Raw genomic sequence first — 288358 nt, 5'->3', positions numbered from 1 at the left:
CTGAATATCCTTTCTTAGTTTTTTATATAACCTTTACATTATTGATTGTTGGTTATGTTATTGTACACATTTAAAGATATCCATTACAAAACTTAAGTTTCCCACTTTGCTATGCGCCCCACTTTACCAATACTAACCCTAATTGTTACACAAAATTCCATAATCGTCACAGCCCTAACTCAAACCCTCTGTAAAGATTGTCTTAGGCACCTTCCCCATCTCCTCTGATGCAGTGTAAACAGCTGTGCCAGTGCGTGCCGTACCTCCATGTTCCGAATACCGTAGGCGAGCGGGTTGATGCATGGCGGCACCATGAAAACAGTTAACAGATTAAACGCAGTTGAATAAATAGAGCGATCCGCAATTGACAAATTACCAGTAACTGTTATGGACATGGTTTTCCTTGGCACCAACAGTATGACACCATAATTCACCATGATGGGCAGCAGCTGCAGGAAGAACATGAAGAAATAGAAGGAAATGGTGTGACGGGCGCGAATGTTGTCTGAGTGGAAGGGTTCCATGGCTCTGCAGGCCGCCTGGTACATGCGTCCATAGGAGATGGAGAAGGTCAAGCTGCAGACTAGGAGTACGATGCAGCAACTGACACGGTCAAACCACTTCGTTGGGAGTCCTCTCATGGTTCCAGCTTCACATAGCAGGTTTGGAATGGGTCTGCCAAAAGGAGTCTGTCCAGAGAGTAGAAGATTCACTCGGACAGTGGCTATAGTCCCAGAAACCACCCAGATCAGCGCTATGGCCAGACGCAGACGCCTGGAGGTCATGATGAGCAGGTAGCGCAGGCCGTGGCATACGAAGATGAAACGCTCCATAGCCATGAGGGCCAGAGTGAGCAGAGAGCCAGTGATGCCAATGGTACTGACTGTGAACTGGACCAAGCACCAGCCACCAAACACCAGGGTGTGCCTGGTCAACAGGCAGCGCAGCACAATGGATGACAGAGCGATGGACAGCAACAGGTCACTAACGATCAAATTCTTCAGCAAAGTATAGCGAGGCTGCCATGAGAGCCCATCCGAGCTCTTCAGTCCAAACAGCAGGTAGCTGTTCACCATCACAGAGAAAAGGAGAAGAGCTGTGAACAACAACAAGAGGACCAGTGATTTCTCAGTCTGTATGATCTGCCAGAAGAGACATGACGTGGTGAGATGTAGTTGCCTTGGTGAAATTGATGTGCTCTGGTTGAGAGGAGAGAGGGCCATGTGAGAGCAGTTGGTAGTATTCAGGTCCTTGGAGTCATGTTGCAGTTACAACTGAGCTGTAGAACTGACAGTCTTTCATTAGGACAGAATCAGTCACTCTTTGACCAGACCCTCTCACAGATAAAGGAGAGTTTAGGGGAGGAGTTGAAAGATGAGTTTGCTGGTGGCCTTGAGCCACAGGATTAGGGAAATTGTTAAAACCAATTCATATATATTCAGAATTACTACCCTGTCAGTTGAAGCATTTATTTGAGACACCTGCTCAAATTCAAACGGGACTGTGTTGCTCAGTGAATTCAGGGGATTTAAGGTAGTCTCAGAAATCCCAGACCTACGGCAGCAACAGCATGTCTACCACAGGGGTGTCAAACATACATATTTTTTTTAATAAGAATGTAGAATTGTAAAAAATCTATATGAATTCTAGCTACTTCTGCTGTGCCGGAGAAACTCATATGTAACCCTGTAAATACATGTATTTATTATAAAAAGTGAAAATGTTGATACAAATACCTGTCATTGAAATTAAAACGTGGAATATTAGGTTTCTACATGAGGTAAAAGCAAAATGTTCCTATTGAGAAGCATTACGTAGAAAATTGTACACTGGCTGTGTCCGAAGTTTTATAGTATGTGTGTCACACTCTGGCTCCAGGACTGTGTGTTAGAGCCAGGGTGTATCTCATTTGGTGGTGTTGGGGTTGGGTGAGTTTCATTTTGTTTGTGTTTAGTGGTGATTGGTCAATGACTCCCAATCGGAGGTAACGAGTGTCAGCTGTCGGCTCGTTATCTCTGATTGGGAGCCATATATATACTGTTGTGTTTCACTGTTTGTTTGTGGGTTTTTGTTCCAGTGTTCCATGTTCCGTGTTCAGTCGTGTCACTGAGGACTTCATTATCGTCATTTGTTGTTTTTTCGTGGTTGCTTTATAAATAAAGTCATCATGTTCACTCCACGCGCTGCGTATTGGTCCGCTCCTTCAGACGATCGTGACAGAAAAACCCACCATAAAAGGACCAAGCAGCGTGTCAAGCGGCAACAGGATCCACCTACACAGGATTTATATCCACCCATAAAGGATTCATGGACATGGGAGGAGATACTGGATGGTAAGGGTCCTTGGGCACAACCGGGAGAATATCGCCTCCCTCGTGAAGAGCTGGAGGCAGCTAAAGCCGAGAGGAGGCGATATGAGGAGGCAGCACGGAGGCAAGGCTGGAAGCCCGGGAGTACAACCCAAAAAAATTTTTTGGGGGGCACATGGCAGGGCGCCTGGGCAGCAGGAGGCTGCCACAGGGAGATGTGAGAGAAGGCTATCGGATTACGGGAGCCATTGGCGAGTAGAGGGAGGGAAGTTGTTGTCGCACGGCATGAGAGACTGAAGTGTGTTACCAGTCCGGTCCGGCCCGTTCCTGATCCCCAGTTAAGGCCAGTGGTGTGTGTTCCCGGTACGGACCGGCCTGTTCCTGCTCCTAGCACGTATCCTACGGGGTGCGTCACCAGCCCAGCCCGGCCTGTTCCTTCAGAGCCGTCCGCCAGACCGGAGCCGCTAGAGCCTTCCGCCAGACAGAATCATACACCTGCTATGGAATCAGCAGGAGCCGACGCAGCCTATGCTGGACTGGAGGCTCGGGTTCGTGACGGGCAGGAGCGGCTCATGCGGATGGGAGCCGCCCTGCTGGAGGTGATGACTGCAATCCGAGGCTGGGGTCCGCCTCCACCGCTAGCCGCCCAGCCAGCACCATCACCCAGCCATGAGCAGCCAGATCCGTCAGCCAGCCATGAGCAGCCAGATCCGTCAGCCAGCCATGAGCAGCCAGATCCGTCAGCCAGCCATGAGCAGCCAGACCCGTCAGCCAGCCGCGAGCAGCCAGATCCGTCAGCCAGCCATGAGCAGCCAGATCCGTCAGCCAGCCACGAGCAGCCAGATCCGTCAGTCAGCCATGAGCAGCCAGATCCGTCAGCCAGCCGCGAGCAGCCAGATCCGTCAGCCAGCCATGAGCAGCCAGATCCGTCAGCCAGCCATGAGCAGCCAGATCCGTCAGCCAGCCATGAGCAGCCAGATCCGTCAGCCAGCCATGAGCAGCCAGAGCCGTCCAGCCGGGATCCGCCAGAGCCGTCCAGCCGGGATCCGCCAGAGCCGTCCAGCCGGGATCCGCCAGAGCCGTCCAGCCGGGATCCGCCAGAGCCGTCCAGCCGGGATCCGCCAGAGCCGTCCAGCCGGGATCCGCCAGAGCCTTCCAGCCGGGATCCGCCAGAGCCGTCCAGCCGGGATCCGCCAGAGCCGTCCCAGCCGGGATCCGCCAGAGCCTTCCAGCCGGGATCCGCCAGAGCCGTCCAGCCGGGATCCGTCAGAGCCGTCCAGCCGGGATCCGTCAGAGCCGTCCAGCCGGGATCCGCCAGAGCCGTCCCAGCCGGGATCCGCCAGAGCCGTCCAGCCGGGAGCCGCCAGAGCCGTCCAGCCGGGATCCGCCAGAGCCGTCCAGCCGGGATCCGCCAGAGCCGTCCAGCCGGGATCCGCCAGAGCCGCCAGCCGGGATCCGCCAGAGCCGTCCAGCCGGGATCCGCCAGAGCCGTCCAGCCGGGGATCCGCCAGAGCCGTCCAGCCGGGACCCGCCAGAGCCGTCCAGCCGGGACCCGCCAGAGCCGTCCAGCCGGGACCCGCCAGAGCCGTCCAGCCGGGACCCGCCAGAGCCGTCCAGCCGGGACCCGCCAGAGCCGTCCAGCCGGGACCCGCCAGAGCCGTCCAGCCGGGACCCGCCAGAGCCGTCCAGCCGGGATCCGCCAGAGCCGTCCAGCCGGGATCCGCCAGAGCCGCCAGCCGGGATCCGCCAGAGCCGTCCAGCCGGGATCCGCCAGAGCCGTCCAGCCGGGACCCGCCAGAGCCGTCCAGCCGGGACCCGCCAGAGCCGTCCCAGCCGGGATCCGCCAGAGCCGTCCAGCCGGGACCCGCCAGAGCCGTCCAGCCGGGACCCGCCAGAGCCGTCCAGCCGGGACCCGCCAGAGCCGTCCAGCCGGGATCCGCCAGAGCCGTCCAGCCGGGATCCGCCAGAGCCGACCAGCCGGGGAGCCGCCAGAGCCGTCCAGCCAGTATCCGCCATTCAGCCTGGTACTGCCCCTTAGTCCGGTACTGCCCCTTAGTCCGGTGCTGCCCCTTAGTCCGGTGCTGCCCCTTAGTCCGGTGCCGCCCCTTAACCCAGTGGGGTTTAGTTGGGGGTGGTCATGTGGAGGAGGCTAGGGAAGCGGGTGGTGACTAAGGTGGGATGGGGACCACGACCAGGGGCAGAACCGCCACCGTGGACAGACGCCCACCCAGACCCTCCCCTAGACTGTATGCTGGTGCGCCCGGAGTTCGCACCTTTAGGGGGGGGTACTGTCACACTCTGGCTCCAGGACTGTGTGTTAGAGCCAGGGTGTATCTCATTTGGTGGTGTTGGGGTTGGGTGAGTTTCATTTTGTTTGTGTTTAGTGGTGATTGGTCAATGACTCCCAATCGGAGGTAACGAGTGTCAGCTGTCGGCTCGTTATCTCTGATTGGGAGCCATATATATACTGTTGTGTTTCACTGTTTGTTTGTGGGTTTTTGTTCCAGTGTTCCATGTTCCATGTTCCGTGTTCAGTCGTGTCACTGAGGACTTCATTATCGTCATTTGTTGTTTTTTCGTGGTTGCTTTATAAATAAAGTCATCATGTTCACTCCACGCGCTGCGTATTGGTCCGCTCCTTCAGACGATCGTGACAATGTGAAACTTCAAAAATCTAGTTTACTTTAAATGCTCAGATGTCATTCTCATTTAGGCTTTTCATCTAGTAGAATTATCTGCACACTATTGAGGAAGAAAATCGTCTTTTCACACCCACATGTATTCGACAACAGCTGATAATCAGAATAGATAGGGGACGCACTCTACATAAATGAACGACAAAAATGAATGAATGGCGGGGAACAAGCGCAATTGCTCATCCGATGACGCCTTCTCAGTATAGATGAGCCTAGCTGGCTAGCAAAAGCCAAATTCATAAAATTGCTAGTGGCTAGTATTACAGAGAAACAACAAAACATTTTAGTTGTATTTATTCATCAAGAAGGAATCGATAGCCTTCATAGCTTGATCAAATTAATTTACAAACATACCTCCTGTGAGTCCTGCCCATCACGGCAGCTAAAATCAAATCAAACGCTATGTGTGCCACTCTACACTCCCTTTCCTCCTCCACTGACGATACTGTCTGCACACACTAGAGTATCTAGTGTCCTGCCTAGCATATCTTTGCTCCGGGGGGGATACTCTTTGCCTGGTCCAGTCAGTGTGCCCCCCTCCGTAAAATACCACTGACAGATCTTTTTATAAATAATTATGATAAAACATGGGCTTTAAAATGTGGTAATATTTCATCTGAACATTTTAAAAACAGGACAAATCTGAGGGGGCACGTGCCCTTGTTCCCCCTATGGGCAAGATGCCTCTGCTCTCATCTTGCCCATAACTACACAGATGTATGACTTCCACAGTTGGACTGATCAAACAGAAAAGTAATCTTTTGTCTGCTTGTGTGATTTCCCTCAGATGATTTTGGTTGCAAAGAGAGGCTTTTCTGTAAAGCATTGCAGCAAAGACACAAGTTTTTAAACAAGTAACAGAAATCGAGTTGTATAGATTATAGCTCTGTCATCACTGTTGTCTGTTGGTCAGCACACAGGTTTCCACTGAAATTGTGATAATCAGGAACTGATGGCTGTGTCTTATGTTCCCAAGGAAACCAGTATACCGTAAACTGCCAATATTCCTCAATCACTGCACCATCTAGTGTTTGACGACTCACAGCAGCCTCTTAACCACTCCATCTCTACAACTGCTTGTTGACATGGCGTGCTTCGTTTACATAAACTTTGGTAGAGAGATGTAACCAAATGCAGGAGCTTTCTCCAAGCTTTCCCCTGAGTTGGAGCTGTATGTTAATGTTACCAGGGGCATGTGTCCTCGGCAGAGGGAGGGAGTGTTTTTGTTTTGCTAAACTGGCTCCCACCCTGGGCCTGTGTCCAGCAGAATGACAACACCGTCTCCCAGGGAGGAAAGATGGAGTGGGGAGGGGACACTGGGCTTACATTAAACCCCCATTGGCAGCCACAGCTTTCATATTATTCTTAGAGGTGTCGGTTGTATTCTTAAAACATTGTTTTCTGTTGTTGGAGATCAGGACGCGGGGTACCACCAGTTCTTATTCAATGTCCCTACTTTGACCCTTCTGTTTGTGTGTACGTGTGTGTGCACGCGTGCACACCTTATTAAAATATAAAATATATTCTCAAGTCTCAGAATTCAGAACTGTTCTGTGTACTCCAGTTCAGTGTATTCCTATTCTCAAAACTGAGTAACGATACAGAGTAAGCCCACAGGGACACAATATAAAGGACTCTAGTCCTCCCAGTAGGAAGAGACCGGTCCTGGCCAGACAGATGAATGGACAGACTGTCCAGGTTTCCTCAGGTGGTCCTGGTGAAACTGGTTGTGTGGCAGCAGCCAAGATGATCAGTGGTTGGCTCTGAGAGCGTGGCCATGAGAGAGAGCAGAACCTCTTCTTGAGTGCCTCACTTCCTGGTCCTGTGCAACAGATGAGGAGCCGTCAGTATAGGCTCACTACAGGCACCTTCTGGCACTGTAGCAGATCCAAGGCCTGTAAAACATCTGCTTACTGTTTACCGTTACAACCTGAACAACCTATTCAAAGTCAGCACTGAGAGGGAGTCTTGTAATATTTTTGGGTATTAAACTTTCTCCTAGTGGTCGTGTGAGATGTTTTTATGTATTCAAACATTATGTTTGGGGAATGTCGCGCAGACATGAGAGCTGTCGGAATCCACTTGTAAATACTATAATAGATCTGTACATAATGTTATGTGACAGTGTCACCAGATATTAAGTGTTTTTTCATAGTCACTGTGTCAGTCTGCTCCCTCTAACCCCTCCTCCTTGTTCCTCTCCATCCCACAGACCACTTCTTTAACCCCAATCGATTTACATGGTCTATCACTAACCATACTTTTCATGTCACACTAAGAACATTCCTCACTGTGAGGACTCTTTTAACACCACAGATGTCACCTCATTCACACCACTCCAGTCATATTAACCACTTCTCACACACACGCACGCGCACACAACGTGTTACTTCACACACATACAGTATACACACACGCGCACACACACACTCTAGGGTGAAGAATTAGCACTTTCAGTTAACTGTGTATGTGAGGCTGGCAGCAGGCTCCCGCAGTGTAATTTATGGAAGATTCATGGCCACAGAGCTTTTCAAAACCACCTCTTTGTTAAGTGAGTGACATAGGCCCCATGTAGCTCAGTTGGTAGAGCATGGCGCTTGCAACGCCAGGGTTGTGGGTTCGATTCCCACGGGGGGCCAGTATGAAAAAAAATGTATGCACTCACTAACTGTAAAGTCGCTCTGGATAAGAGTGTCTGCTAAATGACTAAAATGTCAAATGTAATACGCCGATCACAAAAGCATACATGGAAGAAGGTAAAGCTGAAAGAAGCTAACATTACTTTCTCACACTGCAACAGGCAGTGTCTTGTGTAAAGATCTTGAAAACACACCAATCACACAGCAATCTTCTGCAATTGTCATTTTCTTTGTGGCTGTTGTGGTTGAAGGGTTCTGTGTAGTGGTCTTCACCCTTATTATACTGACTAGAATGTAGCAGGGCCTTCACTCCACTGGATGTCAGGGCTCTGCTCGATAAAGTGCACTTCCCCTATTTGTCCTCTCAAGTGATTTATCAATCCCTGCAACAGATAGACAATGCTGAGTTCACCGCTCAATGCCAACCAAATGTCAAAAGAACGTCTTTGTGAAGCCTTGGCAGTAGAATGAACTCCATGCTGATCACTTTTCTCTTAATCACTACAGTTGTGGTTGACACAATAGCAGCACAATAACGTAGAATATACTGATTCAAGCAATGTGGTCTCCATAGTGACAAACACACAAACTCCTGCTAGAGAATGTGTAGTGCGTACTATAGTTTAAGGACCAGAAGAAATAGAGGTCAAGATAATTCCACATAACTCCACAGAAACACTAGAACAGGAGAGAACAATGAGTTGTTTACTACATTTAGAGCAGAGTGTTGGCCTCCAACAGCTCTTAGCTGATTTGGACAGGGAGGGGTGTGTAGGTGGGGGACACAATGGTCAGCAGCACAGTATGGGGATTTGAGCAGGCTCTGTTTTTGGGAAGGGGGATGGGGGGTGCACGCCTCTCCCCCCGATCCCCTCAGCCCTTTGCTGAGCCCTTAATGCAGCCCTGACGCCTCGCTGGCGCAGAGGCCACGCTGCCCCGCATCTGGAGCCAATTACCCAGGAGGAACTGTGACAGAACCTGGCCCCCACTCCCCCACTCCCCCACTCCCCCACCCCCCCACCCCCCCACTCCCCCACTCCCCCACTCCCCCACCCCCCCACCCCCCCCCCACCCCCCCACTCCCCCCACTCCCCCACCCCCCACTCCCCCACTCCCCCCCCCACCCCCCCCACTCCCCCCCCACTCCCCCCACTCCCCCACCCCCCCCACCCCCCACTCCCCCACCCCCCACTCCCCCCACCCCCCCCCACCCCCCCCACTCCCCCACCCCCCACTCCCCCACTCCCCCCACTCTGCTCTGCTGTCCCACACAGGACGGCCCAGTCTCACATTCACACATTCCTCTGCTTTTCACAACCTCATTCTCTCACTCTCGCTTTCTCCTTCCTTCCATTCCTCTACATCTCCCTCTGTCTACCAGTCTATATTTCCATATCCTGTCTTCTCTCACCCCCATAACTTATCTTATTACATCTACTATAGTACTATTCACACACAGTCTGCTTGTCTCTCCATATTAAACTTGAAATAGGAAACATAGAACTCACTCTCTGACCCTACTCCAAAAAGGGTGGAAGGAATGGTAAAGTGGGCTAGTGAAGTCAAATGCACCCTGACATACACAAACTTTCTCTCTCTCCATCCATTCTCAACCTGCAAAAATTAAGGTGTCACGTTTCCCAGTGGCAGAGTGCTGGTATGAAATATGGACATGTGAATAAAGGGACACTTAGCACCAAATCAGCTTTTACGACTGATTTATGGCATGCTGGTTCTCCCCTCATTTCATCTAAAGGACTGCTTGTTTTATTTTGCAGGTGGAGAGGCAAACTAAGGGGCGCAAAAGCTAGAGGAGGGCAAACATACATTGACTTAGTTCTGCGAAGTATAAATAGTATGTTCTCACAAGAACAAATGATCCCCAAAATAAATGATGTTACTGTCATCCAACGTTGCATTCAACCAAATTGCTTATAATTTTGCAATTGTTTAGTATAAACATGCCACTGGTAATGATGACACACGTAGCTTACAGATTTTTTAAAAGGGTTTACTTAAGCAATAAGGCATGAGGGGGTGAGGTATATGGCCAATATATCACGGCTAAGGGCTGTTCTTATGCACGACGCAACGCGGAGTACCTGGATACAGCCCTTAGCCATGGTATATTGGCCATATACCACAAACCCCAGAGGTGCCTTATTGCTATTATAAACTGGTTACAAACGCAATTAGAACAGTAAAAATACATGTTTTGTCATACCCATGGTATACGGTCTGATACCACAGCTTTTAGACAATCAGCATTCAGGGCTCAAACCACCCAGTTTATAATCTGGTTTATCATATACCTTTGATATCTCTGTTAATAGCCCTGTGAAGACAGAGAATAGGAAAGAGTGACACTGGTGGTGGATTACACATAATCAGCTCATTTGGCCTAGCTCTCACACATACTTACACTGACACTCCAACACACACGTACACACAAACACACACTACATACGCTCACACACACATAACATGCGCACACATGCATATGACGCCACACACACACACTCACACTTTCACACTCACCACATACGCTACTGCTACAGCTCAGTCTATTATCTATCCTGGTGCCTAGTCACTTTACTCCTACCTATATGTACATAGCTACCTCAATTACCTCGTACCCCTGCACATTAACTCGGTACTGGTACTCCCTGTACTGTATATAGGCATGTTAATTTTACTCATTATTGTTATTCACTGTGTTTATTCCTCCTATCACTATTTCTATTATATATATTTTTTAACATTATCTTTAACTCTGCATTGTTGGAAAAGGACCCGTAAGCATTTCACTGTTGTGACAAATAATATTTGATTTGATTTCTGTATTCAGTGTGCAGGACTTCAGTTCTCTCTAGTCTTATCAAACCTGAGGGGGACCAGAGGTCCAATGTGATATTAGATGAGGGGGCTGATGGGGTATGGTGTTGAGGCAATGCCCCTATGAGTGATGGAGGTAATTGGGTTTGGGCTGAGGGGGTGATGGGGAGGGGGTTGATGTGGGAGGCATGGTGTTTGTATACTAGCCCCTCGGGCCTTTCCTTACCAGGGTCAACACTCACACACAGAGGGCTGGGAATGGAGCTCACCATACCTGGCCCATATTACCCGTATTCCCTGTTGTCCTGTTTAGCACCAATGCTATGGTTCATTAGCTGCAGCTATAGAGTGTACCTGGGCAGGGAGCCAGAGAATAGAGCTGTCCCGGGTTACAGAAGTATAAATCGGACTGTGGACGGTGAAAGGGAATGTGGAAGCACTACAGGTGGCAGTTACTTTAGTCATTCCAATGAATACCCTGCACTGTGATACAGCCAAGTTGTGGTAGCTGCTTCTGTGTTAATGTGTCTAAGAATGTTAACATGCCGTTTTTGTGTGTTTGTGGAGTACACACCAGAACACGAGTTTGAGTTCAGATGTCTGTAGTGTGTGATAACTCGTGATTTGGTCTTGGCAACAGCTGTAGAGAAGAGAGTATAGAAAGGGATGGAAAGTAGGGGAGAGAGAGAGAGGGGGACAGTTGGGAAAACAGAGACCAAACAAATCATCCTCCCTGATCATAAAAACACCAGCCATGGATGGCACCAGTGAAACTGTGGGAGGAAGATGGCTATCAAATCAACGCTTTCTTGAGTTCAACAGCAGTCTCAGCCTGCCCTCTGCTGGACAGTAAGGTTTAATGCTCCATAAACCAGGCAATGAAAACCGATATTTCATGGAAATATTGAAAGTGAGGAATGGTTACTCACATACCATGGATCAATTGAATGTGTATACCTGAAATGAACATTTTCTCAAGAGGTTGTTTAAGACCACCATGATGTATTAGCAAATGTTTGTCCTTGAATACTATTAAATTAGGTCATTTTTTATTATTTTTATTTAACCTTTATTTAACCAGGTAAGCCAGTTGAGAACAAGTTCTCATTTACAGTTGCGACCTGGCCAAGATAAAGCAAAGCAGTGCGATAAAAACAACAACAACACAGAGCCTCAGTAACGTCTCCATATCTGACTCTGAACACACTGACACCAACAGTATACACCTACATCTGGATTCAGGTTAGTCATTCTGGGGTGATCATTGTGAAACAGATGAAACCACACTATCCTATCTGTCACTTTTATCTCATCACTCTCCTCTTTTTATAAGGGCAGGTAAAAGCTGTTGTTTAAGACAGGCTTTATCCCTGAGATGTGTAAGAGCCATGTTAAAAGCTTTGTCTTTTACGACCACCTCTCTTCCCTGGGATGTGGCCTCTTTATTTGAAGCAGCTGGAAGAGAAAGATGTGGGGCGCTGACATTTGACAGAGAAGGGTGAGAGGTCATGTCTAACACTAATAACGACCAGACTTTGATCGGACATTTATGGATGGACTAAACTCCCTCTAAGCACACCACATAGAGAGAGATGGACAGAGGGGAGAGAAATAGAGAGAACGGGAGAGAAAAGAATGGCAGTTTGCACCGAATATGAAAAAAATTGAGACCCACAGAGAGTGGGGTCAAGGGAGTTTGGAAATGAGTGCAGAGGGAGAGTGTGTGTGTGTCAGAGGAAGATATACAGAGACAGAGGGCGCAAGTAGGGTTATGACTGGAGGGGAATTAGGACCAACCCATGAGTTTCAAGGTCATCATTTGTGCTTGCTGGTGACTTTTATAGGTCCTCTGAGGCTCTCTTTCAGAAGAAATCTCTCATGCATTTTAATTTCCTCCTTTTCAATTCTGAAGTGTTATTAGCACTCAGCATGAATCAACTCCATATCTCCCATCCTTTCTACTCAAATTAAAAGCCCCCTTGTCTTCTGTCTTGCAGCTCATGGCCATGTTCGTTTAGATCGTCACAGCTGTGCCAGGTGAGCTAGGATTTTTCTCACACAAGAACTCTACAAAAGACCTCAGGGATGAACTACTGAGACTAGATAACCAAATACTCCGAATGGAGCCTGCAAGCCAAGTATGAAGTTAAAGAATGTGTAGCTCTAGTCATTCACACACTCTGTACATCACAAGGGGGTGCTATTTGATTATTTATGTACAGTGCCTTCAGAAAGTATTCACATCCCTTGACTTTTTCCACATTTTATTGTTACAGCCTGAATTTAAAATGTATTAAATTGAGATTTTGTGTCACTGGCCTACAGACAATACCCCATAATGTCAAAGTGGAATTATGTTTTTCGAAATTATTACAAATGAATTGAAAATGATAAGCTATTGTATGCAATGTGTTTAACATGATTTTTGAATGACTACCTCATCTCTGTTCCCCAAACATTCAATTTCTGTAAGGTCCCTCAGTCGACCAGTGAATTTCAAACACAGATTCAACCACAAAGACCAAGGAGGTTTTTGGTAGATGGGTAAAAATAAAAAAGCAGATCATTGAATATCCCTTTCACCATGAGGCCAATGGCGACTTTAAAATAGTTACAGAGTTTAATGGCTGTGATAGGAGAAAACTGAGGATGGATCAATACTAACCTAAATGACAGAGTGAAAAGAAGGAAGCCTGCACCGAATAAAAACATTACAAAACATGCCTCCTGTTTGCAATAAGGCACTAAAGTAAAACTGCAAACAAAAAAAGGAAAATAAATTAACTTTATGTCCTGAGTACAATGCGTTATGTATGGTGTACCCAGAAAGAGTAACAGCTGTAATCGCATCCAACGGTGATTCTAAAATTTATTGAATCAGGGGTGTGAATACTTATGTAAATTCGATATTTCTATATTTCATTTTCAATATATTTGCAAAAAAAATAAAAAACACGTTTTCACTTTTTCATTATGGGGTATTGTGTGTAGATGGGTGAGAAAAAAATATCAATTTTGAATTCAGGCTGTAACAACAAAATGTGGAATAAGTCAAGTGGTATGAATACTTTCTGAAGGCACTGTATCTGCTGAGGACAGGTGAGTCATTTCGATACCTGCATGCTTTGAGGCAACCCTAAGCACTGCGGTGCACCACGGTAGTTATAGTCTTAATGTACTTTCTCACAGTATTATATTAATCCTTGACAGTAACCGAGGAGACTACAATCTCTAACACATATTGGCAAGACCTTTTACAGTTGCATGCAGGTAGCAATCAGATTAGTCCGAACAAAATGGAAACACATAGTGCATTGAGAAAGAAGAAACTTTGAGAAAGAAGAAACTTTACAGGGAAATCATTTTCGTTCATGGTCGCTACTTCTGGTAGGCTACTTCCTTTTTACGGAACTTGTTTAGAGCTTATTTGAAGAAGGTCGTTCTCAGGACGTGCGAGCTTTCTGTTTGAGCCTACTTCAGCGGGTGTGTTTCGGAAGGCAAGGACACACATTGGACCAGGAAAGTGCTCAAGACCGAGGGTCAAGAGCACTGTGCGATCGCATCACCTGCAGATGGCAATTGACAAGAGCAATGCGTTCGAATCGCTTTTTAGGACTTAACATTGGACTCCAATTCACAGTCAACGATATTGATGTGTATTATTTAGAAATTAGATCAGCAAATAAGAATGTTTTGCATGCATGTTAAATCCATAGCGTATGTTTAATTTTAGTTAAGTATATCTTGTATTTACTTTGAGTTGGTAGACGTTTTTTTTTAAGGAACAATATAATGAAGTTCAACGGGTATTTAAAATTTAGAATTGGTGAGGCGATGGACCTCAAACCAACAACTGTTTCCCTTCGCCACTCTACAATGTTCAACAAAACAGCTCCCACTTTGGACCCTTACATTGTGCTAAAGGTGGACGAGTACAAAATTGGACAGACGCATACAAAGCAGAAAACCAACATGCCAACTTACAACGAAGAGTTCTGCCTCAATGTCAACGACGGCAAGCATATAGAGTTGGCTGTATTTCATGATGCACCCATAGGGTATGACGACTTTGTTGCCAACTGGACAGTTCAATTTGAGGACCTGATAAAAACCTTGAACACAGAAGAGACTTTTGAAGGATGGGTGAGTAGCTTTAAGCCCTGGGCAGTTGGCATTGTGAGGATGGATAGGGATGTGGTTGTCATGAGGAAAGGTTGACATGCTTGCCTGATACACTTTTATTCTCTTAGCAATTCAGGATAAAAGCAGAATTAATATAGTCAGACTGTAAGACACATGCAGTCATTAAAGGGAGTCAAAGTACACTGATAATGCTTTTTTTTAACTCTAAGTAGTTCCCTTGGGGAACTTTTGGGGATTTTGCATATTCAGGTAATCTATAAATATTTGGGCCAATGTGTGACATTGGGATCAACATTTCTAAACGGTTTGAAACATAAATAAAAATTATTTTCGTGCAGTTCCACATGTGTACTTAGAGGAATAAAAGTGAATATATGCTTAGATCAGGCTGCTTGTAGCTGGTTTGATAATTATTTAAAAGACAGAACAGTGTGAACTTACTGATGGCGTTAAATCAGGATTTTTAGACATATCAAAAGGTGTCCCATAGAGTTCGATTCTTGGTCCAGTTCTTTTCACGATTTATATTAACGTCATTGGTCTATCTGTACAAAACTGTAACTTTCATCTGTACGCAGATGACACTGTTGTATACGCTACTGCCCCTATGGCAGCTCAGGCTCTGTTGAATCTTCAATCTGCTTTTACTACCTTGCAGAAAGGTTGAAGAAGTTGGTACTAAATGCTGGTAAAACCAAGTACATGTTATTGTCCAAATCATGTAATAATGTAACTGATGATTTGTGCATAAGTATGTTAGATGGTGCCCCCATTGATCGTGTCCCCGCCTATAAATATATGGGCATCTGGATTGACGAAAAGCTATCTTTTAAAAAGCATGTTGACGAGTTAGTCAAGAAATTAAGAATTTAGTTGGGCTTCTTCTATAGGAATGGGGCTTGCCTTTCATTAACTAGTAGAAAACAGATAATTCAGTCTACATTCATACCTGTTATAGATTATGGCGATATTATATATATGAATGCAGCTACCAGTGTTTTGAAGCCCTTGGACACAATATATCATAGCACACTTCGTTTTATAACATCTGACAGTTTTGACTGGAAAATAAGTATTTGGTCACCTACAAACAAGCAAGATTTCTGGCTCTCACAGACCTGTAACTTCTTCTTTAAGAGGCTCCTCTGTCCTCCACTCGTCACCTGTATTAATGGCACCTGTTTGAACTTGTTATCAGTATAAAAGACACCTGTCCACAACCTCAAACAGTCACACTCCAAACTCCACTATGACCAAGACCAAAGAGCTGTCAAAGGACACCAGAAACAAAATTGTAGACCTGCACCAGGCTGGGAAGACTGAATCTGCAATAGGTAAGCAGCTTGGTTTGAATAAATCAACTGTGGGAGCAATTATTAGGAAATGGAAGACATACAAGACCACTGATAATCTCCCTCGATCTGGGGCTCCACGCAAGATCTCACCCCGTGGGGTCAAAATGATCACAAGAACGGTGAGCAAAAATCCCAGAACCACACGGGGGGACCTAGTGAATGACCTGCAGAGAGCTGGGACCAAAGTAACAAAGCTTACCATCAGTAACACACTACGCCGCCAGGGACTCAAATCCTGCAGTGCCAGACGTGTCCCCCTGCTTAAGCCAGTACATGTCCAGGCCCGTCTGAAGTTTGCTAGAGTGCATTTGGATGATCCAGAAGAGGATTGGGAGAATGTCATATGGTCAGATGAAACCAAAATAGAACTTTTTGGTAAAAACTCAACTCGTCGTGTTTGGAGGACAAAGAATGCTGAGTTGCATCCAAAGAACACCATACCTACTGTGAAGCATGGGGGTGGAAACATCATGCTTTGGGGCTGTTTTTCTGCAAAGGGACCAGGACGACTGATCCGTGTAAAGGAAAGAATGAATGGGGCCATGTATCGTGAGATTTTGAGTGAAAACCTCCTTCCATCAGCAAGGGCATTGAAGATGAAATGTGGCTGGGTCTTTCAGCATGACAATGATCCCAAACACACCGCCCGGGCAATGAAGGAGTGGCTTCGTAAGAAGCATTTCAAGGTCCTGGAGTGGCCTAGCCAGTCTCCAGATCTCAACCCCATAGAAAATCTTTGGAGGGAGTTGAAAGTCCGTGTTGCCCAGCGACAGCCCCAAAACATCACTGCTCTAGAGGAGATCTGCATGGAGGAATGGGCCAAAATACCAGCAACAGTGTGTGAAAACCTTGTGAAGACTTACAGAAAACGTTTGACGTGTGTCATTTTGTTTTTGACCAAATACTTATTTTCCACCATAATTTGCAAATAAAATCATAAAAAATCCTACAATGTGATTTTCTGGATTTTTTTTTCTCATTTTGTCTGTCATAGTTGACGTGTACCTATCATGAAAATTACAGGCCTCTCTCATCTTTTTAAGTGGGAGAACTTGCACAATTGGTGGCTGACTAAATACTTTTTCCCCCCACTGTATAGGGCCTAATACAGAACCCCCCCTCCCCATAAAAAAAAGTAGGCCACCACTTTAAGAATAATGCTTTTTTAAACCTTGCCAATGCATTGATACTCAAATTATTATTATTACATTCTAAAATATGTGAGAATAATGTGGACATTGCCTGACTGTAGCATATGTGGCCGACACAGGCCATGAATAGCGGTAGCATGAATCTCACCATTGCTGTTTTTATAATGAGAAAGTGACAAAAAAACAGGTTCCTTTTTTAATGGAAGTATTTATATGGAAAGCCAAGTTGAAGCCAACATTAGATGTTGTCATAATAACCCCACATGGTTTTACCACAACAGAGTAGCACAACACCCTTCAAATGAAGCGGTGGGAAACAAACGAAAGTAGCCACATCTCTCACAAAAACGGTTCAAAAATGAAATCACGGATAAATATAAGGGACCAGGAGAATTTATAAATTGGCTACAATAATTACAATAACTTTTCAAGCACCATATTGAGGACATTTCTGATTTTCAAGGTAGGCCTATTCCAGTAGCCTACTTGAATTTCTGAGCTCCAAATTCAAGTTAAAGTACAGTAGCTTAGGCTACTTCAAGCTCCTTGTATTGTTTAAAATTGCAGGTGTAACATGGAAAACAAAATGTATTTGTGATGTTATTTCATTACCAGATCATATTGTGAATAAGCCCATTAGGCTATGTAATTTGTTGTCATTATATCCAGAATAATTAATAGGAATAGCATTGGGTGTTGTGCAATAGTCTATCCTACACAATTGCAAGCAGTAGACTTGGTGTCCAATCCAGGCACAAAAACATATGAGGCTGGCTGGAAACCATGAACTGATTAGCTTACCTTGATGCTTTCTCTTTTAAATCTAACAAGACACTGCTGTAAATCAAGCAGACAACAACAGAGGATCAATATCAATTGCTAGGGATATTAGATCCAGTGTGGATCCAGGCATAACTGTCTTCACCGGTGTAACGAATGAGACACCAAAATATTCAGGACATTCCTCGCAAACACCTTTTTTTCCAGTACTTGGGCTGTTGTTGCATCACATGCACTATCACAACAGCTGTTCTTCACTTGATTGTCAATCGGAAAATTCCTTCCTGGATCAGATGATGATGTGTGAAAATATCATGGCTTAACTAACCAGCTGGACACCAAATGTGCATCCAACAAGTATTATGCATAATTATTGAAGAAGCATATCAATGACAGTATCAATTTAGGTTTTACGTATTAAGGTAAGGTGACTCTTTCGGTTAGAAGCATTCGATTTTGCAATGCATAGCCTACATTATTTTGGATTTGTGTGCCCATGAAAACTGTTTTCACCTAATAATATAAGGAGACACTAAATGTAACATAGTTGCACTGCATTTCTAAGATCTGTCTGAAAGCTAGACCTAGGATTCTTAGGGGTTCAAGTTCAATGTCTAATTTAACTGATTAATGCTTAATATATGATATAACAACAATTTACACTGCCATAAATGCAAGGACAGAAAAGTAATGTTTTATGTCACACGATTTTGGACAAATCCATCAAGAGACCAACCATGATAAAGGGCTAAACATAGGTTTTAAATCAACTCGTGAATTTTATTGAACATAGCTATGATCCCCCTTTATATCTTAATGTAATGACATCTAAGGCATGCAGATCCCATAGTCTCCTTTTCCAATATGAAGCTTCAGCATCTTCAGCAGCTCATTATAGGTGGCATCTTAGTGGATACCTCTGTGTGTTTAGCTTAAGCCTGTCAGAAAGGCAAAGGTGACATCAACAAGAGATATTTGTATTTATTAGGGATCCCCATTAGCTGCTGCCAAGGCAGCAGCTACTCTTCCTGGTGTCCAAACACATTAAGGCACTTACATTACACATAAATGAAAAGATAAAACAGTAACTCATATAACATTATTACACCACTACATCTCTACATTACAAAATGTATAATAACACCATACAACAATATTACAATGTACGTGCGTGTTCTAGCGTGTGTATGTGTATGTCTGTACCTGTGTATGTGTGTGTCTCTTCACAGTCACCGCTGTTCCATAAGATGTTTTTTTAATCTGTTTTTTAAATCTGATTCTACTGCTTGCATCTGTTACCTGATGTGGAATAGAGTTCCATGTAGTCATGGCTCTATGTAGTACTGTGTGCCTCCCATATACTTGGGGACTGTGAAGAGACCTCTGGTGGCATGTCTTGTGGGGTATGCATGGGTGTCCGAGCTGTGTGCTAGTAGTTTAAACAGACAGCTCAATGCATTCAGCTTGTCAACACATCTTAGAAAAACAAGTAGTGATGAAGTCAATCTCTCCTCCACTTTGAGCCATGAGAGATTGACATGGATATCATTCATGTTAGCTCCCTGTGTACATTTAAGGGCCAGCCGTTCTGCCCTGTTCTGAGCCAATTGCAATTTTCCCAAGTCCCTCTGTGGCACCTGACCACACAACTGAACAGTAGTCCAGGTGCGACAAAACTAGGGCCTGTAGGACGTGCTTTGTTGATAGTGTTGTTAAGAAGGTAGAGCAGCGTTTTATTATGGACAGACTTCTCCCCATCTTAGCTACTGTTGTATCAATATGTTTTGACCATGACAGTTTACAATCCAGGGTTACTCCAAGCAGTTTAGTCACCTCAACTTGCTCAATTTCCACATTATTCATTACAAGATTTAGTTGAAGTTTAGGGTTTAGTGAATGATTTGTCCCAAATACAATGCTTTTAGTTTTTGAAATATTTAGGACTAACTTATTCCTTGCCACCCATTCTGAAACTAATTGCAGCTCTTTGTTAAGTGTTGCAGTCATTTCAGTCGCTGTAGTAGCTGACGTGTATAGTGTTGAGTCATCCGCATACATAGACAGTGGCTTGTCGTTAGTAAAGATTGAAAAAAAGTAAGGGGCCTAGACAGCTGCCCTGTGGAATTCCTGATTATACCTGGATTAGGTTGGAGAGGCTTCCATTAAAGAACACCCTCTGTGTTCTGTTAGACAGGTATCTCTTTATCCACAATATAGCAGGGGGTGTAAAGCCATAACTCATACGTCTTTCCAGCAGCAGACTATGATCAATAATGTCAAAAGCCGCACTGAAGTCTAACAAAACAGCCCCCACAATCTTTTTAGGATCAGTTTCTCTCAGCCAATCATCAGTCATTTGTGTAAGTGCTGTACTTGTTGAATGTCCTTCCCTATAAGTGTGCTGAAAGTCTGTTGTACATTTGTTTACTGTAAAATAGCATTGTATCTGGTCAAACACAATTTTTTCCAAAAGTTTACTAAGGGTTGGTAACAGGCTGATTGGTCGCTATTAGAGCCAGGGAGCTTTACAATTCTTAGGTAGCGGAATGACTTTTGCTTCCCTCCAGGCCTGAGGGCACACACCTTCTAGTAGGTTTAAATAATTAAAGATATGGCAAATAGGAGTGGCAATATCGGCCGCTATTATCCTTAGTCATTTTCCATCCAAGTTGTCAGACCCCGGTGGCTTGTCATTGTTGACAGACAACAATAATAACCACACACGCCTCTGTTGTGCTAATGTGCTAATTATGCTACCCGCTAGCAGTATGTTAAGTATTGCATTGTAAAGTGTGCTGGAAACCACAACCTTCAGAGACTTTGCATCTAATTCCTGTGACTTGCCTATCTTACTGCATGTCATATACAGCTGCTTACATACAGCCACTGCCAGAGATAGATGTTAATGTGATGGTATCGAGCTGGTATTACTCTCCACATTTCTCTTTGGTTGATGTGCATTGCTTTGGGGGCTACATCACCTCTGTATACCGTAGTAGGCTACTACTGGTTTGGAACTGGAGAGCAAATTGCCCTCTGCAACAGTTTCATTCGTCTCTTTTACTTTCGGTCCTAGAGAAGTAAACAAGAAATGTGATTGATGTGTAACCTGAACATGTGCATGCCTGGGAGTAGATCAGGTATCGTCTGTGTGCCTTGAGACTCAACGCCCTCCAGTGGCTGTCTGGCCTTCTTATTATCTCTCATTGTCATACAGTACAATGGTCTGACATACTCAAAACCTAATCTGTGTCATGGTGCCCAAAAGCTATTAACAGACAGCTCACTCCTCTTGAAAAGTAGAATCTGAGTAGATTTTTTTGCAAAGCTTCCACCAGGAACCAACCAATGAAGGCCAGAGTCAAGTACAGTGGGTGTGTCTGTGAGGTTTGATAGACATGTAGGCATAGCCTGGCTTCACTCTTTTACGAGATGCAGGCATGACAGTATTTATCGGATAGATCTGAACTGTGAGATCAGGGTGACGTGTTCGATGCCAATATAGCGAAGTGACCCACAGTGTTTGTCATTATACCATGATGAAGACAGCTTGTCTGTCCAAACGTTGGTTATTAAATTATTGCATCTGAGCTCCTAGAGTGTGCAGCTCTCCTTTTCTTTTTCAAGTGTTCTACTCCGCTAGCCAACACCTCGCCTAAACAGGTGTGCGTTTCTTCCACCTCCAGATGTGAACTGTGAAACTTGTTTTGCTTTGTTAGCTCTCAGATGAAGTGCATGGGGCCGTATACGTATGACGTATAGAGTAAAGACTAGAGTAGAGAGTAGGGCACAGGCCTCCACACGCCCACACCACTGTTATTGAAGGTGGTGTTATTGAAGGTTTCCCACCATCTGCTTTACGCTCAAGGGCTCCAAGTCTCTCCCCATCCCATCTCATCTCTCTTGTTTTATAGCCTCTCTTGGTTCAGAGCCAAGTACAGCACTTTCTCTTTCTCATCTGTGTTCCTCTCTAACCAGTACAATTTTGCATATTAACCACAAAACTTCAGTGTCTTTGATCTGAGGGGGGCTGTTGGCTCACACACACACACACACACACACACACACACACACACACACACACACACACACACACACACACACACACACACACACATACACATGGCTGGATAGGTTTATGTATCTAAACAAATAGCAGTATGAGGCGTTACCTTCAAGAGAGCAGCTCAAAATAGAAGCATGCAGTCATATCTGTTGTGTCTCATGGGCCTGTGGCTCAGCCTTATGTGCCATCCACCCACTCCTCTCACACCCCACTCACAGCCTTAACACTGGGGGCCAGTTTCCACTAAGACCCACAACTTACACCTGTGATGGCTTCATTACTGGTCTGTATTGAACTATCCTTCAGGTTCATCTTGACAGTCTTGTCTCTGCTTTTAAGCAGAAGTGGATGGAGTAGACTCAGTTTAACTGTAAATGTTTGTCAAGAGCTGTCCCCCCTCAGAAAAAATAACTTCCCCTTACTGTCATGTGGTACTCAGTCAGCCAGAGTTCCTGCTTTTTAAATTGAGTGTGGTCGTGTCAGCATCAAAGCCTGTTTTAGTCTGAACTCTTCTGTCTTCATCTGACTGGATTTCTGTCTGCCTCAGCTGATTCACTGAAGACACAGGTCCAACGCTCTCAGAAAAAGAGAGAACCGGACCTAACAGTAATCTCTAACATAACACATGTTCTACTGCTGAGGCTCAAACATAAGGAAATGTAAAACCCCAGACTAAGTACACCATCAGATGTAAGACCAGGATAATTCCACCTCTATCTCCTTAACTATTCACCTTGACATGACATCACCCTCCACACATGTAGGCTAATAGTTTGTGAGGGTGTGTGTGTGTGCTCAGCTGTACACAAAAGAAACATGTGTGGAGGGTGATGTCATGTCAAGGTGTTATGTTAGAGATATACCCTCCTCATAGCAATACAGAATTATCTAACAGACCAAGAGAGAGACAGGCTGGTAGAGATGACTGAATCAGGATGGAGATGATCTTGCAGTATCAGTCCAAGGTTTTCCATTGGGGCGTCTGTCTGACTAGAACTGTGTCTGTAGTTTGTGCTGTAAGTAACCTCAGTTTCCATGAAGTGGTTAGTGCATGGCCTCCGCACCGCAGCACAGTGGAGGTCTTTCTCTCTGTGTCTTATTATGTCTATTGTCTGTCTCTGTCTGTATGTCTTCTTTATACTTATCCTACTGTCTGTGTGAGATGGATGTTATTTTGAGTGAAGCAGGGTGTCATTTACTGAAGCTAGCTAAACCAGCTGGACCTGCTCTCTAGTCTCTCCTCCACATCGCTCACATTCTCCCCACATTACATACACACTCAACCGTTCACATCACATGCACCTACATGCTACATACCGGTATGTTAAACAAAGATCTAACATAATATGTCTACACAGATTTACATACCTATAACACACTCACCCTACACCTTGCATAGGGGAGAGTGGGGTAAGTTGAGCCATGTTTTACATTCAGAATCACTCCATCAAGGGAAATATAGTATTCTTTCTAACAAATATATCTACATATACTGTATTTCTGGAGGTTGTGTATCCCTGGAAATAATCAGAATTCATGTAAACGTTACAGTTTTGAAAACATAGCTTGTCCAAAAAAAGTGTTCTCTTGGCACAACATACCTCGGGTATGGGTTAAGTCGCCTCCAAATTTCTCTGCTGAATGAAATAGTTCCACTACCTTTTTAAAACCATGTCTATCTTTATTTCCCAAACACAATTCAACACAATCACAGTTACTTTTAGTCTTTTAATCATTTTAAGCATCTTTTAAAACAGGCTTAACACCTAACAAACACTATTGTTACCTTATATCCCAGGGATAATGCTTTGCATTACGCATGGGAAGAAAACACTTCAATTTGCTCATCTTGCCATTGGTTCAACCATTGGCTCAACTTAGCCCATGGCCATTGGCTCAACTTACCCCAACTAAAACATTTAACCCACACAGCTACAATCATACTAGGTTTAGGACCTCATATTGAAGCTAATAGTGACCCAAACTGATGTATAGAACAATCTTAAAAGTATCTACTTTGGTTTAGATACAAGCATCATGAAACCTCTAATACAATAAATTCATTTGACTTGGTGAAAACACGTTTTATTTTAACCCAACTTACTTACCACTTTTTCCATGTGTTTTTTTTCCCTCCATGAAATCATGACCTCTTCCTAAATATTTGGTCAAATGATACATTTTTTGTATGGTTTCCTAGAAAAAAAAAGTGGTTCAACTTACCCCTTTGGCTCAATTTACCCCTCTCTCCCCTATAATAAATATAGATTATATTGCATTACATGTGCTGGTTTGGGAGTTACCTGGTTGGGAGTTACATGGTTAGCTTTTGCTCATTAAATAGTCTAGTCTAATGTCTAGTCTCCTGTGTTTGTGTGCAGGTGGACCTGGAGCCAGAGGGCAAGGTGTACATCCTCATAACACTCAATGGCTCCTTCATTGATGGTAAGGATTTTTCGTTGTATCTCACACCAACATCGATCTATTTCATCCATAGATGGCAATACTATCTCCCTCCCTCTCTGTTCGTCTGTCTTCTTCAACACAGCCCCTGATGCAGCTGATTACTTACAGGCTGTCAGAAACAGATATTCATCATCACAAAAACCTGTTTGTGTGTGTTCGTGTGTGTGTGCGTTCGTGCATGCATGCGTGTTGTGTGAATGACTTACTGTAAGACATACTGTAGATGCTTTGACTGATGGGAATCTTATCTCCTTCTTTGTTTCCTTTCCGATAGAACATTGTTGCTTTAATCATTCATATTTTTTCCTCTGTTCTCTGTCTGACAAACATACTCCCCTCTGGGTCGTTCCATTTAATTTCAGCAAGCCATGACACCCACCATCTCAGATTGTTCAGAAATTGTTTCTGTAGTTAGAAACAGAAAAGATTGGCATTCCTACAACATTATTTTGTTGAAATATAATTTGACCTAAATATAATTTGAGCTAATTGATTGCACCCAAATTCTGCATTTTAATTTGTAGTATTAATATAATATTCAATAAACATCTGATTTGGACCAAACTTTTTTTCTAACAATGAGTAAGACATGAGTAATCCAAAGATATGGTCAAAAGCCACCCACGGACCCCCCACACCCCACCCCAATCCCAACTCAACAACGAGTATACAGTATCAGTTCTCTATGTTTCACAAGTAGTATGGAGCTGCGGCTCTGAGTATTGTTTCTTCATCCTATGTAATATATTCTCAGTGAATTTGGTTATGGCAATTTTTTTCTGCTCAGAGAAATATGTCATTGAAGTTGTTAGGTTTATGTTCCATCCTACATCCTGATATTACTAGGTTGTGACCACTAGATGGTGTGGTTCCTACTATTAGGTGATTCGTTTTAAAGGTGATTTTTGAATGACTACCTCATCTCTGTACCCCACAGATACAATTATCTGTAAGGTCCCTCAATTGAGCAGTGAATTTCAAACACAGATTAAACCACAAAGACCAGGGAAGTTTTCCAATGCCTCGCAAAGAAGGGCACCCTAGTTTTTGCCATGGTGAGCAAATCAATCAAAAACAGCTAATAGCTGACAGTTGAATGCCATACTCGGTGTAATACTCCACCATCTCTCTCTCTCTAGGGTGTTGGGACTCCACATCATGCACATTTCTGTTGTATACGTGTGGTTTCAACACCTCACAAATAAAACGTCAGTTTAAAAACAACTCTAGACATGCGCACACACACACAAGCATATACCATCCATGATATGTGTTTTGTGTACTCATTTTAACATCTGTCTGACCCCCATACCATTGTGTTCCCCGGTTCTCAGATGACGCCACGGGGAAGGCGAAGGTGTTCAAGCAGTTCAACAGGAAGAGGCAGGGGGCCGTGAAACGCAAGATCCACCAGGTCAACGGACACAAGTTCATGTCCACCTTCCTACGGCAGCCCACCTTCTGCTTCCACTGCAAAGAGTTCATCTGGTAAGGGCACACCCACACACTCCACTGCCCTCACCTCAGAGAGTTCATCTAACGTGATACACATACTGTGATTGTATTGTCGATTGTGTATAATAGAAACAGCCAATTACAATATATTTATTATGTAAACATTATGCCTTGCATGATTTCTGACTGTCAGGTCTTCGGTTACAGGGGTATGTTTGGGAAGCAGGGCTACCAATGCCAAGGTAATTGACACTGTTTTCTTTCTTGGGTCTTTCTTTCTGCTTTCTGTCTCTCTTTTCTCTCACTCTCTTTTCTCCTTCACACCATTCTGTTACCACCCGCCCACTCAGACAGGAAGTAAGTGCTACTCCACAGAGACTGAGCCCTCACACCTCTTTTATTATAGAGTTGCTGAACCCAACCACCATCTCATCTTGCAGTGCCTGGCCTCTATCTCACAGACCCTCTGTTTAAAGTTCACTTTCATGAAAATAATTCAGCTGCATGCTCTTTCTCCGAAACAATTTATTAAAATCACCAATGTTTCAGCAGGAAGATGATGCCTTTGTCAGAGTATCTTTCTCTAAATGACAGGATCAGTGACATACATGGTTTCCATGTTTTCATTCTTATCTGTGTCTGTTTCCCAGTATGCACCTGTGTGGTTCACAAGCGATGTCATCAGTTGGTTGTCACGGTGTGTCCACGCATGAAGAAGCCTGTCAAAGAGCCGGTGAGACAACATACAGAGACCAGCCATTTGACCTTTAACACCATACCCTTAGTACACTACAATAATGTTGTAACAGCTCTGTCATGTCATCACTATGACACCCACACCTGAATGCATACTCCAAAAAAACACCATCTCATCAATGGAATGTGTTCTGACAATGAAATACACTGTGAAAAAATGTCTGGGGATTCCAGAGTTAAAATAGGCTATTCTACGGGTGCATTGTGTTACAGCTGATAGACCTTAGACGTAGACGTATGATGCACAGATATGTATTCAGCACCTGTGTGTTGATCAGGGACCCTACCCAGGATATTGTTTGTGTGGAATTTGTCAATGAGGCAGAAAGGTGTGTGCCAACAACATCAAGCTACTGAATATTATCACACATATTCTACAAGTACATGAAATACATTTTAGGGAACTTGTCTCAACCTGAGATTCAATGTTCAGTACCATTCAAAAGTTTGGACACACTAACTCATTCAAGGGTTTTTCATGTACTTGTAGAATGTAGAAAATAGGACAATAACCCAACAGGACAATGACGCAACACACCTCCAGGCTGTGTAAGGGCTATTTGACCAAGAAGGAGAGTGATGGAGTGCTGCATCAGATGACCTGGCCTCCACAATCACCCGACCTCAACCCAATTGAGATGGTTTGGGATGAGTTGGACCGCAAAGTGAAGGAAAAGCAGCCAACAAGTGCTTAGCATATGTGGGAACTCCTTCAAGACTGTTGGAAAAGCATTCCAGGTGAAGCTGGTTGAGAGAATGCAAAGCTGTCATCAAGGCAAATGGTGGCTACTTTGAAGGATCTCAAATATAAAATATATTTTGATTTGTTTAACCCTTTTTTGGTAACTACATGATTCCATATGTGTTATTTCATAGTTGTGATATCTTCACTATTATTCTACAATGTAGAAAATTGTAAAACTAAAGAAAAACCGAGTAGGTGTGTCCAAACTTTTGACTGATACTGTATGCTGAACATTCAGGTTTCATGTCCCGGTCTATTACACATATGAACAAACCATACCACTGAAGAAAAATAGGAATGAAACAGATTGACACCTGACTTAGTAATATACTGGTATGTGAAGAAAATCATTTCTGTTTGTTAATTAATTATGATGCCATATGATGGTTTGCTTGAGCATACACTGCCACCTGCTGGCCATGTGTTTTATAACATGCAGTATCTAGACTCGTTCCCCCATTCAAACCTAGGTCAATGGGATGACATACTGATGAATTCTCATTCACAGACCACCAACCAAGGCTTCAGTATCAACGTCCCCCATAAGTTCAACATCCACAACTTTAAGGCTCCCACCTTCTGTGACCACTGTGGTTCTCTACTGTGGGGCCTTGTCAGACAGGGTCTACACTGCAAGAGTAAGATTCTTTCTCTCATTTATCATACTCTCTCTTTCTCTCAGATGTTTATAGACAGGTATAAAATGTTCATGGCTTATTAACCTGTACTTCCTGTGTATTGTGTGTCTGTCCTCTGCAGTTTGTAAGATGAACGTGCACATCCGCTGTAAGGGCAACGTAGCACCGAGCTGTGGGGTCAACAGTGTGGAGCTGGCCAACAAGCTGGCAGAGATGGGCCTGCAGGCTGGGGGGTTCTCCAAACGCAACTCACTGGTGAGAAAGAGAGGTTAAGACACACATACATACAGTGCCTTCAGAAAGTATTCACACCCCTTGACTTTTTCCACATTTTGTTGTGTTACAGCCTGAATTTAAAATGGATGAAGTTATATGTAAGATCCCTCAGTCAAGCAATGCATTTCAAACACAGAAGGAAACCGGTGAGGGATTTCACAAGGCCAATGGTGACTTTAAAACAGTTACAGAGTTTAGTGGCTGTGATAGAAGGAAACTGAGGATGGAGCAACAACATTGTAGTTACTCCACAATACTAACCTAATTGACAGATGGAAAAGAAGGAAGCCTGTACAGAAAACAAATATTCCAAAACATGCATCCTGTTTGCATCAAGGCACTAAAGTAATACTGCAAAAAATGTGGCTAAGCAATTCACTTTTTGTTATGTTTATGTTTGGGGCAAATCCAATACAACACATTACTGAGTACCACACTCCTTATTTTCAAGCATACTGAAAATCTATGGCAAGACCTGAAAATGGTTGTCTAGCAATGATCAACAACCAATTTGACAGAGCTTGAAGAATTTTGAAAAGAATAATGGTCAAATGTTGCACAATCCAGGTGTGGAAAGCTCTTAGAGACTTACCTAGAAAGACTCACAGCTGTAATCGCTGCCAAAGGTGCTTCTACAAAGCATTGACTCAGGGGTGTGAATACTTATGTAAATTAGATATTTCAGTATTACATTTTCAGTAAATGTGCAAACATTTTGATAATCATGTTTTCACTTTATGGGGTATTGTGTGTAGATGGGTGAGAAAAATTATCAAATTAATCAATTTTGAATTCAGGCTGTAACACAACAAAATAAGTCAAGGTGTATGAATACTTTTCGAAGGCACTGTACATACATACCAATATGAACATACTCAGTAGTTAAATGCTCATCCTGTTGTTCCCCAGTCCACTGGAGGGCAGGGCCAGGAGCAGGCCCTCAGTGTGAGGAGGGAGAGTGGAAACCCTGAGCAGCAGACCAGACTGCTGGGCATCTCTGACTTCACCTTCCTACAGGTGCTGGGAAAGGGCAGCTTTGGCAAGGTGAGACAACCACCATAGAGCAATACCACCATGGACTGTGTGATGGTCTAGAGTTGGGTACCGGTAATTAACGTATGTGTGCTGTGTGTTCCTATTTCAGGTGATGCTGGCTCGGTTGAACAGCAGTGAGCGGGTATTTGCAGTGAAGGTGCTGAAGAAGGACATAATTCTGCAGGACGATGATGTTGAGTGCACCATGACAGAGAAGAGAGTGCTGTCACTGGCCAGCTGCCACCCCTACCTCACTCAGCTCTACTGCTGCTTTCAGACACCGGTGAGAGACACATACATTCGTGGTCAAAAGTTTTGAGAATGACACAAATATTGGTCTTCACAAAGTTCGCTGCTTCAGTGTTATGAGATATTTTTGTCAGATGTTACTATGGTATACTAAAGTATAATTACAAGCATTCCATAAGTGTCAAAGGCTTTTATTGACAATTACATTAAAAGTTTATGCAAAGAGTCAATATTTGCAGTGTTGACCCTTCTTTTTCAAGACCTCTGCAATCCACCCTGGCATGCTGTCAATTAACTTCTGGGCCACATCCTGACTGATGGCAGCCCATTCTTGCATAATCAATGCTTGGAGTTTGTCAGAATTTGTGGGTTTTTGTTTGTCCACCTGCCTCTTGAGGATTGACCACAAGTTCTCAATGGGATTAAGGTCTGGGGAGTTTCCTGGCCATGGACCCAAAATGTCAATGTTTTGTTCCCCGAGCCACTTAGTTATCCCTTTTGCCTTATGGCAAGGTGCTCCATCATGTTGGAAAAGGCATTGGTCGTCACCAAACTGTTCTTGGATGGTTGGGAGAAGTTGCTCTCGGAGGATGTGTTGGTAACATTCTTTATTCATGGCTGTGTTCTTAGGCAAAATTGTAAGTGAGCCCACTCCCTTGGCTGAGAAGCAACCCCACACATGAATGGTCTCAGGATGCTTTATTGTTGGCATGACACAGGACTGATGGTAGCGCTCACCTTGTCTTCTCCGGACAAGGTGTTTTCCGGATGCCCCAAACAATCGGAAAGGGGATTCATCAGAGAAAATGACTTTACCCCAGTCCTCAGCAGTCCAATCCCTGTACCTTTTGCAGAATATCAGTCTGTCCCTGATGTTTTTCCTGGAGAGAAGTGGCTTCTTTGCTGCCCTTCTTGACACCAGGCCATCCTCCAAAAGTCTTCGCCTCACTGTGCGTGCAGATGCACTCACACCTGCCTGCTGCCATTCCTGAGCAAGCTCTGCACTGGTGGTGCCCCGATCCTGCAGCTGAATCAACTTTATGAGATGGTCCTGGCGCTTGCTGGACTTTCTTGGGCGCCCTGACGCCTTCTTCACAACAATTGAACCTCTCTCCTTGAAGTTCTTGATGATCCGATAAATGGTTGATTTAGGTGCAATCTTACTAGCAGCAATATCCTTGCCTGTGAAGACCTTTTTGTGCAAAGCAATGATGACGGCATGTGTTTCCTTGCAGGTAACCATGGTTAACAGAGGAAGAACAATGATTTCAAGCACCACCCTCCTTTTAAAGCTTCCAGTCTGTTATTCTAACTCAATCAGCATAACAGAGTGATCTCCAGCCTTGTCCTCATCAACACTCTCACCTGTGTTAACGAGAGAATCACTGACATGATGGCAGCTGGTCCTTTTATGGCAGGGCTGAAATGCGGGATTAAGTACATTTTCATGGCAAAGAGGGACTTTGCAATGAATTGCAATTCATCTGATCACTCTTCATGACATGCTGGAGTATATGCAAATTGCCATCATCAAGACTGAGGCAGCAGACTTTGTGAAAATTAGTATTTGTGTCATTCTCAAAACTTATGAACACGACTGTACACACACACACACACACACACACACACACACACACACACACTTGCGAGTCTGTAGCTGTAATGCCTAGAGTGTCCTGTTGAGGCAGCAGTGACCTGACGTTATCTGAGTGTGAATGTAGCACAGTGTGAATGACCCTCTGCATGACAGAGCTATTCTCCCACCCAGGTCAGAGCCTAATCTGCTTTAGCTGTTTGAACCCTCGCTGGCCTACTTCACTTTGGATCAAAATAGAGCAGCGTTGAGTGATGGATCCATGATACAGCCCATTTTCTTTTTCTTTTTTTTTCCTCAGGCTACCACTTCATATCTACACCCCTTGTGTTTGCTTAGCCCACCATAACCTAATTTTGCCCTGGCTCCTATACCCAGCTTTCTTATTCTTGACTGCCACTAGACCCCATCTATCTTAACTTAATAGTTTGCTGTCTTTTTCCTTTCTTATTAGAGGGGGTAAATTGACTTGCTTCAGGTCTAATTGTACCTGCACTCTCACAGAGCCTTTCCACACCATTCATAACCATGACTCTAATGCAGTTGTGTTACTTGTTAATATCATACCAATGACAAGTCAATATAAGACACGGTCAGGAGATAATCATAGTAAGGTAAATAGAAACACTATCGACTACCTAGCTAGTGTGCTGCAGTTGAACAGAACACAGGGTCTGTTCTACCTTGTGCTGGCTAGTCATGTCTGGGACATTTATGACCCAGACAGTACTGCACTTCGTGTTCCACAGGGAAGTGTTTTAGATGAGAGTTTGACGCCACTACCTCCTTGACACAAGGAAATTGGTATGTCCTCGAGCTGTTGTGGAGGTAGTGGGGTTTCATTGTTGTGTATTTGAGAAAGGAACCATTGTCCCTGTGTTCCAGGACCGCCTGTTCTTTGTGATGGAGTTTGTCAATGGGGGCGACCTCATGTTCCACATCCAGAAGTCCAGGAAGTTTGAGGAGGGCCGCGCTCGCTTCTACACCGCCGAGATCACCTCTGCACTCATGTTCCTGCACAGCAAGGGCATCGTCTACAGGTCTGGTAGAGCATGGTGCTTGCAACGCCAGGGTTGTGGGTTCGTTTCCCACGGGGGGGCAGTATGAAAATGTATGCACTCACTAACTGTAAGTCGCTCTGGATAAGAGCGTCTGCTAAATGTCTAAAATGTAAATGTAAATGTCTGACACACAATCAAATGCTCTTATATAGGAATAATAATAATAATAATATATATATATTATTATATATAGAGACAGCTAACATTTCATTGGAGTGATGCCAAGGTGGCAGGTGACTGGTTCTAATCCATCTAGTCTTTTTACGGGGCTGTTGTCAACTTACAGTAATGGCCAACACAAAGGTCTCTGTCAAGCCTCATGTTGATAAATGTGGCAGCATCATGTGAGTGGCTATGCTAAATGTCAGTGCCACATAGCATGACTACTAGCTTCACGTGACGAGCTAACGTCCTTTCCTGGAAATAGCCTAACCCTAGTACTCCAGGTCTTGCTCTATAACAGTACTAAAGACCTCGTGCTGACTTCTCAATTTATGACCCCAGATGTAGCCCAAGTGTATTATGTAAAGTAATCGCTTTATCGTGTCTCAACTATCTCTTCCTCGTGCTCTTTCACCCTGAGGTAAAGGGCTCATATTATCAGCCTATCAGGGGCAATACAATTGTAATATATTTTTTTGTAAAAGTGCTTTAACCTTGATTTTAGTCCATTAATATAGTATTGAATCGAAGACCAGAGCTAATAGTACCTGATGTCAACATGTTACAGACCACCAGCTTACCCTTTTGAAGAAAACATGAGTTTTAGCGTTTGTCTTGAATGTATCATGACTAGTTCATAATCTCTTTATGTTTGCTGACTGTGCTGTTAGTCATTCTCAGATTTGAAGACCAGATCCACACACAAAATAACTACCCAGCTAGCACATTTTGTTCCTTGGAAGTTGAGGGAATGTACGTTTTTGGTTCTGGGAACAAAGCCATACGTTTCCTGACTGGTAAAACTGAACGTTTTTTAAATGTTCTGAGAACGGAAGTGAAAATGTAGCTTGTTCTGGGATTGTAAATGTTTTGTTGCAGGGAGATTCTGAGAACGTTTTACTATGGTTCCCTAAAAGTTTTCCTGGGAGGTTTTATTAACATTCTGAGAACGGAAATTATAGTTTTTTTAATAAGTAACACTGCTAGCTTAGGTTAGCTGTTTTTAACTACTAGCACAGATATGACACATGGAAATTCCTTTGCTTAGGCATTAATCATGCAGACACATTTCTTTGTTATTGTGGCAAGGCGTCAGTGAGATTCGAACCTATGATCGTCTCTTCTCTATCCATGGAATTAGTCCACTGCGTCACCAGGATGGAGCTAGCATGCCATGTTTTTTTAACTCATACAAAGCTATTAATTTTTGTCTATTCAAACAGACCCCACTTCGAAGTAAGCACTCATTAAGATCAGGCGTGGCCAAGTAGTGGACGCGGCAAACACATCTGAACACACATAACAAGATAGAGGATGGAGACAGTTTTGTTGACGCTAAGGACGGAATGTATGTTTTCAATAACATTCTTAGAACGTTCTTTGAACGTTACTAATGTTTTCTTTTGGTGTTTATGGAACATTTTTTATGTTCTGAGAACAATACTTTAAATAGAACCATGAGGAAATCTGCAGAAATCATTATGCATTACTTTAAATCAGGGCTCTCCAATCCTGTTCCTGGAGAGCTAATTATTAGAATCAGGTGCGCTAGATTAGGGTTGGAGCGAAACCCTACAGGACGGTAGCTCTCCAGGAACAGGGTTGGAGAGCCCTGCTTTAAATAGAACCATGAGGAAACCTGGTGGAAACATTATGCTGAAGTATTGAAATTCCCTCAGGATAACGTTGTTTCTTAACGTTCTCTGAACTATTCATTCCCAATGTCAAACCAGTTGGAGAACGTTCCTAGAACATTACCAAAACTGTAATTAAATGTAACCATGTATGAACTTTTAGGAAATGTTCTGTTAATGTATTGAAGTACCAAGAAAATAACTTTATTTTGTCAAGTTCCTTAAATGTGCTGAGAATGTTCCAAAGCCAAGCAACTGTCATGCACCATTCCCAGAACGTTGTGGGAAGGTTGTATGCAAAATAACCATAGGACAACCACGCTCTAAGAAACATATGGTTCTCAGAACATTATGTGCTAGCTGGGTAACCATTAATATGTAAAATGGTCTGGGTGTACATCACCAACTTCTCCCTCTCCTAGAACTTCCCCCTCACAGTATTCTAGCGAAGCACTTTGTTCCTCTTTGGCTGCAGCTGTTGCCCAATCACCAGTTGTAGATGTGATTCGCAGCAAATCAGCATGACCGTTTGACCCCAAGGTCATGACCACACCTTCACTATGACCTACATCTCACAGACAAAGGTCTAATTTATATTGTCTGTCAGATTCTCCTCCCAGCCAGCCATGCCTCTCACAGGAAATGATGAAGAGGAAGTGAGTGGATGAGATAGAGACTGAGGTTGGTGTAGAGATCTAAATAAACACTGAGCTAAACCAGAGGACAGGAAGCAGGCAATGTTTGTGATTAAGTGGAGGGTAGCTGAGTAGAACAGTGTGTCATTAGACTTGAGCCTAAAAAAAACACCTGGCTCCCTCACAGGCAGCTGTCTGTTGTTTCTATGTAAAACTAATTCTCGCAGGGCTGCTTGTCAGTGTTGATGTTGTACTGAAGCTTCATGATGCCCTGTAACCCTCAAACTCAACTCTGGACCTCAAAGCCAGTTCCACTGCATTTTTTCATTGTTCCCCTCTAATCAGGGACTGATTTAGACCTGGGACACCATGTATGTGCAATTCATTTTCAGGTAGAACAGAAAAACAGCAGGCTCCAGACCTCATAGGGTAAGAGTTGAATACCCCTGCCCTATAACATGTAGTGAAATGTGTACTCCTGGGTTGAATTCCCATGACATTAGTGTTTGGTTGCAAAGAGAGCTGCCCTCACTTGGCCTGTGTTTGTTTTGCCGTGAGCCAGGGGCACCATGAGGAAGTGAGTCAGTGTTACACAATGAGTTTACAGCCAGTCAGGACAGGACAAACCAGCTTAAACCAACCACACTATCCTTCCAGTAGTGTGTTTGTGTGCGTGCGTGGCTTAACCTGCCGCACTGTCTTTATCTCTTTCTCTCCCTCTCCCTCTCCCTCTCTCTCACACACTTACATGTTTTGTCAGATCATTACCTCACCTTTACCTGCTCACTCACCATGCCAATCGATCACCTTGGTAACATGACATCACTGCTGTGTCACCTGATCTCAGATTAATGCTATTGGCTGGGTTAATCTGTTTTTCAGACTGCCAAGGCTCTAAAGGCCTCGATGGGGAGGAGGAGGGGCAGCCATTAGAGACAGAGACACAAGACAATTTAGTGTGACTGGGGATGATTTATTCTGCAGGAAATTACTTATTACTCTGCTCTGCTCCTACCTTATTGTTTCTCCTGATAATAAGTATTGCTTCTCCGCGTTACAGTGCTAATTCAAAGACGCTAGACAAACTTCAAAGATACTAGAGCGAGAAGAGCGCAACGCCAAAACATTTAGTTAATGTCTATGTTTGAAGTGTTCCATTCATTTCCCATTTTGACAGGTCAATATTGACACTGCAGCCCAGCCCCCTCCCCCCCATATGAATGTGACAGACTCCTCTCTGCTGCCAGTCATTTGTCGTGACCAACAGTAGGTCTCTTTTCAGGTCTTCTCCGTGTCTCCTGGTCCTACAGGTGGTCACTGTCCTCATGTGGACTATACTCACCACACTCTTTCACCTCAGACTTATTTTTAGCAACAACTTTGAAAGGGGTTGGCGTGGGACAGTTTAGCAGTCACAAAATGTAATATAGCAGCATTTGCTGACTCGCTGATAATGGGGAGCATACTGGAAATACTGAAAATATAGTTAAATAGTTGCCAAAAAAATGTTAAGTGCAGATTTTTGTGTTTAGCTGTGGCGTCTACAGGTCTGGAGATGTCTGTAATGAGGTATTTATGTGTGAATGTTTATGTTGTGTTTTCCAGGGATCTGAAGCTGGACAATGTGCTCCTTGATAAGGACGGACACTGTAAACTGGCTGATTTCGGCATGTGCAAGGAGGGCATGTTTGAAGGTGTGGCCACGGGCACCTTCTGTGGGACTCCTGACTATATCGCCCCAGAGGTCAGTTTAACCCCCTCTACTCATATACCCCTTCCGCTGCTCTAAGATGGCATTCTTTACCCCAATGGTAATCATGAAACATCAGTTTCCCATAAATCTGTCTGTCATTAGAGTTCACATTCTTTAGGAGCCAGCCCAAGTCCCAGCCCCACTACATCACCCCACCACTCTGAATACCAGCACTGTGACCACTGGTCCTCTAGTCCAGCCTCTCTGGTGGTTAGCAGCTAGGTAACACACCTGTGTTGGATTGGCCACCTGCCACCATTTCAGTTCTGTCAGGAGAGCCCCATCTGCCTCTCACAGGCTCTGTTTGCCAACATTCTTTAAATCCCCACCACCAAATGCACCAAGAGAGGGGTCCTTTGTGAATATTAATATTAATGTATGTATTGGAGTGTGCATGGGTTTGTACGGGAAGCATTTAGTCCGATTTTTATGACTAAAGGGCACAAGTCTGGATTTATGAAGGGCTTCATTGCCATCCCCAACACTCAGTCCTCAGTGTATCCCAATGAAGAGCAGCTAAACTCAGTGACCGGTCTTGGCTTAGTGGAGTTTGGTGTTACCTTCTGTAATATTCCAGGTGATGAAGTACAGTACAGGTTCTTTGCTGTGGTGTGTAAAGTGGTTTGATGTGATGTGTTGTGGGTACCCAGATCCTTCAGGAGATGCTGTACGGGCCGTCTGTGGACTGGTGGGCTCTTGGTGTGCTGCTCTACGAGATGCTGTCTGGCCATGCCCCCTTTGAGTCGGAGAACGAGGACGACCTGTTTGAGTCCATCCTGAATGAGGAGATCATCTATGCATCCTGGCTGAGTGCTGATGCAGTAAATATCCTGAAAGCTGTAAGTCTATCCTTAATGCGGAGCTCATCAATCTTTCCTGAATGACCACAGTTAATCATGTCAATTACAGTCAATGTTGTTCATGTTACAGAGGCCTTTATAGTGTTTACATCAGAGAATGTACAGGTACAGTGCATTCGAAAAGTATTCAGACCCCTTGACTTTTTCCACATTTTGTTACTTTTAAAATGGATTCAATTGTTTGTTTTTTTCCTCATCAATTTATACACAATACCGCATGATGACAAAGCAAAAACAGGTTTTTAGAAATGGTTGCAAATTTATAAAAAATAAAAAACGGAACTATTTAAATAAGTATTCAGACCCTTTGCTATGAGACTCAAAATTGAGCTCAGGTGCATCCTGTTTCCATTGATCATCCTTGAGATGTTTCTACAACTTGATTGGAGTCCACCTGTGGTAAATTGAATTGATTGGACATGATTTGGAAAGGCACACACCTGTCTATATAAGGTCCCACAGTTGACAGAGGTCGAAGGAAGTGTCCGTAGAGCTATGAGATAGGATTGTGTCGAGGCACAGATCTGGGGAAGGGTACCAAAAAAATTCTGCAGCAATAAAGGTTCCCAGGAACGCAGTGGCCTCCATCATTCTTAAATAGAAGAAGTTTGGAACTACCAAGACTCTTTCTAGAACTGGCCGCCCGGCCAAACTGAGCAATCGGGGAGAAGGGCCTTGGTCAGGGAGGTGAGAGAAGGGAGAACCTTCCAGAAGGACAACCATCTCTGCAGCACTCCACCAATCAGGCCTTTATGGTAGAGTGACAAGACGGAAGCCACTCCTCATTAAAAGGCACATGATAGCTCGCTTGGGGTTTGCCAAAAGGCACCTAAAGTACTCTTAGACCATGAGAAACAAGATTATCTGGTCTGATGACACCAAGATTGAACTCTTTGGCCTGAATGCCAAGCATCACGTCTGCAGGAAACCTGGCATCATCCCTACGGTGAAGCATGGTGGTGGCAGCGTCATGCTGTGGGGATGTTTTTCAGCGGCAGGGAGACTAGTCAGGATCGAGGGAAAGGTGAACGGAGCAAAGTACAGAGAGATCCTTGATGAAAACCTGCTCCAGAGCGCTCAGGACCTCAGACTGGGGCGAAGGTTCACCTTCCAACAGACTACGCAGGAGTGGCCTCGAGACAAGTCTCTAAATGTTCTTGAGTGGCCCAGCCAGAGCCCGGACTTGAACCCGATCGAACATCTCTGGAGAGACCTGAAAATAGCTGTGCAGCGACGCTCCCCATCCAACCTGACAGAGCTTGAGAGGGTCTGCAGAGAAGAATGGGAGAAACTCCCCAAATGCAGGTGTGCCAAGCTTGTAGCGTCATACCCAAGAAGCCTCTTGGCTGTAATCGCTGCCAAAGGTGCTTCAAAAATTACTGAGTAAAGGGTCTGAATACTTATGTAAATGTATATTTCCTGAGTTTTTTATTTATAAATTTGCAAAAATTTCTAAAAACATGTTTTTGCTTTGTCATTATATGGTATTCTGTGTAGATTGATGAGGGAAAAAATACATGTAATATATTTTAGAATAAGGCTGTAACGTAACAAAATGTGGAAAGCGTCAAGGGGTCTGAATACTTTCCGAATGCAATGTAACTGCCAAAATAAAGGAAACCCTTGAGTAAATGAAGGACACAAAGTACAGTTGAAGTCGGAAGTTTACATACACTTAGGTTGGAGTCATTAAAACTCGTTTTTTCAACCACTCCACAAATGTCTTGTTAACAAACTATAGTTTTGGCAAGTCGGTTAGGACATCTACTTTGTGCATGACACAAGTCATTTTTCCAACAATTGTTTACAGACAGATTATTTCACTTATAATTCACTGTATCACAATTCCAGCGGGTCAGAAGTTTACATACACTAAGTTGACTGTGCCTTTAAACAGCTTGGAAAATTCCAGAAAAGTATGTCATGGCTTTAGAAGCTTCTGATAGGCTAATTGACATCATTTGAGTCAATTGGAGGTGTACCTGTGGATGTATTTCAAGGCCTACCTTCAAACTCAGTGCCTCTTTGCTTGACATCATGGGAAAATCCAAAGAAATCAGCCAAGACCTCCAAAAAATGGTAGACCTCCACAAGTCTGGTTCATCCTTGGGAGCAATTTCCAAACGCCTGAATGTGAATGTAAATGTAAGGTTCCACATTCATCTGTACAAACAATAGTACGCAAGTATAAACACCATGGGACCATGCAGCCATCATACCGCTCAGGAAGGAGACGCGTTCTGTCTCCTAGAGATGAACGTCCTTTGGTGCGAAAAGTGCAAGTCAATCGCAGAACAACAGCAAAGGACCTTGTGAAGATGCTGGAGGAAACAGGTACAAAAGTATCTATATCCACAGTAAAACGAGTCCTATATCGACATAACCTGAAAGGCCGCTCAGCAAGGAAGAAGCCACTGCTCCAAAACCGCCATTAAAAAGCCAGTCTACGGTTTGCAACTGCACATGGGGACAAAGACCGTACTTTTTGGAGAAATGTACTCTGGTCTGATGAAACAAAAATAGAACTGTTTGGCCATAATGACCATCATTATGTTTGGAGGAAAAAGGGGGACGCTTGCAAGCCGAAGAACACCATCCCAACCGTGAAGCACCATGCTGTGGAGGTGCTTTGCTGCAGGATGGACTGGTGCACTTCATAAAATAGGAAGGCATCATGAGGAAGGACAATTATGTGGATATATTGAAGCAACATCTCAAGACATCAGTCACGAAGTTAAAGCTTGGTCGCAAATGGGTCTTCCAAATGGACAATGACCCCAAGCATACTTCCAAAGTTGTGGCAAAATGGCTTAAGGATAACAAAGTCAAGGTATTGGAGTGGCCATCACAAAGCCCTGACCTCAATCCTATAGAAAATGTGTGGGCAGAACTGAAAAAGCATGGAGCAAGGAGGCCTACAAAACCTGACTCAGTTACACCAGCTCTGTCAGGAGGAATGGGCCAAAATTCACCCAACTTATTGTGGGAAGCTTGTGGAACGTTTGACCCAAGTTAAACAATTTAAAGGCAATGCTACCAAATACTAATTGAGTGTCTGTAAACTTCTGACCCACTGGGAATGTGATGAAATAATTAAAAGCTGAAATAAATCATTCTCTCTACTATTATTCTGACATTTCACATTCTTAAAATAAAGTGGTGATCCTAACTGACCTAAAACAGGGAATTTTTACTAGGATTAAATGTCAGGAATTGTGAAAAACTGAGTTTAAATGTATTTGGCTAAGGGGTATGTAAACTTCCGACTTCAATTGTATATTGAAAGCAGGTACTTCCATCCACACAGGCGTGGTTTTCTGAGTTAATTTAATGATAATATTTTTGCATTGTAATTCCAGAAAATGTCCTTAATATATCTACAGTAATAGTGGAATTGTGTTTTGTAATATTTTTTCCCAAAATTAATAATCTTGCCCACACAAAATTGCATTTTAATGGTGTAGCAGCCTTATTGGTCAACAAAAGTCGGACCGGCTCTTGTTGTCAAATTTACTGGGGTCAGCAGATCTCTTGTCAATTAAACAACGTACCAGTCAATTTGACAACAAGAGATTTGCTGGCCCCAGTCAATTTGACAAGAGATGGTTCGTTGTTGAATTGTTACATGTAGTACCTTTTTAAGCAATTAACATCCTATCATGCTTAGGGTCATGTATAAAATTGCCCAGTTGCCCATTATTTTGGCTACCATGGCTAGAAGAGATTTCTTTGAAAGAGGGGTCTCAAAGGAGCAAAGGGGTTTAAAGTGTGTGTGTCAGACACCAGATCTCAACCCAATTGAACACTTATGGGAGATTCTTGAGCGGTGCCTGACAGAGCGTTTTCCACCACCATCAACAAAACACCAAATTATGGTATTTCTTGTGGAAGAATGGTGTCGCAACTCTCCAATAGAGTTTCAGACACTTGTAGAATCTATGCCAAGGCGCATTGAAGCTGTTCTGGTGGCTCATGGTCGCCCAACTCCCTATTAAGACACTTTATGTTGGTGTTTCATTTATTTTGGCAGTTACTTGTATGTCAAAGAGTACAATTTGTCTCTGAACCAAAGAGCAAGGAAATCAATATCTGCACAGTTGTATATTTAGAGCTTTAGAACCAATAAGTACAATTAGCCTACCAGTCAGCTGTTTGCATAATGGGATACCAACATTATAGACCGCCAGTTTTAAGTAGCAACGCTTCCATACGAACGTAACTGGCACCCAGACATCTGTGGCTATATACACAGGGAGAGAATGCATATAAGCCGCAGTGGTGTAAAGTACTTAAGTAAAAATACTTTAAAGTACTACTCATTTTTAGAGGTACTGTACTTTACTTAACTATTTATATTTTTGGCAACTTTTACTTCACTACATTCCTAAAGAAAATATTGTACTTTTTACTCCGTACATTTTCCCTGACACGCAAAAGTACTAGTTACGTGTTGAATGCTTAGCAGGACAGGATAATTGTCCAATTCACACACTTACCAAGAGAACATCCCTGGTCATCCCTACTGCCTCTGATCTGGCGGACTCACTAAACACAAATGCATCATTTGTAAATTATGTCTGAGTGTTGGAGTGTACCCCTGGCTATCCATACATTTTTTAAATGCCGTCTGCTTTGCTTAATATAAGGAATTTGAAATGATTTATACTTTTACTTTTGATACTTAAGTATATTTTAGCAATTACATTTACTTTTGATACTTAAGTATATTTAGAACCAAATACTTTTAGACTTTTACTCAAGTAGTATTTTACTGGGTGACTTTCACTTTTACTTGAGTAACTTTCTATTAAGGTATCTATATCTTTACCCAAGTATGACAATTGGCTACTTTTCCCACCGCTGATAAGCCCTCAGGTTAGAGCGATCACACAGGGCAGGGGTTTGGGGATAGTTTTTGGTCAGTGCAGCGCTGTAGCTGGGTGTATAACAGATCATCTGGGTCCTAGTGTATGACTGTAGCCACACACACAGTGCTCCCACAGTGCTCCCCCCCCCTCCCCCCATTCAAACAGAGAGCACATTGTTTGGTGTTTGACAGTTGAGATGCTGAGGTTGACATTTTCCCACCTCATATTTGACTGTCAAATAAGAGAGGGGTAAATGTGTTTCATTGTCTTGTTGCTTTGCATTAGAGGTCTTCTCAGATCCCAAAATTGAGATCCGAACCGAATTGGATCCGTTAAATTCTGACCCCACCCCTGAGGTGGACCATATCCGATCCAAAAGATGTCCGAGCTCAGAGAGAATCGCATCGAAATTGGGTCGGTCTGTATCCGACCTACATGGATCCGAAATATAAAAAATGCAAACCAGCAAAAAATGCTGACATGTCTGGCATTGAACTTTAATGTGATTTTTTGTTGTATCTAAAATAATTGCAGCTTAGTATTTTCACAATGACATCCCTATAGTTAGATGGAGAACATTATGAGGTTTTCTTTATTTCTGTTGACCAAATATATGAGTAGGATGATTTTTTTTATGTGATGATGAGCGAATAGTTCACTTTTTTCTGTAACCTAATATTCTGTAGGCCTATTATTTTACTGAGCAACATTACAATCTAGCCTATTTAACTTTTTTGATCAACATTGATTTAGACTAAAGGTAGGCCTGTTTGACCAGCAAGCTGCAAATTACAGGAGGATGGAGTCTCCCATCTGCATTCCTGTGTCATTTCCAATAATTGTGATCTGTAGGTCTAGGTTAGTTTTCTCGCTATGACAACGCTACAATTGGATGTCGAATATTTTGAGGTTTTTAGAGATCTGTTAATTTTGTTTCTGTTGACCACATTTTTGAGATTAGAGGATTTGTATATGGTGATATATAGGACGCCTAGTGAGTGCTGTGTGTTAAGACATATTTTGGTAGGCTATTTCTATAACTCAGGTCTAACTCATTATAATAGCCTAATATTTTTTGTTCTAAATGAAATGTGGATATATCCTTTAGGCCTACAGAATTAGCCTATACAGCCTGAGATTGGTTTGGATGCGGGTTTGATAGAAAAGTAATGCATGCTACGGCTGTGTAATCCTACCGTCCAGAGAGTTAATAAAAGATGAATCATTGAAGAAAGAAGTTGTCCTGATATTTCTTATACCTATCCATGCCATACACAATCAATAAATCGGCAGCCTTTCAATGTCCGGCTACAACGTTTTCTGCAGATAAACCTATGGCTATCAGCACACACACGCAACATGAGCAGATTCACTTGGTAAAAAATGTTTCTTTATTAAAGACGATCAGAAAGAATGTGTCGGTAACTTTGCATTATAGAATAACTTATTTAGTTTAAATGAAAGCCACAACTAGCACATGAATGAGTCACTAATCTTTGCTGACAAATATCACACTTGACTTGAGTCATTCAACATTAGTTAACAAACTGTTATTTTAAACAAAGAAAATACCCAAATAAAATAGCTAAATAGCCTACTAAATAGGCCACGCCCAAACAAATTAGAGAGCCTAAATAAACTAGTAAATTGAATAAATAAAATAATTACATTAAATAGCTCAGGTCTTGAAAATATGGGCGACCAGCTTTTTCCCCTCCTTATCCACAATGTGCATAAATGAGGCCCATACAGAGGATTTGCCTGTCGGGTTTGCCTCCCTGTACTCTCTTTCATTCAGTTTATTCTTCACATCAGCAAAGAATGACTCAATGTTTCATTAACTCACTTTATATAGACAGGGGCTATCACTCTTTCCCACTGCGTCCTCCTCCTCTCCCACAACAAGGAGCCTATTTTACCCCGCGCCACTGACGTACAGTGGCTCATTTTCATAAAGTGAATATGCAGTTTTGTCGCAAAATGATAAAAAATGATATTGACACATTTGGTTTGATGAAAGGGGTAATCATATGAGAGAATAAAATGTAAATGTGTGAAATGTGTGTTTATGTTGTTTAGGAAGTTAAGAACTAAACTCTTCAAATATAATACAGACCTCGGATCCCGGGTCATTATTTCACATATTTTCACACAGATCCGAGGTTCGTGGGCACTGAGCGGGATCCGGCCCAGGATCCGAGGGTTAACTACAAAATGTCGGGTTGGATCCGGGTCAGATATCGGGTAATCCGGTTCGGGTAGATCCGTGAAGACCTACTTTGCATGTCTCTCTATCTGATATAGTTGGCTTTTTCCCTGCATGGTGTCTCTGCAGAGTTTAGTTCTCAGGCCTGGCAGAGTGGATGGATGGCACAGCTCCGGTAGAGCCAGTGGAAAATATGATTGACTCAAATGGGATTGCCCAATTTCAACTTTGTGGTCAGTTGAGAAGGACAGAATTACATAGTGCATTTCTCTCTGTCTCATCATGAACTGAATGACCCATTTCCTTTGATCCTCTACACTTCTCTCCAATGCTCTCATAGCCTCTGCTTGTCTCCTCCTTTCTCTACATCTGCTCTCCTCTCCCCTCTTCTCTTCTCCTCTTTCACTGTGAACTGCTTTGTTCAAATGGAAAAAAACAAGATGGCACTGGGGTGATTAAGAGTGTTACTTAGATTAGATCTCGCTTTAATTCTGGTCAAGTCTCTGTTCGTTAACTGTGTTTGGGTCTGGTGTGACAAGACCTATTCATCTTAGGGTGGACTGGGGGTGAATCTGGCCTCATTCATCCTGGGAGAGAGAGGGCTGCTCATTAGTTTTGGCTGAGTGGGAATGCCACTGCTAGCCCCAAGGTGTGTGTTCAGACTCCTCCGCCAACACAAAGCTGTTCATTTGTTAGTCTGGAATCGCTCCTCTGGGAAATGTGTTTTTAATGTTGGTTTGTTGTGTTTCCTTTGACTCTTAATTCCCCTCAGCTGCTCTAATCCTCCAACTTCAGATGTTAGTCAGAAGAATGTAAGGTCCACGTCTTAAGTCCAGGAAATGGTTGCTTGGTTTTGTTGGCTCACAGTTAAGATGAATAGAATTTACAAAACACGTTTGTGTCTCGCCAGATGCCAAGATGAGCTGGAAAAGAAGGTGCTACTGGGCCTCTGGGTGTGTGTGTGTGTGTGTGTTTCTGCAAGTGTGTCAGGGAGGTGGATGGGATGTCATTCAAGGTCGAACCAGAGCTGATGCAATTCTCAAAAGTCAAATTATAAGCCACACTCAAATGATATACTCCACCCTTTCATTAACACACATTTATATAATTTTATTTTACTTTTATTCACTTCTCATATGCAGTTATATTTCTGTTCTCTCCACAGTTCCTGACTAAGAACCCAGCCCGGCGTCTAGGCTGCGTGGCGGCGGAGGGCGGGGAGAACGCTGTGACTAGCCACGCCTTCTTCACTGGAATTAACTGGGACAAGCTGAACTGCAGGGAGCAGGAGCCGCCCTTCAAACCCCGCATCGTAAGACACACACACACACTTGATACACACCCGACACACACACCTGATACACGCACTCCGCATCGTAAGTCTCATACACACACACCTGATACACCTGATGAATCACACACACAACTGATACACATGTTTGATGTCAATACAAACTGTTTACAGTAGACACTACGGTTGAATTGTAAAACCTACCTCTGTCTTATTGTACCATTACAATGCACACCCAGTTTACTCTCTTATCCATTGTATTATGGTAGGTAGTGGCCTGGGTTATGAAGGACATGCAAATGAAGGTGGTATCTGTTGGCAGTTAACCCCAAAGTATTTATAGAACCTCTCACTGATCTTTTGTGTTATTGTAACGTTACCTCCTATGCTGTCTAACCAACACTCCAGAAAACTGCGGAGGACGTGAACAACTTTGACCCAGACTTCACCCAGGAGGAGCCCACCCTGACGCCCATTGAGGACCTCCTTCCCTCCATCAACCAGGACGAGTTCCACAACTTCTCCTTCACCTCTCCTGAGCTGCTGGACGACTAGGAGGGCCTGTGTGACACCCCAGCACCCCCAGACTTCTGCTCTACCAACTGAGCCATACAGGACCACAATGTGTCTGGCTCTGGCTAGTTCACAGGCACAGTTGACTGGTTGGCACTGCCTTAGCCTGTATCTCTAATGTTGAAGGGCAGTTTAGACTCCGCCCTCGTCACTGTGGGATATGACTGTCTGGTTCTCTGTGGAGAAAGAGAGAGAAGTTACTCAATGAGGCCAGATTTTAATCAGATGTTCTGTTTTTCCATGATCCTTCCTGTCATATTTGGAAAACATGGGACAGTCCTGACTTATAACCATTTTACATTTTAGTCATTTAGCAGACGCTCTTATCCAGAGCGACTTACAGTTAGTGAGTGCATACATTTATTTTCTTCATAACCTTGTGTATTAATGCGTAATAATGCTCTTACAGTATCTGATTGACTGCAATGCAAAGCCATTTTAATGGCAATTTGTCCCCTGATATGGAAAGATTAATTTGCCTACAGGTACTTCAAGATGAATATGTCACTTTTTGAACAATTGGGAATTGTGTGTGTCTGTGTGTGTCTTTATTAACTTGGCATACCTTTTGTTCAATGCTGGGATCATTATTCAAGATAACTGCCTGTGACTCCAGCACAGTCAACACAAATGATGGCAGGGAAAAGGGTAACGTAACCAGCACTGGAAAGGTTTCCCAGAACAACTGAGCTGCTCGTTAATACTGGACTGCAGAGGGGGCTGTGTGAAATAGTTTCTCAGTGATGTGAGTCCTTTACGGAGAACACACCCTCAAACACACACACACACACACACACTCACTCAATCATTCGAGTAGATAAATGTCAGACACTTTCCCCTTCCCTCAAACACAGGGATGTGGTATGTGGAGAGAGAGAAGAGAAAGGGAGAGAGGGAGACATTGTGTCTTACACCTTGTTTTGTCTCTGCTTTTTAAGAATACATCTCACCCTGTGCCCTGTCAAAATGGTACATTGCTAAAGCTTTGTTCCCTGCATTTAAGATTGGTTTATGAAAGCATATGTTTCTAGTGAGAAGTTGTTTTTATACATTATTTTCTGAAGGAATCTTTTGTCATTGGTCAACAGTGTGAGATGATGCAACATTTCATCTGTATTGACTGAACTGGTGATTCAGAGCTGTTGTGAAATTTCAGAAAGTTTTTCTCTGTTGCATCTGCCTGCACATATCAGCACCTGGTGAAGAGTTGGGTAAATTGAGAATGTATAGCAGATGTCAGACAAGGAAGAAAACCAATTACAAACATGCCAATGGTCAAAACAAAAGCATATTTTTTGGATGAGGTTTATATGGATTAAGGTGTGCTTTAATAACTGCCAATACCTAAATTCTCTTATTTTTATTTTATCCAGTTCTTTGTGATCACAGTCCTTCAACAGTTAACTTAATACCATTTATTAATTTCCCCCAGACCCACCCTTTCTCACACACTCACTGAATTTATCTGCAATGAGACATTCCTTGTTTGTGGGCAGACAGGCTGGGAGACAGGCTGCAGGCTGCCAGCACAGTGAAAGCTCTTTTCAAGGCTGTAAATCATGAAGGTAATGGAAAATGCTCTCCAATGTCCATTGACTTACAGTGCCTTCAGAAAGTATTCATACCCCTTGACTTATTCCACATTTTGTTGTGTTATAGCCTGAATTCAAAATTGATTAAATTTATGTTTTTTCTCACCCATCTACACACAATGATGAAAAAGTTGTAGCTAATTTTTTGAAAATGAAATACAGAAATATCTAATTTACATAAGTATTCACACCCCTGAGTCAATACTTTGTAGAAGCACCTTTGGCAGCGATTACAGCTTAGTCTTTCTAGGTAAGTCTCAAAGAGCTTTCACATCTGGATTGTGCAACATTTGCCCATTTATTATTTTCAAAATTCTTTAAGGTCTGTCAAATTGGTTGTTGATCATTGCTAGACAACCATTTTCAAGTCTTGCCATAGATTTTCAAGTGATTGAAGTCAAAACTGTAACTCAGCCACTCAGGAACATTCACTGTCTTCTTGGTAAGCAACTCCAGTGTAGATTTGGCCTTGTGTTTTAGGTTATTGTCCTGCTGAAAGTTGAATTCATCGTCCAGTGTCTGGGGAAAAGCAGACAATCAGGTTTTCCTGTAGGATTTTGCCTTTGCTTAGCTCCTTCCCATTAATTTTTTTGTCCCGAAAAACTCCCCAGTCCTTAACGATTACAAGCATACCCATAACATGATGCAGCCACCACTACGCTTGAAAATATGGAGAGAGGTACTCAGTAATGTCTTATATTGGATTTGCCCCAAACATATTAAGTACAAAAAGTAAATTGCTTTGCCACATCTTTTGCAGTATTACTTTAGTGCGTTGTTGCAAACAGGATGCATGTTTTGGAATATTTTTATTCTGTACAGGCTTTCTTTTCACTCTGTCAATTAGGTTAGTATTGTGGAGTAACTACAATGTTGCTGATCCATCCTCAGTTTTGTCCTATCACAGCCATTAAATTCTAACTGTTTTAAAGTCACCATTGGCCTCATGGTGAAATTCCTGAGCAGTTTCCTTCCTCTCCGGCAACTGAGTTAGGAAGGACGCCTGTATCTTTGTAGTGACTGGGTTTATTGATACATCATCCAAAGTGTAATTAATAACTTCAACATGCTGAAAGGGATATTCAATGTCTGCTTTTTTTATTTTTACCCATCTACCAATACAGTGCCTTGCAAAAGTATTCATCCCCTTGGAGTTTTTCCTATGTTGTTGCATTACAACCTGTAATTTAAATTGATTTTTATTTGGATTTCATGTAATGGACATACACAAAATACTCCAAAATGGTGAAGTGAAATAAAAAAAATAACTTGTTTCAAAAAATTCTAAAAAATATATAACGAAAAAGTGGTGTGTGCATATGTACTCACCCCCTTTGCTATGAAGCCCCTAAATAAGATCTGGTACAACCAATTACCTTCAGAAGTCACATAATTAGTTAGATTGCACACAGGTGGACTTTATTTAAGTGTCACATGATCTGTCACATGATCTCAGTATATATACACCTGTTCTGAAAGGCCCCAGAGTCTGCAACACCACTAAGCACGCGGCACCATGAAGAGCAAGGAGTTCTCCAAACAGGTCAGGGACAAAGTTGTGGAGAAGTACAGATCAGGGTTGGGTTATAAATAAATATCCGAAACTTTGAACATCCCACGGAGCACCATTAAATCTATTATTAAAAAATCGAAATAATATGGCACCGCAACAAACCTGCCAAGAGAGGGCCGCCCACAAAACTCATGGACTAGGCAAGGAGGGCATTAATCAGAGAGGCAATAAAGAGACCAAAGATAACCCTGAAGGAGCTGCAAAGCTCCACAGCGGAGATTGGAGTATCTGTCCATAGGACCACTTTAAGCCATACACTCCACAGAGCTGGGCTTTACGGAAGAGTGGCCAGAAAAAAGCCATTGCTTAAAGAAAAAAATAAGCAAACCTGTTTGGTGTTGGCCAGAAGGCATGTGGGAGACTCCCCAAACATATGGAAGAAGGTACTCTGGTCAAATGAGACTAAAATTGAGCTTTTTGGCCATCAAGGAAAACAATATGTCTGGCGCAAATCCAACACCTCTCATCATCCCGAGAACACCATCCCCACAATGAAGCATGGTGGTGGCAGCATCATGCTGTGGGGATGTTTTTCATCGGCAGGGACTGGGAAACTGGTCAGAATTGAAGGAATGATGGATGGTGCTAAATATAGGGAAATTCTTGAGGGAAACCTGTTTCAGTCTTCCAAAGATTTTGAGATTGGGACGGAGGTTCACCTTCCAGCAGGACAATGACCCTAAGCATACTGCTAAAGCAACACTCGAGTGGTTTAAGGGGAAACATTTAAATGTCTTGGAATGGCCTAGTCAAAGCCCAGACCTCAATCCAATTGAGAATATGTGGTATGACTTAAAGATTGCTGTACACCAGTGGAACCCATCCAACTTGAAGGAGCTGGAGCAGTTTTGCCTTGAAGACTGGGCAAAAATCCCAGTGGCTAGATGTGCCAAGCCTATTGAGACATACCCCAAGAGACTTGCAGCTGTAATTGCTGCAAAAGGTGGCTCTACAAATGTTAACTCTGGGGGGGTGAATAGTTATGCACGCTCAAGTTCAGTTTTTTTGTCTTATTTCTTGTTTGTTTCACAATAAAAAATATTTTGCATCTTCAAAGTGGTAGGCATGTTGTGTAAATCAAATGATACCAACCCCCATAAAAATCCATTTTAATTCCAGGTTGTAAGGCAACAAAATAGGAAAAATGCCAAGGGGGGTGAATACTTTCGCAAGCCACTGTAGGTGCCCTTCTTTGCGAGGCATTGGAAAACCTCCCTGGTCTTTGTGGTTGAATCTGTGTTTTAAATTCACTGCTCGACTGAGGGACCTTACAGATAATTTTATGTGTGGGGTACAGAGATGAGGTTGTCATTCAAAATTAATGTTGAACACTATTATTTTATACAGAATGAGTCCATGCAACTTATTATGTGACTTGTTAAGCAAACATTTACTCCTTAACTTTTTTAGGCTTACCATAACAAAGGGGTTGAATACTTATTGACTCAAGACATTTCAGCTTTTCATTTTTAATTAATTTGTAAAAGATTTGAAAAACATTATTCTATTTTGACATTAGGGGGTGTTGTGTGTAGGCCAGTGACAAAAAAAATCTAAATTTTATCCATTTTAAATTCAGGCTCTAACACAACAGAAAGTCAAGGGGTGTGAATACTTTCTGAAGGTATATGATGGACCAACTGCCTAGAGCTAACACTATACATTACCTATTCAAATCTATAGGAGACTGCATCCGATTATACTTTCTATGTTGCTTCATGGATCTCCTGAGAAAGAGGGAGAACGAAAATGCAGTTGCAACCCTAACCATAACAGATATCCATCATCTGTTTGAGTCATCATGTACTGTATATCTTACATTCTTACTGTCGTCACAGATGAGAAATGGATAAACAGGAAACCACAGAGTGTCACGACTGTCGTATCTGATAGCTACAGGAAGGTGAGGTTACTGTTAGATGAAAAAGAGAGACTCAGACGTTGGCCAAGCAACAACACTTCTCTGGCCTTGAAGTAAATCCCATTAGTCAGTAGAAACAATGTGCTATCCTGTGTTGAACCTGCTCAAATCTGGATGTTCTTGACCCTGAGATGTGCACGGATATGTTCAGATAGTATGGGAACTTCCTGCCATTTAGCACCGGGAAAGTCTTCAGACTCCTTACCAGAGTCACTGATCTATCCTGTGGGTGTTGTGCTGGAAGAAATTACACCCTGTAAGTTAAAAAAATAGCATTGTCTGAAAACAATGCCAGAAAATGTCCCTCCCCTAAACAGAGCACAACCCACTGGGCAAAAACTGGTTGAATCAAGGTTGTTTCCACATCATTTCAACAACAAAAAAGTATATGTGATGTCGTTGAATCAATGTGGAAAACTAATTGGATTTGCAAAAAGTCATCAACTTAAGGGAATTTTGTATTTTCCCCCCCAAACTTTTAACCTAATTCCAATGACTTTGTGACAATTTTAGTTGATTTCAGGTTGAATTTACGTTAGTTGACAACTAACCAAATGTAAATCAAAACTAGATGTTGAAATTACATCTGTGCCCAGTGAGAAGTAATGGACAAGATGGTACAATGGACATTTTGTACATTGTTGTTCCACTAGCCTGTGCTACAAAGACACATAGGCCTTATGTCAACTCTTTTCAGTTGAAAAATAATGCCTTGCACGGCTCTAAAATTAAAGTCGCTGAAAGATTTGGATGAATGAAACTTTCCATCCCTTCTCAATAGTTCAGTAAGACCCTGCCAGCACTAAACTCACATAATCCCACCTCTATCTTCTTTATTCTATGATTTACTGGAGCATCAGTTTAGCTCAATCAGTCTGCTTTAATCAGTCCTTGACAAAGATTGAACCCCTATTCAAACTGTCTAGAAGCATTATGGCACAGGCCTCAATTTGGCATCTACCCACACAGCAAATTACTTGGTTGAAACAGGACTATTTTTATGTTTGGAGCCACTTACAGTATTTGAGCATCAGTATTGCCTAATTTCTCTTGCTAGCAGACTTGCCTGTCATTCTGGTCTTGTCACACCCAGTAACCCCCCCCCCATCCATCCTTTTCCCCCAGCAGGTGAGCACACTGACAGCCTACAAACTCATTCCATGGGGGGGCCTAGTGTCTACAGGTTTTAGTTTTTTCCTTTCAATTAAGAGGGAGGAGCAAAAACCTGTAGACACTCGGCCCTCGTGGAATGAGTTTTACATTTGCCTACAAGGAAGAGGTGAGAGTCCTGGCCTAGTGGTGCCAGGAAAATAACCTCTCCCTCAACGTCAACAAAACGAAGGAGCTGATCGTGGACTATAGGAGACAGCAGAGAGAGCACTTCCCCCATCCACATCAACAGGGCCACAGTGGAGATGGTCAAAAGCTTCAAGTTCCTCTGTGTGCAAATCAAACGTTATGTCACATGCGCCAAATACAACAGACTTTACCGTGAAACACTTACTTAAGAGCCCTTTCCCAACGATGCGGAGTTAAAAAGTAAGAACATTTACAAATACAAATGTCAAATAGTAACACAAATAATAATAATAGTAATAATGAGGTTATGTACAAGGAGTACAGATACCGAGTCAATGTGCATGGGTATGATGTACTGTAGTTGAGGTAATATGTACATGTAGGTAGGTGTAAAAGTGACTAGGCAATCAGGATAGTATGTGGAGTGTGAAAGTGTGTTTGTTTGTGGTGTCAATATACATGTGTGTGTGTAGGAGTGTCAGTGTAAGTGCAGTGCATTCGGAAAGTATTCAGACCCCTTGACTTTTTCCACATTGTTACGTTACAGCCTTATTCTAAAATGGATTAAATAGTTTCTCCCACCCCCGCCTCACATTTACATAAGTATTCAGACCCTTTACTCAATACTTTGTTGAAGCACCTTTTGAAAGCAATTACAGCCTTGAGTCTTCTTGGGTATGACGCTACAAGCTTGGCACACCTGTATTTGGGGTGTTTCTCCCATTCTTCTCTGCAGATCCTCTCAAGCTCTGCCAGGTTGGATGGGGAGCGTTGCTGCACAGCTATTTTCAGGTCTCTCCAGAGATGTTCGATCAGGTTTAAGTCCGGGCTCTGTCTGGGCCACTCAAGGACATTCAGAGACTTGTCCCGAAGCCACTCCTGCGTTGTCTTGGCTGTGTGCTTAGGGCCGTTGTCCTGTTGGAAGGTTAACCTTAGTCCCAGTCTGAGGCCCTGAGCGCTCTGGAGCAGGTTTTCATCAAGGATCTCTCTGTACTTTGCTCCATTCATCTTTCCCTCGATCCTGACTAGTCTCCCAGTCCCTGCCGCTGAAAAACATCCCCACAGCATGATGGCCAAAGAGTTCAATCTTGGTTTCATCAAACTAGATAATCTTGTTTCTCATGGTCTGAGAGTCCTTTAGGTGCCTTTTGGCAAACTCCAAGCGGGCTGTCATGTGCCTTTTACTGAGGAGTGGCTTCCGTCTGGCCACTTTACCATAAAGGCCTGATTGGTGGAGTGCTACAGAGATGGTTGTCCTTCTGGAAGGTTCTCCCATCTCCACAGAGGAACTCTGGAGCTCTGTCAGAGTGACCATCGGGTTCTTGGTCACCTCCCTGACCAAGGCCCCTTCTCCCCCAATTGCTCAGTTTGGTTGGGCGGCCAGCTCTAGGAAGAGTCTTGGTGTTCTTGAGGACCTTCAATGCTGCAGAAATTTTTTGGTACCCTTCCCCAGATCTGTGCTTCAACATAAGCCTTTCTCAGAGCTCTAAAACAATTCCTTCGACCTCATGGCTTGGTTTTTGCTCTGACGTGCACTGTCAACTTATATAGACAGGTGTGTACCTTTCCAAATCATGTCCAATCAATTGAATTTACCACAGGTGGACTCTAATCAAGTTGTAGAAACATCTCAAGGATGATCAATGGAAACAGGATGCACCTGAGCTCAAGTTCGAGTCTCATAGCAAACGGTTTGAATATTTATCATCCTTGAATAAAAACCTGTTTTCACTTTGTCATTATGGGATATTGTGTGTAGATTGATGAGGAAAAAAACGAATTTAATCAATTTTAGAATAAGTCTGTAATGTAACAAAATGTGGAAAAATTCAAGGGGTCTGAATAATTTCCAAATGCACTGTATGTGTGGGTAGAGTCCAGTGAGTGTGCATAGAGTCAGTGCAATAAAGGGTCAATGCAATAACTACTGCTGTAGGCTACACACCTTTTCTATTCATATACACACCATTTATATATACTTATACCACAGAATCTGACCTTGCTCATTCTGATATTGCTCGTTCTGATATGTCTTAATTTCTTACATTTACATTACATTTTAGTCATTTAGCAAACGCTCTTATCCAGAGCGACTTACAGTTAGTGAGTGCATACATTTTTTAAATCTTTTTTTTTTTTTCATACTGGCCCCCCCGTGGAAATCGAACCCACAACCCTGGCGTTGCAAACGCCATGCTCTACCAACTGAGCTACATCCCTGCTGGCCATTCCCTCCCCTACCCTGGACGACGCTGGGCCAATTGTGCGCCGCCCCATGGGTCTCCCGGTCACGGCCAGCTTCGAACCAGGATCTCTAGTGGCACAGCTAGCACTAGCACTGCGATGCAGTGCCTTAGACCACTGCGCCACTCTTGATATTGTTTAAATCTTTTGGATTATGTGTGTATTGTTATTGTATTGCTAGATTTACTGCACTTCGATAACATCTGAAATCTGTGTATGCGATCAATAAACATTGATTTGATTTAATGTTGTATTAGTTTGTATAGATTAAACAGTTTGATATTACTGTTTCATAGAATTTGAGAGGGAAATGCCATCGAACTCTGGTAAATGTGTCATGCTTACATTACAATAGCACTTCAGATGACTTGATGCAAAGGAGTGAAACGAACGTAGCGTAGGCTCATATAAATAGAATCGAATATAAAAATGAATTCTAAGTATATGTATAGGCTAGTACCGAACGTATTTTGACATTATAACGTTTGCAGAGCTGGACTAATGGGACTTTGAACTGAAGGATCCTGGGCGTCAGAGATCTCATTATATTCATCGTCTCCTCAAGCCAGCTACAGGTTCACCCTAAAGCCTAACCTTAACATTTTAATTTTAACATTTCAACTTCAAGGGGGTCTGTACCTCCCAAGGAAGCCGGATAGCGCGCGCTCCGGAAAAGGCAACGAAGAAGTGGGAGGGGATAAGCAGCTGATCAGATAGCTGCTATGCTAACTAGCTACAACATTGTTCCAAGCAACCTTTCCAGCGTGGCACCTCATGCCATTTCGAAGGAATTAAAACACATTATTCTGCACTCATGTTTTGACTTTCCGCGATGGAGGCTTGACCTCTCCGAATTCCATTGATCAACAACACTTATGAAAACATAATTTACGGATTAAATTATTTTTAATAGCTACGTGTATTTTAATTTTTTAGCTCATTTCCGTACGGGCCCGACAAACACAGTTTGATAGCTAACGTCACAGTAGGTACTGATTGTTCGAGTCTTGGCTCAGAAGTTAGTCGTCCTCGTCCTGAAATGGACACAGGAGTTGTCCCAGAAAAGAAAAGGTACGTTAACCTCTAGTTAAATAGCTAGCCAATGTTTTGTTTATTTTTTCACCAAAATAAATAGATGGCTAGATAGCTTCTGTTTGGTTTGTTAACGTTCGATTTTGAGGCGTTTGCGTAGCTACTACTGTAACTAACTACCGTATATAGATAATAAACTAAAGCTAGCCTAGCCAGCTAGATAGAGACAACTGGAGTTTTTGTTAAACATTTCATTTAACGGTAGTTAGCTAGCTAGTAACTAACCAATTTAGCTAGCTAAGCTACATTATGTTTTAATAAGCTAATGTTAACTAACTAGGTTCTTGGCTCCGTAAGTTAGTCAGTACAGTCAAGAGGTCTCAAGATGGATACACTATCACTTAACTAAGGGCTGATTCAATCTGTATCGCTGAAGTTCAGCGCTATGGTGAGATTGAAATGTCAAGGTCATTTCTATACACTACATGGACAGAAGTATGTGGACACTCCATCAAATTAATGGATTCGGCTATTTCAGACACCCGTTGCTGAAAGGTGTATAAAATGGAGCAGACAGCCATGCAATCTCCATAGATAAACATTGGCAGTAGACTGGCCCGTACGGAAGTCTTTCAAAGTGGCACCATCATAGTATGCCTATTTTCCAACAAGTCAGTTCGTCAAATTTCTGCCCTGCTAGAGCTGCCCCGGTATACTGTAAATGCTGTTATTGTGAAATGGAAATGTCTAGGAGTAACAACGGCTCAGCCGGGAAGTCGTAGGCCACACAAGCTCACAGAACGGGACCGCATAGCATGTAAAAATCATCTGTCCTCAGTTGCAACACTCACTACCGACGTCCAAACTGCCTCTGGAAGCAACGTCAGCACAAGATCTGTTCGTCGGGAGCTTCATGAAATGGGTTTCCATGGCCGAGCAGCCGCACACAAGCCTAAGATCACTATGCGCAATGCCAAGCGTCTGCTGGAGTGGTGTAAAGATTGCCGCCATTGGACTCTGGAGCAGTGGAAACACCTTCTATGGAGTGATGAATCACGCTTCATTATCTGGCAGTCCGATGGACTAATCTGGGTTTGGCGGATGCCAGGAGAACGCTACCTGCCCCAATGCTTAGTGCCAACTGTAAAGTTTGGTGGAGGAGGAATAATGGTCTGGGGCTGTTTTTCATGGTTGGGGCTAGGCCCCTTAGTTCCGGTGAAGGGAAATCTTAACGCTACAGCATACAATGACATTCTAGACGATTCTGTGCTTCCAACTTTGTGGCAACAGTTTGGGGAAGGCCCTTTCCTGTTTCAGCATGACAATGCCCCTGTGCACAAAGTGAGGTCCATACAGAAATGGTTTGTCGATTTCAGTGTGGAAGAACTTGACTGGCCTGCACAGAGCCCTGACCTCAACACCATCGAACACATTTGGGATTAATTGTAACGCAGACTGCGAGCCAGGCCTAATCGCCCAACATCATTACCCGACCTCACTAATGCTCTTGTGGCTGAATGGAAGAAAGTCCTTGAAGCAATGTTCCAACATCTAGTGGAAATCCTTCCCAGAAGAGTGAAGGCTGTTATAGCAGCAAAGGGGGGGGTTAACTCCATGGTTTTGGAATGGGATGTTCGACGAGCACATGTCCACATACTTTTGGCCACGTAGTGTATGCAGCGTTTACAGTGAATGCGGTCTCCAAACGTGGAAACATTGCCTTTAAATTTCCATTGCACTATAGCGCTGAACTTCAGTCATACGGATTGAATCAAGCCCTTACCCTGTTGGCCACCTTGACCTTCTTGACCAAGATGACAAATGTGACATGTTCGACCAAGTTATACACAGGAATGACAGTGAGATCTTATGAGATGCTGATCATGAATGTTTTGAAGTGTTCAAATTTGGCTTTGAGTGTCAAGAATAGGCAAAGCCCAGCTATGGTATACTGAACAAAAATAAATGCAACAATTTCAAAGATTTTACTGAGTTACAGTTCATATAAGGAAATCAGTTAATTGAAATAAATGTATTAGGCCCTAATCTATTGATTTCACATGGGTGGGCCTGGGAGGGCATAGGCCCACCCACTTGGCAGCCAGGCCCTCCCACTGGGGAGCCAGGCCCAGCCAATCACAATGAGTTTTTCCCCACAAAAGGGCTTTATTACAGACAGGAATACTCCTTTGTGTTTACCAGTCTCCACAGATTGCTGTGATCTTATTTCAGTCTAATTTCTTAATCACTGAGAGCCTGACGTCAATGGGAGTTCCAGGCACAAAGTGTGTGTGGCAATTCACTGGGTGAATTTAATTGGCACTTTCTGTGTACATTGGCCAAATGAAGGAAAAAGCCATTACATTGAACAAACCGTCTATTTAAGATAGTTTTTTTGTGCAAGTAGGCCTATGGGTCTTTCATGATCTATGGTCTTTAATATATTTTCTATCATAGGCATAGGACTAGCTTACTTCCTGTTCTGTACTAAACCTGTAGCTACAGGATGGACCTATTTCATGAGTGTCATTTACACAAGAGCATCAACCCATAGCCTGGGGCGGTTGTGTCTGAGATTGATCAATTTGGTTTTGTGAGAAATTTTTCTTGTTAGGCTGCAATACGATTTGGAGAGATTAGGAATTTGTCACTGTGCTTAATTAAAAATAGGTTAGAATAGTTTGTAAACATTTTGGTTTGCACAGTGCTGTAAAGTACACTTTACAGCCTGAAAGAGGTTATGTAACACAGCAGACGAGACTATGATTTCTGTCACACTGGACGCTAGTGACAGATCACCCCAAACAGTTCCAAGTAAAAGCAGGTCAGTACTTTTTATTAATTCAGTCAGGGATTTGGGTTACAATAAAATTGGCAATGCCTTTGTACAGCACTGAATGTGAGACCTGTCTTTTGATCCATGTCCACCTGTTTGCATGACTGAGCTTTATCCTCAAATGAATTTCTTATAGAATATATTATTATTATTATTATAAAACAGAGCAATTAAGTCTAAATAACATTATACAACAAATGTGCTGGTTAGGCCTATGCTATATCTGCAAGCCAAAATGACATGTAGGACGCTGGTAGGCATGCATGTCCATGTGCGTAGAGATGTTATGAAATGGTGGCCTCTCTTAGCCTTTGTTTTCAGCCCATATTTGTGATCCAGAGGAAGGATGAGAATCAAGGCAGTGCCTACCCTGCTTTTAGAGAAAGGGAAAAAACAACCTCCCATCTGTAGTGTCTAAGGCACATCATCGCAGTGCTAACTGTGCCACTAGAGATCCTGGTTCGAATCCAGGCTCTGTCGCAGCCGGCCACGACCGGGAGACTCATGGGCGGCGCACAATTGGCCCAGCGTCGTCCAGGGTAGGGGAGGGAATGGCCGGCAGGGATGTAGCTCAGTTGATAGAGCATGGCGTTTGCAACACCAGGGTTGTGGGTTCGTTTCCCACGGAGGGCCAGTATAAAAAAAATAAAAATATGTATTCACTAACTGTAAGTCGCTCTGGATAAGAGCGTCTGCTAAATGACTAAAATGTAAATGTAAAATGTAGTGTGGAGGGGACGATGCACCATTAAAACTGCAGCAGAAGATTCCTGTATGCTGTACTAGCCTTTGTTTGTACTGCACAGAGTTCACTTTGTAGAATTTGAGCTCCAGCCTAAACCAGCACCTTTCAGGTAGTTTTCCAGACAATTTCTGTCTCTGTGCATAAGCCATACTTGTCTGTCATTTGAATAGATTCCATACCAATACAAAGCACAGAGATACTTTTCTAAATGCTAGGTTAGATTTTCATTTACCTTCATGTGGCAGATTTCCACAGGTGAAGACCTAGATACTCAGATTTTTATCTGCCTCGCTTAGCAGCAGTGGTTGGTTGGAAGATATCGCTCTGGGCTATGGCCAGTGGCCAGGAGTCTGTAGCAGGGGCCCGGAGGGTGAGAAGTGTGTTGATGCTATGCAGAACTGGTTGTATAACACAGAGGATCAGCTTTCAAAGAGGCAAACAGTCAGGGCCTGATGTGGTCTGGGAGAGCTGACGTAGGATAGTGTAAATCAGGGTTCCCCAACTGGCGGGCAGAATTTGGCCTGTGGGTGGTTTTATTTGTCCCCCCCAAGCGTTCTCAGCAAAAAATTATAATAATTCATATGTATTGTTGGACATGTGAAAACACCAGGAAATCAGCTCCAAGTGATTTTAATTTAAGAAATCTGTTCCGAAGTATTCTCACACATAATAGAGGGAAACTTGATTGTATACAAATGTAAGCAAGATTTGAAACGATTGTTTTAGTCAAACATTACTGTTTGGGCATCTTGCGGTCAATTTGGAGTCTACAGAATATTTGTAATTATGTTCCGGCCCCCCGACCATCCGCTGTAGAAATAAATCGGCCCGCGGCTGAATCTAGTTGATGATCCCAGGTGTAAATATTTGTCCCCCGCTGACTGAGCTCCTGACCTGCACAGTCAGTCTGTCAGCTTGATAGAGGCACAGACAGACTGATTGACTTCTACCTACTGCCAGCCTGCCTGTCTGTTAGTTTGACTTCAGGCTGAGGGAATGCATGAGTTGGTCTCATCCAGGGTTTCCGTTAGCCAGTAATAGCTGTCTTTTGTCAGATTTTTAAAATAAATAAATAGAATGTCCTATGAATAAAATTGGTGCCGGCCAATTATCCGGGAGAAAGAAAACATCCCATTGCGAAATAATGCTTTTTAGCATATTAATTGACGGAAATACCAGTCGATGGAAATACATTTGACTGGTCATGCTTATCGGGAAATAGGTTAATTTGCGTAATTTCGTGGAATTAAATTGGTGCGTGGGTACAGTATATTCGTTATGTATCTTATTTATTACTTACAGCATACATATACAGAGCCTTGGAGCGTAAAATCTGTCAGGGAGCGCAAGCTGCTGCCACAGCATCTCAACAGAAAATGCATAGGCAATGGAAGGCAGGCTTCATCAGCGCATCACACCACTTTGCAATGAGCTAGAGGCAGTATGCATTTTGAAAACATATACTTAATTGTTTGGTGCCAGGTTTCCTCCAGACGTGACGATTGGCATTCAGGCCAAAGAGTTCAATCTTGGTTTCATCAGACCAGAGAATCTTGTTTCTCATGGTCTGAGAGTCCTTTAGGTGCCTTTTGGCAAACTCCAAGCGGGCTGTCATGTGCCTTTTATTGAGGAGTGGCTTCTGTTTGGCCACTCTACCATAAAGGCCTGATTGGTGGAGTGCTGCAGAGATGGTTGTCTTTCTGGAAGGTTCTCCCATCTCCCCAGAGGAGCTCTGGAGCTCTGTCAGAGTGACAATCGGGTTCTTGGTCACCTCCCTGACCAAGTCCCTTCTCCCCCGATTGCTCAGTTTTGGCTGGGTGGACAGCTCTAGGAAGAGTCTTGGTGGTTCCAAACTTCTTCCATTTAAGAATGATGGAGGCCACTGTGTTCTTGGGGACCTTCAATGCTGCAGACATGTTTTGGTATCCTTCCCCATATCTGTACCTCAATACAATCCTGTCTCTGAGCTCTACGGACAATTCCTTCGACCTCATGGCTTGGTTTAAAGCTGACATGCACTGTCAACTGTGGGACCTTATCTAGACAGGTGTGTGCCTTTCCAAATCATGTCCAATCAATTGAATTTACCACAGGTGGACTCCAATCAAGTTGTAGAAACATCTCAAGGATAATCAATGGAAACAGGATGCACCTGAGCTCAATTTCGAGTCTCATAGCAAAGGGTCTGAATACTTATGTAAATTGTGTGTAGATTGCTGAGGATTTTTAGTTATTTAATCAAGGCTGTAACGTAACAAAATGTGGGAAAAGTCAAGGGGTCTGGATACTTTCCGAAGGCATTTGCTAAAACTTCTAAATCTGTTTTCACTTTGTCATTATTGGGTATTGTGTGTAGATTGAGATAATTTAAATAAATATATTTTTTTAGAATAAGACTGTAACGTAATAAAAAGGGAAGGGCTCTGAATGCACTGTATGTAGTATTTTTAATTTTTTTTAATGTATGCACTCACTAACTGTAAGTCGCTCTGGATAAGAGTGTCTGCTAAATGACTAAAATGTAAATGTAGCCTGTCCCCAGGGCACCAAGCAGGCAGAGGGGAGAGAGTACTTGCACATCACACACAACCTAGCCCCTTCTCCCAGCCAATCACTCCATGGGGGATCACTGTGCTTCCTTTGGTTCGCATTCAATAAGATGGCAGACTGAGCTAGCGTATGTAAATGAGCCTGCTATGGCGAGACAGCTGGACTGAGTGCTTGTTGCAGGCCATGCAGCCTTCCCCACTGTGTCTGGCCAATGGCTGAGTGAGCAGTGCACAGAGTAGAGCAGGCAGACACAACAACGATGCAAGCCCTGGTGGTGTGTGTGTTTGGTCTGGACCCGGACTCTGACTTGCCTCTTGTTGATTGGCCTGTCTCCCACAGCAGGGTGAGCTCGGACCGGAGGAAGGAGAAGTCCCGGGATGCGGCGCGATGCAGGAGGAGTAAGGAGTCGGAGGTGTTTTACGAGCTGGCCCAGGAGCTGCCCCTGCCCCACAGCGTCACCTCCAACCTGGACAAGGCCTCCATCATGAGACTGGCCATCAGCTACCTGCACATGAGGAATCTGCTGAGCACAGGTCAGTACCCCGGGGGAAGGAGGGGGAGGATATATAGGTTTGTAGTGTCCAAATTGGTCCAAAGTACCATGGAGGTTAAGGGGTAGGGGTAAGAAGGAGAGAGGTGGTGAAGAGGTGAGCAGCCTTTGTTTGCCAGGGCAGCTCTGGGAGATCTATAAACTTGCAGACAGGAGGATATAGATCCCTTTGTGGTCCTGCCCCTGGATGTCGCAGTGCCCTGCCTCACAAGCATGTGTGTTGGCTAGTAATCATATATCCTGCTTTTCTCATGTCCCGGTCGCCACACCCCCCTTCCGCTACCTCCCTCTTACCTCCCCTCTCTAGATGATAAGGAGGAGCAGCAGGAGGAGAGTGAGTTGGACTCCCAGATGAATGGCTCCTATCTGAAGGCTCTGGAGGGCTTCCTCGTGGTGCTGTCTGAGGACGGGGACATGGTCTATCTCTCTGAGAATGTCAACAAGTGCTTGGGTCTAGCACAGGTAGGTTTTCTACTCCATTAGTCAGAAACAACTGACTAAGACTGATAAAGAATGCAGATCTTTTTGGTGTTCTTCCCTTGGCTTGAATATGTTGTATGTTTCTGAACGTCCTTCCTCTCTGTCCATGTGCAGATTGACCTGACAGGACTTAGTGTGTTTGAGTACACACACCCCTGTGACCACGAGGAGCTGAGGGAGATGCTGGTACACAGAACAGGTGAGACGCACCCCTATGAAAACACACAAACTAAAGGTTTCTACTGAAAATAGACTCTGCTACACACAGCGCTCTGGAATATCAGTGTAACAAGTAGTGTGGGGCTGAAGTTAGCAGCTCGGAGCAAAACAAAGTCAGAACCAGTTATCAATTCCCACTCCATCCCTGAGGTCAGAGTGATTAGTTGGCTGCATTCTTCCCATGGCATTCACTCTGCTTCACTGGTACACTGCTACATTCCTTTTTGCACATCATACCAACACTAAATGTAATTTTCTATTTCTTAACCTCAGTCTCACCTTCTCTCTTTTCTCCTCTGCCTGTTCAGGGACCTCTAAAAAGTCCAAGGAACCAAACACAGAACGTAGCTTCTTCTTGCGGATGAAATGTACCCTCACCAGCAGGGGGCGCACTGTCAATGTCAAATCAGCCACCTGGAAGGTTCTTCACTGCTCAGGCCATGTGCGGCTCCATGAAGCCCCAGCTGAGCAGAGCCCCGGTGGGCACAAGGAGCCATCCGTCCCCTACCTGGTGCTGGTCTGTGAGCCCATCCCCCACCCCTCCAACATCGAAGCACCGCTGGACACAAAGACCTTCCTCAGCCGCCACACACTGGACATGAAGTTCACCTTCTGTGACGAGAGGTGTGACTGAGACCTACCACTCCACTGCCTGCAGCACCAGCATAGATAATGTAGTAGAAGTATACTGAATCTAGCACAAATCTTTTCTCCATATCAGGGATATTGCTATAAGAATATATGTTGCGTTATATTTTTTCCCAGAAAAGTAAAACGACTTGTTATTGACACAAAAATATGTGATAAAAGAATAGGTAGCTCCTGAATGTAGTGCCACAGAGCCACCTGGTGTCCAATAGGTTGAATGGCACTCCAGTAAAAAGTAGGATTAACCTGTCCCATATCTGTGTTGTCCAGGATCACTGAGCTGATGGGCTATGATCCAGAGGACCTGTTAAATCGCTCTGTGTATGAGTACTACCATGCCCTGGACTCAGACCACCTCATGAAGACCCATCACAACTGTAAGTATCCCTACCAAAACATGACAATGCAAAGATATTCCCCCTTAAAGCAGACACATAATCTGGAAATGTCCAATGTTGGCAATAGGCTTTAGTACATAATACAATGTTTAAGTACTAGGTAGCTACTAGCAGTCTCTTTTTTTCTCATCCTTTTTTCTCACCCTCTTCTTCTTTCTTCGTCTCCAGTGTTTGCGAAGGGCCAGGTGAGCACAGGCCAGTACCGCATGCTGGCTAAGAGAGGAGGCTTTGTGTGGGTGGAGACTCAGGCCACTGTTATCTACAACAGCAAGAACTCCCAGCCCCAGTGTGTTGTGTGTGTCAACTATGTGCTCAGGTATAGTCATGGACCACACAGTGTTTTTTTAAAGAGGCTAGTTTGATCAGGGGTTTAAACTGTCTGGGGGACTGACTCACTGGGTTTTGACTAAACCAATCAATCTGATTTTCACTTTGTAAGCGGGAGTAATACATTAATATGTAACTGTTTTTGTCTCCCTCCTGCTACAGTGGCATTGAGGAGGAGAAGATGGTGCTGTCTCTGGAGCAGACGGAGGACATGAGTCCTGTGAAGAAGGAGCTGGAAGAGGAGGAGGAGAGCTCTGAGGCAGAGGTGTCCCCTGTGCTCCTGATGGAGGAGAAGAGCCCAGAGCTGGATGTGATCAAGCTGTTCACCCAGGCGATGGAGGCCCAGCCCCTGGCCAGTCTGTATGACAGACTGAAGGAGGAACCAGAGGCCCTCACCCTTCTGGCCCCGGCCGCTGGAGACACCATCATCTCCCTGGACTTCAGCTGCCCCGGTCAGTACCCTGCCCTGCCTGAAGCGTTGTGTGATGGTTACTTTTGAATGGAAAATGAACAGGATAATTAGTGCTAGAACTCACACTTTACTGGTCCCAACCCAAACTCTTTCTGACCCCCTCTTTCCTGTCCCTGCAGACTCTGACATCCTGCTGAAGGAGGTGCCTATCTACAAGGATGTGATGCTGCCCTCCACCAGTGACAAGCTGGCCCTGCCTCTCTCTCTGCTGCCCCCCAGTGATCAGCCCCTGGTCCCCAGCACCTCAGTGGACACCAAGGCTGGTCCAGACTCCTCCAGCACCCCAGGCAGCCACAGCTTCACTGAGGTGAGCAGAGATATCACGTCCAGACAGACACCTTTTAAAACTGCCTATCAGGAAATCAATGGAAAGTTTATGTCAAAAATACTTCTGTCCTCAAATACTAGTCTTTAACCAATGTAATGTTCTCTGCAGCCTGACAGCCCACTGGACTTTTGTTTCCCAATGGAGTCTGACATCAGTGCTGCGTTTAAACTGGACATGGTGGAAAGACTGTTTGCCATCGACACAGGGCCCAAGACTCCTTTCACCTCACAGGTACAGTTCCTATCTATGGTAAGACATTCTAAACTCAGGATTAGGAAGGTGTTCTTAATGTTTTGTACACTCAGTGTATGACGTGAATGTGAGTTTTAATTATTTGGTTAATCTTATGCATATGGTCACTTACGGACCATAATGGATATGGACCCACCCCCATCATCTCAGTACAATAGTAAACCTGAATGAAACACGAGAATCAAACCACTCTCACTTGAGTATCTTTCCTAGTTATTTTCAGATCTAATTTAGCTATTTTATAGCTTTGTCAACTGTGTGTTTTCTATACCTGTTTGCTCCTCTGCCTGTAGGCTTTACAGACACTCCCCACCCTTTTTCTGCAACCCTTCTAATTTAGTGTACCATGCGCGCACAACATGTGGAATTCCTGGTCTCTGGCAGCGTTTGGAACTGCTGATCTGCGGTCAAGAACACAGTTCATCTCAGCTTATGCTACCCTTCGGTCCCTTGACTTTTTAGCCCTGACAGAGACATGGATCACCCCAGAGAACACTGCTACTCCAGCTGCTCTCTCTTCATCTGATTACGTTTTCTCTCCTAGTCCAAGAGCATCTGGTCGTCGTGGTGGTGGCACAGGGCTACTCATTTCTCCACTCACCTGTCCATCTCCTCATTTGAAATCCATGCTGTCACTTGTCCACTCAAGCTTGATAAACAAATTTCCTGACGATGGCTCACCGCTCTTCGTATTTGCCGACTTCAACCTCCCGACGTCAGCCTTTGATTAATTTATTTCAAACTCTTTCTTTCCCCTCCTTGCCTCTTTTGACCTCACCCTTTCCCAGTCCCCTCCCACTCACAAGGCAGGTGACATCATCTTTACTAGAGGCTATTCACCTACTAATCTCACTGCAACCCCCCTCCAGGTCTCTGATCACTACTTTGTTTCCTTTTCTGGCTCCCTCTCCTCCAACCCTAGCCAGTCAGCCCCTACCCAGATGTTCATGCGCAGTTGCAATATTCAGTGTCTTTCCCATTACTCTCCTCTTCTATCCTCTCACCCTTCTGCTAAATCATTCTCCCTCCTGATTCTGCCTCTTCGACCCTACTCTTCTCCCTTTCCGCAGCCTATGACTCGACTCGCACTGTCCCCTTTCCTCCCGGCCGGCTCGGCCCACCCATCCTGCTCCGTGGCTGAGTGACTCCTTGCGAACTTACAGAACAGGGCTGTGGGCAGTTGAGCGAAAATGGAGGAAAACTAAACTTCTGGAGGACCTATCATCCTTTCACTCCCTCCCCTCTACCTTCTCTTGCTCTGTATCTGCTGCTAAAGCCACTTTCTATGACTGTAAATTTCAAGCTTATGCCTTTAACCCTAGGAAACTCTTTTCCACCTTCTCCTCCCTCTCTGCAGACGACTTTGTCAACCACTTTGAAAAGAAGGTTGACAACATCCGCTCTTCATTCACTCAGCCTATTGAGTCCCCTGGTCCTACTCACACACAACTACCCTACGCCTTGACCCCTTTCTCCACTCTCTCTCCAGATGAAATCCTGCGACTAGTGAGGTCTAGCCGCCCAACCACCTGCCCGCTCAATCCCATCCCCTCCTCCCTTCTCCAGACCATCTCTGGAGACCTCCTATTCCTCATTTCCCTCATCAACTCATCCCTGACCTTCAAAATGGCCAGAGTCGCTCCCCTCCTCAAGAAACCAACACTAAATCCTTCTGACGTCAAAAACTACAGACCTGCATCCCTTTTTTTATTTATTTCCAAAACACTTGAGCGTTCCGGCTCTGACCAACTCTCTCGCTGTCTTTCTCAGAATGATCTTCTTGACCCTAACCAGTCAGGCTTGAAGACGGGTCACTCAACCGAGACTGTTCTTCTGTGTCAAGGAGGCTCTCCTCACTGCCAAGCTGACTCTCTCCTCTGTTGTCATCCTCCTAGATCTATCCGCTGCCTTCGACACGTGAACCATCAGATCCTCCTCTCCCCCCTCTCAGGGCTGGGCGTCTCAGGCTCTGCACACTCTTGGATTGCATCCTACCTGGCAGGCGGCTCCTACCAGGTGACGTGGAGAGGATCTGTGTCTGCACCACGTACTCTCACTACTGGTGTCCCCCAGGGCTCGGTTCTAGGCCCTCTTCTCTCTATACACCAAGTCACTTAGCTCTGTCATATCCTCACATATGGTCTCATATCATTGCTATTCGGATGACATTCAACTATTTTTCTCCTTCCCACCCCTTCTGACACCCAAGTGTTGACACACATCTCTGCGTGCCTGGCAGATATCTCAGCTTGGATGTGGGCCCACCACCTCAAGCTCAACCACGACAAGACGGAGCTGCTCTTCCTCCCGGGGAAGGCCAAGACCTCTCCATCACGTTTGAAAACTCCACAGTGTCCCCCTTCGAGAGTGCAAATAACGTTGGCGTGACCCTGGACAACACCCTGTCGTTTTCATCAAACGTCAAAGCAGTGACTCACTCCTGCAGGTTCATGCTCTACAACATCCGTGGAGTACGACCCTACCTCACACAGGAAGCGGCGCAGGTCCAAATCCAGGTACTTGTCATCTCCAGTGTGGACTCTTACAACTCGCTGTTGGCTGGGCTCCCCGCTTGTATCATCAAACCCCTGCAACTTATCCAAAATGCTGCAGCCCGCCTGGTGTTCAACCTTCCCAGGTTCTCCCATGCGCCTCTGCTCCTCCAGTTGAAGCTCACATCCACTACAAGACCATGGTACTTGCCTGCGGAGCAGGAAGAGGAACTGCCCCTCCATACCTTCAGGCTATGCTGAAACCTTAAACCAGGGTTCCCCAACTGGAGGCCCGTGGGCAGATGATCCCTGCCCTACACCCCAACCCAAGCACTCCGTTCTGCCACCTCTGATTCCCCCGGATAAAAGCTTCTGCTAAATGACTACAATGTCAATGTAAATCAGCTGGTATGAGGAAGAGCTATAACTGATTCAGGGAAAAGCTTATCTAATATGTGCTTGTTTCCCCCTCTAGGCCATGGAGGACCTGGACCTGGAGATGTTGGCTCCATACATCCCCATGGATGATGACTTCCAGCTGCGCACCCTGTCCCCAGAGGAGCCCCTGTCTTGTGGCCCAGCCCAACCCCTAGAGAGCTCTTCTCTATGCTCTTCTGTTCACCTCACCCAGGAGGTCCACAGCTACCCTGGCTCCCTCTTCATTGCCCCAGGCAGCCGGACAGCTTCCCCAGCCCTGGCAGCCCCGGAGCCAGCAGATAGCCCTCGCCCTGCTTCCTTACTTACCAAGACGTAAGCCCCCACACACACAAACAGACACACTCCCTCAAACTGAGCCTCTCCTCAAAACCAAAACACTGTGCTGACATGGTGTGCGACTGTGCTTCAGGGTGCCTCAAATGGACAGGGAAATCTCCCTTAGGACAATGGCCTCCCAGAATCCACAGCGCAAGAGGAAGATGTCTCTGTCTCAGGCTGTCGGAATAGTAAGTGTATAGGATCAAAGTTTTAAACGTTTTTATATCAATTCATTATGTGTAAAATGTTTACATTTTAGCTGAGATATTTTGTGTTCAAAAACATTTTGGCTCATGAGTGCTAATTTGAATCTGTGTTTTTCCCAGGGGGGATTGCTCCAGGACCGTCCTGAGCCAGGTAAAAAGCTCAAGGTGTCTGAGCTGGGCCACGCTGATGCTGCCTCCAACAGGACTATACTGCTCCTGCCTACAGGTAGTTTGTCCTGGAACATAAAACTGCCAAGGCCGGTATTACGCTTCTGCGTGTTTTACATGAAACAATGACACTAATGACCGGTATATTCTCTTGCTTCTCTTAGACCTGGCAAGCCGTCTGCTTGGCATCTCCTCAGAGGGCAGCGGCTCGCCCTTCACCCTTCCACAGCTGACCAGGTATGACTGTGAGGTCAACGCCCCCGTGGTGGGTCGCCAGCTCCTGCTGCAGGGCGAGGAGCTGCTGCGTGCCTTGGACCAAGTCAACTGAGTCAACGCTTAGCCTGCCCCCTGCTGGACCAGACCAGACACTACAACCTCCTCACGCTCTCTGTCCCCACTCGCTGCCCCTTTATTTGTCTCTCTCTGTATCAGTGATCTTATATCAGTGATCTTATAGTTTGGCTGCTGTCTGCATCCACCAAGTGATATCTGCAGCATTAGAGTTGGTGTAGGGGATGTTGTAGTGTTTGCAGGTAGAGGCACCTAATTGTTTCTTTCTCTGGAGTCTCTCAGACAGCACACATATGGCGCCTCCATGGACGGCTCTGTTGTATCAGGTCTCCATGGAAACCCGGCGGCGCTACTGCCAGCAGTGTATTGTAAGCTTCAGTCGCACAATTTATATTTTCTTAAAAATAAGAGATTACCAGCAATATATGTTAAGCCTTTTAAAAAGTAGTTTTAATGGAATTTCAACCATTTTTATTTTTATTTTCCTATGCATTCGTATGTCGTATATAACAATAGTATTTGGTCCAGAAGGTATTTTTGAATGTTATATCCCCATTACTGGTTACCAGTATTTTAGGCTAATGCATTAAATATGTAGTCATTCAGTACTTGTCACTTTATTCCTTTACTACTGTAAGTGTATGTTTGTTACTGTGCATAGACCAGGGGAACATTCAGAAATGGCTTTAAAGCCTTATCATGAATAATAAATACATGTGAGCGGTATAATTTGCTCTAAATCCAATGTTAGTTTTTAATCATGGAGGATTGGTCCCTCAGTTTGATCATGTAATCGATTCATTTTTAGTCGACCATCTCAAATGGTTTATTTCGATTGAAGTAACATGTACTTCTTTAGTCTTTAGCACCATCATATGATCATATTTTACCAGTATAATTATCTCATCATTAGTAGCAAGTGTTACTCTTTCATACCTTTTTTGTCTGTTTTATGGCATTGGTCCACACTGCAGTTTTGGGTCTCTTTCATGCTTCCTGTTGCTGTCTAACATAAAATTGCTCCCAAAAAATAATTGCATTGGTTGTGTTTATTTCTTAAATATTTAAACTCTGTAATGTGATCATGGAATATTGTGATATCAATTGAATAACACAAGCATTGTTTCTTGTATTTTACAAGCAATAATAAATAAAATAAAAATACTATAGTCCTAACAACTCTTGATAGTTGATTGCATTTGTCATATTTCACACGTACACGTGTGAATTAGAAATTATATAATATCCACTCCCCCAGAAACAGTGGGGTCAGAGCCAGGGATCAGCCATTATTGACAGCAACTCTGGAGCAATTTGGGTAAGAGCCTTGCTCAAAGGCACATTAACAGATTTGTCACCTAGTCTGCTCAGGGATTTGAACCAGCAACCTTCCAGTTTCTGGCCCAACACTCCTAACCGCTAGGCTACCTGCCGCCCTGATACATGCTTGAAATATTCATGAATACTGAAGAAAAATATAAACGCAACATGTAAAGTGTTGGTCCCATGTTTCATGAGCTGAAATAAAAGATCCCAGGTCTGACAGCTGGGGACAATAAAATGCCACTCTAAAATGTGCAGTTTTGCCACAACACAATGCCACAGATGTCTCATGTTTTGAGGGAGTGTGCAATTGGCATGCTGACTGCAGGAATGTCCACCAGAGCTGTTAGAGAATTGAATGTTCATTTTTCTACCATAAGCCACCTCCAATGTTGTTTTAGAGGATTTGGCAGTATATCAACTAGCCTCACACTGCCATCACCTCATGTTTCAGCATAATAATGCACGGCCCCGTGTTGCAAGGATCTGTACAGTATTCCTGGAAGTAAAAAATGTCCCAGTTCTTCCATGGCCTGCATACTCACCAGACATGTCACCCATTGAGTATGTTTGAGATGCTCTATATCGACGTGTACGACAGCGTGTTCCAGTTTCCGCCAATATCCAGCAAGTTCGCACAGCCATTGAAGAGGAGTGGGACAACATTCCACAGGCCACAATCAACAGCCTGATCAACTCTATGCGAAGGATGTTGCGTTGCATGAGGAAAATGGTGGCCACACCAAATACTGATTGGTTTCTTATCCACACACCTACCTTTTTTTTAAGGTATCTGTGATACAGATCTGTATTCCCAGTCATGTGTAATCCATTGATTAGGGCCTAATGAATTTATTTCAATTGACTGATTTCCTTATATGAACTGTAACTCAGTAAAATCTTTTAAATTGTTGCATGTTGCGTTTATATTTTTGTTCAGTGTATTATAGTTATGTTTAATTGATTGGGACAGACACATACTTGTATTGAATAAACTACACTATATATTCAAAAGTCATGCAATCTCCATAGACAAACATTGGCAGTAGAATGGCCTTACTGAAGAGCTCAGTGACTTTCAACGTGGCACAGTCATAGGATGCCACCTTTACAACAAGTCAGTTCGACAAATTTCTGCCCTGTTTGAGCTGCCCTGGTCAATTGTAAGTGCTGTTTTTGTGAAGTGGAAACTTATAGGAGCAACAACGGCTGCGAAGTGGTAGGCCACACAAGCTCACAGAACGGGACCACCGAGTGCTGAAGCGCGTAAAAATCGTCTGTCCTTGGTTGCAACACTCACTACCGAGTTCCAAACTGCCTCTGAAAGCAACGTCAGCACAAGAACTGTTCATCAGGTGCTTCATGAAATGGGTTTCAATGGCTGAGCAACCGCACACAACCTAAGATCACCATTCGCAATGCCAAGCCGGCTGGAGTGGTGTAAAGCTCGCTGCCATTGGACTCTGGAGTTATGAGTGATGAATCACGCTTCACCATCTGGCAGTCTGACAGACTAATCTGGGTTTGGCAGATGCCAGGAGAACACTACCTGCCCGAATGCATAGTGCCAACTGTAAAGTTGGAGAAATAATGGTCTGGGGCTGTTTTCATGGTTCGGGCTAGGCCCCTTTTTTTTTTTTTTTTTTTTTTATGCCACTTAGCAGACGCTTTTATCCAAAGCGACTTACAGTCATGCGTGCATACATTTTTTGTGTATGGGTGGTCCCGGGATCGAACCCACTACCTTGGCGTTACAAGCGCCGTGCTCTACCCGCTGAGCTACGGAGGACCACAGTGAAGGGAAATCTTAACGCTACAGCATACGATGACATTCTAGACGATTCTGTGCTTGCAACTTTGTGGGAACAGTTTGGGGAAGGCCCTTTATTGTTTCAGAATGACAATGCCACCGTGCACAAAGCGAGGTCCATACAGAAATGGTTTGTCGAGATTGGTGTGGAAGAACTTGACTGGCCTCCACAGAGCCCTGACCTCAACCCCATCAAACACATTTGGGATTAATTGGAACGCCAACTGCGAGCCAGGCCTAATCGCCCAACATCAGTGCCTGACATCACTAATGCTCTTGTGGCTAAATGGAGGCAAGTCCCTGCAGCAATGTTCCAACATCTAGTGGAAAGCCTTCCCAGAAGAGTGGAGGCTGTTATAGCAGCAAAGGGGGACCAACTCCATATTAATGCCCATGATTTTGGAATGAGATGTTTGACGTTGTGCTCATATAACTTAGTGGTTGCGCTCAAACAATTTTGTCCTGACCCCCATCCTGTAGCAAAACACATGACGTCATCAGCAGTCGACAATCGTACTTGCAAGCGTTGTGTTGCGACAGAGAGGAAGATGCGGATGTGTTCGTTGATGATGCTAGCTAGCTAGCTAGCTATTTGCAATATATTGGGACAATTTTCCATCTTTTATTTTACCAAGCAGCAAACACATTGCGGAAAGGTTGTTGTGGATAAGGTGTAGATAATGGATTACTGCAAAGACCGTCTTAAAGCAGACTGTGAGCTGTTGCTGAGTAGATTTCAGCAGACAGAATCGGTGAGATACGAGCTATTCTTGACGATATGGAAAGAGACGAAGTTCCAAAGTATTTTCTAGTAAGATTCTCTTTTTTTTTGTTATAGAAAAATCTGCTGCTCTGTCACCTGCAAAATATAAGTTATCGTCTGTCTCAACTTCCCAGTGAATTGCATAAGCATCACGTTTTCCAATCCTGAGTGTTGCAATGGGTGTAACTTTATCATTAATATGGTTTCAGATTTGAGTCTGTCTGTCTTTTACAGTGGAAAAATGGAAAACAATCTAAAGAGGCTGTTCAGCCGTGAAATCCTGGCTACAGCGTACACATACTTTCTGCCCCCATACACCTTTCAGATTAGAGTTGGGGCCTTGTACCTGATCTATGGTCTATACCACTGCCAACTGTCCACACCAAGAGAAAAGGTGAGATACTCTGATTTCACTGAAATACAGATTTCGCCACCCACTATATAGCAGAACTACCATTGAATGTCTGAGATACAATACAATTTCTAAAGTCAATCTTGGACAACAGATTCATATACAAACACATTAAATTATTGTCTTTATACACTTGCATTTGTGTTTATTCATTATTCACATATAATGCATGTTTTTCAACATGAGCTGTTATTTTTCTATTGTCTACAGATAAGGCTAGCCCTGAAGGACTGGGAGGAAATGATGAAGTTCCAGCAGGATGCAGTTAGTGCACAGCACTTTGATGTGGTCTACATCATCAGACAGCTCATCTCACAAAAAGCCTTCTACTTCACTGCCATGCCCACGCCGGTAAGATCTCCAGTCTTCTTTAGCTTGCTGTCCACATCAACAAATGGATAGACACTGTAGAGTTAATACAGAATCGTCCCTATTTGAATGATTGCACATTAGTAAAGGGTTAGGTGTGTTAAAAATACTAACAAATGCTTGAACAAGGCTGTGAGGATACATTCATTGTTGATTTATTTGAATCCATCTACATGATATCTTTCTCCTTGAGCAGCTGATTTTCAATGTGAAGAAGAGCAACAAGAACTCAAGAACGGTGTGTGAAGATTTCGTTGAGCGAGCGGCCCGGCCACAGGAGCTGGTCAGCATGGACATGTTGGAGGTGAGCTAGCAGAATGACCATGTATTCCCACACACACGCACGCAAGCAGCAGGTTGGAATAGTAGACAAGAGCCTGAAGGATACTTTTGTCTTTATTTTCTCCGAGATTATAAACCAGGGTACGTGTGGTTTAAGAGGCACTACTAGTGTCACTGCAGTAATAGGGCCTATGTGTGCATAACATGTTCCAGTGTGGATTACAGTCTTTGATGTTGTGGTGTATGTGTGTATTCTATGGATGAACACAGGAGCTGGCAAACGTACATGAGCACTATGAGCAGGTGAAGGCATCCATTTCAGCCAAGCCAGGCCAGCCAGACTCATCCATCAATCTGATCCACAAGAACTTGGTGTCACGGCTACACAACACTGTCGTGGGATTCTACAACTGGCAGAAGGCTCAGGTTAGAGATCTGCTCATCAAATTGTATTTGTCACGTACACGTGTTTAGCGTATGTTATTGCGGGTGTAGCAAAATGCTTGTGCTTCTAGCTCCGACAGTGCAGTAAATCTAAGAAGTAATATCTAACAATTTCACAACATATACCCAATACACACATCTAGTAAGGAATGGAATTTAAGAATATATACATATATGGACAAGCAATGACAGAGCTGCATGGACTAAGATACAGTAGAATAGTATAGAATAGAATGCAGTATATACATATGAGATGAGTAGTGCAAGATATGTAAACATTATTAAAGTGACTAGTGTTCCATTTCTTAAAGTGGCCAGTGATTTCAATAGGCAGCAGCAGCCTCTAATGTGCTAGTGATGGCTATTTAACAGTCTGATGGCCTTGAGATAGAAGCTGTTTTTTATTCTCTCGGTCCCAGCTTTGATGCACCAGTACTGACCTGGCCTTCTGGATGATAGCGGGGTGAACAGGCAGTGGCTCGGGTGGTTGATGTCCTTGATGATCTTTTTCCACCTTCATCATAGCTGTCTTGTTTGTGTGTGTGTGCGCTTGCATGATTGTGTTTGTGTGCGAGAGAGAAAGGGTGCGATACACCTACCGTTATCCTGTTATGCTAAGATTGTGTGCTTTATGTTAAATTATGTTTAGGGTTCGGAAGATAGAGCCGAGGGAGAAGATGGAGATAGTGGCGAGGGAACTTCAAATAAGCAAGAGGTGAGTTTTAATATACCAAAATAAACTAACCAACTATCAGCCGGTTTTGTTGTTCTAAATTCACCCCTATGTTTAATTTTAAGACTGATTATTATTTGTGTGCCGTGTTCACAGATATTCTCCACTGCCCTCAATACACGTCTTGCAGTAATGACTTTGGCCAGAGGGTGGCACTGTGGTCAACATGTTTTATCTCTTTTATTCTCTTCCCAGTGTTCCAAGCGAGCTCAGCGTCTTGCATCCCTCAAGTCTAAATCATATGGTCAGCTAGTGGAGGTTTGTAAAGTGTTTCCTATGTACAAACTTACACATACCATTTTTGGTCCCGCTTTATTTGAAGCGCATCTTATGAAAGCGTCATAAAGCCTTCATATAGGCTTCATAAGCACTACATAAATGCTTCACAAATCATCTATAACCGTATATCATGCTCTATAAAGATTAATAATGTGGGATAACCATCCATTTATTTGTTCACATTTATTAATCCTTTATAGAGCATGAAATACGGTGATAGATTATTTGTGACCCATTTATGAAGTGCTTATGAAGCCTATCTGAATGCTTTATGAAGCCTTCATAAGATGCACTTCAAATAAAGCGGGACCCAGTTTTTGTCTCATCTCAAGTTAATTGATTCAAGTTAATTATAATCTGTGTAATGACTGGGATGGTTTGCTCGTGTAGAGAATGTTGTTCATATAATGGAGCATTACTTTTCTCCCCATAGGCCTCCAAGGCCCGGCGACACCGGCAGGTTGAGAGGGATGAGGCGGGGCCGGCTAAGGAGACCTCGCACCATAAGAGACTCAAGTCACTCAAACAAAGGACCAGTCATCTGACCCAAGGCAAGTCCCTATGTACCCGTCTGCCAGTATGCCTGTTCCTAACATCACCTTAAAATGGTCCTGATCAACTAAGAGTCTGTGTGTCCAACTAAGAGTCTGTGTGTCCAACTAAGAGTCTGTGTGTCCAACTAAGAGTCTGTGTGTCCAACTAAGAGTCTGTGTGTCCAACTAACAGTCTGTGTGTCCAACTAAGAGTCTGTGTGTCCAACTAACAGTCTGTGTGTCCAACTAACAGTCTGTGTGTCCAACTAACAGTCTGTGTGTCCAACTAACAGTCTGTGTGTCCAACTAACAATCTTTGTGTCCAACAGGCGCTGCAAGGGAGGAGGCTCTGAAGACCACCAGGCTGTGGTGCATGAGTCAACTTGAAGCTCAAGGTATGTAAGGGCTGTGGCACAGGGGGTGAATGGATGTGGAAAGGTCACCACACACTCGAGTATCTGCTCAGACAGTTTTGATTCAGATAGTGGTAGTTCTAGAGATGGATGTGATTGTATTTGCAATTATTATAGAATGTATTTGATATGAATGATTAGGGCAGGGAATTGCCACTGACTTCACTATACAATATTATCATGATACTTAGGTGCCGATACGATATGTATTGCGATTCGATACTGGGATTTTTATTGCGATTCGATGTTCCAAACATATTGCTCACCTGTCTGCTGCAGAGGGACAAGAGAGACCGATGAGAAAACACGTTTTGATCAGTCATGGAAATAAAAGTGCTGAAAACAAATTGGCTCCCTATTTAAAAAGAAGATGGAGAACAAGCTATGAACCAAAAATACTGGAGTTTTGGTGCAGGTACAGCCAACTAGCGCAAAAATAATATTGTGATATTGTCAAAACGATATGATATATTGTCAAAAATAATATCCCGATATGTAACTGTATCTATTTTTTTTCCCCCTTCACTATGAATGATTGGAAAAGAAGTCTAATGTTCTGAATTTTCCTCTCTGCTTGTCCCATTTAGAAACAACTAAAAAGAAAAAGAAAAGGAAATTCAAATGGTGATGTCACAGAAGAGGAAAAAGGTACCAAAGAATTGGTTTGGTTTAGAGAGTCAGTCAGCCATGAATCCCTGTGTACAACCACAATCCATAATCTTTTGTACAACTGATTTTAGCCAGCATTCATCTGGTTTCACCATAGGTGTTTTTAATCACTCAAAATGCAATGCTTTTAATGTCGGGCACATAAGGAAGTTAGCCTCTAGGTGTTACCCTTCATTTATGAAGGCTTCGAAGACATGCAAAGATTTTTTGTTCATGTCGCAGTAAAACATTTAAGAATTGTATTGTGCTGGTATCAATCAATGATATGGATAATTTGTTTCCATCACTGACAGTTTCATTCACTACTTGATGCTTGAAAATATTGAGAAAAAAGTTACATTACATTGAAAACCCAGTTCCCTTTCAAATGCCTATGATGTTTTTGATACTGTTGTTGGAATATAAAATGTTTTTCCTTTTATTAAAAGAGTTATGAGTTCAGAGAACATAATGTTGTCACAGATATGTAAGTCTCCTTATCAAATCAAATGTTATTGCTCACATGCGCTGAATACAACAGGTGTAGACTTTACAGTGAAATGCTTACTTACAAGCCCATTCCCAACAGTGCAGAGTTAAAAAGCAAGACAAATATTTGGGGGAAAAATAAGGAAATAGTAACACAATAAAAACAATAATGAGGCTATATACAAGGAATATGAGTTCTGAGGTCTCTGTTTATATGACCTCACTTTTTTTCTTCTAAAAATTCATTTTTACAGAATCTTAGTGGTTTCTACTTTTTACTTGGTCCTCTGTAGCTCAGCTGGTAGAGCACGGCGCTTGTAACGCCAAGGTAGTGGGTTCGATCCCCGGGACCACCCATACACAAAAATGCGTCTGCTAAATGGCATATTATTATTATTATGCTGTCCTGGTTCCTGCATTCTTTATTCTCTTCCCCACCATCTTACTTTGTGTGTGGGTACGTTTGTGCATCCTTGATTGAATGGGCAGCCAGGCAATTTAGCTGGATGGCACTAGCAGTATGACCTCTGAGGTCAATATGGACTGCTCTCCTCTCTGATCATGTTAGTGTGTTTGCACATGCATGATTGACTTCTATACATGGGTGAAGCTGTCAAGTGGATGACTGTGCATGTAATGTGTATTTAATACTATATTATGCCATAATGAGAATGCCAACTACTAATCTAATCCCCATATCATATTTACACTCAGAAGTCCTTTTTATCAATCTCAGCATTACATGCTGAAGCATGTCACCACCACAATGCCTGACCTGGATAGCCAATGTGCTACCAACCTCAAGGCAGCCTACGGCACACTCACTACATGCTTATTTTTTCAATCCCAATATATATTTTAGATGAATTGGAAATAACGTTTTAGACTACAATTTGCAATTATGCAAATATTTCCATCAAATGGAGTTAACTGGGTTGTAGGCTACTGTAACCTACTAGTCTTGCAGTAAATTGCTAACTATGAAGATGGTGAACTAGTCTGGCATTGGAGGTGCAGATGCGGGAGAAGAGGACAGGTGGGACACACAATGAGTATCAGCCAATGACTGTGGGTTTAGTGCACTTAAATAAAGCATTCGATCATTACTATAGTCACTCCCAGTCGCGGTAAGTAGTAGCCTATCGTTTTTCAATTATGTTGGATTGTTTCGAGTCATTTATTTGTCCTATAATCTGTCTAGGTCACTCTCACTGGGACAACATATATTTAACAAGACCGACCTGGTCCAAGTACATCTGTGTCACTAAAGAGTTTATTTAATTTGGCAGAAAATATTTTGTGTTCGGTTGGTCAAAGCCAGGTAGGTGCACATAAGGTCACTCGTGAGAAGATGAGAGAGAGAGAGACGGGAGGGAGAGGTGTGGGGGCGAGCGCGTCATTGTTTTGAAGATAGGAGGGACCGTGTTTTGGCGAAACGTCAGGGTGGTAGGAAGAGTCCAAACCGTGAATGCGGCTAGAGAGCTGGGCAACTGCGGAAGGAGGCGAGGAAACGGCCCAACCGTAGCCAGTATCCCCCTACCCGCCGCTATCTGTGCGGCAATCTATGGACAGTGTAAGCCTACGGGGATGCCACTGCAACGTTAATCCTATTCACAGCTAAATCGGACCTAAAACAGACTCAACCATGGCCACAGATAGTAAGTATCCCAATAGAGAAAATGAACAAATGTATTTTTTTATATAGCAGAGTAGAGGCAAGAGATAGGCTAGTACAATTATTTAATTCCATGATCGGCTGTTGCAGATGCTATGCAGTTGAGATTGAAGCTATCTCTTGTCTACGTGCGACTGGCTACAACGTTTCCATTTTACACTAGTTGATACAATATATCATTGTGTTGGCTGAGTCCGGCTGACATAATAGGCTATAATTCCGCTATTTCAGCTACGACTTGGAAAACGCAGGATGTGCTCTGCAATTGTATATTGGTATATGTTGAGAATTCCCCTTTGCCATATTTGCTGTGACGACCTGCCATCGTCATTATTATTGACTTTTCTGAAGGCTGTTTGTGTTAAATTAGGACACAAATGATTAAAACCCGATTCAGCGTTGAAATAAAGGATAGACCTGCGCCCAGATCAATACTTGCATTTCATGTAGGCTAGCCATTAATGTATGTAGTCCTAATGAAAACACTATGGCACACAAAAGTTCCACATGTTTGATATAGCCTTGCATCTCCTATGGAATGGTTCTTGTAGGTCAACATTTGGCAAGGGACAACATTAGTTTATGAAAATCAGGCCATTAATAGGCTACCACGTGAGGTTGAATAATAGCTGACAGGAGTCTGTATGGACTTCAATAAATGGTAGAATCCCCTAACTGACCCAACACACACACACTATAAGCACCTTATTAAATGTGGAAAGTTATCTATAAACCCTACTGTTGCCATTATACTCTGACAGGAGATTAGCTTATAGAAATTGACTCTTATGCAAACCAATCAAATTTTGTTTAGCTTCAAAAGAGAACATTTCCATCACATAAAAGTGAATGATGAGTGGACTTTATGAAACAACTACCCTCTTTATTATTATGTCACATTATTTCAATAGCCTGTTGTACCAAAGCTGAATGGCCCTGCATTGTAGTATTAAAGTAACAGAGAACCTGTTGGAGTAACTCACCAGCAGTTGGACTCACCCTCATTTGCCAAACAAAGACATTTAGAAACACATAGTCATTTCCAGTTGCCAGCATGAACATTCGTGAGGGGTGTGCCTGCTTTTTCACTCATAGTATATTCATTAAGAATGTCTAATCGTGTTTATATAAACTCATGGAAAGGTGTGGGTGGAGTCGAGACACCCTTTAAGGTAAATATGCGGATTTATTGTGAGACTAGAAAGTCTGTACTGTACATGCATCCATACTTTTGTTGATATTAGATCCCCTTTCTGGGTCATATACCTTGAGGTGGCCTCTCTCTCCAGTGGACATACTATCCCTGAACCAACTGGTCTGGAACCATATCTCACCAAACTACAAAACAAAGCCTGGGTAAAACCTAGACATACTGTACTGTAGACTAACTCAGCCTTAGCCAACCTCCTCTCTCAGTTCCCACAATGGAGAGACTGAAAAGATGCTCTCTGATCTCTTATCTCTGTATGTTTATGAGCTTTGTGTTGTGCAGCAGCTTCTCTGAGCTGGAGAATATGGTTGAGTAAGTACCGAGCACTCTGTTGTGTCTGCTGCTGCTGCTATTGGTGGCCTAGTTACAGGGCCATGCGTAATTCATACATTCCTCTCCTCTCTCCATGTTGGGCAGGCCTGGCCTGGAACTGACAGTGTTGGGGCTGGGGTGTGTGTGTGTGTGTGTGTGTGTGTGTGTGTGTGTGTGTGTGTGTGTGCGTGTGCGTGAATCAGTTCTGTTATTCATGTACAGTATTTCCTGTTTACTGTAGTCTGTAAACTCTGTTCAGAATATAGTAGATTAAAATGTATAGTTTCATGAAACGTCAGATGTTCACAGACACGACTTGTTTGTTTATTTTGGTAATCATCAAAAAACAATTTTGGCAAACAGTTTTTATTTTAAATGGGGTTTGATCCTTACCCCAGAGGAAAGGCAGTCTAAACTTTTTGATCAATGTCATCACCTCGCTCCATGTTATTGCATCTGAGAGCATTATTCAGGAAGGGTGTTTGGCCTAGCCCAGTAGGACAGGAAGAACATTAGGAAAGATTGAGGGAGCTAGTTCATGTAGAGTCAGACAGAACACAGGGAGGGAGAAGGAGGTAGGTTGAGAACAGAATGAAGGTTACGTATGTAACTACAGATATGTGAGCTATTGGATCACTCCAATATGGTATCCTTCTGTGCGGCAGGATACATTCCGAGTAAGGATTTCAGATTAGTCCAGTGTACAGGGTAGTGCTCCGGCTGACCCCCTTAAATTGCTTCCACCGCGTTACTTCCACCTCGTGTCCTTTTTCGAGGCGCCGTAGATCACAGACAAAGAGTATTGAAGTGATCCAATAGCTCACATAACCGTGGTTACATACGTAACCTTCGTTATGTAGCACTATATTGGATCACTCCAATATGGTATCACAATACCAGATTAATCAGTGAACTAGGTAAGGGCCAGACAGAGAGCAAAGTCCCGTAGGACTGAGCTCAGGGCAGTCATAGTCGCAGTGTTCCTCCTTCCCCACTCAGGGAAGCGGAGGCAACATCCTGCACAGCCGTCCTGACCTCATTGGCGGGGGGCAACATTGACTCGATAGTACCTAGAAAAGGTGCTAGATGATGCCCAACTGGCCGAGACGCAAATGTAATTGAGGGGAACTCCTCGGAGCAGGGCCCACGATGTAGCTACTCCTCGATGTAGCACACTTGGGGAAAAACACCCAGCTCACCCACAGCCGCGGGAGGGGCATATGCAGACAAATGTATGGGCCGGTTCACGTGTCTGTCAGACAGGACCTTCCGCAAGAATGAGGGGTTAAGACGGAGGGTGACACTCCTGTTGTCTGGACCCATTCAGAAAAACATTCAGTGCTCACTGAAAAAGCAAGAAGTTCACTCACCCTCTTAGTGGAGGTAATTGCCAACAGGAATGCCACCTTCATGGATAGGTGCTTACAAGACATCGACTCTGACAGCGCCACGTCAAGGTTCCAGCTTGATACCGAGTGGGCCATTTCTGGACACAGACGTCAAACTCCCTTCAAAAATGTGGAGAGCAATGGGTAGCCACTCATGGGTCCCTCTTGGCCGGCATCATGGCATGCCAATATAGCGGCTAGATACACTCTCAATGTGGATGCCGCATCGAGCAGTGACTGTGAAAACCGTTAAACCGTTTGCACATATGACTCTCACACCAGGTACAGAATATGCCACACCACATTTGATATGATGCATTGGTGGAAGAAGCCATGGAGTTCCGCAAAGTGTTCACCACACTGTCCTGAAGGCCTAGACGGGTCCACTAACGCCTCTCAGAGGCCAAGCCCGATGCTGGAAATGGTGCGGGTCCGTATGCCACAGTGTCCCCCGAGCCTGAAAGAGCAGGTCGGGCCTCAGGGGCAGCTGCCATGGAGTCCCTGAGAGGAGGGACAACAGGAGGCTGAACCATGGTGGTCTCGGCCAGCATGGCGCTATCAAGAGCAGCTGGTGGCCCACCAAGATGACCCTGTCTAGTGTAGGGGAAATGGTTGGAACGGGTAAAGCGTCGTTGCCGGCCAATCATGAGTGAGGGCATCCAGACCCAGAGGGCCTTTAGGGTCTGACATCGAGAACCAGCTGGGGCAATGAGTGTTCTCCTGAGATGCAAACAGATCCAACTGTGCTCTCCCAAACCTGTAGCACCACCTGAGGGTGTAGACTCTAGTCCCCCTCTGGCAGGCCGTCTCTCGAGAGCATGTCCGCTGCATTGTACAGGACCCAGGGTATACTGTATGTGCTGCTTGCAGCGATGCCAAGCGGGTCTGGGCCCACAGCAAGTGCTCCCGAGCCATTGGACCAGGAAATGCTGTCCTACCAGGTAGGGCTGGAACTGTTGGAGAGCTAGGCGAACCAACCTGAGCTCCAGCACATCGATGTGTTGACAACTCCATGGGGGCTCCAGCGGCCGCTGGCCGCCATGCCTCTGAACACGGCACCCCAACATGTCAGATAGGCATCAGCGCAAACCAGCTCTGCTGTGGACTCTGATCAGGCCCACCCCCTTTAACAGGAAGGAGCGGGATAGCCACTTCGATAGGGTCATCAAACATGCACTCATCACCAGCAGTTGACAGTGTTTGTGTTGTTTTGGGTGCCAGCCGTGGGAGTTGAACCATCGCTGGAGTGGCCTGATGGAACCAACAGGGAAGCCACCGGCAGTAGGCCGAGTAACTATTGGCACTCTAACACTGACATGGCTCGTCCGAGCCGGAAACGGTTGAGGTAGGATAGGATTTTGTTACTCTCACCTGGGGGAGATGTGCCCTCATGAGTGTCAAGTCTATGGACATCCCGAGGTAGATCACCTTCTGTGAGACTTAAGGGAAAGTGTGTTTATTACTGTTCTTAGTCCTGCAATGGTCACCTTTTGTTAAGCTAGCTACTTTGCAAAGCTCGTTCACCGTGGAACACAAGAGTCTAGGCAAGATGGCTGTGCCCTGTGAGAGATGAATACATGGTGCGCCTTGCGACACCTAGCTTACTCTCAGGGGAGAACTGCAAGTCCGCTGGAGCGAAACATACACAGTCTCTCGATCTTGCGGGGTAGACGCGGCCCCCAAACCCCAAGGCTAAAACTGTGAGGGTTCCGGTGGGCAGACAAGTCACACAGACAACTAAGACAAACCCTCAGTGCCGCAATACTGGTCGACCAAACCGAGTATCGCCTAGGTTGGTACACTGTCACAAGTAATAAAAACAAAGACAAAACCCAAACGAGATGGCACAAGCCAAACCGAGTGGGGGGACAGCAGAGCACCCAGATGGAGAGGCTATCTAGCTAGCTGCTCCAAGCTATTGAATAGCTGCTGGTATACTTCTGCGCTAATACACTCTAACATAGAGCTCTTACCAAGCGAATCCTCTCTGGAATGAGCAGAGAAAAGGAAGAGGTGGAAGTAGTGCGGCAGCAGCTATTTAAGGGGGTCAGCCACAGCATCAGCACTACCCGGTACACGGGACTAATCTGAAATCCTACATAACTGAACTGAGACTGAGGGCAGGAGCGCTGGATTGAACCCTACCTGGAAGCTCAGTGTGAGACATGGAGGGTGAGAGAGGGCCTACAGACTCACAGTTCCCCTCTACAGCGACAGGACCTGCTCTACTCCACTCAGCCAGGACATTTGAGCTGCTTTCATTTGATCAGTATATCCTCAGTCTAGTTCATGCCGGCTGATAGGGAGATGTATGAACATGATATCGGTTGATTAGAAAACTATTTCTTGATTGATTGATTTTCAAATGTTTGAAGATGAGAACTTGCCATTGACACTTTCATTGGACCTCTATACAGTTTGAATCAGAGGAAACAGCAGATATTATTCTTACAATGATAGTAATGTAACAAAATTAAATGTTCCCGTTCCGCAGACCCCTGGGAGTCATTTTTGTCATTTGATAAATTGGTTGTTCTGTTGAATGCCATGACTAAAATGTCCAAAAGATGGCGCTATCCTCTTTAGTCTCATGGGTGTAGTGCGTTCTCTTTCTAAAACATCAAAGACAGAGCAGTTTGGGGAAGACAGATATTTCCTCTATTTGAATTCACTTAGATTGTAACCTCATTCCTGTGCGTGAGTCTGTGTAACCTTCTGTTGTATTGTCTTTCAAGATGTTGCATATGCTGCTTCTGCTTGGATGAAACATGAAATTGCTGTGTGCAGACTATTCATGCACAACCTCATGGAACCAGCAGAGGGCATCTGCACATCAACATTGTGACAGTGCTCCGATATTGGTTATTGAAACAGGATTGAAGACCTTGATCATTCATGTGAATGTTCAGTCTTACTTATTTTCCCTTCGTCAAGCTTATTGTATGTTGACGTTAATATTACATTCTTCTCATATGCATGGTTAGACAGATGAACAAATGCCCCAGCACAGACAATACAGTAGCTATAGCCCACATGTTCATGATGATTGTTATCCCTCACGACCCCCTGACTATTGTTGTGCTTCCTGGTCTCCACTTTCTCTGGGCCCTGCCCTTTGTCTCTAATCCCTACTAACACACTCACCTCATCACTGAAGAGCTCTTGTCCTCCTGACCAATCATGGCAAGACTGACAGGCAGCGCCATGGTAACATGGGCCCTTTCTCTGTGTGTGGGCAAAGACACTCATCACATTATCCTCAACAGAGCCATTGGGCTGTTTCCAAGGAAACCAACTACTGCTATGATGCTCAGGTGTTTCTGAGCTGTGAGATAGGCGTTGTGGTCACTGGGTTTGAACTAAGGAGAAAACATAATGTGGTGTATAAGGGTTGGGTTTGGCCTCCTCAACCCCATGCCCAGAAACTGATTATTTCCCTCCCAGACACAGTGTGTACCACAAACACATGTTGGTGCCCTCACCTCAACATCAATGCACCCATCTACATAGTCAACAGTACATTTTATAATAAAGATCAGGCTTGGAGATTGGACACACACACATAGTCCTGTACCTTGGCACGACTACAGCTGCTACCCCAAACAATAGGCCCACTCACACAAACACACACAAACACACAGCAAACAGTACCAGTGTTTGTTCACTGCCCTGCCCCTCTCTCTATTACACACCTGTCTGCTCCAAGTCTCACTCTCCTGAAACTAGTTCATTAGCAGAGAATACATCCATATCTTCAAGACTTTTCCTTTGTAGTGAGATGCTTTGATTCTACTGTAGTCGTCTAGTTGAGTGATGTTGCTTTGGCTCATACTGTTCGTTCTGCTGGAGGGCTGTGAACTAGCTGGGTATGTGAGATTTATTTTGATGTGAGTGGGGAGATGCGTTTGAATGTTAATGCCTGTCTGTGCATGATCCTGTTTGATTATTCAGTAAGAGCATGCCTGCTGGAGTGTCAATGTGGTTATGTGTGAATATTAAAACATTAGCTTGATTATTATGCTGCTGTCTTTTCCACCCAGCTTTGAAATGAAACCAGAGAGAGGAGAGAACACTTTGAAGTCAGGGTTAGATTCAACGGATGACTGAAAGCATGGCAATATTGCACCTCAACTACATGATGATGAGATCAGTCCATAGAGCTTCTTATTAGTGTGAGAATTATCACAGTGGTGTTTAGATTACCTTATAGTGGAGCTGAACAAAGGGACTTCACACTGTCTTTCAGTCTGGTGTAAAGTCATAAACAGGGATAATTAGGTTTCCCCTCTGCTTGGCTCGGCACTACTCTTGGTATCATTCATCTCCCTGCTGTTTAAAATGCAGCTTTTGAAGTGGTATTGGTTTGTTTTCTTAGTCCAGACTCAGATGATATTGTCAGTAGTGTTGGCTCTGATGGTGTATATGTGTGTGTGTGTCTGGTAGAAGCAGATTGCCCTGCTGAGGGCTCTGTGGGAGGAGCAGGTGTCGCCCCAACCCCCCTGATCCTGGTCCATTTCCTGTCCATCTGTATGGGGACACAGGGGGCTCTCAGAGAGACATAGTGGACCCTTTGTGTGCAGCAGAGAAGGAAACCCCAGTTATCTTGTTTTGGGTCTCATCACAAATCTCTTCTACTTAGCTTGAAGTGTACTATGTATCACAGGAGGTTGGTGGCACCTTAATTGGGGAGGACGGGCTCGTGGTAATGGCTGGAGCGGAATAGGTGGAATTGAACACATTGAACACAAATACATCAAACACATGGTTTGATGCCATTCCATTGGCTCCGTTCCAGCCATTATTATTAGACGTTCTCCCTTCAGCAGCCTCCACTGCTATGTATGTAGGCTTACCCACACAGAAACATTCTCACAGTAAAAATACATCAGAGTACCTGAGAGCATTTCATATTTACAGAAACAACACACATGCACACACGCCGAACGCATGCACGCACGCGCACACACACACACACACACACACACACAGGTTGTTGTATGTGGGGAGATAGCAGATCCAGAGGCTTAGTGAGAGAAGAGGAGTACAACACAACAGAGAATGACGAGAGGCATCATGGAATAATGGAGGAATGAAATAGATGAAGGAATTGTATTACATGCTTCAGCGTACACACACTCACACACTCACCCACGCACGCCTACAGTAATCCTCCCAGTAGTGTTGACTTCATGCCATTTGTAACGGTTGTTTCTCCAGGGCATGGAGTCATGGCAAAGCTCTACTTCTCCTTTTATTGATTCCATTGCACTTTGGAGGTTGTCGTGGAAACCCCAAAGAAAGACATGGCTCTCTCTTGTACTGTACTTGTATTCATTGGTTGGAGGAGGGCCCATCTAGTCATTGAGAGTGGAGTGGAGTACTCTATTTTTCTGTCTTTCTCTTAGGGGAAATTTACATTAGTAAAATATGTCTAGTGAGATCTACCTCTCTTCAACATCAGATTTGCAACTTTTCTGATTACACTAGCCTTGGATGTGGTGTGGCCAAAGCCTGCTTCATGTGTGAGTGCACCTATTATCAATCCCATAAACACCATAGTATATAGACCAACAAAATAAGGATAGCAATTCCAACTATACAGGAGCTTCTCATCTAAACCATATTGCACATAGTGTTGCACAATTGATTAATTCAATAATTCACAAATGTGTGGATATTTGAAAAGCCTTTAATTATTTTAATTTGGTTAACAGAGCAAAAATGCTGTCTACTGGTATTAAGGTAATTATTGCAAGGACATGTGGTGTGGGAGAGCCATTGCCTTTCCACTGTACCACTCAGAGGGGGGTATGTGGTATAGATGTCTCCCACACTACTAGATCTGTCTCTTTACACAACACAGGGATCTCTCCTGGACCTAGTTTGTGCCGTCAAAGTAGTGTAGTGTAAAGAGGCTGTTAGGACACAAGTCCCCCTCATGGCCTTCACAAGACTGTCACCTCAAACAGCTCATTAAACATGTCCTTAGAAGGACAGGATTCTGAACGTGAGCTCAAGCAGAGGGGGATGTTTAACTGCTTCTATTTCCCATTGTACTATTTATTAGGGGGCTTGTCTGAAAGAGTGGTTTCAAGAGAGTTGTGTAATACATGGCAAGTGACGTAATACTCACAATCCTGAATCAGGCTGCATCAGAATCACAATGTTCAATATGCAATGCTAAATCCCAAGAAAGTATCATAATGTTCAATATGCAATGCTAAATCCCAAGAAAGTATCATAAGCTTATGTATTGTAAACAAATGTATTATTATTTGAAACATGTACAAATGTATGTATATTTGTACTCAAATTCAATAGGCAGATACCACACCCAGAATATGTAACTTCTATCCTGTTAGCTTAATTAAACTGAAACTCTTACTAAAGTGTTGCCCATTCTGTCTGTGTGTGTATCCTGTGTGTATGACTGTGTGTGTGTGTGTGTGTGTTCAGGCTGTCTGTTTATGTGGTCTGATCAGTGTGTCTTTGTGTGTCCTCTCTCCTTCACAGTCACACCAGAGGCCATCGGCTTCCTGTCTGCGGTAGGTGTCTTTGTGGTGTTTCTGGCCGTCCTCTTCCTCTTCATCAATAAGAAGCTGTGTTTCTCCCGCGTTGGGGGTCTGCCCTGTCTGGAGCAGCATGGCCGCGGTAAACGCTCCCGCAGCAGGCCCGGAGTCCGCCAAGGGCTGGGTGAGTGGACTGGCATGGCGCCTGGGGCTGGGGGATACGGGAGGCAGAGGGGTGGGGTCTATCTGCTTTCTGGGTCCTGAGGTAGGGGTTTCTGGTATTGGGTGACCAGTTGTAGGGGTGGGTCCTGGGATGGAGACTGGAGGTGAGAGACTGTCAGTGGGGAGGGTGCGAGGCTAATGCAGGGAGACAGGTAGGAGGCCAGAGAGTGGCTGGGTGGGGAAAATATGTTATATTCATGTCATTCACTCTCTTCCTTTCTTCTCACAAATTGTAGAAATGCTGTCACTTTATCTTGAAACATACGGTAGTAGAACAATCACACCCCTTAATGCTAATCATTCAGTCAGGGAGGAGGCTGTGCTTTGTTCTTCATTAGTCAAACACTCTGCAAATATTTCCCATAATCCCCAGGTAAACGTTAGGCTCTCTGTGGTTGGACAGGGAGGTGTTCTTGGCTCTGGTATTTCCTGGTCGTTTAGTCCCTTGAGCAAACATCTCCTGCTTGGATAGGCAGAGTCAAGAGTTTCGGCTGATACTGTATTCAAGTCAGCAGTTGCAGTCATGTCACTCTGAAGTAACATTACTTTACGGTGCGCTGTTACGAGATGAAGCGAGATGATCCTGTATCGGAGATCCTTTCTTTGAAAGGATGGTTCGTCCAGGTATCGGAGTCTTTGTCTGCGGCCCTCCTATCCATGGGCCAGGGACCGGGCCAGGCTAGGGAGTCTCAGGGAGTGTCTGCTGACCCAGCACCCACACCAGGAGACACCCAGGAGGTATCTGATCCCTCAGAGCTCCAGGAGGACTTAGGGCCCCAGACCTCCAGGGCTGTTGTGTCCTCCATGGACCCCCAGCAGAGGCTACAGGCCCTCCAGGCTCAGCTGGCCCTACGGGGCCTGAGTAGGCCTAGCAGCTCCTGTTCTGGGGCTGCCCCATCTGCAGAGCGTCTGTCTATCATACCCGAGGAGAGTGAGGTGGTGGGGAGCAGGGTGAGCTGGGCAGCCTCACGGCACTCCAGTAAGGCTGGCACAGCAGGTAAAGCGTTTATCTTTCATCACACTGGGTGGGTCAATATCAGAAGTAGATTCAGTCTGTTATACTGTGAATCCTCACTGTACTGATGTGTGTTTCACAGGAAGGATGGTTAGAATACGTGTGTAAGTGCATGGGTGACAGATACACACAGACCTCTGAGGGATGCAAACACACACACACACACTTGCACACACACACACACACACACACTGTTGAGTAAGAGTTGTATGGATCTCTGCTCTACTGTAGGCACTTGAGAGTGGCCTACTTTTAGACGTGAGCTCTGAGAATGGCCATCTAAATGAACTCTCCAACGTGTGCTACTCTCATTGTCATTCACTTCAGGAGTGGCCCTCCACCATATTCATGTGTATACCTTGATGGCTGTGTTTGTGCAGCTCTCTGTGACTGCACCTACAGGTCTTCTCAGCATTGTGGAGATGAACCTTCTCACTGCGTTTTCTCTCTCGCATCTTGCAGTGCGGTCAAAAGAGCATGACTCAAATATGTTTTTTTTAATGGCAACCTGCTTTGAGGGTTCTTCTGTGCACTCTGTAGGCTTTAGGGAAGTAATGAGGGCTCTGCAGGAATAACTATTAGGATGTAATAAAGGTCCTGAGTCGAGGAACGATAAGCCTTGGAGTGATTGATCTAGTGGTGGAGTACTGAGGTTGGAGTGGCGGGAAGCTGCGGTCAGTATCTTCCAGTAGTGATGACTGTGTGATAGGGTTGAATATTTTCCCGGTATTTTACAAATGTTCCATCCCGAGAATAAATCACTTTTCTCCCATGTAACCAAGTATTTCCCACCAAAACCGGAAGTGTCATTCAAAAGCACTATAAAGCATATACAGATGTCTGGATTTAATTAGAGCTATGATCAACATGAAAATTAAAACCTGATGCTACCTGAGCATGATAAGCCAAATATTAAATAAATTTTATGAGCCCTACATTAAAGACATTTAATGAGCCCAAGCGCAAAAAAATCCAAATTATTGTGCTATTATCCAATACATAATATGATATAGGCTACTGCACATTACGCAAGACAGAAAAACATAAAAGCCCATAGATGTAGCTAGCTATATGCTCTCTTGGGTAAATAAATGAACCTAGCTCCAGTAGGCTAATCTTTTTAAGTGTGAACTGTATTACTGTACTGTATTTTATTATACTGTATTATATGGACTGGAATTAGGCCTACGCACATTGTTCAAACCATGATAAAGCAGAAGAGAACATGTGATTCTGGTGCAGCACGTGTGGCCTACAAAGTTACAAGTGTAGGCTAGCGAATTTGATTTTCATTTTGAAATATAATAGGACCTATTTGTATAATTAGTAGACTGATGCATATATACAGTGGGGAGAACAAGTATTTGATACACTGCCGATTTTGCAGGTTTTCCTACTTACAAAGCATGTAGAGGTCTGTAATTTTTATCATAGGTACACTTCAACTGTGAGAGACGGAATCTAAAACAAAAATCCAGAAAATCACATTGTATGATTTTTAAGTAATTAATTTGCATTTTATTGCATGACATAAGTATTTGATCACCTACCAACCAGGAAGAATTCCGGCTCTCACAGACCTGTTAGTTTTTCTTTAAGAAGCCCTCCTGTTCTCCACTCATTACCTGTATTAACTGCACCTGTTTGAACTCGTTACCTGTATAAAAGACACCTGTCCACACACTCAACCAAACAGACTCCAACCTCTCCACAATGGCCAAGACCAGAGAGCTGTGTAAGGACATCAGGGATAAAATTGTAGACCTGCACAAGGCTGGGATGGGCTACAGGACAATAGGCAAGCAGCTTGGTGAGAAGGCAACAACTGTTGGCGCAATTATTAGAAAATGGAAGAAGTTCAAGATGACGGTCAATCACCTTCGGTCTGGGGCTCCATGCAAGATCTCACCTCGTGGGGCATCAATGATCATGAGGAAGGTGAGGGATCAACCCAGAACTACACGGCAGGACCTGGTCAATGACCTGAAGAGAGCTGGGACCACAGTCTCAAAGAAAACCACTAGTAACACACTACGCCGTCATGGATTAAAATCCTGCAGCGCACGCAAGGTCCCCCTGCTCAAGCCAGCGCATGTCCAGGCCCGTCTGAAGTTTGCCAATGACCATCTGGATGATCCAGAGGAGGAATGGGAGAAGGTCATGTGGTCTGATGAGCCAAAAATAGATATTTTTGGTCTAAACTCCACTCGCCGTGTTTGGAGGAAGAAGAAGTATGAGTACAACCCCAAGAACACCATCCCAACCGTGAAGCATGGAGGTGGAAACATCATTCTTTGGGGATGCTTTTCTGCAAAGGGGACAGGATGACTGCACCGTATTGAGGGGAGGATGGATGGGGCCATGTATCGCGAGATCTTGGCCAACAACCTCCTTCCCTCAGTAAGAGCATTGAAGATGGGTCGTTGCTGGGTCTTCCAGCATGACAACGACCCGAAACACACAGCCAGGGCAACTAAGGAGTGGCTCCGTAAGAAGCATCTCAAGGTCCTGGAGTGGCCTAGCCAGTCTACAGACCTGAACCCAATAGAAAATCTTTGGAGGGAGCTGAAAGTCCGTATTGCCCAGCGACAGCCCCCGAAACCTGAAGGATCTGGAGAAGGTCTGTATGGAGGAGTGGGCCAAAATCCCTGCTGCAGTGTGTGCAAACCTGGTCAAGACCTACAGGAAACGTATGATCTCTGTAATTGCAAACAAAGGTTTCTGTACCAAATATTAAGTTCTGCTTTTCTGATGTATCAAATACTTATGTCATGCAATAAAATGCAAATTAATTACTTAAAAATCATACAATGTGATTTTCTGGATTTTTGTTTTAGATTCCATCTCTCACAGCTGAAGTGTACCTATGATAAAAATTACAGACCTCTACATGCTTTGTAAGTAGGAAAACCTGCAAAATCGGCAGTGTATCAAATACTTGTTCTCCCCACTGTACCTTTCATAATATTTCCCCTAATGTTATTAGCCTACCTCTTTTTCTCTCTATTGTTGCTTCATTCCTTCCTAGCTTTCAACAGTTAAATGAAATACGTTTTGTTGTCCTTCTTCCTAATGATATCCTTGAATAATATAGGACTAGAATTAGATGCAGGCTTTCACTTCTCTTCACAAAGATTGAATGGTTATGGGGTCTGAAGAAATAACTGCTATAGCCTACCGCCATTGCGCGTTTGCTCTTCTTTCAAACTACCTGTGAGTTCTGTGGTCCTCTGTAGCTCAATTGGTAGAGCATGGCACTTGTAACGCCAGGGTAGTGGGTTCGATCCCCGGGACCACCCATACGTAAAAATGTATGCACATATGACTGTAAGTCGCTTTGGATAAAAGCGTCTGCTAAATGGCATATTATTATTATTATTATTATTATTCTATTGGGCTGCTGTATTTAACATTCAGCAAAAAAGAGCTTGCGTCCCTCTTTGAATAGTCTATGAAATGCTAAAAAAAATTATGTCCAGCAAGCTATTCTAGTTGAGCTTTTCCTGCATGGGACTCCAAGAGGAGCACAGGTGCTTGCGTATTGCGCAAAGGACAGAGGCTATAAATTAGAAGCTTGTTATGCATAACCCATCATTAATTAGCTAAATATTAAGCTAATACTGCATTGAATGTATTACCTGAAAGAGGTAGGCTAGGACATCTATAAATAGGGCTATATATCAATCTAGAACAGGATTATCTATTTTGGATGCAATTTGAATGGAGTTGATGGAGAGAGAGAAAGGCTGCGAGAGAGTGCTCGCATGTAAACTGATTTAAAGCAACTATATTCGAGTGATAGGCTGTTTTTAAAACTCTGCAGCTGCAATAAAAAGACAAAAAATCTTTACAATTAAATAAACAAGGTGACCCCTGAAAGCCAGATGGAGATGGGTAAATTAGACGCGCATTCGGTCTTTATATTACAGTAGCATAGGCTATGCTGCAGCAAGTGTAGGCCTACCTGTCACAAGAAAAACAGTTACCATGATGAGATGATGGTCTACATGCGTTGTTAACTGCGCTGTCTGTGGTTTTGGGCGGTAAATCCCGGTAAATCACGATAACCGGGTTCCCGCCCTTCAACCCTACTGTGTGATGATTATAAGGCTAAGGGTTAGACGGCTCTCTGTACTGCAGCCCTGGAGACGCGTTGAACACAAGACATGTGCAGGGCCACAGGAAATCAATCAGCGGCCTCTCGCCCACTCACTAGAGCCATCCTGGGTTACCATGGTGATGGATGGTTCAGGTAAAGAGGGTGGTGTTGTACTGGGTGACCTACACTGATGAGGGAGACGGGGCCAGAGACATGTGATACATCTCCATTACAGCCTCAATCAATCTGTCAACAGACACTTAGATAACCAAGTTACTGTCTGTCTCTCTGTCCATCACTGGTGGAACTAATGGTGTTCAGATTAAATGCTTTGTTTTTAGAGGGAGAGAGTGTATGAAAGGATAACAGGTGACAGCTAATGTGTTTTGTAATGCTATGGGGATGTACAGCTGGCACTTCTCTCCTACTCTCCTTGTTCTGGTTCCATAGCATGGTAGATCACTGACTGACACTAAAGTCCCAGTCCTCCAACACTCACCTAGTTCATGACTGTAGTCTTATCTGCCAGGTACAATCTAATTTCGATATGCGGGTCGTGCTTGTGATCGTTTTATCAAATGTTCTTTGAATTCATTTCTGTGTTTGTCTTGCACTCAGCAGTAGTTTTAATAATCACACATATTGATGTGATCATGTTCACATTGTTTTTATTTATGTTTCTCTCTATCCTCCTCTCCTCTCCTCTCCTCTCCTCTCCTCTCCTCTCCTCTCCTCTCCTCTCCTCTCCTCTCCTCTCCTCTCCTCTCCCTCTCCTCTCCTCTCCTCTCCTCTCCTCTCCTCTCCTCTCCTCTCCTCTCCTCTCCTCTCCTCTCCTCTCCTCTCCTCTCCTACTATAATCATTAGGTTCCATAGTAGCTCTCCTGCCTGCACCTTCTCTCCTTCTCTTTTTGAACTCTGTATTCCCTGTGTGTGTGTTTGTGTGATCTCTGGTCCATCCAGTGAACAGCTACGGGGATGGTGAGGATCAGTCCAGCTCATCGGATAGTGAGGACGAGATAGTGAAGCAGTTTGAGATCTCCGTGTCTCGCTCTCAGAGCCTCCGCTCTACAGGGCCCACCAGGGTTGTAGCCCAGGCTGCACCGGGAAAACGCCACAAGTTCACCCGCCTACTCTCTGACCAGGAGGAGGGCAGCACAGAGCCCTCAGACTGCGAAGGTACAGATGTAGGAGCTTAATTGGATCACCCTGTTGCAGGATAACTTTCTTGCAATGCAGGACATTTAAAACTTCTAGTGTATTTGAGGTTTAAAAAGGCTTCTGAAGTTTGTAATTTCCACTTTGACATTTCAGACTTGATTTTCCCTTATGAAAAATGTATCAAGCCCTACAAAACCTTCCATTAATTATAATCCACATAATAATTCACATTTCCTGTAGCTGCAGGATTAACTTCCTGCTGTAGCAAACTGGCTCAAAATTAGATCCTACATCTGTACACACACTCAAAACATGTCCTCCACAAAACAAAGTGCGTACAGGGGGATCCTCTAATCTGAACCAATGGGATGTAAATGATCAACCCACTGCTCCAGAGCCCAAAAATAACATTTAATCACAGACTACTGTCTGTAAAGATCTCAGGCTAAGCTTGATTGGCCCACTCTGTGACGGATCAACACAGAGATAGTCAGATAGTGCTCTGGGTCTTAGATTAATTAGTGACTTGTTTGGACTCAAATGGTGGCTGGTGTCTTAGACACGCTATAAGAAGGATCAGTGTAAGTGGTGACAGTAGACCCAGGCATTATACAGATGTCATGGTCCTGGAAGATACAGTGCCTTGCAAAAGTATTCATCCCCCTTGGCGTTTTTTCCTATTTTGTTGCATTACAACTTGTAATTTAAATGGATTTTTATTTGGATTTCATGTAATGGACATACACAAAAAATATTCCAAATAGGTGAAGTGAAATGAAAAAATTCTAAAAAATAAATAATGGAGAAATGGTGCGTGCATATGTATTCACCCCATTTGCTATGAAGCCCCTAAATAAGATCTGGTGCAAACAATTACCTTCAGAAGTCACATAATTAGTTAGATTGCACACAGGTGGACTTTATTTAAGTGTCTCATGATCTGTCACATGATCTCAGTATATATACACCTGTTCTGAAAGGCCCCAAAGTCTGCAACACCACTAAGCAAGGGGCACCACCAAGCAAGCGGCACCATGAAGACCAAGGAGCTCTCCAAACAGGTCAGGGACAAAGTTGTGGAGAAGTACACATCAGGGTTGGGTTATAAAAAAATATCTGAAACTTTGAACATCCCACAGAGCACCATTAATTCCATTATTAAAAAATTGAAAGAATATGGCACCACAACAAACCTGCCAAGAGAGGGCTGCCCACCAAAACTCATGGACCAGGCAAGGAGGGCATTAATCAGAGAGGCAACAAAGAGACCAAAGATAACCCTGAAGGAGCTGCAAAGCTCCACAGTGGAGATTGGAGTATCTGTCCATAGGACCACTTTAAGCCATACACTCCACAGAGCTGGGCTTTACAGAAGAGTGGCCAGAAAAAAGCCATTGCTTAAAGAAAAAAATAAGCAGATGAGACTAAAATTGAGCTTTTTGGCAATCAAGGAAAATGCTATGTCTAGCGCAAACCCAACACCTCTCATCACCCCGAGAACATCATCGGCAGGGACTGGGAAACTGGTCAGAATTTAAGGAATGATGGATGGCGCTAAATACAGGGAAATTATTGAGGGAAACCTGTTTCAGTCTTCCAGAGATTTGAGACTGGGACGGAGGTTCACCTTCCAGCAGGACAATGACTCTAAGCATACTGCTAAAGCAACACTCAACTGGTTTAAGGGGAAACATTTAAATGTCTTGGAATGGCCTAGTCAAAGCCCAGACCTCAATCCAATTGAGAATCTGTGGTATGACTTAAAGATTGCTGTACACCAGCGGAACCCATCCAACTTGAAGAAGCTGGAGCAGTTTTGCCTTGAAGAATGGGCAAAAATCCCAGTGGCTAGATGTGCCAAGCTTATAGAGACATACCTCAAGAGACTTGCAGCTGTAATTGCTGCAAAAGGTGGCTCTACAAAGTATTGACTTTGGGGGGGTGAATAGTTATGCACGCTCAAGTTCTTTTTTTGGGTATTATTTCTTGTTTGTTTCACCCAAAAAAATATTTTGCATCTTCAAAGTGGTAGGCATGTTGTGTAAATCAAATTATACAAACCCCCCAAATATCAATTTTAATTCCAGGTTGTAAGGCAACAAAATAGGAAAAATGCCAAGGGGGGTGAATACTTTCGCAAGCCACTGTAAGGGGGGATTTACCCACCCAACCCCCTCTTCCACCACTAGTTACTGGTACATAAAGAATACAGATAAAGTCTAAGTGTTCATCAAAGCCTCTATTAGATGCATTGGAGGCCCCTGGCATTATGAATTCCCTGACCATGCCTACATCTTTCTTTCATTTAATTAAATTGTTTTATTGAACAAAGAGTCCATTTGTTTGTATGACTGACATCCTGTCATGGGGGTTCACAATGCCTCAGTGACTCATAATAACTACCTGGTCCTTAGCACATTTCCTTCCTCCAGCCAGCATGTGACTGGTGGTTTTATGATATAACTACTGGTTTGATTGAACCTGGGAACACACAACACACACTGATGAGTCACACTGTGCCCTGTTGCCATGGTAATAACTATCTGTAGTCATTGATATAACAGTCGGTCTGCCCTTAATGATACTGAATTGGAGTTAATTGCCATTGATCAGCTCATGGTGCAGCCCTGTACCAGCCACCCTAATTGAAGGAACAGGTTTTTGAAAAGTTATGCAATTTCTATTCAAACAGGAGGCTTGGTATTGCTTATGTTTATAACATGCATTCAATGACTATGTCATACACACAGGGCTGGCTTGTATCTCATATCCCAAGGATGTTTCATGATAATGTTTCATTACAGAAGTCTGTTCTGTCTGATATGTTTATTAAGGGAAGTCTGTTCCGTTGCACACTGAGTGTGTGCTGTATGTTTCCATGTGACATTGTGTCTTTATGAAGCCCTGTTGTGATCGTCCCCAGACGTGGACGGAGACGTGAGCAGGCTGAGTTACCAGAACCCCCTATCGTATGGGGATGAGAAGCGGGGCTCCCTGGGGTCCCAGGAAACGGCTGAGGGTCTGGACGGCCCACCACGGGAGGGCTCGCTGGACACAGGGGGAAGCCCGGCCCCCAACATGAGTCGCCAGGCCACCGAGAGGAGCCTTGAGATGGAGACAGCCGTGGACAACCAGGGTGATGACAACAACGACCCCACAGACAGCGCCTCCACATGGAGCCCAGAGGTACTGTAGTCAACGAGCTCCCGCTGTCACCTTGGGCTTGGTGAACCAAGGTTTCCTGATCAAGTTATAGGTTCAGGAAACAATCCTAGCCCTACTAATAACATACAGTAGCTTTGCTATACAGAGAAGCAGAGTTTCTTATCAAGGGAAATGTTGGTTAAGAGGCAGCCATGTCCATCATGCCATACTGATGAGGAACCTGAAGATGTTTTGCATTTGTCCCACAGTTTTTTCCTGTCAGATTAATTTTCGACATACCAAGACAAGGCTGACATGAGGCCCAGGGGCACATTGGAAACAGTACATAACTCCTTCCTTTTGCCTCATAAATATTGATGAAATGTGGCACAACCTGTTGCTGTAAAGTGTTACTGAGTGTTGCTAATGCTTGCATAAGCGTTGTGTTAGTGTGTTACTGTGCTAAAGCACTAATGTGTCATGATTGATTTAGGCGCCCAGTTGGAGTGAGGTGAGAGCGAGTGGGCAAGTGATGCTGGCTAGCACTGCAGGCTTCCATTTCACTGTCTGCCCAGACCCAGGCCCAGATGTGCTTTTATGACAGCTTGTCTCTGTCTCTGTCTCTGTCTCTGTCTCTGTCTCTGTCTCTGTCTCTGTCTCTGTCTCTGTCTCTGTCTCTGTCTCTGTGTATGTGTATGTGTATGTGTGTGTGAGTGAAATGGGGAGCAATCTGTGCATGAGTATCCCACTAACTGTTTTCACCTTTTATCCAACTCACTTTCTCACATAGAACAACACATACAGATACACGTGAATGAAAGCAAATTGTTAACATAATTGTATATTGTTTGTTTTGTATCATTTGAGTCGTGGCTAACATTGAAAGTCAGGTTGTCGTGTCAGTGAATGTAGGGAGTGTGGGGGAGGGATATAGCTTGAAGAAGCGCATGTCGCCTGATCTGTGCAGTATATTGTAGCTGCCACTACGAATACCTTAGCTGTGATCCGTGGTTGCCGTGCCAACACCAACACTCCGCCTGCTCTGTCAACATGGTGACACAATCGATGCTGTGTTTACTGACCGCATGAAGAGCTGCTTGGCTGGTGTAAATGTTCTCTTCAACGGCATCCTCTGTCTTTGCCTGATACACACACAGCAAAATACAGTATATTCATTCAAGTGATTAGAATTATGACATTGCTGACTATTTCATTTGTTGGTTTCTCTCAAGGAGCATATATCAGTAACTTTCTGTGTTGAACTCTGTGTGTTTTCTGTTTCCCCTCCTCTCAGCAGGAGCATCCTCCTGTGGAGGAGGTCCTCTCTTGCCCCCCTAGCTCCACCTCACACCCCCCTATCACCAAATGTGGTGACCTCGAGGTCACCCTGGACTACAAGGCCGCCTCTCAGAAGCTGTTTGTTACCGTTGTGACCGCGCGGGACATCCCAGACAAAGGGCGCAGTGGGATGGACTCGTGGCAGGTGCACGTGGTCCTGCTCCCGGCAAAGAAGCAGCGCCATAAAACCTCCGTCCAAAAGGGGTCCGTGCCTGAATTCAATGAGACCTTCCGCTTTTCACATCTGGAGCCCTCGGAGCTGGGTGCCTCTGCCCTGCGCTTCCGCCTCTACGCCCTGGGGGGCCGGATGTCCCGCGAGCGCATGATGGGGGAGAAGGTGGTCCGCCTTGGGGGGCTGAGCCCAGAGGGGGGAGAGATGGAGACCATGCTAGTGCTGGAGCCCCGCAGCAACATGAAGGTGAGAGAATAGACCTCCAACATCTCCCAAAGACACAACAAAACACTGCTAACATGTTACTGTATACGATGTAAACATATGCTGTATGTGTGTGTCTTTCTCCTGTGCTCCAGAGTGTTGACTCTCAGGTCAGTCTAGTTGGGGTGTCCCAGAGTGACAGTGCATCCTCCACCCAGTCTCTGACCCACGGGGGCGTCCCTGAGCTGCTGGTGGGCCTGTCCTACAACGCCACCACCGGACGCCTCTCTGTGGAGCTCATCAAGGGAAGCCACTTCCGCAACCTGGCCATCAACAGGCCGCCCGGTGAGCAAACACACTCACACACGCCCATGTTTACCATCATACATACAGACTATCAGATTGTAAGGGCTATTGCAAAGTTCCAATTCGCCACTTGATGCATGAGTGATGTTTTTGACGCCCTAATCAGAAGAGACTGGTAGGAGGAGCTACAGGAGGACGGGCTCATTGTAATGGCTGGAATGGAATTAATGGAAAGGAGTCAAACGTGGTTTCCATATACCATTCCAGCCATTACAAGGAGCCCATCCTCCTATAGCTCCTCCCACCAGCCTCCTCTGCCGCTAATGATTTTATTTTAGTTCATTAGGACTAAATTATGTAATGTCCAGACTTAGATATACTGTTGGGTGATGTAATTAATAAATGATTGATGACTTGATGATTTACCATGGTGGTTATGGTTTGTGGTTGAGTAATCTGTGTTAAAGGCAATCTTGTGAATAGTGGTAAAAAAACATGTGAATCTACTGTTCACCCATGCATGACCACTACCTGGTTACCTGTGACCTTATACACCTGACCCATAACCTCAGTGAGACTGTTCTAGTGGTGAGAAATGACAGCCCAAAACAGACAACAAAACTAGACAAACATACACCAGTGGAGGCTGCTGAGGGGAGGACGGCTCATAACCATGGCTGGAACGGAGCGAGTGGAATGGCATCAAACCATTTGTTTGATGTATTTGATACTGTTCCACTCATACCGCTCCAGCCATTACCACAAGCACGTCCTCCCCAATTAAGGTGCCACCAACCTCCTGTGACATACAGTGGGGGGAAAAAGTATTTAGTCAGCCACCAATTGTGCAAGTTCTCCCACTTAAAAAGATGAGAGAGGCCTGTAATTTTCATCATAGGTACACGTCAACTATGACAGACAAATTGAGGGAAAAAAAATCGAGAAAATCACATTGTAGGATTTTTTATGAATTTATTTGCAAATTATGGTGGAAAATAAGTATTTGGTCACCTACAAACAAGCAAGATTTCTGGCTCTCACAGACCTGTAGGCTCCTCTGTCCTCCACTCGTTACCTGTATTAATGGCACCTGTTTGAACTTGTTATCAGTATAAAAGACACCTGTCCACAACCTCAAACAGTCACACTCCAAACTCCACTATGGCCAAGACCAAAGAGCTGTCAAAGGACACCAGATTCAGTCTTCCAGGCTGGGAAGACTGAATCTGCAATAGGTAAGCAGCTTGGTTTGAAGAAATCAACTGTGGGAGCAATTATTAGGAAATGGAAGACATACAAGACCACTGATAATCTCCCTCGATCTGGGGCTCCACGCAAGATCTCACCCCGTGGGGTCAAAATGATCACAAGAACGGTGAGCCAAAATCCCAGAACCACACGGGGGGACCTAGTGAATGACCTGCAGAGAGGTGGGACCAAAGTAACAAAGCCTACCATCAGTAACACACTACGCCGCCAGGGACTCAAATCCTGCAGTGCCAGACGTGTCCCCCTGCTTAAGCCAGTACATGTCCAGGCCTGTCTGAAGTTTGCTAGAGTGCATTTGGATGATCCAGAAGAGGATTAGGAGAATGTCATATGGTCAGATGAAACCAAAATATAACTTTTTGGTAAAAACTCAACTCAGTCGTGTTTGGAGGACAAAGAATGCTGAGTTGCATCCAAAGAACACCATACCTACTGTGAAGCATGGGGGTGGAAACATCATGCTTTGGGGCTGTTTTTTCTGCAAATGGACCAGGACGACTGATCCGTGTAAAGGAAAGAATGAATGGGGCCATGTATCGTGAGATTTTGAGTGAAAACCTCCTTCCATCAGCAAGGGCATTGAAGATGAAACGTGGCTGGGTCTTTCAGCATGACAATGATCCCAAACACACCGCCCGGGCAATGAAGGAGTGGCTTCGTAAGAAGCATTTCAAGGTCCTGGAGTGGCCTAGCCAGTCTCCAGATCTCAACCCCATAGAAAATCTTTGGAGGGAGTTGAAAGTCCGTGTTGCCCAGCGACAGCCCCAAAACATCACTGCTCTAGAGGAGATCTGCATGGAGGAATGGGCCAAAATACCAGCAACAGTGTGTGAAAACCTTGTGAAGACTTACAGAAAACGTTTGACCTGTGTCATTGCCAACAAAGGGTATATAACAAAGTATTGAGAAACTTTTGTTATTGACCAAATACTTATTTTCCACCATAATTTGCAAATAAATTCATTAAAAATCCTACAATGTGATTTTCTCATTTTGTCTGTCATAGTTGACGTGTACCTATGATGAAAATTACAGGCCTCTCTCATCTTTCTAAGTGGGAGAACTTGCACAATTGGTGGCTGACTAAATACTTTTCCCCCCCACTGTACACCCTATCAAAATGGCTCTTAAACAGTATGCACCCTCATGCAATCATGACTTAGTCAATCGTACTTTTTTTGTTTATCCCTCCTCACTTCATTACCTCTATCTTTGCCTCTCTCCTTTCTTTCTGTCTCTCTCCCTCAGACACCTATGGGAAGCTGACTCTGCTCAACTCGGTGGGCCAGGAGATCTCCAGGTGTAAGACGTCAGTGCGGCGGGGGCAGCCCAACCCTGTCTACAAGGAGACCTTTGTGTTCCAGGTCGCCCTGTTCCAGCTGTCTGACGTCACCCTCATGGTGTCCATCTACAACCGCCGCAGCATGAAGCGTAAGGAGATGGTGGGCTGGCTCGCCCTGGGCCAGAACAGCAGCGGGGAGGAGGAGCAGCTGCACTGGCTGGACATGAAGGAGTGTAAAGGCCAGCAGGTCTGTCGCTGGCACGTCCTCCTGGAAGCCTAGAAGCCAGGATGGAGAGGAGAGGAGAGGACGGGAAGGAATCCCCACCACTTACCCAGTCATTAAGGGCCCAATTCCGACTTAGGAAATTACGCCTTTCTTACTCACTACTTTCCTACGCACTTCTCAGTAGTTGGTATTCAGACTTACCTTATGAAGGTGCGAACAGGGCTTTGCAGGCGTTCCCTTGCACGTGCTGAATAAATGTAATTCAACCACTGAAAACCCTCGCACTTCCTGGCCAACAGATTTTCATTCAATAGGGGTTTCAGTACATTTATCTTAAGCCATCTCTTTAAATACGGTCTACCTTGTAGTTTGAATTTTGTCGAAAGACTCAATAGAATATATCGAGAAAACGGGTTCAGAATATTAGGGATCAATGATAGGCCATCTAAATATATGCATATTCGTCTCTGTTTCAGCACCAATTGGTTGATTTAAAGATACTCTGATCTTGTAAATAATTTAGGTCTAGGAAAGTATTTATTAATCATAAAAAACAGGTTTAGAGAGCCTTTACACACAAAAGAAAGAAAACGGTGGTTTGATTCATTCTTAAAATTGTTAACCCATGGTAATGTTGGAAGATTAGTGTACATAGAATTATAATAGGGAGAATAGTGTACAATAGTAGGCTATAACCTTGTCTATTGCCTGCACTATAATGGAACTGTGTGATGACACAGCCAAGTATTGTGCCATGCGACACTTACGGCTTGGTCTGCGCCCTGATCCATAATGATTTAATTAGCCTACATATCTTTTTAAAAATATTATCAACTGTTACTAATGATCCTCAGCAACAACCACACGGCCGTGACAGCATTTACAGAGGAAGCAAATGAAGGTAAACGAAACGATGTCATTAAATGGAATGATAATGTAGGCTATACCAACTGAAGGGAACTAACAGTAAATTGCCAGGAGAATATGTGTTGTTATTAGGCCATTTTTCTCCCCAATTTTGTGGTATCCAATTGGTAGTTACAGTCTTGTCCCATCGCTGCAACTCCCGTACGGACTCGGGAGTGGTGAAGGTTGAGAGCCGTGCGTCCTCCGAAACACAACCCAACCGAGCCGCACTGCTTCTTGACACAATGCCCACTTAACCAGCCGCACCAATGTGTCGGAGGAAACACTGTACACCTGGCGACCGTGTCAGCGTGCACTGCGCCCGGCCCGCCACAGGAGTCGCTAGTGCGCGATGGGACAAGAACATCCCTGCCGGCCGAACCCTCCCCTAACCTGGACGACGCTGGGCCAATTGTGCGCCAACCATGGGTCTCCCAGTCGCGGCCTTAGACCACTGCGCCACTCGGGAGGCATAGTGTCTAATATTTAACATGATAGAAATAGGAAACAGAGAAAGTCAGGGTAGCCTATAATTAAGACATTCGAGAGTGCCCATCCCTGCAAGTTAAAAAGCCGTACAATTTAAATTCTGCATAATGGCACAGCATTTCATAAACTTTACTGTGGGAAAGTTGTTGATATGCTTCAGTTTGCTGCCATATTACTGGTTTCACATTTGTTTCCAGCGATTATAAGGTAAAATATATCTAAAACAAGTGTAATTATATATACAATTCCCTTATCCAAATGGATTACTAATTTACCTAGCTGTAATCAATAGCTCTTATCAAGTTGTAAATTAAAGTGCATGGAGAATGGTGTTATTTTTTATTTTTTTAATTAAGTAGATGCTTTTTCCACTTGGAACTGGCAGGTTCGCTAGACCTTATTCATAGTTTCCTAGCGCGTAAAGGTGATGAAATTATCAGGGAATTAAGTCAAGGTCAGAATACGGTGTATAAGTAGACACACCTCTGCCACACCTTCATTTATTCGAGCTCCACCTCAAACGAATAGTGAGTGGGTGAATAGCACGCTATTCTCATGCTTAAATTCAAGGTCAGAATATGCATAGAGAGAAAAGCACATAAAAAGGGAATTATGTTCCATTTATGCGTGCTTAACTCGGGTCGGAATCGGGCCCCTAGTTACTAAGCTGGTTGTTCCCTATGAGTGGAGGGAGTTATCCTGTCCCCAGACAGACACCTGCTCTGTGTAGGCAGGAGAGCCTCAACACAACTACTGCTGCCCCATCATGAGTACAATCTACAACCTACAGCCCCACACACCTGTTTACACCATTGATGAGCAAAAAATATGACATAGCAAACAAATAGCAAAAAAAACAAAAACAAAGTGCTTCAATTATGCCGATATGGATATACAGAAATATAAATTGTTGCGTTTATTCGATGGGTTTTTATAAGTTTCAACTCAGAAAAGGTTATTGAGTATTGGTTTCAACTATAGTTACATTGTGTCGCCACAGACAGCTAGATGAAGTTTGGTTGGTCTTCTCTGTATATCCGCTATGAAGATGTCAAACATTGTATCATACAAAAATGAGTATACTGTTATGATTGTCCAAGGACAATGGTTTTTGATGAATTACTATAGTACTTTATTCAGCCACACTTCAAGGTGAAGAATACAAATATTTTAGAATGATTTCTTCCTTCATGAGGGAAAGGGAGACTGAAATCTTTGTGATTTTTGTATCATTCCAAACACAGCCTACATTTAATAATTTGGATTTCAAACAGTTTTGATAGATTTCTTCCTGCTTTCTACTTTCCTAGGATTTGAAACTGTATAGTTTAGGGTAATTTCACATTGAATGAGCATTTAGTTCTTTATCACACGTTTTGGTATCTTCATCTACAACTTTTACTCATTCTCTCTACTTCTCCTCTCTTACTGTAAGACATGACCTGCTCTAAGACATACAGCTGAAGGACTCAACTCTATTTGACGAGAACATCCGTCCTCTATGTCTGACAGATTGTCTCTTCATTTAGTGGCCCTTTCTTAGTGACTTCCCAGGGTAAAGTTCGTTTCAACAGCCATCCATGCTGAGATGAAAAGAGGCTTTAAGTATCCCAGTGCATCTGTTAATAACATCATGCCATGAATGACCCTCCCTGGCAGTGTATTATTTTTCTCTGCTAATTGGTAGTTACAGTCCTTGGACCATACAGTGTGATGATTATGATGATTCTAATACTCACGGCCAAGTCTGCCTCAGCTTCATTATATCCTATGGCAGTAGCCGCTTTTGGGTGATTACACTTATTACACACCCTAGGTCGAGGGCTTCTCACACCAAGGAGGATGGGGATTTTTAAAGCAACTTTATTCCTACTAAGCATCATTTGCAAAGCACCTCTCCCTGGACAGCAGTTTACTGGCCTTCTAGTCCACTGGTCTTCAACCTTAGTGTACCTACAGTTCAGTCAGGATCGGACTAGTAGACTCCTATGGGGCCTGTCTGACTAACTCTATCTAAGCAGTCATTGATTGTTCAGTGAAGTACTGATGTGGAATGTAAATCAGCATTATTCTCTGCCATTTGAGTTAATTATCCATGGTCCATGACCTGTGGGGTGTTATGGAGTATTGAACCTGCAACCTTCACAACCACTCTGTTTTCCTGGATAGACAACAGATGTAATTAGGTCCCTTGGTTTGCACAGGGGAATCATACTCTTAATCAAACACCAGGGTTTGACTCAATTAGAGAGCTGTGCTACATATGAGCATGTCCATTTCCTCCAATCAAACGAATCACCCCTACATCACATATGGAATTCTACCAATGAGAAGATTGGATGGAGAAATATATTTGAGCTTTCTTGGAACTGAATGGCTGTCTTGGAATTGCCCATGTTGGTCAAACGTTTACATTTGTATCAAAGGTTAAAACCACTTTTTTTCACTTTTAGCGAGAACATTGACTTAGTAAGTAACTGATTCAGGGAAGAGTATGGCACTGTGTTTGATGATGAGCTTTTCATTACAAGATGACAAGCTATGAATGCCACAGTTGGAGAGACTTTCCTCTGCTCTGTAGGTTAACTATAAACTAACCTGATATGACAGGTAGGTGCAGTTCATGTCATGTTTATAACACAGGTTTGTATGGTTAATGACTTGACCAATGATTCAGTTCACTTGTTACCCAGAATGACCATTACATTGATAAGTGTTATTTACTATACTGGCTGAACCAATTATGATGTATTGTATGCATGTCAAGACTTGCTGTACATAATCCCTCTATATTTTTGACATTTTAAATGTTCAAGACGTCCTCTGAAATATGTTACTACTACAGCATGTTTGTTTTCAGCTTCCACACAGTGAGATTCTAATGAAGTGCCTGTATCGTAAGGGTAAAGATTGATGCCTGTATCGTAAGGGTAAAAGTTGATGCCTGTATCGTAAGGGTAAAAGTTGATGCCTGTATCGTAAGGGTAAAAGTTGATGCCTGGATGGGGTGAAATTGATCATAATAATCAATGCATAAAATGAGCATGAGTGTATAGTCAACCATGTTTGATGTTCCTGTGAGATGCAGCTGTATGCACGGACTGTTGATTTGTTCTCATGCCTATATACACAGTGCCTGCACCATGCATGCAAAGAATGACAATAGTACTTTTGTACATACCGGTTGGTATTAGTTTTCTTCTTGCTAATAAAATAAAGATCCATGCCATCTGGTTTTTAAGTCTTCTTTCTGAGTGTGTTTGTTAAGATGCCTTAATTCTGAGAATGAATGTGTCTTAATGATGGTCATCAACAGCACACAGTGGGTCCCATAGTGTGAAAGGTTTTCAGTTGTAATACCTCCTGAAATCATCAAGCTCACAGGCAGGATTACGAAAGATTAGGAATATAATATTTTGGTTTCTAAGTGTTTTTGGATGAGATAAATGAAAACCAGCAGATGCTTGATTTAGTTAATAATTCCAGGTTTTAGAGGGGGAAAAGAGAGCTCTGTGTTTTGTATATGAGCCAAGTTGAATAGTGCACTATTGTTTATTTCTCATATCTGGGCTATCATAGCAGCTGTAAAAAGGTTAGGCCTACATTTAAATCAGACATAAAATAATTACTGATCCAGTAATAGGTTGCCCATACACCCAAGTAGAGAGAGAGACACCCAGGTATAGATAGAGAAAAAGAGAACCAAGGAGCACATTGAGAGGATGTGAGAATAATGGAGCCTGATGATGAAGCGTCATCATTGCCTAGTGACTCTCCTAGCAACAGGAAACATCTGCTTCTGCGAGGACCAATGAGGTTGTAGAGAGAATGGTGTTGTTGCTTGTTGCACAGAAAATGATATTTTAAGACCCTAGGAGTGTTGCGTACTCTGAAGGGATTATTAAAACGAAGATACGGTGACTGGGTGTGAAGCGCAAACTTCAGGCAGAGCTTGGAGCGGGATAATTGGCACAGACGGTAAATGTCGCAGCAACGGACGGTCATACATTGGACAGACACATCCAGAAGAACGCATTATCTTCATAGGCTGCCTACATCTAAAAGGACTGCTGATTTGCTGAAGTGCGGTAATTTTCCTTATTGATGTGATTATATTTTATCAAATGGGTGGGTTATTCTTACAAATGGGTGACATTCCAAACTGATAGAGATAGCTAAGTAGCATTAAGACATCATCATTGCATGGTATCATCGTCATCATCAACATAATCATAAAGATCAATCAGTTGCATGATATTTTTTGTCACATGTCCAAGCAGGTGAATGCATTATTTGTGTTACAGGTATTTTGTTTGATACCTTGAATAGGAATATTACAGTTCCACTGTGCCTAACTGCAGTGGGAGTAAAATAACGTGTTATAGCAGGTGTCATTCAGCTGAAAATGCACTAATCAGTGCAATATCAGAAACTCTCTGTCTCGTTTCTCTCTCTGTGTCACACACACACACACACACACACACACACACACACACACACACACACACACACACACACACACACACACACACACACACACACACACACACACACACACACACACACAGACTACCCACGCATGTACTCAACCCAATTTCTTTGTAAATAGCCTTGTGTGGGGAAATGGCAATGGCTGTAAAGATTTCAGCTTCGCCTACAAAGCACATGCTGCAGAAAGAAGACCAAAAGCTGTTTTGATATGAAAAAATGAATCTGTTTAATATGGCCATGATAAATAGCCTATGCAGTGAGATGACATCTGAGTAAACATAGCCCACATTTTCAAATTGTGCAACATATCTAGTCTATGTTTTTATGGTTATTATGAGCTACAGATTAAAACATTTTGTGTGTGACTTACAACTTTAATAAAACAGGTGTCTCTCTCCAATTTCTTATTTTCTCCTTATCTCTCATTCTCCTCCACTAGAGGCCCTTGAAGGCAATGTGTGAGGCTCAGAGAGCAGCCCAAGGAATCAGGACCCCAGTCAGACAACTCATTTGTGGCTCTGGGCTGTCATCATCAGGTAATGTACCGTTGCGTGGATATGACTCCACTACTGCTGGGGCTGTTATATAATTCTGTGTCACTCCACTAACCACATAATCTCTCCTCACTAATGTGTTCAAAGGAAGAGCTTTATCAAGGTTGTAATTGCATTTTTCCTGATTGTGCTTCAAGCAGTCGATTCCCTTGAATAGAGATCAAACCATTCAACAACGTCGAAAGTTGCCTACTTCAAGAGGAAATATGCGGAAGAGGAGGATTTACATGGCGACCTACATGGATATTTTCAAAAAGTACGAACTGCTTTGTTTGTGTTTACATGTTCAGCCATCAATCTGTCATCCTATGACATGACACTTTAGATGTGTCTGTCTCATAACCACAACCTCTTTTTCTCCAGCACCTGATACGTCAGGAGGATCGCAGCTGCATCCTCAAGCTCTCCTTGGAGAAGCTGAGATTCCTGGAGGACCCTGAAGCGTACCTGCGACGCTCTGTGCTCATCAACAACCTGTTGAGGAAGATCCACCATGAGGAGAAGGAGGTGGAGGGGGAGGTGGAGGAGGAAGAGGAGAGGCAGGGGACCTGTGACAGGGGCCCAGGCGGCCAGCTGCTGCTCTACCCAGACAGGAAACGTGTGAAGATGGTGGTGGCAGACTGCTGCTCTCAGTCCTTTGGGTTGGAGGAGATACCCCACTACCACCTGGTTCCCTACCCCTCCCCCACATGCCTCTACGGCCTAGGCACATGTCCCAGCAACTCCCCTGGCCACGGGGCTCAAGTCCTGCTCTACAAACTGGATGATAATGGGTGACTGTGACTTGCTGCCAAAGTACGGGTAGAAATTGATATGGACCATGCACATCGAAGTAATTGGCAGGGAGTGGTTCGGTGACAGAACCCCCTATTCACTCAGAGCTGCATTCTGCATCCTGCAGTCTGACACTATCTACATGCAAATGGGAGGCTACGGCTTCTCCTGTGTGATTTCTGACAAGGTCAACAGAGCAAGAGTCCAAATCAGGGTCTGTCTTATAAGGGCATCTTTGTTACAGCGTGAATGCTTTTACAAGCTGATGTGAGAGACAGAGATTCCTTGCAGGAATTTGTTTTAATGGTCATTGCTAATGTAAACCTTAAGGGATACATATAGTACAACTCATGCACCTTGCCTCTACACTACTCTCTAAGAAAAAAAGGTGCTATCTAGAACCTTAAATGTTTCTTCAGCTGTCCCCATAGGAGAACCCTTTGAATACTTTTTTGGGGTTCCAGGTAGAACCCTTTTGGGTTCCATGTAGAACCCTCTACATGGAACCCAAAAGGGTTCTACCTGGAACCTCAAACGGTTCTACCTGGAAGCAAAAAGGGTTATCCTATGGGGACAGCCGAAGAACCCTTTTGGAACCCTTTTTCTAAGAGTGTAGAGAAACAGACAAGGTTTGTGTTTGGAGGTTTGGATGTTTGCTAGTATGCTTGTGTGACCACAATCAAACTACTCTGTTGTGTATTTGAACATTTTTATATTTCACTAAACATATCTCTAATGTTAAATGATAGACTACTTATCAGAAGCTTGTAAAACATGATTGAAATGCATATGGGAAAAACAAATTCAAATGAAACTCATGATGGCATATTTGTTGAAGAATTACGCATTATGCATTTGATATAGAGGTTTTGGTGTAAGAACTCTCTGGGCGAATCAATTGTTACCCGTTTCTGTCATAGTAATGCATGTAATGTTTTTTTTCTCCTGTGTCTGTGTTCTTTCCTACAACACTTTGCTGCCCTCCAGTGGTCAAGTCTAGTGTGTGAATTTTGGGGGCTATTCAGTACTGTGCATCATTCTGACATCAATATTTATATTTTCTTGTCTGTTTAAATTAGCTCTGTAGCTCAAGCATCTGTTTTGAGGTTGAATCTATTCAGGCCAAGAGAAATAAAGCAGAAAAGTAGGCCATTTCACAGCCTCGTCTAAAAATGTGCCAGTTTTAATGTAATTAAATAATTTTCATTCTCAAAGAGACCTAACCCTGTTTAGTGCTTGTTACTCATGCTCCAAGAATACACTAACTTGATTCAGCAACAGCACATTGGCATTATTGCTTTCTTTGACTATGCCCATGTCAAACAATTCCCTGTTTTTTCTAGCTAACTTTAATATTTTTCTGTAGATTTCTCAGTTTTATGTGTCAGGCAAACAATGTTAAGATAAATAACCTATTTATGAATAGGTTGACTTCATTATCTTGTTTTTATTATTTTATTTTCAAATTTGTGCAACTATGTGGATATCAATTGCTATTGTCCTATTTTTTTCTGTATTTGAGTATTGGTAGTTGAGTGTGTTGAGTGTAAGGTTTGTTTTTCCATTATTGTTAAACGTCATACAAACTACAGACTAAACTATAATTTTAAATGCTACTTTTCAACACAATATTTTACTGTATGAAATGTATATTTGGAAGAAAATTTACATAGGCCTATTCCTTATTAAAGATAAGCTATTTTGCCAAAATACTTAAGTAGCACCATGAATCTGTCTTTTTTTCAGGTGATTGCTAATGCTATAAAATAAAGTGTGTAAATTGACACTGCCATTATGTGTTGGAGTGATTATTGGTACTCTGATGAGCTACAGAGCATCCACTGGTCAGACTATGTTAGAAGAGGGACTCTGACAATTCAAGGATATTATGATGTTTCATTCATCCATAGGCCCATCTTCTACACTATGGAAGCAAATGTATTTAAAGGGACAAGATAAAACGATTAGATAAAAGCGTGTGTCAATACCCATGATTTGACCTGTTTAAATTGTGAAGCGCGTCCACAGCACCGCGAAAGAGGGTGCGTTCGTAAATTCGCTCTGGCTATCTACTCCAATTTCAGAGCACTCTCACAGTGTTGCCAACTTATATTTAGCGATTATTCAGACCCCTCTAGCGACACATTTTCAAAAAAATCGACTAGCGACTTTTTCTGGTGTTATTGGAGACTTTTGGAGACTGACGTGAAAGCACGTATCGTTCTTACTCTTCTCAACGAGCAGCGGGTGCTGCCGTGGGCCCCACCCCCGTCCCAAAGCACTCACAGGGGGCCCAGTCCTCGCACAGCAGTCCCTCCCAGCTGCAGTCAGAGCAGGAGATGTTCACCCATCCGCATCCAGACTGCAAATGAATCGCGCATGCGGGAAGCCGCCGCTGGCTGATCCCGCCCTGGCTTACATTCAGGGCGGGATGTAAATGTAAAATGTTCTTTGTCTAAAATAAATCACTGCATTTGACTCACACAGCCTCAGTCATTTACTCACCTCGTCCACTGTGTGTGTGCCTCTCTGTGACATAAGCTAAACATCTAGCTGGCTAGCTCATCATGTCTCAGTCTAAACTGTACACTCAAAAATAAAGAAAGGAGTGGGAATCAAACCCTGAATTCAAAGGCTGGTTGAAGCCGTTTATTGGAGATGATACACGGGCATACTGCCTGTATTGTAAGGTTGATTTCTACGCCAAACTTAGTGATGTAAAAGAAGACATGACAACTTAAAAACATACTCAAAAGGCAAAGCCTTATAACAGTTCCACCCAAAACAAGCTGCCATTTATGGTTAAAAAAATTGACTCTGCAAAAAAGGCGGAGGCCACCATGGCATTAGCTATCGCTGTAAACTGTTCCATGCTGGCATGTGATCACATTGGAGAAGCATGTAGAGCTGCTTTCTCAGACTCCACTGCTGCTACCCACTTCAAAATGCACAGGACAAAGTGCACAGAAATGATTAATGGTGTTCTAGCACCATACTTTCTGAAAAAGTTGGTCGCAGATGTGGGTGACCAGCGTTTCAGCCTCCTCCTTGATGAGTCCACGGATGTAAGTGTTTCTAAGTACCTGGGGGTTGTGATAAGGTACTTTAGTGACACCAAGCAGACAATTGTATCAACATTTCTGGGGCTTGTTGAGTTGGAGGGAGGAGATGCCAAATCTATAGCCCGTGCTGTTGTGGCTTTCCTCGAGAAGTGTTGCCTTAAAAAAGAGAAACTCCTGGGGATAGGGACTGACAATGCCTCTGTTATGACGGGGATTAACAATGGGGTCCATAAAGTCCTGAGGAGTATGGCCTCAAAGATCTGGTTCTTATTCGCTGTGTGTGTCACTCTCTGCAGCTTGCTGTAAGTCATGCTTCCAATGACAACATCCCCCGTAGTGTGGAGTACTTGGTACGAGGTTTTTAGTGTCTCCAAAGCGCAGGGAGGCCTACAAGGCCATATGTGAGACCATCAACTGTGGGGAGAAACCTTTACAGATAACCAAGGTGTGTGCCACACGTTGGCTCTCCATTGAACCTGCGGTTTCACGCATTTTGGACCAGTGGGAGGAGCTTAGGCTGCATTTCGCAGTCACCAAGTCCAGTGAACACTGCTACATGGCTGAGATTTTATACTCCATGTACAGTGATCCTCAAAACATATTGTATCTGACTTTTTTGAAGTCAGTGCTGGGTGAGGTACAGTTGATCATCAAGGCTTTTGAGGGAGAGCAAGTAGATCCTCTTAAGCTACTTGACAGCTTGGTTAGCCTGATCAAGTCTGTGAGCAGCAGGGTGCTGAATCCACTGGCAAATGTTAATGTACTCAAAGGGCCAATAGATGGATACATCCGTCCCAAACCGTACCTTGGTTACCTTTTTGAGTCAAAGGCAGCTGAGCTCCACCTTGCGCCTGAGGATGAAAACAATGTCCGAAAGCGGTGTGTAGCCTTCACCATCTCCCTCACTAATTAGTTGAGGGTGAGACTGCTGGACAACATCGAAGCATTGCAGTACATGTCCGTTTTCAATGTGGAGGAAACTAAAGCACAATAAGAGCCCTGGAGAAATAGAAAAAATAGCCAAGCTCCTTGGCTACTCCCCTGTAGAGATAGACAAGATTGTCCAGCAATGGCGTGCCATCCATTTTAGTAAATGGAATGAGACAAAAAACACACTGGGCTTCTGGAATGAGATTTGGAAGTTCAGGGATGCAGCTGATATCAACCCGTTTCAAGAACTTGCCATGACTGCTGTGTCTGTGTTGTCCTTGCCACACTCGAATGCTGAAGTCGAGAGAGTATTCAGCCAGATGAGTGTGGTAAAAAGCAAACATAGAAATCGGATGTCCTTGCAGACCCTTAACTCCATCCTGTACATTCGATATGGACTGAAGCTGTCTGGTGAGGCTTTCTATGACCACCAGCTGCCTGATAATGTTTTGCAGCTTTTTGGCACATCAGCTGCTTACTCATTTAAGTCAACTCCCTCAGTTGCCAAACCTGCCATAGAGAGCCTTGACCAAAATGACGATGACCCACTCTTTCTGTGAGCCAGCACAGCCTGTGTGTGTGTGGAGGGGGGTCTGAAAAAAACAAACAATTAACCTGAATTAGGGCCAGACTAGTTACCATCATTTTCTCACATTGTCATTGACAGTTTTTTCTATTGTCTCTTTTTGGTCCATTTAGATTGTTAATGTAGATTGTATACAATTTTTTTTTTTTATGTTATGGTTAAAAATGTTCATGTTTTACTGTGACTTGTTGTAGGCTCCTAAGTGGACAATAAGGTTAAAAACCAAACCAAACTTAAGAAAACTAAACAAAAAAACAAAACAATTTTTTTTAAATAAGTAACTCCGCCAGAGTGTCTCTTTTGGGTCACTTTTGCCGGTCCCAAGCCCGGATAAAGGAGGAGGGTTGGAATTGTGACATGAAAAAAAAACAAGAATCGACAGAAGAAAGTTCATTTGTAGTTCTAAACATATTTAGGGTGTTTTTTTACTCACTTTTTGTCTCTCCCACGACGTTATTCCTCTCTCCTACAGCTCCATCACAATTACATGCACATGGTCAATTATGCAAAGTAGGTGATCACGTCATTTAGCGACTTTTAGGACAACCAATAGCTACTTTCCTTACTGAGGAGTTGGCAACACTGCGCCTCTCTTCTGAGTGTGTCAGAGCGTAGAATAACTGATGACTTTATGAACGCTGAGCACCTGTTGAATAATTATGCAAAATAACGTTATTAAATTGTTGCCAGCAGCACAGTCACCAACGCGCTGGATAACATGAAAAGACCCTAACCAGCTCTGCTAGGGCGAGTAAAATGGTCAGAGTGAGATTCTCTCATTTGTGTCTGGAAGTAGCTAGCAAGCTAGCCAAAGTTAGCTTGGGTGCTTGACTGCCGTTGTGAGGTCAGAACGCTCGGATCAACCCTACTCCTCAGCCAGAACGTCCAGTGTGCGTTCTGAACTTTCCGAGAACGAACCGCTCTGAATTTACGAACGCCCAAAGCGAACTCTGAGCGCACTCTGGCACTCCAGATTGAATTTACGAACACACCCCTAGAATCTTAGGGATGTCCCTACCCCGTTGAAGTTGACGTTTTAAATGGTTTAGGGTAGGGACGTCCAAAGGAATCGATTAGTACTAACCTGAATACAAGCGCAATCCCGTTGAAATCCTGAGTGCGTCACCCATGCGTGCGCGTTCCCGAGCACTTCATAGATCTATCATTAACCGGATGCTACTTGAGATAGCGGAGGTTCCAGGACAACTAGCTACAAGAAAAAGCCTCTGTCATTTAAAACGTGTTTGCCGATTATTGTACAGTATCACTTAATGTTTTAACCGGTCTTGTTGCTGCCTTCGACAGGAAAACGTGATGAACGTGTTTATTTTATGGGAACAGGCTATATGGAATGAGCAATAACTGTAATGATGCACGAGCTGCTGCTTGAAAGCATAGGAAGCTTGCTAGATGGCTAGCTAGCTAGCGAACGGGTAATTTATAGGAAATAGACAGTGCTATATATCTGAATCAACATGGCAAACAATATTATAAGGCAAATTGGACAACTCTGCAATTATCTCCAAGACCCGATTCATGTAGCGCGGTTTCAGCAGATCTGTGGTGTGCGCGGGACGTTTTCTAGGAACCCAGCAGAGACCAAAGAAGTGGAGCGAGCTCGCTTGCACAACAACAGCATTAGCCATCTCCAGGGTGAAAGTGAGAAATGTACTGTCAACGGAGGTGGAGAAGGGGAGAAAACCGAGAGTCTTCGGCAGAGGAAAGTCACCTCTCCGGGGAACAGTTTGAAACAGGAAGGGGTAGACAATGCTTCTCAGAACGAGGCAATGGTCACTCCTGCTGCGGGGAAAACGGACGGGCACAGCGGGAACGGTTGCCGCCTCGTTAGAGCCAGTGATGTTGGGGTACCGGACCTCACAGAAAACTGTTCAAGTGGCGTCAACGAGTCCAGGGTGGAATGCACCTCTGAGACACCTGATGTCCGGATTAGTGAGCACCCAAGTCCTTCTAGGAGCACTGTCAAGCCCTTGCGCAAAAATTCCCTGACAGGCGATATGGGCCAGGAGTTTTTAATCGAGAACACGTTTTTGTACTACCTGTTCACCTTCGGAACTGAGCTGGGCAATGAGCTGTTTTACATCACCTTTTTCCCGTTCATCATATGGAACGTGGACGCTTACGTCAGCCGGCGACTGATCATAGTCTGGGTTTGGGTCATGTACCTTGGCCAGAGCACCAAGGATGTTATTCGCAGGTCCAGGCCAGCCTCACCGCCCGTGGTTAAGGTGGAGATGTTCTACAACTCTGAGTATAGTATGCCCTCTACACACGCCATGGCAGGCACGGCCATTCCCTTCACACTGTTCCTGCTGACCTATGGCCGTTGGGAGGTAAAGTTTTGCTGTGTTATTGGCTGACAGTAAATCGCATGTTGCTGTCTTCTTTTCAACTAGGAGGAGGAAGTATCAAAGCACAGTTTGATCAAATTGCTTCCCCTCTTGGCAAAGTTTCAACATCAAGTTCCTCTTAGTCACCCCACTAGAAGTGGGGTCATCACCTTGTTAAAGTTACAGTTGCAAGGGTCAAAGGCTTCTTCAGCTGACAGTCATGTAAACATGATGCCCTTAATCTATGGATTTGTTTGTTGATGTTGCTGTCACTTGTGAAGTGCAACATTATTTTGACTAAACATTGAACAGCCTAGCTACACTAAGGGTTAATTATACAATTATATCAGAGTTATACAGTGGCTCAGACATGATTCGTTTCAGTGTGCAGTTTGAGAAGATATTGCGTTACTCCCACAGTCAGTGCTAATTTGTATTGTCTTTTGTAAGCCCCCGGCCTTATTACTCTGTCTCATACCAAATCATCATGAAGCATGAAAGAGCCAAAGGAAAGAAAGGGGTGCTTCATGGCTCCACTGTCATTAGATTGTTATTACACCGTTCTTCCCCTACACTGCCTGTAGGCTACATCCCTCCTATACATTCCCTGTTTCCTGGTACAGTATGCAAATGGTGACATAGTAGTCTGTAAGGTCTACATCTACATCTGGCCATATGGTCCCTACTATTATTATTACTAATTTACTCACTTTTATTTTACCAGGTTAGCTGACTGAGAACATACTCTTACTTACAGCAAAGTTGGGAAAAGAGTTAGAGTTTGACCTACTCCTTCTCTCTGGCAGCCAAGTTCTAAAGAACTCTGCTGGAGAATCATTTCAGAGGCGACAATGATGCTGTTTGAATCATGCCATGAGTGCAGGGGAGGGATTGATGTATCTGCACTGCTCACTTTCTGTCTGCCTGGAGATAAGAGAGGAACCCAAGCCTCCTGCAGGGCATCAGATAAGCCATTCACATATTCTTCCTCTGCACTAGAGTTATGCCACGGCCCAGCCGTTGTGTTGTTTCAGATTTGACTCAAAAAGACAGTCATCTCAACATGATAGGCCTAACATGCTCTTTCGTTAGGCAGTTTTTGTATCGTCCTTACAGTAACACTGGACAGTGTACACATGAGTGAGAGTTGGGTTCAGTACAGCAGGGTGTGGCAGCCTCCTCTCTCTGACTCTGACTTGCTCTGGCTTGCCGTAGTCATCATGCGGAATGCCTGCTGCTGACTTGCCTGAGCAGAGCAAGTATTTGGGATGTGCTGCAGACCCCCTCCCAACACTCTTCCCGGCCCTGCACCAGTAATTAGAGCCAGATGTCTCTCTGTATGAAGGCTCTGGCAGTGAGAGGACAGCCAGAGGGAGAGGCAACCAAGGTCCTCTGTGGGACAGATCTAATACATGGAGAAAAACATTTCCCTGGCAATAGGCTGCTTCAGGCATGGCCGGGAGGACAACCATTCAAACCAAGTTTACAGATGTGACCTTTTATTTTGGCTGTAGCTACTGTAGACTTTGCACTGACAATCCAGTCCAGTCAGCATCTCAACTGAGTAATGAAGGGATCCACCACCACCAAGAGATCACAGAGCTACAAGCCCAGCAGAGATCCTCTTCAATAACAAGCGGCCAGTGAACCACAAGCTGCACACAGCACAGTGCTGTACACACACCACCTTCATAAACGTTTACATGACTTAGCCGCAGTATGACCACACACCAGAGCAGAAGAGGTCTGTCAGTGGGCGTCCAGCCAAACAAGCATGTTAACATGGATGCGGCGCTGTGGGGCCCCTCAACAGATACTCCAGGTGTTGACACAGACCAGGCCAGACAGGGCTGTTTGACAGTCTTCCGCCACAAGGCTAGTGGTTTCCTCAACCCCCTGCTCTCTGCTCCCACAGACACACTGACATCAGGACAGTTTAGGAGGGCAGGCAGTAGGGCAGCAGGCAGTAGGCCAGCAGGCAGTAGGCAGTAAGGCAACAGGCAGTAGGGCAGCAGGCAGTAGGACGCAGGGAGTAGGCAGTAGGCCAGCAGGCAGTAGGGCAGCAGGCAGTAGGACGCAGGGAGTAGGCCAGCAGGCAGTAGGCCAGCATGCAGTAGGCAGTAGGGCAGCAGGCTAATCCACACACATAGAAATTAGCTTTTTTCTCTCTCTTTCTCTCTCTGTTCCCCTCGTGTTTCTCAGTCTCTTGTGTGTAAAGCCTTTAGTGAGGCATTGTTCACTGGCAAGGTGGATGGACAAATTACTTTTTGCTTGACACTGAAATCTCCAACCATATGTGTGGTCACTTCTGCAGAGGAACTAGTAGTGCACTGTGAATCCAGTATGATGATATGCGTGTTGCGGCAAGTTTAGGCTTCACTCTGGTTATTTAAGTCATCATCTTGATTTCCCCTCAAGGTTTCAGTCCCAGATGAGTGGGAGGAAGGACAACCGGGCGTTACATGGGATTCTGTGCTGTGCTGAGCTGTGAGAGAGGAGATTTTAGCAATATCCAAACACTTAAGCCACAATGAAGCGGAGGAACAAAAGGCTTTCACCAGCGTGCAAACCTAAGCAGTCCTCTCTCTCTCTCAATCTCTCTCTTTTTAGTGCACTGCATCTGATAAGAAAATGACTCAAGTGGCATGCTGTGTAAAAAAATGCATAATCCTCGTGTGACTGAACAATGTGTGTTTAGCCCCCATTCCTTTGAGTGCTAGCCCAATGGTCTATGTCAAATCAATTTCAATGAGCATTGCTGAGAAGTGTATAGCCTAAGCCTAGAGATCAGGTGTCCGACTCGTTCCACAGAGGGCTGAGTGTCTGCGGGTTTTCGCTCCTCCCTTGTACTTACTCACTGATTAGTAAGGAACTCCCCTCACCTGGTTGTCTAGGTCTTAATTGAAAGGATAAAACAAAAACCATGAGTTTGACACCCCTGCTAGAGATCAAGGGTTGACGTATTCTATTGAAGTATAATTTCAGCTATGCTTTCTCCTTCCTTATCCCTCTTTCTCTCTCTCTACAGTACCCCTTCATGTTTGGGTTAACTCTGGCAATGTGCTGGTGTGTGCTGGTCTGCATAAGCCGCATCTACATGGGTATGCACTCCATCCTGGTAAGTCCACGTTACTTCACACATTTGTGGTGGTACCTGCCATTCACACTAATATCAACCAGGCTGTCAACCACTCAGCTAGTTGATTCAGGACTGTTCACCGTTCGCATTTCTTGAAAGCACTTGAATTTGATACCTAACCTATGTGACCCCCACATGGCAGGCAACATTGGTCCATGGGGGTGGTCTTTCTGTCCCACATACCCATAAAGGCTGGTGCTGGTGGCCCTCAACTACTTCCAGCTAGAAGTTGGGACAACATGAGAGAGGATGTTGTTGGTAATTTAACATAATCTAGGTTACTCCTCCATGATCATAGGGACTATCACCAATCTCCCATAACAGGAACCAGTGGAGAAAGAACTAGTCCCAGCACCAGACAGATACTGAAAGAAATGCATTGGATTGAAGCAGTGGCTTACTATGGGATGTATTCAGGCACAGTTTATAAACACTGCTCCACTATGTGTTGTCTCCCACACAACTCCATGGGAATCCTTGCAGACTGTAAATGACTATACAGTAGACTTGTTTAGTCTCAGTCTGCCTCTGGGGTTTAGGGAAATGAGAACATTACAGATTTATATTTGCCTTTGTGTAGTGCATTGAGGTCTACAGTGCAGACCCATCTGTCCTATAAGCAGCAATGCTGTCATCACCACCACTGTGAAATAGGGTGTGAGAAGAGAGTATGAGACTTTTATCCTGAAACTTTATTTGAAGAAGAAAGTAAAAGGCCATTTCTAGTATTTTCTCCAACCTTTCTATCCCAAAAAGGTTTTGTTCTGTTATGTAATAGACCACACAGCTCAGATGTGGCAGGCAGGCATTAGGCCCAGCTGGAGAGTGAGACTAGCATGCTGTCTGTCCTAATATGGACCCGCCTGTTGGCCTCCATTTCTACATCTACAGTTGAAGTCGGAAGTTTACATACACTTAGGTTGGAGTCATTAAAACTTGTTTTTCAACCCCTCCACAAATTTCTTGTTAACAAACTATAGTTTTGGCAAGTCGGTTAGGACATCTACTTTGTGCATGACACAAGTAATTTTTCCAACAATTGTTTACAGACAGATTATTTCACTTATAATTCACTATATCACAATTCCAGTGGGTCAGAAGTTTACATACACTAAATTGACTGTGCCTTTAAACAGCTTGGAAAATTCCTGAAAATGATGTCATGGCTTCTTCTGATAGGCTAATTGACATCATTTGAGTCAATTGGAGGTGTACCTGTGGATGTATTTCAAGGCCTACCTTCAAACTCAGTGCCTCTTTGCTTGACATCATGGGAAAATCAAAAATCAGCCAAGACCTCAGAAGAAAGTTTGTAGACCTCCACAAGTCTGGTTCATTCTTGGGAGCAATTTCCAAATGCCTGAAGGTACCACGTTCATCTGTACAAACAATAGTACGCAAGTATAAACACCATGGGACCACGCAGCTTTTATACCGCTCAGGAAGGACACGTGTTCTGTCTCCTAGAGATGAACGTACTTTGGTGCGAAAAGTGCAAATCAATCCCAGAACAACAGCAAAGGACCTTGTGAAGATGCTGGAGGAAACCGGTACAAAAGTATCTATATCCACAGTAAAACGAGTCCTTTATCGACATAACCTGAAAGGCTGCTCAGCAAGGAAGAAGCCACTGCTCCAAAACCGCCATAAAAAAGCCAGACTACGGTTTGCAACTGCACATGGGGACAAAGATTGTACTTTTTGGAGAAATGTCCTCTGGTCTGATGAAACAAAAATAGAACTGTTTGGCCATAATGACCATCGTTATGTTTGGAGGAAAAAGGGGGTTGCTTGCAAGCCGAAGAACACCATCCCAACCGTGAAGTATGGGGGTGGCAGCATCATGCTGTGGGGGTGCTTTGCTGCAGGAGGGCCTGGTGCACTTCACAAAATAGATGGCATCATGAAGGAAAATGATGTGGATATATTGAAGCAACATCTCAAGACATCAGTCAGGAAGTTAAAGCTTGGTCGCAAATGGGGCTTCCAAATGGACAATGACCCCAAGCAAACTTCCAAAGTTGTGGCAAAATGGCTTAAGGACAACAAAGTCAAGGTATTGGAGTGGCCATCACAAAGCCCAGACCTCAATCCTATAGAAAATGTGTGGGCAGAACTGAAAAAGCGTGTGCGAGCAAGGAGGCCTACAAACCTGACCAGCTCTGTCAGGAGGAATGGGCCAAAATGCACCCAACTTATTGTGGGAAGCTTGTGGAAGGCTACCCGAAACGTTTGACTGAAGTTATACAATTTAAAGGCAATGCTACCAAATACTAATTGAGTGTATGTAAACTTCTGAGCCCTGGGAATGTGATGAAAGAAATAAAAGCTGAAATAAATCATTCTCTCTACTATTATTCTGACATTTCACATTCTTAAAATAAAGTGGTGATCCTAACTGACCTAAGACAGGGAATTTTTACTAGGATTAAATGTCAGGAAATGTGAAACTGAGTTTAAATGTATTTGGCTAAGGTATATGTAAACTTCCGACTTCAACTGTACATGAGAAGCAGGAGAGAGGCTACACAGGGTTACTGCTTGGGTAACTACTAACTCCCTTGCCTGTGCCTGGTTGACTGCTCTGTATCACTCCATCAGTGAACTCCCTGAGACATGATACAGGCATCAACTGTACATCTTGACTCAGTGGCTGTTTGTGAGTGACAGTGTGTCTTGTGTTTTTCAGAACGTGTGTGTTTGTTTCCACAGCTCAAATTAAGTCCCAAGGGGTGATGTTGTTGCTTACTGGTATGATGTCATTGGCCTGGTTGGCTGCAGTGTTGCGTTTGACTGTCGGTCGCACAGGCAACCGTTGCTTTGGTGATGCCTGTATCATGTCTCAGGGAGTTCACTGATGGAGTGATACAGAGCAGTCAACCAGGCACAGGCAAGGGAGTTAGTAGTTACCCAAGCAGTAACCCTGTGTAGCCTCTCTCCTGCTTCTCATGTACAGTTGAAGTCGGAAGTTTACATATACCTTAGCCAAATACATTTAAACTCAGTTTCACATTTCCTGACATTTAATCCTAGTAAAAATTCCCTGTCTTAGGTCAGTTAGGATCACCACTTTATTTTAAGAATGTGAAACGTCAGAATAATAGTAGAGAGATTTATTTCAGCTTTTATTTCTTTCATCACATTCCCAGTGGCTCAGAAGTTTACATACACTCAATTAGTATTTGGTAGCATTGCCTTTAAATTGTTTAACTTGGGTCAAACGTTTTGGGTAGCCTTCCACAAGCTTCCCACAATAAGTTGGGTGAATTTTGGCCCATTCCTCCTGACAGAGCTGGTGTAACTGAGTCAGGTTTGTAGGCCTCCATGCTCGCACACGCTTTTTCAGTTTTGCCCACACATTTTCTATAGAATTGAGGTCAGGGCTTTGTGATGGCCACTCCAATACCTTGACTTTGTTGTCCTTAAGCCATTTTGCCACAACTTTGGAAGTATGCTTGGGGTCATTGTCCATTTGGAAGCCCCATTTGCGACCAAGCTTTAACTTCCTGACTGATGTCTTGAGATGTTGCTTCAATATATCCACATAATTTTCCTTCCTCATGAAGCCATCTATTTTGTGAAGTACACCAGTCCCCCCTGCAGCAAAGCACCCCCACAGCATGATGCTGCCACCCCCGTGCTTCACGGTTGGGATGGTGTTCTTCGGCTTGCAAGCAACCCCCTTTTTCCTCCAAACAAAACAATGGTCATTATGGCCAAACAGTTCTATTTTTGTTTCATCAGACCAGAGGACATTTCTCCAAAAAGTACAATCTTTGTCCCCATGTGCAGTTGCAAACCGTAGTCTGGCTTTTTTATGGCGGTTTTGGAGCAGTGGCTTCTTCCTTGCTGAGCGGCCTTTCAGGTTATGTCGATATAGGACTCGTTTTACTGTGGATATAGATACTTTTGTACCTGTTTCCTCCAGCATCTTCACAAGGTCCTTTGCTGTTGTTCTGGGATTGATTTGCGCTTTTCGCACCAAAGTACGTTAATCTCTAGGAGACAGAACACGTGTCCTTCCTGAGCGGTATGACGGCTGCGTGGTCCCATGGTGTTTATACTTGCGTACTATTGTTGACCGAGTCAGCATGCACTGCGCCCGGCCCGCCACAGGAGTCGCTAGTGCGCGATGGGACAAGAACATCCCTGCCAACCAAACCCTCCCCGAATATTTTTTTATTTAATGAGTCAGACGCGAAGGATCTACTTCAGACACCGGACAAGGCCCAAATACCAGTCATTCGCATGAAGAAGAGCCGGAGATATAGGGGTCGTAGGTCGTGGTGCCTTGTAAGAATCCGACGGCGAGTGGGTAACCGCCTCTGCCATCAGTCCTATTAGCCAACGCGCAATCATTGGATAATAAACTGGGTGAGCTCAGATCAAGACTATCCTACCAACGGGACATTAAAAACGGTAATATCTTATGTTTCACCGAGTCGTGGCTGGATAACATACAGCTGGCTAGGTTTTCATTGCATCGGCAAGATAGAACAGCTGCCTCCGGTAAGACAAGGGGTGGCGGTCTGTGTCTATTTGTCTAACAGCTGGTGCAGGAAATCTAATATTAATGAAGTCTCAAGGTTTTGCTTGCCTGAGGTAGAGTATCTCATGATCAGCTGTAGACCACACTATTTACTAAGAGTTTTCATCTATATTTTTCGTAGCTGTCTATTTACCACCACAAACCGATGCTGGCACTAAGACCACACTCAACGAGCTGTATAAGGCCATAAGCAAACAAGAAAATGCTCATCTAGTGGCAGGGGACTTTAATGCAGTGGAAACTTAAATCCGTTTTACCTAATTTCTACCAGCATGTTACATATGCAACCAGAGGGAAAAAAACTCTAGACCACCTTTACTCCACACACAGAGACGCGTACAAAGCTCTCCCTCGCCCTCCATTTGGCAAGTCTGACCATAACTCTATCCTCCTGATTCCTGATTACAAGCAAAAACTAAAGCGGAGAAGTGCCAGTGACTCGCTCAATACGGAAGTGGTCAGATGACGCAGATGCTAAGCTACAGGACTGTTTTGCTAGCACAGACTGGAATATGTTCCGGGATTCTTCCGATGGCATTGAGGAGTACACCACATCAGTCACTGGCTTCATCAATAAGTGCATCGATGACGTCGTTCCCACAGTGACCGTACGTACCCCAATCAGAAGCAATGGATTACAGGCAACATCTGCACTGAGCTAAAGGGTAGAGCTGCCACTTTCAAGGAGCGGGACGCTAACCCGGACTCTTATAAGAAATTCCGCTATGCCCTCCGACAAACCATCAAACAGGCAAAGCGTCAATACAGGACTAAGATTAAATCCTACTACACCGGCTCCGATGCTCGTCGGATGTGTCAGGGCTTGAAAACTGCTATGGACTACAAAGGGAAGCACAGCCGTGAGCTGCCCATTGACACAAGCCTACCAGATGAGCTAAATGACTTCTATGCGCGCTTCGAGGCAAGCAACACTGAAGCATGCATGAGAGCACCAGCTATTCCGGACGACTGTGTGATCACGCTCTCCATAGCCGATGTGAGTAAGACCTTTAAACAGGTTAACATTCACAAGGCTGCAGGGCCAGACGGATTACCAGGACGTGTACTCCGAGCATGCGCTGACCAACTGGCAAGTGTCTTCACTGACATTTTCAACCTGTCCCTGACCGAGTCTGTAATACCAACATGTTTCAAGCAGACCACCATAGTCCCTGTGCCCAAGAACACCAAGGTAACCTGCCTAAATGACTACTGACACGTAGCACTCACGTCTGTAGTCATGAAGTGCTTTGAAAGGCTGGTCATGGCTCACGTCAACACCATTATCCCAGAAACCCTAGACCCACTCCAATTTGCATACCGCCCAAACAGATCCACAGATTACGCAATCTCTATTGCACTCCACACTGCCCTTTCCCACCTGGACAAAAGGAACATCTACGTGAGAGTGCTATTCATTGACTACAGCTCAGCGTTCAACACATAGTGCCCTCAAAGCTCATCGCTAAGCTAAGTACCCTGGGACTAAACACATCCCTCTGTAACTGGATCCTGGACTTCCTGACGAGCCACCCCCAGGTGGTAAGGGTAGGTAACAACACATCTGCCACACTGATCCTCAACACGGGGGCCCCTCAGGGGTGCGTGCTCAGTCCCCTCCCGTACACCCTGTTCACCCATGACTGCATGGCCAAGCACGACTCCAACACCATCATTGAGTTTGCCAACGACACAACAGTGGTAGGCCTGATCATCGGAGGGCATAGCGGGATTTCTTATAAGCGTCCGGGTTAGCGTCCCGCTCCTTGAAAGCGGCAGTGTAGTGCCAGGATAACAACCTCTCCCTCAACGTGATCAAGACAAAGGAGATGATCGTGGACTACAGGAAAAGGAGGTCCGAGCACGCCCCCATTCTCATCAACGGGGCTGTAGTGAAGCAGGTTGAGAGCTTCAAGTTCCTTGGTGTCCACATCACCAATGAACTGTCATGGTCCAAACACACCAATACAATCGTGAAGAGGGCACGACAACGCCTCTTCCCCCTCAGGAGACTGAAAAGATTTGGCATGGGTCCTCAGATCCTCAAAAAGTTATACTGCTGCACCTTCGAGAACATCCTGACTGGTTGCATCACCGCCTGGTATGGCAACTGCTTGGCCTCCGACCGCAAAGCGCTACAGAGGGTAGTGCGTATGGCCCAGTAAATCACTGGGGCTGAGCAGCTGCCATCCAGGACGTCTATACCAGGCGATGTCAGAGGAAGGCCCTAAAAATTGCCAAAGACTCCTGCCACCCTAGTCATAGACTGTTCTCTCTGCTACTGCACGGCAAGCGGTACCGGAGCGCCAAGTCTTGGTCCAAAAGGCTTCTTAACAACTTCTATTCCCAAGCCATAAGACTCCTGAACAGCTAACCAAATGGCTACCCCCCCCCACCTCTACCTACATGTACATATTACCTTGACTAACCTGTGCCCCCGCACATTGACTCTGTACCGGTACCCCCTGTATATAGCCTCGTTACTGTTATTTTATTGTTGCTCTTTCATTATTTGATTTTTTTCTATTTTCTTATTTTTTTCATTTTTTTCATTGTTTACTTCAGTTTATTTAGTAAATACTTTAACACTTATTTTTTCTTAACTGCATTGCTGGTTAAGGGCTTGTAAGTAAGCATTTCACTGTAAGTTCTACACCTGTTGTTTTCAGCTCATGTGACAAATAAGATTTGATTTGATTAATGCTGTGTCTGAGGGACATTATATCAGATGCTGTATTCTGCGGGCTGCTGGAGTGTAGAACATCAATTTGTGGTCTCTGACTACTGCCAGGCTTCACAGCTTAATGTGTTTTGTATCAACTTAAAATCTTATCTCGCTCAATGAACACGCTTCCCCCTCTTTTCCTACACAGGAATGCATCTGAGAGGCTAACAAAGGCTGGTTCTCCAGGCCTGTCTCTCATTAAGCTGTGAATATACGGTCATCGGAGCTAATGAGGCCTGATAGCTGATACTATTAAGTCATTAAGGATCTAAGAGGTAATACAAGAGATCAGGAGTTGTCTATTCTCTATCCTCCTCCCATGCTTTCTGTAATAGTAGGCAATTTAGGGCCTATGTCATAAATTATTCTGTGGGTCGTATGCCACAGTTCACAGTATTTCTCTCTATAGGCTTTATGAGTCCTGGTTTGGCGGTAAGGGATTAGAGTGAGCACTGAGTAGCACTAGATTAATGCTAGTGTAGCATCAGCACAAGCTACATTTTAAGGGTGTCTGGGTTTAGCCTAATTGGACCAATAGAGACAACGGTTGGGACAGACTAATAATAGCATTCACAATGAGATACTCATTCTTAATGATTAAAAGAGAAAAGGTGATAAATTACAAGGGCATTGATAAGGATATAAACTCTAGTGACCCCACCTATGGAATATTTCCTGCTACTTTTCTTTCTGTTGACTTCACAGTTAACAGTCAAACTTTGGACCAGAGGAGCCGGGGATGGTCCCATTCTCTCCCTGCCTGGTACTGTCATACTGGGTAAAGCCTGGCACTGTCATAGACATTGAAGGATATTGTGATTTATTTTCAAGTCACTGCACTTGAAATTAATACAGTGTAATATAATCAATCTTGAATAATACATTTTAAGATTGAACTTGTCCCTACCCTCTTCACTTCCAACATTCAATTTGGTATTGATACTTATCATGGGTACATAGGTTACTGTGAGTTAGGCTGTAACATGTTTTCCGTTAGCCGGGCCAAAAAACAAGAAAGGCAGAGAAATAAAACTTTTGGCGGCCAAAATGACCGGGAGAAAAAATATAAAAGCAAAATAATGCTTTTTATTCATTGATGGAAATACCCATCAATGGAAATACATTTGACCGTCATGCTTATCGGTCTATAGGTTAATTTGCAATTAGTGGTATTAAAATTGGTCTGTGTGTATTTTTGTTAGTCGTCATGTTTCTTATTTATCCAACACAACTATCACACGTGCACAGAATAAAGAGGCTATTTTGAGCTGGATTTCTCCTGCAGCTTCTCAGCTGGAGTAAAACGTGCTTTTATAAGCCCATTCATTGCACAACTATTCTAAATGCAGTTGTGTCTCCCATTCACCATTCAAGTGCAGGCAACAGGCTATCAGCACGTCACCCACCCCTTTACAATGTGAGTTGGAGGCAGAATGCATTTTGAAAACATAGGCTACTTAATGGTTTGAAACCTGAATGTTTTATTTCATATTATGAGGCATGTCTTACCTTGCTTCAAAGTAACCTATAGGCAAAATCCCACCATGGAAACATGGAGGCAATTATTTTATAAAGACTTCAAAGGCGGAGCATGAGTTTAAAGTTTTGGGGAAACTTACAATTGATCCTACCATTTCTACCGTTCTGCATGCCAGTTATGATTTTCATATGCGCATTTTCGTGGAACAGTTTAATTTAAATAATAACGTTTTCGTTTCTCAATATCATTGTCACCTGGTTACTCTTTAAAAATCGGAATTAAAATGATAAAAACCTAAAAGTTAAAAGTAAACTAATGCGAGATCACTAGCCTCTGCCATATTGATACACCGCGCACTCCCTCAACATTATCAGGAGAGAGAAACCAGACACGTTCATTACTCACATGGAACACTCCAAAAAAAGACAATGGAAAAAATTGACAAATGTCGTAAATTATGGTTATGAAATAAACCAAAACTTGTTTCTCACAAGTGTAGCAGGTTGTGAACTCTCCAAACAATGTTTCCACTCTGAGAATGAGAACAGTAAATTACTGTAATTAATACATGCATTAACAGAAATGAATGTAACCAAATTATGGGATTAACGGTACATTTACTACTGGTGGTACAGTGGGGGAAAAAAGTATTTAGTCAGCCACCAATTGTGCAAGTTCTCCCACTTAGAAAGATGAGAGAGGCCTGTAATTTTCATCATAGGTACACGTCAACTATGACAGACAAAATGAGAATTTTTTTGCCAGAAAATCACATTGTAGGATTTTATGAATTTATTTGCAAATTATGGTGGAAAATAAGTATTTGGTCAATAACAAAAGTTTCTCAATACTTTGTTATATACCCTTTGTTGGCAATGACACAGGTCAAACGTTTTCTGTAAGTCTTCACAAGGTTTTCACACACTGTTGCTGGTATTTTGGCCCATTCCTCCATGCAGATCTCCTCTAGCGCAGTGATGTTTTGGGGCTGTCGCTGGGCAACACGGACTTTCAACTCCCTCCAAAGATTTTCTATGGGGTTGAGATCTGGAGACTGGCTAGGCCACTCCAGGACCTTGAAATGCTTCTTACGAAGCCACTCCTTCGTTGCCCGGGCGGTGTGTTTGGGATCATTGTCATGCTGAAAGACCCAGCCACGTTTAATCTTCAATGCCCTTGCTGATGGAAGGAGGTTTTCACTCAAAATCTCACTATACATGGCCCCATTTATTCTTTCCTTTACACGGATCAGTCGTCCTGGTCCAATTGCAGAAAAACAGCCCCAAAGCATGATGTTTCCACCCCCATGCTTCACAGTAGGTATGGTGTTCTTTGGATGCAAGTCAGCATTCTTTGTCCTCCAAACACGACGAGTGAGTTTTTACCAAAAAGTTCTATTTTGGTTTCATCTGACCATATGACATTCTCCCAATCCTCTTCTGGATCATCCAAATGCACTCTAGCAAACTTCAGACGGGCCTGGACATGTACTGGCTTAAGCAGGGGGACACGTCTCGCACTGCAGGATTTGAGTCCCTGGCGGCGTAGTGTGTTACTGATGGTAGGGTTTGTTACTTTGGTCCCAGCTCTCTGCAGGTCATTCACTAGGTCCCCCCGTGTGGTTCTGGGATTTTTGCTCACCGTTCTTGTGATCATTTTGACCCCACGGGGTGAGATCTTGCGTGGAGCCCCAGATCGAGGGAGAATATCAGTGGTCTTGTATGTCTTCCATTTCCTAATAATTGCTCCCACAGTTGATTTCTTCAAACCAAGCTGCTTACCTATTGCAGATTCAGTCTTCCCAGCCTGGTGCAGGTCTACAATTTTGTTTCTGGTGTCCTTTGACAGCTCTTTGGTCTTGGCCATAGTGGAGTTTGGAGTGTGACTGTTTGAGGTTGTGGACAGGTGTCTTTTATACTGATAACAAGTTCAAACAGGTGCCATTAATACAGGTAACGAGTGGAGGACAGAGGAGCCTCTTAAAGAAGAAGTTACAGGTCTGTGAGAGCCAGAAATCTTGCTTGTTTGTTGGTGACCAAATACTTATTTTCCACCATAATTTGCAAATAAATTCATTAAAAATCCTACAATGTGATTTTCTGGAGAAAAAAAATTCTCAATTTGTCTGTCATAGTTGACGTGTACCTATGATGAAAATTACAGGCCTCTCTCATCTTTTTAAGTGGGAGAACTTGCACAATTGGTGGCTGACTAAATACTTTTTCCCCCCACTGTATACGTAATGGGGAATTTATTTAAAAAAGTATCAAAAGGGCAAACAATTCACACAATGAAATAATGAGACAGCTGAGCCATTCTGGAGGGAGACTCGCCTATATCTTACCACACACCCCTCCCCTTCTTCTTGTCTCAACATTTCTTAATTATACTCAAGACACATTATCTTCACACATATTTTAGATGTTTTTCACTGACAACTGCAACTCAATAATCAGCTAGGCCTATTGCCATGCGCGCTGCCCAAATTGTGGCATTCCCAAATAGGCATAGGCCTACGAGCTTGTGATTTGAAAAGAAACAAATTATCTTAGATCCCTCTGTGGCTAAGTAATGCTTTGAATGATTGTATTTATTTCTGTATAGACAGTAGTAATTGTATAATTTTGGCAAATGTATTTCCATTTACTTCCCTATTGGACCCATGCCATTTCTCTCCTGTTCTATTGGTTTTCATATCAACTTTCTTTCGTGGTCCAGAAGCCAAAGGCACAATCCTAGTCATATTAGCAACCCATCCTAGTTGTTGCATCTTTAGATTCCCCCTTCTAAATTTCTAACAGAGATTTTAATCTCTGTCACTATGGAACCACTGTCAGGTGCGCTGTTTAGAACGGTTTTTTCCTGCGAATTGCATTTTGGCAAATGTTTGAAAATTACGTTTTATTGGCTGCTTCATTACATGAGTTGCATGTTCTGTTAAAATGCATTACCGTAATCTAAATGTGATTTCTATCATTCTGGGCACCATGGGTGGACGCCGTAATGGGTTATGCACCCAATGCATATGGGTCTGGTAAATTTCTCAAATGGCCGGTAAATTAAAATCTTCCCGGTCATGTTGTCCTAACGTAAACCCTGGGCTGTAAGTGTTTTGTCCTGTGAGTAGTGGAAATAGAAGCGGGTCTGAAAGTGCTTCTTAGAGCTATTTCACTGTGTACATCTGGCCTATCTTTTGGACTATCTCACCTCTGGAGCTCTGAAACTCCCTTTGATTGTAACATGTGGCCTTGCAGTGATTCTACCACTTGAGGTCACACAGAGAGGCCGCCAAGGGCCAACACGTGAACGTGGAATGACTTGTCCATGGCTGTAATAGACACGTGTAGGCCAGGGTGGGTTAATGACTGACAGCATGGAGAGCGGGGTAGAGGTAGGATGATCTCTGCCCACTGGGCACAGACATCATTTCAACATCTATTTTTTATTTAATTTAGGTTGAGATGTCAACTAATGTGAAGTCATCAAAAGATGTCACCATGTCATTGGATTTAGGTTAAAAGTTGTGAAAAAAACGACGAAATACCCCTACGTTGATGACTTTTTGCAAATCCAATCAGTTTTCCACGTTGATTCAATGTCATCACATAATTATTTTTTTGTAGAAATGACATGGAAACAATGTTGATTCAACCAGTTTTTGCCCAGTGGGTGGCCTGTTGGAGTGTAAATAGTTAACTGTCCTGAGCCCTATACTATGAATCAGGTTTGAGGAGTTAGTGAGGTAACTGTAGTCCCCAGCTAGCACATTTGGTTCCTTGGAAGTTGTGGGAACGTACGTTTTTGATTTCCCATTGGTTCTGGGAACAAAGCCATACGTTTCCTAACCGGTAAAACTGAAAGTTGTTTAAACGTTCTGAGAACTGAAGTGAAAACTTTGCATGTTCTGGGAATGTTTATTTTTAGGTTAAAGGGAGGTTCTGAGAATGTTTTACTCTGATTCCTTGAAAGTTTTCCTGGGAGGTTTTATTAACGCTCTGAGAATGGAAATTATAGGTTATTTTGAGGTTTTTTAATAACTTCCTTAACTTTCACTGAATGTTTCAATAAGACTTTTAATAACACTGCTAGTTTATTTGGGGTTAACTTTTTTTTAAACTCCAAGCACAGATAGGACACATGGGAACTCATTTCCATAGGCATTAATCATGCAAACACATACATGTTTTATTGTGACACGGCATCAGTGAGATTCGAACCTATAATCTTCTGTTCTCTATCCATGGAATTAGTCCACTGCGCCAACAGGATGGAGCTTGCGCCACCAATATGGAGCTAGCATGCATGTTTTTTTACACATACAAAGCTGTTAATTTTAGTGCATTCAAACAGACCCCATTTCAAAGGAAACAAGCACTCATTAAGATCAGGTGTGGCCATTTAATTGGCATGGCCAAAACACATGAACACACTTAACAAGATGGAGGATAGAGAGTTTTGTTGATGCTGAGAAATGAATGTATGTATTTTTAAATAACATTCTTAAAACGTTCTCTGAACGTTACTAAAGTTTTCTTGTGGTTTTATGGAACGTTTTCTTAACGTTCTTAGAACAATTTGAGAACATGACTTTTTAAATAAAACCATGAGGAACCTGTAGGAAACATTACACTGAAGCACTGAAATTCCCACAGAAGAACGTTGTTTCTTAACGTTTTCTGAACTATTTGAGAACATTCCCAATGGCAAACCAGTTCCTAGAACATTACCAACATTGAAATTAAATGTAACCATGTTTTAACTTTTAGGAAACATTCTGTTAAAGTAATGAAATACCAAGAGAATACATTTTCCTTAAATGTGCTGAGAATGTTCCAAAGCCAAGCAACTATCCTGCACCGTTCCCAGAAAGTTGTGGGAAGGTTGTATGCAAAATAACCATAATACAACCACACTCTCACCAAGCTCTAGAAACATATAGTTCTCATAACGTTATGTGCTAGCTGGGTCAACTCTGAGTTCAACTGGGGACACAAAAGTGGCTCACCTTTTAGCCAGGTAAATTTCTATGGCAACGAATCCTTCAGAACTGACCTGGTCTGCGGCAGGCTAACTCACGGCTAACTCTACTTAAACTGAATGAAATGACTGAGCCGCGAGTTGAGGATAAACTAAATCAGATTCCCCTCCCTCTTGCAATGATTGCGTCATCATCCCCTTCATTTGAGGAAGACGACTGATTTAAATCGGAGACGGAAGTGTAAGCGAGACATCCCAATCCCTCATTTTCTTCTGGTTCAAATACAGTCAATGAAATACACAGACCAGACCCAGCTGTTAATGCATTGGTGCCTATGGGAGAGCCACCCCGTTAAGCAGACCGGAACTGACCTATTTTTAAAATGGTAAACGGCTTGAGTGGGATAACTTCATTTATCCACCATATTTGATAAAATATCTTATGAATAAATAAAAAAATTGTGTTAAAAATAGTCATTAAAATACCTATCACATTACACCTTTAGTAATGACAGGATGCGATTGAAAGTTCACTCACAGTAAAACCTTTGTGTGACATTATAAAATAATTGTATCGATAGGAGTGGGAGGGAAAAGGTGATTGTGCATTGATAAGCACACCAAAGCACATCAAAGACGGCATTAACGATACGTAATAAAAGAATGACGGCACTTCTAATAGCCTGTTTCATACCATAGCCTGCTGAATTTGCAAGAAAACTTTTCTTTCATGTTGATTTTTGAAAAAATTAAACTGTGACACTGACTCGACCATGGATTGATGGTTATGCATTGTTTCAATGAATAGTTTGGCGAAGCCTGCTTGAGTTAGTGGCAACTGCATGACCAATATCAACCTTTGTAGTATGGATTAAGCCTGAGCTGGAATGTGAAGCTAACTGAAGCTGGCTAGCTTTATAAAAGTCTGAGTAGTTCTAGCTTCCATCGTAGTATACCCCTCTGGTTACTGAGCCGTAGCTCAGTAACCAGAGGGGTATACTCAGTAAGCAGGTTAAAGTGAAAATCAAACGTAGATAGACTGTCTCACACAACATCCTTTAACACATATGTAATTGGACCCTGCTCATACCTTCCCCAGGAAAATAATCACTGTAGAGAATGAGCTTTAAGGTTTATTGGACACGAGTCACATTAGGCTGTTTGTGTGCATAGTCTTTGTTCTGTGGCCTCCATGGAATCGCACACTAAATGAGAATGATCTGGAACGACAACGTCCCCAAAACACACATGAGCACAGGATGACGTTTGTGTCATTTTTCTCTGTGTTAAACAGAGTAGCCTGTTTCATGACCCCTGGCCTGATTCTACTCCGAGGAAACCTGCCCCCCCCGATGGGTTGTTCTCCTCTGCCAATCCTTTTTCTGCACAACATGTCACACCACCACTTTATGGTCCTTACTAGTTACCACAGCCACAAAGTCAGAAGGCCCGCCTACTCTGCCAATCAGATGAGGGAGTGTGATGATGCGTATAGCGGTTTACGGTTCGTGGGAAATGGCCAATCAGATGAGGGAGTGTGACGCGTATGCCGACCAGCTTGAAGGGGCAGACGAGAGACATGCATTTCTTTTGTCTAATTATCCATCAATGATTTGGTTATTTATTAGATATAGTAAAACCAAACCATTATAAATGCAAAGTGTTAATCGGATGTCTAATTCAAACTCATAGTAACTTGTCTTAACCCAAAATAGGTTTACTCCAATATCTGCCTGCAATGTTTTTAAAATGGCATGTAGACAAACAAATTGACACCTCTTGAGTTTAGATTTTAAAACGTACAAAGTTTCACAGAAATACATTTTTTAGAAATTGTCAGATTTTTGGCCTAAATTTAAGAAGACTTCAAACCTGTTACTTTATTTGGCATCTAGACACTTACTATAGTCATTTATTTATTTAAAGATGTACTATGCAGAAATCACTCTGCCATTTCCTGGTTGCTAAAATTAGAATAGTTTGCCTAATTTCAGTTTATGTGACAAAACAAGCAAGTATTGTGTAGTCCAGTGGTTCTCAACCTTTTTCGGTTGCTGGACCACCAACTGAATTTTGCTCTGCTTGGAGAACCCCTGAAGTACCCCCTCGTGCATTTTAACAGTAAGCCTATGGTCTCATGAATCTTCTCAAGTACCCCCTGTGGATAGGCCAAGTACCCCCAGGGGTCCTAGTACCCCTGGTTGGGAACCACTGGTGTAGAGAATCATTGTACCATCTAAACCGCTGTGAAATATATTTTTCAGCTGTTTTGAAGCTGGTGTACAAAACCGAAAGTAAAAGATGCAAAAACTAAACTTAAAAACAGGAAGCATAGAAATAGTACACATAGAACAGATCTACTGCTTCTTAGACTTGCTTTCCATGAGTGACAGATCTATAACTCACATTTCTATGGTAGTTTTGTCGGGTTGCCCCAAAAGTTACATATTGCAGCTTTAACATAGCTTTGCAGTCTACCATTTTGGGATATTTTACCGGTTTCCGTCTCTGTACAAAGGCATGGTCTTTAAGCTATGGAAGATGGCAAAACATTTAATAATAATAATAGATTGGACTTACATGGAACTTTTCTAGACACCCAAAGCTCTTTACAGTGTAAGGGGTAACTCACCACCCTAACCCCACATACTCTTTATTTGTATTTATTTTATTGGCCCATCCACCTCCCTCTTCGGAGGACAAAAAAAACATATGTTTTTTACAGATATTTTGTTACATATACAGTACCAGTCAAAAGTTTGGACACACCAACTCATTCATTCTTTATTTTTTTCTATTTTCTATGTTGTAGAATAATAGTGAAGACATCAAAACTATGAAATAACACATATGGAATCATGTAGTAACCAAAAAAGTGTTAAACAAATCAAAATATGTTTTATATTTGAGATTCATCAAATAGCCACCCTTTGCCTTGATGACAGCTTTGCACACTCTTAATGTTGTAAAAGTGTATGGTATAAAGTGATCTATCTTTAAACTTACTGCCGCCTTGTTCATTTCAGCAGCATATTTCTCTTTGGGTTTGGTTTGTCTGTCTTTCCCCTGTTGGCATTCATGTGTCTTTGTGCCCACACCTTGAAACGGAACACCATTGAATGGGATACTTTTTCGCTGTTGAAGGTCAAGAATATGATATTACTATTAGAATGAAACGCTAGTAGGGAAACTAACAAGGTTGATCTGTCAAATTGAATAACTCCTCTGTGCTTGGAATGGAATCCCTTATGCTAGCTAATTTTAGATGAGAATAGCAAAAGTTAGCTACTAGAAAGGACAACATACCCTTTTGCCCAAAACTTTTGTATTTTCTCAATGTTATGCATTTTAGTGACGTTGCCAATTCTTGTTCCCACATTTATTTATATAGTTATTTGGTCCTCAAACTTTAAATCAAGATGCCATTTCGAAAAGGAGTCGTTTCCCGCGAACCGGCGTCATCACACTCCCTCATCTGATTGGTCGGGTAGGCGGGCCTTCTGTGCCGGCATACACGTCATCACGCTCCCTCAACTGATTGGTCGAGTAGGCAGACCTTCTGACTTTGTGGCTGTTGTAACTAGTGACAACCCCACTTTGTCTTCCTCTATTGTGACATTTCCACACAAAAAAAACTCTGTCATACATTACTCACATGATTAAAGCATTGTTAAGATTAAATGAATGTATTAGGGAGTGCTGTCTGTATAATTTATACTTTACTAAGTTGTTGATGTTGTTGTTTCCAGGACGTCATTGCTGGCTTCCTGTACAGCCTCCTGATCCTGGTGGTATTCCAGCCGGCGCTGGACCTGATTGACAACTTCAACCTGACGTACCGCTACGCTCCCCTCATCATCATCTCCCTGCACCTGGGCATGGGCCTCTTCTCCTTCACCCTGGACACCTGGAGCACCTCGCGGGGCGATACCGCTCAGATCCTGGGCACTGGCGCTGGCATGGCCCTAGCCTCCCACCTTAACCACTACCTGGGCCTGATGCCCGACCCCCCGCTGGACCAGCTGCCCCTGTCCCCCCCGGCCCTCAGTGCCGCCCTGCTGGTCGTAGCCATGCTGAGGATGTGCCTGGGTGTACTGGTGCTGCTGGCCATCAGGGCCCTCATGAAGGCCATCACCATCCCTCTGGCCTGCCGTATCTCTGGCATCCCAAGTGGAGACTTGAGGAAGGCCCGACAGCACATGGAGGTCGAGCTGCCCTACAGGTACATTGTGTACAGCACGGTGGGCTTCAGCACCATCTTCCTGGTACCCCAGCTCTTCACCTTCCTGCAGCTGTCCTGATGAGAGAGCCTTGTGGATCCCCCAGTCCCCTGCCCTCACCCTGCTCATCTAAAACCAAGCCCATAGGAACATGGGAAATTCACACCTTACATATCCTGTACATCCAACCCCCTCTGCCACTAACCCTTGTCCCTGCCAGCTCTAACGACAGAAACCTCTTATCAGGGAACTCCTAAAGACTTGAGTTGACAGGATGTCAGCACTGATTACTAAATCCTATTCCCTGTATCTTACTTTGATTTTTTTTATTCAATCAGAATTTGTTTATCTTTAATTTCCCATTTTATGGTCTCAATTTGAAAGGAAATGCACTAATGATTTTAGCGAACTCAAGGGCCTTTGTATTTTTCTGGCTTTGGGCATCAGGGCAAGTTATGGGATCAACCAGACTAATAATTCTGTCTATTATTAGTCACCCCTTCCCTAACCATACCTACATTGTCTATCCTGAGTATTTATTTAAAATACTTTATCTGCTTTTTCGTACTTGGGAGAAAATTAGGAATCAATTCTAATCTGATGAATTCAGTCTGCTTCCTGGTTGTGTTCTCTTATCTATTTTTCTAAAGGGCTCTTTTTATCTATTGTTGATTTTGAAGATGATCCGTTGAGGTTTGAATATATTGATTTTTACTGTGTACTGATGGGAGAAAAGCCATGACTGGGGCTGGGCACATATGATGCAGCGGCGTCACTTGGTCACTGTGTTATATATAGAGGACAGGACATTGCCCCTATAGGTCAGAGGGTTAAAAGTAGGATTGTTTTAAGCGTCAGGAGGACTTGGCTTAGACACACAGTGAGGAACTTCCTGTTTTACAGGAGGGGATGCACATGACCACACGCAATCACTTCCTGCGGGTCTCGTGTTTGGAGGGGATAAGGGAGGTTTAGAGGAGATAACACCAACCCCAAGGGTAAAGGCATGCACGCGGCAGGGGTTTGACAGAGAGAGGAGAGAGCTGCACTAGAAATAAGTATAGGAGCTAAGTTCTGCTTAAATGCAGGTCATTTTGTTCAAACATAATTTGCATTCACAGAGGGATTTCACATGGAAAGCCTCTCAACATAACTAAGCTAGACAGTTTATCTTCCAGGTGTACTTTAATGAACACTTTGGCAACTCTTTTCTCTCACTGTATGTTTCACCCCCTTGATTCTCTCTTCGTCATGTCCCCCCAACCGTCCTCCCTATCTACCTTCCTTTGCATCCTCTCTTTAGAACTCTTCCATGTCCATAGTGACTGGACTAGAGCCACACATTTTATTTATATATTTATATATATATACACACACACACACACTACCGTTCAAAGGTTTGGGGTCACTTAGAAATGTCCTTGTTTTCGAAAGAAAATAGCCTTCATTTCTCAGAACAAGGATAGACTGACGAGTTTCAGAAGAAAGTTATTTGTTTCAGGCCATTTTGATTCTGTAATCGAACCCACAATTGCTGATGCTCCAGATACTCAACTAGTCTCAAGAAGGTCAGTTTTATTGCTTTTTTAATCAGCATAACAGTTTTCAGCTGTGCTAACATAATTGCAAAAGGGTTTTCTAATGATCAATTAGCCTTTTTAAAACTATAAACTTGGATTAGCAAACACAACGTGCCATTGGAACACAGGACTGATGGTTGTTGATAAATGGGCCTGTGTACGCCTATGTAGATATTCCATAAAAAATCTGCCATTTCCAGCTACAATAGCCATTTACAACATTAACAATGTCTACACTGTATTTCTGGTCAATTTGATGTTATTTTAATGGAGAAAAAAAACAAAACAAGGACATTTCTAAGTGACCCCAAACTTTTGAATGGTAGTGTATATAGTACCAGCATTAGGTTTGGACACACCTACTCCAGGGTTTTTCTTTATTTGTACTATTTTCTACATTGTAGAATAATAGTGAAGACATCAAAACTAGGAAATAACACGGAATCATGTAGTAACCAAAAAAGTGTTAAACAAATCAAAATATTTTATATTTGAGATTCTTCAAATAGCCACCCTTTGCCTTGATGACAGCTTTGCACACTCTTGGCATTCTCTCAACCAGCTTCACCTGGAATGCTTTTCCAAGAGTCTTGAAGGAGTTCCCACATATGCTGAGCACTTGTTGGCTGCTTTTCCTTCACTCTGTGGTCCGACTCATCCCAAACCATCCGATTGGGTTGAGGTCGGGGGATTGTGGAGGCCAGGTCATCTGATGCAGCACTCCATCACTCTCCTTCTTGGTCAAATAGCCCTTACACAGCCTGGAGGTGTGTTGGGTCATTATTGTCCTGTTGAAAAACAAATGATAGTCCCACTAAGCCCAAACCAGATGGGATGGCGTATCGCATCGCTGCAGAATGCTGTGGTAGCCATGCTGGTTAAGTGTCCCTTGAATTCTAAATAAATCACAGACAGTGTCACCAGCAAAGCACCCCCACACCATAACACCTCCTCCTCCATGCTTTACAGTGGGAACTACATATGCAGAGATCTTCCGTTCACCCACACCACATCTCACAAAGACACGGCGGTTGGAACCAAAACTCTCCAATTTGGACACACCAAAGGACAAATGTCCACCTGTCTAATGTCCATTGCTCGTGTTTCTTGGCCCAAGCAGGTCTCTTCTTCTTATTGGTGTCGTTTAGTAGTGGTTTCTTTGCAGCAATTCGACCATGAAGGCCTGATTCACACAGTCTCCTCTGAACAGTTGATGTTGAGATGTGTCTGTTACTTGAACTCTTTGAAGCATTTATTTGGGCTGCAATTTCTGAGGCTGGTAACTCTAATGAACTTATCCTCTGCAGCAGAGGTAACCCTGGGTCTTACATTCCTGTGGTGGTCCTCATTAGAGCCAGTTTCATCATACCGCTTGATGGTTTTTGTGACTATACTTGAAGAAACTTTCAAAGTTCTTGAAATGTTCCGTATTGACTGACCTTCATGTATTAAAGTAATGATGGATTGTCGTTTCTCATGGAATATTTGAGCTGTTCTTGCCATAATATGGACTTGGTCTTTTACCAAATAGGGCTATCTTCTGTATCTACCTTGTCACAACACAACTGATTTGCTCAAATGCATTAAGAAATAAATAAATTCCACTTTTAACAAGGCACACCTGTTAATTGAAATGCATTCCAGGTGACAACCTCATGAAGCTGGTTGAGAGAATGCCAAGAGTGTGCAAAGCTGTCATCAAGGCAAAGGGTGGCTATTTGAAGAATCTCAAATATAAATTATATTTTGATTTGTTTAACACTTTTTTGGTTACTACATGATTCCATATGTGTTATTTCATAGTTTTGATGTCTTCACTATTATTCTACAATGTAAAAATAAAGAAAAACCCTTGAATGAGTAGGTGTTCTAAAACGTTTGACCGGTAGTGTGTGTGTATATGTGTGTGTGTATATATATATATATATATATATTTATGGCTCTGGACTGGACTATACACCCAGGCTATAGTCAGAGAGACAAAGCTGAGTCTGAAGAGAGTAAAGTTACTCCTACCTCAGTGTTCTTACTGTATCTCTTTCCAGAAGTGACCAAGGCTTTTGCTGCTTTAATGTGGTACGTAATATATACTATATCATAGTATAGGTATACTATGATAGTATTGTATATTTTGCCTTGCAAATTGATTTGTTTGTTTTTGATTGTTTTTAACAACAACAAAAAAGAGTGCTGACTGGAAGAATGCCAGCAGTTTCCCACTAGCAGAGAAAATACTGAAAGGACTGGAGCCCTTTGCTGTGCTGATCACACAGATATAGATATACTGTAGATACATCCATTATTGGAAAACCAATATTGTTCCTGGACCAACTGCCAAACTACAGAGCTGTATCTTACCTTGGCCCACAGGGGCAGAGGCTTGATAAGAAAGCCATACTGTACATCCCAGTGTGATTACAGAATACATATGATATATAGATGTCTATAGTACTGACCTAATAGAAACCCAGCTAGCACATTTGGTTCCTTGGAAGTGGTGGGAACGTATGTTTTTGGTTTCACATTGGTTGTGGGAATGAAGCGATATGTTTCCTGACTGTTAAAACTGAACGTTTGTTAAACTTTCTGAGAACAGAATTGAACATTTTGCCTGTTCTGGGAACTTTTATTTTTAGGTTGCATTGAGGTTCTGAGAACGTTTTACTCTGGTTCCTTGAAAGTTTTCCTGGGACGTTTTATTAACACTCTGAGACCGGAAATTATAAGTTATTGAGGTTTTTGAATAACTTCCTTAACTTTCACTGAATGTTTCATTAATAACACTGCTAGCTTGTTTTGGGTAAACTTTTTTTTTTACTCCAAGCATAGATTGGACACATGGAAATTAATTTCCTTAGGCATTAATCATGCAAATACATTTTTATTGTGACACCGCATCAGTGAGATTCAAACCTATAATCTTCTGTTCTCTATCCATGGACTTAGTCCATTGCGCCACCAGGATGGAGCTAGCATGCTTTTTCTTTTTTTATACAAAGCTATTCATTTTAGTCTATTCAAACGGACCCCATTTCAAAGGAAACGAGCACTAATTAAGATCAGCTGTGGCCAATTAGTGGGCGTGGCCAACACACCTGAGCACACTTAACAAGATGGAGGATATAGACAGTTTTGTTGACGCTGAAAACGGAATGTATCTGTTTTTTAATAACATTCTTAGAACGTTCTCTGAATATTTTCTTGTGGTTTTTATGTAAAGTTTTCTTGTGACTTTGAATAGAATGTGACTTTAAATAGAACCATAAGGAAACCTGTAGGAAACGTTATGCCGAAGTACTGCAATTCCCAGTGAAGAACGTTGTTTCTTAATGTTCTCTGAACTATTTGAGAACATTCCCAATGTCTAACCAGTTGGAGAACGTTCCTAGAACATTACCAACATTGAAATTAAATGTAACCATGTTTGAACTCTTAGGAAACGTTCTGTTAAAGTAATGAAATACCAAGAGAATAACTTATTTTGTGAAGTTCTTTAAATGTGCTGAGAATGTTCCAAAGCCAAGCAACTATCTTGCACCATTCCCAGAAAGTTGTGGGAAGGTTGTATGCAAAATAACCATCAGACAACCACGCTCTCACCAAACTCTTAAGAAACATATAGTTCTCAGAATGTTATGTGCTAGCTGGGAATGCACTGTTCCCAGAATGTACTGTTGTTGTTGCCCTGTCCATTTGCTGGTCTGTGTCTTACAGGTCACTGTCGCACTGTTGACTGGAAGCGCTCAGGAGACAGCTGTGTTGTGGCCTTGTCTTACGTGTGAGAGTGTGTGTTTGTTTTGTTTTATTTGTGCGTCTCCCTCCGTTTCAGTGAGAAGGAAGGTCACTTTTGTTGTGGTTTTTGTGAACTGACAACACAGGGCTCTGATTATAATAAACTTGGACTAAAATAAAGCACATAATTCTGATCCTCTATTAAACAGTGTGGTTGGACCTGGACGGTCAGTTAATTTAGCACTACCATTTTATATTGACAAGGAAGTCTCCGCGCAGATTGAGGAACGATAAGTGAATTAGATTGATACAGATTAAAAACTCAAGTTTCAAGTTTTATTAGTCGTATGTACGGGATACGCATGGTATACATCGTCCAATAAAATGCTTACTTGCATGTATGTTCCTTCTCGACAATGAAACAACAATAAGAAATAATAAAAGAAAAGAATACGAACATAGTAAACGGCAGTAGAATATACATATCTTTTGTTGCAGAAGTATAATACAGGAAGGCACAATTTATAGTCCAATATTTATGTGTGTATTTGGGGGGGCAACTTCCTGATGCTGATTACAGTAGTTATTTCGATACTGAGGGCCTCAGTATTCTGAAGTGAATCTTAAATCAAAAACTATTTTAAATAAATGTAAAAAATTATATGGTTAACTGTTGGGTTGTGTTATCTATGTCTTATTTCAAAGCATTTAGTTTCAACATGAAGATGTGACGTTTTCCAAGATATTCCTTATTTTTGGTGTCTTTAAGCTAAGCTAATGACTTTCCATTCGAATGGTGATGTGATCACCGTTTCTTTTAAAATGTCAGACTAAATAAAAAGGGTTCAATGATGTAGCTGTACTGTAGCTTTAGTTGAACTCTCTGTTCTTACTACCCTAGTGCCTTTACTGTGGTTGAGGAAGGAGTTGAAAGGTTACATGTTTTTTGTAGCCATTGAATTGGAGAGTGGTGAGACATGTAAAAGTGTTGTTGGGTCCAATCTATTTCAATTCCGTTTTAATTTTATTAAAAACTGTGCATTTGCCTTTGCACTTGTAACTGCAGATTAGTTTGATTGTCATTACTACTTTAGTACTTTGTTCAAACAGCAGATGTTTGAAACAGTCATCCATGTTTTTCACTGTTGTTACTTGTTTCCCTTTTGCTTCTCATTTTAATTTGAAGCATTTGGTCCTTAGTTCTTAATTTGTCAAACTGCATTATATAAGATACTTGCATGAACAAATCTTACAGATGTAGTGTTTGTGATGATTTTTGACATGGCTACAACAAATGTCCATGTCAAATTGCTTGTTTTACAGAATCATCTTTATAGACCAAATAAATATTTATATTAAACTGTATTTAATATTATAAATGTTTGTGAAACTGAGATGTCTCTGTATGTGTCCACCTGAAAATCTCGATGATTCATGATTCAGTTATTTGTTTGATCAAATGTCTATTTGAAATGACCATTTATGCAGTTTTGACATGGTAGGTTATTTTTTTACAACCTAAAAAAATGGGTATGTCCATTTTAATGGTTGGGTTCAATCAATGATAAGTATGTTAATTCTATGAGGCTCTGATCTGTCCGTCTGTATGAGTGAATTAATCAAAATCTAGTGAATTAATAAAAACAATCAAAGCGACTGTCCACTCCAGTCCATTTTGAAATTACAACAATTTAAATAAAGATATTTAATTTTTGGTCACTTAGTGTCTGTGTGGTTTCACTTTGAAATACCTCTAGTTTTTACCATGTTGGAGGGACTTTCTTTTATGTCCTTTCTCTGCATTACCTCAGCCCTGTTGTTGCTGTATATTACGTAGAGGTGGTGAGGTACGTGTTTCTCTAAGCACTGTGCAGACATGCAGCAGTTTCCACTCTGTGCTGCCAAGGTTGTCAGGAACAGTGAAAACATGCTTCAACCACTGGACCAAGAAAATACATTTTCTGGAACACTAGCCATACCTCACCCGCAGTGCTTACACACTTGCGCTGCACTAGAAGCCAGCTAGGCCACCTGCTACTAGCCAGCCTCACAGCAGTCCACAGTGCATCAGCAGTATGTGATCAAGCAACCAAGGGAGGGCTGGGGTCACAAAACAGACCGACAGCAGGATAGCACCTAGGCTATATAATTTGTCCCCCACATTGGGAAACCCTCATCTGATAGCCAGAGCTGCACATTACTTAGACGTGTAGTCTGAGTACATTTAACATTTACATTTTAGTCATTTAGCAGACACTCTTATCCAGAGCAACTTAGTGAATGCATACATTATTTTTTATACCCCCCGTGGGAATCGAATCCACAACCCTGGCATTGCAAACGCCATGCTCCACCAACTGAGCTACATCCCTGCCGGCCATTCCCTCCCCTACCCTGGACGACGCTGGGCCAATTGTGCGCCGCCCCATGGGTCTCCAGGTCGCGGCCGGCTTTGACAGAGCCTGGATTCGAACCAGGATCTCTAGTGGCACAGCTAGCACTGCGATGCAGTGCCTTAGACCACTGCGCCACTCGGGAGGCCATAGTACACACACACACCAGAGGAGGCTGGTGAGGGGAGGACGGCTCATAATAATGAATGGAGTGAATGGAATGGTATCAAACACCAGTCACCACTGACACACTACACCTCTGTTTGTATTTCACCAGGCAGCTAGAGGAACAACACTCAAAGTGCCTTCTGTTTGCCTCACAATGGCCTTTTCTCAATTGGTTTGCTCAACTGCTGCGTCCTCTCTCCTCTGTCCTCTCTCACCTATCAAAACTCTTCCGCGAAGGACTCGGATAGGATACACATGACTATCCTCGATGAAAGGTGGCTATCGAGGAGGCGATAACACTCCTGTTTGCCTACTCACAAATTGACACTCTCCTCGACCACTCCTCGAGTCACGGAGGAGAGAGGACGGAGGACGTACATTTGCCCAAAATGGAAAAAAGCCAATAACAGCCTTGTCACTATCCACAGCCTCCTCTTTCTAACATCTGGGCATCCCATACATGAACTTTGTCTCTCTTTCTTTCTCTCTCTGTCTCTCTGTCTGGGAGAGTTGAGGGCTCTCAAGGAACAGCCATGCAGATAAAAGGCTCTCTCATTTTCTCTCCCACACACAAACATTAACTTACTCACCAAATTACTTCTTATAATTGTGTGTGTGCGTGCGTGTGTTTACGTGTGCCTGCATGACTCTGTCTGCATGTAGGTCACTTGCTTGTCCCTTACAGATCTGTAGGGCACTCCACTCCATGTAACACTTTATTGGGACATTTGTTGGGGGGGGATCTGTGAACAGTTTAAAAGTATTGTTAAACGTATATAAACTTGTACAAAGACAAGATGTATAGCAAAAGCTCACATTGTGTTTTTTTGTTTTTTACATCGTCAGAAATAATATTCATTGTATTCGTTGGTTGAATTTATTGTATCAAAACTGGTATACAGCAGAGGCAACCATATTGCAGGGGTCTACTTCCACCTGGTGGCCAAGTCCATGAAGATCACGCCTAAGCCAGTCACTAGATGGCCACACTAGAACCAGCAGTGTGAGAAGATTGAGCGAGATGGATTTTGGCCAACATTCTGCAAATGTTCTCATCGATTAAACATTTGATCTCCATCCAGTTTTCTGTTTCCAAAACTAGATTATGTAACAAACAGAGTGGACTGCGTTTTGTAGACTTTACCTTTCGCCAACGTTGTAAAAAAACGTCATTGTTTAGAAGGAGTGCAAGAGCGAATGGAGTTCTTGCACACGCGCACTTCACAGAGTAGGCGTTCCCTAACAGATTTTCATAACTAACCCAAGATAGACCAGAGCCTGTCGTTTCCAATGGGAGCAAATTAATCATAGTGGGCAGACCAAGCACGAGCTAGTAAGATCCTGTTGGCGTGTTCTAGCATTTATTTGCATATTTTCGTTAGGGAATGACTACTCTGTGAAGTGCGTGTGTGCAATAACTACATTTGCCCCTGCACTCTTTCTAAACAACACCATTTTTGGCAAAGGGTAAAGTCTACAAAACGCAGTCCACTCTGTTTGTTACAGATTCTAGTTTTGGAAACAGAAAACTGTATGGAGATCAAATGTTTAATCGATGAGAACATTTGCAGAATGTCTGACAAAATCCATCTCACGCTATCGTCTCCCACTGCCGATCACCATAGTGAGTGAAAAAGCCAAACGGATGCTTCACATCTATAAATCCGGTGAAATATCTGTCTCGTTGTTCTGTCACAATGTGCTCATGAAAATCAGAACCTGTCTATTTCGCCGGGTAAGTGTCCTGTGTCATCCACAAGGGTGCAGATGTTACAGATATTATTTGCAGTTTTTTGTATTTGTGGTTCATACTGGGCATTGAATTCAAATGTTACTTTACCTGTGGCAGTCCTCATGAGAGCCAGTTTCATCATAGCGCTTGATGGTTTTTGCGACTGCACTTGAAGAAACTGTCAAAGTTCTAGAAATGTTCCGGATTGACTGACCTTCATGTCTTAAAGTAATGATGGACTGTCGTTTCTCTTTGCTTATTTGAGCTGTTCAGAGCCATTATATGGACTTGGTCTTTTACCAAATAGGGCTATCTTCTGTATACCACCCCTACCTTGTCACAACACAACAGACTGGCTCAAACGCATTAAGAAGGAAAGAAATTCCACAAATTAACTTTTAACAAGACACACCTGTTAATTGAAATGCTTTCCAGGTAACTACCTCATGAAGCTGGTTGAGAGAATGCCAAGAGTGTGCAAAGCTGTCATCAAGGCAAAGGGTAGCTATTTGAAGAATCTCAAATATAAAATATATTTTGATTTGTTTAACACTTTTTTGGTTACTACATGATTCCATATGTGTTATTTCACCGTTTTGATCTCTTCACTATTATTCTACAATGTAGAAAATAGTAAAAATAAAGAAAAACTCTTGAATGAGTAGGTGTGTCCAAACTTTTGACTGGTAGTGTATTTCTGCCGAGATGTGCTTTTAAATGCATAGTCGGTGGCTCAACGACTGGAAGGCTATGGGAACAGCTAGCATGTCATTGCGCTAACACTAGCCCTGGGTCAGAGGCAACACAGGAGTTCAAAAGTGACGCCTCCCACCACTTCTGTAGCTTTGATGTGAGCTGCAGCGATGTGGTCCTGTGTGCAGGCACTGAGCAGCTGGACAAAGAGGACAGCTTCTTGGTTTTCTGGGACACCTGCATGGCCAAGGAGAAGAAAATAGGGGTTCTTGGGATGTACTCTGAGTCCCACAGTGATGACATCACATAGGTGCACTTTCACCCCCGGAATGCGGACCGCCTGGCTCCACTGATGGTCTGGTGAATGTGTTTGACATGAGCCTGGGTGCAGAGGAGTAGGCCCTGCTGGCCACCTGCAACTGTGGCTCCTCAGCCAGTCCAATGTGCGGGGCAGGGAAGGACTTGAACAAGCTGCTGTGCCTCAGCCATGATGAGGGCCTAAATCTGTGGGATATGGGTCAGCTGGACACAGACGAGACCCTCACACTCTTCAGTGTGAGTCGGGCCGCAATAAAGGTTAATCAAAGTCAGGACTGCAGTCTGTATTCCTTCAATCAATATTCCTCTTGCACTAAAAGAGTACTTGTTTGGATTCATGCAATCAATAAAACCGTGTTTTTTTTGTGTGTTTTTTTACATTGTGTCAAACATAAGACTTTCTTGCTTGTTGGGCAGAAAGTAATATTATACTTATCCCAGGGACGGATTCATAATATTTTTTAACCGCTTGGTCTAAAAATGAGATTGAATCGTTGTATTAATTTTTAAAATGTGTTTTTCCCAACTTGTTTGGTTATTTGTTTAGCTAAAACCGACTGGTATTTCATATAAATAGAATGCTAATACTAGCTGATCTAATGCATACTCTCCTGTCACCTAATTAACATACTCAGTGGGTCACAAAGGCCAGGGTTCAGAACCGGAGCACTCAGTACTTCTTCATATTCAGAGGAGCAGCTTTCATTCCACTCACATGGCACAGAGTGGAATAACATGACAGTTGCTATGCAGGGACTCTGCTGAGTATGTATTCCCCATCACGTGCAGTCCTGAGACAAGTTGAGTGTTTATGGGGGTTCAATTTCAAAGTCTTCAGGGCAGAGATGAGCTTTCCATTCATTGGGTTCACTGTGCCAGCTGCTTCCTGTGGTGTGCCAATGTTTCTTTGTCATTGATTGTATATTTCACCATAAGTTGGAAAATCAAGGTAATACTTTTTGTTTTGTTATATGCTAATATCTTTGTAGCATTGTATTTATCAGTCAGTCAGCTAATATCAGTTTCATCATAAGTATCCTATTTTAATTAGATTAGCAGTCAAGTATACTCGACCTGACCACCACCAACCCACACACACAAACACACACTTTATGTAACAGTGATTCAACAATGTTGGATATTGTCTATATTGATTATTTCATTACAAAACAAAACAAAAACATTTTGGGGTTGAACAGTTTCAAGATTACCAAAACTGAAAGAAAAAATGGTGCAACTTCTAGTGTAACAATATGCACTTTTTTCTTTTTCCCAATAGAATACCACAGTATGAGTCACAATACCCATAAGACATAGCAGTCAAACAGGGAAATGTTCCAATCGTTTTTCTACCATTTATTTTTCCCATAGGAGATTTTAGAAACACTTAAAATAAGGGTTGTGTTTCATGCAGGCTTACCCTGGCGTGATGTTTTGATAACTGTGTAGATCTCTTTAGGACAAGGTGACTTTTATCAATGTATTCGCCTGTTTTTACCCACAAAAAACAAAATGCTAAATAGCTGCTAATGTGGCAATCATAAAGAACTACAAATACCATGGTGATCTGGAGGAAACTGCCAAATCGAGGCAAACAAGGTAAGAATCTCTGGATTTTTATTTAGTTTTATTTGTTTTATTAGGATCCCCATTAGCCGACGCCAATGGCGACAGCTAGTATTAATGGGGTCTGAAACATAACGAAAAAGACATTACAGATAAAAGTTTTTACAATTTACATACATTTAAAAACCTTAACGTAGTGTGTGTGGATCTATTAGTTATACACACGTCAGTACATACACACAACAAGTAGATGGGGGAGAGACGTTGTGCCGTGAGGTGTTGCTTTATTTGTTTTTTGAAACCAGGTTTGCTGTTCACTTGCTCTATATACAGTGCCTTGCAAAAGTATTCATCCCCCTATGCATTTTTCCTATTTTGTTGCATTACAACCTGTAATTTAAATTGATTTTTATTTGGATTTCATGTAATGGACATACACAAAATAGTCCAAATTGGTGAAGTGGAATGAAAAAAATAACTTGTTTCAAAAAATTCTAAAAAATAAATAACGGAAAATTGGTGCGTGCATATGTGTTCACCCCCTTTGCTATGAAGCCCCTAAATAAGATCTGGTGCAACCAATTATCTTCAGAAGTCACATAATTAGTTAAATAAAGTCCACCTGTGTGCAATCTAAGTGTCACAGGATCTCAGTATATATACACCTGTTCTGAAAGGCCCCAGAGTCTGCAACACCACTAAGCAAGGGGCACCACCAAGCAAGCGGCACCACCAAGCAAGCGGCACCATGAAGACCAAGGAGCTCTCCAAACAGGTCAGGGACAAAGTTGTGGAGAAGTACGGATCAGGGTTGGGATATAAAAAATATCAGAAACTTTGAAAATCCCACGGAGCACCATTAAATCCATTGTTAAAAAATTGAAAGAATATGGCACCGCAACAAACTTGCCGCCCACCAAAACTCACGGACCAGGCAAGGAGGGCATTAATCAGAGAGGCAACAAAGAGACCAAAGATAACCCTGAAGGAGCTGCAAAGCTCCACAGCGGAGATTGGAGTGTCTGTCCATAGGACCACTTTAAGCCGTACACTCCACAGAGCTGGGCTTTATGGATGCGTGGCCAGAAAAAAGCCATTGCTTAAAGAAAATAATAAGCAAACACGTTTGGTGTTCGCCAAAAGGCATGTGGGAGACTCCCCAAACATATGGAAGAAGGTACTCTGGTCAGATGAGACTAAAATTGAGCTTTTTGGCCATCAAGGAAAACGCTATGTCTGGCGCAAACCCAACACCTCTCATCACCCCGAGAACACCATCCCCACAGTGAAGCATGATGGTGGCAGTATCATGCTGTGGGGATGTTTTTCATTGGCAGGGACTGGGAAACTGGTCAGAATTGAAGGAATGATGGATGGCGCTAAATACAGGGAAATTCTTGAGGGATACCTGTTTCATTCTTCCAGAGATTTGAGACTGGGACGGAGGTTCACCTTCCAGCAGGACAATGACCCTAAGCATACTGCTAAAGCAACACTTGGGTGGTTTAAGGGGAAACATTTAAATGTCTTGGAATGGCCTAGTCAAAGCCCAGACCTCAATCCAATTGAGAATCTGTGGTAAGACTTAAAGATTGCTGTACACCAGCGGAACCCATCCAATTTGAAGGAGCTGGAGCAGTTTTGCCTTGAAGAATGGGCAAAAATCCCAGTGGCTAGATGTGCCAAGCTTATGGAGACATACCCCAAGAGACTTGCAGCTGTAATTACTGCAAAAGGTGTCTCTACAAAGTATTGACTTTGGGGAGGTGAATAGTTATGCACGCTCAAGTTCTTTTTTTTGGTCTTATTTCTGTTTGTTTCACAATAAAAAATATTTTGCATCTTCAAAGTGGTAGGCATGTTGTGTAAATCAAATGATACAAATCCCCCCAAAATCCATTTTAATTCCAGGTTGTAAGGCAACAAAATAGGAAAAATGCCAAGGGGGGTGAATACTTTCGCAAGCCACTGTAAGATGGAAGGGAGTTCCATGCACTCATGGCTCTGTATAATACTGTACGTTTCCTTGAATTTGTTCTGGACCTAGGGACTGTGAAAAGACCCCTGGTGGCATGAAAGGTGGCAGGTTGCCTAGTGGTTAAGAGGTTGGGCCAGTATTTCACCTTTATTTAACCAGGTAAGCCAGTTGAGAACAAGTTCTCATTTACAACTGCGACCTGGCCAAGATAAAGCAAAGCGGTGCGATTAAAAACAACAACAACACAGAGTTACACATGAGATAAACAAAACGTACAGTCAATAACACAAAAGAAAATCTATATACAGTGTGTGCATATGTAGTAAGTTATGGAGGTAAGGCAATAAATAGGCCATAGTGCAAAATAATTACAATTTAGTATTAACACTGGAGTGATAGATGTGCAGAAGATGATGTGCAAATAGAGATACTGGGGTGCAAATTAGCAAAATAAATAACAATATGGGGATGAGGTAGTTGGGTGGGCTAATTACAGATGGGCTGTGTACAGGTGCAGTGATCGGTAAGCTGCTCTGACAACTGATGCTTAAAGTTAGTGAGGGAGATAAGAGTCTCCAGCTTCAGAGATTTTTTGCAGTTCGTTCCGAAAGGTTGCTGGTTTGAATCCCCGAACTGACTAGGTGAAAAATGTGTTGATGTGCCCTTGAGCAAGGCACTTAAACCTAATTGCTCCTGTAAGTCGCTCTGGATAAGAGCGTCTGCAAAATGACAAAAATGTAAAATGTCTGGTCGGGTAAGTGTGTGGATTAACTATCCAATGTTTAGCTAAATGTAGTAATGAATAAATTGGCAACATTTCTTTAAATTGACAATTCTGTGAACTGTCTTGTGCAAGTTTTAAATTGAAATAATACCTGTTAGCAAAGGTGTCAGCTAGAGATGACGTGAAAGAGCTTGCAGGGATTTGTAGTCTTGCATGATGTCTACTTTTATGCTAATTAGCATGTTCGAATCTGAGAGTAAATAGAGCTGAATATATTGATCAAAGTCACCTTGTCCGAAATAGATTTACATGCTTATAAAACGTAACACCAGGTTAAGCCTGTCTAAAATGTCCTATGGGAAAAATGAATGGTGGAAAAACGATTGTAACCATTTCCCTGTTTGACCGCTAGGTTTTGTAGGTATTATGACACCGCCACTGTGGGGCTCTATATAGTTTAATTAAAAACTATAGCTACTGCACAGTGTCACTGTTGAAAATCAACTCCGATAACAAATGCTTGTATATTTTAAATGTCAGCTTTTTTGTTGTTGTTGATTTCCATTTATATTTTCACTAATTGCCATTCTGTTTTTGAGGTATTATTCTTATCCGTACTATTTCTGTCTTTTTAATGTAACAGTTGTGGTGCATTTCCTGAAAAAATATAATTTAATCTCAGTGCATAACTAGAGCCAACCGTTATTGTAAATCCTCGCCTTCTATCCGTAATGTGTATGTGCTATTTAAATAATAGAATTAATGGAAAACCGAGAGATGTAGCTAGTTCTCGCCCGTTCAAGAGCATCGTTCAGGGCGGATGAACGGTAAAACAGGGTTGGTTGGGTTTTGGACAGGTTTAGCTTCATTCCATATGGGGAGGATTCGGGATTCCGATTCGGGATTCCACCTCGTCTTCTGCACAATCTCTTTCCTAGTCCCATACTCTTCAACCTACCTGTTTTATTCATCTCTATGAGCGTCTCAACTCGTGCAATGATGGACGTTGTTGAACATCCAACCCCACCCATTACGTCTTTCAAACCGACCAATCACCATCGCCTATAGATCCAAACTGAGCATCATGGGTAGGTGTATCTCTGTTTTGTGTGCCATGGACTCAGCCCAGTAATATTGACAATAGGGTGAAAAGAGATTGCCCCAAATAAAACACTGTCTAAAGAAAAATAACCTAAAGTACAGAGGTGTGGTGTAAACAAGTGATTTCCTTCATAACTAGGGAACGTGATTGACTCAGTTTAATATTTTTATACATCCGTATTTCGTTAGAAGGTGCTCGTGGGTTTGGCTGTCTAAAAAAGGCCAAGATAGCCTTTTCTGGTGTTTTTCCGCTACTTGCAAGAGGCTTCTTGTACGGGATTGGAAGTATTTAAGTTTAATATCGTCTAATACAGGATAACTAATTGCCACCGTCTTCGTTCCGAACCACAGAGCCTCAGAGGATCAAGGTAATGTACGATACGGCTCATTCTCGTTCGTCTGCAACTATCTTGTTTCGGGTACGTGTGGTTGTAGTTAGCATTAGAAGCTAGCTAGCTTCCATATCGAGAGGTGTGGGATTAAGGTTCAGCTCGTTTACACAACTTGATGACAGTAGAATACATATATTTTTGCTAAGTGAAGTAGTTTGTTATATGTTAGATAGCTATACAATAATGTTATATGTAACACACCCAGTACTCATTCCTGCAACGTTAACGTAGCTCGCTAACATTAGTTAGCTACCTAGCCTACGACTGGCTGACAAATTTAGCTAGCTAGGTAACGTTAGCTAGCGAACGACCCAACTTCACAGCTAGCTGACCGTTAGCTAACTTTCTGTCGTTACTAGCAATTAAATAACGATAATCTTATATTTTGCCCATATTACTACCAATATTACCAGTATTAAATTATATTGTGTTAAGACAAAAACAGTATGTTGCAAGTACAGCTAGCTAACGACAAACACACTAAGAGGACGTTTGTTTTAGGTGGAAATTGAGGATGGCTAGGTTGTTAACTAACTAACGCGTTAGCATCTATTACTGTAATTTTGCCTTCGCTAGCTACTTGACGTGCTTGTTAATCGCGATTTCAAGATACATAGAGAACTAGGCCCAGCATCAACTATGCTATCCACTAGTTGTTATTGTTATAGCAATATGTCTCAACAAAGGTCGTTAGTTAGCTAGATAGGTATCTTTTGAGATGCTATGGATTAGCATATGTATTCACGCTCTGACTAGAGAGAAGAGAACATTTACACTCTGTTTCCATTTGACAGGCGAATGCAGTAATTTTGTAGTGGTCAGGGTGTGCTTAATCGAATTTGCTATCTAGCCATGTTCCACCAAAGAAAGCATGGGGCAATTGGCAGGTCCATGTGAAATAATAAATGTTACCAGCTAGATTGGTTTTTGATAGGTATTTGTTTGATTTATAGCTAGCTAGTTTGATTTTATCCATGCGTATTTTAATATCAGTGCATTTGAATCAACAATCGTGGTTAACCCGGTTTTAATAGAAGTCTGTGGACTAACTAACCAAGGGTTTCCTAGATGTGCTTAATGTTAACGTTAATCCATTTGTTCTTGTGGAGGCTCGCCTAGAATGTCAGGTTCAGAGTAAATTTCATCATACATGGGTCTCCCGGCCGCGACCGGGAGACCCATGGGGCGGCGCACAATTGGCCCAGCGTCGTCCAGGGTAGGGGAGGGAATGGCAGGCAGGGATGTAGCTCAGTTGGTAGAGCATGGCGTTTGCAACGCCAGGGTTGTGGGTTCGATTCCCACGGGGGGCCAGTATGAAAAAAAAGAAGAGAAAAAAAAGTAATGTATGCACTCACTAACTGTAAGTCGCTCTGAATAAGAGCGTCTGCTAAATGACTAAAATGTAAATGTAATACATACATTGGCCCTGTTTGGCTGAGGAATACTGTGACATTTCTGAGCCTTTCCGTTTGGAATGAAGATTTTGTCCAGATGTTCTCCAGTGGCATCTTTGGTGTGGTCTTAATTTTGTTCATGAAAGCATACGGAAAAGGGAGGCTTGATTGAGATTTCATTTGAAGGGTGTTTTTGTATGTTGTTTATGTAAACCATGTTTTTCTTAGAAAATGCATAAACCCAGTGAATGTGAAGCAACTTATTCACACTGTAGGTGTACATAATTGTGATCTAAGCATCCTGCCAATCTTGCAGGAGTGGAAGCACTGGTGTGTGCCAGTGTTTCTCTCCTGTGTGTTTGATTGAGTGAGCGTGCATGTGTACACACACATTTTGCATGTGTCCCACCGGCTCATTCTCAAGAGTTTTGAATGTCACATTGAGGAAGGTAAGCGTCATGTCCCAGCCAAGATAACTTAGCGTCCAAAGTCCCCTGTATTTATGATGGGAGTAAGTGCCTATGCCATGTCCCTGACTGTAATATAGCCCAAGTCTTAGTCACTGTTCCGCCACCTTATCAGCCTTCTCTGGGCACCTGTCAGTTTGGGCTTGGTGCATTATGGGATTGCCTTGTTTTATGATGTGCCTGAGCTCTGTGCAATCATTATAGACTGTCAAGAACTGACCGGGTCATCATCTTATGTCACCTGTCAGTTCTCATGATTCAGTATGCATTTGTTATTAGGAAAAGTCCGGAATACAGTCTTATAAAGTAGTAGTCTAACGCCTATCCTCAGTTTAAATGCAGAATTAGGATTAAACTATTGTGATTGTTTGCCATTCAAAACTATCACGATAGTTTTCCTGGGAAAGGGAAGTGCTTTCTAGATTTTGGTTTTGTCATAGTAAGCAGGTCCTATGCCCAGGTCCTTTGCGCGCCTGTTTACATGTACACTGAACAAAAATGTAAACGCAACATGCGACAATTACAATGATTTGACTGAGTTCATATAAGGAAATCAGTCAATTGAAATAAATTCATTAGGCCCTAATCTATGGATTGCACATGACTGGGCAGGGGCGCAGACATGGGTGGGCCAGGGAGGCCCACCTACTGGGGAGCCAGGCCCAGCCAATCAGAATGAATTTTTATTACAGACAGAAATACTCCTCAGTTTCATCAGCTGTCCGGGTGGTTGGTCTCAGACGATTCCGCAGGTGAAGAAGCCAGATGTGGAGGTCCTTTGCTGGTATGGTGCGGTTGTGAGGCCGGTTGGACGTACTGTCAAATTCTCTAAAATGATGTTGGAGGCGGCTTATGGTAGAGAAATTAACATTACATTCTCTGGCAACAGCTCTGGTGGACATTCCTGCAATCAACATGCCAATTGCATGCTCCCTCAAAGCATGAGTCATCTGTAGCATTGTGTTGTGTGACAAAACTGATATTTTAGTGGCCTTTTGTTGTCCCCAGCACAAGGTGGACCTGTGTAATGATCATGCTGTTTAATCAGCTTCTTGATATGCCATGCCTGTCAGGTGGATTGATTTACTTGGCAAAGGAGAAATGCTTACTAACAGGGTTGTAAAAAAATGTGTGCACAACATTTGAGAGAAATAAGCTTTTTGTGCTTCTGGAAAATGTCTGGGATATTTGATTTCAGCTCATGAAACATGAGACCCACACTTTACATGTTGCGTTTATATTTTTGTTCAGTATATATCCACCTATCACACCAACACTCTTGCACACACACTTACTAGAACACCCACACACATACTCACATACATGCACTACCCACCACTTATGCTGCTGCCATACTGTTTATTATTATTATTTATCCTGCTACCAGTCACTTTCTCCCAATCCCTGCCTACATGTACATATCTATCTCAGCTACTCCAGTATCAGATTCCCTGCACATTGTAAATGTGGTGCTGCCACTGACCCTATATATAGCTTACATTCTCCAGTTTTTTCTTCTTCCGCTTATGTGTTATTTCTCATGTTTTTGTTATACTAGTTTGTTTTTGAATACTGCACTGTTGGGAAGGGCTTGCAAGTTAAACATTTCACTGTACTTGTACATTTGACAAATACAACTTGAAACTATGCTGGGGAGGTGGTGCATAGGGAGTTTGCAGTATGGCACACCTGCTTGATCCCCTCATCACTTCTGTCCATCCTTTCGCGCCTGTGTTCTTTAATGTTTGCCTCCCTCTGTTTCTTTTCTGTGTTTGTGGTTTGTTCTTGTCAAGCTCCCTGGCTAGTAATAAGATGGGCATACTTGGGCCTGCTGATATTTGTTGACTTCCTGTAGAGTTGCTCTTTGCTTCCCCATTCTCCCTGCTCCCTCTCCCTGTTGCACTCTCCCTCTGTTGCTCTCTCTCCCTCTGTTGCTGTCTGTGTGTTCTCACTGTCTTTAATCCCCCCAGCCTGTGTGGATGTCATCTGGTCACTTATGTAAGAAGCATGTGAGGGGAATGGCTGTGTGCCGTAGGCCTGACCAGTCGTGGCACTGTCCTTCATGTGTAGCAGCAGCGGCACCCATGCCTCGACCATTAGGGCTTGTTGTTGTTTGTTTGGTCAGTCAGTGAGTGAGTACTAAGGACTGATGGTGATATGTGTGGGCTCTAGTGCCACTGTGCACAGGTGAGTGTAATGTGGAATAGCATGCACCAGTGTGTGCTTGGGTTTACATCGGCTGTAGCCTAAGTCTCCACCTCATGGTGGCAGGTGGTGTTTGCATGGCTTTTTGTTGTTTTCATGATGATCGGTGATGAGGCTTTTGTATCATGTTCTCTGGCGCCAGGGACTCACTTCCTATAATATTTGAATAGGCCTGTCCAGTTTTCAATGGCAAACTATCATGATATTTTTCTGCAGAAAGGGAATTGTTTGTACTTTCTAGATTTTGTTTTGCTATGGTAACAGACCTGCGGAGCTATGCAGGTAAGCAGTAGGAATGAGAGTTACGACCATCTGATTAACTATTTCACCCGTGGGTCAGTAAACAGGCTGATAAAGCCATAGCTAACAATGCCACCGATATCCTCAGGGCAGGCTACATGACATGATTGTGTGTCTAGGTTCAGGGCTGAGTGTCTTTAGTATGCCTGCTATTCTCTGTCTCTCCCTGCCTGGCCCTTGACCAGTTATAATGTATTAGAGACATTGGATGAATTTGACCTGATGTATGCATTCTTGTTAACCCTGCTGCACCCCGTCTCTGTCAATGCCGTCCCTCACTCTACTATGCTGTGGGTTTCTTCTTCTTACACACACTGAGTCTGAGACCCGTAGTAATCCAATTATGAATTGCCTAAATTGGTGGATTAGAGGCGGCGCATATGCACCATTTGGTTTAGTTGTAGTGCAGTAAAGTTGGTATTCTCCTCTTAGGAGTGTTTGTGAGCAGGCGGTTGGTTGTTGTGAGCAGGCTGTTCGTTGTGTACAGTGTCTTTCCAGCTTCCCCTCCTGGGGCTCCTAATCAATGGCTATGAGGCATAATCAGCAGCACACACATCACTGGACATTTCCTTAGCTTCCTCTCATCACAAGAGTGTCTGCACTCAAATGACAGCTTTCAGCCTCACTAGCAGCATTGTTGTGGGTGGTGCTGTTGTGTGTGCATGTAGGTACAGCGTGGACATACTTTTGTATATATAGTGTATATGGACACCCCTTTAAATTAGTAGATTCAGCTATTTCAGCCACAGCCGTTGCTGACAGGTGTATAAAATCAAGCACACAGCCATGCAATCTCCATAGACAAACATTGGCAGTAGAATGGCCTTACTGAAGAGCTCAGTGACTTTCAACGTGACACCGTTATAGGATGCCACCTTTCCAACAAGTCAGTTCGTCAAATTTCTGCCCTGCTAGATCTGCCCTGGTCAACTGTAAGTGCTGTTATTGCGAAGTGGAAACGTCTAGGAGCAACAACGGCTCAGCCGCGAAGTGGTAGGCCACACAAGCTCACAGAACGGGAGTGCTGAAGCACGTAGCGTGTAAAAATCGTCTGTCCTAGGTTGCAACACTCACTACCGAGTTCCAAACTGCCTTTGGAAGCAACGTCAGCACAATAACTGTTCATCGGGAGCTTCATAAAATGGGTTTCCATGGCTGCACACAAGCGTAAGATCACCATGCGCATTACCAAGCGTCGGCTGGAGTCATGTAAAGTTCGCCACCATTGGACTCTGGAGCAGTGGAAAAGCGTTCGCTGGAGTGATGAATCACGCTTCACCATCTGGCAGTCTGACAGACTAATCTGGGTTTGGTGGATGCCAGGAGAACGCTACCTGACCCAATGCATAGTGCCAACTATAACGTTTGGTGGAGGAGGAATAATGGTCTGGGGTTGTTTTTCATGGTTTCGGGCTAGGCCCCTTAGTTCCAGTGAAGGGAAATCTTAAAGCTACAGCATACAATGACATTCTAGACAATTCTGTGCTTCAAACTTTGTGGCAACAGTTTGGGAAAGGCCTTTCCTGTTTCAGCATGACAATGCCCCCGTGCACAAAGTGAAGTCCATACAGAAATGGTTTGTCAAGATCGGTGTGGAAGAACTTGACTGGCCTGCACAGAGCCCTGATCTCAACCCCATCAAACACCTTTGGGATGAATTGGACCGCCGACTGAGAGTCAGGCCTAATCGCCCAACATCAGTGCCCGACCTCACTAATGCTTTTGTGGCTGAAGGGAAGCAAGTCCCCGCAGCAATGTTCCAACATCTAGTGTAATGCCCTCCCAGAAGAGTGGAGGCTGTTATAGCAGCAAAGGAGGGGACCAACTCCATATTAATGCCCTTGATTTTGGAATGAGATGTTCGACGAGCAGGTGTCCACATACTTTTGGTCATGTAGTGTACATGCACATGCCCACTGTCTTGTTTTTTTTATGTGTTGCTAGATGTTAAGCAGAGACTTAAAACTTGTCGTTATCTCCCCTCCTACAGCAGGGCTATGTCCTCGGCAGCCACCACACCTCCATCTGTGGACAAAGTGGACGGATTTTCACGGAAGTCTGTCAGGAAGGCCAAGCAAAAGCGGTCGCAGAGTTCATCCCAATTCCGGTCTCAGGGCAAACCCATCGAGCTCACGCCCCTGCCTCTGCTCAAGGGTAAGTGTTTAATTATGAATACCTCAAATCTTCCCACGTAGTCTCTATCCCTAACCCTCCATCTAACCGTCATGCTAACCTGTGAGTGGTGTGATGTGGGAGTGTGTTTAGTAGTGAATGCTGATACCAGCATGTTCGGAAGAGAGCAGAGAGATGTCATCTATCCTTATTCTTGCTCATCCCTTCTCTTTGCAACTCTCTTCATGAGCCAATGCCCAGTCAATGAATGAAATAATGAGTGTGTGAGCAAGCGTATGTTTATCTCAGTCCCTCTATCAGGGATGCAAACTCGTCACTTTTTGACGATATTTGCTGTTTTGATGTCAAAATAGGTCATCCACATGAATTGTGTAGATCCGTAAAAAGAAAATTGTGGTGGGGGCTCACAAAGTGCGCAGATGCAGTGTATCACCCATTGAGCTATAAAGGAGAGGCGCGAACAGATCTTCTCCCTGTGTGATTACCACCAGAGATACTGGATACAGTGACGGGATGCTTGTGTCTCCTCCCTAAACAATGGGATTCGTTGTCCACAGAGCGGAACGGTGGGCTGTCAAGTTCCCGCCTGTTCCTCTCTTTGTAGAGAGGGCGAATGCACGGGCTGCTGCGTAGTCACAATGGGAACTCTTTCTAGAGTACCTGGTTAAATTGTGCATAACAGTAGGATGTTAGGTGACGCGACAAACAATGAACGCTATGCGTTCTACAAAAAACAGCAGTAATCAAATCAATTTAAACTAAATGTCAATAATGCGATCATCAAAATACATAGTAAATCGTTTGAGAACATGAGCATAATATGGATAATATGTGTTACTACATTACACAAGCTCACGTTTTGAACACATCGAATTGGGGGAATTACACATCCTTTTTACCTCAGATTGATGATGTTAGTATGAAAGTTTATAGTAATCGATTTGTTGTAAATGTTTCCTACCGCTTATTTTGTGTGATTTACATTTATATAGTGGAATCTTACATGCCATCTCACATTGTGGTACATAGTGTATTAACATTTTTGAGCCATTTGCATGGCCAGGAAAGTGCAAAAATATTTAATTAAAACAACTCAATCTATTTGTGTTCGTGTGTTTGTATGTGTGTGGGAGAGGGAAGAGACGCTGTAGGCTACTGACCTTGGATTGACCTTAATCCCCAAATCACTGCCAGGTGTGTGTTTTGAAGAGAGTGGTGGGTTGTCTGTGTTTACATTTGTATCTGTTCCACTGGCTTTCATGATCTGTCTAGTTAAATAAAGGCTAAATAAAATAAATCTGCTTTAATGTCTATTTTATCCAATGAGGTGCTCAATGTGCCCCACTAAACTAATGCACTGCCAGGGATAGTTGTCACTTTGGTTTGTGGGGAGAAGGAGATGGCACAGGGACACGGCACCAGTGGTAGTATGGAGGTAGATGGTATGGAGGTAGATGGTATGGAGGTAGATGGTATGGAGGGTAGGGGAAGTCAGGATTTTGCTAGTTAGTTTGATTTGTCTATTGAAAGGCCATGTAAGGTTAGTGTTGACTAATGTCATAATGCTGGAGATACACAGCTGGGCTCGGGTGATTGTCCCATGGTCAGAGTTTACAAATCAGTGAAGGTACTGTATCAGATGTTGTTTTGGAGAAACTACCAGGTCCAATGTTCTGTAAGTAGGCCTCCATGGTTGTGGAGGCACATGTTTCATTGCAACATGGTGGTGAAGAAGATCTGGTTCGAGAGCCGCGCTACAGACCTCCAACTCAATGTGAACCTTGGTGTGCTTCCCATGTTGAAGGAGTACGTTATGGTTTCCCAGGTGCGTATTTTCACATTTTAAGTGAATTCTAAATTCCTAATGGTTAAACAAATGGATATACTAGGCCTACCCTCTCTGGGACTCATCAGTTGGAATGACTTCTAAGCAGAGCATTTGCCCTTAACTGCAAACCATCTCTCTGTGTGGTCATCAATTAGATGGAGTAGAAATTTACAATAACATGCCATAATTAATTCACAGGGCAGCCAAACCCTTGTCCACAAGCTGCATGACAAGCAGCTTGAAGTGATCACCACTTTCACGGCGTGCTTCCTCAGGGCTGAGCATCTCCACACCACACCCAAGAAGCTCATGGAGATGGACTTCATTGACAAGATGCTGCCTTCCAGAGATTTAAATGTTGGACCTGTGTCTGAGAAATTTAAGGCAGAAAATCCAGGACACCCGGTTAGTAAATGTATAACAATAATGAGAAATTAAACATGAAACACTTTTTCTCTGGGTCTGTTTTCATTTACTATCTATTTTGTCATAATGTTTTCCAGATTGTGCAGCAGTTTCTTGACACGGTGAAGACCGCATACATGTCAACTGCAGCCTACATGCAGAAGAAACTGCCCCTGGACAGCAGGACCCTGCAATCGCTCTCTGCTCAGGACCCAGTGGTGAGAGGCCATTCACAGACTGGCATCCTGCTGAAGCGGCTTGTGGGGATGATATGCCACCCACATTTGATCTCCCACTGGAAGTAGTGAAGTTTAATGTGGACTCCACCCTTCCCCCTTACAAGGATGGTGAGGACAACATGGTCAAGTGGTGGGGCCTGAACCAGATTGTACTAGGGTCTCCCTCAATCTTCCATGGTCCTATGGTGGAGTTTTCGTTTAATGTGATGGGAGAAATCATAGACCAGAAGAGCACCAACATGAACATGGCTACCTTCAATGCAATTCAGACCACCAAATATATCCTCAGGTCCAGGAGTCTGACTGCCTTACAGATGTTCCAGAAAGATTACGTCAAGTTGAGCAAGGTTGACAAGGGACTCTAAGAACATCCACACTAAAGGAATGAAGGACAAATCTTAGAGACAGGAGAACCTGATGAAGAGGGAGGAGTATGGTTGCCAGCCAACATCCAGTGCCCTGCAGACCAGGAAGACTGCAGTGGAGGAGGAGAAGCAGGCCAGACTGAGGCACACAGCTAAATGAAAAAGAGCACAAGAAGTGTTAGTCAAGACAAAAAGGAAGAAGGCTAAAATGTGGACTGTAGGTGAGTGTAGGCTAGACATGTGAGTGATAACCTGTTTCTGTTATGTATTATATTGACTGTCTGGTGCTCTCCCACTGTCACTGTTCCTGTTCCACTGGCTGAGAGAGCAAAGGAAAACGTAGCCTAGGAGAAGGTGGCTGCTAATGAGTGAGTGTAGGCTAAATATGTGAGTGAAAACCTGTTACTGTTTATTTTGAGCTTCAAAATAAAATAATTGTCTTAAAAAGAATGAGTTATGAGTTGTGTGTGAGGTATACTGACAGGTCAGATTCTACTAAGAGGAGACTGAGTTGTGCTTAATGTTGGATAATAATTAATTTAGCAGATGGGTAGGCCTAGTCCTTGACCTTCACCTTGCAGTGCTTCATTAAACCCACTGGAAAATATATGTCCTCAACAAGAAAATAAGAAAATCCCAACTCTGCCTGGGGAGACTGAGATTTATCATGTCATGATAAACCTTAAACCAAGACCCCCACCCCCCTCCCTACCCCAGGACACTATTTTCTCTGTCTATTGTGGTTTGGAAAGTTAGGTGTATTGACATTATTCAAATATGTATTATGCACTTGTTATTCTCTGAATATATGCAAATTTTATGCAGAAAAATTGTCACCTTTTTGGACCGTCACCAGTTTGCATCCCTGCTCTATTGTAGCGTATACACCAGTGTTTATGTATGCTGCTGGTTGTATGTGAACTGCATGCCCAGACAGGGAGGCAGCCTGCTGCTGATTCACAGGTGGGGTCAGTCCTCCTCTCCTGCATGCCTGGCTCTATACTGAGAGGTTGAGACTAGAGAGTGACGGGCGGAATGCAGCCTGACAGGAACCTGAGCCCAGCCTGCCTCCCCCGCCTCAACCTCCTCAGCCAGGGTGTGTCCCTCCCTCCTGAAGGTGTGTCCTATTGGGCGTGGCATCACTTCACTCTCTTCTCCACTCAGGGCCACTCTTTAGTTTGTTTGCCTGGCTGTGGGTAAGTCACATAGTCACCATTATCAGCCAGTGCAGCTGCAGAGCAGAACACAGCAGAGCTCTGGGCAAGCAGGGTGCAGTAGTCCGCTCAGCTTATGTCCTGTTCTTCCTCTCCTCTCTCAGGACGAGGTGAGTTGCTGTCTCCTGTTGACGTCCTGTAGTTAGTCAGAATGATACTAAGCCCAGTCACGCTCTATGTTCTGGGTGTGTGTTTGACTCTGCTCTGCATTCAGGCCCCAGTGAGGATGATGGGGTTGGGCAGCATGACTGTGCCCTGTGTGCACTATTTAACATCCATGTTCTTATATAAACACCTGCATAATAAAAGGTGCAAATCTGATATACTGTGATTTTCTCATCATATTGGCCACCATGATTTTAAATGGTTAAACCTAAAGATTGTCATCTTTGTAAGTGCCTTTTAAAATGTGATTCCATTTTAGTGACAGCTTTTTACCTGTAATCTCCTATATTATTTATTAAGGGGACAAGCATTAGAGCTCTGTTTTTTTCATCAATAACTACAGTACGGGTAGGGCTCGGGTATCACTAAATTGATTACTAACATTTTGAAGCTCAGCCATTTGTGTGTGCTGTGTTGCGCTGTACAGTCATATCAGTTTAAGATCATTACATGGTGTCAGAAGTGCTTCAACATCGTCAAATATAAGACCGGAGAGATTATGTCACAGAAAATAATAATGTTACTTGAGTTTTGTCAGAGTTTAGAGTGACAAAAAGTAGCTAACAGCTAACTGCTGTCTCATGTCTCTTCATTGAGCAGAGCAGCCCAAGCGGAGCCGTTGCTATGGATACACAGACTCAGAGCCATCATGAGCAGAGCGCAGGGAGTGATTGACAGAGAGGAGGAGCAGCAAATGGATTTACTAACTGAGGAAGTTATTTCTGCTTTCGGGCAGGGCTGGGCCTTAAATTTGGTAGAAGCAATCGGGCCTGGGTAGGGCCTGAACGTTGCAGGCATGGGTAGGTGTTCGGGCTTAATTAATGCCTGTGCATCGCTCTAACAAGCACATCACCACAGTGAAACGCAGAGCCTTAATACATTGAAATGGTATCTACCATCCTCCATCCTGTGAAGTGATCACAGATCTGACATGACTGGATTGATGAAAGCATTTGAAACCCTTCTGATATCACCTATCCATTCGTGTTGGATCTGTGCACACTTGGAATACTTACAAGGAGTAGAGGAAGGAAGGATGCATTTTCAAAATATTGTAGTCGGGTCTGGGACCATGTAGACAATAGGAGGAAGTAGCTGTTGGCTGACTGAGGTGTTGTGGCTTGGTGTTAGGTGAGCTGCACTTATTCTATCCAACCAGGTGGTGGCGACTGGCGCTGCCTCGTCCCTCCATGCTGCGCCACCACACACCCTCAATCATCGACTGACTGACTGACCTTTGACCCCTAAGGAGGAGCACTCCATTTACGCAGTCAGTGAGAGTGAAGAGACGGGGAGGGCGGCCTATCAGACTTCACCTGCAAGTCACAGCCAGGGAAATAATATGGTTTTCCTGTAACTAGATCTGAGCCTCCTTGCCTCCTATGTTGATTCAGTTTGTTTCTTGAAATTGGAAAGGGGACAGATTTTCACCCCATATCAACAAAGACAATAGAAATAAACATTCTTAGTTTGCTAGGCTGCAGTTCAGAGCCCATGGTCCCAACAAGGCAGTCTTTTTATTCCTAAATGTTGTTTCAGGTAGTTGTTCCAGGCCTGCGTGGATGTCTCCCTCAGTGTGCAAGTCAAGAGATTTGTTGCGGTAGCTCTTTAAGAGCCTCCACAGGAAGTTAGAGGGATGGTGATAGTGACAGCGAGAAAGAGGGAGTAGTGATGAGCCTGGCATGGAGCCTGAAGAAAGGATTAGTGTCCTAATGTTCCATGGCAGAGGGAGGAAGAGGAGGACGAAGAGGATTTTCCAACACTTGGCCAGGTCATGGCAAACCCTTTTCCTTCCTTCCACATCTACTAGGTGGAGTGGAGAATCCCTATATTTCCTCTGTTTACCGGAGTCTTCAAGGTGGAGTGATGCCTACGTTAAGGAAGTGAGCTGGCGAGATGCCTGTTTTAGGACCACCTCTCTGTGCAGTACGGAAGACAGATCGCTGTCTCTGACCTCGTGAGCAGAATTTAAAAAAAGAGGGGAGCAGAAATAGAATGAAGACAGGGACATGGTGAAAGGGGAGTTAGGGGGAACAGCACCGGCCATAGAGCTTCTGCCAGCCCCTCTGTCTGGTGGTTCCTGGCCCCCCCAACGCTACCTCTCCCCCCTACGCCCTCCCCTCAGGGGTAACCTGATCCACAAGTTGTCTCTTTACAGATTTCCAGTCCCACTCGCTCCAAACCAGCAGCACCGGGGAGTGTGCCCACTACAACAAACGACTATTTTTCACACCATCATGATTTGAATATTTTTGCCCCAACAAACTTTTTTTTTGGCTGGTGGACTCTACAGAGGGACTGAAACCTGAGAGTGAGTGTCCGTGATTCTGCTGGGGGTGGGGGAGTGTTATAGTTAAACTGCTAGGGGCCCTCTCTAAGGTTTGGCTGGCTGTGCTGGTATGTCTGTCTGTGGGGCTGAGTGGAGAGTATATAAATGGACTGTGGAGATGGAGTGGTAATGGCAGGGGGACATGGAAAGAGGGTTTGACTGAGCTTTGAAGTGAGATGTAGGATAAGGGTGGAGCTGCCGGTGCAGCAAGCATCTTGCTAAGGAATGCTGGTGTAGAGATGTGTATTACTGTGGATGAGCAGTGCAGTAGCTTCTCTCTTTGCCATACAGCAGCCTTCCTCCTGTTGGCTGTCTGTCTGCCAGAGGATGTTGTGGTAGCCAGGCAGGTGTTACAGCAGGCAGCAGACTGACTGTGTTGTCATGGTCAGTGCCGCTGCTTGCAGGTGATTTCAGAGTTGTGCTTGTTAAGGGCGTAGTGTGGTGGCTATGGCTGGTGGAATGCTTGCAATGTGATTCACCTGAGCACGCTGCTGCTGGCCCTCTAACCTGACCCTGTGTGCCTTTGTGTGGACAGCCCCAGATTACCCACACTGCCTTTGAAATGAGGCACACAGAGAGATACTCTGCTCTCTGCTGAGCAGCAGTGCTACCAAGAGGTGACAGTAGCTTTACAATGCCTGGGATGCTTTCAATGGCCAAAGTTAAAATGACTTATATGATCTCTATCGGCCTTGTTACTATAGTGGAGAGCAAAGTTAGCGTAGGGTGATTATATTTGTCAATGATTGACAGTACATGGCAGTGTAACTCATAATAAGGCTTCTTGAAGCTGCCATATCAGAACACATAGAGATAACAGAAAATAATGTGTCAACTTCTTTCATGGTGTCATTCAATCGTATAGCGTATTGGTTGACTGAATATTGGTTGACTTTTTAAATTCCTTTAAAACAAATTATATAAAAGTCTCAATGTAGAGATGATGGGAACACAAACAGGAAGGGCTCAGGTAGGAATTGAATCCCTGTTGCAAAGCGGGATGTGTGGTCCAGAGTAGGTTGCGTTTCTGCTAGACCAGACTCTGACCAACCATTACCTGGTTTGTTGTCTAATCTACAGCTCAGAGACAATGGAGACTATGTGTGGTTCTCCCTCTGTGTGGCAGTGTTGATGTGATGGTCTGCCTCCCTGTGTATACATACAGTACATATCATACATATCGGCCTTCAGTCTCTGGCACGGTGTTGGCCTGGTCACCTGCTGAGCCCATCTGTTGGAGCCGCTCACTCTCGCCTGCAACCGTAACCCAAGCCAGCCAGCGTGTATAGTGTGGCCGGGGTTTTCCCCTTAGACAAGCAAGCAGCAGACTTTGTGTGAGTGTGTGTGTCGGCTGCTCTGAGGGACATAATTGTTACTCTATACCTACACTCACTTCCTGGATTTCTGTTTCCACTAAAAACGGTGACCACTAAGAATAGTCTGCTACATTCTGAATAAACTCCACGGATGATGTTTTTTTTATTAAGTCCTAAAGCAAAGTACTTGGTTTGAGTCTTAAGACCTGGGCTCGGCAAAGTGTTCATTTGCGTTACTTCCATGTGAATTTCAACTCATTGTGTCTGTTAGCTTTAGCATCACTTGACTGTAACACTGCTGGTCGTTCATTTTCAGGGATGGCCTACCAGTTACAGTACTACGGAGTACTCTGTACAGTACAGTACTGTTGAGGACTCTGTACGGTTACAGTACTGCTGAGGACTCTGTACGGTTACAGTACTACTGAGGACTCTGTACGGTTACAGTACTACTGAGGACTCTGTACGGTTACAGTACTACTGAGGACTCTGTACGGTTACAGTACTACTGAGGACTCTGTACGGTTACAGTACTACTGAGGACTCGCTACAGTACTTAGAAATGTTGCTACTGCCGTTGTGATTGGACTTTCTCTGCCTGCAGGTCTCTGTTTAACCCATCTTTTTCAGTCAGGTAAAAAAGGTGACTGTTGGGCAGGGCAAGGGGACTGAGACACATTGGGCTGAGATGGGTGTGTCAATCATGACTGATGTCATATCACCATGTGGTAGAGCAGCATTGCACAGCAATCCGAGTCTCTGAGCCCACATAGGGCTTTAAGTGATTATGAAATTAACTTTGAACATTTCCTGCGGTGAGCCATTAAACTACTCTCTCTCTGAGAAGCTCAGCTTTCTCCACATTAATTAAGCAGCAGTGTCTTTATTTAGTCTGCCAAGGGAGCTATGATGATGCTCCCATCCCTGTGCTGAGGCTTGTCAGTGTGCTAGACTGAACTATTCTGTGCTGACCTAGTCTGGTGCTGGGCAGGGTGATGTGGTTAGCTGTGCTCTGGGATTGGCATCTGAATTTTAGATGTCATTTTTTAAAGATTTTAAGATAAATGTTAGTGAATCAGGCTAGATTACATGGTGCTGAATGCTGCTCTGGGGGGAAATTGGGATTGAGACCTGCTGAATGCGTCATCTTCAGTGGTGTGAATCTGGGCCCAGTAGCCCAGGGTTGCGCTAGGGTAGTTTGACAGGGATGGGTTGGACTCTCACCTATTTTCCACTACTAAACTATACATACTTTATTACACATTGGAATCCTGGACTTTACTGTGTTGGTGTGTGCCATGGGCTGGGCATGGACATGTACTCAGTATTGTGATAAACTCAGGGATGGGCTGGTATCTCAATGGTACTGGCCAAGACTGTGTGCTCCATGCCATTCTAGGCCGTGCTCCCTGTCATGTGTGGCACTGTTGTGGTCAGCTGAGCTGTGTGCTCACTCCTGGTTGGGCACTGTATGCTTTATTGTTATGGATAGGGCTGTCCTGTTCAGTGCTATTTTTAATGTATTATTTGTATTATTATATATATTTTTAACCCTGCCACCCCTCCCCTGATTGGAATAAACTAACGGACAACAACACTTCTGCTACTTACAGCTATTTTCGCTCACATGTACGGTACATGTAGTTCAATAATTATACATATATTCCTAATTTCCTCTTTCTGCAAGTGTTAGATTTTCACCCACTGCGGCCAATCCTCCATTCATTCTGATCTTAACCCCGACCCTCCGATGTCCACAGATTAACCCAATGGAGGGATGCAATACATCCCTCCATTTTAATGTGATGTCTTACGAGGGTCCTGAACCTCCCTATTTGTAACATTTCTACCGATACTTTACCTAAGAGCTAGGGGTGTAACGATTCGTTTTAACAACGATTCGATTTGTATCACGATTCGTGGTTGTCGATAGGATTCAAGGACGATATTGGTTCATTTAGAACGATACGATCCGAAACGATTCAGTGACTTGAAATCGATTCAGTAACCTTTTAGCCAAAAATTCAACCAGTGTGACTGAAATAAATACCTGGATACTGGACAGTGCAGGTGAAGTTTCCTAGATTCCTGTTTCTTGTAAGGACTGCAATGGTGGCTTGATAATTTCTCGCTCGTCGGCTTCTCCTCTGTCGTCCGCCATGCTATGTTTTGTTGTCTTTGCGCCTTTGCGCTGCTGCTGGCGCGGGCGATGACGCCACGGATAGGCAGACTGAATCGAGTAATGTTTAAAGCCTTTATCATTAAAAGTGCTAAGAAAAAACATCCATATAAAGTCTGACGTGCTTAAATCCAATGGGTTATTTCCTAGTATCGATACAATCGATTTATTACATTTTAAAACGATGTTAGATTGATATATGTTGTCCAAAAGGCCAACTCGCCGAGCACAGATCGATGTAGTTGGATCATAGGAATATAAATCGATACATCGATGTAGTAGATGGATCGTTACACCCCTACTAAGAGCGTATTGATATTTCCCATTGACTGATCGTGGTTTTTCAGATCCCCTAACAATACAATTTGCAGGTCCATCTGAACCCTGATATTATGACATAACAACCACTCCTGGACCTGACTCCAAAAGCGAGCCACCGATGAACAGTACCAGAAAAGATGATCTAGTGAGTCTGTTTCCTCATGGCAGAGTCTGCACAAAGCTGACTGTTCAATGCCCCATATATTGAGCATTATTTTTGTAGCAAGTTATTGTATCTAATAGCTTAAATTGAAACGAACAGATTGATATCGATTGTTGTTTTATATATCAGTTTATAGACCTGATGCCAAGGTATTGGGACATCAGAGACCTGTTTCCCAACGGACTTGAATCTTATGTGGCATTGCTGTCAAACCTTTTGACTTAGATTTATACTAATCATTTTAAGCTATTTGTTTTTTAATGGGTGGCAGACAGACTTATTATTTCATTTCTTCTTTACGTTAATTGCCTCTTCCAATTTTGTTGCAGAGCAGTAATGAGTTGGTTATACTTTTGTATTAAGCATACACCTCCATACACTGTTGCTTTTGTGACAATTTTACTGTCCTTGTTTACAATGTCCTTCATAAATATTATAGCCATATTATTTGCTGTAATATTTGAGCTGCCTTTTCTGGATGATGAAATTGAAATTGTAGCCAACTCTGTATGGCTTCATTTAAAAAGGAGGATACTTTAAACAGGGATCCTTTGTCAATACACCGAAAATGTGCGGTTTTAATCTGCAAAAAGGCAAAGAGCCTACTCTTAAACAGGATGGGCCTCTCTTAGTAGCCTGCTGGAAAACCAGTTTGGATTAATATATAATATTGGTATAATGGAGGCTTTAAGAAAGGTTTAATGCCTTAATATTTAATAGTTTTAACCCTCCAAACCCATGTTCGTTATATACAGTGCATTTGGAAAGTATTCAGACCCCTTGACTTTTTCATCATTTTGTTACGTTACAGCCTTATTCTAAAATTGATTAAAATGTTTTTTTCCCTCATCAATCTACACACAATACCCCATAATGAAAAAGCAAAAACATGTTTTTAGAAAGTTAGCTAAAACATTAAACTGAAATATCACATTTACATAAGTATTCAGACCCTTTACTCAGTGCTTTGTTGAAGCACCTTTGGCAGCGATTACAGCCTTGAGTCTTCTTGGGTATGACGCTACAAGCTTGGTACAGCTGTATTTGTGGAGTTTCTCCCATTCTTCTCTGCAGATCCTCTCAAGCTCTGTCAGGTTGGATGGAGAGCGTCGCTGCACAGCTATTTTCAGGTTACTCCAGAGATGTTTGATCGGGTTCAAGTCCGGGCTCTGGCTGGGCCACTCAAGGACATTCGGAGACTTGTCCCGAAGCTACTCCTGTGTTGTCTTGGCTGTGTGCTTAGGGTCGTTGTCCTGTTGGAAGGTGAACCTTCGCCCCTGTCTGAGGTCCTGAGTGCTCTGGAGCAGGTTTTCATCAAGGATACTTTGCTCCGTTCATCTTTCCCACGATCCTGACTGGTCTCCCAGTCCCTGCCGCTGAAAAACATCCCCACAGCATGATGCTGCCACCACCATGCTTCACCGTAGGGATGGTGCCAGGTTTCCTCCAGACGTGATGCTTGACATTCAGGCCAAAGAGTTCAATCTTGGTTTCATTAGACCAGAGAATCTTGTTTCTCATGATCTGAGAGTCCTTTAGGTGCCGTTTGGCAAACTCCAAGCGGGCTGTCATGTGCCTTTTACTGCAGAGTGCTGCAGAGAGAGTTGTCCTTCTGGATGGTTCTCCCATCCCCACAGAGGAACTCTGTCAGAGTGGTGACCATAGGGTTCTTGGTCACCTCCCTGACCAAGGCCCTTCTCCCCCGATTGCTCAGTTTGGCCAGGCGGCCAGTTCTAGGAATAGTCTTGGTGGTTCAGAACTTCTTCCATTTAAGAATGATGGAGGCCACTGTGTTCTTGGGGACCTTCAATGCTGCAGATATTTTTTGGTACCCTTCCCCAGATCTGTGCCTCGACACAATCCTGTCTCAGAGCTCTACGGACCATTCCTTCGACCTCATGGCTTGGTTTTTGCTCTGACGTGCGCTTTCAACTGTGGGACCTTGTATAGACAGGTGTGTGCCTTTCCAAATCATGTCCAATCAATTGAATTTACCACAGGAGGACTCCAATCAATTTGTAGAAATATCTCAAGGATGGTCAATGGAAACAGGATGCACCTGTGCTCAATTTCGAGTCTCATAGCAAAGGGTTTGAATACTTATTTAAATAAGGTATTTCAGTTTTTTATTTTTAATACACTTGCAAAAAATTCTAAAAACCTATTTTCGCTTTGTAATTATGGGGTATCATGTGTACATTGATGATTTTTTATTTAACCAATTTTAGAATAAGGATGTAATGTATAAACATTTGGATAAAGGGAAGGGGTCTGAATACTTTCCAAATGCACTGCAAATATGCCTTTCAACTTTATCTGGTTTGCCATTCCAAATATTATTTTCTTGCATGATTTCAGAAAGGATTCTATTGGATTCGGTAGAGCAATGAATAATTATCTAAAGATATCGCAGTTAACATATTGAATCAGGGTAATTTTCTTGTAGATGGACAGGTGTTTCTCTCTCCATGGTTTCAAGATCCTATCTACTTTGCTAAGTTTTCTATCGAAGTTAATAGCTGCAAGATCGCTGAAGTTTTCCGGATATGTGTTCAGTGCTGTTGTGTGTAGTGTACTACGTCAGGGCTGTGCTTGCTAGCCTCTATTCCAGGAGGCTTTCTCGCATCAACTGATGAATAAGACTTGGAATAATGACATCACAAGAGCGTTTGTGTGAGGTTCTGTGCCGTGTGCTGGGCCCGGCCGGGCTCTCCTTCTCCCTGGAGGGATTACTCTCTCCTGTGTGATTATCTGCTCTATTAATAGCGTCCTTTAAGGCCATTCACATGAAACTCCTCTCCTATATATCCAGGGGCTGGATGGAGGAAGGCCATCACAGGCTGTACTGGTCCACTAATTATATTAACCAACCAGGAACGGGACAGGCACCAGCAGCAGCCACAGACTTTTACGTAGACCCCTCCACTCTGAGAGACACACACACACATGGTGGGGCAGGCCGAACAGGAGAGGCATTGTACTATACTAACCACACACTCACCCTGACGGTCCTAGCTATCTGTGATTTAAACAGGGATAGGTATTGGAACAAGAGCATTAGGCCTGAGGAGAATGTCGGATTCTCTTGGAAATTTCAAAAGGGGACAAAATATTGTTCCGGGGAGGGTCCCCCATCAGACCAACAACTCTCCCAACAAATCACAAGTTTGGGTAGGCGGGGCTTAAAATATTGGCAGGAATTGTGCTCATGTCTAGCTAAGGCAACAAGCGTATATGGCAGTAACGTCACCGGTGACACGCGTCCCGTTTTCGACTCGTACTCTGTCCCAACTGACGCCGGAACTTCTACAGACGTGTAAGCTGGTGTATTGGTACATTGTCAGAGGCAACCCGTCTGTCAAGAGAGACTAGAGAGTCCGAGTCAGACGCGTGTTTGGATGTGTAGAGCTGGGCGATATGGACAAATATCCATATCAAGATAAATTGCCTGAATTGATGCCCTAATGATAAGTTTATAACATTAATGTGCATCTTTTTTTATTTTTTATTGTCCTTTTAAATGCTCAAAGCAGCAGTTTTTATTTCAATGTCAAATCATTTCTGGCTAACAGTTAAGTACCTTACTGTAATAGATTTCCATTAAAATGGGCAAAAATAGCTTTTTACTTAAATTATTTCTCAAGCAAGTATTTTGCTAGGACTGTCCGGGAGTGGGAGGGGGAAACTGAAAACTGGCTGTTATTGGCAGAGAGGTTTGGAACTCTCTTTGTTATTGGTCTATTAGCAATTTTACCGCATGGTGATGTTACTGTGGAAAGCCGACACTCCCACCCATGCAAACCTGCTGATTTTAGACAGTCCTGTGTAGATCACCAATTTGTAAGTCGCTCTGGATAAGAGCGTCTGCTAAATGATGTAAATTTGTATTTTCAACGAGCAGCTCTCAGGAAATAACACTGATAAAAAAAAGTCTGACTTTTGCGGTGTATTTAAAAAAAAAAATATATATATATATATATATATATATATATATATTTTTAGGGGGTAGATCAGCTTTAATATTGCAGATAGATTGTAACTTCCAACAATGTAATTGTCTGCATCACTTCCAATCCCCAACATATATATTTATACATATATATATATATATATATATATATATATATATATATATATATATACACACACAGTGGGGAGAACAAGTATTTGATACACTGCCGATTTTGCAGGTTTTCCTACTTACGAAGCATGTAGAGGTCTGTAATTTTTATCATAGGTACACTTCAACTGTGAGAGACGGAATCTAAAACAAAAATCCAGAAAATCACATTGTATGATTTTTAAGTAATTAATTTGCATTTTATTGCATGACATAAGTATTTGATACATCAGAAAAGCAGAACTTAATATTTGGTACAGAAACCTTTGTTTGCAATTACAGAGATCATACGTTTCCTGTAGGTCTTGACCAGGTTTGCACACACTGCAGCAGGGATTTTGGCCCACTCCTCCATACAGACCTTCTCCAGATCCTTCAGGTTTCGGGGCTGTCGATGGGCAATACGGACTTTCAGCTCCCTCCAAAGATTTTCTATTGGGTTCAGGTCTGGAGACTGGCTAGGCCACTCCAGGACCTTGAGATGCTTCTTACGGAGCCACTCCTTAGTTGCCCTGGCTGTGTGTTTCGGGTCGTTGTCATGCTGGAAGACCCAGCCACGACCCATGTTTCCACCTCCATGCTTCACGGTTGGGATGGTGTTCTTGGGGTTGTACTCATCCTTCTTCTTCCTCCAAACATGGCGAGTGGAGTTTAGACCAAAAAGCTCTATTTTTGTCTCATCAGACCACATGACCTTCTCCCATTCCTCCTCTGGATCATCCAGATGGTCATTGGCAAACTTCAGACAGGCCTGGACATGCACTGGCTTGAGCAGGGGGACCTTGCATGCGCTGCAGGATTTTAATCCATGACGGCGTAGTGTGTTACTAATGGTTTTCTTTGAGACTGGTCCCAGCTCTCTTCAGGTCATTGACCAGGTCCTGCCGTGTAGTTCTGGGCTGATCCCTCACCGTTCTCATGATCATTGATGCCCCACGAGGTGAGATCTTGCATGGAGCCCCAGACCGAGGGTGATTGACCGTCATCTTCAACTTCTTCCATTTTCTAATAATTGCGCCAGCAGTTGTTGCCTTCTCACCAAGCTGCTTGCCTATTGTCCTGTAGACCATCCCAGCCTTGTGCAGGTCTACAATTTTATCCCATGTCCTTACACAGCTCTCTGGTCTTTGCCATTGTGGAGAGGTTGGAGTCTGTTTGATTGAGTGTGTGGACAGGTGTCTTTTATACAGGTAACGAGTTCAAACAGGTGCAGTTAATACAGGTAATGAGTGGAGAACAGGAGGGCTTCTTAAAGAAAAACTAACAGGTCTGTGAGAGCCGGAATTCTTACTGGTTGGTAGGTGATCAAATACTTATGTCATGCAATAAAATGCAAATTAATTACTTAAAAATCATACAATGTGATTTTCTGGATTTTTGTTTTAGATTCCGTCTCTCACAGTTGAAGTGTACCTATGATAAAAATTACAGACCTCTACATGCTTTGTAAGTAGGAAAACCTGCAAAATCGGTAGTGTATCACATACTTGTTCTCCCCACTGTATATATCTCACAAAAGTGAGTACACCCCTCACATTTTGTAAATATTTGAGTATATATTTTCATGTGACAACACTGAAGAAATGACACTTTGCTACAATGTAAAGTAGTGAGTGTACAGCTTGTATAACAGTGTACATTTGCTGTCCCCTCAAAATAACTCAACACACAGCTATTAATGTCTAAACTGCTGGTAACAGAAGTGAGTACACCCCTAAGTGAAAATGTCCAAATTGGGGGGTGTACTCACTTTAGTGAGATACTGTACATACATACATACATACATACATACAGTGAGGGGGAAAAAGTATTTGATCCCCTGCTGATTTTGTATATTTGCCCACTGACAAAGACATGATCAGTCTATAATTGTAATGGTAGGTTTATTTGAACAGTGAGAGACAGAATAACAACAAAAAAATCCAGAAAAACACATGTCAAAAATGTTAGAAATTGATTTGCATTATAATGAGGGAAATAAGTATTTGACCCCTCTGCAAAACATTAATTAGTACTTGGTGGCAAAACCCTTGTCGGCAATCACAGAGGTCAGACGTTTCTTGTAGTTGGCCACCAGGTTTGCACACATCTCAGGAGGGATTTTGTTCCACTCCTCTTTGCAGATCTTCTCCAAGTCATTAAGGTATCGAGGCTGACGTTTGGCAACTCGAACCTTCAGCTCCCTCCACAGATTTTCTATGGGATTAAGGTCTGGAGACTGGCTAGGCCACTTCAGGACCTTAACGTGCTTCTTCTTGAGCCACTCCTTTGTTGCCTTGGCCGTGTGTTTTGGGTCATTGTCATGCTGGAATACCCATCCACGACCCATTTCCAATGCCCTGGCTGAGGGAAGGAGGTTCTCACCCAAGATTTGACGGTACATGGCCCCGTTCATCGTCCCTTTGATGCGGTGAAGTTGTCCTGTCCCCTTAGCAGAAAAACACCCCCAAAGCATAATGTTTCCACCTCCATGTTTGACGGTGGGGATTGTGTTCTTGGGGTCATAGGCAGCATTCCTCCTCCTCCAAACACGGCGAGTTGAGTTGATGCCAAAGAGCTCCATTTTGGTCTCATCTGACCACAACACTTTCACCCAGTTCTCCTCTGAATCATTCAGATGTTCATTGGCAAACTTCAGACAACCCTGTATATGTGCTTTCTTGAGCAGGGGGACCTTGCGGGCGCTGCAGGATTTCAGTCCTTCACGGCCTAGTGTGTTACCAATTGTTTTCACATTTTACATTTACATTTTAGTCATTTAGCAGACGCTCTTATCCAGAGCAACTTACAGTTAGTGGATGCATACAGTGGGGAAAAAAAGTTTTTAGTCAGCCACCAATTGTGCAAGTTCTCCCACTTAAAAAGATGAGAGAGGCCTGTAATTTTCATAATAGGTACACGTCAACTATGACAGACAAAATGAGAAAGAAGAATCCAGAAAATCACATTGTAGGATTTTTAATGAATTTATTTGCAAATTATGGTGGAAAATAAGTATTTGGTCAATAACAAAAGTTTCTCAATACTTTGTTATATACCCTTTGTTGGCAATGACACAGGTCAAACGTTTTCTGTAAGTCTTCACAAGGTTTTCACACACTGTTGCTGGTATTTTGGCCCATTCCTCCATGCAGATCTCCTCTAGAGCAGTGATGTTTTGGGGCTGTCGCTGGGCAACACGGACTTTCAACTCCTCCAAAGATTTTCTATGGGGTTGAGATCTGGAGACTGGCTAGGCCACTCCAGGACCTTGAAATGCTTCTTACGAAGCCACTCCTTCGTTGCCCGGGTGGTGTGTTTGGGATCATTGTCATGCTGAAAGACCCAGCCATGTTTCATCTTCAATGCCCTTGCTGATGGAAGGAGGTTTTCACTCAAAATCTCACTATACATGGCCCCATTCATTCTTTCCTTTACACGGATAAGTCGTCCTGGTCCCTTTGCAGAAAAACAGCCCCAAAGCATGATGTTTCCACCCCCATGCTTCACAGTAGGTATGGTGTTCTTTGGATGCAACTCAGCATTCTTTGTCCTCCAAACACGACGAGTTGAGTTTTTACCAAAAAGTTCAATTTTTGTTTCATCTGACCATATGACATTCTCCCAATCCTCTTCTGGATCATCCAAATGCACTCTAGCAAACTTCAGACGGGCCTGGACATGTACTGGCTTAAGCATGGGGACACGTCTGGCACTGCAGGATTTGAGTCCCTGGCGGCGTAGTGTGTTACTGATGGTAGGCTTTGTTACTTTGGTCCCAGCTCTCTGCAGGTCATTCACTAGGTCCCCCCGTGTGGTTCTGGGATTTTTGCTCACTGTTCTTGTGATCATTTTGACCCCACGGGGTGAGATCTTGCGTGGAGCCCCAGATCGAGGGAGATTATCAGTGGTCTTGTATGTCTTCCATTTCCTAATAATTGCTCCCACAGTTGATTTCTTCAAACCAAGCTGCTTACCTATTGCAGATTCAGTCTTCCCAGCCTGGAAGACTGAATCTGGTGTCCTTTGACAGCTCTTTGGTCTTGGCCATAGTGGAGTTTGGAGTGTGACTGTTTGAGGTTGTGGACAGGTGTCTTTTATACTGATAACAAGTTCAAACAGGTGCCATTAATACAGGTAACGAGTGGAGGACAGAGGAGCCTCTTAAAGAAGAAGTTACAGGTCTGTGAGAGCCAGAAATCTCGCTTGTTTGTAGGTGACCAAATAGTTATTTTCCACCATAATTTGCAAATAAATTCATAAAAAATCCTACAATGTGATTTTCTGGAGAGAAAAAAATCTCAATTTGTCTGTCATAGTTGACGTGTACCTATGATGACAATTACAGGCCTCTCTCATCTTTTTAAGTGGGAGAACTTGCACAATTGGTGGCTGACTAAATACTTTTTTTCCCCACTGTACATAATTTTTATTTTTTTTCATACATTGATATACACTACCGGTCAAAAGTTTTAGAACACCTACTCATTCAAGGGTTTTTCTTTATTTTTACTATTTTCTACATTGTAGATTAATAGTGAAGACATCAAAACTATGAAATAACACATATGGAATCATGTAGTAACCAAAAAAGTGTTAAACAAATCAAAATATAATTTATATTTGAGATTCTTCAAAGTAGCCACCCTTTGCCTTGATGACAGCTTTGCACACTCTTGGCATTCTCTCAACCAGCTTCATGAGGTTTTCACCTGGAATGCTATTTGAAGAATCTCAAATATAAAATATATCTTGATTTGTTTAACACTTTTTTTGGTTACTACATGATTCCATATGTGTTATTTCATAGTTTTGTTATGTTCACTATTATTCTACAATGTACAAAATAGTAAAATTAAAGAAAAACCCTTGAATGAGTAGGTGTTCTAAAACTTTTGACCGGTAGTGTATATACACATCCTTTTTTAAAATATATTTTCCTTTATAACTTTCCAACACCACCACCCCTCCCCTAATGGGAGTAAACTAGTGAACAACAACGCTTAGGCCTCTACTTCCAGCTTATACATACTATATACATTTTATGGACACAGTCAATTTTACAATAGTTCTATTTTTGATCTCTGATTTCTGAACTTCCTATACCCTCAACCTATCATTTTCATGATGTCCATCCGGTTTGCTTCTATGTGCCATATCTTTCAAACTGCTCTTTCACAAAAGTTCTCAACCTGTAACCTATATACTTATTATGGACACAGTATGTTTAACATTAGTTATCTTGTTGTTACTAAGATTTAATCGTACTACACCAGCTCTGACGCTCGTCGGATGTGGCAGGGCTTGAAAACTATTACAGACTACAAAGGGAAGCACAGCCGCGAGCTGCCCAGTGACACAAGCCTACCAGACGAGCTAAACCACTTCTATGCTCGCTTCGAGGCAAGCAACACTGAAGCATGCATGAGAGCACCAGCTGTTCCGGATGACTATGTGATCACGCTCTCCGTAGCCGATGTGAGTAAGACTTTTAAGCAGGTCATTCACAAGGCCGCAGGGCCAGATGGATTACCAGGACGTGTACTCCGAGCATGCGCTGACCAATACTTATTTCCCTCATTAAAATGCAAATCAATTTATAACATTTTTGACATGCGTTTTTTCTGGATTTTGTTGTTGTTATTCTGTCTCTCACTGTTCAAATAAACCTACCATTAAAATTATAGACTGATAATTTCTTTGTCAGTGGGCAAACGTACAAAATCAGCAGGGGATCAAATACTTTTTTCCCTCACTGTACCTTTCCATAGTAGCAAGATCTTATCTGTTTTTGCTAACTTTCTATTAACATTTATTGAAGTGAGATCATTTATTTATTTTGGGATATGTATACCGAGTATATCCACATCACCATCGGACCATTTTATTGGTAAACTACACGGTCATGTAATTTATTTATATATTTTTGTGATCCAATATGTAATATAGTACATTTATCATAACATATTTTTATATCAATGTCAAATCATTTCTGGCTAACAGTTAAGTACCTTACTGTAATAGATTTCCATTAAAATGGGCAAAAATAGCTTTTTGCAAAAATTATTTTTCAAGCAAGTATTTTGCTAGGACTGTCCGGGAGTGGGAGGGGGAAACTGAAAACTGGCTGTTATTGGCAGAGAGGTTTGGAACTCTCTTTGTTATTGGTCTATTAACCATTTTACCGCATGGTGATGTTACTGTGGAAAGCCGACACTCCCATCCATGCAAACCTGCTGATTTTAGACAGTCCTGTGTAGATTTGTATTTTCAACCAGCAACTCTCAGGAAATAATACTGATAAAAAAAGTCTTGACTTTTACAGTGTTCTGTGACCCTGGCCTCTCCTGTGCTCTGTCTTACCCATGCTGCCTGACTGGCTGGCTGAAATATTGCTCTGTGTAATGTCATGTTGACAGATGCTTGGCTGAGGAAGACAGGGTAGATAGTTAGTGTCTTAGCGATGGTCTGTGATGAGGTCACTTTTTTAATAATACTGTCTGTGTGTTTTATACCACCTGTTTCAACTGCAGGAACAGACTCTAATGCACTATGTAGGAGACTCACAAGACTAGACTACCTAGATATAAGTACAAGTACATATAGCCTCGATTGAAGCTCTTGGGCAAACTGGTCTCTGATGGAAAGCTCTTACATTATTACATTTTTATTGATCAGTTTCCCAATCTCTGGGACAAATGCCCATTCCTCTGGTTTGTATGTTCTTTGTTCTCCTACCTGTGCTACACTGTTTACTGTGGATGCCACTCTTATACATGTTGACTAGAGCCACATTCTGCAATAATGAGTGACCTGTAAGGTCAAATGGCGCGTGCATGCGTGTGGGCACAGAGATAATCAAATCAAATTTTATTTGTCACATGCTTCGTAAACAACAGTTGTGGACTAACAGTGAAATGCTTACTTACGATACTGGTCCATTGCCTTTATAGCAGCTTATGTCTTACATAATGGAAGACTGAGTTAGTTCGATTGGTACATCAGGGCTGCATTCAGCATTAGAGTGAGACTGAACTTTAGCAATGTGTTCCCCACAGGAACTGCTCTGAACTCTCTGTAACCCTCCATCTACTGTGAACCCTGGACAGAAACGCCAGGGGTTTGCATGTAAATAACTTAGCTGAAATGTTGGGCTTACAACTGTCCATTCCATTTATGAATAAATACTGATGGTTTATGTACAACTTCGACTTCTTGTATACAGTGTTTAGTTGCTGTGTGGTGTAACAAATGATCAATTAAAGGCCTTTTTAAAAGTCACATCTTCTCCTTTCTCTCTCCCTCATCCTTTCTCATTCATTCTCTCGCTCTCCATCTCTACTCCAGCTTTCTTTTGTTATTGGTGTCAGGGCTCTGTTCAGATTTCTTTTCATGTGATTGCTCTGTTTTTGCAATGTTGTCCTCTTCACATCTCTTTCTCTCCCTGTGTGTGTGTAGACGTGCCGGCGCCGGAGCAGCCGGAGCTGTTCCTGAAGAAGCTGCAGCAGTGCTGTACTGTGTTTGATTTCATGGACACGCTGTCTGACCTGAAGATGAAGGAGTACAAGCGCTCCACGCTCAACGAGCTGGTGGACTATGTCACCGTCAGCAGGGGCTACCTGACAGAACAGGCTTACCCGGAGGTTGTCAAAATGGTGAGGCTACAACACACTAAACAGAACACGCACTCATGTCATAAATATACTCGCTTCCAGACTATTTAAGTTTGTATTTATCATATTTAGTTGACATCAACAATGAACCTTAATCAACATTTCTGTTTCACATCCATGTTGAAGTGCCTGAGTTGCCTATAAAGCTGATTTTCATATTACTCACTCCACTCACATGTCCACTGCCTTAATCTCCAGTGAAGTCAGTTGATTGTCTATTGTTTTCTGTCCTGTCTCCCAGGTGTCTTACAACATATTCCGGACCCTTCCGCCCAGTGACAGTAATGAGTTTGACCCAGAGGAGGATGAACCCACACTGGAGGCCTCATGGCCACACTTACAGGTAACACTGACGCTACAATTGATGGGTGTTTGTGTGCGTATGTATCAGTTTGTGTGTGTGTACTGCCTTCTATTGGAGACTGAGTCCCTTGTGTAGTATGGTTAAGATATGGCTACAGGTCTAGTGTCAGGTGCTCTGTCTCTCACCCCCTTTTCTGTGTACCTGCTGCTCTGCCTCCCAGGACTCCTTTAGAAATGAGATGAATATCTCAAGGAGATTCTTCCTGGTAAAACTTTTAATTTAATTTATCTTTTATAAAATAGCCAAATTCACTTGACCACATTTTTTATATTTACCCGCCCAGTCATAAGCCCCCCTCCCCCTGGCCTTGTAACCCTGGTTACCACTAAAGGTAATAATGACCCTACCACGTTGTGCCTCTGTGACCTTTGACCCTCTGTGACCTATTGACCTCCCATTCTCTGTCCTCTGCTCCAGTCTCTCCATAGCCTTACCTTTGTTTTATGAAGAATCCATCACCTAACCTCTCCACCGCTCTTTATCTTTCTCTGTGTCATAGCTGGTATATGAGTTCTTCATACGATTCTTGGAGAGTCAGGAATTCCAGCCCAGCATTGCCAAAAAGTACATAGACCAGAAATTCGTTCTACAGGTGAGTGATGTTTTTTTTTTACATTGGGGATGCTGTAGAGATGCACTTCAAAAATGTAGACTAGTGTTGTACAAGTTTGAGTAGTTTGTAGTTGTTGAATCTCTCGTTCTCTTTCTCCCTTGCTCTGTAGCTCTTGGAGCTCTTTGACAGTGAAGACCCTCGGGAGAGAGACTACCTGAAAACAGTCTTACACAGAATCTATGGGAAATTCCTGGGGCTGAGGGCTTTTATACGAAAACAGATAAATAATATTTTTCTACGGTAAGACGGCGCTCCTCATTCTGACTGTACTCATATTGACATGGTACTTTCACGGATGTTTCACTAAGGTTTATTCTCTCTCTCGCTCTCTCTCGCTCGTAAAGTTTTGTTTATGAGACTGAGCACTTCAACGGGGTTGCTGAGTTGCTGGAGATCTTGGGAAGGTATGTGACTCTGGTTTGACCTGTGGTTAGTTCTGACGCCTTTGTTCTCTGGCGCTGTCTTAATGGAGTAAAACATGTTTTACTTCTTCATCCTCCCTGGGCACTGTATGACTGTAGTCCAGGCTAAGGCCTGTTGGTTACCTTGCATAAAGTAGCTACAGTACCTGTGTAATTTGTGTTGGCCCATGTAAAAGCCTCTAGTATATTCTGGCCTCTTTGTATGGACATGTATAATTTGCCCTACTGGCTTAGCTCTGCTTTTCTCCTCTCTCTCTCTCTCGCAGCATAATCAATGGTTTCGCCCTGCCGCTCAAAGCAGAGCATAAACAGTTCCTGGTCAAAGTGTTGATCCCCCTCCACACTGTCAGGAGTCTGTCCCTCTTCCACGCACAGGTAGTGTGTGTATGCGTGTGTGTATGTCCAGGTGTGCAATCATGATTGTGTTGATAATGTTCTCCATGATTGAGTCTGTGTCCCAAATAATGTACGTTTCTGTCCAGTGAGTTGATCCTAATTAGTGTTACACATTTTCCAACCATAAGATTGACAATGTGTTGATATTCCTTTCTTTATTGTGACCTCTTTTTCCAGCTGGCGTATTGCATTGTACAGTTCCTAGAGAAAGACCCAGCGTTAACAGAACCAGTAAGTGCCCCCCCATGGTCACACCAATCCTCTAATCAGAAGGATCTTTAAATGATCAGGATCGGATATCTCACTGTCTCCATTCATTAATCTACTTCCACCATCTCTCATCACAGGTCATCAGGGGCTTACTGAAGTTCTGGCCAAAAACCTGCAGTCAAAAAGAGGTAAGAGCCCTGGCCGTTGCCCTCCCTGGGGCTGGAGCACTGACCTGCTGCTGTTGGGAAGTGTTAATGAGAGTTTAGATACGGTACCTGGATAGTAAGGATGTGATGTGTTGTCCTGCTCAGGTGTGTTTTTAACTGTGTGTGTTTTCAGGTGATGTACCTGGGGGAGCTGGAGGAGATCCTAGACGTGATCGAGCCGACACAGTTCGTCAAGATCCAGGAGCCGCTCTTCAAACAGATATCCAGATGTGTGTCCAGCCCACACTTCCAGGTCAGTCAGTCTATAGAGAAGAACACAAATCCTTTTTTTTTTTGTCATTTAGCGGACGCTCTTATCTAGAGCGACTTACAGTTAGTGAGTGCATACATTATTTATTTATTTTTCATACTGGCCCCCCGTGGGAATCGAACCCACAACCCTGGCGTTGCAAACGCCATGCTCTACCAACTGAGCTACATCCCTGCCGGCCATTCCTTCTCCTACCCTGGACGACGCTGGGCCAATTGTGCGCCGCCCCATGGGTCTCCCGGTCGCGGCTGGCTACGACAGAGCCTGGATTTGAACCAGGATCTCTAGTAGCACAGTTATGTGTATTTAAAAAAATATATATATTAGGGCTGTCAAATGATTAAAATTTTTAATCAAATTAATCAGAATTTTCAGTGGATTAATCATGATTAATCACTATTTGCAATCACACCTGAATCCTAACCATTTTTTTTCTGAAATGCATACGATGTCCCACTCACGTGCAACAGACAGGAACTGTTCTTTACAAGCCTCCGCAAAATGACGCTCCTCAGTTTTTAATATAGTCAGCGCGAAAGACTTCAGTTCCCACGTGTCACTGATTAAATGTGCAGTTACTCCGAGGTAATTGTTGTTACTCACTGATGTCCAATGGTCTCCTGTCAGGGCGATATGATTTACTTGAGCCAAGACCTCTTTCCTTTTTTCTTTTTCGTTTTCATAGAGCTCGTGGATTTTCTTCATAACTGTGGCTCTTGACGGTGGCTTATAGAATGAGTCTTGAGACGCCACTTGCAAAACATCAAGGAAACCTGAGTCTTCTACAATGCTAATGGGTCTACAATCCTTTGCAATCCATTTTGCTATTGTGTTGGTCAAATTATCTGAGGTTGATTTTGTTAATTGCCTGCAAACATTCAGCGTGGTCTGGCGCAAACCACTTGCTGAATCTGACGGCCCAGCAAACGCATGTTTGGCTCTGACATGGTACTTCAAGCTTGAACAGCTCCGGTGAAATTGAAACTCCTTCTTACAAATCTTGCAAATAACCTTGTACTTTTTAACTGTACCATCATCATTCTTTTTATATTTGTATCCGTCAATAGGCTCACCTTGCTCCATCTCGCCTCTAGCTCCCAACCACTTTCCTGACCTGAATAATTTGTCACACTGCGCATGCGTGAAATGCGTTAAAAAAATTGACGTAATTAACAGCAAACAACTAATTAACGTCGTTAACGCGCTATTTTTGACAGCCCTAATATATATATATTATTATTATTGGGGGTAGATCAGCTTTAATATTGCAGATAGATTGTAGCTTCCATCAATGTCATTGTCTGCATCATTTCCAATATACACATACAGTACCAGTCAAAAGTTTGGACACACCTACTGATTCAAGGGTTTTTCTTTATTTTTACTATTTTCTACATTGTAGAATAATAGTGATGACATCAAAACTATGAAATAACACATATGGAATCATGTAGTAACCAAAAAAGTGTTAAACAAATCAACATATATTTTATATTTGAGATTCTTCAAAGTAGCCACCCTTTACCCTGATGACAGCTTTGCACACTCTTGGCATTCTCTCAACCAGCTTCATGAGGTAGTCACCTGGAATGCATTTAAATTAACAGGTGTGCCTTGTTAAAAATTAATTTGTTGAATTTCTTTCCTCCTTAATGCGTTTGAGCCAATCAGTTGTGTTGTGACAAGGTAGGGGGGTATACAGCAGATAGCCCTATTTGGTAAAAGACCAAGTCCATATTATGGCAAGAACAGCTCAAATAAGCAAAGCGAAATGACATTCCATCATTATTTTAAGACATGAAGGTCAGTCAATCTGGAACATTTCTACAACTTTTAAAGTTTCTTCAAGTGCAGTCGCAAAAACCATGAAGTGCTATGATGAAACTGGCTCTCATTAGGACCAACACAGGAAAGGAAAACCCAGAATTACCTCTGCTACAGAGGATAAGTTCATTAGAGTTACCAGCCTCAGAAATTGCAGACCAAATAAATGCTTCACAGAGTTCAAGTAACAGACACATCTCAACATCAACTGTTCAGAGAAGACTGCAGCAATTTGACCATGAAGGCCTGATTCACACAAAGAAACCACTACTAAAGGACACCAATAATAAGAAGAGACTTGCTTGGGCCAAGAAACATGAGCAATGGACATTAGACTGGTGGAAATCTGTCCTTTTGGTCTGATGAGTCCAAATTTGAGATTTATGGCTCAAACCGCCGTGTCTTTGTGAGACACAGAGTAGGTGAACGGATGATCTCCGCATGTGTAGTTCCCACTGTGAAGCATGGAGGAGGTGGTGTGGGGGTGCTTTGCTGGTGACACTGATTTATGTGGAATTCAAGGCACACTTAACCAGCATGGCTACAACCGCATTCTGCAGCGATACGCCACCCCATCTGGTTTGCACTTAGTGGGACCATCATTTGTTTTCCAGCCAACAAGTGCTCAGCATATGTGGGAACTCCTTCAAGACTGTTGGAAAAGCATTCCAGGTGAAGCTGGTTGAGAGAATGGCAAGTCTGCGCAAAGCTGTCATCAAGGCAAAGGGAGGCTATTTGAAGAATCTCAAATATAAAATATATTTTGATTTGTTTAACACTTTTTTGGTTACTACATGATTCCATATGTGTTATTTCATAGTTTTGATGTCTTCACTATTATTCTACAATGTGGAAAATAGTAAAAATAAAGAAAAACCCTTGAATGAGTATATACAGTCGTGGTCAACATTTTTGAGAATGACACAAGTATTGGTCTTCACAAAGTTTGTGGCTTCAGTGTTTTTAGATATTTTTGTCAGATGTTACTATGGTATACTGAAGTATAATTACTAGCATTCCATAAGTGTCAAAGGCTTTTATTGACAATTACATTAAGTATATGCAAAGAGTCAATATACTTATTTTTCAAGACCTCTGCGATCTGCCCTGGCATGCTGTCAATTAACTTCTGGGCCACATCCTGACTGATGGCAGCCCATTCTTGCATAATCAATGCTTGGAGTTTGTCAGAATTGTGGGTTTTTGTTTGTCCACCCGCATCTTGAGGATTGACCACAAGTTCTCAATGGGATTAAGGTTTGGGGAGTTTCCTGGCCATGGACCCAAAACGTCGATGTTTTGTTCCCCGAGCCACTTAGTTATCACTTTTGCCTTTTTTGGCAAGGTGCTCCATCATGCTGGAAAAGGCATTGTTCGTCACCAAACTGTTCTTGGATGGATGGGAGAAGTTGCTCTCTGAGGATGTGTTGGTACCATTCTTTATTCATGGCTGTGTTCTTAGGCAAAATTGTGAGCGAGCCCACTCCCTTGGCTGAGAATCAACCCTACGCATGAATGGTCTCAGTATGCTTTACTGTTGGCATGACACAGGACTGATGGTAGGGCTCACCTTATCTTCTCCGGACAAGCTTTTTTCCGGATGCCCCAAACATTCGGAAAGGAGATTCATCAGAGAAAATGACTTTACCCCAGTCCTCAGCAGTCCAATCCCTGTACGTTTTGCAGAATATCAGTCTGTCAGTGATGTTTTTCCTGGAGAGAAGTGGCTTCCTCGCTGCCCTTCTTGACACCAGGCCATCCTCCAAAAGTCTTCGCCTCACTGTGCGTGCAGATGCACTCACACCTGCCTGCTGCCATTCCTGAGCAAGCTCTGCACTGGTGGTTCCCTGATCCCGCAGCTGAATCAACTTTAGGAGACGGTCCTGGCGCTTGCTGGACTTTCTTGGGCGCCCTGAAGCCTTCTTCACAACAATTGAACCTCTCTCCTTGAAGTTCTTGATGATCCGATAAATGGTTGATTTGGGTGCAATCTTACTAGCAGAAATATCCTTGCCTGTGAAGCCCTTTTTGTGCAAAGCAATGATGACGGCACGTGTTTCCTTGCAGGTAACCATGGTTAACAGAGGAAGAACAATGATTTCAAGCACCACACTCCTTTTTAAAACTTCCAGACTGTTATTATAACTAAATCAGCATAACGGAGTGATCTCCAGCCTTGTCCTCGTCAACACTCTCACCTGTGTTAACAAGAGAATCACTGACATGATGTCAGCTGGTCCTTTTGTGGCAGGGCTGAAATGCAGTGGAAATGTATTTTTTGGGATTAAGTTCATTTTCATGGCAGAGGGACTTTGCAATTAATTGCAATTCATCTGATCACTCATAACATTCTGGAGTATATGCAAATTGCCATCATAAAAACTGAGGCAGCAGACTTTGTGAAAATTAATATTTGTCATTCTCAAAACTTTTGACCACGACTGTATACAGTGCATTCGGAAAGTATTCAGACACCTTCCCTTTTTTGCACATTTTGTTACGTTACAACATTATTTAAAAATGGATTTAATTAATGATTTTCCTCATCAATCTATACAATACCCCATAAAACTGGTTTTTGGACATTTTTGCAAATGTATAAAAATAAAACAAATGTATTTACATAAGTATTCAGACCCTTTGCGATGAGACTCAAAATTTTGCTCAGGTGCATCCTGTGTCCATTGATCATCCTTGAGATGTTTCTACAACTTGATTGGTGTCCACCTGTGATAAATTCACTTGATTACACATGATTTGGAAAGGCACACACCTGTCTATATAAGATCCCACAGTTGACAGTGCATGTCAGAGCAAAAACCAAGTCATGAGGTCAACAGAGTTGTTCGTAGGGCTACGAGACAGGATTGTGTCGAGGCACAGATCTGGGGAAGGGTATCAAAACAATGTCTGCAGCATTAGTAGTGTTATCTGCAGAGTTAGCTCCAGGTAAATTTAGCAATTCTTCAGCCATTTCTGGACCTGCGACCAAAAACAAGCTACATATGGACAGTACCAAAATCTGCAGAGCTGGGATGGTTGTATCCCCCATATACAGTGCATTCAAAAGTATTCAGACCCCTTCACATTTCCACATTCTGTTACATTACAGCCTTATTCTAAAATGGATTAAATAGTTTTTTTCCCTTGCCTTATTCTAAAATGGATTAAATTGTTTTTTTTCCCTTGCCTTATTCTAAAATGGATTAAATTGTTTTTTCCCCTCATCAATATACACACAATACCCCATAATGACAAAGCTAAAACAGTTTTTTTTTAAATGTTTGCAAATTCATTACAATATTTATTTTTTTATATCACATTTACATAAGTATTCAGACCCTTTACTCAGTACTTTGTTGAAGCACCTTTGGCAGCGATTACAGCCTCAAGACTTCTTGGGTATGATGCTACAAGCTTGGCACACCTGTATTTACGGAGTTTCTCCCATTCTTCTCTGCAGATCCTCTCAAGCTCTGTCAGGTTGGATGGGGAGCATTGCTGCACAGCTATTTTTAGGTCTCTCCAGAGATGTTAGATCGGGTTCAAGTCCGGGCTCTGGCTGGGCCACTCAAGGACGTTCATAGACTTGTCCCGAAGCCACTCCTGCATTGTCTTTGCTGTATGGTTAGGGTCGTTGTCCTGTTGGAAGGTGAACCTTCACCCCAGTCTGAGGTCCTGACCACTCTGGAGCAGGTTTTCATCCAGGATCTCTCCGTACTTTGTGACGTACCTCCAGACGTGACGCTGGCATTCAGGCCAAAGAGTTCAATCTTGGTTTCATCAGACCAGAGAATCTTGTTTCTCATGGTCTGAGAGTCCTTTAGGTGCCTTTTGGCAAACTCCAAGCGGGCTGTCATGTGCCTTTTACTAAGGAGTGGCTTCTGTCTAGCCACTCTACCATAAAGGCCTGATTGGTGGAGTGCTGCAAAGATAGTTGTCCTTCTGGAAGGTTCTCCCATCTTCACAGAGGAACTCTGGAGCTCTGAGTGACCATCGGGTTCTTGGTCACCTCTCTGACCAAGGTCCTTCTCCCACGATTGCTTAGTTTGGCCGGCGGCAAACTCAAGGACGAGTCTTGGTTGTTACAAACTTCTTCCATTTAAGAATGATGGAGGCCACTGTGTTCTTGGGGATCTTCAATGCTGCAGAAATATTTTGGTACCCTTTCCCAGATCTGTGCCTCGACACAATCCTGTCTCGGCTTGATTTTTGCTCTGAAATGCACTGTCAACTGTGGGACCTTATAGACAGGTGTGTGTGCCTTTCCAAATCATGTCCAATCAGTTGAATTTACCACAGGTGGACTCCAATCAAATTCTATAAACATCTCAAGGATGATCAATGGAAACAGGTGTCAGGGGCGACGTGTATGCGGTGAGTGAAGTCAAGCGCAGGACACAGAGATACTAGCAGACGTACTTTACTAATAGTAAAGAACATACAAAACAAAACCTCCTAACAGGGAGGAAAACAAATACACGTATACGACAAAAACAGCAATGCCGATACAGCATAGACACAAAACAATAACACACAATACCAAATGAGAGACATGGGTAAATATAGGGACTACAATCAAACATAATAGACAACAGGTGTAACCACTCAAGACAGAACAAGACAAACACCGAAACATCGATCGGCAGTAGCTAGTACTCCGGGGACGACGAACGCCGAAGCCTGCCCGAGCAAGGAGGAGGAGCAGCCTCGGCAGAATCCGTGACAACAGGATGCACCTGAACTCAATTTCAGGTCTCATAGCAAAGGGTCTGAATACTTACATAAATAAGGTATTTCTGTATTACATTTTTATTAATTGTACAGAAATGTTTAAAAACCAGTTTTTGCGTTGTCATTATGGGGTATTGATGAGGGAAAACAAATAATTTAATTCATTTTAGAACAAGACTGTAACGTATCAAAATGTGGAAAAGGTGATGGTCTGAATACTATCCGAATGCACTCTATATAACATTCTATTGGTTGTAAGAATTTAGTATAATAATTTAAATTGAAAAATTCAAAATGTTGAATCGAGCGTTGTTTTGCGTATTAGTTCATAAACCATGTGCTATAGAATTGGTACATCGCAAATCTCTTCAACTATTTTGCAATCTATATGGCACAGTTGTACATTTTTTGGTCCTTAAATGAAACTGGTATACTTTTTTATTTATGCCAATTTTCTTTAACCAATTTTGGTCTTTAAAGCAGGGCCGACAGATAAGTTCCTTACTTTTTACCCCTTCCACTTGCCTCTTCCATTTTGCGGTAATGCTGCAATTAGATGGCCCTGTGTAGCTCAGTTGGTAGAGCATGGCGTTTGCAACGCCAGGTTTGTGTGTTCGATTCCCACGGGGGGCCAGTATGAAAATGTATGCACTCACTTAACTGTAAGTCGCTCTGGATAAGAGCGTCTGCTAAATGACTGAAAATGTTTTAAATGTTGTAATTTTGGGTAGAGCAGACATTTCCATATATTTTTGTTAGCTGCATGTGTGACAACTCCACCAGTCCTATTTATGATATAATTTAACAAAGATTATACATTTTAAAAAGTTTTTAATTATTTAAATTCTTTTTTTTCTTCTTTTTTTTTATCAACTAGTATATTTGAGTTTAACAACAATCTTTTTTGTATTATTTGTTCTGTCTTTTCTGGTGGATTAAACTGAAATTGCAACCAACTTTCTATGGCTGTGTGTATTCAATCTCTGTGTGTGTCCCTGTCCCTGGCAGGTGGCGGAGAGGGCTCTGTACTACTGGAACAACGAGTACATCATGAGTCTGATCGAGGAGAACTCCAGCGTTATCCTGCCCATCATGTTCGCCAGCCTCTACAGGATCTCCAAAGAGCACTGGAACCCGTGAGTTCACCTCAACACACCCGTCACATATAGATTGATCCAATCAGAAACCTTGATTTTTCGTCTTGTATTTGGTTGTATTCTATTTTATTTGTTTAGACTCTTGGCTCATTAGCGGAAAAATAAAGTGTAAAAGAGTTAATGTTGGCTGTGTTTTTACGTTTTCAATTTTTCTTGCAGGGCGATAGTGGCGTTGGTGTACAACGTACTAAAAGCCTTCATGGAGATGAACAGTACCTTGTTTGATGAACTCACAGCTACTTACAAGTCAGACCGCCAGCGGTAAGATATGCAGCATCACTAAAGGAGCCTCTGTGGTGTGGTCCTGCTCAGAGCACTGTTGTAGTTTTTTAAACACCCACTCACTCATATAGGCCATGCTCACTACACTGGTTCATACCGAACAATTACTGTTCTTTTATATACAGAATCTCACTATCTCTCATACACTGTGTGGTGTGTAATATTGTGATTCTTGACTCTGGCAGCATAAGACATTTTGATTGGGTGGTACTTGGCCAAGAGTTGTTGTGGTGGTAAACCCAGTAGTAATCTCTCAGTAATCTCAGTAACCCCAAACCCCCCCCCGTGTGTGTTCTGTACTGTCTGCAGTGAGAAGAAGAAGGAGAAGGAGAGGGAGGAGCTTTGGAAGAAGCTGGGGGACCTGGAGCTGAAGAGGGGCCTTAGGAGCGACGGGATCATTCCCACTTAACGAAGCGCCATGCTCCCCTCCCATCCATGTCCACCGGAGCACGCCCTCTGGAACGACATGGAGCAACCGTGTTTTTTTTTCTTTCTTTTTTTCTGTATTGTGCGACTTACTTTACGGTAGATTCACACGTCTGTTTCATTATTTCAACATCACTGTAAATAACTTTTTTTCTTTTTCCCTTAAACTGATATTACTGCGAAAAAAAAATTATAAAAAAAGGAAGAAAAAACTAGAAAAATAAGTTGTGTGAGAGAAAAAGACTTTGGACAGTAGGACTTGGAATGAACTCTTCTTGGAAAAAAAATCTACTGCGAAAGAAAATAGATTGTTTTAACCTTGCCCTTTGAGGACCCCACTTTCCCTGAATACAAACCCATTTTCCATCTCTGGTTCTACTCCTTGCTCTCACTCGGTCTCCTGTGGTGCTTCTGTACCTCTCTCCCTGTGTGGGACGTCCTGACTGAGTGAGATACCTGGGAGGCCCCGCCCTGACCAAGAGGACACCCCTTCCCTCCGTAAGGACCAGCCTCTGACCCCTCCTGACCTGCCTCTCTCCATGCTCAAGCTAAGCTAGTATTATGGACCCATTAGCCATGAGGAAATGAATTGAATCCCTCGTCTTTCTCGACCCCTCCTCCAAGAGGCAAACATGTTAAGGGCCTGTATGTACAGGGAGTAAAAGAAAAAACGGTAAAGGGAAGGTGTTCATACACACACTTACTTCCACCCTCTCGCACTATTTTCTCCCCACTTCCACATTTGTTTCTGTTCACTTATCTGTGTGCATCTGGCTCCCCAATGATTGATTGGTTTCTGTCAGTTGGTTTCTGTCAGTTCAGTTGTCTCTCTTTGGTTTTGTGGACTTTGATTCTGCAGTCCCAGGCAGCCTGGTATCAGTCTGGCACTGGTACCCTCCAGCCACACAGAAAATACGAAAAATGTAAAACGATTGTGAGCTGTAGAGGAGCGCCAAACTCTCATATTGTGAAAAGGAGCATCAGTCCCGGGTGTGATCTTCACAGTATTACAAAATTGTATATTGTTATTAAATGCAGTACACTGATATCTTGTATCTTGTAGTAATTTAGCATATATTTTTGCTTAGGAACAGTCGAGGAGTATCCAGTATATAAGAGGTATTATAAGAGAAGACTTCCTGGTATTTATTATAGTGTTTTCCCCGCTTTCTTTTTTCTCTTTTTGTTTCCTTCTTGGTTTTTAGCTCTTTTTGGATTTTTGGATTAAGTTTCTTTGACCATCAGATCTTTTTTTAGTTGTGGAGAGAGGGAGGGAGGGCAGGGCGGAGAGAGGAAAGGCATGGCGGAGAGAGGAAAGGCATGGAGCAGTTGATATCCTGTTCAAATTTAAGTTCAGCATGGTTGACCCCATTGTTGACAGAATTAATGTGTGCTTTAGGATGGCCAAGATGTATGATTAAAATGAAGAAAAAAAAGGTTTGGAGAAATACAAATGTTTAATTATTTTAAAAAATAAAGAGATATTAAATTAAACCTGTTTTGTGATAAAGCCCAGATGCTGGATTGCCTTATTTTCAGACCTTAGACTGCTTTTTGTTTTGTGCCTGTGTTTGATGGAGAGGTGAAAGGACGAATGAAGGAGTCTTGTGTTTTTTATTGTTGCTTAGCTACTCTGAAATGGTGCTGTGCATTTCATGACTAATTGATTCTGCTTGCGCAAGCGACAGCTGTAAAGCGGTCTGCAGTCAACATAGACCGTCTCAATATCCTTTGATATGACGAATGATCGATTTAGAAGAATTGACTCATTGTTTGTGTTTAATTGACTTGTTCACTAACAATTAGCAGAACATATTAATTTTGTTTTTCCATTTTCAAGTAAAGATCATTTTACATTACCACAAATGTAAATCTACCTTGGAGTGCCACAGGAGGGCAGCAAGACTTCACATCTGATGGACCCCATAGCAGCCATTGAGTCACTATGTAGTTGATTTGTATCTGATATGTAATTTGTGAGCTTTTATTCAGCCCTGTTACAATATCAGTGAAGAATGTAGATATCTGCACCAAAGTTATGAAAACACTTAACTAGATCTGTATTTCATTTGTCACTTAAGGTGTGACGTGATCTGACCTGTGTGAGACCCTTTGGAGTGTGGAAGGTGGGTGTAATGTTGACTTGATGCGCACACACCATCACACTCAGACTAGTCACTAGTGTATTGTCCTTGGGTAACCACTGAATGTTTTGTTATAGATAGCTGGTAGGCAAAGCTTTACGAGGACAATGGAGCTTTCCTTTTTAGATTTTTTGCCACGATCATCCCCAAGGAAAATGCATTTGTGATGTTTTCAACTACAGGTAAGAGATGATCTGTCCAGTGTTTTGTATGACAACGAGAATAACTCATTATTATTACATAGTAGCAACCTTTCTCTATTGCTAATGGCAATTTTTCTGGGGAGTTCTGCTGTTTTTTAGGAAGTCTGATTGGTTTTGCTTTATTTTAGGTATTTCTACTGTGTGTCTAGCAGTGTTTATCATTTCCACCGCTGCTATCGAGGCAGAGCTCAGAGTACACCTCTTTTTTAAAGAAGTCTTAGTCCCTAGTAGTTCTGACTGCTGTGTTTGAAAGGGCCAAGCGGTGCTGCTGGCGCTGTGATTGTGATCTGCTCTAAGTGTGGCTCTTGTTTTTCTACTCCCTGTCATTTTGACTGTTAACAATGTTCAACATGGGAACTGGATTCTCTTAAGTTAGATGGATTCTAGTAGGATTTGGCAGCTGTAGACAGAGAGGACTGTTTTGGCTTAATAACCAGGGACAGTGCATTCTCAAAGCCCTGCTCCCATGTTTGGGCACAAGGTAATGCCCTGGGAAACAGTAGCAGGCCAATTAGGAAAAGGAGGATGAAAATGCTTTATCTCATTACCATCACCCAACGGGCACACATCCAGACATGGGAGGGGAGGGAGGGGGGGGCTCTTGAAGGTCCAATGCAGCCATTTTATCTCAATATCAAATCATTTCTGGGTAACAATTAAGTACTTTACTGTGATTGTTTTCAATTAAAATCATCAAAAAGAAACAAAAACGGCTTCTTAGCAAAGCTCAATTTCCCAAGCAAGAATTTAGCTTGGACTGTCTGGGAGTGGTCTGAGTGGGGAGGCTGTTATTGGCAGAGGTTTGGAACTCTTATTGGTCCGTTAACTAATTTACTGGGCCAAAACTCCATCCCTCCAAAACAGGCAGAAATTTCAGTCGGTCTTTTCAAACACGTCTTACACTAAAGGGCATTATCATTTACACAATTTCACAGAATTATTCCAACCTCAGTGTGGAAACATATATATATATATATATATATATATATAACACAGTAAAATCACGTTCTTTACTGCACTGGGCCTTTAAAGACTGCCACCTTTTTCTTATTATGTCAAAGCAATTACTGGAAGTTGTCTCCGCTTCTCCACCCTTGAGTGCACACTTGGCCTGAACTGGGGTGAGGCAGTGACACACTGAGGGCATTGTCATAATTAATTATAGTGCTGATAATTCAGATTACTGATTTGCCCCCTCCTCTCTCTACACACCCAGCTCATTATTACTCTGTCTTGTTCATCAGATGCATGCATCAATGCCCTCTCCTGCAGGCTGTAGGGCAACACACCCTCATAAATGAATAAAAACAGAGTAGACTAAATACATTATATTGTTTACTTCAAACATCCCTTCCTGAGGTTGTTTAACTGGTGATTTTATGTCTGTTGACTTTTGGAACTCTGCCTTTGTTTCCTACAACTATAGATTCGTTTTTATCAGGCAACATCAGCACAGACCTGCGGTGGTGTGTCTTCACCAGGAGGGGGAGTCCCTACTTTACACAGACTCCGGTATGCCAGGTGTCACTCAGAGCCCGTTCAGCCCAAAGGGCAGAGAGAGCTAGACTGCGCTCAAACACAGATAGGTTGAGGGTTTTCCCTGAGAGTCACATTTCCAAGGATTCACTCCCTTCCTAGACAAGGAGGACATTTGTGCCTATAAAGAACAAGGTATACAGGTGTAAGATCTAACTTCTTTAATGTTCTGTTTCAGAGCTTTCTGTGGTTCTGTGAAGCGTCACTCAGCCCTCCCTCTCTTTGGTTAAGCATTACTGGCCTGTCTTAGCAGTGTACCTATATCATACTATAGGATATCCATGAGTAATGTATGTAGCCTATTATAATCCCATTAATCCCTTATTGTTCTCACTTCTCAGCTAATCTCTGTCATCTGCTGTAATACATGTAGAAGGAATATCAGTCAAAGATTTAAATCCACATTAATATTCAGTATAGAGGTATTATGGGAATCTAATGCCATTGATTTCACACTGGGCTGTAAATCAAATGTATTTATAAAGCCCTTTTTACATCAGCAGATGTCACAAAGTGCTTATACAGAAACCCAGCCTAAAACCCCAAACAGCATGTCTGGGAAATATAACCTGTTTTTGTGGAAGTTTGAAAGTAACAAACCTGTTTGTTTATTTGTGTTTCAACCCATTTTATAGGTGCTCAGATAATGTGATCATTGTGGATGTTCATGCAACCACAACAAACCCTTACCGTCTGTGTCCAGACTCTGTTACATAATATTTGGTGTTTTAAACTCCTGTTCTTCTTACAGGAGATTCAGATTATAGCTTTGCCTTGTTTTCTCAATGCTAAGAAAAACAATGCATGATGCGCAATCACCACCCACTTGGGTACCATAAATAATACAGAGGACCTCCGCGCGCCACACCTCCCTACTACGTATCCATGATGTAGGTAGTGTAGGGAAACCCAACAAACCTGCTGCTTTTGCAGGAAGGGCCACAATGTGCTGTAAAACTACTCATCATAGTGTTTATAGAAGTATCCCTGTTACCATGACAAAACCATGTTAAGAAAAACAAGGGGGGCTACCGGCATCACAACATCTGGCTCCGAGGATCATCATCCGTCAGAGACGAGGTCCCTCCCCAAACTATTTTAATAAATGTTAATGCTTTCATTTTGTCTTTGTTGTTCATTCAGTTAGCCTGTCCTCGATTGAACTGATGTTAAACCTGTAGAGGTGGGGATTGGGTACTGTCTGCTTAGTAGAGGTGAGGGGAATTCTTTACTTATGTGTTAAGTAGGCCATATGTTACGTGTAGTAAATATGTTATTCCAGTATTTGCAAGGTAAGGTGGTAACTGTATAATTGATGTATGTACATAGCTTTAAACGGAATGCTGGGAAGTAGTAGGACCTATCCAGGCCAGTGGTCACAATGCTACTGTGGCTTCTTAAACCATCCAATTTTGCATCTGATTGGTAACGCAAAATAAATATTTCAAGACACTAAATGCACCGTGCGGAGGTACAGCCTGTCCGAATATGTGAAATGTTTTCTCTCCCCCCACTTTCTCTCACAATCTAACCAAGGAGCTAGTTCTTATTCAATTGTTTATCCTAGGGAAAAGGAAGGGCCTGGTCATTTCTCACTTAACCACTTAACTCACCACCAGTGGTTGAAAGAAAACACGCACTACAAAACACCTCCCATCCTGCCCCATACAGCTCTGTTTTCATTTTGTGGTGTTGAGATCTTTCCTTTGAAGACTGTAGGCTACACAGTATGTGACGAAAGGTGTGATTCATATTGCGTCTTCTAGATCGAACTTGTGCTCATTGTGATGTAGTATCTGAGGGTTTCATATTGTTGGTTAAATGAACTTTGCTCTGCTGTGCTGAAACATCTGGAAAGTGTTACTATCTGCAGAAGTCTGTAAATTGATGCTGTAATCTATGATGTAATAAAAGTTATAATCAAATACAGTGTCAGCGGATTCCTTGTCAACACAGCATTGCAGCATGTTCGGCCACCACAGTGACTACTGGCATATGCTTGTGCTGCTATTTCACTGACAGTCTTCAGAGTCTAGTTCCCTAGCAGCAGTAGATGTGATCCCCAGAGTACTTCTCTATTGGCCCTGCTGTTGAGGTGTGTGGTTGGTGTTGTGGGTGGAGTTTGGGTTGAGTTTGACTCAGTAAAAGCTGCTACATTATGACTCCAATTAAGCCATTATGTATTGTATTCTGACTGGCACAGGGAAGCATGTACAGAGTATTTAATACAGACCCACAGACTAGTAGCCGTTTAATTAGCCCTAATGAGAAGACGTTATTCAGGAGTTTGCTCTCAGGCAGCATATCCAGTGACAGTTTGCGGCTCAATCTGAACATTCTCATTTGTAGGCCTATCAAAGTAGTGCTGTTTGCAATTGCAGCTGAAGGAAACACGTTTGAAATGCCATGAACTATGATGTTATACAAGGAGTCACGAGCTGAGGTATCTGGAACGCACACATACACTTTACAGCGAGGAAGCAGAGTCGTGTCATCTGTCCACATTGTGTTTGGAGCACATTACGTCTCTTACTGACTAATGCAGCAATTTAGCCACATTCAGACTTCTTGAGAGCATAAATGGCAATACTACAGAGAGAATAGCCAAGTTGCAAAGTTTGTTTTTCTGATCTATTTACTACACCTACTCTGACCCACTCTGAACTGTTCAGTGAAGCCATTGCATCTTGGGACATGGGCATTGACTTCTCAATTGAATCGTTTTTCATGGTCTATTTTAGCTTTGATGGAGCTGCTGGCACTCCAGTAGAATGAAGCAGAGGGGGCTTTGATATCCGATCCTCCTTTTAGCCCAGAAAGGACTAACGAGGGGACCATGGAACACATTAATTAATTATCAGATCAATGAGGAAGAATGGTGACAGATTTCACCAGATGTGTTGCATTGATTGGGGTAGAAGTTTGATATTTTTTCTGCTTTTTGTTTTAATTTGTCTGTGACATTTACAGCTTGTATAATACAAATAGAGGGAATCTTGAATCTCTCACACCTGGAAGGGATTTCTAGAACAATGTTTCTCTCATAATTCATTATATCTTCCTGACTGTGGTCGGATAACTTTGTGCTTTGTGTTGTCATATGCAGCTTCCTCCTGGGGAGGACAATGATGTTAAGTCCAGAAATACATTTGTTAGGCACATACAGTAAGTACACTGATGTATGCCTTGTTGTTGTGTGAGTGGACTTTCAAATCGTTTTTTTGACTATTCCCAGTGAACAATGAGAGTCCTGTTGAATGCTGATTGGGTGTAATTGGTGGTTAGTGAGGCATGGTAATTAGTGTGATTACAGTAATCAATTCCCTGCAGAGATGTCCTAAGTGCCCGACACATGTGCTTCTGCACTCTCCCCAGCTTTTACATTTCAGTTCACTGTAAGAAACTTTGAGCAAAAAAGTGTTATATCTGAGTCAAGAGGTAGAGTTAAATAAATAGTGCATATCCGGTAAGAGGTGGATTTTTATCTGGATTCTCCTTGTTTCTCCTCCTGACAGGTTCTCACTCTCTTGCCTATATCCTACAGTGACGTTTGGGCTCCTCTCCACCTCAATCACATGTCAATGTCTCAGAGCCACTCAGAATTGAGTGAGAGCTGAGAGCTGTCTATGCAGCATGTCCATGTTCAGCTGCATGGTGGTGGCACACATTTCATTTCTGAGTAATAGGTGTGGAGGAGATGATCCATTCCTGTCCAACTGCCTGCCTGTGCATAGGATCCTGGGTTCTATTAGCATTACAGCTCAGGAAGGCAGCTGTCCAACCTGCACTGTCACATATGTTTCATACTCTGTGATGCAAGTGGGCCAATTAGAGACGTCCTGTGGGAACACTTGGCGGTGCACACACTCCCACCCCTACCCGCTTTCTCACACATATTTATTTGGATATCTCTTCTGAAGTGCTTCTGCTTCTGACAGTCTGTTTGACATATTGAAGATATTCAGGGCATCTTCTGTTGAACAGACAGGGAATTTCTATGAAGATGTATATAGCCGATAATAGAATGGAAAAATTGGCATAAACCTTTGTTTAGCTTGCCCTGTATGTATTGTATATACAGCCATATTGAAAGACCAACCTGTGTCATGGCATGAAAAACAGAAACAAAACACTGTCACACTGACAGTCACAAGTGGCCCCTTATGCAACACCTGTTGCAGTTGTTACATGTCTCTTGGTGGGGGACTCCGTTCCCCTGGGTGCTATTAACCCATTCAGACGAGGTAATTAGCATCCATTGTTGACTCGGTAGATACAAGACTTCTAATGTGTTTTCTGTCTTCACTGGAGATTACTCACCGTTTAAAAGCAGTCTGCTCAGTCAACACAATCCAATGTCTTTAGATCATCTTCATAAAATTAATGAAGTTGTTTATTCTGTATTGTCTAGTTTACCTATTTAACGTTCTCGACACGGAGGCACATTGTTTTGTGGATATGTTGCATTAATTGTTTGAAAAGGTGTCAGTGAAAACAGTTCGCCAAAAAGCAAGTGCATAAACATTTCCCCCCTGCATACTGGGAAACCTAGAGGTCCACCGCAGAGATCCCCGGACGCATGTTTTGAGGAGCGTGTTGTGTGTGGTGATACGCATGCGTTATCAGACTCCGGGAGCCTGCAGAATGCAGCGTTTCGGGGAGGCGCGCTTCTGTGCCACAGTGCGCTCTCAGCAGCTGAAGCGCAGTGTTACAATGAGCTTCTCCATCCCACCGGCTGATACCCACCCACACTGCCGTCCTCCGATAAGCAGCATCAAAACCGTCCACCACCCTGACCACCACCGCCTGGCCCCAGGATGCCCGGGGGAAAGAGAGGGCTTGTGGCACCGCAGAATACTTTTTTGGAAAACATTGTCCGGCGCTCAAGTGGTAAGCAATGTACCTGTTCGTGGGGTACCATAACAGAAAGCTTTAAATAGTTTGGATGATTGTCTTCCATTTTTTGTTCAAAGGATAATTCTAGTCTATTCATTGTCTTTTACATGACTTGTCTTTAATGTTAAAATTATCTGGTTGTTTGTTTACAAAGTTTATTCGATGACGTTATGCCAAGGCTAATTGTCGGTCATCATGGTAGTGCAAAGGCTGCTGTATGGGTTAGACTGCCAGTCAGGTTGCACGGAAATGATATTTAATATGGGGTCAATATAAAATATATTTATTTTCAGAAATTATGTTTATTGTTTTAGTGATTATTTGTAAGTTCATTTGTAGGCTATATCAAAAATAAATAGCAATAGCTTAGTTTGCAATCCATTTAGCAATCATTAGACTACTCTCTTATATTTGGCTGTTTCTAGTGTGTGTAGAGGGAATATCACTTCTTGGCAAAAGTGTTAAGCTATAGGCTTTATAAAGCTGCAGTAAAAAAAAATCAACATGCAGGATGCATAAAAAAAATATTTTTATTACTTAAAGGGGCTATCTGCAGTTGCTACATCAATTTTGGGACTTATAAATTAATGATATGTACCAATTGATTCTTGAAGAACATAACTTATAAATGCCTCATGAGCTTAAATCAACTGTTGTACCTCATCAGAACCCAAACTATAAGCTTGTTTTACTCCAATGTTTCTAAATAAAGTAAATGTAAACAAAGTCTCAAAACATGGTTAAAACTATAATTATGAAATCATGGATGGTCAGTCCCTGCATCCATAGCTCTGTATATAAATTGTTATTTCTCTATACGTTTCTGCGTATAGAATTGTGATTATCCATATTGTGCTATCAACAACCTGAGAAATGAATCACTCTTGTTTATCAGCGAAAAGTCAGTAAAACTGCAGCAGCTGAGGCATAGAATCCCTAATGCGGAGGCTGGTGTGGACTTGGCAGTAAAGTTAATGCATATGTGCTGTAAACTCTCCCTCTCCGATTAACGCATGGTTGTTGTTGTTGTGGACATAGAACAAGCTACTGAGTGTAGTGCCGTAATTATATGGACCACAAAAGAGAGAGACATTTGAGGGACACGTCATCACTGTGTTAGGCTTCATTGTGTGGGGTCACTCTCCTCACGCATCCCCAATGGGTTGTGCCAGACCATCTGAGTGTTTGCAGCCATTTTACACCAGAGCCCTCACCCTCACCACACACCTGTTTACCTGACCTTTCCTGACAGAGACCAGCTTCCTCCTGGGGAACGCCCAGATCGTGGAGTGGCCTGTAGTCTACAGTAATGACGGGTTCTGCAAGCTCTCAGGGTTCCACAGGGCTGAGGTTATGCAAAAGAGCAGCACTTGCAGGTAAGGATGGTTGTTGTATGGTAGTATAGTAATCATTTGATTATGCCCCTTTGTATGTGTACTGTATCTGCTGTTATAAATGATCACTAAACCACTGTAGAATGCTTTGAAATTGTGCCTTCATTAAAGTGAAGTAAGTCAGTTTATCGCCTGAGCGGTCTGATCAACACATTACAAGAGTCTCACTGAAAAACCCTAGGCATCTGGTGTTTCACTAGTACTGAATGAGTGCACATGTACTACCTGCTGCTCATAGAAAGAGTTTCAAATGGAACCAATTACTGTTGCAAAGGGGAACCAGTCAGTCTGCCACAGGTGAGGCCATCTGGGTCACTGTCATTCACATTTTTGAAATATGACTCCAAAAGCCAAGGTCTCATCTTCACTCAAGGTCTTCCTGGCCTTCGCCCAGGGCTAAGGGCTTGTTAAGCCAGGGACTAAAGCCATCCTTAACATGTTATTCTATGGGAGTGGTTGAGCATCGGCCTTAAAGGGTAGGTAGTATAAATGTAACCACATGTAACATATGGATTTTCATTAGAATATGCATCAAAAGTCCCAATGCAAAGTTACACCTCACTTTTCAATTTTTCTAGTTATTTCATAAAACTGATCAGAATGACAAAGTCATGCTGGAAAAAACATTTGCGGGGTGTTATGTAATATGGAGGACCCGGCAAGCCAGCCTGTTCCCTATAATGTAAACTCCAATAGAAATAACTTCAAATGTATAACATCAAATGAAACCAAATCGTTTGCACTCATGACTACTGGTTTCAATTACCTTTTCAGCCAACTTACAAGCAAATACTGTATGAATACATTGTTACAAATCAGCTTGTAAGATTGCTAGCCAACTAGCCTGCTAACGTTAGCTCTGCTACATTTACATTTTACATTTTAGTCCTTTAGCAGACTAGCCTGCTAACGTTATCCCTACCAGCCTGCTAATGTTATGTTAGCACTTCATGAGTCAGCTAGTTGCTATCAACACCTAGCTTACAGCTACATTAAAGTAAACCAACGTTTTTGAAATACATAACCACAGCTAACCAGTTATCAAAGAATTGTAAGGGAGTGCGTACGCTTATTACTATGAAATTATTAACGGTGCACCACTTGCTATAAGTCAGCATGAAACTATAAAATAGTTACAATTATAACTACAGTCAACTTATAATTCTGAAGGCAATTCAGTTCTCAAAATGACAGGCAATGTATTCTTGGAGACAGTACATATCTTTATTTAGAAATAACCAGGATAACATAATGAATGTACAGGATGAATGAGTAATGGAGATTGTTATGGCAAAATGTATAGAAAACTCATAATAAGAAAATAAAGGGGATAAGGGAGTTTGTCTAACCTATTTCTAGCATGTGATTCAAAGGACAAAAGCAAGACACTTATTATAATATAATATAAACAGAGATGGGTATTTCTATAGGTGAAAAATAGCTAATAATAATAAAGTAACAGCCTACAGTTACACGCTCACATCAAATCAGAGAAAAGAAGGTGATGTTGAGCTGGAAAACTATCTGTCTGGAACCAATTGTCTTCAGAGAACTCTCCATGCAAGCAGAGTACAAAACAAAGGATTTCTGTATCTCATAGTCTTTGAATGATTTTGTAGTTCATAAATGACAGCAACCATGTGGCTGGTCGCCGTCCGTACACAAGGAGTGGTGTTTACACATTCAGTTTATAGTCCTGGACAGGAAGAGGTGAGGCCTCCTGTCAGGAGAGCTGTGATTGACTCAGGTGAGGGAATAGTTCCACCTGCATTGTTCTGTGACTTATTTGTATTTGGATCCCCATTAGTTCCTGCCAAGGCAGCACCTACTCTTCCTGGCGTCCAGCAACATTAAGGCAGTAATATAGATGTAAAAATATTACATGACATTACATAACACTTTTCACAATACATTAAGCGTGGGCCCTCAGGCCACTACTCTACTACCACATATCTACAATACAAAAGCCAGTGTGTGTAGAGTGCGTGTGTTATCATGTGTGCGTGTGTCTGTGCCTGTGTCTGTGTCTCCTCACGGTCCCCGCTGTTCCATAAGGTGTATTTTTATCTGTTTTTTTTAAATCTGATTGTACTGCTTGCATCAGTTACCTGATGTGGAATAGAGTTCCATGTAGTCATGGCAGTGGAGGCTGCTGAGTGGAGGACGGCTCATAATAATGGCTGGAATGGAGTACATGGAATGGCATCAAACACATGGAAACTGTGTGTTTGACGTATTTGATACCATTCCACTAATTCTGCTACAGCCATTACCACAAGCCTGTCCTCCCCAATTAAGGTGCCACCAACCTCCTGTGAGTCATGGCTATATGTAGTACTGTGCGCCTCCCATAGTCTGTTCTGGACTTGGGGATTGTGAAGAGACCTCTGGTGGCATGTCTTGTGGGGTGTGCATGGATGTCCGAGCTGTGTGCTAGTAGTTTAAACAGACAGCTCGGTGCATTCAGCATGTCAATACTTCTTACAAAAACAGGTAGTGATGAAGTCAATCTCTCCTCAGCTTTGAGCCATGAGAGATTGACATGCATATTATTAATGTTAGCTCTCCGTGTACATTTAAGGAACAGCCGTGCTGCCCTGTTCTGAGCTAATTGTAATTTTCCTAAGTCCCTCTTTGTGGCACCTGACCACACGACTGTGTAGAAGTCCACGTTTGACAAAACTAGGGCCTGTAGGACCTGCCTTGTTGATAGTGTTGTTAAGAAGGCAGAGCAGTGCTTTATGTGGACAAACTTCTCCCCATTTTAGCTACTGTTGCATCAACATGTTTTGACCATGACTGTTTACAATCCAGGGTTACTCCAAGCAGTTTAGTCACCTCAACTTGCTCAATTTCCACTTTATTCATTACAAGATTTAGTTGAGGTTTAGGGTTTAGTTAATTATTTGTCCCAAACACAATCCTTTTAGTTTTTGAAATATTTAAGAATAACTTATTTCTTGCCTCCCATTCTGAAACTGACTGCAGCTCTTTGTTAAGTGTTGCAGTAATTTCACTCGCAGCAGTAGCTGACGTGTAAAGTGTTGAGTCATCTGCATACATAGACACACTAGCTTTACTCAAAGCCAGTGGCATGCCATTAGTAAAGATTGAAAAAAGTAAGGGGCCTAGACAGCTACCCTGGGGAATTGCGGATTATACCTGGAATAGGTTGGAGAGGCTTCCATTAAAGAACACCCTCTGTGTTCTGTTAGACAGGTAACTCTTTATCCACAATATAGCAAGGGGTGTAAAGCCATAACACATATGTTTTTCCAGCAGCAGACTATTATTGATAATGTCAAAAGCCGCACTGAAGTCTAACAAAAGAGGTCCCACAATCTTTTTATCATCAATTTCTCTCTGCCAATCATCAGTCATTTTTGTAAGTGCCGTGCATGTTGAATCAAATCAAATCAAATCAAATCAAATCAAATTTTATTGGTCACATGCGCCGAATACAACAGGTGCAGACATTACAGTGAAATGCTTACTTACAGCCCTTAACCAACAGTGCATTTATTTTAAACAAAAAAAGTAGAATAAAACAACAACAAAAAAGTGTTGAGAAAAAAAGAGCAGAAGTAAAATAAAGTGACAGTAGGGAGGCTATATATACAGTAAAATAAAGTGACAGTAGGGAGGCTATATATACAGGGGGGTACCGTTGCATAGTCAATGTGCGGGGGCACCGGCTAGTTGAGGTAGTTGAGGTAATATGTACATGTGGGTAGAGTTAAAGTGACTATGCATAAATACTTAACAGAGTAGCAGCAGCGTAAAAAGGATGGGGTGGGGGGGGCAGTGCAAATATTCCGGGTAGCCATGATTAGCTGTTCAGGAGTCTTATGGCTTGGGGGTAGAAGCTGTTGAGAAGTCTTTTGGACCTAGACTTGGCACTCGGTACCGCTTGCCGTGCGGTAGCAGAGAGAACAGTCTATGACTAGGGTGGCTGGAGTCTTTGACAATTTTGAGGGCCTTCCTCTGACACCGCCTGGTATAGAGGTCCTGGATGGCAGGGAGCTTTGCCCCAGTGATGTACTGGGCCGTACGCACTACCCTCTGTAGTGCCTTGCGGTCAGAGGCCAAGCAGTTGCCATACCAGGCGGTGATGCAACCAGTCAGGATGCTCTCGATGGTGCAGCTGTAGAATTTTTTGAGGATCTGAGGACCCATGCCAAATCTTTTTAGTCTGAGGACCCATGCCAAATGTCCTTCCCTATAAGCGTGCTGAAAGTCTGTTGTCAATTTGTTTACTGTAAAATAGCATTGTATCTGGCCATTTTTTCAAAAAGTTTACTAAGGGTTGGGAACAGGTTGATTAGTCGCCTATTTGATTAACTTAGGCCAGGGCAATTGTTCACATACAGTGCATTCGGAAAGTATTCAGACCCTTGACTTTTTCAACATGTTACGTTACAGCTTTATTCTAAAATGGATTAAATATTTATTTTCCCTCATCAATCTACACACAATACCCCATAATGACAAAGCAAAAACAGGTTTTTAGAAATTTTTGCAAATACCTTATTTACATAAGTATTCAGGACCCTTTGCTATGAGACATGAAATTGAGCTCAGGTGCATCCTGTTTCCATTGATCATCCTTGAGATGTTTCTACAACTTGATTGGAGTCCACCTGTGGTGAATTCAATTGATTAGACATGATTTGGAAAGGCACACACCTGTCTATACAGTTGACAGTGCATGTCAGCACAAAAACCAAGCCATGAGGTCAAAGGAATTGTCCGTAGAGCTCAGAGACAGGGTTGTGTTGAGGCACAGATCTGGGGAAGGGTACCAAAACATATCTGCAGCATTGAAGGTCCCCAAGAACACAGTGGCCTCCATCATTCTTAAATTGAAGAAGTTTGGAACAACCAAGACTCTTCCTAGAGCTGGCCGCCCGGCCAAACTGAGCAATCGGGGGGAGAAGGGCCTTGGTCAGGGAGGTGACCAAGAACCCGATGGACACTCTGACAGAACTCCAGAGTTCCTCTGTGGAGATGGGAGAACCTTCCAGAAGGACAACCATCTCTGCAGCACTCCACCAATCAGGACTTTATGGTAGAGTGGCCAGACGGAAGCCACTGCTCAGTAAAAGGCACATGACAGCCCACTTGGAGTTTGCCAAAAGGCACCTAAAGTACTCTCAGACCATGAGAAACAAGATTCTCTGGTCTGATGAAACCAAGATTGAACTCTTTGGCCTGAATACCAAGCGCCACGTCTGGAGGAAACCTGGCACCATCCCTACGGTGAAGAATGGTGGTGGCAGCATCATGCTGTGGGGTTGTTTTTCAGCGGCAGAGACTGGGAGACCAGTCAGGATTGAGGGAAAGATGAACGGAGCAAAGTACATAGAGATCCTTGATGAAAACCTGCTCCAGAGTGCTCAGGACCTCAGACTGGGGCGAAGGTTCACCTTCCAACAGGACAACGACCCTAAGCCCACAGCCAAGACAACGCAGGAATGGGTTTGGGACAAGTCTCCGAATGTCCTTGAGTGGCCCAGCCAGAGCCCGGACTTGAACCCAATCGAACATCTCTAGAGTAACCTGAAAATAGCTGTGCATCGATGCTCCCCATCCAACCTGACAGAGCTTGAGAGGGTCTGCAGAGAAGAATGGGAGAAACTCCCCAAATACAGGTGTACAAAGCTTGTAGCATCATACCCAAGAAGACTCAAGGCTGCAATCACTGCCAAAGGTGCTTCAACAAAGTACTGAGTAAAGGATCTGAATACTTATGTAAATGTGATATTTCATTTTTATTTTATTTTATACATTATGGGGTATTGTGTGTAGAGCGATGAGGGAAAACAACAATTGAAACCAGTTTAGATTAAGGCTGTAACGTAACAAAATGTGGAAAAAGTCGAGGGGTCTGAATACTTTCCGAATGCACCGTATTGTTCACATAAATGGAGGGTACTTTGTACACTCTCATAACATCTTCCACTGCCTGTGTGAAGACTGTGATCGCACAGATATCAAACTGTATCCTTTTTGTGGACGAATAATGGTAATCATTCCTGTTAATTGTCATAAAAGCATATCACACACATCCTAAAATTATATCTCAGCACATTTAACCATTTCATTTTCAGTCTGTTTACACTGTTTGCTTGAGGAAATAAGAGGTTGAGGCACTTTTGCTCGCAGTGTATTGTCCTCCAATGGAGAAGTTCCTTGGCTGAGTCGTCATCATCGTAACTCTTCATCAGAACCCTGCTGTGTCTATGTCTCCAGCAGAAGTTGGAGTGCTCTTTGGTTCAAACCTGCCACCCTTGTTGCTTATTGGAGAAGCTTTGATATAGACTAGAGGCACAGATAGAACAATAACAGATATTTCACCAGATGTATAAATGTGAAGCATCCGCTTGGCGTTTCCACTTACTACATTTACATTTTAGTCATTTTAGCAGACACTCTTATCCAGAGCGACTTACAGTTAGTGAGTGCATACATTTTCATACTGGCCCCCCGTGGGAAACGAACTGTGACACTCTGGCTCCGGGACTTTTGTATTTGAGCCAGGGTGTATTTGTTTTGTTGGGTTTTGTTGTGGGGTTTTGTTGTATAGGGTGTATTCGTTTGGTTGTGTTTTGGGTGAGTTATTTGTAGTGTCGTGTGACTCCCAATCGGAGGTAACGAGTGTCAGCTGTCGGCTCGTTATCTCTGATTGGGAGCCATATTTAAACTGTTTGTGTTCTCATGTGGGTTGTGGGTTTTTGTTCCTGTTTAGTCTTTGTCACTATTGGACTTCTCATTCGTCGCTTTGGTTTGTTGTTTTTGGTTGCTTTAAGTAATAAAGTCAACATGTTCTTTTCACTCGCTGCGCCTTGGTCTCCTTCACTCCTCGACGAACGTGACAGAAAAACCCACCGTAAAAGGACCAAGCAGCGAGTCAAGCGGCAACAGGACCTACCTACACAGGATTTATGGACGCCTATCAAGGATTCATGGACATGGGAGGAGATACTGGCTGGAAAGGGTCCTTGGGCACAACCGGGAGAATATCGCCGCCCTCGTGAAGAGCTGGAGGCAGCTAAAGCCGAGAGGAGGTGGTATGAGGAGGCAGCACGGAGTCGAGGCTGGAAGCCCGTGGGTACTACCCAAAAATTTCTTGGGGGGGGGCTTAAAGGGAGTGTGGCGAAGTCAGGTAGGAGACCTGCGCCTACTCCCTGGACTTACCGTGGAGAGCGAGAGTACGGGCAGACACCGTGTTACGCAGTAGAGCGCATGGTGTCTCCTGTACGCAGGCATAGCCCGGTTCGGTACATTCCAGCTCCACGTATCGGCCGGGCTAGATTGAGCGTTGAGCCGGATGTCATGAAGCCGGCCCAACGCATCTGGCCACCAGTGCGTCTCCTCGGGCCGGCTTACATGGCACCAGCCTTACGCATGGTGTCCCCGGTTCGCCCACATAGGCCGGTGCGGGTTATTCCACCTCCCCGTACTGGTCGGGCGACGGGGAGCATCAACCCGGGTAAGGTTGGGCAGGCTCAGTGCTCAAGGGGGCCAGTAAGCCTGCACGGTCCGGTATTTCCGGCGCCACCTCCCCGCTCCAGCCTTTTCCCACCAGTGCCTACACCACGCACCAAGCCTCCTGTGTGTTCCCCGAGTCCTGTGCGTCCTGTTGCTGCTCTCCGCACTAGGCCTTATGTGCGTCCCCAGGGTCCAGCATGCCCTGTTCCTGCTCTCCGCACTAGGCCTTATGTGCGTCCCCAGGGTCCAGCATGCCCTGTTGCTTCTCCCCGCACTAGCCCTGAGATGCGTGTCCTCAGCCCGGTACCTCCAGTTCCGGCACCACGCACCAGGCCTACGGTGCGCCTCAGACGGCCAGAGTCTGCCGTCTGCCCAACGGGGCCTGAACTGCCCGTCTGCCCTAAGGCGCTTGAACTGGCCATCTGTACTGAGCCTGCAAAGCCGCCCGTCTGCCATGAGCCTTCAAAGCCGTCCGCCAGACCGGAGCCGCTAGAGCCTTCCGCCAGACAGGATCAGCCAGAGCCTTCCGCCAGACAGGATCAGCCAGAGCCTTCCGCCAGCCATGAGCAGCCAGATCCGTCAGCCAGCCATGAGCAGCCAGATCCGTCAGCCAGCCATGAGCAGCCAGATCCGTCAGCCAGCCATGAGCAGCCAGAGCCGTCGGCCAGCCATGAGCAGCCAGATCCGTCAGCCAGCCATGAGCAGCCAGATCCGTCAGCCAGCCATGAGCAGCCAGATCCGTCAGCCAGCCATGAGCAGCCAGATCCGTCGGCCAGCCATGAGCAGCCAGATCCGTCAGCCAGCCATGAGCAGCCAGATCCGTCAGCCAGCCATGAGCAGCCAGATCCGTCAGCCAGCCATGAGCAGCCAGATCCGTCAGCCAGCCATGAGCAGCCAGATCCGTCAGCCAGCCATGAGCAGCCAGATCTTTCAGCCAGCCATGAGCCGTCCAGCCAGGATCCGCCAGAGCCAGCCAGCCAGGATCCGCCATTGAGTCCGGTGCTGTCCCTTAGCCCGATGCTGTCCCTTAGCCCGGTGCTGCCCCTTATCCTGGTGCTGCCTCTTAGCCCGGTGCTGCCCCTAAATCCAGGTGGGGTAAGTTGGAGGGTGGTCATGTGGAGGAGGCTAGGGAAGCGGGTGGTGACTAAGGTGGGGTGGGGACCACGACCAGGGCCAGAACCGCCACCGTGGACAGACGCCCACCCAGACCCTCCCCTAGACTGTATGCTGGTGCGCCCGGAGGTCGCACCTTTAGGGGGGGGTACTGTGACACTCTGGCTCCGGGACTTTTGTATTTGAGCCAGGGTGTATTTGTTTTGTTGGGTTTTGTTGTGGGGGTTTTGTTGTATAGGGTGTATTCGTTTGGTTGTGTTTTGGGTGAGTTATTTGTAGTGTCGTGTGACTCCCAATCGGAGGTAACGAGTGTCAGCTGTCGGCTCGTTATCTCTGATTGGGAGCCATATTTAAACTGTTTGTGTTCTCATGTGGGTTGTGGGTTTTTGTTCCTGTTTAGTCTTTGTCACTATTGGACTTCTCATTCGTCGCTTTGGTTTGTTGTTTTTGGTTGCTTTAAGTAATAAAGTCAACATGTTCTTTTCACTCGCTGCGCCTTGGTCTCCTTCACTCCTCGACGAACGTGACACGAACCCACAACCCTGGCGTTGCAAGCGCCATGCTCTAACAACTGAGCTACAGGGGACACCAAATATGGTGGTGAGAGGAAGCCTAGTGGCCGGCAGTGGGAGAAGATTTTGGCCGACATTCTGTAAATGTTTTCATCGATGAAACATTTGTTGTTCTCCGCTAACATCAAAGTGGTGACCCGATCCTGCAGGTTCATGCTCTACAACATTCGCAGAGTACGACCCTACCTTACACAGAAAGCGACACAGGTCCTAATCCAGGCACTTGTCATCTCCCATCTGGATTACTGCAACTCGCTGTTGGCTGGGCTCCCTGCCTGTGCCATTAAACCCCTACAACTTATCCAGAACGCTGCAGCCCGTCTGGTGTTCAACCTTCCCAAGTTCTCTCATGTCACCCCGCTCCTCCGCACACCCCACTGGCTTCCAGTTGAAGCTCGCATCTACTACAAAACCATGGTGCTTGCCTACGGAGCTGTGAGGGGAACGGCACCTCCTTACCTTCAGGCTCTGATCAGACCCTACACCCAAACGAGGGCACTATGTTCATCCACCTCTGGCCTGCTAGCCCCCCTACCTCTACGGAAGCACAGTTCCCGCTCAGCCCAGTCAAAGCTATTCGCTGCTCTGGCACCCCAATGGTGGAACAAGCTCCCTACCTCTTTAAGGAATACCTGGAATAGTATAACAGTAATCCTTCTACCCCCCCATAAAATAAATAAATAAAAGGAGTGGTTGTCCCACTGGCTATCATAAGTTGAATGCACCAATTTGTAAGTTGCTCTGGATAAGAGCATCTGCTAAATGACCTAAATGTAAATGTAAAATCTCAATACAGTTTTCTGTTCCCAAAACTATCATCTGTTATGAACAGAGTGGACTACGTTTTGTAGACTTTACTCTTTGCCAAAGTTTCCAAAAATTGCATTGTAGGTGTTCCTTAAAGGAAATATGCAAATACATGCTAGAACGTGCCAATAGGATCTCGCTAGCTCGTGCTTGGCTCTGCCCACCTCCTTCCTTGTTCTGCCCACTATGACTCATTTGTTCCTATTGGAAACGACAGGATGTGGTCTATCTTGGGTTAGTTATAAACATCTTTGCTGGAGGTGTGAGATAAGAAAGGGGAAGGCCGACTCCTGCTGGGAGCTTGCTGTGAGTAGCCCTCCCTCTTCCTTTGTTCTCTGGCCAGTGAAGAGAGTGTATCCTTGTGTATTGTTATTGTGGTTGACATCTGGCGTGGATGTGTTCATTCGACACTCCTCTACAGAATTTTATATGCAGTTAATGTTATCTTAGCCAGCAAACTAGCCAGCCTGTTAACGTTATAACAATGAAGACCAGCGAGCACAGGCAGTAACCCACAGAATATAACTAAAACAAAACCCGCCAACAGATTAAAAAAAAAAGCTAAGAGAGAGTAGAGACTTACATATTGACTGCTGGGGCCCATCATGGCAAGAACTGTAGGCTGAGTTAGCTACAAAACAAAGCGAGAGCCAGGGAGAGAGGCACTTCCGATGTGAGAAGCCTAGCTAGCTATTTTAGCCAGCTAACTAGCCTTGCCAGCTAGCATATCTCTGCAGAGGAAACTTCCACCAGATATGAAATGTCAAGCTGTCCGACAAAAGCAGCGACTCCGAGCATAGCAGGAACTCTGTTTCCCCTGGGCCTGACCTTTTTGGAGAATCTGATGAAGACGAGGTGGTGGCAGAGCAGGCAGCTGAGGCAGGGATCACTTTCCCGTTTCGATTTGAGCCCTAAGCAAGGCACCGAGAGCGTGCTGGTGCTGAACTTGTAGTGTAGGATGCGGCTCCACATGTAGGGAATGTTGATTGGTAATATGGCTAGCTAGTTTGCTACTGAGAATACACCCTATAATATCACTTTCTTCGTAACTATGGCTGAACCACGTAAAAATAACTTGCAGCAGTTGTATTCCCATGCTGATAGCCATGGAGTCTGTGTGCTGTCAGGAATACTGTAAGACAATGTCCACAATAACAGAGGAAGGAGTGGGTTGTATAATGCAACATTCTGGCTTCCCCACAGTCTGCCTGGATGTCAATGTGCTGCGCACAGCCTACAATACCTAGCAGCAGGACCATACCCAGGATGCTGACATGTTCAGGATCTTGTTGATTCTCTTTTCAACAGCAGTGAATGTCCCAAACTTTGCAGCGTGGCCGGGACTATCACTCCTTCCGTCTGCTGCCAAGACCAGATCTCCACCCATTTATTTGAGGGTTTCGATGGTGCCACTCTGCTCGACATCCCCATGTCTTGAAGACTGCTGGCTCAAGGTGGTTATGCTAATGACGGAAGAATGTGCTGCGATGAATGGTGGCCACTCCCATCATGCCAAGCATTCGGCAGACTTTGGTCGGCATACAACTTGACACCAAAATGGCAGCAAAATGAGCAGATTGCCTGCTGGCACCCTCCCAATCATAGGCTGGCTGGACCATTCCCTCTCATGGTTGGACGAACTGCAGATCTGTGTGATGTTGAGCGCTGTTCGTATGGCTGTTCCCTGGAATCTCCGCACCACACCCAACACAGACTTGGAAAAGCTGCACCTGTTGGGACTGGAACACAAAAAACGTATTTTCCTCATCCAAACTGGCTGAAGCCTCAGGCTCCCTGAGAGTGAATAAAATATATGTCAGACATTATTATAACGTCAGACATTTTTACAGATGCTGTAGGGCGAACAAAATTGTGTTCAAAATATGCACATCACTATTCACCCAATGGTCACATCATCTTCCTCTTCCTCAGCTTTTATTAAATCAATTGTTGGTATTGACAGCTGTTTCACAATAACTGCCTGGTCATGAGGTGAGGTGAGAAGTATAAATGTGGCATACGAGAAGACAAAACAACATATCAAATCCAAAGTAACTAGGGCAGATATATAAGATGATGACTCACCAATCCTTCTTGTATGTGGAATTAGAAATGACACCTGTGTGCCTTCTTTACACGTTCCAGTTGGTCGCAATGCAGGTGATGCAGGTCACTGGGTGCTAAACACTAGGTTTAGAGGTTTACACAGCTAGACAGAGCTGGTTTAGAGGTTTAGAGGTGCTAGACAGCTATATTAGAGGTTTAGAGGTGCTAGACAGCTATATTAGAGTTTTAGAGGTGCTAGACAGCTATATTAGAGGTTTAGAGGTGCTAGACAGAGCTGGTTTAGAGGTTTAGAGGTGCTAGACAGCTATATTAGAGGTTTAGAGGTGCTAGACAGCTATATTAGAGGTTTACTACATTGAACTTACCCGGTTTATCTCCATCACTGCTGACACTCGCGATGTACCGGTAGGTCAGTAGGAAGCAGAGGTTGCAGGCTTCACATTCACACTCGGCACAGCACCTGGTTTCAGTCGGAGTCTCATTCTGAATCCTGCCTTCCTCCGGAGTGAAATGTGCACTGCATACAGTGCCCGCGGTTCCCTTAACGTTACTCCAATCCGCTCGCTTCAACTGGACAAACCGGTCCCATTTCAAAACTAGCGTCTCATTTTTGGGCCACAATTGAGTTGTAACCCTGTCCTTGTGGGTATTACTGCACCCAGCCACCACCACTACTAACTGCACAGGAGAAGAGCAGATGCAGTTTTTCGCATGAATTTAGCTATATGGTCTCTTCTTCATGGATGTACATAGTAGCTCACCAGCTCCAACACTTGGTTTGGAATGTAATTACATGCTAGCATGGCTAGTAGCTAACGTTCGCCAGCTGGAACTAGCTAGGTAGCACAGGTTCTCCATATGACGTTGAGAAATAGTGCATTGTGGATGGTTCCGAAGATATCCGGAAATAAGTTAATAAATATGTAAAAATGCAAAACATAACTATGTTTGTAGTTATAGGTAACCAGATCGTGACTACAACTAAGTTACTAAGTCTTTGACCACACTGTGTTGTTACTTTGGTGAGTAAAAACGAATGCTTCCTAGCCTTTAACCTCAGGCTATCTAAACTCAGCCCTGATCAGGGAAGGGTAGTCTAGTGGTGGTAAGCTCAGGAACCACAGGAGCAGGTGTGCCGAAGGCACAGTTATTTTCTTGATTGGTCCCACACCAGTATAAGGTAGAACATTCAGATCCTATGAAGAGGAGTAGAGATTTTATGAGCTATATAATTAATTGATTAATAACACTGTCATAATTGATGCTTTATGACATCTGGCATATAGAACTGTGGTTAGGATCAAATAACTAATCCTTTTGATTTTATTTGTCACTTTTCTTCCAGTTTTATGTATGGAGAGCTGACGGACAAGAAGACAATAGACAAAGTCAGAGAGACCTTTGATAATTATGAGTCCAACTGCTTTGAGGTCCTGTTATACAGGAAGAACAGTGAGTGTTCACATTTAATTGTTCACATTATATATGTATTGTATACTATATTGTATTGTATAAATAAACAAAATGCACCTTATGAGAAAAGCAACTGTTACTCCTACATTGTAAAGAATCCATTCTGTCTGCAGGGGCGCCAGTGTGGTTCTATATGCAGGTGGCCCCCATCAGGAATGAGAATGACAAAGTGGTTCTCTTCCTGTGCACCTTCAAAGACATCACTGTCTTCAAGCAGCCCATCGAGGACGAGTCCACTAAGGGTAAGGACGAGTCCACTTCGGGTAAGTCTCTCTGTGGGTCTCGATCATGCTGAACTGTGGCTATTTGCTTGTTCTGAAGAGCCAGTCTATGATTTACTGGAACAGAAAAGGTCTTGTGACTGTTGTGGGCAGAACCTCCAGAAGATGTGGGTGTTTTTCCCCTCTCCTAGATGAGTGATGTACGTTGTCAGGACTTTGCCCTGGGCTCTGTTCTTAGCAGCGTTAAGCGGGTGTGTTTGACCTAAGACAAGAAGAATCCTGTCCCCCCGAGGGACCCCCCCCCCCCACACACACACACACAGCGCAGACTCCACATCACCATACCTCGTCAGAGATCTACCGCTGGGAAAACGAAGCTCATGGGATTGGAAGATAACTAACACATGAGAATCAACACATGATGATTAACATGGGCTTTACATGCTGTTAATGTTGGGAGCAGGTTGACCAGAAACAATACCATGACAGTCAGGGATATTGTCAAAAGATGACTTTTTCTGACCTCACCATAAAGCCATGCCACTCCATCCACATTTTACAGGACATGCAACTTCTATTGTTGTTGTTTTTAGTCAAGTTAAGGGGCTTTCATCTTTTGTAAAAAAAAAAAAACATACAAATACGAGTCAAATGACATGTATACATTCCATTCATACATTTTACAAATAAAATTATACAGTCTCAATTTACAATTTAACATTGAAAGTTCAATATGTAAACTGCCATCATGAAGCCATCGAAATCCTCCGGTGTGAAATCAGCACTGCCTACAGTGCCCGCAGTTCCCTTAACGTTACTCCAATCCATTTATATTTTCCACTATTTTGTATTTTATTAGGAGCTTATTAGCATCTGTCCTCTAATTGCTCGTGATGACCTTACCATAGGATGACTGCTGTGTGTCCAGACCTTGTTAAGGAGTCACTAATTAGGAGTGGACCCAGAGCAGGGCTGCAGTGTGGACTGTCGCAGTGTTCAGTGTTATTTTTTTACATTTAGTCATTTTAGCAGACGCTCTTATCCAGAGCGACTTACAGTTAGTGACTGCATACATTTTCATACTGGCCCCCCGTGGGAAACGAACCCACAACCCTGGCGTTACAAACGCCATGCTCTACCAACTGAGCTATAGGGGGCTGGGATGGGATGGCAGACATGGACGGGTCTGAAGGGTATGGAAACTGAATGCTCACACTATAGAAACACAACCTCCTCATGCTATAGCTCAAGCTGCTCCCACAGCTCAGCATGTCAACACCCATTCACAACAGCTGAGGAGGAGAGAATCCAACTAGACTAATTAGCCGTTCCATTCGTCCACGCTTTGAATTCAAAAGTGTCAAGTATTCACTGTCAGTGTTTCCCCTAGGGGGGGTTGCATTGCTACTAATGTTAGTGCAATGACATGCTAGCTGTTCCCATAGACTTTCAGTCATTGAGCCAACAACTATCTCGGCAGATATATATTCTGAAAAAATACATCATATTTTTTGCAGCGGTGGCAACAATTCAGCAGCGGTGGGTGCTAAATTATTATAGGGGGAACACTGACTGTATTTGAGCAGAAAGTATTTGATCATCATATGCAGTTTGTTTCAGGGGTGATGCTTTGATTTGGTTCTTACTATTTTTAGCGTCGCCACATTGTATTTGGTTGTTCTGGTCGGGTTGTTTTCTTTTTGTGTTCTCGAGGGCTAGCAGAATGTGCATTAGCCTGTTTTACAAGGCTCTTTTGGGCTATTACAGTAAAGATTAGGGGCTCTTTACATGGTCAGTGTGGAGTGTTGCTTTGCCCTGGCGGCATACAATGAGTTACACAACTCCTAACACTCTCTTCATCCGGGGGGAGGTCAGTTGCATCTGTTGCAGTACCATTGTGAGTGGGCTGCCGCTGTGGCCTGTGTGGTCTCTGCCACTGGTCTCCTTTCACCTCGCTGCACTTTGGGAAAAATAGCTGAATTAACCTCCTTTTGAGAGGAAGTGAAGGAGGATATAAGGTTAGAGACCCTGGAGCTGAGGGCTATTTCAAAGACACTTTTATCCAAAGCAACTGACAGTCATTCGTGCATACATTTTACGTACAGGTGGTCCCTGGAATCGAACCCACTATCCTGGCATTGCAAGTGCCATGCTCTACCGCACGGCAAGCGGTACCGGAGCGCCAAGTCTAGGTCCAAGAGGCTTCTTAACAGCTTCTACCCCCAAGCCATAAGACTCCTGAACAGCTAATCATGGCTACCTGGACTATTTGCATTGCCCCCCTCCCCCAACCCCCTATTTTACGCTGCTGCTACTCTGTTTATTATTTATGCATAGTCACTTTAACTCTACCCACATGTACATATTTCCTCAATTACCTCAACTAACCGGTGCCCCCGCACATTGACTCTGTACCAGTACCCCTTGTATATAGCCTCACAATTGTTATTTCATTTTACTGCTGCTCGTTAATTATTTGCTATTTTCTATTTTTTACTGACTGCATTGTTGGTTAAGGGCTTGTAAGTAAGCATTTCACTGTAAGGTCTACACCTGTTGTATTCGGCGCATGTGGCAAATACAATTTTATTTTATTTTATTTTATTTGACCAACTGAGCTACAGAAGACCCAGACTTTTGCTGTGCATGCCTAGTGCCTACCTCATTACTGTGGCTTTGAATCCATAGCTGCTGGTTTTACAACAAGATTAAGTCATCTTTAGATGAAGTCATTTATTAATGTATGGTTAATAGCGTATGCTTTTAGTGTTTCTCCAAGTGGTTTTGAAATGTATATTATTTATGTATGGTTAATAGCGTATGCTTTTAGTGTTTCTCCAAGTGGTTTTGAAATGTGTATTATTTATGTACCTTTTCCATATGGCCAAGCTGTGCTAAATGTGTCAACGTTTTTTATGTCTGCAGGGTGGACCAAGTTTGCACGGCTGACCCGGGCACTGACACATAATAACCGCAACACCAGCCACCATACCACACCACAGCAGCTCACTCCTATGAGCAGCCATGAGGTCAGCCAACCCAAGCAATCCCGTCTGGCAGAGGTAAGTGCTGTGTCACATGTAGAGCTAGGTATAGACCAGGTTAGGGTTGTGGTGTAGGGAGTTAGACAGACACCAGTTGATTATCTCCTCGATCACATTCAGGTCCTGGGCCTAGTGCAGAGAGAGAAGACAAACTATTAACATACAGGGCCTAAACAGAGAGAGAAACAGAGATGGCCAAATCGTTTTATTTTATTTTATAAGAGACAGAAGAGCAGAGACACAGGAGAGGACTTCTAGGTGAAGATTGCATGACCTGATGTTTGACTGTACACACGCACACATACTGTACAAACTGTTCACTGTTCACTGTACACACACACACACACATACAAACACACACACATACACACCTCCTCATACATACTGTACGTTCAAGTTTCAAGTTTTATTAGTTGTATGTACGGCATACTCTTGGTATACACCATATGCGTAACACAAGAAGGCACAATTTATAATCCAATATTTACACGTGTTTTGGAGAAGGGGGGATTGCGGGGCAAGTGTTTAAATTGTGCAGTATTTAGCTATTATAACAACAGTCTGTTAGCAGCAGTTGTGATGTGTGTGTAGCATGAATGTATATGAGTGTGTGTGGATGTGTGTATGTCTGTGTGGGTGTGTGCGTGAGTGAGTGTGTGTGCTAAGGTGCAGAAAATCAGAGCAGGTGGTCAGTCCAGTGAAGGGTGTTCAGCAGTCTGATGGTTTGTAGATAGAAACTGTCTCTGAGCCTGTTGGCATCATACCTCATGCTCCGATACTGTCTGCTGGACGGTAAGGGAGTGAACAGCTCGTGGCTGGGGTGTATGGGGTCCTTGATGATGCTGCGGGTCTTCCTCTGGCACCGTTTGGAGTAGATGTCCTGAAAGGGTGGGAGGCCGATCCCAGTGATGTACTGGGCCGTCTTCACCCCCCGCTGAAGGGCCTTGCGGTCGTGGACGGAGCAATTCCCATACCAGGCTGTGATGGAACTGATCAGGACTCTCTCGATGGTGCAGCGGTAGTATTTGGAGAGGACCCGGGGTGGCATGCCAAATTTCTTCAGCCGCCTTAGGAAGTAGAGACGCTGTTGCACCTTTTTGACAAGAATTGTGGTGTTGTTGGTCCATGTCAAGTCCTCTGTGATGTAGATGTTGAGGAACTTAAAACTGCTGACTCTCTCTACTGCATTCCCGTTGATGTGGATCGGGACATGTTCCCTCTTCTGCTTCCTGAAGTCAACAATCAACTCCTTTGTTTTGCTGACGTTGAGGGAGAGTTTGTTGTCCTGGCACCACAATACCAGTTCACTTACCTCCTCCCTATAGGCTGACTCATCGTTGTTGGTTATCAGGCCTACAACCAAGGTGTCGTCAGGAAACTTGATGATGGATTTGGTGTCGTGCAAAGCCATGCAGTCGTGGGTGAACAGGGATTACAGCAGAAGGTTGAGAAAACACCCCTGTGGGGCCCCTGTGTTAAGAGTCAGTGTGGAGGAGGTGTTGTTGCCAATCCTCACAGCCTGTGGTCTGCCCGTCAGGAAGTCCAGGATCCAGTTGCAGAGGGTGGTGTCCAGACCCAGGGCTCTGAGGGTGTCGAGCTTGGAGCGAGCAATAGTGCTAAATGCTGAACTATAGTCAATGAACAGCATTCTCAGATTGTTACGGCCGTGTGAGTAGCTATGGAAATGGCATCTTCCGTGGATCTGTTGGAGCGGTGGGGAAATTGGAGTGGGTCCAGTGTGCCTGGCATGCTGGCCTTGATGTGGGCCATCACCAGCTTCTCAAACCACTTCATGATGACCGGGGTGAGTGGGAAGGCATGATAGTCATTTGGGCATGTCACCTTATTTTTCTTGGGCACTGGGACGATGGTGGTCTCCTTGAAGTAAGTGGAGACTACAGCCTGGGACAGGGACAGGTTGAAGATGTCAGAGAAGACAGCTGGTCAGCACACACTCTGAGGACGTGGCCAGGGATGGCATCTGGGCCTGCGACTTTGTGAGTATTTACTCTTTTGAGAGTTTTCCTCACTTCAGCCTCGGAGAGCGAAATGCACCTGGTTGTCCAGAGCAGCGAGAGTCTTCCTGGATGGCATGGTATTGTCTGCCTCGAAGCGAGCATAGAATGTGTTAAGCTCGTCTGGGAGGGAGGCTTCGGTGGGCACAGCACAGCTGGATTTTCCTTTGTAGTCTGTGATAGTCTGTAGTCCTTGCCACATGTTTCGCGAGTCTGAGTTGTCAAACATCAATTCAAGTTTAATCCTGCAGTATGGGCTCCCAGCATGGTACGGATATCTCTGTTCATCCAGAGTTTTTGGTTGGGGTATGTCCGGATTGTTATTGTGGGTAAAACATCATCAACACAAGCCTGTGACTGACAATGTATATTCCTCAATGTTGATGGATGAGTCCGGGTGGGTGAATCTTTGAACATTTTCCAATGACTATTCTCAAAACAGTCTGCCTTCTCTGTCCTCTGTCACCCGCGACAATAAAGACAGCTTCCGGATGAGAGGATTCTTGCTGGCTAATGATCTTGTACAGTTCGCTGTGGGCTGCGGCTGTACTGGGTGTCATTAATATTGCATGCCTAGCAGAGAGACGGAGGCAGTGTGCCGCGAGCACTTTCACTGTCTCCGTCTGCTGGAAACTCAGATGACTTGTTTTGAGACGAGCCATGTTCACTTTACCTTATCTTTACCCTAGTTAAGTGACCTGACCTGACTGGCCTCCTGTCCTGAGTCATCTTTTGATGTTTCAGGGCAGTGGATTATTTAACATAAACCTTAGTGTTGGATTTTCACTCCTGCCCCTTTGGTAAGTACCGATGAACAATATCTATCACCATCAAATTATACTTACAGTTAATTCATGCAAAGGGGATTGTGATTTGGATTTTGTGATTTGCTTACCCCTACTGGTCTCTCTCAGACAGAGAGGTAAGACAAAATCAAAACTCAGACAAGAAAATAAAAGAAAAGAAGGATGAGTTTTACTATCTCTCCTCATTTACATAACCAAGAACAAGATGTCTGAGTGGTTTTGTAATATCAAATCAAATCAAATCTGGGGAACATTCAATAGATTAGGCAGGTGATTCATCTGAAGAGCATCTGACGTCTCATATTGAGTCCACGGAATGTCAGATGTGCTGCTATTTCTCTGAGAAGGCTTTTGTGTGCTTAATTTAAGTTCTCATTTTGAACAGCGGTTCTGGTCTTGACCGAGGCCTGTTTGATTGGCACATCTGATGATGAGGATTAGATGAGAATTGCAGCCTCTGTTACTCTTCTCAGCGAGCACCCAACCCACTTTTATAACGTGGAGTCAGGCAGCCCCATTCCTGATATAGTCTGTATGAGATCTAGGGCTCCCGAGTGGCACAGTGGTCTAAGGCACTGCATCTCAGTGCTTGAGGCGTCACTACAGACCCCCTGGTTCGATTCCAGGCTGTATCACAACCGGCCGTGATTGGGAGTCCCATAGGGCGGCGAACAATTGGCCCAGCGTCGTCGTGTGGAGGCCGTCATTGTAAAAATAATTTGTTCTTAACTGACTTGCCTAGTTAAATAAAGGTTAAATAAAAAATTAAAAAGATGAGAACTATCCACATTAAAATTGAAAGTGTCTCCTCCTCTTATAACTGTCTGTCCCTTTCTCTCTCTCTCTCTCTCTCTCTCTCTCTCTCTCTCTCTCTCTCTCGCAATCCCTCTGTGTTCTCAGGTTCTCCAGCTAGGTTCAGACATCCTCCCACAGTACAAACAGGAGGCTCCTAAGACTCCCCCCCACATCATCCTCCACTACTGCACCTTCAAGACCACCTGGGACTGGGTCATCCTCGTCCTCACCTTCTACACGGCCATCATGGTGCCCTACAACGTGTCCTTCAAGACCAAGCAGAACAACATTGTGTGGCTGGTGCTGGACAGTGTGGTGGATGTCATCTTCCTGGTGGACATCGTACTCAACTTCCACACCACCTTCGTGGGGCCAGGTGGGGAGGTCATCTCAGACCCCAAGCTGATCAGGATGAACTACCTGAAGACCTGGTTCGTCATTGACCTGCTGTCCTGCCTGCCCTATGACATAATCAATGCCTTTGAGAACGTGGATGAGGTACGGTAGGCTGGCTTGGGGAAAGGGGTTAGACATGATCTAAAGGTACTCCTGCCGGGAGGTACATTAAAGTCAGTTGTACTTCTAACAGTTGCTTCTTAGGTCGGCTCTGAAATCCAGAAATTAGGTCTTCTTTAAAAAGCTCTGAGGCTGACGAGCTCTAGACAATTATCAGTCCTCCAGGAGAAGCAATGATCAATACTCCTTCAACCCAATCATATAGAACACAATTAATTGCATTTTAAACAGAAAAACCTATGGACGGTGTCACTGCTTTTCTAGAGTTCAATGATAGGCTCTCCATCACCATCATTTCTTGAGTATAGGTCATAAAACACATGTTTTAGGAGAGAGTGAGTGAGTGTGTGTTTGTGTGTATCCAGGTCAATGATACTGTACTTTGCTGTGTAGGTTATAAAAAATACATGTTTATATACGTTATATATACTGTAGGCAATGTTCCCTAATTTTTTTCGGCACTGAGTAAATTTCAGGTCTGCTGAGCGCAAACTTGAACATTGTGAAAATTCTGTGCAACTTCCGACGCGTGTTTACTGTGAACACTGGGGCTGTACCCGCTTTAAGTTACAGTTTTAACAGTGGCCAAGAAGGCTACTGTGGCTATTTGATCATTATTCTTTTTAAAAAAATGTTAATTCTTAATTTTTTTATTTCACCTTTATTTAACCAGGTAAGCCAGTTGAGAACAAGTTCTCATTTACAACTGCGACCTGGCCAAGATAAAGCAAAGCAGTCTGATAAAAACAACAACACAGAGTTACATATGGAGTAAACAAAACATAAAGTCAAAAATACAACAGAAAATATATATACAGTGTGTGCGAATGTAGTAAGTTATGGAGGTAAGGCAATACATAATGTAGGCCTACCAGAGTGGCCTACCATAAAAAAAATTGAGAAAATGCATCCCATAACATTTTAACTAGGAAATAGGTGTTCTATCATTCAGCCTACAGTAGCAGCCAATGTGTGGTGTTCATTCCATGAGACTTTTGAAAAAAACATGCAGGGCTTGACATTAACCTGTTTATCCACTTGTCCTTCAGACAAGGATGTAACTGAAAATGTTGTGTTGTTTGATGCAAGAAACCACTTTACAAAATAAAATTCATTATTATTCCCATACCATTATTACAGAGAATCAGACACATTATGCTACCCTCTGCCTATTGGCTACTTAGCTTATTCAAGCCTGTCTCAAAATACAACACTGCCCCTTTTAGACATTAAAAGAGCTCTTTACCTGACTTGCTTTTCAAAGATGGCTAGGAATGCACACTGTTTGTGCTCTTGTAGGTATTAACCACTCCCCCATTGTTGACTAGAAATTAGCTATAACTGGGCTAATAACTCACTAACTAGCAAAGAATATGAACAAATGTGCACAGGTGGCTACATGCAGCTCTCGCTTTGATCTCAAAACAGGCGCATCTACTCACGACCGCTCATGCTGTCCAGTTCAAAGTGAATGGCACAGATCCATATATGGCAATGGCTATATGGGCCTACTGCAGCTCTGATTAATTATGGCGCACCCGTCTGTGTAGAGTACGGGCCTGAGTCGTGCATGTCAATGCAATAGAATCCTACTCCAATGCACTCTGCCTACAATAAAATATTTTGCACAGTTCATTTTGCATACTAAGTCTTGCATAGTTTATTTTGTTTCGGTATGCTACATTGAAAGTGACTAATATTGCGTTGATTCGAGCACAATTCCCACAGCAGAGCGAAACATTTATTCTGTGCAGCAGCAGTCTGAGGGGAGCTGTACGCGCAGCTTAGAGGGAACATTGACTGTAGGTTATATAAAATACATGTCTGCTGTATTGATGGCTGAGGTGCCCAAGTTGCTAGAATAGGAGAACTGGTTCCCTGCTGTTATTTGAAGCTGGTGTGAAGGGGTGAAATATGTTTTGTATTGGTGTCTGGTCAGGATACAGTAGGTGAATGGTCTCCTGCTGTATGTTAGTTCAGGTTTGTGTGCCTCTCTGGGGTTTCTCCCGTGGGCCTGATAGTTTCTTAGAGCTCCTGCTGGGATATGGCTGTGAAGTCCACTAGCTCACAGAGGGAGAGGGGCAGGAGCAGCCATGAGGGGCTCATAGGAAATCAATAGGATTCAAATGCACAACCACAACCACTTTTCAAAACTCAAAGTGATGATTTGTCTCTGTGTCAAGCTGTGAGCTCATATTGAGGGAAAAGGGTCATGTACAGCCCGGGTGTGGTGGCCAATGTGCACAATGTATTGTAGTGCGTTCCCAAGACCTATCGTCACTCTGAAACATGCAGTGTAGAGAGAGAGAACAGAGAAAATATAATAGAGGAGCTAGAGAGTGAGAGGTGAGAGAGAGAATGACAGGGAAAGACAAAAGAGATGTCAAACAGAAAGAGATACAATGGGTAATAAGGATACTTTTACTTTTATGTCTGGGTTGGTTTTTGCCCTTTTTTCTCTGGAGGTTTACATTTTGATGACAGTTTTTGCCTTTCAACATTAAATCAAATCAAATCAAATTACCTTACACAGAATATCTTACACAGAAAGCGGCACAGGTCCTAATCCAGGCACTTGTCATCTCCCATCTGGATTACTGCAACTCGCTGTTGGCTGGGCTCCCTGCCTGTGCCATTAAACCCCTACAACTTATCCAGAACGCTGCAGCCCGTCTGGTGTTCAACCTTCCCAAGTTCTCTCATGTCACACTGCTCCTCCGCACACTCCACTGGCTTCCAGTTGAGGCTTACATCTACTACAAGACCATGGTGCTTGCCTACGGAGCTGTGAGGGGAACGGCACCTCCTTACCTTCAGGCTCTGATCAGACCCTACACCCAAACGAGGGCACTACGTTCATCCACCTCTGGCCTGCTAGCCGCAATACCTCTATGGAAGCACAGTTCCCACTCAGCCCAGTCAAAGCTATTCGCTGCTTTGGCACCCCAATGGTGGAACAAGCTCCCCCACGACGCCAGGACAGCGGAGTCACTGACCACCTTCCGGAGACACTTGAAACCCTACCTCTTTAAGGAATACCTGGAATAGTATAAAAGCAATCCTCCCCCACCCCCCATTAAAAAAAAGTGGTTGTCCCACTGGCTATCATAAGTTGAATGTACCAATTTGTAAGTCGCTCTGGATAAGAGCGTCTGCTCAATGATGTAAATGTAAATCAAATCAAATGTTTTGGTCACATACACATATTTAGCAGATGTTATTGTGGGTGTAGTGAAATGCTTGTGTTCCTAGCTCCAACAGTGCAGTAGTATCTAACAATTCACAACAATACACAAATCTAAAAGTAAAAGAATGGAATTAAGAAATATATAAATATTAGGATGAGTAATGTCGGAGTGGCATTGACTAAGAGACAGTGGAATAGAATACAGTACAGTATATACATATGAGATGAGTAAAGCAGTATGTAAACATTATTAAAGTGACTAGTGTTCCATTATTAAAGTGGCCTGTGATTCCATGTCTATATAGGGCAGAAGCCTCTAAGGTGCAGGGTTGAGTAGCTGGGTGGTAGCCGGCTAGTGATGGCTATTTAACAGTCTGATGGCCTTGAGATAGAAGCAGTTTTTCCGTCTTTTGGTCCCAGCTTTGATGCACCTGTACTGACCTCGCCTTCTGGATGATAGCGGGGTGAATAGGCATTGGCTCGGGTGGTTGATGTCCTTGATGATCTTTTTGGCCTTCCTGTGACATCGGGTGCTGTAGGTGTCCTGGAGGGCGGGTAGTGTGCTCCCGGTGATGCGTTCGACAGACCGTACCACCCTCTGGAGAACCCTGCGGTTGCGGGCGATGCAGTTGCCGTACCAGGCGGTGATACAGCCCGACAGGATGCTCTCAATTGTGCATCTGTAAAAGTTTCTGAGGGTCTTAGGGGCCAAGCCGTATTTCTTCAGCCTCCTGAGGTTGAAGAGGCGCTGTTGCGCCTTCTTCACCCCACTGTCTGTGTGGGTGGACCATTTCAGATTTTCAGTGATGTGTACGCAGAGGAACCTGAAGCCTACCACCTTCTCCACTGCGGTCCCGTCGATGTGGATAGGGGCGTGCTCCCTCTGCTGTTTCCTGAAGGGCACGATCAGCTCCTTTGTTTTGTTGACGTTGAGGGAGAGGTTATTTTCCTGGCACCACTCCGCCAGGGCCCTCACCTCCTCCCTGTAGGCTGTCTCATCATTGTTTGTAATCAGGCCTACTACTGTTGTGTCGTCTATGGCTCTATGGTTGATTTTAAATCAGGTTCTATGCTAAATATCAAGTGCTATGCTGCACATTGAAATGTCTTAAGCTGCTGCACGTGCTTTCATGCATGTTGAGCTTTAGTCGCTGTACGCCAGGGTTCCCCAACTGTGAATTTATTTGTCCACCCAAGTTTTGTTGAATTTTTGTTGTTGCACCTAAAAGACTGTAAAATCACCAGGAAATCAGCTCAAATGGATTTTAATTTAGGAAATCTGTTCCCAAGTATTCTACTGACGGCGGAAAAATCTATACCGTTACATATCGGGATATTCGTTTTGACGATATCGTAATATTAGTTTTGCACAATTCGGCTGTACCTGCACCAAAACTCCAGTATTTTTCCATCATAGCTTGTTCTCCATCTTCTTTTTAAATAGGGAGCCAATTTGTTTTCAGCACATTTATTTCCATGACTGATCAAAACTCTTATTAGGGCTCTCTCTTGTCCCTCTGCAGCAGACATATGGTGAGCAATATGTTTGGAACATCGAACCGCAATAAAATCACAGTATCGAATCGCAAACATTTCTTATCGGCACCTAAGTATCATGTTAATATCGTATCGTGAAGAACCTGGCAATTCCCAGCCCTAAAGTATTCCCACGCATAAATAGAGAGACATATGTGATCGTATTCCAATGTGATCAAGGTTTGAAATGATTATGTTTTTGTCAAATACTATATCTGTTTGGGCTTCTTGCGGTCAATGTGCAGTGTACAAATTATTTATAACTATGTTCCGGCCCCCTGACCATCTGCTCAAGAAAAGATCGGTCCGCAGCTGAATGTAGTTGGGGACCCCTGATGTACGCTATAGTGAGGGGGATGCTTTAAGATTTCACAAAACACAACATGCAGATATAACCACACTTGTGTACAAGGCTACACAGTCACATTCTAGCAGCAAGGACTGCTAGAATGTGACATGATGTAATGTGTTCACAAGTCTTCTTTGCTGTGTGCTGCTGACTGCTGAGGCTCCCTGAGGTCTTGGAGGGGAGGAGGGTGCAGGCAGCCCCCTGTAGTTTGGGCTGCTACCTGCTGGCACAGAGCCCCAGTAAAGTGCACTCAGACGCACTTTTCCTGTCTGCAGGGGCCACGGCAGCACTGGCTAATCCAGCGTGACCTTTTTGTGTGCCATGCATGTTGCACTGAACAAAAACAATCTGACAGGCCCAGGGGAGCCTCTCCCTCAGCACTGTGGGGGCTTGGGTTAGCATTAGCCTAGCGCTTAGGGGTGTGGGGGTTTGGGTAAGCATTAGCATAGCGCTAAGGCTGGCTGATGGGGTTTGGGTAAGCATTAGCCGAGTACTTAGGGCTGTAGGGGTTTGGGTAAGCATTATCCAAGCGCAGCGGTTCCCAAACTAGGGGTCGCAACCCCATGTGGGGTCACCTGTTATGAAAATCGGGTCATGGGAGATATATAAGATATATATGTATATACAGTACCAGTCAAAAGTTTGGACACACCTACTCATTCCAGGGTTTTTCTTTATTTGTACTATTTTCTACATTGTAGAATAATAGTGAAGACATCAAAACTATGAAAGAACACATATGGAATCATGTAGTAACCAAACAAGTGTTATTTCAAGTGTTATTTCATAGTTTGATGTATTCTACAATGTAAAAATTAAGAAAAACCCTTGAATGAGTAGGTGTGTTCAAACTTTTGACTGGTACTGTATATATATTATAATATCGCCTTTGTATCTCAAAATCATTGTAATATGGTTAACCTTAAAAATCTAAATGAAAATTATTCAAATCTAAAAGATCAAATTCAACCAGAGAGTGCCCTTAGATCATGGGAAAAGGCTGCACTTGACCGTTGCACTTGAATCATTCCCACGTTGAATGGCTAGGCCTGCTACGCTATGAAACCACACACTATTGCAGAGACATTGATATTACCGGCCACAATTGATATGGTGAAAACAATGTGTGGGGAGGCCGAGGTACAGAAACCCACATCGATACCTATGTCAGATAACACTGTTAAACGAATAATTTATGCTATTGCTAGCGATCATGAGGAAACTCTGACTGAACGACTCAAAAACTCCCCAGTTTATGCTCTCCAAATGGATGTTAGCTGTGAGGACTGCGATGCCCACGCATTGACTTTTGTTCGCTATACATGTCGGGGGATGCTATTCACAAGAACATATTGTTCTGTCTCACGATTCCCGAGTATGAAATGGCACAGGGGATGTTCAGTGTGCTGCGTGGCTATATTGACAAAAAAACAGATTCCATGGGATCAAATGGTGGGCTTTTGCACAGATGGGGCTCCATCTATGGCGGGATGGCAGGCAGGCTTCTGCACTCTAGTTATGAATGTGTCTCCCTCTGCCATATGGACGCATTGTATGATACACCGAGAGCAATTGGTGGCAAAAGAGCTGAGCACAGAACTACGAGATATACTGCAGCAGGTAACTTCGATTGTAAACTACATCAAACCACTATTTGGAGATATGAGATCATAGCATGACAATGTTCTATTTCACACAGAGGCTTGGTGGTTATCGAGGGGGAGTGTTGGCAAGATTTCTTCGCATTGAGAGAGGAACTGTTGTCATTCACAATGGATGTAAAAAAAAAACTGACTTGGTTGACTTTCTGTGTAATGAAAATAAAATGTGCCTCCTTGCCTATGTAACAGACATATTAGGGAAACTGAACGCAAGCATGCACGGGTAATGCAAAAAAATTATACAGATGAGTGACCGAATCAGTGGATTCAGAGGAAATACTTCTTATTGGAGAGAGAGTCTTTCAAACAGAAAACAGCATTAGTAAGTTTCCCACACGGGTGATGACTGCTCACCTCCAATGCTTGGAAGAGCACTTTGGGACCTACTTCCCAATCCGTTTGACTGGGATCCTGGCTCAGTTGACATGCCAAAAATCGAACAGCTGAGCGAGCTGTCATGTGACCGATTGCATTCACGGGTCACTACGGAGGAGTTTTGGTTCCTGACTCAAAGGGAATACCCTGCCATCTCCCTCTGAGCATTAATGCCACATTCACAACAACTGGGAACTGGGAACTCGGAAATCTCTGACTTCCGACTTTAGTGCGTTCAAAACAACTGGGAACTCAGAAAAACACGAGCAAAGACTGGGAAAAATAGTTTTGAACGGTCATCCAACTCTCACTCAACGTCAACAAAACAAAGGAGATGATCGTGGACTTCAGGGAACAGCAGAGGGTGCACCCCCCTATCCACATCGACGGGACCGCAGTGGAGAAGGTGGAAAGCTTCAAGTTCCTTGGCATACACATCACTGACAAACTGAAATGGACCACCCACACAGAGAAGTGTGGTGAAGAAGGCACAACAGAGCCTCTTCAACCTCAGGAGGCTAAAGAAATTTGGCTTGGCACCTAAAACCCTCACAAACGTTTCCAGATGCACAATTGAGAGCATCCTGTCGGGCTGTATCACCGCCTGGTACGGCAACTGCACCACCCGCAACCGCAAGGCTCTCCAGAGAGTGTGGTGCGGTCTGTCCAACGCATTACCGGGGGCAAACTACCCGCCCTCCAGGACACCTACAGCACCTGATGTCACAGGAAGGCCAAAAAGATCATCAAGGACATCAACCACCCGAGCCACTGCCTGTTCACCCCGCTATCATCCATCGGACTGTTAAACAGCCATCACTAGCACATTAGAGGCTGCTGCCTATAGACATAGACTAGATATCACTGGCCACTTTAAGAAATGAAACACTAGCCACTTTAATAATGTTTACATATCTTGCATTACTCATCTCATATGTATATACTGTATTCTACAGTGGCTTGCGAAAGTATTCACCCCCCTTGGCATTTTTCCTATTTTGTTGCCTTACAACCTGGAATTAAAATTGATTTTTGGGGGGTTTGTATAATTTGATTTACATGTCTACCACTTTGAAGATGCAAAATAAATTTTTTTGTGAAACAAACAAGAAATAAGACAAAAACACAGAAAACTTGAGCGTTATTGAGAATTATTCAATACTTTGTAGAGCAACCTTTTGCAGCAATTACAACTGCAAGTCTCTTGGGGTATGTCGCTATAAGCTTGGCACATCTAGCCATTGGGATTTTTGCCCATTCTTCAAGGCAAAACTGCTCCAGCTCCTTCAAGTTGGATGGGTTCCGCTGGTGTACAGCAATCTTTAAGTCATACCACAGATTCTCAATTGGATTGAGGTCTGGGCTTTGACTAGGCCATTCAAAGACATTTAAATATTTCCCCTTAAACCACTCAAGTGTTGCTTTAGCAGTATGCTTAGCGTCATTGTCCTGCTGGAAGGTGAACCTCTGTCCCAGTCTCAGATCTCTGGAAGACTGAAACAGGTTTCCCTCAAGAATGTCCCTGTATTTAGCGCCATCCATCATTCCTTCAATTCTGACCAGTTTCCCAGTACCTGCCGATGAAAAACATCCCCACCACCATGCTTCACAGTGGGGATGGTGTTCTCGGGGTGATGAGTGGAGTGTACGGCTTAAAGTGGTCCTATGTACAGATACTCCAATCTCCGCTGTGGAGCTTTGCAGCTCCTTCAGGGTTATCTTTGGTCTCTTTGTTGCCTCTCTGATTATTGCCCTCCTTGCCTGGTCCATGAGTTTTGGTGGGCGGCCCTCTCTTGGCAGGTTTATTGTGGTGCCATATTCTTTCCATTTTTTAATAATGGATTTAATGGTGCTCCGTAGGATGTTCAAAGTTTCTGATATGTTTTTATAACCCAACCCTGATCTGTACTTCTCCACAACTTTATCCCTGACCTGTTTGGAGAGCTCCTTGGTCTTCATGGTGCCGCTTGCTTGGTGGTGCCCCTTGCTTAGTGGTGTTGCAGACTCTGGGGCCTTTCAAAACAGGTGAAGATATACTGATATCATGTGACACTTAGATTGCACACAGGTGGACTTTTGAAGGTAATTGGTTGCACCAGATCTTATTCAGGGGCTTCATAGCAAAGGGGGTGAATACATATGCACGCACCACTTTTCCGTTATTTAAAACCGCCGTAAAAAAGCCAGACTACGGTTTGCAACTGCACATGGGGACAAAGATCGTACTTTTTGGATAAATGTCCTCTGGTCTGATGAAACAAAAATAGAATTGTTTGGCCATAACGACCATCGTTATGTTTGGAGGAAAAAGGGGAAGGCTTGCAAGCCGAAGAACACCATCCCAACCGTGAAGCACGGGGGTGGCAGCATCATGCTGAGGGGGTGCTTTGCTGCAGGAGAGACTGGTGCACTTCACAAAATAGAAGGCATCATGAGGAAGGAAAACTATGTGGAAATATTGAAGCAACATCTCAAGACATCAGTCAGGAAGTTAAAGCTTGGTCGCAAATGGGTCTTCCAAATGGACAATAACCCCAAGCATACTTCCAAAGTTGTGGCAAAATGGCTTAAGGACAACAAAGTCAAGGTATTGGAATGGCCATCACAAAGCCATGACCTCAATCCTATAGAAAATTTGTGGGCAGAACTGAAAAAGCGTGTGTGAGCAAGGAGGCCTACAAACCTGACTCAGTTACACCAGCTCTGTCAGAAGGAATGGGCCAAAATTCACCCAACTTATTGTGGGAACCTTGTGGAAGGTTACCCGAAATGTTTGAGCCAAGTTAAACAATTTAAAGGCAATGCTACCAAATGCTAATTGAGTATATGCAAACTTCTGATCCCACTGGGAATGTGATGAAAGAAATAAAAGCTGAAATAAATCATTCTCTCTACTATTATTCTGACATTTCACATTCTTAAAATAAAGTGGTGATCCTAACTGACCTAAGACTGGGAATTTTTACTAGGAGTAAATGTCAGGAATTGTGAAAAACTGAGTTTAAATGTATTTGGCCAAGGTGTATGTAAACTTCCGACTTCATCTGTATATATGTATATATTCTTAATTCATTCCTAATTTAGATTTGTGTGTATTGGGTATATGTTGTGAAATTGTTAGATATTACTTGTTAGATATTACTGCACTGTCGGAGCTAGAAGCACAAGTATTTCGCTACACCCTCAATAACATCTGCTAAACACGTGTATGTGACCAATACATTTGATTTGATTTGAATTCCAACTCGGGAACTCTGGCCTCTTTCTAGAGCTCCGACTTTCCGACCTGAAGATCACTGATGTCATTATTTGACATTATTTGACCTCGTATTTTTCCGAGGTCCCAGTTGTCTTTAAAGCACAATAAAATGCCAGCTCATACAGTATATTTGTGAAGCTGGATTCTGTGCTCTCGTCTGCATTAAAACCAAATATCGATCCCGGTTGGATGTGACAGCAGAGATGAGGTGCACACTGTTGACCAGGCCCCTTAACTTTGAGAATCTCTGACGCGACATGCATCAAGCATTAGTGGTGGTGAGATAAGATACATTATGTCAGACTAATTTGCAATTGACTGTCATAGACCCACATTAAAAGTATGTGATGGTGATTTGAGAAGACAATCAGAAATACTGTTAGAATGTTTTTCAATTGACTGCCATAGCCCAAAATAGAAAAGTAAACATTGGCTGTTAATTCCACAATTTCTTTCACGTTTGGGGTTGCAAGAATTTTCAGATATCAAAATGTTTGGGAAACCCTGGCCTAGCACTAAGGCTGGCTGTGGGGGTTTGGGTAAGCATTAGCCCAGCGCTTAGGGCTGTGGGGGTTTGGGTAAGCATTAGCTTAGCGCTAAGGCTGGCTGTGGGGGTTTGGGTAAGCATTAGCCTAGCACTTAGGGATGTGGGGGTTTGGGTAAGCATTAGCCTAGCGACAAGTCTGACTGTGGGGGTTTGGGTTAGCATTAGGCTAATTTAGCGCTCAGGTATAATATTATAATGCAGCCTACTGTCTTGGAGTAGGGAAACTAGGGGGAAACAAATTCATTAAACCCTCCCAAGGGAGAAGAAGCATGTTACCCGGTAAACAGGGTACCCCATCCCTATTAGCTTGCCTTATTGGCTTGAATAGTCAATGCCTCAGGATGAAAACCTCTCTGGACTCCTTTATTTCTTCATCTACAAAGCTTTGAATCTTAATCAAATGATCAAGATCATGGTGGCAATTTGCTATCAATTTGATTAACTGCACACTTTGTCCAGAAATAATTGTTGTATTCAATCTATTAACTCTTCTTCTCCTCCTCAGTCTAGTCTAATGTTGCTCCTATTTTGTATTTGTATTTATTAGGGATCCCCATTAGCTGCTGTCAAGGCAGCAGCTACTCTTCCTGGGGTCCAAACACATTAAGGCACTTATATTACATATAAAACAAAAGATAAAACAGTAGGGGCATACATAGCCTAGGCCCAGGGGTCACCACCCTCCATTTCTAACATTCATGCATGACTGCTCCCAACACATGACTTAACAAGGCTGATCTGTAGTAAACAGGTGCTTACCAGCAGTAATCATTCATCATCATGTGTTGCTGCTTTTTACGACCCGTGCTGTTATTTACATTTACATTTTAGTCATTTAGCAGACGCTCTTATCCAGAGCGACTTACAGTTAGTGAGTGCATACATTTTCCTACTGGCCCCCCGTGGGAAACGAACCCACAACCCTGGCGTTGCAAGCGCCATGCTCTACCAACTGAGCTACAGGGGACTGTTATCTTTTCATCTGAATGTCCTATCGGTGAGCCTCTCTAATGTGGATAGTTATATGCTCCTCATTTACATATGAGCTTAGCTGGGGTCTCCGGGGAGGCCTTTGATGCTGTGGGAGGAGGGGAGAAGTGAGGAGAGGGGAGGGGCCGAGGGGAGGCGATGATGGGACGGGACAGCTCCTCTGCTGACTCCGAGTGAATACAATGTTTTCGCCTTTCATGTACTTTTATGTTGCTGCAATACTTCACCTGATAAAAGCAGTGTATTGAGATTCATGTTTGTAAACATTACACTATCTCTGGATGTTGTTTTGTTGTTGCCTTGTGGAGACTCCCCTGCCTACCACCCGTTCCTCAATGTGTACACAAATAAAGTGGATACAGTAGCACAATACACATGCTCCGGGCTACTAAAGGTTTTACCATATAAGCAAAATCCTTTTGTTTGTTGTCTGCTTGTTTTTCAGCCAATTACTTTTGTGTCCTCTCTCGGGGAAAGTTGTGTTTATTACAGAGACAGTACAAAGGCACTTTGGAGAACGTGTCACTTATGTCAGAAGAGATAAAACACTGAATACAAGACAAGCTGTTAGATTCGGATACAACAGAATTTGTGTGAAGTGAGATATGGAACCTAAATTACAGCTGCATTCTGGTTTTATGAGGCATTGTATTGTGTTTTATATGTTTTGGCTGGCTAGTGGGAAAGCTGCAATTATGCCTACTTTTATCTTATTCAGCTCCACTCATAGAACTTTGTTTAGCCTTATTCAGATGACATTCACCAAGATGGAAATGAATCCATGTTTTTGTACCCCAGGACCAGTTGGGTTGATTACATCATGCTAATTTGAGGGCCGAGGGGTTAGTGCTACATGTCAGCACATTCCATGTAGTTTTGCCCAATGACCCTGACCCTAACTAACCCTTTACCATGTCCCCTGTTCCCTCTCTGTGTCTCCTCCAGGGTATTAGCAGTCTGTTCAGCTCTCTGAAGGTGGTGCGCCTGCTGCGTCTGGGCCGGGTGGCCCGTAAACTGGACCACTATCTGGAGTATGGAGCAGCTGTACTGGTCCTACTGGTGTGTGTGTTTGGCCTGGTGGCCCACTGGCTGGCCTGCATCTGGTACAGCATTGGCGACTACGAGGTCATTGATGAGGTCACCAACGCCATCAAGACGGACAGCTGGCTCTACCAGTTAGCCATCAACCTCGGCTCGCCATATTGCTACAATGCCAGCGGCTCAGGCCAATGGGAGGGTGGCCCCGGGAAAGACTCTCTGTACATCACGTCTCTTTACTTCACCATGACCAGCCTGACCACCATCGGGTTCGGAAACATCGCCCCCACCACGGATGGAGAGAAGATCTTCTCTGTGGCCATGATGATGGTGGGCTGTAAGTAACTGGGCGTGGTTGTTTTCCCTTCTCCATGGTGTTGGTAGGTTGGTTGGGTTGTTGGATGGTTGGATGGTTGGCTAGCTGGTTGGTTGGTTGGATGGTTGGATGGGTAGCTGGTTGGATGGCTAGCTGGATGGATGGTTGGTTGGATGGCTAGCTGGTTGTTTGGTTGGTTGGTTGATTGGATGGCTAGCTGGTTGGTTGGTTGGTTGGTTGGTTGGTTGGATGGATGGATGGATGGTTGGATGGTTGTTTGGGTGGTTAGTTGGGTGGGCAGCTGTTCCAGGGAGATCGCTGATAGTACGGAGTGATGATGGAGAGAATAGATCTCCATGATTACGATAGCGAGCAATGGTGACACGATGATGATTAATGACACACAATACTCCCCATCGTCTGTCAGCATAATCTTTAGTGGCAATCTGAGCAACAAAGAGAAAGATAAGGATAGGCTACTCACAGATAGAGCGACAGAAACATACTGTAGAGAATGCTTTGCTCCACTGCTGTAAACAGATCTGATGGTATTTGAGCCTCCTCTATCTGCTAACTCTGCAAGTCCTCTGGGCTGTCCTGTCCTGTCCTGTGATAGTCAGGGGCTCACACTGTGTCAGTCTGATTCTGTAGACTGTCAGAGCGAGGCTAGCCAATAAACAACAGAGCAAAATGATCTGTGGTTCCCTCTGAGTTGTCTGGGCATAGTTGATAGTGTTGGCATGGCGTGCCACTGTGCCACAGCCACCTAGCACACAAAACAGACAACACTGTGTCGTTTGTGTTTTGGACCGATGTGAGTGTTGAGTAGTGGAGCTGAACAGAGATAAGATTGGTTCAGCAGCCCCAGTCAGAGGAGCTCGCTCAGTGAAGTGATCACAGGTTTATTAATTGACACCTTTCCCCATTACTCTGGATAAGGCCATTCTCCCCTCCTCCTCCTCCCCCTACCACCTCTCTCTCTGGCTGTCAGAAATGACTTTTAGATTAATGATCCACTTAGCTATCAGGAGCTGATAGGAGGGTGGGTGGTACAAATTGTATTAGCATGTATGTACACGAACACACTTACATTACATGCAATGCACATGTTAGCACCTACCTACACTATTGCATACATTATGCCATTACTCATATACTATATGCACATTCAAAGTTTATTTCCAAAATGCTATATCCATCAATTTTTCACATTTCTGTTTTTTCATCAGAAATGATTGCTTATAGGTACCAACCTCTATGGGAACGGTGTCCCTTATACGGGACGGTTGCTGCTTAATATGCGATATGTGACTAGAATGGTGTTGTAAACAACAGCCAACTTTCCGGGACATGTCTTATATGGGCAGAAAGCTTAAATTCTTGTTAATCTAACTGCAGTGTCCAATTTACAGTAGCTATTACAGCTAAAAAAATACCATGCTATTGTTTGAGGATAGTGCACAACAACAAAACACTTTTATCACGGCAACTGGTTTGGTACCTTCACCTCTGAAGGTAAATAATGTACTTACATTCAGTAATCTTGCTCTGATTTGTCATCCTGAGGGTCCCAGAGATAAAATGTGATGTAGTTTTGTTTGAAAAATCAATTTTTATATTCAAATGTTGGAACTAGGTTCTACAGTTTGACCTCTGGCTCCACACCCACCCCGCCCGGCCATCTAGATGTGTGAAGGTTAGTGTCTTTTCTGTAGGGAAGCTAATGATCCATCATGTATGACATTCCTGGGAGTGTGCAAACTTAAATGTTGTATTACCATAGCATTTTTGTATGTTCTCTATAGTTATGTACTTGAAAACCAATTCGACACATTTGGGAAAACTCCTGGCAGACTTGATACAAAATATTGTGTAGTGATGTAATTCTTCACTGGATCAGTCTGAAACTTTGCACACCCACTGCTGCCATCTGGTGGACAACATCTAAATTACATCTAGAATCTTACGTCACTGTCTGGCATTTTTCTTGCATTTCAAAGATGATGCAAAAAAGAAAACACATGTTTTTTTTGTTTGCATTATCTTTTACCAGATCTAATGTGTTATATTCTCCTACATTAATTTCACATTTCCATAAACTTCAAAGTGTTTCCTTTGAAATGGTATCAAGAATATGCATATCCTTGCTTCAGGTCCTGTCACGATCGCTGACAGATGAAGCGGACCAAGGCGCAGCGTGATAAGCGTACATTCTTTATTGCGTACACACACGAACCAAAACAATAAACCAAACGATACGTGAAGTCCTAGGTTATACACAAAACCTTACGGAACAAGATCCCACACCCTAACATGCCAAAAGGCTGCCTAAGTATGGTCCCCAATCAGAGACAACGAGCTACAGCTGTCTCTGATTGGGAACCACCCCTGGCCAACATAGAAACTAAACGATCTAGAACAAAACCCCAATGAAAACTAAACATAGAAAATCCACACCCTGGCTCAACAATTAAGAGTCCCCAGAGCCAGGGCGTGACAGTACCCCCCCAAAGGCGCGGACTGCGACCGCTCCACACCAACACAACAGGGTAGGGACCGGGTGGGCATTCCGCCTCGGAGGCGGATTTGGCTCCGGGCGTGACCACCACTCTCTCTCTACCCCCCCGTTGCGCCCCTGGTCTGGTCTGGCCCCGCTGGCCGGAGCTGGACTGAACACCGGTGGAGCGGATTGCTCTGGCTCCGGCGTGGAGCAGCTGACCGGTGCCGGACCAGGCACCGGTGGAACAGGCACGGGCCGTGCCGGACTGACGACGCGCACCACTGGCTTGGTGCGGGGAGCAGGAACGGGCCGGACCGGGCTGACGACGCGCAACACTGGCTTGGTGCGGGGAGCAGGAACGGGCCGGACCGGGCTGACGACGCGCACCACTGGCTTGGTGCGGGGAGCAGGAACAGGCCGGACCGGGCTGGCGACGCGCACCACTGGCTTGGTGCGGGGAGCAGGAACAGGCCAGACCCGGGCTGGCGACGCGCACCACAGGCTTGGTGCGAGGGACAGGAACGGGCCGGACCGGGCTGGCGACGCGCACCACAGGCTTGGTGCGAGGGACAGGAACGGGCCGGACTGGGCTGGCGACGCGCACCACTGGCTTGGTGCGGGGAGCAGGAACGGGCCGGACCGGGCTGACGACGCGCACCACTGGCTTGGTGCGGGGAGCAGGAACGGCCGGACCAGGCTGGCGACGCGCACCACTGGCTTGCGCGGGGAGCAGGAACGGGCCGGACCGGGCTGACGACGCGCACCACTGGCTTGGTGCGGGGAGCAGGAACGGGCCGGACCGGGCTGACGACGCGCACCACTGGCTTGGTGCGGGGAGCAGGAACTGGCCGGACCGGGCTGGCGACGCGCACCACTGGTTTGGTGCGAGGGGCAGGAACAGGCCGGACCGGGCTACAGCTGTCTCTGATTGGGAACCACCCTGGCCAACATAGAAACTAAACGATCTAGAACAAAACCCCAATGAAAACTAAACATAGAAAATCCACACCCTGGCTCAACTATTAAGAGTCCCCAGAGCCAGGGCGTGACAGGTCCTGGGCTACAGGCAGTTAGATTTGGGTATGTCATTTTAGGCGAAAATTTAAAAAAAGGTCAGATCCTTAAGTGTGTTCTCAGAATTTTTATTAATAGATTTGAAATGTGTATGAAAATGTGTTATTTTGCAAAACGCTATATATGCATTGTTTAGCTAGAATGGAATGTTTGTATCCTGTATATTTTACTGTGATATGTGGTTGTCTCACCTAGCTATCTTAAGATGAATGCACATACTGTAAGTCACTCTGGATAAGAGCATCTGCTAAATTACAAAAATGTCAAATATAAATATTTTACATACAGATTTCATATTACTGTATTGAATTATGTGACTGTATAAAACCACTCAGTACTACTTATTTCTCTGAGAGTGAGGCGGATATATAGCATTTTGCAAAAAAACATGATTATTTGTCTCTCTGAAATGAAACCATCAAGTGATAGATTTGAAATAAATAAATACAACCCAATGCCATGATTATATAGTGAAAAATACACCAATCTCGTTCATAATTTTTTTCAACAATAAAAGCTCATTTACCAACATTTCTGAAAATGGATATATAGCGTTTTGGAATGAAACTCTTCACATGTACATAATTGCCTCTACATCGTCTTGAATACATGCCAGTACAACTGTAAATGCACACACTTATATGCATTTGTCGGTTCATGCACACAGGTACATGCATACACACGCACGCATGCACGTGCGCACACATACAATGCGAGCACAGCAACACACTTACACTCTGATACACAGTAGCACACAAATACAGTACAGTTGTGACTGCATCAGCTGTAATAAAAGTAGAGAAATGAAAGCACATTCCAACCTCAATGCTGTCTGTGTTTCTGTGAGGTTGAGGTTTTATTATTTGACATTTTAGTCATTTAGCAGACGCTCTTATCCAGAGCGACTTACAATTAGTGAGTGCATACATTTTTCATACTGGCCCCCCGTTGGGTAAGAGAGTTATTAAATCAAAGACATGGATTATCAGTCGACTGTATCCCAGTCACTGGGAATTATGGGAATTACATGAACTCAGCTCTTCAGCAGGCTGATGGCAAGGGCGCTGGGGCGGAAGGATGGAGGAACGGACGGGTTTTGCCTGAGGAGCCCACGCTTGATGGCCAAGTCTGTAAAACAGTAGAGACTTCTTCTCCCCAGTGAGTGAGGGAATGAGAGAGGAGATGAGAGAGGCAGAGCAGTGAACTAGAGAGAGGTTTTATTTGAGCAGAATCGCTTTGGCGGATGTATAAGTGTATTGAAAACCATAACACATGATTGGGGTTTTGTTTAAGGATCAGGATTCATTCTATCAGTTGCAAAGAGGAAGCTACAATATCTACTGTTTCTGTGCCATGATGTCCATAGAGCTCACCAAGCAGATTGGCATTTATTTTGACCCCCAGTCCCCCTCCCCTTTTGAGGACCCCTTATCCAGTGATCAGCCCCCAGTCAGGCCTGAGAAGAAGGGATAGGGGGTGGGTGGAGTAGGTCTGAGGGCTTTGACAGAGAAGCAGCTCGGATTGTCTCTCCCCCTCAGGCTGTTGAGCTCCGATGCCCTGATTAATGGAGAGAGAGAGGGTTAGAGAGGGGGAAGAGGGACAGAGATTTCAAGGAACAGACACAGAAGCATAAAAAGATACACAGTAGGTTGAAGAACAAGTGATGACAAAGAGAGAGAGGGAGGGAGCTGTATTGTCCTGCCTGCCCTGATCCATCCTGCAGTGGAATTGGAGAGCTTTGCTTTCTCTGGCTGCTCTGTCTGCAGGATGATTAGTCTAATCCATAAAGGGGTGTCGTTCTCTGCACTCTCTCTCTCCAGGAGTCCTCTAAACTGACTCATCAGGGTCACTGCTAATCCCACATCAAGTAGCCCAAATCAGGGGAGTCTCAGCCCAAAACCAGCTTCCTTACTCTGGAGGTGACTGTGCTGCCTCTGTCTGTATCCTGTGTGTGGGTGCTTCCGTATCGCGCGTGCGTGTGTGCACATGCATGTTCGGCTGCGTGTGCACGAGTGCATGCATGCGTGTGTGCGTGAGAGTGTGTGTAGGGGTTCTGTGTGTGGTTGGGTGAGTTTGTTTAGTTTAGTTGATTAGGATCCACATTATACATTATATTCAGACCCCTTCACCTTTTCCAAATGTTGTTACGTTACAACCTTATTCTAAAATGTATTACATAGTTTTTTCCCCCTCATCAATCTACACACAATATCCCATAATGACAAAGCAAAATCAGGTTTTTAGATTTTTTTGCAAAAAACTTAAATATCACATTTACGTAAGTATTCAGACCCTTTACTTAGTACTTTGTTGAAGCACCTTTGGCAGCGATTACAGCCTTGAGTCTTCTTGGGTATGACGTTACAATACACCTGTATTTGGGGAGTTTCTCGTATTCTTCTCTGCATATCCTCTGAAGCTCTGTCAGATGGGATGGTGTATTGCTGCATAATGCTGTGGTAGCCATGCTGGTTAAGTGTGCCTTGAATTCTAAATAAATCACTGACAGTGTCACCAGCAAAGCACCCCCACACCATCACACCTCCTCCTCCATGCTTCATGGTGGGAACTACAAATGCGGAGATCATCCGTCCACATACTCTGCGTCTCACAAAGACACGACGGTTGGAACCAAAAATCTCAAAATTTCCATCGGCCTAATATCCATTGCTCGTGTTTCTTGGCCCAAGCAGGTCTCTTCTTCTTATCGGTGTCCTTTAGTAGTGGTTTCTTTGCAGCAATTTGACCATGAAGGGCTGATTCACGCAGTCGCCTCTGGACAGTTGATGTTGAGATGTGTCTGTTACTTGAACTCTGTGAAGCATTTATTTGGGCTGCAATCTGAGGTGCAGGTAACTCTAATGAACTTATCCTCTGCAGCAGAGGTAACTCTGGGTCTTCCTTTCCTGTGGCGGTCCTTATGAGAGCCAGTTTCATCATAGCGCTTGAAGGTTTTTGCGACTGCACTTTAAGAAACTCTCAAAGTTCTTGAAGTTTTCGGGATTGACTGACCTTCATGTCTTAAAGTAATAATGGACTGTCGTTTCCCTTTGCTTATTTGAGCTGTTCTTGCCATAATATGGACTTGGTATTTTACCTAAAATGTCTATCTTCTGTATACCATCCCTACTTTGTCACAACACAACTGATTGGCTCAAACCCATTAAGAAGGAAATAAATTCCACAAATTAACTTTTAACAAGGCGCACCTGTTAATTGAAATGCATTCCAGGTGACTATCTCATGAAGCTGGTAGAGAGAATGCCAAGAGTGTGCAAAAATAAAATATATTTGGATTTGTTTAACACTTTTTTGGTTACTACATGATTCCATATGTGTTATTTCATAGTTTTGATGTCTTTACTATTATTCTACAATGTAGAAAATAGTAAAAATAAAGAAAAACCCTTGAATGAGTAGGTGTGTCCAAACTTTTGACTGGTAATGTATATCGAAATCCCGACGTGGCCCTCGAGCCAAAAACTCTGTCCAGCCCTGAGTTAGAATGTGTACTTCTCTGCTTTTGAGAGGAGCTGGCTACTGTACCTGGAGACTTCCAGCAATTGCGCTAAGCTAAAAATATGCTAATTTCAATGATCTCCAAACTGCACGCAGAGACATAAATATGGTATCAATTAGTTAATTTGACTCTGGGTAAGTAGAAAAACGACCTACATTTCAAAATCTCGCTGTTTCCCTTTAATCCCACTGGCATTGTGACCTAGCACTTTCTCACTAAATGTTTGGGAATATTTCTAGCTGAGGTTTGTGTCAGAGTTTAGGCTCTCCCTCCTTTTGGAGCACAGCATGTAGACTGAGGTTGTGGGGACTTCCGCTATTACTCTTGCATCGCAGGGCTAAGTAGGGGGTTCCACTGTCAGTACGACCTGCCTCATTTGACATGTTGGCATGACAACGGGTCAGGTGGACCTAGCTCAAGTGTGTGAGTGTGCAAGGGTTATGCAAGTGTTTCGTAAAATAGTTGAACCTCTACTAATCAAAATCACCAGTTTTGCATTACAGTATTATGTGATCCTTAATCAGTAACTCATGAATACCAGTTTCATATTTGCACTCTCCATGCAAATTACCCAAGGGTTGCTTTTGTACTGATTCTGACACCATTTCCATAATTATCACCGTTCTAATTGTCCCTGTGGGCTATCTCCCTGACTCATTCATTCGTGATTCTTATTTTCCATCGACCAATCTTCCCATGTGAAAAGTCTTGAAATATGGGCAATCAATTTTTTATTAGAATTCTTTAATTTCTCACAGCGATTTATGCAGGGCTGAATGTGTAGTGTCTGCAGTCTGACTGGCAGTGGGGGATAACTGAAGCAGGTGCCAGGCATGATGGATTGGACCTCTTAAGTATAATTGCAGACAGTGTGAGTTGGGGTCTGGCTGCACGTGCCGTGAACCTTTATTCATAGCGCTGATACAGGATGAACCGGCTCACCTGCTCTTCTTTAAGGGTTCCTTTATTCAACGAGTGGTGAATAATGCCTTTAGAAGTAGGAGCCTTTAGAATATGTCCTTCTCAGCTTACACAGCCTTCAAAAACCCTCCCAGTCCCTCAGACACCTAACCCGACCTAGAGTTAAATGAAACTTGAATTAATGTCCATGTCTGTAGTTACAGTATCTGATGCTACCAGTATGTAGCCTTGTGTATAGTAAAGCCATCAAATAACTGGGGTGTTACTTCAGCTTACGTTGCTAGTTTCACCTCATTACAGTACAGTGGGGAAAAAAAGTATTTAGTCAGCCACCAATTGTGCAAGTTCTCCCACTTAAAAAGATGAGAGAGGCCTGTAATTTTCATTATAGGTACACGCCAACTATGACAGACAAAATGAGGAAAAAAATTAATAATTTATTTGCAAATTATTGTGGAAAATAAGTATTTGGTCAATAACAAAAGTTTCTCAATACTTTGTTATATACCCTTTGTTGGCAATGACACAGGTCAAACGTTTTCTGTAAGTCTTCACAAGGTTTTCACACACTGTTGCTGGTATTTTGGCCCATTCCTCCATGCAGATCTCCTCTAGAGCAGTGATGTTTTGGGGCTGTCGCTGGGCAACACGGACTTTCAACTCCCTCCAAAGATTTTCTATGGGGTTGAGATCTGGAGACTGGCTAGGCCACTCCAGGACCTTGAAATGCTTCTTACGAAGCCACTCTTTCATTGCCCGGGCAACTCAGCATTCTTTGTCCTCCAAACAGAGAGTTGAGTTTTTACCAAAAAGTTATATTTTGGTTTCATCTGACCATATGACATTCTCCCAATCCTCTTCTGGATCATCCAATTGCACTCTAGCAAACTTCAGACGGGCCTGGACATGTACTGGCTTAAGCAGGGGGACACGTCTGGCACTGCAGGATTTGAGTCCCTGGCGGCGTAGTGTGTTACTGATGGTAGGCTTTGTTACTTTGGTCCCAGCTCTCTGCAGGTCATTCACTAGGTCCCCCCGTGTCGTTCTGTGATTTTTGCTCACCGTTCTTGTGATCATTTTGACCCCACGGGGTGAGATCTTGCGTGGAGCCCCAGATCGAGGGAGATTATCAGTCGTCTTGTATGTCTTCCATTTCCTAATAATTGCTCCCACAGTTGATTTCTTCAAACCAAGCTGCTTACCTATTGCAGATTCAGTCTTCCCAGCCTGGTGCAGGTCTACAATTTTGTTTCTGGTGTCCTTTGACAGCTTTTTGGTCTTGGCCATAGTGGAGTTTGGAGTGTGACTGTTTGAGGTTGTGGACAGGTGTCTTTTATACTGATAACAAGTTCAAACAGGTGCCATTAATACAGGCAACGAGTGGAGGACAGAGGAGCCTCTTAAAGAAGAAGTTACAGGTCTGTGAGAGCCAGAAATCTTGCTTGTTTGTAGGTGACCAAATACTTATTTTCCACCATAATTTGCAAATAAATTCATTAAAAATCCTACAATGTGATTTTCTGGATTTGTTTCTCTCAATTTGTCTGTCATAGTTGACATGTACATTTGATGAAACTTACAGGCCTCTCTCATCTTTTTAAGTGGGAGAACTTGCACAATTGGTGGCTGACTAAATACTTTTTTCCCCCACTGTATATACCTGTTGGTGTGATCACCGTGTGAGTGATGAGGGTGAGTGGGCCCAGTGTTTACCTGGCCAGGTGGTCCTCCATGACTTCATTATGGTTCTCCTTTAAGCCCCTGAGGGAGTCACCGGGAGACTCCCTATGGCCTTGTTACCTTCAACAGCAAACCCACAGGACTGGTTATATTTGTTTCGCAGCTTAATTCAATCCCCCAGGTGTGCTGCCACTGTTAACTTCTTCTCACAACAAAGTGCAACATTCATGCAACAAATACAGCAAGGTGGTCGCTTGTGGTCATCAGTCTGGTTATTATTTTAATCATGATGAATTAATGGAATTAAAGAATTGAACGAGGCGATTTATCTTTGCTCATAAAATTGTATTTATTGGCAGTGTCTGTGTGTTCTAATGGAAATTCCTCTCAAATTCCATTTTCAGTGAGAGAAAAATATACATAACCATTTATGATATCAGTCATTGTTCAGTATGACTGTTATAAAGGACTGTTATGAAAAAGTGCACTACTTCTTTTGTAGAGCCCCCCCCGGGCTCTACAAAAGCCATTATCTTCTCTAAATAGCATCAAATTGACTATTAAGTTGACCTAATGAAAAATAAACCCCACAATGGCAACGCAAAATAATATTCTTTACTCATTGAGAATTATGATTATAGAAATGATAGTTCCCTCTTGGGGGTGAGAGTATGACTTATGCCTGCTGCCTCTGCACGTTGTTTAGTCAATTCTTATTTAGAGACACTGCAAGACTGTTTACTTAGAAAGGGAAGGCCTGATACAAAATTACACCTTGTCAAAATAGATTTACACGGTTGTGGTACTTTTGGAAAGAAAAGTAGTTTAAATTGGCTGTTAGTGCCAGTGATTGACTGCTTGACCATTGCGTCATAGACATTTATTGGACATTAATGTGCTGAGTTGTGGTTTTAGACCAGGCTCTGCAACGTAGTCTCAAGGTAATTCGTATTATTCTGTTAACTAAATCTGTGACACTCCATTTAGTATGATATGTTATGTTATGTTAGGTTACATTATGAATGGAATAGTGGTCGTACAATATCATACGAATTAGAGGACGTATAGTATCATACGTCTTAACATGTCGTACAATAGCATACGAATTGGATGACGTAAGTTATCATACCTCTTGGAGGACGTATAGTTTTGGAGTCTTTCTCTGAGTCCAGGTTGCTTGTTGCGTTGTAACAACAAAGGAGAATTATGAGGAGAATTTACGTGAAAGGTTGGTTAGGGGAACTAAAACGACAATGTAGCATGTTGGTGAATTGGGTTAGAATAAGGATTAGGGGGAAGGCTTAGCTAAAATGCTCCAGTTGTCTCCGACGCAACTCGAACACGCAACCTTTGGATTGCTAGACTGTCGCAGATTACACCCACCCATCCTCCCCAACCAACCTCCCTACTTTCGTTTCTGTCTAAAGTAACTAGACCATTAGTAGGTATCATATGTCTTAGAGGTGCTCAGAAATACGTAAAGTATGTTTTGTTTGGCTCTGAGGCCAGGCTGGCAAGCGCAGAGCTAAGGCCATGCCCTTTGACTTGAAGAGATAAGGTAGAATGTCAATGCTATCTTCAGTTTGTGTTTTTGAGTTACATTAACAAATATCCAAATACCTGGATTTATTTCCAGAGGTATTTTAGATTTAGAAACTAGACTTTTAATCTGAAATGTACAAGTTGGTATTGTCACCCTGCTGTCCGCTGCAGTTGACTAAACAATACTGTCAGCAGTCGTTCACAGGTGCGTTGATGTCAGGTGTGAGGAGCAGCTGTTTGAATCTGTCTGCATTGAGAGCAGAGTAGTTATGAATAATTCCACAGGGAAGGAAGGAACACGTGCCCTTCCTGCCTGCTGAATCATTCTCAACAGCCAGCCTGCCAGCCTCTTTTTCTCTGGATCATGTGCCAGCGCGGATCCCTCCCCCATTGTAAAGTCTTTAAAGTTGTTATTTTTTGTATTTGATTGTCTTTTTATTGGCTGGGAGAAGAAGACAGAACTATTTTTGGGTAAGGTCTCTATGGTAACAGCGAGCTGGCTTACAATCATGGTGTTAGAGGCTGTCAGTAAACAGCTCTGTGGAGCTCTAGTGGTTCTGGAACTCTCCCTCTTCGCTCTTCTATGGTCTACATTAACACCATTATATACACAATCTGTCACCTGTCATTACCACTCACTTCAGCTCATTTCATCTTATGACAACTGTATTTGGAAGATAAATTCCCTTTCTTCTCCAGCTCTCCTGTACGCCACCATCTTTGGAAATGTGACCACCATCTTCCAGCAGATGTACGCCAACACCAACCGCTACCACGAGATGCTGAACAACGTGAGGGACTTCCTCAAGCTCTACCAGGTGCCCAATGGACTGAGTGAGAGGGTGATGGACTACATCGTCTCTACATGGTCCATGTCCAAGGGCATCGACACTGAGAAGGTGAGCCATGCCCCTGAGCTTGGACCCAGGAGAGAAAGGCTCTAACAACACCAGGGCTGCCTGGGGGTTAGAGCACAGGAGGGATGGGCTCTAACAACACCATGGCTGGGGTTAGAGCACAGATACAGTAGTAGTATGGTTATGAGAACTGCAGAAAGCTTGTAGAACTCCCATTGGATTCTAATGAATGGGAATACACAATACCGCAATGGCTCAGTACAATGGTGAAACCCATACTATACCATGCAAAGTAATATAAACAACCTGAAAGCCTGATGGACAGGTGTCTGTCTGTCCTCTCTCCAGGTGCTGTCTATCTGTCCTAAGGACATGCGGGCGGACATCTGTGTCCACCTGAATCGGAAGGTGTTCAATGAACACCCTGCGTTCCGCCTGGCCAGTGACGGCTGCCTGCGCTCTCTAGCCGGGGAGTTCCAGACCATCCACTGTGCCCCCGGGGACCTCATCTTCCACGCTGGGGAGAGCGTTGACACACTCTGCTTTGTGGTGTCAGGGTCACTGGAGGTCATTCAGGACGATGAGGTCATCGCTATTCTAGGTGAGCAGCAAAATGCATCATGGCATCTTTCTCCAGTTTCCACACCAACTTACTGGTGAGTTCTTGAGTTTGTCTGTGGATTAGTGGTGCGCGGGTCAGCTGTTTGTTTACCCGCAGCGGACCGCAATTGCTAATAACCCATCCGCAACGCCCGACTATATATGATAAAGTGAAAATCTGAGGCCCGCACCCAACCTTAACCCGCAAATATGGAAAATGCACTGTATGCTACAGTCAAAGACTGCAGAACGATTTTTTATAATAATATAATATGCCATTTAGCAGACGCTTTTATCCAAAGCAACTTACAGTCATGCGTGCATACATTTTTTTTTTTTTGTGTATGGGTGGTCCCGGGGATCGAACCCACTACCTTGGCGTTTCAAGTGCTGTGCTCTACCAGCTGAGCTACAGAGGACCACCAGAGGACAGGGGGTGCAGCATTTTGTTTTGCCTGATTTAGATATGTTTCAGCTTATAATTTCCCACATTTTGGTAGGCTATTTGTTAGTCAACTTGTCTATAATTAGATACATGCAGTGGCGATTTTAGCATGTAGATCTTGATGGGGCAGACTACAAAAAAAATTGGGGGATGCATGCCACTACACAACACAACACTAAACAACGGTGACAAACAGTGCCCACAAACTGTTAGGGCCTATATAAAGCTGTCCCAACAGCAGAGTCCCAACAGCAGAGTCCCAACAGCAGAGTCCCAACAGCAGTCCCAACAGCAGTCCCAACAGCAGAGTCCCAACAGCAGTCCCAACAGCAGTCCCAACAGCAGTCCCAACACTTTACCACTACTACACCTGGCTATCAGCGGAGCCTTGTCTGGCAGCGAAACAGTTAATTCAGCCTCATTTACTGCCTTTAAAAAAAACATAGCTGAAATACGGCTGACTTGCTTAAACGAATGTGGTTTCTACTGTCAATTGAGATGTACAAACTATGGCATAAGGGGACGACGAGCGGATAAGAGGCAATCCGTAATTTCGATTAAGACATTAATGCGCGAGCTAGGACGGACATAGTCAATATAACTATTTGTTCAGCACTTTTGAAATGTACAGCGACAGAATTCAGAACATGGGCCGTTCTTACAGTATTCTCCCTGTACACCAAGTCAGAACCGTAGGATAAATAAAGGGGGCATATAAGCAGACAATGAAAGCTCTTACAATATTTGATGATTACATTTCTCTAAAACAGGCTATAGGCTACATGTGCACCACCAAGTCAGAACAGGAGGCGAAATTAAGAGGGGAAAGGGGACCAAACTACACTGCTCAAAAAAATAAAGGGAACACTTAAACAACACAATGTAACTCCAAGTCAATCACACTTCTGTGAAATCAAACTGTCCACTTAGGAAGCAACACTGATTGACAATAAATTGAACATGCTGTTGTGCAAATGGAATAGACAACAGGTGGAAATTATAGGCAATTAGCAAGACACCCCCAATAAAGGACTGGTTTTGCAGGTGGTGACCACAGACCACTTCTCAGTTCCTATGCTTCCTGGCTGATGTTTTGGTCACTTTTGAATGCTGGTGGTGCTTTCACTCTAGTGGTAGCATGAGACGGAGTCTACAACCCACACAAGTGGCTCAGGTAGTGCAGCTCATCCAGGATGGCACATCAATGCGAGCTGTGGCAAGAAGGTTTGCTGTGTCTGTCAGCGTAGTGTCCAGAGCATGGAGGCGCTACCAGGAGACAGGCCAGTACATCAGGAGACGTGGAGGAGGCCGTAGGAGGGCAATAACCCAGCAGCAGGACTGCTACCTCCGCCTTTGTGCAAGGAGGAGCAGGAGGAGCACTGCCAGAGCCCTGCAAAATGACCTCCAGCAGGCCACAAATGTGCATGTGTCTGTTCAAACGGTCAGAAACAGACTCCATGAGGGTGGTATGAGGGCCCGACGTCCACAGGTGGGGGTTGTGCTTACAGCCCAACACTGTGCAGGACGTTTGGCATTTGCCAGAGAACACCAAGATTGGCAAATTCGCCACTGGCGCCCTGTGCTATTCACAGATGAAAGCAGGTTCACACTGAGCACGTGACAGACGTGACAGAGTCTGGAGACACCGTGGAGAACGTTCTGCTGCCTGCAACATCCTCCAGCATGACCGGTTTGGCGGTGGGTCAGTCATGGTGTGGAGTGGCATTTCTTTGGGGGGCCGCACAGCCCTCCATGTGCTTGCCAGAGGTAGCCTGACTGCCATTAGGTACCGAGATGAGATCCTCAGACCCCTTGTGAGACCATATGCTGGTGCGGTTGGCGCTGGGTTCCTCCTAATGCAAGACAATGCTAGACCTTATGTGGCTGGAGTGTGTCAGCAGTTCCTGCAAGAGGAAGGCATTGATGCTATGGACTGGCCCGCCCGTTCCCCAGACCTGAATCCAATTGAGCACATCTGGGACATCATGTCTCGCTCCATCCACCAACGCCACGTTGCACCGTTTGGTGTTCGCCAAAAGGCATGTGGGAGACTCCCCAAACATATGGAAGAAGGTACTCTGGTCAGATTAGACTAAAATTGAGCTTTTTGGCCATCAAGGAAAACGCTATGTCTGGCGCAAACCCAGCACTTCTCATCACCCTGAGAACACCATCCCCACAGTGAAGCATGGTGGTGGCAGCATCATGCTGTGGGGATGTTTTTCATCAGCAGGGACTGGGAAACTGGTCAGAATTGAAGGAATGATGGATGCTGCTAAATACAGGGAAATTATTGAGGGAAACCTGTTTCAGTCTTCCAGAGATCTGAGACTGGGACGGAGGTTTACCTTCCAGCAGGACAATGACCCTAAGCATACTGCTAAAGCAACACTTGAGTGGTTTAAGGGGAAACATTTAAATGTATTGGAATGGCCTAGTCAAAGCCCAGACCTCAATCCAATTGAGAATCTGTGGTATGACTTAAAGATTGCTGTACACCAGCGGAACCCATCCAACTTGAAGGAGCTGGAGCAGTTTGCATGCTCAAGTTTTCCGTTTTTTTGTCTTATTTATTTCACAATAAAACGTATTTTGCATCTTCAAAGTGGTAGGCATGTTGTGTAAATCAAATGATACAAACCCCCAAAATACAATTTAATTCCAGGTTGTAAGGCAACAAAATAGGAAAAATGCCAAGGGGGGTGAATACTTTCGCAAGCCACTGTATTAATGTCAAAATAACATGCAAAACAGTCAACCCCAAGGTGGTGCTCAATATGACGGGTCGCTACTGGATACATGTAGCTTTTCTTTTGTCATTATATGTTTCCCTAGAATACTAAATAAACCCTTGCTCAACAGAATGTAATATATCGATAGAATGAATGCTTCAATCTAGTTGACATCGGTAAAGTTTTCTCTGTCATCTTTCGCAGAGCAAAGATGTTTAGGTACTGGGGAGAAAATACAATAAAGCAAAAACAAACGGGAAAGATTTTTTGTACAAAATGTCCAAATGACATCAGTTTGACCGTTTGTAAGGAAAAAGAAAGCTGTGAAAACGACCCGACGTGTTTCTGATACGATTTCAGTTCGGCTTCGATGCATATTTTATGTGGTTGAAATACTATCAGCTTTTATGATGAAGACAGCACCTCTACAGATGGTATCTAACTGAGCATTGCATTCTCTCAAGATGCAGAAATAAATTAATCATATTTCTCCACTGTTCCCAAATCCAAATTTTACCTACATTTGGTGTATAATTTTACTGCAAGAAATGTTTAATTCTGCAGGAGTTATTATTAAGGCTATAGCCCTATTCGCACGGGACTAATAGTAGTTATACTAGAGAACGTTGGTTATGTATTTAATACACCAGAATGTCAGTTATTCCAGAGGACGATTCGGACGGGATAAGTTTTTTTCCAAACTGCCCCCTGTAATTATTTATATATATAAATTGACAGTTATGACGGAAGCCTGGATGTTTTTTTCAAAGTGTGAAGATATTTCAAAAGGTCCAGGCGATAACAGGCTACACTGATAGCTCGAGCTTGGTTCCCAAGTTTCTAAACCATACCAAACCATCTTTGGTATAGTGTCCCCATAATATTTGAATTGAGGAAGTGTGATCATAATCATTAGGATATTTTAGCGATCCGCAGTAGAAGACATTCTAAATGTGGGGGAGCCTTCAGATGTGAGCTTAACTTGCATTTGAAATGCGTTTTTAGGCTATGAATGAGAAAGTGAAGTTGTTCCAAACGTTTAGCTCAGTTGTAAGCTGCTTTGCGATCTCTTAACAGCAAGGGTTGCATTAAACAGGTGCAATTTTTTTGAAATGATGAATTTGGCGATGTTCAATTCAATCGCACAAAACGTATAAACAAAAGCATTGACTGTGAAAGTTGATACATGTAGGCCATTCATATATAGGCTATGCGCAGCACTTCGTTCAATTTATCGAATCAGTTATTGTTTTGTTGCTCAAACCGCGAGCAACACCTGTAAAACTCAGATATTTCTCTCAAAACACAGGGATGTCGATTCGCACGTGAGTAGTATTATCAAAGGACTTTGGAGTTTGGCAAAAAAAACAGTACGTTATTTTGGTTAGTCAATGTCCAGATTTCAGTTTCCATTTAACCCATCTAAACAGTAGGCTACAGTTTCCTTGACGTGCCATAGACCTATTTGAAGTCCCGTCTTGTGACTGTCGAATTTGTATAGTGCCTCACAATCATCACACATAACAAAGCCGGCACTGCTATCATCCTCTTTTACCACTTCACAATATCTTTTCCAAACATTACTTTTTTGGCCCTCCCTTCTCTTTATTTTTAACTCTCCTTTTGCAGCTTTTGTCTTATTGAATTACACTTCGACAATGTACATTTTGTTTCCGTGGATTGTTGTTAACTTTTTCTGCCAGTTCCCAAAAGCATTATTTGGCGATTGGCTGTGTAGGCAATTTGGCACGCGTAAACCCACAAGTTTAGGCTTATGCACTAATAGCAGATAGCCTAAAATAATGAAAGAAAAACCTCAATGTAGACTATATAAATTGCACAATAATTATGCATTTATGGATTTTTTTATGGTATTGTGTCTCTTCCACCCGCACTTCAGCCATACAATATTTAATGACCCGCGCATCACTGTTGTGGATGATGTTGTTTCAGGGGTTAGGCTAATGCCTTGTAAACTCAAACAGCAAAAAAAAAAAAGATAAAGATATATAAAGAAAGAAAGATAAAGACAGAGTTGGAGACCAGCAGAGCAGGCTGTAGTGCCGGCGGGTGTTTGCGGAGGGTCTTTTATTGCTTTTCCACTTCCTTGACTTCATTAGGAGCTAGAGTAGGGCTGTAGTTAGAGCTTCATAAAAAGTGTATTAGCTACAGATGATTTGCCTCACAAACAACATGGAGGACATTAATCAGCAGCTCAAATGGACGCCAACGCGAGGCGTCTGTCTCGCCACCACGGGTGGGTCCGGGATCACATTTACGGTCTTCGATTTAGAGCAGATCGACACTGCAGGAGACTCACGGTGGGGGAGCAGTGGGGGATTGGGCGCAGCACGAGAGGAAGGAGGCGCAATGGTAGTCTGTACGTTTGTTCTATCATGTTTAATATTGTTGATGGTAAGTTATGTGCACTACTTAGAGACAAGTCAGTGTACATGTGTAAAAAAATAAGATCTGTCACGCCTCATTTGGTGCCCGATCTGTTGCCATTCACCCTGCTCAATTCCACTTTACTGTAGGTATGTGATTCTAGTCATACTGTAGACTCTGGTTGCAAAACCTGACAAGACTATGGTAACAGGTGGTTGCTTAGAGACAGGGGGGCAGCTGACTGTGCTGTATGTCTCATGGGCAAACAGTGGAACACCTCCCTTTAGCCTTGGCCAACTCTGTGCCTCCCTCCCCCTGGAAGTAAGAGATGTAAACAGGCAAGAGGAATAGCTAGGGCTCATAGCTGACTGGGGGAGTGAGAGAGAGACAGAGGCCGAGTGAGATAGAAAGAGAGACCCCTCTGATTTCCCCTGGCTATCACTAAGCTAACTTTAAACTCTGGGTCTTTTCTCTCTTCTTCATTAGCAGCCCAGTAGCAGAGGAGAGGAGCTGCCTGCAACACTCCCACTGTAACAAGCCTATACCTGGACAACCTGCAGAATCACACACCTTCACATTATTAAATCCATTACACTGGCCACAGGGCTACAGGAACTTTCCATCAAACAATATTCCGTCAGCCTTATCAGTTTATGATTTTCTCCTCTGTTCTGGCTTTGTTGTGTTTCGCGAAATGATGATTTGATTAATTTCGCAATCTATTATTCATGCTGCGTTATGAGAAAGGGGATTTTAGTGGGGGAAAGTATTCACACAGCAATATGTTCTGGCCCAGTGAACTGATTGGATCTGCAGTAAGCTGAGGGAGATGAGACCGTATCAGTCCTTCTCAGCACTGTGCCTTAGTCACAGAGATCTGCTAGCTTACCACAATTGATCACACAAACAGGACAAACATGAAACACTGAATTCACTCCCATCCACCTCCACAAAGGATGATTGTAGTGTGAGAGTAGCGCTGCATTGATCTTCAACCACAGACAGTAAGACACCTCCTCTCAGGTTGAGCCTGACCTCTAGCTCCTCTAGAGCCACCATGCTGATCTCTCTGACCTTCTCCATATCTGCTCCAATAATTGGTGGCGTGCTGTGTCTCTAAGGGGGGCTCATTCTAGATGTATCCAGCACCGCAGGACTCTAGTTGGATGGTTCCTCAGACCCAATAGGGAAATGGTACAGGAGAGATAAGATTCACACATCCTGTCTGTGTTGTGGTTCTGATGTTTGGGTTCTCTCTGCTGAAGGGTAGACTGATTGGATTGAGTTTCATTGGTTTTCATTTGGTGATACTAGTGCAATCCCTTGAATGTGAACCAATTGAACATTGATTTGATATTCAACTGACATTTTATGATAATTTTAGATGGGTTGAAATGAGAAGAATACTTTTTTGTTGGTCTTTACCGGCTGTAGAGTAAATCAGCTTGTAACATTTTACTGTGCTCTGAGTAATGAGTATCTTTGGTTGCTAAGGGCTCAGCCAGGTAACCTCATCGCTAAGGAAACCTTGAAACCTCAGATCTCAAAATATCCATGACTTCTGTGACTGGTGATTTCACTGTGAAAATACTAAATATTGTACTATTTTGTCTCCCACACAAATCTCTAAATGTATCTTTCCCCTCTCTCAGGTAAAGGAGATGTGTTTGGAGATGTGTTCTGGAAAGAGACCACTCTTGCACACGCGTGTGCTAACGTGCGGGCGCTGACGTACTGCGACCTGCATGTCATCAAGAGAGAGGCACTGCTCAAGGTTCTGGAGTTCTACACAGCCTTCGCTAACTCCTTCTCACGCAACCTCATCCTCACCTGCAACCTACGCAAGCGGGTATGAGTTACCCAGTGACGCACGCACACGCACACACACACACACTGACAAACACGTCACTCTTTTTCCTCCCTCTTCTGTAACCTATTTTCTCATGTAAAACTTTTGCAGAGTTTTTTTTGCATTTCTCCTTGACTGCAGATAGTTACAGTGGCTTTTATTCGGTACATGGGTATTTACCATCAAAAGGTATTTTTATGTGCACTATGTATTTTTACGCACAGACTTTTATCCATTTAAATTACAGGTTGTAATGCAACAAAATAGGAAAAACGCCAAGGGGGATGAATACTTTTGCAAGGCACTGTAGTTCTTCCATCAATAGTGCTGAGCATTAACTGAAACTGTTTTTATTTGAATTCCTTTTCGTTTTTTTTGTAGATCAGAATATTTTGTATAAAGATAAGCATTATATTGTTAGATTATAGGAGTAACTCTGGTAGTCTTCCTCACATCAAGTTCAACTGTCGGAGCGCAGGTGCACACTGCCTTCATATCATAGGCTTGCAGTAGCTAAAGCTTAATAATAGCCACACCAAACCTTCACAAAAATTTCTGAACTTTATTAGGCTAATATCAAAAGTAAGTCAAGCCATTGTTTATAGGGAAAATACGAGCAGGCTATTATATTGCTGCAAACACAGCATTACAGTTGGAACAATTAGGCCAAAGAAAATGGCTCAACCGAATGAAACAAAAAACACTTGTGAACTGCTTTAAAACTTCACAGGCTATATTGCAGCAATTACCAACAAAGGCAAGTGCCTACCTTACCCAACAAATGACAGAAATAGGCTAATGTTATTTATTTTACAACAGACCTACTTATAACCTATCTTAAACTAAATACGGATTACCCAGTTAAAAAGACAGATCACATTTAATTTAGCCAATGAAAATGTCTCAACAGAATTAAACAAAACAGGTTTAGCATATTTAAAGAACTGGTTTAGATTAATAAATAGGCTTACAATAATAACAATGATATACAATAATAATAATAATGTTAAAACAAATTATTATAAATACATTTTAAGTTCCAAAATTGCATTCTAGCTGAATAGGGAGTTGCACAGTATCCTGCATTCTTCTAATCTTAGTCCACTACAATATTAAAACTTATATTCAATTCCCCTTGTAGACTTTTCACTATAGGCATACTCTTTTTCCTCTAACTTTTGTTTTACATCTTCACAATCAACAGCAGCCTAGGCCAAGGCTCCTCTGTTCTCTCTCTCCTCAACAGCAGCCTAGGCCAAGGCTCCTCTGTTCTCTCTCTCCTCAACAGCAGCCTAGGCCAAGGCTCCTCTGTTCTCTCTCTCCTCAACAGCAGGCACACCTGCGCGCAAGGTGTACCTGTGCGCAAGGCGTAAGAGAATGGTGCTGAAGCCGAATTCGGGGTGTAGGCTATGATAGACGGCCTCTCCTGAGCAATTTGGCCTGCTACAATTTCATTTATTGGCTTTTCATTTTTTTTATCGGCCAAACCTTGGAGCATTTTCCCATCAGAGTTGTATTTCCATCAAATTGACTTGTTACAGATAAAAGTCTGTGCGTAAATACATAGTGCACATAAAAATACCTTTTGATGGTAAATACCCATGTACCGATAAAAAAATACAAGTAAAATGGGTTTCCATTGCTTTTTCAACTCTAGGCATACTGATGGTTTTGTCACTAAAAATGTTGAAAAGGTGTAGCGAATGTGCCCACTCTGGTATTGGCACATGCGCTCTAGCCAACAGCTTGCAGATACATAGCCTACTACATGATGAGATAATTATGGGCAAAAGTGCAAGATTATTTTTATTTATCAAATGGCAGCCAAGCATCGATCATCATGTCACCAGAATAAGACCCTCGATATTTATTGAAAGGAGCATCACTGTGCACTTTCACCACCCTGTGAAGTTCATCATAACTTATTTCATCTGTAGCCTAATGAACTGCATGCTTTCCCATGATGTGGTGAATTTTTAAAAAATCAGACATGTAGGCTACTTTACTCGCATTAAAAAGGTTGGCTGGAAACCTGGTTAATGTCAAGCCATTTTGAGGATTCTGGAATTATATTTTGGATGAATGTGCGCATGCCTACAGGAGACTTTTGAAGTAGCCTAATCAGATTAAAACATTGTGACTGGTAGTATTTATGCCACATATAAAAGGTAATACATTAAAAAAGTTAAATGGTAAATATTTAGGCTCTATTGAAGGGTTCTAGGTGAATAACCGCTCGGATTAGAGAGGAGACAGAGCATGTGTTAAGCTTTCCTGAATAACTGGGTCTGCCGGGAACATATGTGGCCACATTATTATAGGACGACTTGGGAGAATGATAATCTGCAACAGACAGCGCATTCAATATCAGAAGTAAAAATACAGCCAGACTGGCCTGCTACTGTGCCTTTCTAGACCTTATAAACTGTGGAGAGTAGACCCACAACTGATCCAAATCGAATTAAACATTTAAATCACAGGGCTTTTGCGCCATTATTCAAATGACATTTTTACTGCAGCCTAGAGTAGGCTAGAATGTTGTACTCACTTGAAAACAATAATGCAATTATTCATTTCCTTATTTACATAAGTATTCAGACTGTTTACTATGAGACTCAAAATTGAGTTCAGGTGCATCCTGTTTCCATTGATCATCTTTGAGATGTTTCTACAACTTGATTGGAGTCCACCTGTGGTAAATTCAATTGATTGGACATGATTTGGAAAGGCACACACCTGTCTATATAAGGTCCCGGCAGGTAGCTTAGTGGGTAAGAGCGTTGTGCCAGTAACCGAAAGGTTGCTGGTTCTAATCCCCGAGCCGACTAGGTGAAAAATCTGTCGATGTGCCCTTAAGGAAGGCACTTAACCCTAATTGCTCCTGTAAGTCGCTCTGGATAAGAGCGTCTGCTAAATGACTAAAAATGTAAATGTAAAATGTCCCACAGTTGACAGTGCATGTCAGAGCAAAAACCAAGCCATGAGGTTGAAGGAATTGTCTGTAGAGCTCTGAGACAGGATGTGTCGAGGCACAGATCTGGGGAACGGTACCAAAACATTTCTGCAGCATTAAAGGTTCCCAAGAACACAGTGGCCTTCATTATTCTTAAATGGAAGAAGTTTGGAACCACCAAGACTCTTCCTAGAACTGGCCAAACTGAACAATCGGGGGAGAAGGGCCTTGGTCAGGGACACTGACAGAGCTCCAGAGTTCCTCTGTGGAGATGGGAGAACCTTCCAGAAGGACAACCATCTCTGCAACACTCCACCAATCAGGCTTTTATGGTAGAGTGGCCAGACAGAAGCAACTCCTCAGTAAAAGGGACATGACAGCCCGCTTGGAGTTTGCCAAAAGGCACCTAAAGACTCTCAGACCATGAGAAACAAGATTCTCTAGTCTGATGAAACCAAGATTGAACTCTTTGGCCTGAATGCCAAGCGTCACGTCTGGAGGAAACCTGGCACCATCCCTACTGTGAAGCATGGTGGTGGCAGCATCATGCTTTGGGGATGTTTTTCAGTGGCAGAGACTGGGAGACTAGTCAAGATCAAGGGAAAGATGAATGGAGCAAAGTACAGAGAGATCCTTGATGAAAACCTGCTCCAGAGCGCTCAGGATCTCAGACTGGAGCGAAGGTTCACCTTCCAACAGGACAACGACCCTAAGCACACAGCCAAGACACGGGACAAGTCTCTGAATGTCCTTGAGTGGCCCAGCCAGAGTCCGGACTTGAACCCGATCTAACATTCTGGAGATACCTGAAAATAGCTGTGTAGCATCGCTCCCTGAGAGGATCTGCAGAGAAGAACGGGAGAAACTCCCCAAATACAGGTGTGCCAAGCTTGTAGCGTCATACCCAAGAAGACTCGAGGCTGAAATCACTGCCAAAGGTGCTTCAACAAAGTACTGCGTAAAGGGTCTGAATACTTATGTAAATGTAATATTTAATTTTTTAATTTTTTTTATACAAAGCAAAAACTTGTTATGGGATATTGTTTGTAGATTGATGAGGGAAAAAAAACTATTTAATCAATTTTAGAATAAGGCTGTAACATAACAAAATGTGGAAAAAGTCAAGGGGTCTGCACTCACTAACTGTAAGTCGCTCTGGATAAGAGCGTCTGCTAAATGACTAAAATGTAAAATGTAAAATGTAATACTTTCCGAATGCACTGTATGATTGCTAGTTAGCCTATTGCAGATACGGACAAAGGATCCACCTACCACTATTGTCTATGAATGGTGGATAGAGGGCAGGACAGACTGTTAGACTATACTGACCTGTGGTATAGTAAAGGTTAGCACACGGAAAAGCGTAGTGCATAAGGGAAGTACCAAAACACCTTGATAAAGAGGAGGCGCATGCAAGCAGATGAGGAAATTTGGCAAGGATGGAAGAAATTATATAGTAAATCCTGCAAAAGAGCAAATGTACACCATGGAAAAAATGCACTACCCTCCCCTTTGTCCAATAAAAAAACCACACAACCCTCCCCAAAGCAAAAAACTAAGTTTGACAACCCTCCCCCCCAGTAAATTGCGATCTGTCCCTTACAGCATTCAACCCACATAATGCATAGTGTATTTAATGTTTAAAAAAATAATCGAAACCGTAATTCTCACATTATTAGGGTATTAATCCTAAAGGTATTTACCATGTTTATTCTCTCTACACTCAATAGGTCTTTTGTCAGAGCCATTTTCACATAATGAATTATATTAAATACCAATAGACTCATTACTTACTGTGGCCTTTTAGCAGTTAACACCCACAGACATCTTGGCAGTCTCCTATCTCCCAGTGAGAAATAGCAGAGATAGTGTTTGTGTGTGCGTGCGTTGAACTGCCGCTATATGGCTGGTCCTTGTTTGTTTGTGAGCTGGTACCATGGCTGGTGCTTGAGAGTGTGTGTGATGAACTGGTGTTGTGGAGCACTGATTGAGCTCCATCTCCATGACCCATCATCTTATTAGTCACAATGCAGTGTGAGAGATGTCACACAGCTAGTAATTGGGTCAGCCCTGGACCTGTACTGAGGCAGGCCTGCTTGCTATTCTGCACCTGGAGCTTGTGACATACTGTATGTCTCTTATTCAGTCCATTAGTGACTGTGGCTGGTGGAAATAAGTGTGGAAGGTGTTTTTCTTGCTACTATTTCAGCAGATACAGTATACTTTCATAACAAACAAAACTTTTCTCTTTCTCAAATAATCTCATAAATGCATACTTTGTTGGTATGCAGCAGAGCATATGAGCGGAGTGGAGCGGTGAGAATCTCAGCTCCTCGCTCACGGAGCTGTTCACCCCTCCACCCCCCCCGCTCAAAGCCACATCAGGCCAGTCCGCTCATTATCGCTCAGCGCTCAACGCAGTTTGCATCGCGCTCCACTCAAATCGCCCCCCGCTCACTCCAAAAAAGGAACAAAATCTGCATGTATTTCACTTTTAGCTTAAACCACAGCCTTACTTTATCTCACCGAATTTGTTGCATACAGACTCATCTCGGATTATCCATTCTGTCTTGAAACGGGGATCTAACACTGACGCTAAAATGAGATGTTAATCAGTATAGTATACAGTGGGGAAAAGTATTTAAAGTATTTAGTCAGCCACCAATTGTGCAAGTTCTCCCACTTAAAAAGATGAGAGAGGCCTGTAATTTTCATCATAGGTACACGTCAACTATGACAGACAAATTGAGCATTTTTTTTCCAGTAAATCACATTGTAGGATTTTTTATGAATTTATTTGCAAATTATGGTGGGAAATAAGTATTTGGTCACCTACAAACAAGCAAGATTTCTGGCTCTCACAGACCTGTAACTTCTTCTTTAAGAGGCTCCTCTGTCCTCCACTCGTTACCTGTATTAATGGCACCTGTTTGAACTTGTTATCAGTATAAAAGACACCTGTCCACAACCTCAAACAGTCACACTCCAAACTCCACTATGGCCAAGACCAAAGAGCTGTCAAAGGACACCAGAAACAAAATTGTAGCAGCTTGGTTTGAAGAAATCAACTGTGGGAGCAATTATTAGGAAATGGAAGACATACAAGACCACTGATAATCTCCCTCGATCTGGGGCTCCACGCAAGATCTCACCCCGTGGGGTCAAAATGATCACAAGAACGGTGAGCAAAAATCCCAGAACCACACGGGGGGACCTAGTGAATGACCCGCAGAGAGCTGGGACCAAAGTAACAAAGCCTACCATCAGTAACACACTACGCCGCCAGGGACTCAAATCCTGCAGTGCCAGACGTGTCCCCCTGCTTAAGCCAGTACATGTCCAGGCCCGTCTGAAGTTTGCTAGAGTGCATTTGGATGATCCAGAAGAGGATTGGGAGAATGTCATATGGTCAGATGAAACCAAAATAGAACTTTTTGGTAAAAAGTCAACTTGTCGTGTTTGGAGGACAAAGAATGCTGAGTTGCATCCAAAGAACACCATACCTACTGTGAAGCTTGGGGGTGGAAACATCATGCTTTGGGGCTGTTTTTCTGCAAAGGGACCAGGACGACTGATCTGTGTAAAGGAAAGAATGAATGGGGCCATGTATCGTGAGATTTTGAGTGAAAACCTCCTTCCATCAGCAAGGGCATTGAAGATGAAACGTGGCTGGGTCTTTCAGCATGACAATGATCCCAAACACACCGCCCGGGCAACGAAGGAGTGGCTTCGTAAGAAGCATTTCAAGGTCCTGGAGTGGCCTAGCCAGTCTCCAGATCTTAACCCCATAGAAAATCTTTGGAGGGAGTTGAAAGTCCGTGTTGCCCAGCGACAGCCCCAAAACATCACTGCTCTAGAGGAGATCTGCATGGAGGAATGGGCCAAAATACCAGCAACAGTGTGTGAAAATCTTGTGAAGACTTACAGAAAACGTTTGACCTGTGTCATTGCCAACAAAGGGTATATAACAAAGTATTGAGAAACTTTTGTTATTGACCAAATACTTATTTTCCACCATAATCTGCTAATAAATTCATAAAAAATCCTACAATGTGATTTTCTGGAGAAAAAAAATCTCATTTTGTCTGTCATAGTTGACGTGTACCTATGATGAAAATTACAGGCCTCTCTCATCTTTTTAAGTGGGAGAACTTGCACAATTGGTGGCTGACTAAATACTTTTTTCCCCCACTGTATTCCATAACGAATTGACACGTTGTTTGCCAATGTTTCTGCAAAAGCAGCGATGCCCATTGGAAGTGCAGCGTGAGTGTAATCGGTGAGCAGGGATTTGATTTCTGTGACAGCAGGGAGGATCATCCCCAGGTTCCCCAGCTCCTTCTGCATTTTGTCTGTGAGGTCTGCTAGTGGTGTCTGCACACTGACAAGGTGCGTCAGCTGCCGTACTTGATTCAGGGTGATGTTAGCAACATTAGACTTGAGTTTGTTTTGCCATAACGGGTCTTTTTGGAACAACCGGATGAACGACTGAATCATCCGCAGCTGGCTGCTCCATCGAATGGCGCAGGCATTTGTGGGGCGGACACCTAATTGGTCGGTATCCTCTGTGCTCTTGCGTACACTTTTCACCAGGTGCCCGACTTTCACTAACAGACTATTAATGTTGTCGTGCTTGTTAACGGCGTTTTTGATCGCCAGCTGAAGCATGTGAATGGGGCATCTCAGATGTAAATTTGATAAAGTAAAGTACTGATTTATCATAGTTTCTTGGGGGGGTGTAGCCCGGTTGAGCTGCGCTGGCGAAGTGTTGCATCCCTTCGCGTTCTCCTTTACTCAGCGGTTCATAGTCCATGAAAATCATTTTTAAAAATGCTACATCCAGCTCTCTTTTTCTCTCCCTTGTTATGGTTGGGCCTTTGCGTGCAGTGAATAAACTTTTGAATTCCTCAACCCTTTTCTCTTGTTGCTGCTGCTGCTCCTCTCGCTCTATAAAATACAAATTCATGGACGACACAAATTAAATTAAACAGATGGATTCTGGGTCAGGCTTGAACATGCTTCAGACTCGTGGTGTGAGCGAGCGAAATTGGAGCGGGACATAGGGCGACGCTCCGTCCTTTTAAAAATGCCGCTCTGCGCTCTGTTCAAAAACCGTCCGCTCACGCTCCACGCTCGCTCCCGCTCCACTCCGCTCATATGCTCTGGTATGCAGAAACAAATACTCAAGCTGTTGATCCTTTTGATTCTAAAAACATTTAATTCATGTATTTTAAGTTGTTCCTTCATCTGATCAAATTATTTCATACAACACTTGACAAATTATTTCAAAAGACAAAGTTCAACGCGCATGTTAAAAATGGCCCACTGTGAATTTTCAACCCAAAGCACCTTTCTTTCTCTTTCTTAGTCTCAGCGATTGTTTCTATCTTGGTAAAATGAGCATTAAGTTACCTAACGATTTTGTCATTTAAGAAAGCACTTCAGGGCTTCTAGACTCTTTCCCTGACTAAAGAGAGCTATATTACTTTTTTTTTTTAAACATGCAAATCTGCGCTTTTTCTTTTGCCTAAAGGGGCCACTGCACATAATTTGTTAAGCAAAACCTATGCTGTACTTCTGCAGAGCTTAAAGGTTCTGATATAAAAAGGATCCGTTTTGAAGATTTTCACAGTGCTGTCGAATACTAGGCTACCAATACTTTTCAGAGAATTCTAGATCTCTGGAGTATTCCTCTTTTACATTTAGGTTGAAAGCCTAAGAAACAAACATTTCCAGTATATCTGTGTCATTAGAGGCTCTTTGGGATGGTTTATTTTTGTTAGCTGGGACAGCTTGTGTGCTTGAAGGACAATGGTAAGGGACGCTAGACCCTGCAGACAAGGATACTTTTACCAGCCGACTGATGTATTAGTAATGAGTGTTTCCTCACAAAACCCAGACAAAAGAAATACCATGATTTTGGGGATGCTGTAAAGCAAAAATAGGTGTCATATGAGTAGTAATATAAGTAGTATTTTGATTTCAATAAAAACATTTAAATGAATTTATGAATATTTAAAAATATAAACATGAATGTAAAAAATATTATTGAAAAATTAGTTTATTAGTGTATTTATTCATTTTCAACACAGTGATACAGCATAACTGATAGAACTGCACCGTTTTGATTTGTAAAGTTCAAATAGAGCAGTGGTAACCAACCTTTTTTAATCAAGATCACTTTCTGAGTCAAAATGCAAGCCGAGATCTACCCCTGTGGTTTCTTTGGAACATGACTTCAAAACGTAAGCCTAGGCAACATTAACCTATTAAAAACAGTACTGTAGCAATGAGGTTTGTGCAGTAAACTATAGGCCCAATACATTATCACCAGATATTGGCTTTTCTTGAATTGCCCTGCCAATGCATTGTTGTTCGGACCATTTTTAGGTAGGCTGTATTCGTTGACAGTCTCTCTCTAGTCATTGTTTTAAAAGTTTTGAAATCTCACAGTATTAACTTTGCTGTAGCTTTCTTTTACGCCTGCTACATTTCTGCAGACACGGTAATCTGAGCCATCCGATTGGCCTATAGTGTACTTGATTTGCTCTCCGGGCCCGCCGGGAAGGCAGAGTTTGTACCTTCAGACACATGAAATGGTGCAGAATCGGAACACTTCGCCTAACTGGCGTGCTGGACAGCTGAATCGAGTGCACCTACCGCCAACAGCGCAAGATAAAAAAATTGGAACGCAAGGCTTTATTGTTGGTTTTTTTACAGAAATGGTTGGTGATCAACAAGAAATGCCTTTGAGATCAAATCAAATCAAATTCTATTTGCCACATGCGCCGAATACAACAGGTGTAGACATTACCGTGAAATGCTTACTTACAGCCCTTAACCAACAATGCATTTATTTTTTAATAAAAGAGTAAAATAAAACAACAACAACAAAAAGTGTTGAGAAAAAAAGAGCAGAAGTAAAGTAAAATAAAATAACAGTAGGGAGGCTATATACAGGGGGGTACCGGTGCAGAGTCAATGTGCGGGGGCACCGGCTAGTTGAGGTAATATGTACATGTGGGTAGAGTTAAAGTGACTATGCATAAATAATTAACAGAGTAGCAGCAGCGTAAAAAGATGGGGTGGGGGGGCAGTGCAAATAGTCTGGGTAGCCATGATTAGCTGTTCAGGAGTCTTATGGCTTGGGGGTAGAAGCTGTTGAGAAGCCTTTTGGACCTAGACTTGGCGCTCCGGTACCGCTTGCCATGCGGTAGCAGAGAGAACAGTCTATGACTAGGGTGGCTGGAGTCTTTGACAATTTTGAGGGCCTTCCTCTGACACCGCCTGGTATATAGGTCCTGGATGGCAGGAAGCTTGGCCCCAGTGATGTACTGGGCCGTACGCACTACCCTCTGTAGTGCCTTGCGGTCGGAGGCCGAGCAGTTGCCATACCAGGCGGTGATGCAACCAGTCAGGATGCTCTCGATGGTGCAGCTGTATAACTTTTTGAGGATCTGAGGACCCATGCCATACTTTTCAGTCTCCTGAGGGGGAATAGGCTTTGTTGTGCCCTCTTCACAACTGTATTGGTGTGTTTGGACCATGATAGTTTGTTGGTGATGTGGACACCAAGGAACTTGAAGCTCTCAACCTGTTCCACTACTGCCCCGTCGATGAGAATGGGGGCGTGCTCAGTCCTCTTTTTTTTCCTGTAGTCCACAATCATCTCCTTTGTCTTGGTCACGTTGAGGGAGAGGTTGTTGTCCTGGCACCACACGGCCAGGTCTCTGACCTCCTCCCTATAGGCTGTCTCGTCATTGTCATTGATCAAGCCTACCACTGTTGTGTCATCAGCAAACTTAATGATGGTGTTCGAGTCGTGCCTGGCCATGCAGTCATGGGTGTATGAGTACAGTATGAGTACAGGAGGGGACTGAGCACGCACCCCTGAGGGGCCCCCGTGTTGAGGATCAGCGTGGCAGATGTGTTGTTACCTACCCTTACCACCTGGGGGTGGCCCGTCAGGAAGTCCAGGATCCAGTTGCAGAGGGAGGTGTTTAGTCCCAGGATCCTTAGCTTAGTGATGAGCTTTGAGGGCGCTATGGTGTTGAACGCTGAGCTGTAGTCAATGAATAGCATTCTCACGTAGGTGTTCCTCTTGTCCAGGTGGGAAAGGGCAGTGTGGAGTACAATAGAGATTGCATAATCTGTGGATCTGTTGGGGCGGTATGCAAATTGGAGTGGGTCTAGGGTTTCTGGGATAATGGTGTTGATGTGAGCCATGACCAGCCTTTCAAAGCACTTCATGGCTACAGACGTCAGTGCTACGGGTCGGTAGTCATTTAGGCAGGTTATCTTAGTGTCCTTGGGCACGGGGACTATGGTGGTCTGCTTGAAACATGTTGGTATTACAGACTCAGTCAGAGACATGTTGAAAATGTCAGTGAAGACACATGCCAGTTGGTCAGCACATGCTCTGAGTACATGTCCTGGTAATCCGTCTGGCCCTGCGGCCTTGTGAATGTTGACCTGCTTAAAAGTCTTACTCACATTGGCTACGGAGAGCGTGATGACATAGTCATCCGGAACAGCATGCATGCTTCAGTGTTGCTTGCCTCGAAGCGAGCATAGAAGTGGTTTAGCTCGTCTGGTAGGCTTGTGTCACTGGGCAGCTCGCGGCTGTGCTTCCCTTTGTAGTCTGTAATAGTTTTCAAGCCCTGCCACATCCGACGAGCGTCAGAGCTGGTGTAGTACGATTCAATCTTAGTCCTGTATTGACTCTTTGCCTGTTTGATGGTTCGTTGGAGGGCATAGCAGGATTTCTTATAAGTGTCCGGGTTAGAGTCCCGCTCCTTGAAAGAGGCAGCTCTACCCTTTAGCTCAGTGCGGATGTTGCCTGTAATCCATGGCTTCTGGTTGGGGTATGTACGTACGGTCACTGTGGGGACGACGTCATCGACGCACTTATTGATGAAGCCAGTGACTGATGTGGTGTACGCCTCAATGCTATCTGAAGAATCCCGGAACATGTTCCAGTCTGTGCTAGCAAAACAGTCCTGTAGCTTAGCATCTGCGTCATCTGACCACTTTTTTATTAACCGAGTCACTGGTGCTCCCTGCTTTAGTTTTTGCTTATAAGCAGGAATCAGGAGGATAGAGTTATGGTCAGATTTGCCAAATGGAGGGCGAGGGAGAGCTTTGTATGCGTCTCTGTGTGTGGAGTAAAGGTGGTTTAGAGTTTTTTTCCTCTGGTTGCACATTTAACATGCTGGTTGAAATTAGGTAGAATGGATTTAAGTTTCCCTGCATTAAAATCCCCGGCCACTAGGAGCGCTGCCTCTGGATGAGCGTTTTCCTGTTTGCTTATGGCCTTATACAGCTCATTGAGTGAAATCTTAATGCCAGCATTGGTTTGTGGTGATAAATAGACAACTATGAAAAATATAGATGAAAACTCTCTTGGTAAATAGTGTGGTCTACAGCTTATCATGAGATACACTACCTCAGGCGAGCAAAAACTTGAGACTTCCTTAGTATTTGATTTTCTGCACCAGCTGTTGTTTACAAATATACACAGACCGCCACCCCTTGTCTTACCGGAGTCAGCCGTTCTATTCTGCCTATATGTAGCATATATCCCGTCAGCTGTATGTTGTCCATGTCGTCGTTCAGCCACGACTCGGTGAAACATAAGATATTACAGTTTTTAATGTCCCGTTGGTAGGATAACCGTAATCGTAGGTCATCTAATTTATTTTCAAATGATTGAACATTGGCTAATAGGATTGATGGAAGAGGCAGTTTACTCACTCGCCGTCGGATCCTTACAAGGCACCCGACCTACGTCCACGATATCTCTGTCTCTTTCTCCTGCGAATGACGGGGATTTGGGCCTTGTCGGTTGTCTGTAGGATATCCTTCGGGTCCGACTCGTTGAAGAAAAAATCTTCGTCCAATACGAGGTGAGTAATCACTGTCCTGATATCCAGAAGCTCTTTTTGCTTATAAGAGACGATGGCAGAAATATTATGTACAGAATAAATTATAAATAATGCGAAAAAACACACATAATAGTACAATTGGTTAGAGGGCTGTAAAACGGCAGCCATCTTCTCTGGCGCCATCTCCAACCGGTTGATCGCAATCAACCGGTTGGTGACCATTGAAATAGAGTACAGTCTTGACATCACAATATATCATCTTGCACTTCCTGAGATATCGTCAATGTCAAATATCACAATATTCGATATAATCATATACAGTTGAAGTCAGAAGTTTACATACACCTTAGCCAAATACAGTTAAACTCAGTTTTTCACAATTCCTGACATTTAATCCTAGTTAAAATTCCCTGTCTTAGGTCAGTTAGGATCACCACTTTATTTTAAGAATGTGAAATGTCAGAATAATAGTAGAGAGAATTATTTATTTCAGCTTTTATTTCTGTCATCACATTCCCAGTGGGTCAGAAGTTTACATACACTCAATTAGTATTTGGTAGCATTGCCTTTAAATTGTTTAACTTGGGGCAAACGTTTTGGGTAGACTTCCAAAAGCTTCCCACAATCAGTTGGGTGAATTTTGGCCCATTCCTCCAGACAGAGCTGGTGTAACTGAGTCAGGTTTGTAGGCCTCCTTGCTCGCACACGCTTTTTCAGTTCTGCCCACACATTTTCTATAGGATTGAGGTCAGGGCTTTGTGATGGCCACTCCAATACCTTGACTTTGTTGTCCTTAAGCCATTTTGCAACAACTTTGGAAGTATGCTTGGCGTCATTGCCATTTGTGCCCAAGCTTTAACTTCCTGACTGATGTCTTGAGATGTTGCTTCAATATGTCCACATAATTGTCTTTCCTCATGATGCCATCTATTTTGTGAAGTGCACCAGTCCCTCCTGCGGCAAAGCACCCCCACAGCATGATGCTGCCACCCTTGTGCTTCACGGTTGGGATGGTGTTCTTCGGCTTGCAAGCCACCCCCGTTTTCCTCCAAGCATAACGATGGTCATTATGGCCAAACAGTTATATTTTTGTTTCATCAGACCAGAGGACATTTCTCCAAAAAGTACGATCTTTGTCCCCATGTGCAGTTGCAAACCGTAGTCTGGATTTTTTATGGCGGTTTTGGAGCAGTGGCTTCTTCCTTGCTGAGCGGCCTTTCAGGTTATGTCGATATAGGACTAGTTTTACTGTGGATATAGATACTTTTGTACCTGTTTCCTCCAGCATCTTCACAAGGTCCTTTGCTGTTATTCTGGGATTGATTTGCACTTTTCGCACCAAAGTACGTTCATTTTTAGGAGACTGAATACGTCTCCTTCCTGAGCGGTATGACGGCGGCGTGGTCCCATGGTGTTTATACTTGCATACTATTGTTTGTACAGATCAACGTGGTACCTTCAGGCATTTGGAAATTGCTCCCAAGGATGAACCAGACTTGTGGAGGTCTACAATTTTTCTTCTGAGGTCTTGGCTGATTTATTTTGATTTTCCCATGATGTCAAGCAAAGAGGCACTGAGTTTGAAGGTAGGCCTTGAAATACATCCACAGGTACACCTCCAATTGACTCAAATTATGTCAGTTAGCCTATCAGAAGCTTCTAATGCCATGCCATCATTTTCTGGAATTTTCCAAGCTGTTTAAAGGCACAGTCAACTTAGTGTGTGTAAACTTCTGACCCACTGGAATTGTGATACAGTGAATTATAATAATCTGTCTGTAAACAATTGTTGGAAAATTACTTGTGTCATGCACAAAGTAGATGTCCTAACCGACTTGCCAAAACTATAGTTTGTTAACAAGAATTTGTGGAGTCGTTGAAAAACAAGTTTTATTGACTCCATCCTAAGTGTATGTAAACTGTATTGTCCCAACCCAATGTAACCAATCACAGCCCTCCTTTTACCTTTTACATCCTGAAAATCACCAGCAGATGATGACCATTTTGAATCCATTTTCAGATTCACTCTTTTGGTAATGCTTACAAATTGGCTCATAACTCTAAAAGTAGAAGAGATCCCACTCTGGAACTTTGATATGACCATAGAGTACATTATGTTCAACAATATATTGAAAAATTGGTCACACTTTATTTGGATCATCCATCTGTAGATGCTCTACAGATGGTCATGCTATCAACAAAATATCTGTTGATAAGCAACTGACTATCTGTTGATAAGCAGCTGCTTGCTAGGGTTACGGTTAGGGTACGTTTTAGAATAAGGGTTAGGGTTAGCGTTACGGCTAGGGTAAGGGTTAAGGTTAGGGTTAGGATAAGGATAAGGGTTAAGGTTAGGGCTAGGATTGGGGTTAGTAGATAGCTAGTTTAAATGTTACAGATAGTCTATAGAGCATCTACAGATGGACTATCCAAATAATGTGTTACCGAAAAATGTGCCAAATCATAAATTGTATATTTTCAGTATTCATCTTTATATTTTGTCAATATTCATAAATGAATGTTTCAAAAAAAGTACTAAATACTACTCATATTACAGAGCAAGCGGTAAAGCTTCATATGACACCAATGGTTGCTTTGTAGCACCTACAGATTAAATACTATGGAGAGGAATCACTCTGTGACTATAGGGATTATTGGAGAAGTTTGTGTGTGTGTGTGTGTGTGAGAGAGGATATGGTGGGGTAGGGAGTTTAATACAGAAAAGTGCAGGCTGAAGTCCAAGATGGTGATTTGTTGGAAATGTTTTCCTGATTTCAGCAAGAGAACAGCATGTCTATGTGTGTGTGGAAGGCTGTGCAGTGATCAGGTGAGATGGAGAAAGCTGAGCTGGAGGAGGAGGAGGAGGAGGAGGGGAGATGAGGAAGTCACCCATGTAGAGAGTCTCATTTTCTCTGTTCTGTCTGGTAAATAATGAATTGCTGAACTTAAGAGGAAAATTGACCCACTTTTTTCTCTGGAGAAGAAGCCACTCCATGAAGCCACTCCCTGTACTGCTCTCCAATCTGCTCTGTGCTTTTTAAGATGCTTCTTCACCACACAAGTCTAGATTGAGCTCCTACTGCAATATCTCCTAGCCTCCATGATGACACTCCCTAAGGCCTGTGTGTGTATTTGTGTGCGTGTGTGCACGTGTGCCTGTGTGTCTGCGTGCATGTGCGTACATGTGCTTTCCAGTGTGTGTGTGTGTGCTTGCTCATATACGTGTGTGCTTGTGTGTGGCTCCCTGCCCCCCACGGTCTGTATATTTGTGACCGGTGTGGGAGGAGGATGACAGGCTGGATTACCTAGGGAGCAGGGATGTGTCATCCACTCGCCTACAGAGATGCTTCCCAGAGGGGGAGTACAAGTCCCTCTCTCTCCCTCTATCTCTTACCCCCACTCCCAGGGCCTGTGTATGGGGCTGGCCAGAGAGAGAAAGCCATAGAGAGAAGGCAGTATGGAGAAATGGTCAAGAGACAAGCATCTCTCCTCATATTCCAGGAAAACGTAACAGAATGACAGAGTTCTGACTGGAGTTCTGACTGTTCCTCCACAGCTCTGCATCATTTATCCCTCTTCAATATATGAATGTGGGATTTCAGCCTCACATCCAAGTCAGCGTTACATTTTGATTATGAGTTTGAAGAGAAGGGTTGGCACGCGGTGCGGGAGTCAGGGGTACAGTTTGGATCCTTTATTCATTCTGTTTCTGTGATTGTGCGAGTATTGTTAGAGAGCCAACAGAGTATCTATCACATACCCCATGCTCCAGGAACATCCACTCCCTAGCTTACTGGGATAAATATAACTCTGTAATATAACTCTAAATCTAATCAAGATGAGTGATGAGACCACCTACACACCCCCAGACCCTCCAGCTACCAGGATTAGCTTCCCTGACCAATATCTCCTCCCAGGAATTACACAATTACTGTACCTCCCACTCCCTGGCCCTGCATTCTCCTGCAGGCTTGGGACATTTTTTAAATATTATTCCTGCTGATGTGGGTGGGGGGAGGAACTTGGAGAAGTGTTTCACTGCAGTTGTATCATGTTTTATTACTCTGAGTGCTTTGCATAATTTATACTAGTAGAAGGTCTGCATGCTGGCAGCTGTATATTTAAGTGCTTGGACCTTTTTCAGTCAGTGTGCTGACTAGGCTCGGCTCTGCCGCTGGAGCACTGCTGATTAGATACATTTTTACATCAGCCCCTGGAAAGAGGAGAAATTAACTAGGCTTTTGATTATCATCTCTGTCATAATGAGTTGGGGGAGAGGAGTGACTTGTGTCAACATGACATACAGTGGGGAAAAAAAGTATTTAGTCAGCCACCAATTGTGCAAGTTCTCCCACTTAAAAAGATGAGAGAGGCCTGTAATTTTCACCATAGGTACACGTCAACTATGACAGACAAATGGATATTTTTTTTCTCCAGAAAATCACATTGTAGGATTTTTAATTTATTTATTTGCAAATTATGGTGGAAAATAAGTATTTGGTCACCTACAAACAAGCTAGATTTCTGGCTCTCACAGACCTGTAACTTTTTCTTTAAGAGGCTCCTCTGTCCTCCACTCGTTACCTGTATTAATGGCACCTGTTTGAACTTGTTATCAGTATAAAAGACACCTGTCCACAACCTTAAACAGTCACACTCCAAACTCCACTATGGACAAGACCAAAAAGCTGTCAAAGGACACCAGAAACAAAATTGTAGACCTGCACCAGGCTGAGAAGACTGAATCTGCAATAGGTAAGCAGCTTGGTTTGAAGAAATCAACTGTGGGAGCAATTATTAGGAAATGGAAGACATACAAGACCACTGATAATCTCCCTCGATCTGGGGCTCCACGCAAGATCTCACCCCGTGGGGTCAAAATGATCACAAGAACGGTGAGCAAAAATCCCAGAACCACACAGGGGGACCTAGTGAATGACCTGCAGAGAGCTGGGACCAGAGTAACAAAGCCTACCATCAGTAACACACTAACCGCCAGGGACTCAAATCCTGCAGTGCCAGACGTGTCCCCCTGCTTAAGCAAGTACATGTCCAGGCCCGGCTGAAGTTTGCTAGAGTGCATTTGGATGATCCAGAAGACGATTGGGAGAATGTCATATGGTAAGATGAAACCAAAATATAACTTTTTGGTAAAAACTCAACTCGTCGTGTTTGGAGGACAAAGAATGCTGAGTTGCATCCAAAGAACACCATACCTACTGTGAAGCATGGGGGTGGAAACATCATGCTTTGGGGCTGTTTTTCTGCAAAGGGACCAGGACGACTGATCCGTGTAAAGGAAAGAATGAATGGGGCCATGTATCGTGAGATTTTGAGTGAAAACCTCCTTCCATCAGCAAGGATATTGAAGATGAAACGTGGCTGGGTCTTTCAGCATGACAATGATCCCAAACACACCGCCCGGGCAACGAAGGAGTGGCTTTGTAAGAAGCATTTCAAGGTCCTGGAGTGGCCTAGCCAGCAACAGTGTGTGAAAACCTTGTGAAGACTTACAGAAAACGTTTGACCTGTGTCATTGCCAACAAAGGGTATATAACAAAGTATTGAGAGACTTCTGTTATTGACCAAATACTTATTTTCCACCATAATTTGCAAATAAATTCATTAAAAATCCTACAATGTGATTTTCTGGATTTTTTTTTCTCATTTTGTCTGTCATAGTTGACGTGTACCTATGATGAAAATTACAGGCCTCTCTCATCTTTTTAAGTGGGAGAACTTGCACAATTGGTGGCTGACTAAATACTTTTTTTCCCCACTGTAGCTCATCAGCATGCATCTCAGCCATCAGCTGTAATAAGCAGCACAACCTACAGTGTTTTCCTACAATACTGCATGGAGGCAGGGTTTGATAGTGTTGTGGTGGCAATGTGTGACCTATGACATCAGTGGTACACTACCTTTCTAACAGGCTTGTTTGTCATTCTTAAACAATCCCAGCCAATCTTGGCACGGTGCTGTACACTGTAGCCTATCAGGCTTACCAAGACCGCAACAATGAATGAGCCTGACTGGACAATTCCCTGTGCACTATCATGAATAAATATATAAAATATAATGGAGAGAGAGAGAGAGAGAGAGAGAGAGAGAGAGAGAGAGAGAGAGAGAGAGAGAGAGAGAGAGAGAGAGAGAGAGAGAGAGAGAGAGAGAGAGAGAGAGAGAGAGAGAGAGAGAGAGAGAGAGAGAGAGAGAGAGAGAGATAGATAGATCATGGCCCTCAGTGCAAGTTTTGAAGATAAGACAACAATCGTTGTTTCTCGATTTCTCTCTGTCCCCTTCCCTCTCTCTTTCTCCCCACTCTGTTTCTACCACTCTCTCCCTCCCTTCTTTCTCTTGAGCCAGAGGTAGATTGTTACAATGGAGCCTCAGAGAAGAAAAGACAGTTCAAAGTCAGACCAAACATACCCTTGTAGTGAGCGGTTCATAAGGACATTGAACCCTTTCTTCCCCTTTGGCCCAAATATGAATTCATCCACTGTGTAAACATAGGATTGTTGTTCTAATTCTACTTTGAACCAGGGTAGGAGTTTATTGATTTGAGGTTCACTGTAATTCGAACTGTCTTTTCAACGAGCTTTGAAGTCTGCTCCAAAAATAGAACCTACGCAATGCTGCTTGGAGTTCTTTTTCCCTCAGTCTGCCGAACTGTCTGCAAGAAAAAGAAAAATGCTTGTTGATATAGAGTGCCTTTGGAAAGTATTCATACCCCTTGACTTTTTTCACATTTTGTTACGTTACAGCCTTATTCTAAAATTGATTAAATAAATACAAATCCTCAGCAATCTACACACAATACCCCATAATGACGAAGTGAAAACAGGTTTTTAGAAAAACAGAAATACCTTATTTGCATAAGTATTCAGACCCTTTGCTATGAGACTCGAAATTTAGCTCAGGTGCATCCTGTTTCCATGAAATGTTTCTATAAATGTATTGGAGTCCACCTGTGGTAAATTCAATTGATTGGACATGATTTGGAAAGGCACACTCCTGTCTATATAAGTTCCCACTGTTGACAGTGCATCAAAAGCAAGCCATGAGGTTGAAGGAATTGTCCGTAGAGTTCCGAGACAGAATTGTGTCGAGGCACAGATCTGGGGAAGGTTACCAAAACATGTCTGCAGCATTGAAGGTCCCGAAGAACACAGTGGCCTCCATCATTCTTAAATGGAAGAAGTTTGGAACCACCAAGACTCTTCCTAGAGCTGGCCGCCTGGCCAAACTGAGCAATCGGGGGAGAAGGGCCTTGGTCAGGGAGGTGACCAAGAACCCGATGGTCACTCTGACAGAGCTCTAGAGTTTCTCTGTGGAGATGGGATAACCTTCTAGAAGGACAACCATCTCTGCAGCACTCCACCAATCATGCCTTTATGGTAGAATGGCCAGATGGAAGCCACTCCTCAGTAAAAGGCACATGACAGCCCGCTTGGAGTTTGCCAAAAGGCACCTAAAGATTCTCAGACCATGAGAAACAAGATTCTCTGGTCTGATTAAACCAAGATTGAACTCTTTGGCCTGAATGCCAAGCGTCACGTCTGGAGGAAACCTGGCACCATCCCTACGGTAAAGCATGGTGGTAGCAGCATCATGCTGTGGGGATGTTTTTCAACGGCAGGGACTGGGAGCCTAGTCAAGATCGAGGCAAAGATGAACGGAGCATAGTACAGAGAGATCCATGATGAAAACCTGTTCCAGAGCACTCAGGACCTCAGACTAGGGTGAAGGTTCATCTTCCAACAGGACAATGACCCTAAGCACACAGCCAAGACAACACAGGAGTGGCTTTGGGACAATTCTCTGAGTGTCCTTGAGTGGCCCAGCCAGAGCCTGGACTTGAACCTGATCGAACATCTCTGGAGAGACCTGAAAATAGCTGTGCAGCAACACTCCCCATCCAACCTGACAGAGCTTGAGAGGATCTACAGGGAAGAATGGGAGAAACTCCCCAAATACAGGTGTGCCAAGCTTGTAGCGTCATACCCAAGAAGACTCAATGCTGTAATCGCTGCCAAAGGTGCTTCAACAATGTACTGAGTAAAGGGTCTGAATACTTATGTAAATGTAATATTTCAGGTTTTTCTTAAATATGTAAATTAGCACCAAAAAAAGTATTTATTTATTTCTTTACATATTTTAGAGTTTTCAGTGACAGCCATTCTTCTAGTTTAAAAAACAAAAACTTCTAATGGGGTTAGAAAGGTTGGATTTGTATTAACAACAAACAAATTTGAGTTGAGAGAATCACATCATCATGGTGCATTTGTATTTTCTCCATCTTTGTCAGGTCGTTATTGTAAAAGAGAATGTGTTCTCAATTACTTACCTAGTTGTAGGCAAAATAAATGAAATAATTACATTTTTTGGGATATTGCTGCGATCAATCTCTGTAGGGTAGAACAGGTGTAGTATGTCTGTTTTTAGGTTTCGATTATCAACTCACCCTTACTGCCCCTCTCTAAAATAAAATAAAACTTTAAAGTACTCCAGGCCCTCTTTTCATCTGAATAATTAATCTGTCTGTTTGCGTCTGTGTCCGTGTTTCTTGTTGTTTTATGTTTGATGGCTTTTTTTTGTTCTGTACCATCTTGTGGAGTGAGCTCATAGCTGCTCCCCTTCTGGCTACACTGCTAATTCTCCTCTCCATTACCATACACATTATGACATCTGCATACAGTCCTGTCTCTCTAGGAGCTCAATGCCCCTCTCTAAGGGGAAGGCAGGGTGAACTTGGAGGGGACGATGTCTAAATGCACATCCATTTTGTCTCCCAAACATGTTTCGACAAATAATGCTTGTATTTTCCTGATATCATTAACCTATCGTTCCCTTAACTGATATCCCCCATTTTATGTTTGAATGATATGGCTTCAGTTCCCACATATGATGTAAAGCTGCCGTATCTGAGGCAGAATGACTCAGGCAGAACGACTGTAATGTGGTCAGATGTTGTGGGTATTATGAAGAGTACTCCTCAGTAAACCGTAATGAATAGGCCATTCATCACTATAGATAGCAATGGTTTATAATTTTTCCTGCTCTGTCATATGGATGTAAAATAAAGTGAAAAGTTCCATAACAGACAGAAGGAGAGAATAATTGGGTCAGTGAAATTAGGTTGAATAAGGAAAATAAGTCAAGCCACTTGTCTGAGAGCCATGTGGTGAAAGTATTTGTCTTGAGTTTTAGCTTCCCAAGTATGCCAATCATAACTACCATAACCTTGTTTCTTCTCCAAGCTGAATTGCCTCTCACTCAAGAGGTCCATGCAAATCGGTATAGCACTTAACCTGTCAATCAAAGCTTATGAAAACTCTTTGATTTACAAAGTTTAGACCTTTTCCCCCCCTTAACTTTATTCAGATCTACCCACCTACTCAAGCTGCCCAAGTCATGGTCTCTAGATAATCTCTGGTTGACTGAGAGAAAAGCTAACCTGTTAAATTCATGATGTAATCAAAAGAAGTGGGAAACACCAGAGCTATTGTCTTGTGGAGAAAAATCGACACAATTTTGCGGTCCCTGCACTGTATGAACCAAGACAGTGACTCATCACATAAATGTAGACTACGTTTCAGAAAAAGCTTTAGTTTTAATGATGAATAGTCACTGCCTCCCAATTAAGCCTACAGGCTATCTGCAGGTGATGTGATTGACAAGTCCTTTCTTTCCCCATCCTTGTCCCTACACTAGCCCACTGACCCAGCAGGGGACTTGATACAATGACATTAAGTGACATTACGCAGCCACTTCCAACAGAGGTGCCGGGTACAGCGAGGAGGGGGCATGTCCTGACAAGGCTGAGAGAAGGAATATGAGGGAATAATAATATATTCCCGCCATGCTAAAGAGCCACATGCCTGGACTGTCAGCTGCAGAGGGACCATTATTTTAACCAAGAATAACACTTTAGTCTTCTGGCTGGCTGAGATCCCTATCTTTCCCAATTTAATTAGTATCTAAGCGCCAGGAGAGGAGAGCAGTTTGGCGGCGCCAGGCAAATCAGGTTGAATAATAGAGTGAGGCAGTCAGAAGTGCAGATGGATAATTTAATAGAGATCCCCTCTAAAGCCAGCTGCAGTTTAGAGGACTTGACTGCACTGCGGTGTCAATGGGACACGTGATGAATAGATGGCCAGATAGACAGACAGGTGCTCTTTATATCAGTTTGCATATTCATCTCTCTGATTCCTTTCTTGTTTTCAATGTACAGTGCATTCGGAAGTATTCAGACTCTTTCCATATTTTGTTACAGCCTTATTCTAAAATTGATTAAATCGTTTTTTTCACTCATCAATCTACACACAATACCCCATAATGACAAAGCAAAAACTGGTTTTTAGAAATTTTCACAAATCTATTCAAAATAAAAAACGGAAATATCACATTTACATAAGTATTCAGACCCTTTACTCAGTACTTTGTTGAAGCACCTTTGGCAGCGATTACAGCCTCAAGTCTTCTTGGGTATGACGCTACAAGCTTGGCACATCTGTATTTGGGGAGTTTCTCCCATTCTTCTCTGCATATCTTCTCAAGCTCTGTCAGGTTAGATGGGGGAGCGTCGCTGCACAGCTATTTTCAGGTCTCTCCAGAGATGTTCGATCGGGTTCAAGTCCGGGCTCTTGCTGGGCCACTCAAGGACATTCAGAGACTTGTCCCGAAGCCACTCCTGCGTTGTCTTGGCTGTGTGCTTAGGGTCATTGTCCTGTTGAAAGGTGAACCTTCGCCACAGTCTAAGGTCCTGAGCACTGACTAGGCTCCCAGTCCCTGCCGCTGAAAAACATCCCCACAGCATGATGCTGCCACCACCATGCTTCACTGTAGGGATAGTGCCAGGTTTCCTCCAGATGTGACACTTGGCATTCAGGCCAAAGAGTTGAATCTTGGTTTCATCAGACCAGAGAATCTTGTTTCTCATGGTCTGAGAGTCCTTTAGGTGCCTTTTGGCAAACTCCAAGCGGGCTGTCATGTCCCTTTTACTGAGGAGTGGCTTCCGTCTGGCCACTCTACCATAAAGGCCTGATTGGTGGAGTGCTGCAGAGATGAGGGTCCTTCTGGAAGGTTCTCCCATCTCCACAGAGGAACTCTGGAGCTCTGTCAGAGTGACCATTGGGTTCTTGGTCACCTCCCTGACCAAGGCCCTTCTCCCCCGATTGCTCAGTTTGGCAGGGCGGCCAGCTCTAGGAAGAGTCTTGGTGGTTCCAAACTTTTTACATCTAAGAATGATGGAGCCGGGCCTCCCGAGTGGCACAGCAGTCTAAGGCACTGCATCACAGTGCTTGAGGCGTCACGACAGACCCGGGTTCGATCGCAGCCAGTCGCGACCGGGAGACCAATGAGGCAGCGCACAATTGGCCCAGCCTCGTCCTGGTTAGGGGAGGATTTGGCCGGCATGTCCTTGTCCCATCGCGCTCTAGCAACTCATTGTGGCGGGCCGGGCGCATGCACGCTGACTTCGGTTGCCAGTTGTACGGATAAGCGAGCAGTGTGTCAAGAAGCAGTGTGGCTTGGCAGGGTTGTGTTTCGGAGGACGCATGGCTCTCGACCTTCCTCTCCCGAGTCCGTACGGGAGTTGCAGCGATGGGACAAGACTGTAACTACCAATTGGATATCATGAAATTGGGGAGATAAAGGGGTACAAAATACACCAATAATAAAAAAAAAATATATATATATATACAGTGGGGGAAAAAAGTATTTAGTCAGCCACCAATTGTGCAAGTTCTCCCACTTAAAAAGATGAGAGAGGCCTGTAATTTTCATCATAGGTACACGTCAACTATGACAGACAAATTGAGGAAAAAAAATCCAGAAAATCACATTGTAGGATTTTTAATGAATTTATTTGCAAATTATGGTGGAAAATAAGTATTTGGTCACCTACAAACAAGCAAGATTTCTGGCTCTCACAGACCTGTAACTTCTTCTTTAAGAGGCTCCTCTGTCCTCCACTCGTTACCTGTATTAATGGCACCTGTTTGAACTTGTTATCAGTATAAAAGACACCTGTCCACAACCTCAAACAGTCACACTCCAAACTCCACTATGGCCAAGACCAAAGAGCTGTCAAAGGACACCAGAAACAAAATTGTAGACCTGCACCAGGCTGGGAAGACTGAATCTGCAATATAATATAATATAATAATATGCCATTTAGCAGACGCTTTTATCCAAAGCGACTTACAGTCATGCGTGCATACATTATTATTATTTTTTTGTGTATGGGTGGTCCCGGGGATCGAACCCACTACCTTTGGCGTTACAAGCGCCGTGCTCTACCAGCTGAGCTACAGAGGACCACAGGTAAGCAGCTTGGTTTGAAGAAATCAACTGTGGGAGCAATTATTAGGAAATGGAAGACATACAAGACCACTGATAATCTCCCTCGATCTGGGGCTCCACGCAAGATCTCACCCTGTGGGGTCAAAATGATCACAAGAACGGTGAGCAAAAATCCCAGAACCACACAGGGGGACCTAGTGAATGACCTGCAGAGAGCTGGGACTAAAGTAACAAAGCCTACCATCAGTAACACACTACGCCGCCAGGGACTCAAATCCTGCAGTACCAGACGTGTCCCCCTGCTTAAGCCAGTACATGTCCAGGCCCGTCTGAAGTTTGCTAGAGTGCATTTGGATGATCCAGAAGAGGATTGGGAGAATGTCATATGGTCAGATGAAACCAAAATAGAACTTTTTGGTAAAAACTCAACTCGTCGTGTTTGGAGGACAAAGAATGCTGAGTTGCATCCAAAGAACACCATACCTACTGTGAAGCATGGGGGTGGAAACATCATGCTTTGGGGCTGTTTTTCTGCAAAGGGACCAGGACGACTGATCCGTGTAAAGGAAAGAATGAATGGGGCCATGTATCGTGAGATTTTGAGTGAAAACCTCCTTCCATCAGCAAGGGCATTGAAGATGAAACGTGGCTGGGTCTTTCAGCATGACAATGATCCCAAACACACCGCCCGGGCAACGAAGGAGTGGCTTCGTAAGAAGCATTTCAAGGTCCTGGAGTGGCCTAGCCAGTCTCCAGATCTCAACCCCCATAGAAAATCTTTGGAGGGAGTTGAAAGTCCATGTTGCCCAGCGACAGCCCCAAAACATCACTGCTCTAGAGGAGATCTGCATGGAGGAATGGGCCAAAATACCAGCAACAGTGTGTGAAAACCTTGTGAAGACTTACAGAAAACGTTTGACCTGTGTCATTGCCAACAAAGGGTATATAACAAAGTATTGAGAAACTTTTGTTATTGACCAAATACTTATTTTCCACCATAATTTGCAAATAAATTCATAAAAAATCCTACAATGTGATTTTCTGGATTTTTTCTTCTCATTTGTCTGTCATAGTTGACGTGTACCTATGATGAAAATTACAGGCCTCTCTCATCTTTTTTAAGTGGGAGAACTTGCACAATTGGTGGCTGACTAAATACTTTTTTTCCCCACTGTTATATATATATATATATATATATATATAGAATGATGGAGGCCACTTCGGGACCTTAAATGCTGCACACATTTTTTGTACCCTTCCCCAGATCTATGCCTCGACACAATCCTGTCTCGGCGCTCTACGGACAAGTCCTTCGACCTGATGGCTTGGTTTTTGCTCTGACATGCACTCTCAACTTAGGGACCTTATATAGACAGGTGTGTGCCTTTCCAAATCATGTCCAATCAATTGAATTTACCACAGGTGGACTCCACTCAACTTGTAGAAACATCTTAAGGATGATCAATGGAAACAGGATGCACCTGAGCTCAATTTCGAGTCTCATAGCAAAGGGTCTGAATACATGTAAATAAGGTTTCTGTGTTTTATTTTTTTATACATTTGCAAATATTTCTAAAAATCAGTTTTCGCTTTGTCATTATGGGGTATTGTGTGTAGTTTGATGAGGAAAACAATTTATTTAATCAATTTTAGAATAAGGCTGCAATGTAACAAAATGTGGAAAAAGTCAAGGGGTCTGAATACCTTCCGAATGCACTGTATACATTAACAGAATCATGTATTACTTTTCATTCATAAATAATGTATAAAAATTTGAAAGAATACATGTTTATATAAATGACTCTTCTGTTTTTTGTACTCTGCAGGTGATTTTTCGTAAGATCAGTGACGTGAAGAAGGAGGAGGAGGAGCGCCAGCGCCAGAAGAACGAGGTTCAGCTGACCATCCCCCAGGACCATCCGGTCAGGAAGCTCTTCCAGAAGTTCAAGCAGCAGAAGGAGCTGCAGAGGAATCAGGGGGCATCCTCCCAACTGGACCTGGAGAAGAACCAGCTCCAAGTGGAGCACCACCTGCACCCCATTCCGCACAGCCTGCAGCTGTCCCACTCCAGCCTGCAGCACTCCCTGCCCCTCAACATCCAGCGGCCCGGGCCCCACTCCTCCCTGCAGGGGCTCCAGAACGGGGCTCCCCTACGGGCTGCAGCAGCAGTGTGCTCACCGTGTCTCAGGTCACCCCCATGCAGTCTAGCCCTGCCGTGGGGGAGCCGCCTCCAGTCCAGCTCAAGGTGAGCAGCAGCCCTGCTCTGGTAAAGCCTCCTGCTGCCAGGGGTTGGGGGCGACTCAAAAACGTGGCTGCCCCACCTCCCGTGGTCAGGAAGGAGGGACTAAACAATGTAGCTAAAGCCGTTTCTGTGGAGATGCTATCACAGAAGGGCAGGGGTCAGGAGGCGGGGCTTAGAGGAGGAGAGGGAGAGGACAACCCCCTCCATAAGACAGACTCCTGTGACAGCGGCATCACTAAGAGTGAGCTGCGTATAGACAGGGCCGGGGAGGCCCCCCTGCCACACCCGTTCGGCCCCATCCCAGAGCAGGCCCTGCAGGCTGCGCTGCAGGAGACCCGGCTGGAGCTCCGGGGGGACCTCCAGACTCTGGGGGGCCGGCTGGGGGCCCTGGAGAAACAGGTGGCTCAGATCCTCAAACTGCTGACCTCTACAGAGAAGAGGAGGCCGTCTCTACCTCTGGCCGCCACCCCCAAAACCAAAACCAAACGTCAGGACATCTTTACTGTCTCCAGACCCGTTTCTCCTGACTCAGTGGACGATGACGGGCACATCTGAAGAGGACATAACACCACTGTTCGACATACCTTAACATTTGCACACAAACTTTTAACTCATGTCCATCATGAGACCTTTCTTGATTGTAAATACTTCTCTATGCATGTCCAGCTGGATTCTGGCTTGCCAAAGAAACTATCAGTCTATTCAGGGGCGCAACTTTGGTTTTAGAAGTGGGGGGGACATCACCTGGCGGTGGGTCTGGGGGTCCCTCAGAATTGTTTGGGGCATCTAAAGCTCATTTCCTGCATTTCTACTAGGGCTGTCCCCGACAAAAAAAAAAAAAAGAATCTTTGTCGAATTTTAAAACGTGTATTTTTCCATATATAGACACACCCTATGTGTTCTAATAAAATCAACTAGGCTATATGTACTGAAATTGTCTGATGCTTTGAGCACGCTGTTTGATTAAATAATTACAACACAAAAATGACTCAAGAGGCAGCCAGAGATCAAGATAGCCTAACCAGAAGAAAACAACGTGTTCCTGACCCTCTTCTCGCTGCTACTGGCCTTCGCTGATTCTGCCTTTATGCTCCTGAAGTTGCCGGTAATAGGCTACACCAGCGGTCGGCAACCTTTTACATTTGAAGTGCAAATTTATCTTACCATTTCTACCAATCTGTGTGCCAGTTATGATTTTCATATGCAAATGTTTGTGGAACAGTTTCATTTCATTTATAATAGTCTTTGTATCTCAAAATCATTGTCTGTGGTTAATCTACAGTCTATCTAAATGAAAATTATACAAATCTAAAAGTAACTTTTATTGCCATTGCCAACTATGTAAAAATAGCCTACATAAAGCCAACACATTAAAACATTGCAGCCTGCATGTAGAAAATATCCTGATAAAAATAAATATCCTATAACTCACATTGGCTACGCATGGCCTGTCTGCAACGAACTGTCAACTATCAACTGGGTCGCCCAAAACTTGCGCTAGCAAACTTGAAACATTGTATAAAATATTCTGGGCCCTCAGAGTTTCCAGTGCCAGTGAGCTCGGGACAGACAC

At 43.5% G+C, this 288358-nt stretch overlaps 8 protein-coding genes, 1 long non-coding RNA gene and 1 pseudogene across 19 annotated transcripts; all 10 read left to right on the top strand.

The window, feature by feature from the left end:
* The first annotated feature begins 13728 nt into the window (after nt 1–13728).
* On the top strand, nt 13729–47874 carry LOC121539355 (protein kinase C eta type). The gene is made up of 14 exons (XM_041847776.1): nt 13729–14622; nt 24356–24419; nt 25775–25928; nt 26103–26137; nt 26546–26628; nt 27905–28034; nt 28156–28289; nt 29220–29354; nt 29455–29628; nt 32074–32228; nt 36286–36424; nt 37084–37272; nt 45533–45679; nt 46067–47874. Exons 1-14 carry the CDS (start codon nt 14272–14274, stop codon nt 46211–46213), a joined length of 2037 nt encoding a protein of 678 aa, XP_041703710.1. The 5' UTR covers nt 13729–14271; the 3' UTR covers nt 46214–47874.
* Nucleotides 47875–55574: 7700 nt separating this feature from the next.
* LOC121539356 (hypoxia-inducible factor 1-alpha) lies at nt 55575–70644 on the top strand. 2 transcript variants are annotated; one of them, XM_041847777.2, is made up of 14 exons: nt 55575–55931; nt 62363–62556; nt 62881–63035; nt 63168–63252; nt 63581–63896; nt 64191–64297; nt 64487–64634; nt 64808–65097; nt 65237–65424; nt 65554–65694; nt 68665–68939; nt 69037–69133; nt 69272–69377; nt 69484–70644. In XM_041847777.2, exons 1-14 carry the CDS (start codon nt 55900–55902, stop codon nt 69645–69647), a joined length of 2298 nt encoding a protein of 765 aa, XP_041703711.1. In that variant the 5' UTR covers nt 55575–55899; the 3' UTR covers nt 69648–70644. The 2 variants fall into 2 exon arrangements, with proteins under 2 accessions (XP_041703711.1, XP_041703712.1); XM_041847778.2 differs by having other exon boundaries at nt 55576–55931; nt 65554–65676.
* A 2608-nt stretch (nt 70645–73252) lies between these two features.
* snapc1b (small nuclear RNA activating complex, polypeptide 1b) lies at nt 73253–77880 on the top strand. 4 transcript variants are annotated; one of them, XM_041846988.2, is made up of 10 exons: nt 73253–73495; nt 73832–73900; nt 74129–74269; nt 74484–74591; nt 74840–74995; nt 75663–75728; nt 75942–76004; nt 76459–76576; nt 76888–76953; nt 77559–77880. In XM_041846988.2, exons 1-10 carry the CDS (start codon nt 73424–73426, stop codon nt 77597–77599), a joined length of 900 nt encoding a protein of 299 aa, XP_041702922.1. In that variant the 5' UTR covers nt 73253–73423; the 3' UTR covers nt 77600–77880. The 4 variants fall into 4 exon arrangements, with proteins under 4 accessions (XP_041702922.1, XP_041702920.1, XP_041702921.1 ...); XM_041846986.2 differs by having other exon boundaries at nt 73253–73554; nt 73741–73900; XM_041846987.2 differs by having other exon boundaries at nt 73254–73495; nt 73741–73900.
* A 1614-nt stretch (nt 77881–79494) lies between these two features.
* On the top strand, nt 79495–104709 carry syt16 (synaptotagmin XVI). 4 transcript variants are annotated; one of them, XM_041847779.2, is made up of 7 exons: nt 79496–79766; nt 89150–89386; nt 95499–95714; nt 98620–98882; nt 100135–100596; nt 100710–100899; nt 103378–104709. In XM_041847779.2, the coding sequence occupies exons 1-7, from the start codon at nt 79754–79756 to the stop codon at nt 103689–103691; spliced, it is 1695 nt and encodes a 564-aa protein (XP_041703713.1). In that variant the 5' UTR covers nt 79496–79753; the 3' UTR covers nt 103692–104709. The 4 variants fall into 4 exon arrangements, with proteins under 4 accessions (XP_041703716.1, XP_041703713.1, XP_041703717.1 ...); XM_041847781.2 differs by having other exon boundaries at nt 79497–79766; nt 89207–89386; XM_041847782.2 differs by lacking the exon at nt 95499–95714 and having other exon boundaries at nt 79495–79766.
* Nucleotides 104710–108827: 4118 nt separating this feature from the next.
* Nucleotides 108828–111300, top strand: LOC121539358. Of its 2 annotated transcripts, none has more exons than XR_005995356.2 (4): nt 108828–109120; nt 109963–110059; nt 110218–110333; nt 110441–111300. It is a non-coding gene; the product is annotated as an uncharacterized LOC121539358 (long non-coding RNA). The 2 variants fall into 2 exon arrangements; XR_005995355.2 differs by having other exon boundaries at nt 108830–109115.
* A 5294-nt stretch (nt 111301–116594) lies between these two features.
* On the top strand, nt 116595–140275 carry LOC121539359 (sphingosine-1-phosphate phosphatase 1). Its single transcript, XM_041847784.2, has 3 exons — nt 116595–117780; nt 120806–120895; nt 138397–140275. The coding sequence occupies exons 1-3, from the start codon at nt 116905–116907 to the stop codon at nt 138946–138948; spliced, it is 1518 nt and encodes a 505-aa protein (XP_041703718.2). The 5' UTR covers nt 116595–116904; the 3' UTR covers nt 138949–140275.
* A 7445-nt stretch (nt 140276–147720) lies between these two features.
* Nucleotides 147721–150278, top strand: LOC121539758 (annotated as a pseudogene).
* A 4579-nt stretch (nt 150279–154857) lies between these two features.
* ppp2r5eb (protein phosphatase 2, regulatory subunit B', epsilon) lies at nt 154858–196438 on the top strand. Of its 3 annotated transcripts, XM_041847785.2 has the most exons (14): nt 154858–155220; nt 161601–161764; nt 183825–184021; nt 184281–184382; nt 184903–184995; nt 185126–185256; nt 185361–185420; nt 185705–185813; nt 186012–186065; nt 186182–186232; nt 186384–186503; nt 194088–194215; nt 194396–194497; nt 194828–196438. In XM_041847785.2, the coding sequence occupies exons 2-14, from the start codon at nt 161608–161610 to the stop codon at nt 194925–194927; spliced, it is 1404 nt and encodes a 467-aa protein (XP_041703719.1). In that variant the 5' UTR covers nt 154858–155220; nt 161601–161607; the 3' UTR covers nt 194928–196438. The 3 variants fall into 3 exon arrangements, with proteins under 3 accessions (XP_041703719.1, XP_041703720.1, XP_041703721.1); XM_041847786.2 differs by lacking the exons at nt 154858–155220; nt 161601–161764 and adding an exon at nt 165856–165904; XM_041847787.2 differs by lacking the exons at nt 154858–155220; nt 161601–161764 and adding an exon at nt 168041–168270.
* LOC121539361 lies at nt 161793–164976 on the top strand. The gene is made up of 3 exons (XM_041847789.2): nt 161793–163568; nt 163770–163976; nt 164075–164976. Exons 1-3 carry the CDS (start codon nt 163344–163346, stop codon nt 164279–164281), a joined length of 639 nt encoding a protein of 212 aa, XP_041703723.1. The 5' UTR covers nt 161793–163343; the 3' UTR covers nt 164282–164976.
* Nucleotides 196439–203528: 7090 nt separating the features above from the next.
* On the top strand, nt 203529–287594 carry kcnh5b (potassium voltage-gated channel, subfamily H (eag-related), member 5b). Its single transcript, XM_045207474.1, has 12 exons — nt 203529–203717; nt 204976–205099; nt 218513–218619; nt 218754–218903; nt 221787–221923; nt 225627–226019; nt 238887–239316; nt 251232–251431; nt 251738–251990; nt 259207–259403; nt 286370–286602; nt 286707–287594. The coding sequence occupies exons 1-12, from the start codon at nt 203645–203647 to the stop codon at nt 287338–287340; spliced, it is 2931 nt and encodes a 976-aa protein (XP_045063409.1). The 5' UTR covers nt 203529–203644; the 3' UTR covers nt 287341–287594.
* The last annotated feature ends 764 nt before the right edge of the window (nt 287595–288358 follow it).

Source organism: Coregonus clupeaformis, chromosome 25 (genome assembly GCF_020615455.1).
Source record: "Coregonus clupeaformis isolate EN_2021a chromosome 25, ASM2061545v1, whole genome shotgun sequence".
In the NCBI taxonomy this organism is placed as follows: domain Eukaryota; kingdom Metazoa; phylum Chordata; class Actinopteri; order Salmoniformes; family Salmonidae; genus Coregonus; species Coregonus clupeaformis.
Note: the sequence above shows the minus strand (reverse complement) of the source record. Positions and strands in the feature narration are given on the sequence as shown.

Coding starts and splice junctions, on each gene's coding strand:
- LOC121539355 (XM_041847776.1), top strand. CDS start 14,272: ATGAAGTTCAACGGGTATTTAAAATTTAGAATTGGTGAGGCGATGGAC. Junction 29,355..29,454: donor GAAAGGGCAGCTTTGGCAAG/GTGAGACAACCA, acceptor TTCCTATTTCAG/GTGATGCTGGCTCGGTTGAA. Junction 45,680..46,066: donor CGCCCTTCAAACCCCGCATC/GTAAGACACACA, acceptor CCAACACTCCAG/AAAACTGCGGAGGACGTGAA.
- LOC121539356 (XM_041847777.2), top strand. CDS start 55,900: ATGGACACAGGAGTTGTCCCAGAAAAGAAAAG. Junction 63,253..63,580: donor GATGCTGGTACACAGAACAG/GTGAGACGCACC, acceptor CTGCCTGTTCAG/GGACCTCTAAAAAGTCCAAG. Junction 65,098..65,236: donor CCTGGACTTCAGCTGCCCCG/GTCAGTACCCTG, acceptor CTGTCCCTGCAG/ACTCTGACATCCTGCTGAAG.
- snapc1b (XM_041846986.2), top strand. CDS start 73,424: ATGGATTACTGCAAAGACCGTCTTAAAGCAGACTGTGAGCTGTTGCTG. Junction 74,270..74,483: donor TCACTGCCATGCCCACGCCG/GTAAGATCTCCA, acceptor CTCCTTGAGCAG/CTGATTTTCAATGTGAAGAA. Junction 76,954..77,558: donor GAGTCAACTTGAAGCTCAAG/GTATGTAAGGGC, acceptor TGTCCCATTTAG/AAACAACTAAAAAGAAAAAG.
- syt16 (XM_041847779.2), top strand. Junction 95,715..98,619: donor AGAGCCCTCAGACTGCGAAG/GTACAGATGTAG, acceptor GATCGTCCCCAG/ACGTGGACGGAGACGTGAGC. Junction 100,597..100,709: donor AGCCCCGCAGCAACATGAAG/GTGAGAGAATAG, acceptor CCTGTGCTCCAG/AGTGTTGACTCTCAGGTCAG.
- LOC121539359 (XM_041847784.2), top strand. CDS start 116,905: ATGGCAAACAATATTATAAGGCAAATTGGACAACTCTGCAATTATCTC. Junction 117,781..120,805: donor TGACCTATGGCCGTTGGGAG/GTAAAGTTTTGC, acceptor CTCTCTCTACAG/TACCCCTTCATGTTTGGGTT. Junction 120,896..138,396: donor TGGGTATGCACTCCATCCTG/GTAAGTCCACGT, acceptor TGTTGTTTCCAG/GACGTCATTGCTGGCTTCCT.
- ppp2r5eb (XM_041847785.2), top strand. CDS start 161,608: ATGTCCTCGGCAGCCACCACACCTCCATCTGTGGACAAAGTGGACGGA. Junction 184,022..184,280: donor ACCCGGAGGTTGTCAAAATG/GTGAGGCTACAA, acceptor CCTGTCTCCCAG/GTGTCTTACAACATATTCCG. Junction 185,814..186,011: donor TGTCCCTCTTCCACGCACAG/GTAGTGTGTGTA, acceptor CTCTTTTTCCAG/CTGGCGTATTGCATTGTACA.
- LOC121539361 (XM_041847789.2), top strand. CDS start 163,344: ATGGTCAGAGTTTACAAATCAGTGAAGGTACTGTATCAGATGTTGTTT. Junction 163,569..163,769: donor AGTACGTTATGGTTTCCCAG/GTGCGTATTTTC, acceptor ATTAATTCACAG/GGCAGCCAAACCCTTGTCCA. Junction 163,977..164,074: donor CAGAAAATCCAGGACACCCG/GTTAGTAAATGT, acceptor AATGTTTTCCAG/ATTGTGCAGCAGTTTCTTGA.
- kcnh5b (XM_045207474.1), top strand. CDS start 203,645: ATGCCCGGGGGAAAGAGAGGGCTTGTGGCACCGCAGAATACTTTTTTG. Junction 218,620..218,753: donor CCTGTTATACAGGAAGAACA/GTGAGTGTTCAC, acceptor TTCTGTCTGCAG/GGGCGCCAGTGTGGTTCTAT. Junction 221,924..225,626: donor AGCAATCCCGTCTGGCAGAG/GTAAGTGCTGTG, acceptor CTGTGTTCTCAG/GTTCTCCAGCTAGGTTCAGA.